The 226,102-nt window shown below is 32.8% G+C and overlaps 12 protein-coding genes across 17 annotated transcripts; 6 read left to right on the top strand and 6 right to left on the bottom strand.

Annotated features, from left to right (window-relative positions):
• Nucleotides 1-3,677: 3,677 nt before the first annotated feature.
• On the top strand, nucleotides 3,678-13,576 carry LOC129951315 (chaoptin). Its single transcript, XM_056063410.1, has 15 exons — nucleotides 3,678-3,862; nucleotides 4,209-4,336; nucleotides 4,389-4,549; nucleotides 6,994-7,163; nucleotides 7,276-7,428; nucleotides 7,492-7,694; nucleotides 7,752-7,853; nucleotides 8,093-8,237; nucleotides 8,478-8,732; nucleotides 8,792-9,403; nucleotides 9,476-9,570; nucleotides 9,635-9,824; nucleotides 9,894-10,089; nucleotides 12,491-12,992; nucleotides 13,057-13,576. The coding sequence occupies exons 2-15, from the start codon at nucleotides 4,212-4,214 to the stop codon at nucleotides 13,436-13,438; spliced, it is 3,291 nt and encodes a 1,096-aa protein (XP_055919385.1). The 5' UTR covers nucleotides 3,678-3,862; nucleotides 4,209-4,211; the 3' UTR covers nucleotides 13,439-13,576.
• A 9,079-nt stretch (nucleotides 13,577-22,655) lies between these two features.
• LOC129949105 (GATA zinc finger domain-containing protein 14) lies at nucleotides 22,656-33,463 on the top strand. Of its 2 annotated transcripts, XM_056060352.1 has the most exons (8): nucleotides 22,656-22,808; nucleotides 24,048-24,126; nucleotides 24,202-24,364; nucleotides 31,086-31,119; nucleotides 31,183-31,343; nucleotides 31,411-32,333; nucleotides 32,577-32,765; nucleotides 32,825-33,463. In XM_056060352.1, the coding sequence occupies exons 2-8, from the start codon at nucleotides 24,055-24,057 to the stop codon at nucleotides 32,957-32,959; spliced, it is 1,677 nt and encodes a 558-aa protein (XP_055916327.1). In that variant the 5' UTR covers nucleotides 22,656-22,808; nucleotides 24,048-24,054; the 3' UTR covers nucleotides 32,960-33,463. The 2 variants fall into 2 exon arrangements, with proteins under 2 accessions (XP_055916327.1, XP_055916328.1); XM_056060353.1 differs by lacking the exon at nucleotides 22,656-22,808 and having other exon boundaries at nucleotides 24,029-24,126.
• An 89-nt stretch (nucleotides 33,464-33,552) lies between these two features.
• LOC129949106 (beta-1,4-N-acetylgalactosaminyltransferase bre-4) lies at nucleotides 33,553-49,879 on the bottom strand. The gene is made up of 6 exons (XM_056060354.1): nucleotides 49,607-49,879; nucleotides 49,285-49,535; nucleotides 47,886-48,309; nucleotides 47,701-47,823; nucleotides 38,558-38,653; nucleotides 33,553-33,814 (listed from the first exon to the last, which is right to left on the bottom strand). Exons 1-6 carry the CDS (start codon nucleotides 49,741-49,743, stop codon nucleotides 33,676-33,678), a joined length of 1,170 nt encoding a protein of 389 aa, XP_055916329.1. The 5' UTR covers nucleotides 49,744-49,879; the 3' UTR covers nucleotides 33,553-33,675.
• A 4,808-nt stretch (nucleotides 49,880-54,687) lies between these two features.
• LOC129951779 (dnaJ homolog subfamily C member 11) lies at nucleotides 54,688-63,058 on the bottom strand. The gene is made up of 7 exons (XM_056064095.1): nucleotides 62,830-63,058; nucleotides 62,399-62,763; nucleotides 62,125-62,336; nucleotides 61,769-62,066; nucleotides 55,606-55,722; nucleotides 55,126-55,537; nucleotides 54,688-55,064 (listed from the first exon to the last, which is right to left on the bottom strand). The coding sequence occupies exons 1-7, from the start codon at nucleotides 62,899-62,901 to the stop codon at nucleotides 54,930-54,932; spliced, it is 1,611 nt and encodes a 536-aa protein (XP_055920070.1). The 5' UTR covers nucleotides 62,902-63,058; the 3' UTR covers nucleotides 54,688-54,929.
• Nucleotides 63,059-70,704: 7,646 nt separating this feature from the next.
• LOC129949509 (heat shock 70 kDa protein cognate 5) lies at nucleotides 70,705-81,017 on the top strand. Its single transcript, XM_056061017.1, has 6 exons — nucleotides 70,705-70,956; nucleotides 71,069-71,115; nucleotides 78,420-78,998; nucleotides 79,061-80,165; nucleotides 80,225-80,365; nucleotides 80,432-81,017. Exons 1-6 carry the CDS (start codon nucleotides 70,858-70,860, stop codon nucleotides 80,528-80,530), a joined length of 2,070 nt encoding a protein of 689 aa, XP_055916992.1. The 5' UTR covers nucleotides 70,705-70,857; the 3' UTR covers nucleotides 80,531-81,017.
• Nucleotides 81,018-85,188: 4,171 nt separating this feature from the next.
• On the bottom strand, nucleotides 85,189-101,363 carry LOC129952429 (ATP-dependent translocase ABCB1). The gene is made up of 19 exons (XM_056064998.1): nucleotides 101,185-101,363; nucleotides 93,222-93,321; nucleotides 93,029-93,142; nucleotides 92,734-92,910; nucleotides 92,548-92,648; nucleotides 92,301-92,472; nucleotides 88,984-89,304; nucleotides 88,701-88,925; nucleotides 88,306-88,635; nucleotides 87,886-88,237; nucleotides 87,701-87,786; nucleotides 87,360-87,623; nucleotides 87,127-87,288; nucleotides 86,865-87,068; nucleotides 86,693-86,794; nucleotides 86,491-86,630; nucleotides 85,865-86,426; nucleotides 85,660-85,806; nucleotides 85,189-85,598 (listed from the first exon to the last, which is right to left on the bottom strand). The coding sequence occupies exons 1-19, from the start codon at nucleotides 101,292-101,294 to the stop codon at nucleotides 85,398-85,400; spliced, it is 3,870 nt and encodes a 1,289-aa protein (XP_055920973.1). The 5' UTR covers nucleotides 101,295-101,363; the 3' UTR covers nucleotides 85,189-85,397.
• A 6,897-nt stretch (nucleotides 101,364-108,260) lies between these two features.
• On the bottom strand, nucleotides 108,261-114,813 carry LOC129952568 (SET domain-containing protein SmydA-8). Its single transcript, XM_056065203.1, has 6 exons — nucleotides 114,285-114,813; nucleotides 113,327-113,590; nucleotides 109,882-110,072; nucleotides 109,230-109,658; nucleotides 108,880-109,172; nucleotides 108,261-108,574 (listed from the first exon to the last, which is right to left on the bottom strand). Exons 1-6 carry the CDS (start codon nucleotides 114,429-114,431, stop codon nucleotides 108,336-108,338), a joined length of 1,563 nt encoding a protein of 520 aa, XP_055921178.1. The 5' UTR covers nucleotides 114,432-114,813; the 3' UTR covers nucleotides 108,261-108,335.
• A 2,769-nt stretch (nucleotides 114,814-117,582) lies between these two features.
• Nucleotides 117,583-131,112, top strand: LOC129948996 (dynamin-like 120 kDa protein, mitochondrial). Of its 4 annotated transcripts, none has more exons than XM_056060175.1 (16): nucleotides 117,583-117,741; nucleotides 117,863-118,124; nucleotides 118,196-118,331; nucleotides 124,810-124,929; nucleotides 125,121-125,195; nucleotides 125,253-125,842; nucleotides 126,023-126,250; nucleotides 126,304-126,449; nucleotides 126,507-126,671; nucleotides 126,724-126,902; nucleotides 127,133-127,210; nucleotides 127,970-128,364; nucleotides 128,452-128,570; nucleotides 128,638-128,722; nucleotides 130,619-130,823; nucleotides 130,893-131,112. In XM_056060175.1, the coding sequence occupies exons 1-16, from the start codon at nucleotides 117,710-117,712 to the stop codon at nucleotides 130,955-130,957; spliced, it is 2,880 nt and encodes a 959-aa protein (XP_055916150.1). In that variant the 5' UTR covers nucleotides 117,583-117,709; the 3' UTR covers nucleotides 130,958-131,112. The 4 variants fall into 4 exon arrangements, with proteins under 4 accessions (XP_055916150.1, XP_055916149.1, XP_055916152.1 ...); XM_056060174.1 differs by having other exon boundaries at nucleotides 126,724-126,911; XM_056060177.1 differs by lacking the exon at nucleotides 124,810-124,929.
• A 672-nt stretch (nucleotides 131,113-131,784) lies between these two features.
• Nucleotides 131,785-168,564, bottom strand: LOC129948997 (uncharacterized). Its single transcript, XM_056060178.1, has 3 exons — nucleotides 167,908-168,564; nucleotides 133,794-135,643; nucleotides 131,785-132,059 (listed from the first exon to the last, which is right to left on the bottom strand). Exons 2-3 carry the CDS (start codon nucleotides 135,640-135,642, stop codon nucleotides 131,905-131,907), a joined length of 2,004 nt encoding a protein of 667 aa, XP_055916153.1. The 5' UTR covers nucleotide 135,643; nucleotides 167,908-168,564; the 3' UTR covers nucleotides 131,785-131,904.
• Nucleotides 168,565-191,262: 22,698 nt separating this feature from the next.
• On the bottom strand, nucleotides 191,263-205,688 carry LOC129950115 (SNF-related serine/threonine-protein kinase). Of its 2 annotated transcripts, XM_056061940.1 has the most exons (9): nucleotides 205,443-205,688; nucleotides 205,212-205,386; nucleotides 204,822-205,046; nucleotides 204,472-204,690; nucleotides 204,216-204,391; nucleotides 193,168-193,525; nucleotides 192,958-193,089; nucleotides 192,700-192,826; nucleotides 191,263-192,634 (listed from the first exon to the last, which is right to left on the bottom strand). In XM_056061940.1, the coding sequence occupies exons 2-9, from the start codon at nucleotides 205,214-205,216 to the stop codon at nucleotides 191,414-191,416; spliced, it is 2,463 nt and encodes an 820-aa protein (XP_055917915.1). In that variant the 5' UTR covers nucleotides 205,217-205,386; nucleotides 205,443-205,688; the 3' UTR covers nucleotides 191,263-191,413. The 2 variants fall into 2 exon arrangements, with proteins under 2 accessions (XP_055917915.1, XP_055917914.1); XM_056061939.1 differs by having other exon boundaries at nucleotides 205,212-205,688.
• A 4,414-nt stretch (nucleotides 205,689-210,102) lies between these two features.
• Nucleotides 210,103-220,439, top strand: LOC129950672 (ubiquitin carboxyl-terminal hydrolase 20). Its single transcript, XM_056062597.1, has 7 exons — nucleotides 210,103-210,423; nucleotides 210,482-210,601; nucleotides 210,696-211,113; nucleotides 217,634-218,414; nucleotides 218,476-219,487; nucleotides 219,551-219,878; nucleotides 219,945-220,439. The coding sequence occupies exons 1-7, from the start codon at nucleotides 210,355-210,357 to the stop codon at nucleotides 220,307-220,309; spliced, it is 3,093 nt and encodes a 1,030-aa protein (XP_055918572.1). The 5' UTR covers nucleotides 210,103-210,354; the 3' UTR covers nucleotides 220,310-220,439.
• Nucleotides 220,440-224,232: 3,793 nt separating this feature from the next.
• Nucleotides 224,233-225,674, top strand: LOC129949787 (40S ribosomal protein S23). Its single transcript, XM_056061436.1, has 4 exons — nucleotides 224,233-224,349; nucleotides 224,801-224,960; nucleotides 225,262-225,460; nucleotides 225,533-225,674. The coding sequence occupies exons 1-4, from the start codon at nucleotides 224,346-224,348 to the stop codon at nucleotides 225,599-225,601; spliced, it is 432 nt and encodes a 143-aa protein (XP_055917411.1). The 5' UTR covers nucleotides 224,233-224,345; the 3' UTR covers nucleotides 225,602-225,674.
• The last annotated feature ends 428 nt before the right edge of the window (nucleotides 225,675-226,102 follow it).

The following is a 226,102-nucleotide window of genomic DNA, read 5'->3' as shown; positions in this document are numbered from 1 at the left end:
TAGTTTATAGATGGTATTTTTAAAAATTTTGGTTGAACACTGTCAAAAAATACCACTCAAAACACTTGTTTTGAGTAATATTTTTTGAAAGGTAAGTCAAGAAAAATCTAACTAACTTTAAATCAAATCCACTTATGTCAAAATGACAGCTAATTATAGTTTTTCATTCAACTAAAAGCTGAACTTCATTACTCTGTGATTTATTTATTTTCTTCACAATTCTATTTGATGTTTTATATTTATTTAAATTACAAAATACAAGTTGGATGGATTAGAAGCTTGCCTAAAAAGTTTTTTATATAGACAATTATGATTCTAGTAGTTTTTATACGATCAACTAAAAGTAGAGGTTGATAAAGTGAAGTTCAGAATTTAAAGTTTATGAAACTTTACCAACTACTTTAACTAATTGTATTGTTCAAATGTACGTTCGAGAAAAGCAGTTGACTGCAAATGAAGTCAATTATTTTGTCCAAACCTACATATTTTTCGTAGTCCATATCTCAAGAATCAGTTTAGATATCGGTGTTAAATGAATTTTGTCTTACAGATAATAACATCAAAAGGTGAAAAAAGGTTTGTCAAAAATAATTAAGGGTTTCGTTCTTTTTTTACTGTAGCAACATTTTGGTTGGCCCTGAATATCTATCGATAACGCTAGTCACGTCAATTTAATTTTGTATTAATATTGATTGTGAAGTGGATCAGTTTTATTTTGAAAAAAAAGAAAAACAATTTTATAAGTAAAAAAAAATAAAAAATAGTGTCCACCTTGAATATTTTACTATTACCTTCAGAATTGAATACAAACAAAATATCATTTTTTACATCAAGGAAAATTTTGAAAAAAATCGAAGTAGCAGTTTTTTTTTTAAATCGATCAAAAATCTTTTCAAAAAATTAAGATATTGGGGCATATTCAAAGACATATTTTAAACCCGGTTAGTTTGAAATTTAATACCTTAGTTTAGTTAGAAATTTTGAAAAAAAAGAAAAACAATTTTATAAGTAAAAAAAAATAAAAAATAGTGTCCACCTTGAATATTTTACTATTACCTTCAGAATTGAATACAAACAAAATATCATTTTTTACATCAAGGAAAATTTTGAAAAAAATCGAAGTAGCAGTTTTTTTTTTAAATCGATCAAAAATCTTTTCAAAAAATTAAGATATTGGGGCATATTCAAAGACATATTTTAAACCCGGTTAGTTTGAAATTTAATACCTTAGTTTAGTTAGAAATAGGTTTAAGGTTTATTCTTCTTCAATTCTAGTACAATTTCACTGAAACCTATAAGTAACCGCTTTGTAGAGTGAAAATGAAATAAAAATGACGGAGAGCCCAAGTCTTTAAATTCCTTCAAATTATTGTGCTTGCTGTTAGTTGAGAAATTTGAACCAATTCAAAAATGACCTGGAGCTATTTACACTTAAAACACACAGATATTAGCAAAACTTTCAATGAATTTTGATCTTCAATATTCAGGTTAATCATAAATTAGTCAGTTTTTACATTTCATATAAATTGTCATCATCTGTTTCAAAAGGGTCAAGTTTTTATTTTCTGTAGGTTGGTAGCATTCCAACCGCCGCCAGAAATATTTATTTTGACACTTAATAATTCTTTTAGAAAAATCCAACTGTCAGTTTTTTTTATAAAAAAAAACTATAATCTACAAAAATACTAAGAAAAGAACTCATGTTCGTTTCAAATATTTCAAGAATAGAATTAGAAGGTGAAAATAGCTTTATCTAAACTGAAGTCAAACAAAGCGCAAACTACAGAGGCATCAGTCTCCTTAACATTGCATACAAGATCCTCTCTGCCGTATTATGTAATCGTCTGAAGCCGTTCGTCAACAACCTGATATGCCTTATCAGTGTGGCTTCAGACCAGGAAAGTAAACTATCGACCAAATATTCACACTACGGCAGATTTTGGAAAAAACCCACGAGCTTCAAATCGATACCCACCATCTCTTTATTAATTTTAAAGCCGCGTATGACAGCATCCATAGGGAAAAACCCTACAGAGCAATGTCTAGTTTTGGCATCCCTGTCAAAACTATCCGTTTGTGCGAAGACGATGGGTTTAGTGGTCAATGAGGGCAAGACCAAGTATATGCTGTCATCAAAAAAGGACATTGAACAACGACGTATTAGACAAACCGTCACCATGGACAGCTATAATTTTGAGGTAGTTATGGACTTTGTCTACCCAGGCACCGCTATTAACACAGACAACGACACCAGCGCTGAAATCAAAGAAGAATAATTCTTGCAAATCTCTGCTTCTTTGGACTTTCTCGAGCATCTAAAACCACCATCTATATAAGAAACTCATCATCCCGATTCTCATTTATGGCGCTTAAGCCTGGACCCTGTCAAAGAAAAATGAGAGCGTCTTAGGATGCTTCGAGAGAAAAATTCTTCGGGTGATTTTTGGCCCCGTATGCATAGATGGAGAATGGAGGAGAAGATATAACGACAAACTTTACGGGCTGTACAGCGATACTGACATAGTTAGCAGAATTAAAGTCCCGCGGCTTAGATGGCTGGGTCATGTAGAGCGAATGGTTATCAACGCTACAGCCCGGAAGGTCTTCGAATCCTATCCTGAGGGACGTTGCAGTAGAGGAAGACCGTGACTCAGGTGGCGCACGCAGGTGGTTGAAGACCTGAACCTACTTGGCGTGCGAAACCGGAGACAGCTAGCTAGGGACCGAACTGGCTGGAGACGCATATCGGTTGAGGCTCAGGTCCGCCCTGAAGTGTAGCGCCACCTTAAGTAAGTAAGTAAGAATTAGAAGGTATTGACTTCTAAAAAATGTCATTCTATGCAAAATTTTGTTAACGAAAGACTGTGTTCAAAAAAACATCCAATCGATTTTTTTTATATAAATAGAATAGAAATAGAAGCTTTTTAAAAATGCTGCTAAAATTGATAAAAATTGTTTTTTTTTACTTACAAAATTGTTTTTTTTTTTTTACTTAAAACTTCGAGCACAAAAACAGACATGAAAATAAAACTTATTTCATAATATAGAAAAAATATTGTTGCTTAATTAAAAAAAAATCAACTAACAACAGTTCTTACAAAACACTACAAATTACAAAAGCAACGCAAAACTGATAAGAAATGGTGGTCGACTCAAGTGTCTTGGGAACAAAGGCTTTAATTTTTTGAATCTCACACGAAATATTGTTATTAATATTTTGTTATAGTTTTAGTATTTATTTAGATACCATTCAATGATTAAAAATTCCACGCCTATAGTTTACACATATTTCAGTTTTTAGTTAAAAAACAAATAAGTAAGATACATACATACATACATATCTAATTCATTACACAAAGCTACAAATAAAATTAGTTGCTTTATACGAGCACTAAAAAACCAGCCGATTGTCATTTTTATGTAAGTTATAATTTCAAGTAAGGATTGCACAACCTGCAGTGCCATGTGGTATTGACCACGATACAAAAATTGATAACACATGATTATAAATGCGACTGTGGATTTATGTAATATAATCATTCCTCAGCACATTGTATACAAATGTAGTGAAAGTGTAGGATTTCTTATTTAATACGTTACCACTTCGGCAACACTCATTTTGGTGAGTATTGCTATGTCTACTTATCACTTCTTGCAGATGGAATGTATCTCTTCACCTTTAGTTGGCAAAACAATCTCATTCAACGAAGTGAACCAAAATAATTATAAAACAAAAATTGATCTATAAAAGTCTCGTAGAATTAATAAATGTGAACAAGTGCATTAACTGTGTTTCAATATTTATAAATAAAAAGACAAATGCAAAAGCATTTTCTTAACCATTTCTTTTCTTCGTGTCCACGTATGTATTTTGAATATCTTTTTTTTAATTTAAACAACAATACAGGATGAAAGATGTTCAATTTTTAATACATTTTTTTTAAAATTATATCAATGAGTATTAAAATTAATTAATAATTAAATAATAAAGCTATAAAAAGTATCTTTAAAAAGAAATGAGAACCGCTAAACATGCACTAATCGAAAAAAATTATAAAATAAAAGAGTTGAGCAGCGAACCCCCGTATGTGAAAGTGAATACAAGTTGACTTGTCATTTTGCCTTGAACCATAACTTGTTTTATTTATTTTGTTTTGGTGTCTGACTGCGAATCAGTACGTATTTAATTGTTTTTCTTTTTCTTTTAGAACATGAATTGGACGTATTCCATTTTTAGTTACCATTGTGCGCTGTTTGCAACTTTTCTAGTTTATTTACAAATTCAACGTTGCACTTCCGTTTACCATGAAGAACCGAAATATAAATGCCCCGAGAGGTTTGATAGAATATTTATGAGTGGAATATATTTTAATGATTTAAAATTTTAGGGCTCAACTTATTTATCCATGTTATTGTGAGAAAGGTTCCGATGACGGAATATCTGTAAGATGCGAGAATGTTAATCTCGCAACATTATCTGTTGCTCTTCAAAATCTTGGAGCACTTAGTCCGTTAATATTTGAGCTTACAATTTACAAAGGAAAAATAGGTAAGAAGTTAATAATGAAAGAAAAAAGATTTTAATTTTGAAATTTCGAAAACAATTAAGACAAGTGAGTGTTGTCATTTGCTTTAAATGAACAGGTTACTAAACATTAAATTAAATGCGCAACTTGCTACCATAATTCAAAGCTATAAATTGGTCATAAATGATAACGGTTAAATCAAGTAATTATATTGTAAACCCGTAATCTTATCTAGAAACAAAATTGAAACATAGAATTAAAAAATTTAATTTATATATAGTATATTTAATAAAAAGGGTTGGTAGATCTGATTAAATTATCGAATTCAATTGTTCAATATTGTCGAACATTCAAAAATGTTATCTTATTGGTTTCATCATATTTTTTAAGGATAATGTACAGTCTGATAAGGCTTTAGTTTATAAAGTGTCTTAAGTGATTATTTGATCGCACGCACATCTTTCATTTGAATTAATGCTGTTTTAATCCAATTATATTTTTGTTTAACGTCTCATTAACCAGCTTAAGTAACATTTAAACTTATTTAGTTTACAAATCCCTTGTTAGTGCCGGAGGTCCAGCTTCAGCTCAATAAAAAAATAAAAAGTCAGCAGGTGTCGATGGGATATTGAAAATATACAATGGCAATTGCGTAGCCGACGATCTAATTGCGTACAGAACTGCCGGAAGGTTAAGGTTATTAATTCTTTTGCAGAGTGATTTCGACACGATTCAGCAATATTGCGACGACTGGAAACTGAAAATAAATGTCGGAGACAATTTTGTTCCGGACTCCGTCGATTAGGGCCACGAGGGATACGTGCAAGAATTGGCGCAAGATGGTCATCTTTGATCTTCAGGGGCAGAAATTAGCGTGCAAAAGTGCAGTATCTCGGTATCTGGTTAGATCAGTATTTATATTTCGAAAGAAATATACATAAATGCTGCTCTGACCAGAGCCAGAGGAGCCTTCGCTCTGGCGAAACGCCTGTTTTAAAGCAATCGGCTTGATCCCAGAGTGAAGGTAATTTGCTACATGGCCCTCATACGGCCGACGATCGTTTATGGTTATCCTTATCCAACTTAATTAATTACAAAACTTTAATAGAGTTTAAACTTTGTCAATCAAGCAGACAGCAAAACCATGCTTTAAGATTGTTAATGAATGAAATTGTACAAATAATTGCTAGTAAAAAAATCTATCTAATCTAAAATCTAATCTAAATTCGTTATCCTCTGTGGTTCAACGTTGCCCCTTCCCAGATGGAGAAGTTTCGGGTGTTCGAGCGGCAGAGTTTACGACGTTCTACCGGCTTATATCGAACAGCCGAATCTTCTTTCGTGCACTACTAGTCCAACTAGATCCTATACAACGGGGCTCGAACCAACAGAATTGACAATTTCGTTATAAAACTCGTTCGAGGTCACATTGCAAGAGCTATGTCTTCGACCAACAATTTAATTTTCGGGGCGTTCTATCCGAACGACGAGTATTTAGAAAGTGCAAGTGCACGATTGAGCGGATTCATTCCACCAGAGGCATGGCTCTTTTTAGATAGATGCGATAGATAAAAAAAACATGGAATAAGAAAAAACGGGACAACAAAATATGAAAAACAAAAGATGTTAGATAGTTAGATTTGCTGCTGTAGTTGTTCTAGTTTTAGGTAGTTTGTAGGTAGCATAAGTAGTTTAAGTTAGTTTTAAGTTTTATATAAGGACCTAATTTTAAGTATTAATTTATTTATTGAAACTAGTTCTTTTAAATTTTCTAATAAACAAAAATAAATAAAATTAATTACAGTAAAATAGATCTTAGAGCCGAAAGGCATTAGTATTAAGTGATATATTTTAACTTAGAGTGTCCGTATGAGACCAGTAAGTTCGTTGTAAGTTATGGTTAAAAAGGCTAATCTTATGGATTTTTGTCTAGCTTTAAGATAGTTTTAAGAACAGTTCTTGGGTTTAATCCCTACCTGTGCCACTTAAAGTTTTTGTTCACGGTTCCTGCCTCTTGCGACAAATCCTCTAAGAGTACTTCTTGTCATAAAAAGTGTTTTCTCAAATTAACAGTTCGGATTATGTTTAGCGTTCTAAGTCACCGGCGACTAGTTCTCAACTGACCGTTACGACAACTAATTTATTTATTTAGTTTGTTTCTAACAGCAAACAAATTTCAATAGTTATCTTCCTTGTTTGTTCCTTTCAAAATAAACTACATTTTTTTTTAAGTTATAATTCTTGCCCTTAAATTTTTCGAGTAGTACTTTGTCAAGTGAAATTAATTTTACATTAAGAAACTATATCTTTTTTAAAAAGCAAGTGAAAGATGTACTTTTTTCAATAAACATTTATATTTTATATTAACTTTTTTTTGTATTAATTTTTCCACATTTGCAATATATAGTTCTTAACGCGTTTTAATAACTAAGTGCAGATTTGTCCTTAACTAACTCACCTTTTTTAGCTCGCTTGTATGGACCACTCTTCGCCAAAATAAATGCTCGAAAATTGATTTTCAATGAAGTGGCACTTGAATCGATTGAAGAACACACTTTCCATGGATTAAATAAAACCCTTGAAGAATTGCATATTATAAACAGTAAAATTGAAAGATTCCCTGCAGAAGCCGTTGGGGTAATGAATTCAAATAATTTATATTTATTTTATATATTTGTTTCATATTATTTATTTATGCATATTTCTAAATTTTTTAATTTCAATGGACATTTGTGTATCTTATTCTTAGATCCTTAGTAAACTAACAGTCCTAAATATTCATGGACACAACATTGAAACATTGAACAAAGATATTTTCGTAGGAAGAGAAATTGCAAATCGTCTTGAAACCCTTCGATTAACTAACGGTACTTTGAAAGATCTTCCAGTTGAATCATTTCAGGTGAATTAATGCTTATAATTGCATTTTAAAAACTAATACTTCTTTTTGATACACCAACTATAGCTGCTACGAAAACTTAAAACGCTGGACTTACATGGCAATCGGTTGACAGTACTGAAAAGAAACCAATTCAAGAATTTAAGAGATGTTGAGAATCTTGATATCAGTTTTAATAATATCACTAAATTGGAAGCGATTAATATAGCTGATTTAACCAAGCTAGGATGGTGCAATGTTTCAAACAATGCAATTGCGGATCTGCCACGGTCAGTTGTTTACATTGAGTTCAACAAATATTTAATTTTCTTATATTTTTGTTTTAGTGGTACCTTTGCCCGAAACTCAGTTCTTAAAGTCTTAAATCTTTCATTTAACATGATACAGCGATTGGATGCAAATAGCTTCAGAGGAATGCGATTTTTAAGGTTAAATATTGTATAGCAAGAATTTACACAAGGTTTGAATTATCCACTACCTACTCAGTTATACAACCGACAGTTAAGAGTTAAGACAATCGAGTATTACCCGAAAAATCACAAATCTAAAAAACCTACCCTCTACTACAAATTTTGTTTGTTGCTAAAGTGGTGGCAAATTCAAATCTTGCAGTAACACTAATTTTTTTCAAATTATAAATTATAACTTTACTTTATTTTATATAAAGACGCTTATACTTGAATGATAACCAATTGTCGGACATTGGAAGAGGAACTTTCGGATCAATTACTCGAATAGGTACAATTGACATTGCCAGAAACTTAATGAAGAAAATCGAATTCCAAATGTTCTCCCAATTGAATTATGTTGAGGTATGTTTTTCGTTTTTGATTTACACATACTATTTTAACGGTCAATTTTTTCACAAAGTTCTATTTTTCTTATAATCGTTTTACCTTAAAATTGAGTTCTAACTTATTTCTACATCAAGTTCTACAGTATTAGAAGTCTAATTTAGATCTCAGTTTGAGTAAGAACTTCGATTTATAAGACCCTAAAATTGGATGGTGTTAGGATATTATATCACTTCAATTGAAACAATTTGTTTTCAGATATTAGATATGGCAGAAAACAACATAACGGTTATTGAAAAACATTCATTTAAGGACATCTATCAATGTAAAATCAACATATCACATAATGCTATTGAAAAAATAGAGCCTTTAGCTTTTGAAAACTGTATCAATATAACCGTATTGGATTTATCACATAACAAATTGACTGAGTTTGTTAAAGGTTCTTTTGATGAAACAACTTTTCCCACTGAATTTCAAATTTCCCATAACTTCTTCACGGATCTGTCTCAGGCAATTTGAATATTATTTATTATCCATAGTTTTGTTATAACTTGTTTCACTTATTACAGATTCCCTTGCAAAATATGTCAGGACTAAAAATATTAAATGCCTCATTCAACAGCATAGAGACAATTCCAAAAAATACTTTCCCAAAACTTTACGAATTGCATACAATTGACGTTTCACACAACAATATTTCTACCATTGCAAATGGAGTCTTTCAAATGTTATTCTCACTCAGAAATTTAAATATTAGTCATAATAGCTTGGAAGAAATTAAAACCTCTATGTTTGGAACTATGCCGACAGTGCTTGAATTAGATCTGAGTTATAATAAACTAACTTCGATTGTGAGAGGGGCTTTAGCCAAACTAACCAGTCTAAGGCAGCTTTATCTGCAGAACAATTTATTAGAGAAGCTCTTTCAAATTCCGATATCCCTTAATGAACTTTACATGGCTAATAATAAGTTACAATCAATACCACCTGGAACATGGCCAGTTATGAACTCTCTGCTGTATCTGGATCTGGCTGGAAATAATCTAAGTGACTCTCTGGAGGGAGACAATTTCAAAGGGTTATTGGTCCTACAAACACTAGTTTTGAATAAGAACAACATCAGTTATCCACCAAAACAAAGTTTAACTGATATGTCAACATTACAATATTTGCATTTGGAGGTAAAAATGTTTTTTTTTTTTTTAAATAAAGTCATGTTCTTCATTATTAAATAGAAATATAATTAATTTTAGGAAAACAATATAACGAAATTGGAAAAAAGTGCCTTTGGAAAGCTACCAGTTTTATTCCACCTGAACTTGTACAACAACAGTATTACTGAAGTGAGGTAAATTTGTAAACTATAGTCTTTAAATATTACTTTTTTTTTCAACTATAGGATTGTTTTTCAGCAAACGTTCTTTTGATGGTCTTCTTCAGCTTTTATTATTGAATCTCTCCTCAAATGCCTTGGATACTATTCCAACTGAAACATTTTTAGGACTTCCTTCGTTACGAACTCTTGATTTATCAAATAATAATTTAAAAAAACTGGACAATAAAACCAACGGTGTCCTAGACGATTTGATAAGTTTGGAAAAGGTTTGTTTTTCGATATTAATATTATTTAGATTTAGTAGAAATTTGTAATTAATATATTTTTTCTTTCAGCTTAATCTTAGTCATAACAAAATAAGTTTTGTAACAAAGAAATCATTCCCTTCCAATAAGTATATTCCGTATAATTTGAGAGAATTGGATTTAAGTTATAATTCTATGCCAGTTCTGACGTATGACATAACATTTGGTACTAAAAAATTATACAAACTTGATCTTTCACATAACCACATCAATGAGATAAGAAAAGGTAAATTATTCTATTGAAATATTAAAAGTTAACAAACACAAATCTTTAGTACTATAAAATTAAATCTTTTTATTTTGAGTCAACAGTAATCAAACAAATTTTTATATTGAATATGATTGCTTAATTAAAAGAAGTTAATTCGTAGTTACTTAACTAGTCAGCATACTTACCAAACAATATTTTCCTAAAGGGTTCAGCTGTTCAAAATTCCACTTTTTTTATTAAAAATGTTAACAATAACAAAAAACGGTTTTAACGAGGCTTGATACAAATTTAAGTACCTCACGAAGTTACCAGATATTATAGAATCTTCCACAGTTTTGGTACCGAGAAGTGTAGGACTCTTACCACACTAAAACCACTGGTTAATCAAGACCAATCTATGAAAGATCGACAAACGAATTATCATTTTTAATTTTTAATTTCCTTCCTTAGATTTTAGACTATCAGCTTATGGAGTTTGGTTGTTCTAAATTTTTAAAGAGGTGCTGTTCTGCGCTAGCAAATCCACTGCGTAAGCTTTTCCATTTATCCTATTCTTCTGGGCTCGTTCCGAGTAGTTGAAAAACTGGATTTGCCCAGCCAACCCCAAAAAAAAAAGGCGAATCTTCTTCTCCCACGAACTACCGACCGATAGCACTAACGTCCCTTCTTTTCAAGGTCATGGAAACGCTGATTAACTATCAGCTCAAGAAATATCTCGAAGAACGGAAGCTTCTTAATGACCGGCATTATAGCTTTCGTAGCAATAGGCCCAATGATGATCTCATGGTTTATCTCACCGAACAGTGGAACAAATTTTTACATCGTTTTGAAGAAAGAAAGATTATTGCACTTGATATTTCAAAAGCATTTGATAAAGTCTGGTATCTTGCTCTTTTATCGAAAATGTGTGCTATCGGTATCGACTAATCTCTTCTTCGTTCGATTAGAAATATCCTTTCGAACCGTTCAATACAAGTTTTTTGGACGGATTCAAGTCTGAAACTCATAAAATAAACGATGGTGTGCCCCAGGGCTCCGTTTTGTCTCCGACCCCCTTCCTAATTTTTATAAATGATCTCCTTTCTGCTACTTCTAATCCAATACATTGTTTCGCTGACGATAGCACTCTTAGCTTTTCATATTCGTTTCCAGACTCACAACCCTCCTCTTCGAATGTGAAACTGCAACGGCAAAATATGATTAGCTCATTAAATTCCGACCTACACAGCATTGTACAATGGGGAATACAAAATCGTGTGGAATTTAATGCTTCGAAAGCGCAATGCTGTCTTCCATCGATAAAGCCAGATAAATCCTCTTTGCCACTATCTATGAGTGGCACGAAACGGAAAATCTCGGCATCCTCGGAATGTGCATCAGCAACGACCTTTTGTGTAGCGATCACATACGGGATGTTGCCAAAAATTCCGCAAGATGTCTAGGTTTTTTTTGAGACGTTGCAAAAAATGTTTCTCTCCGTCTGATCTGGCTACAATCTACAAAACCTATATACGTCCGAAACTTGAATATAACTGCCATCTCTGGGCTGGTGCTCCAGTAACTTATTTAAGCCTCTTGGACGGTATTTAAAGAAGAGCTTTTAAAATGATTGATGACATTAACATCATCAAATTGTTTATGTCACTCGAACATACACGCAAGGTTTCTTGCCTTACCCTTTTTTAACGGTATTTTAACGGACTATGCTCTAGTGAAATAGCCAGTTGCATTCCTCTCCTTAAACAATTTAACCGTAATACCTGCGCTTCTACGAATGCCCATCAATTTACCCTTGAGCCCAACTTCGGCCGTACTATGAACTACAGAAATTCTTTTTTTAGCCGTACTACGCAAATGTGGAACGCCTTGCCACGCTCTATCTTTCAATGTCATTGCAATGTTTTTAGTACTGTTTGTAATCAAGTTCCTTGGCAAAGATTTGACCAACATCTAAGAATATAGCCGAGAGTACTTGTGTTTCTTTAAATGCCTTTTCCACCGAATTCGTTGTTCGACGTACTTGGTCTATCTAAATCTTAATTGATGGTTTAAAATTAGTTTTTTTCTTCTATTATTTAAACTTTTGCCATGACCGGTATGAGCGGTTTGATTGATGTAACTACTGTTATTTCCTTACCTTGTTTCTGTATAACAAGGACTTCTAATGATGTGGAAAATAAAACACCACAAAACATTGAACAACCCATTTCAAATCGCAACAAAATAGTGACCAACTAACTGCAAATTATAATATCATAAGACATTCAAAAATGAGAAATTTTACCGATTTTTTGTTGGAGATTCAATTTTATACAAATCATAGCCCTTTTCGTACCAAGTTTTTCTAAATAGTTTTTGATTATTTTGTTTTTTATTTTATTTTTTTGATTTAATTTGTATATTTATTTTTAAACAGGTGTTCTTGGAAATATGACAAATTTAAGAACACTAGATTTGTCATACAACAGCTTAAGGGATTTGGTATCAGGTGAAATTTTCATAAATCTTCCAGACAATCTAACCACAATCAATGTTCGCAACAATGAAATATATAAAATGCCATTTGATAAAATGTTGGCACAACTAAAACTTACAAACCTCGATTTGCGTGAAAATCAATTGGAAAAAATTCCTGTTAGTCTTCTAATGGCAATAAAAAATGGAACAGAAGTCCTTTTCAATGGAAATCCCTTGTATTGTAATTGTGCTGTTCGACCCTTTAAGCATTATCTACTCTCGCAAACCAATGTTTCGGAAGAATATGCCAATATTATGTGTTCAATGCCAGCCCATTTATCTAATCAACCTTTGATTTCAATCGCTGATGAGAATTTACAGTGCAGTTCGGAAGATAATAAAATCTACCAAGAACAAATATTCGATATTTTGCCAGATGTGCGTTTCCGAGAAGTGAACGTGTAAGTATATTTTGTTGATATTTTTACTTTGTAAATATTTTAATTTAATAAAATTTAATTGTAGAAAAGACGACCAGGTCATTGTAAAATGGTATGTGACTTCAACTAGAGATATTGCTGAATTTTCTGTCTACATTCGAAACAAGAAAAATGAAATATTTTATCAAAAGGAATTTGATTACGAGCAGAGATCAGCTAGAATTGCAGTAGAAAATATAGAGAAAGCAACCAAAAATGGAAACACTGCCGAAATATGTGTTATATCGAAAGAAAGCAGTGGCACAATAGGCCGGTGGTTTGAATCGCAATGCGTAAAAACGCCGGATATTTCGAAGAAATCTTTTCGTGGAAGTTTATGGGCTCGCAGCAGTTCATCAAGCAACAGAAGTTTGGGTTTATTATTCAACATAGCGCTTTTGGTGATAATTAATTATTCTACCTATTAGCTTTGAGGTCCTTTTAATATTGTTATATCGTTTTAAATATAAACATGCTGTTATTTGTATAGATTTACCTTATACAAAAAAAAATTGTTAACAAAGCTAACTTATTAAAAAATATAAACAAGGATATTAAATTTAGTATTTATTTGTGCCTCAATTTGTGGCTTCAGATTTGCTTTGATACGTTTTTGACTTTTGGAATATCATTTTTTGGCTTTTGTTCATGTGAAATATTTGATCAGATTCAAAATATCTGATAATTCGAACAAGATTGCTGCAAAATGTAACCCAAGTTGAACAAAATATGTAATAACTTTTCAATTAAAAACGTGATTTTATACATTTTTGAACACGCTTTTGTGACAATTTCAATGATACAAATGCAACGGATTGTTATTTATGGTAGAACTAAAATGTTTGCAGTAATGTCCGAAAGGAATAAAATAAACAATGGGAAACTAATAAATGTTGACAGATAGTAAATGCATGATGTTTTCTAATTCCTGGTAAAACTTAAACTGATCCAATTGTTTAGCAAAAGAAAAAACATTAAAAGGAAAATGGTAAAAAAAAAGTAAAAAACAAAAAATTATAGTTTGCAGATACTCGTAAGGTACAAAAATATTGGTCCAACATTAAATAGCTTATAATTATCTATGTACGTATTAATTCCAATTAAATACAAGAACTTGTAATTAAAGGGGCAGAAAATTAAAAATTGTACTTTCAATTGATCAGAATAAGAAAAATAGAATAAAATTAAAAAAGACGCTGTTGAATTATTCTTAAAAAATATATTTGAATCTAAATTCAATTTTTACCAACTTTAAGTAATGTTTTACAAAAAAAACTGTCAATTCTATTTTTCTCATTTTTTTTTTGATTTATAAAAAAAAAACCCTGAATTGGATTTTTTCAAAAATGTACTTGTTTGGTATCACATTACAATGTATTATATAAAGTTTAATTCAAGTCTCTAGCGTTTTTTGTTCGTAAGATTGTTAGGGTTAACCAACATTTTCTTTTTTTTAAACTGCTATGGTAAAAAGCCACCCACCAAACGTTGCGAACGTACGGACGCACAGACATCTTTCTAAAATCTTTTATTTCGACTCTAGGGACCTTGAAACGTCGACAAATGTCAAAATATTCAATTCGACAAATCGGACCCATTACAATAACTTCCTATGGGAAGTTAATGAAAATAATCAAACTAAACCAATTATTCCCATGTGTTGGGTTTCATCGTAGTTAAACAGAATCAGATGAAAATGATGAGCAAAACAAGTAACTAACAATAAATTCGGAAATATTGTTCTTTTGTAACATAGTTTTGTTTATTCAAATAAAATCTGAAACAAAAAATTAAATTATAACTGATGGAATTAAACACTTTAAGAAAATGGGTAAAAACTTCCAAAATTTATATTTCAAATAACTATTTCGTACTGGAAATTGTATCCTCATTTCTTATCAGCACAGATAAGTTACAAATGCTTTCCTTTTATTTGTAATCTTCCTATTTCATACGTGCTTTTCTTAATATAAGTCCCACAAGGATGATTTCTTAAAACTCTTTAAATTAAAAGATCAACAGAAACCCAAGAAAAATCGAAGGAGCAAGTTAACAGAAACCTGCGGAAAAAGAAAGTAGCAAGTTATCACGTAACCTAGATAACTTGCTTCCTGAGCATTGTTTGGATAAAGTTTGTTACGATATGGTTAAGTTTAAATTATGCTATTTCTCGATTAAAGCAGATCTAAGGCCGCTGAGTGATTTGGTTACACAATCGATGAATTATGGTCTAGTACCTAAATCAGAAAAAATCCTCGATACACTGTGCAAATAAAGCTTCTAGAATATTTGTGTGGTAAAACCTAGAGTTCATCTATTCATCTAAATTGTATAACTTTAATTTGTCCGCTCATACCCTCGCACATCATGATGACCTGATAATCTAAGTCTATCTGATTAATATATACAAAACCTGGACTTATCAGACAAATTTAAAAGTAGGTATGACTGCCGCACTTTTTTTGTTACTTGGTGTTTATTAAATGTTACTTGGTGTTTATTATATGTCTAAAAACAGGCTATTTTAAAACTATTTTGAGTCGCAAGCTGTTGAGCGAATAAGTAAAATAAATTTAATTTTTTATTAAGAAACATTCTGCAAGTGATACACATACAGTAATATGGTTTTATTTGAAAAACAGTGTAACATCAGCTCTTATTTTTAAAACAAAAATATATTATTTAAAACGAATTTCATTATGGAAACAGAATTTCAAGTATTTAAAAATATTCTATATTCTTGCTATCTGCATTTTTTGGCTTTTGTTCATGTGAAATATTTGATCAGATTCAAAATATCTGATAATTCGAACAAGATTGCTGCAAAATGTAACCCAAGTTGAACAAAATATGTAATAACTTTTCAATTAAAAACGTGATTTTATACATTTTTGAACACGCTTTTGTGACAATTTCAATGATACAAATGCAACGGATTGTTATTTATGGTAGAACTAAAATGTTTGCAGTAATGTCCGAAAGGAATAAAATAAACAATGGGAAACTAATAAATGTTGACAGATAGTAAATGCATGATGTTTTCTAATTCCTGGTAAAACTTAAACTGATCCAATTGTTTAGCAAAAGAAAAAACATTAAAAGGAAAATGGTAAAAAAAAGTAAAAAACAAAAAATTATAGTTTGCAGATACTCGTAAGGTACAAAAATATTGGTCCAACATTAAATAGCTTATAATTATCTATGTACGTATTAATTCCAATTAAATACAAGAACTTGTAATTAAAGGGGCAGAAAATTAAAAATTGTACTTTCAATTGATCAGAATAAGAAAAATAGAATAAAATTAAAAAAGACGCTGTTGAATTATTCTTAAAAAATATATTTGAATCTAAATTCAATTTTTACCAACTTTAAGTAATGTTTTACAAAAAAAACTGTCAATTCTATTTTTCTCATTTTTTTTTTGATTTATAAAAAAAAAACCCTGAATTGGATTTTTTCAAAAATGTACTTGTTTGGTATCACATTACAATGTATTATATAAAGTTTAATTCAAGTCTCTAGCGTTTTTTGTTCGTAAGATTGTTAGGGTTAACCAACATTTTCTTTTTTTTAAACTGCTATGGTAAAAAACCACCCACCAAACGTTGCGAACGTACGGACGCACAGACATCTTTCTAAAATCTTTTATTTCGACTCTAGGGACCTTGAAACGTCGACAAATGTCAAAATATTCAATTCGACAAATCGGACCCATTACAATAACTTCCTATGGGAAGTTAATGAAAATAATCAAACTAAACCAATTATTCCCATGTGTTGGGTTTCATCGTAGTTAAACAGAATCAGATGAAAATGATGAGCAAAACAAGTAACTAACAATAAATTCGGAAATATTGTTCTTTTGTAACATAGTTTTGTTTATTCAAATAAAATCTGAAACAAAAAATTAAATTATAACTGATGGAATTAAACACTTTAAGAAAATGGGTAAAAACTTCCAAAATTTATATTTCAAATAACTATTTCGTACTGGAAATTGTATCCTCATTTCTTATCAGCACAGATAAGTTACAAATGCTTTCCTTTTATTTGTAATCTTCCTATTTCATACGTGCTTTTCTTAATATAAGTCCCACAAGGATGATTTCTTAAAACTCTTTAAATTAAAAGATCAACAGAAACCCAAGAAAAATCGAAGGAGCAAGTTAACAGAAACCTGCGGAAAAAGAAAGTAGCAAGTTATCACGTAACCTAGATAACTTGCTTCCTGAGCATTGTTTGGATAAAGTTTGTTACGATATGGTTAAGTTTAAATTATGCTATTTCTCGATTAAAGCAGATCTAAGGCCGCTGAGTGATTTGGTTACACAATCGATGAATTATGGTCTAGTACCTAAATCAGAAAAAATCCTCGATACACTGTGCAAATAAAGCTTCTAGAATATTTGTGTGGTAAAACCTAGAGTTCATCTATTCATCTAAATTGTATAACTTTAATTTGTCCGCTCATACCCTCGCACATCATGATGACCTGATAATCTAAGTCTATCTGATTAATATATACAAAACCTGGACTTATCAGACAAATTTAAAAGTAGGTATGACTGCCGCACTTTTTTTGTTACTTGGTGTTTATTAAATGTTACTTGGTGTTTATTATATGTCTAAAAACAGGCTATTTTAAAACTATTTTGAGTCGCAAGCTGTTGAGCGAATAAGTAAAATAAATTTAATTTTTTATTAAGAAACATTCTGCAAGTGATACACATACAGTAATATGGTTTTATTTGAAAAACAGTGTAACATCAGCTCTTATTTTTAAAACAAAAATATATTATTTAAAACGAATTTCATTATGGAAACAGAATTTCAAGTATTTAAAAATATTCTATATTCTTGCTATCTGCTCTTTAACCACTGTTAAAAATACAAAAGAAATATTTCAACGCAACCTAACCACACACTACATTCAGAAGATAGCGAAGAAATCGCAATTGAAACCCTGAATAGGAGATAACAAACATTTAGTAATCATTGATGTTGCTTTTTAGACGAAATAAAAATCAAATAATCTACAAATGATTAGCTTTTGTTAAACTTCCGAATTGCTTATTAGAACTTATTAAACTCATTAAAGATCTTAAAGACAGTTTTTTTTAATTTAAGTTCATTAAAAGCTAATAGCTTTATAACAGGCCCCAGCGGATAAGTTGGAACTACAGATGATATCAAAAAAAAAAGAATCACATCCTAACAAAAATGTTTGTCATTATACTTTTAGAGCTCGTGAATATTGGTATAACTAGTCTTTTTGTTGAACGAATCGTCTCTGACAGGACAATTGATGGGACTGGGTATTTTTCTTGTGATGAATATTTTAAGTTTATGCCGGAATTTGTCTTCTCATTTTATACAAATCACTTCATAGGACGGTCTTAAATATTGATACGTCATCGTCAGTTCAAAATAGCATGAGTAACAATCGGAAATAGCGATAACTTGACATTGTAATCAAGGCTTAAATGACGACATATGTATTCAGATTACTGCACACATCCGTTGAAATTTTAATGAATACTCCTCACTTGTGTGGTTAGTGTTTTTCTTTTTATTTTCATCACTCATCCAGACTAGAATGTAAGTTTTGTTTTATTTCAAGAGCACACTTGACTGTATATTATAATAATAACTCATGATTTATCGTTTTCACCTACATACAAAATAAGCTTTCCAAATTTGTGGTTTTTTATAAATACAACTCAATGACATTGTTTATTATTTATTATAATTAACTTAAATGGATTTAAACATATAAATGTATATTCGTTCTTTTTTAATAAAAATTCATGTTAATTAAAATTAAAATTACTGACACATAATATATTTAAATCATAATCCAAATATTTATTTTCAATAAAACCAAATTTATTCAACTAAACGTAAATAAAACACCTACAAAATATTTCTTTTCATTAATTCAATTTCATGTTGAAATTAAAAGTGAAACACTACATTATTTAATTGACTACCATGCGAATTTTTGCAATCATCGATTCATTTGAGGTTATTGTAAGTGCTCAAGAGTTAAAGGTGTATCTGCATAGATACAGTCTTTTGCGTAGCCTCACAATAAAAAAGTCGAGCAGTGTCAAATCGCATAATCTTAGTGGCCAGTTGATATCGCCACGACCGACAAGAAATTACGTGGCAAGGAAATGTCTCTTGCAAAAAAGCCATATTCACTCAAGTTGTGTGGCATGAGACACTGTCTTTTTAAAAAGTCGGGTATCATATGACCATAACGCTCCGAATTGACTGTGACAGTCGTTCCATTGTCGTTTTCAAAGAAGTAACGTCCAATTGCACCTCCGGACCAAAGATCACACCAAACAATGACTTTTTGTGGATTAAATGGCCTCCCTTCAATTACTTGAGGATAATCAGAACCCCAAATAGGGCAATTTCGCTTATAAACACACCCACAGAGTGAGGAATATGCTTCGTCGCTGAAGAAAATTTCGTTCGAAAAATCGCTGTCCATCGCCTGTTGTTCAAGCACCCACGAATCTACGACGACGATGTGAATGGTCAGCTATCTTCCGTTATTGTGTGAGCTTACTTTATATGGACGAAGGTGTAGATCCTTATGCAAAATGCGCCATAATGTGCCGTATGAAAGTTCTAAGGCTCGTTTCACACTACACGGTTTGGACCGTACTGTAAAAAACCGGACGGCGACATTTTGTTAGAGGCGCGAAGGAAAAAATATACGCTTTCATATTATACGGCCACGGCAAAATGTGGCAGAGTTCGATCAGCCACTTCAAGACGGGATTACTTGTGATTAACTATTTACTTAATTTCTTGTGATTCAACTTATAATATATTGTCTAAATAATGGAGGAATTAGATGTGGAATTTTTAATTACTCTCGTGCAAGAGAGACCATGTAAGAATTATACAAAGATAGGAATGCTACAAAAAATGCCTGGCGAGAAGTTTTAATAGAAATTAACCCGGAATTCGATGCTCTTGATGACAAGGAAAAGATTTTGTAATATTCATATTCACTGGCATTTCAAGTTTATATTTTCGACATTTGGCATGGTAAACTTCCGACGGCAAAAACAAAATATTTACACAATGTATTTCTTATATTATTTGGCGTAAGGCCTCCTCTCACGTTACTTTCATCAGATATATCTGACAAACCTGTGATTGACATTGTACCCAAAAAGTTTTAATCAATCCCTTTTAAGTACAAAATTATGTAAAACAATGCAAGCATTTACTATTTTGACAGCTAATTTTGGTTGTACATTAATTGGTCGATAAAATACCCGCCACTTATTTGTGAGGATCCTAAACGAGCATTCAACAAATCTTCTTGCTCTAGGTAGTCGATAGTTAAAAATTCTTTTATCGACTGTCAGATGTGTTCCACCAAAACGTCTCAGTAAATATCTATGTAAACCCTTCATATATCGTATCTTACCGTACGGTTAAAACCGTATAATGTTTACCATTGATCCGGTTTATGCCGTCGGGTTTTTTGGCGTACGGCCAAAACCGTATAGTGTGAAATGAGCCTAATTCCTTAGAACGACGAGCAATCGACACATTCGGGTCTTCGGCAAAACTTTCTCTTAAGTAATGATATTTTTAGTGGTACAAGCGAAACGATGAAGAACAGGCCTGAAATCAATCTTTATTCAATCCAGTCTCTTCAAATTTCTTTACAATTTTGTCAATTGCTTGCGTAGTGGGACGGTTATGAAAACCATAACTCCTCTCAAAGCACGATATGTGGTTGTTGCAGAATCACCATTTTTGTGGTACCTTTTGACAATTTGTATGCGTTGTGCGATAGTTAAGCGATCCATTTTCGTATAGGTCGAACTTTCAACTGACAAAAAAAATGGTTTAACAACTTAGTTTGACAGATGTCGAATTCTAGCCCTTTTTTAAAACCGCAAAATGGATAACCAGTTTATTTATGTTTATTCACCATTTAAAAGGGGAAATTGTTTATTAAGTGTATGAATTTTAATGAGTTTACATTTTGTAAGGGCAAATTTAAATTTATTCATTCACGAAATTTGTACCGAACATAGTTAGCAAACGGGTCGTACAGGATGTGCAATTTCACAAGGCGCTTAAACCTAGGACGCACTAACAGAAGAAAGTTAATATAGTATCTATCTCTAACACAACTGGTCGAAATTATTTCTTACACACTCATTAATATCGCTTCCTTTTTTGTCTGCATTTCCAATTTTACGCTTTTTATAACACTTACAAAAATCGGGGGGCAAAAGCGTCGAAATAATAAACGCTGATAACTTCCAATTCGTGTCCGTCTGCAGATTGAAGTCAATATCTTTTTCTTTTCTTATAATACTTGAGTCAAAAAACATTTCTTATCGGTTATGTGTTGTTTTTTTTTTGTAGGGTTTTCTGTTTTGTAAAAAAAGTTATAAATGCAATTTTTTCTCAATTAAAATTAAACAAGAATATTTTTATCTGTCTAAAATCAGTTCAATTAATCAGATTTTTAGTCGAAACCCAATTTTTACAAATTTTAGTAGCGTTTTTTGAAAGTTTTTATTTCTTATATAAAAAATTAAGATTGGATTTATTTATGAGCCAGTATCATTCTTTGTTCGTAAAATATTCGAGGTGACAAAATTTTGTTTTTTTTTAATTAAAAAACGTTTTCATTTATTAAAACACTTTAATCAATTTTGTTTCCAAATTAATAAAAGCTATACTAAAAAAACACCCTTTTCCCCAAATCCAGAAATTTCCTCTTGGAATTAAAAATTACTTAATATTATACAAAACATTACAAAAAAAGAATGGCAAGACTTACAACAAATAACTGTTTTGTAAGCCATCTGTTCTTTAATCATTAATTGAAATCAAATTATTGTTATCAAAACGTCTTGAAAAGGATGTCAACTTTACTTCACAACTTAAAAAACAAAATTTCTGAAAGAAAACGGGGAAAATACATACATATATGCCCTGCTTCTGGGGAAAAAATGTGTTAAGCTAATGTTCTACAGGCTCTGAAATGTATATCTATTGTTTGGAAACAATATCTGTATCGTATGTGTAAATAACTTCTGTTTTCCTTTCAACTGAACCCAAAAACTTGTAATTGAAGAGGGCAGCAAAAATTTGTTTTTCAAAAATGTATGGCGTATGAGTGTTTTTTTTTTAGCATAGCTAAAAAGCTTATTTTGAGTAATAATTTGAAGAGTAGACAGGGTTACAATACAAATTGGTTTGTTAAAATAAAGCATTAAAATTAAAGTGATCAGAATAAGAAAAAAAATATCAAATAAAAATAAAAATAAACAAATTAAACCAATTATTCCCGTGTGTCGGGTTTCGTCGTCTTCGAACACAAACAGATGAAAATGATGTCACACAGTAAAACAAGTAACCTGCAATTTAAAGACAACAAATCCATTATCACTCTTCTCATAAAACAAACATCAATGAAGTATTTAAAAAGCTTTTCATCTCAAATTTTAGGCCCAGCTCTTAGCAGTGGAGAAAGAACGACAAACTGCTTTAATTCAAAGTATCTATCTATACTGAAATAACTTTAATTCAAAAGCTCTCTCTCTTTAACATTTATAGTCATGTCATACATGTTGCATTGCGTTGTGTTGTGATGATCGGTGAGATTTATTTTTGGAATTACGGCGCATAGGCTATTCAATTAAAATCTATTCAGTATAGCACCGATCGCCGCGACACATCCACGTTCGACTTAGTACTTGAGTAGAATAAATCTCTGTAGATTTCATCTTAAATCTCCAAGTATGTATAGATACACTTCGGCCTTGGGTGACAAGACAACGCCAAATTGTTCACGAGTCACGAAATGAAATGATTGTATCGTACCGAAGAAAGTTTTACGCAATTTCTATATGCAAAATTTGCATGAAACACACAACGAGTTATTTTGACTTTTGAAAACTCTCAAATCAAATCGACTTCGGGACTTTTAAGCGGTTCAATTTGCATTAGCTGTGTTTATTAAAATTAAATATGTACATAAATATAGAAGTGTGTCTGTATACTGAAATAATAATAATTAAACAACAAAGCCTTGACAGTGAACTAATTATAGATATTTTTTGAGTTATGAAACCTACCAATAGACTTTTTTCTCCGTTTTCAATGAAGATACTTTTGTTTTCTTTCAACTACCACCTACATGTTTTCTTGATCTCAATATTTTATTGGCATAATGTGTGCTTTTAAGAAAAACATGTTTTCTACCTATACTCGGTCGGACTGGGATAATTTTCATTTTTTCGTTTTTTCGTATTTCGTAGTATGTAGTACCTACATTTTAACTCCATGAGATCATTTTTACATTTATGTACGTTTTTTGGTCGGATTTCCATTCGATTCACTTGTGCTTGTTTGCCCCCGCATACAAATTTCTTGTGCATAATTTGGGTGGGTTTAATAAAATAAACTCAATCACATCATCTTTCTAACCATACGCTAGATATGTACCTATAGCGTATACCTAATGTGTTATTTCTTTACCCTGCTCTGTGCTGTTTAACAGCAGAATTAGATGGCTGAAACTTTGCTCATATGAGATCATTGGTGTAGAATGTAGATGCACAATAAAGTTTTTTTTTATTTTCAAAACTTGGCCATATGCTCGGCTATTTTCTGTTTTATTCCTTTTCGCAAAAACTGTTTGTGTAGTATACAAGTATACAAATACGCACTTCTATTGAAAAATTGTTGTTCAAATGATATTTGTACTTTAAATCGATGTACGTATGATTTGAATACTTAACAATTTGTAGTTAATATCATATAAGCACAGCTTTTACAGCTTTGTTAGACTAGACACCTATGTACGTACCTATTTCGCTTGCGTTAAGAGTTCCAATTTTTGCGTGTCTCCAGCAACTATACAAATTTGCGTTTGTTTCCATAGTAAAAATGACACATTTTATACCTTCACTGTCTGCCTGATTTGTTAGCTACTTATAATAACTAATTAATCAGTTATTTGCTATTTTGTTTTAGAACTGAAATGGATATACAACACGTATCTTCCGGAAGCATGATGGCACCCACTCTAGACACCCCATCAAAATATGGACGCGTGAGTTATAGTTTATAATGTATACAGTGAAAAATTAGAATTTCTAATGAGCAATTTGTATACAATTGTTTTTAGGATCAAAAATATGTATACAAAAAATCATCGTATCAATCATCATATTCGAATACTGATGGAAATATCGGAAATAGTTTTAGTTCTAATACTGAACAAAACGTCAATCAATTGGATGCTTTATTAGAAGACTTAAAAAATGAACGTGAGCAAACCAGAGAAAAGGGTAAGTTGTGTTGAGTTATTTTATTTATTCTATGTTTTTTATACTTAAAGTATTCAAGTTATTCAAAATCTTTAATTGAAACTGCATATGTGTTTTGAAAGTTTTTAAATTTCTTCTAATTAATAATTGATAACTTCCCATTTGTATCCGTCTGTCGATCTTTCTTAAAGTTCTACAAAATTCTTCTACACATGTAAGTTTAAGAGTTTGAAAGTAAATATCATCTCAAAATACTTTAGTTCAAAACCATCTTTTATCAATTCTTAATAAGTTTTGTAGGTTTTTATTTAAAAATTAGTTTGAAGGCAATATCCTTAACTGTTAAAAGATATTCGAGTAAATAATAATAATAAATAAGAAATAATTCTGATCTAATTTTAGTAGTTTTATGATGGTTTTTATTTTTTGTAAAAAAAATATTTCTTCTAGTTTTCTAAAAAGTAACTTACCGAAAAACAAACCTTATTCTTTAATTTTTGAAATAAGTTTGAATGTAATATCATTCAGTGTTTTCAAAATTTTCGAGGTCACGAACATTTTTTTAGTTTCTTTTTTTTTTTAATTGATACAGATAATCAATTGGCTTTCCAACTACGAATAATTTTAGAGGGGATAATTCTGCTGACATTAATAAAACTCTTGATCTTTTTGCTCAATTTTTTGAATCAGTTTACTCAACTTCACAAGGAAACTAGGATTTTCTTTCAGATATTTTTTATTTATTTATTAATATCATATTCTCCTAACAATTTTTAGATATCTTATTTCTAATTTAATAATATACATACATATGTACTCGTATTTTGTACAATTAATTAGAAGGAATAGGTTGTAGCATTTGAATTTTAAGTTAAAATTGAATTAATGCCACTTTTACAAATTAACCATTTTTAACGTGGAGAATGAACAATATTTTTTTAACCGATAAAGAAAGAAAATATTGCTCAGACCATTTTAAATGTTGATCAATTTTGACACCTAAATACTTAAAATCTTTCACTATTTCTATATTGAAGCATGTACTGCAGCAGTTTACTTCAGAATTGAAGGTATTTATTAAATGAGATACTAAACATTTGCTATTGAAGAGTTTAAAACAAGAACAAGGCGGAGCATGGAACAATAATTTTATGTCATTTAGTCCATTGTTGAACATCATAAATTTGGATTTGTTACTGACTAAAAGTTTATTTTCCGCAAACCATAGCCTTAATAAATGTACATCAAGGTTTATATCCGAAACCAAATTTAATGGACGAAGTGAATTGTATCCAATTGCTATATCATCAGCAAATGTGTTAACTTTCCCTAAAAAAGGCAGATTGAAGATGGAATTTATATAAACCAAGAAAAGAATGGGCCCAAGAACTGACCCTTGTAGGACACCCAAGTTAATATTCATGGAATAACTTAGAACACTTACTTACTTTGATTATCTGAGACCTTTTACACAGGTAGTATTTAAACCAATTGTAGATAAATCCTCGGAAACCAACATCATGCAATTTTTTCAAAAGGATAGAGTGACTGACCATATCAAAGGCTTTTGTAATGTCAACAAAAAGCGCAGCACGTTTAATTTTGCTGTCCACTCCTTGTTGTATTGAACAGCAGAAATTTAAGAAAGCATATTCTGTTCACATTCCCGATCTAAATCCAAACTGTGAGGGGCTAAAGTAATTCTTGCTTGTGAGATATCGTATTACCCCAAACTAGATATTGGCTCAATACACTTAGAATTATCTGAAGTATCAAATGGTCTTCAGAATCTTAAGCCCAATCACATTCCTGGTGTCGATGGCATTCCTGCTCTCATCTTAAAAAAATGTTCTAGTTCTGTATGCTTTCCATTGCAAATTATATTCAACTTATCTTTATCGTCCGGAATATTTTTGGACGAATGGAAATCTTCTTTTCTGATCCCAATTTATAAGTCTGGTTCGAAAAATAATGTTGAAAATTACAGAGTCATTTGTAAGCTTTCCACAATTCCTGAATTGCTCGAAAGTTTAGTAAAGGCCAAACTAGACTTTTTTGTAAAAGAACATGTATGTAAGTGATGCCCAGCACGTGTTTATATCGGCTGGATCAACTGTCACTAATCTCGCATGTTTTTCCTCTTTTGTTATTAATTGTATAGAAAGTCAAAGTCAAGTAGACGCTATCTACACAGATTTTAGTAAGGCATTTGATTCTGTATGCCACAACATACTGCTACGTAAGGTTCATAACTTTGGTATTCACTCTAATCTCCTTCAGTGGATTTCATCTTTTTTAACTGAAAGGGTACTAAAATTAAAACTTGACAACCAAACCTCGAGATCTATTAAATGTACGTCAGGAGTTCCCCAGAGCAGTCATCTTGGCCCACGTTTATTTATAATCTTTATCGATGATATTTTCAAAAACATACAATTCAGCCCATGTCTCATTTAGCTGATGATCTTAAATTATTTTTAAAAGTGAATTCCATTTATGATTGCTATAATTTCCAAAACTCGATCATTTATCAAACTAGTGTTTGGTTAACTGTCTTAAACTTAATGTCAAAAAATGCTTCTCTATCTCTATCTCTAGGAAACTTTCAACTTATGAGGTTGCGTATTCTCTTGATCGTATCCCTCTTCAGAGATCTGCTACAATAAGGGATTTGGGTGTCTCCTTTGATTCCAAGTTTACATTTGTTCCGCACATGAATGCTATTGTCGCTAAAGCCAACTCTATGATTGGTTTCATTAAAAGAAACTCAACTGACTTTTATGATCCCTATACGCTTACATCTCTATATAACTCATTAGTTAGATCATTACTTGAGTATGGTGATGTCATATCGAATCCTTTCCAACAAACATTTTAGGATAGAATTAAAGTTCAGAATCGTTTCACAAAATATGTGTTTTGTAAGATGCGCTGGAATGTTTGTCCAGATTCTCAAGCTCGACATATTCTTCTGGGTCTGAAATCACTCAAATCTCAAAGAAGAAATATTCATGACATAATGTTTGTGCGAGATGTTTTATGTTGCCATATAAAGTGTCCTAACCTTCTATCGTTAATTTGTATTTATGCCCCGATTATACCATTGAGATAAAGATACCCTCTTTTTCAACCGAAGCATAGGACAAATTTTGGAATGAATGAACCAGTTTCAAGGTCCATTAGGGAGTTTAATGAAGTAATTAGTCATATTGACATAGCATGGCCCAGAAACGAATTCAAAATTGATTTAAATTTTCTATTTTTAAGAAATTAGACATGAATTGTAAATTATTTATTTTTTGTATATGTGTTGTATGTATTTATTCTTTTTTGGATCTGTTGAGCCTAGAGCTCGTAGATTAAACAAATAAATAAAAACGGAAAAATGTGCAACTTAAAATTTGAATTTGTGGTAAATTGCTAAGTATCATTTCTGTATCATTTGATGTTATTATTTTTAACACAACGTTTATTTTAAGTCAATATATCCGCCGGTTCTGAAAGTATGGCCGACAAAAAAAGGTTCCCGATACTGACGGACGTAAGAACGGACAATCGTATACGCACACACAAACATCTTTTTAAAAACGTCGAGAAACATTTTTATTTCGACAAATCAGACTGATTACAATAACTTCCTATCGGAAGTTAATAAACCCCTGCTCAACTTTGGATGGTAAATAATGTTTAAAAGTATACCTCGAAATTAAATGCTGTCGAGCGAGAATAAAATGTTGGTTATCATTTGTTTGCATTTGAGGGAAGTTTGTTTCGAGAATATTCACGGACAGAGGATAAATCAATCCCCCAGCAATTCCTTATAGGACCCTTTGTTATTTTGTTAACATGTTTCACTTCCACATTATAGTAAAGTCACTAATCACTATCCTTCGGATTTTGTAATATTCACCCCTATGGTGATCGTGGTAACCGGCCGGAAAAGTTTCCGATCGGGAAATAGTTTGATATTTTCAACTACATCAAAATAATGTTAATGTTTCTAAGATGCCTCCAATTTCTGTTTCCGAAAGGTTACGATAATACAAAATTCGTACATTTTGGACAAATTGGAGAAAATTCCTCTTTAATCGGTTACCACAATAGGTGTGATTATGTTATTAACACTTAAATATTCTTCTTAAATTATACTCGTAAGTGTCATAAAGTACTTAAGTAGATTTGTACTGCAGTGCTTTTTAAGTAAGCCTCTAGGGCGATATTTACATTACGCCTGCTAAAAAATCTTTTTCTAGAAGCTTGCCTCTATTTGCTCTGATACAATATTTACAAGGATTTTTTCTTGCTTAGTGGTTTACAATGACAAAAACAATTACTTTGTTATTCGCATAAGTAATCATTTAAAAAAAATTTAAAAGCTTTATAATATACATAATATAAAAATCAGAAAATATTTCTTAACTTTTTTAAACCTTCTATGAAAATTATTAATAGTTCCTTAAGAGTTTTATAATTCTTTTCTTTATTTTGAAAAAGCGGGTAAAAAAATATGGACAGAGTTTTTTTAAATAGAATGTAAAACTGATGGAAAATAAAATTGAGCAAGCGAGTCCGAGAACGACAAGTGTCAATCATAATATTTTTAAAATAAAAAGAATTTTAATTTTTCACAATACAGATTTAAAAACGTCAAATAAAATGTGAACAAGTTGAAAAATGTATTTTTTGATATGTTAACACCCTCTTTTTCAAAAATTTTATTTAAAAATTAGGTTACCATAATATAATGTTATTCCTGAAACTGAAAATATAAAAATGAGAACAAATAGCCCGCCTTTTTAAACAGACCTACAGGTTTTCTTTTCATTTAAGATCAATAAATCTTTTTACTTTTAATACAAATATTAAATGTCACAACTTGAATTTAAAATGTTCATCTTTGTAGAAATGAAAATACAATACAAAAATAAATCAATATTTAAAATATTTACATACCTATGTTATTAAGAATTATAATTTTGTAGTGTGTTGTCACTATTTTAATTGGCTTTTGAAACGTGTATCGTTAACTTTTTATTGAGAACGTAGTTTTCATTTGTCAAATTTAAAAAAATGGCAGTTGGACAAATAGCGGACTATTTAAAATGGGCAGGTTCAGCGAACATTAGGGGCATCATTTGCAGTCAACATCATTCATTGAACGTACATTTTGACCCAAGCAACTAGTTAGTTTTTCAAATTCAGAACTTTACTTCACAAACCTCTACTTAAAGTTCATAGTACAAAAAGTACCAAATAAATTATTGTCTACAAAACACTCCTCAGGCAAGCTACAAGTCCATCACAATTTGTATTTTGTATTGAAAATAAATATTAGTTATTTCTTTTCCAAAATGACAAGGGACCCTTTTACAGAAAACATTAAATGAAGTTGTACGGACAATAAATAAATCATAGAGTAATAAAGTTCAGCTTTCACTTGAATGAAGAAACATCATGAGCTGTCATTTTGACATTAGTAGATTTGCCTTGATAGTTAGGGAGATTTTTCGTGACTAACTTTCCAGTAAACTTTCCATTAAAGTTGCCTTAATGGGAAGGTAATTTTTTTGCAGCTGTCCAATCAGATACAAGAAACTTGCCTAACTTTCAAGTGCCTTATGTCGTCTGAACCTGCCCAAAGCAACCTCTTTTTGGGCAAATAACATTAGTCCCACAAAAAAATACAATTTAAATTCTTTTAGTATCTTACTTAGTTTTTGGAAATTCTTATTAGTTACAAATCTTTACTTCACTTTATATACTTTACTTGTTTTGAAAAATACGTTTTGGTGCTGATTTCGAATCAAAACTTTAATTTTAATTATTTGCTTAAGTTATAAAAGCACCCGTTTTCAACATTATGTTTGTATATTTTATTATATTTCAAAAACTTGATATACTATACGAATTTTGTAGGCAACAGATTCGTTACAAGAAAAAAACTTCTTTCATAAATAAAAGTGTTGCCTTTTTCTGTTGAAAACCGTTTTAGCATAAATGGTTAGCGTTTCTTTCAGAGCTTTACAAGACAGGTAAAATCTAACAACTTATAACATTAAGAATTTTATGAAATAATATTAATATTTCAACTGAATATTGAAGAAAGGGATACATGTATGTATATGTATTTGGAAAACCATCACTAGTTTTATTGAAAAAATTAAAACAAAAAATTAAGATAGCCTCAAAAAAGTCTTGTAAATGTATTTTTCGAATTAAAAAAAAAAGTAAAATCTCAAAAAACTGAAGTGATACATTAATTTGGAAGTCAAATGAAATTATGACCTTAAAAAACCCAATGAAAAAGTCCAATTTTATTGCCAGGAAAATAACCTTGTCGACAAGTGTGATTTAAAAGACAATTTTTTCAGAGCTGACAAAAATAATGACTCTTTAAAAATATTAAGTCCAATCCCCGTTACTTTCCTTTGCGGCCCCCTGATTTCAATATGATAATAAAAGTTTTTTTATTTATTTCTGTCGTTTTTAATTTTATTACTATTCCGCTTCATAATTTGGCATCTACTCATCCAACGATTTTTATTGCAAGACTTACAACAAATCGTTGATTTGCCTACGTACAAATTTGTTTAAGAGCCAACTATAAATTTATTTATGTCCCTATAAACAAACGTGTATATTTAAAAATAATAGTACTATTAATGTGCTAGTTGTATATAGATTATAATTAATAATTATAAGAACTTGGAGAATAAAAGTTTTTTTTTTATGATTTTTACAGATATTCACACTTCAAGCACCACCTATAAAACAATGTAAGTTAAAATCAAACAACATTTAATGAATATACGATATAAACTATAAATTTCAAATTCTAGAGAACCAACAGGAACAGTTACAAAAACAACACGCATAGTAAAATCTCATCAATTGCCAATCGAAGTGGAAAACGTAACGGCATACAGTTCTTATAGCTCATCTGATGATCCTAATTCAACAATGAAGGACATAATGCGAAACGATATTTCTTATAAATCAAGTATAGTGTTTTTTTAAACTTTTATTTGTGTTCTCTTTATTTATAACGTTTTATTCTGTACTTATAGATAAATCTCTTTCTAAAAATGTCAACACATCAACTGTTTTTGATACCACTAGTTCATCTCATTCTGAAAACAATGTACTTGTACCAATGTTATTGGAAAATGATTCGAAAAGTCTACATCTTTCCGATGATATCTTGCCTATACCTGGAACAAAGGTGACTACAACAGTTCGTACCTACACCTACGAAATTCCAGCTGATAATAATACAATAAATAACAGAACTGTATTGTATAAAAATAACGTTCACAATTCTTCAAGAAATGAATTCATATCTGAACCAAATTTGCCACAAACAGTGGTTTATAGTTCGGAAAGTTACAATAATTCATCAAATGGTCCTAACAATCCAAATATAGACCGCCAGGTAGGAGTTAACTCCACCAATCGTATTTATGAGATTAATGAATCCCAAGACTATCGTACACAAAGAAATGAACACCTTGTTTCGCAGCCAATTCAACCGACATCAAAAACTATTGTTTACAATATAAACAAAACCGAACATAATACTAGCACTATTCAAGGACCTCCTTTCTCTCCAAATAACGTTCCTTCTCATACGCTTTTACCACAACGACCACAACAATCACCGCATTATCCGAATGGCTCGACAAACAACTATTACTACCGAGAATCAACTAACACCGTAAATACAATTAACGGCTCGCCTGGGGATAATTTGCATCCAAACGTCACCATTGAGTACCCCAGAGACAACTATGGTCCAAAAGACAATTATGTTCCACAAAATACTTCTGTTACCTATGATTATTCATCGTCTACTATAAATTCTCGCCGCGGCCCTAACTATGATTCTCCAACATCACAACCGCCTCCCTTTCCTGTGGATGGTGTTGTATATCCTGATACGACTGGACGTCCTCCAGCACAACTTAACGAACTCTTGGATTCATTTGGCGAGGTAAAAAAAATTAATTAAAGTTCTTCTAATGCTTTTAATGCCTTTAAAATTGCTAAAGTGCACTTTTGTTCGCTGTTCTTAGGTCAAGGCATGTGAATAAGTCACTTTTCGTCTCAATTATTGAAAAACAAACATTAAAGATCAAACTTTTTTGCGAAAATTATGCTTCTAACTGTTTTAACAAAAGCAACAGTTGAGAAAGTTTATTTTAACTTCATTTAACGTCTTTTTCTATTGATCTAGGATAACGTTGATAGCAAACTCGTGGATACCAGTCATCGTCCAAAAAGAGAAATTGAAACAGCTCTAGCCACAACAAACCAGCAAACTATACCGAGCGTGAACAAAGCAGGACCAGCCGTATATTATCCACCAGGACATGACATGCTAACTAAAAAAGAAGAGAGTATGTCTGGTGGTTATGCTGCTTCCGTAAGTTTCTTAACACTACCATTTAACTTATATTAATTACTTTTAATAAATCAATACAGGGAAAATATGCAAAAGCATCAGGAATGTACGAATACGAATCTGGATATAAATCGAAGAGCTCAAGTAAATCAGGTGCAGCTGTTGTCCCAGTGTGTTTGCCTCTTTGCTGTGCAATGCCTTGCAGCATTATGTGATTTGGTTCTTCTTATTTACACAATACATAAGATTGATATTTTTATTATTTTTATATTTGTATGATTTTATAAAGTATCTACATTTTATATGCTCTTAATCTGCTTATTTTTTGTTGCGAACTGATTAATAAAGGGAAATTTAAGATTTTGTTTTGATGCCATGTGTCGTAGCTCATTACGACTTCATAGATTTTAAATTTTTGTTATAACTATTTTAAATTTCATGGCTGCTAATTAATTAACAACTATATTAAATTATATACAAGAATGTGTGCATCTTTTGCGAACTTCAATTTACAATTTATATTAATGTCGTTATTATTATTTTTGAATTTAATGTTTATTTTTCAAGCGCTATAATTGTAAAATAAAAAAAAAACACATAAATTAAAATAAAAAGTAAAACTAGACTGCTAACTTAGTTTAAGAATGAATTTCTTATTAAAATGTATGTATCAACTTCAATTTTGATTCAATAAACAAACCTACCTTCAAAGTCCAGTTCTTCTATTTTCCATTTCTATTTGTATTTCCAATTCTTCTGTTTGCTCGTTATGTTTTTAAAATAATTGATAATTAAGAATAAAAGTTAATTTAACTGAATGAAATAACGATTTATTTTATATTAAAACAACAAATGATTTCATATTTACAACTTGGTACTTTAGCTATAATTTAAAAAGGAATGTTTTGTATTTAAGCGCTTATTTACTGCATCATCTTTGATCCGACATCTTGAGTTCTGATAAATACCAAGTAAAAAGCGGATACTCTTTAAAACTATAAATATCATATTTGATGGAATTAAGACCGTCCATATCGAACTTATTCACTCCATTTACGAGATTCTCATATCTGAAAAAAAAATGCAATTGTTTAGAAAAAGAATAAAAAAGAAAAGCGATAAGAATTATTTTTTTTAATAGAATATTGATATCATGAGTCGCAAACTTCTTACTCCCGTTATTGGAGGCCAAAGGAACATTTTTCAAAGATCGAATTCGAATTTTTTGAATTTCAGAGTAAGATATCTCGAATACATATTCAATTAATGTCGTCTGACTTCTCATTCGAGGACAAAATATTAAAATTTCTCGGATGAACTTGAAAACAATTGAAATTAAATTTGTTTGTTTCCTTAACAATTTCACCATTTAACGTTATAAAGGTTTATTGCCTTCTAGAATTTGCTACCCAGAATAAAAGTAGTAATTTGGAAAGACAAAAATCTGGAAAAAATGTTTTTATGATCTAGAATTCAAAAATTCTATAACGCACAAAAATCTCGAATGAAAACAAATCTAGAGGTCGCGATTTGATTTTGACCTTTTTGAGTTGTAAACTCAAGGTAAATACAGCAATATATTTATGTAGTGAAACAATGTACATATACAGTGATGGAAATAATAATAGAAACAAGCTTCGAGATCATTATTTTTAACACATAAAAAGGTATTTGTAAAGAGTACGAAAATAAAAACTATACAGATAGCTTTTTAACAACTTATTGCTTAATTGCAACAATTTTTTAAAATATAATATTAAGAAACAATGATAAATAAAATGCACGACTGAAACGCACGAACTTGCTCCTGTATGCACAAAATCTGTTTAAAAAAGTACCTATAAAAGATTTAAAAATACACCTGTAAATTAAGTTTGTCTTCAAAGATATAAATCCCAATTGATTTGTCAAATAAACCGCGCGATTCATCTAAAGACACAACTCATCCTAGGACTACTCTACCACTTAACGAAAACAATTGTTTGTGTATTCAATTAGTTCGTTCAAAGTTTAGATAGCTATATTTTAATTTCATATTGGAAGAACCAGGATGGAAAGTAAATTATCTGAAGATAAGAAAGAGGAGGAGCATGTATGTTTAAATTGTAAAGCGATTGCCTTTTGGTTGTGTAGTGAGGCAGGTGTCTAAAACCAATAAAGAATAGTTCATTGGCGTGCTCAGCCATGTTTAAGATGATCCAATCACATTCCATGTTTCCTACAAGTTTTCAGCGAAAACATGGAGTTATTACGTTCAGTTTATTTTTTTGTTTACAGTCAGGCTCTTGTGCGTTTTGGATTTTAGTTATGAAGTGACACGTAAGCAGTAGTTGTAGAGGTTGTTCGTAATACAATATATAGGTGTACGTTGAAAAAGTGATTCTAATAGAAAATACATATACTCTTTCTGGCCCGTTTCTTTAACTTGTACTAATTATTTATTCTTTTATTTAAGTGAAGGCAAGTAAAAAAAATAATATTTTAAAATCATATATACAAAGGTATATTACTTCTTGATTGACACTTTAAAATAGATTGTTGTTTTAATATTTTATATTAGTTAATCGGATGCAGTGGTGCACACGACCATCGTTGGTATTTACAATAGTTATCGTTATAAAAATACATAAATATGTCATTAATTTCGATAAAAGATAGGAATGTTATTAAAATTTTGTCAAAATAATGCACTGAGCGAGAAAAGAACTTAACGGTAAAAAAAATTAAATTAAATTGGGTGGCGCAACAGTCCGTTTGAGAACTAGGGCCTAGTGACTGACAACTCTCAACCATTCCTGTGTGCGATTACTGTTTTCAGGGATGGAAGGGACCTACAGTTTCTGTAGGTCCCTTGGAGAATTTGTCAATTCCTCGGAAGAGGCAGTACCCGTGAAAAAAAACTTTAGGTGGCATAGGCAGGGATCGAACCCAAGACTTTTCGCATGACGCACTAACCATCATGCCACAGGTACTACTTAACGGTAAAAGTTTACTTAAAGGTAAAAGTATATCAAATTCTTTGAGTATTTTGTAGTGGCACTTTTATTATTAATAACTGACTCCACTATTCGCCTGGAATATCATTCCCTTTGAATTTTCAACCACAACTCACAACACATGAATGACAACGATCATATGGCTGATTTTGATAATGCTATCATACTGGACAAGGAGAACCGCACTACCACCCGCTACGCTCTAGAAAGCTTGAGAATACAGCAAAAAATGAATATGACGATGAACCATAAAAAAGACATCGACAACATAAGCTCGCTGTATACTGTTGCCATAAGAAGTGATAAATTGTGATATTAGTTTTAACTTTGTTGTGTTTTTGTTCCATTATTTAAAATTGTTCGTTTATTTATCTTTTTATTTGTGCTATTTATTTATTTATTCAACTGTTCATAACAACAAAAAAAAAAGTAATAGTACAGTTAACTCAAAAGTAAGAAAATAACAATAGAAATAGTTCCACACATTGTAACGTATATTTTAAATCTTCAGCTAATAAATTTGATGGCCATTCCATAACAATATAACATTGTTTTTGTTTTTTGTAAGTATTTTTTAGCTTATTTTGAAGGGTGCTTCAGATCATTATCCTGCATAAACTCTTATTGGATTGGCAAATCCATTTCAGTCAGCATAACTGAATTTAATATGTGGACATAATCCACATCGCACATCTTATGCTGAAAAGTACCCTCAAATCATTATATTCCCACCACCGCACCGTGCTTCAAAGTATTTCTTTGTGTATTTTGAGTTAAACTTTTCGTCTTTTGGCCTTCTCACATACATTTTTCAATCGGAAGTAAACAAATTGATCTTCGTTTCATTCGACCACACAACGTTATTCCAATAAGAACGCTGTAAGTGTTTGTTTGCTTTTTTTTCCTCATGTTTCTTCTTTAAGTGTGAATGTAAAGTTTCAAATACTTTTTTCTTTGAAATATTTAAAGTTTTTGCAATTTCATCCACCAATGAGTACAATGTAATTTACGACCCATACTTATTAAAATTAATAGTTAATATCGAAAATAAAATACCCTATTTGCATAAATTAAAAACTGAAGTCAAAATAACAGTTAAAATTTCCATTATTTTTTCCAGGCCTCAAACTTTTTACCATTAAGTGAAAACAAAAAGTTGTTTCCACAAAACAGTTTTGCCATTTGAGAGCATTATAAGGTACGATTAAAATATAGAAAGACTAACGACAAAAGACAAAAGACTTAATTAGACTAACAAAAATATTGTGTATGGAATATGATGAAGACACATGTTTCTATTATTTTTTGATTTTTTGGTGAGTCGTCATGATGTTGACCCGAATTTCAGTTCATGTTTTCGACCTCCCCACCTAACGCAACGACAATCCTTCCTTTTTTATTTAGTAACTTTTCCTGAATGACAGAAGTTCAATTAATTTATAGAGGCCAATATGTGACCTTTCTGGTAAAACGTCAAGCCTTCTGTGACATGATTAAACTTTGTTTTGTGTTTTAGGTTACTTTTGATTTTTTAATCGGTTGGGAGCTGATTGATACATAATAAAACATTATTTTGACACACAAAACAACTCAAAAGGGACTATTTAATGCTTTAGTTTCAACTGTTAAATAAAAGTCGTTTATTTTCTAGCTTCTACAAAACTTTTTTTGTTACAACAATTAAACCAGAATTTAATTTTATAAATCAAAACATTTTGAATAGACAAAAAATTTGTTATGCTACTCAAATCGAAAAGTCTGAAGTTTGTGATGGGTAAGTGATTGAAAATTTGCGAATTAATTCATCTAATTTGTTCTACAGGGTTATTTGTTTGCTATTATCTTTTGGTTTAAAAAGCTGTCGCACGTTTAGTGTTTTGTTTCACTGTCAAACTACATCAGTTTGGTGTATAATTTAACCATGTATCCTCTTACAAACGAACAACGCTTGGAAATGATTGAATCTTACTATCAACATGCGTGCTCTTTTAAAAAAGTTCATCGCGCGCTTCTTCCATTTTATTGGTTCAGCGACGAAGCTTATTTTTGAATCAATTAGTACGCAAATAAGCAGAAATGTCGATTTTGAAGAGAATATCAGCCAAAAGCATTAGAAGGGCTAGCAATGCGTCCAGAAAAAGTCACAGTTTGGTGCGGTTTATGGGCTTGTGGCATCATTGGATCGTACTTCTTCAAAGATGATGTGAATCCTAACGTAACAGTGAATGGTGAGCGCTACCGTGAGATGATATTCAACTTGCAAGAGCTTAACTTGCATGATATCTGGTTTCAACAAGACGGTGCCACATGCCACACAGCACGCGCAACAATGGACTTATTAAGAGGCGAGTTCGGTGTACATTTTATTTCACGTTCGGTCAATTGGCTGCCTGGATCGTGCGATTTAACGCCTAAAGATTTTTTTGTGTGGGCCTATGTTAAAGCTCATATCTATACAGATAAGCCTGCTTCAATTGACGCATTGGAAGACAACATTGAAGCATTTATTCGTGAGATACCGGCCGAAATATTGGAAGGAAAAATTGGACTAAGCTGATGGACAGTTTGAGGCGCAGTCAAGGTCAACATTTGCATGAAATAATCTTCAAACAATAAATTATATGGACCGTACTATCGATTCAAATAAAAATTTAATGCGTTTTTCTAAATTGTTAGCTTTTAGCTTTTAAAAAATCACCCTCTCTTACCCTTTTTTACTTCTTTTAGGAATTTCTTAGGATATATAAATAATGTAACAATAGTTTTTATTTTGTGTTTTTTAGAAATAAATGATACCCTTTTGTATTAAATATTTACCTTTTTGGGTTGGCCCTCTCTTTTTGGTGGGTCAACATCATATATCGAGCAATATTTACCGGGTAGCGGGATATGAACAAGTTGGCATGCTTTAACCTGAAAATAAAAAATTATTAAGAGTAGTAACACAAAGTCCCAGACTTTTCAACAATAATTAAAAATCGACTATCAAGCATTTGGGTAAATTATAAATATGATTTAAAATATAACCAGCATAAGTGTTCATAATGCGTTTCGCCCCGGTATAAAATTGTTCCTTTGATCTTATACAATGTTTACTTCCGTATTTGCGAATAAATTATGAAAAAGAACAATATAAAATATTTCCACTGAATCCAAATAAAGGCGAAATTGAAATTCAGACAACCATGATTTACAAAATAACATACATGATCATCATTTCTCTGTCAGCACCAAGAAATGATGTTGTTGCGAAAATGAATTCCAACATATTGGATGAAGTAGCAGACAAATATGAGTGAGTATTTGTCAATAGACACAGTCATGGACTCAGAACAGAATACTTAATACCCAGTAGAGTTTATGAACTCACATGAGCTGCCCGGTGTTCCCTAATAAACTGTAATTTTAATAACGCGCTAGTAACAATTTTAGGGCTAGCTAATATCTTAAACGGTGTTGGCAAGGACTAAAATGTAATTATTAATCGAATCAAATTACATTTTCCAGATTTGCCATTCCAAATCAGGCTTCAATTCCTTTTTAAAGTTACTTCCGTTATGACCATTAATAAGTCGCATGGCAAACAATAAAAGTAGCGGGGATGAACCTAGAAAAGCCACGTTACATCACTTTAACAAATGATAGCGTTACTTTTAGTTCTTCTTTGTTTCTTTTGATTATGGAAATTTGATAAAGTATGTAGCATTGACATTGACGTTTTTTTTAAGCATCCTACCACCTGTTCAAGCCATTATGCAGTCTTAATAATATTTGATTATCAAAAATGTCATTGTTTTTATTTTCAATTTAAAAAAAAAATCCCTTTTATTGAAATTCGATATCTTGAAAATGTGTCAGCATTTTTTACGAAATTGAAATGTAAAACTTATATTAATGAGCTCTTAATAAATGCATAGCAAAAATATTTAAAAAATTGTAAAATGTTATTTATACACAGTTAATTTAAAAAAAAAAAACGCGCAACCATTTCCAATTTTTTAATTTAGGAAATACTTTAAATTTGGAGTTTTGGATATATCGTGCGATCTATTTGTTCATTTTATTTTGCCTACCTAGTTGTAAGTATATAGGTATTGTTTTACAAACAATTATATTCATTTGATTTTTCTGAAAATTTAAAAGCAACGTTTTAAAATTTAAGTATTGATAGGATAATTTTTACAATTAAAAAAAAATATTTAACGCGTGATAAAAGGGGCGATAAAAAAGGCTTTTTATATATCGACTAAGTTCAAACAGCTACAATGCCTTTTTATTGGAATTGTCTGACTTAAAATAACTATAATGTACACTGCAAAGCACAAATGTATGTCTTATCTGTAGGATAGCCCTGATATAACTGCAAACAATAATGACTGCAAATTTACAGTTGATTAAATTATGCTTATAACGGAGGGTAGGTCTGTTGTGTTTCTGTTTTCCTGTTTTTTCGTCAAAAATTTGTAGCGTGTAACTTTTGACTAGTATACGCTACAAAAATGTTTTTAGCTAGACTTTGCGGATCATGAAGTATACTACAAAATAACTCAAGTAACTTTTTTTCTAATAAAGTGCAAGTGAGATAGTTTGATTCGTGTTAAACAATGAAGAACTAAATAAAAACATCTGGCTACTATGCCGATGCGTTTTCTTGGGAATTTTCTACTATACTATTTATAGAATTCTACTATACTATTTTTATTGGAATTCTATAAATAGTATAGTAGAAAATTCCCAAGAAAACGCATCGGCAGTAGCCAGATGTTCTTATTTAGTTCTTCATTGTTTAACACGAATCAAACTATCTCACTTGCACTTTATTAGGAACAAAGAAACACCATTTGCATTTTAGAAAGTGCTGTCAAACTAAATCATTTTTAAATCTTCTTGTGCGGTGGAAACATATAAGAGATTTATTTAATTTAAACTGATACAAACCTATGGTGGAAACATAGCAAAACTTAATTATAATTTTCTATTGTTTTCTTTTGCAAAATTTGCCTAGTTAGTCCACTTTTATTAACAAAACTAAATAATATCAACAGTAACAGATTAATTTTTTTCCCCAATGGAAAACACATATACAATTCCAAATACAAAACTACTCAACGAACACTGCCATCGAGATACAAATGTATATCAATCGTACCCACATATGAAAACGAAATCACATATAAGCTCCATTCACGACTCGTGTAAATGTCAAAAACCTATCCGTAGTAGGATTCTACTTTAACTTTTATCGGTAGCATCCATACTGCGAATATTTTTTTTGTTATTCGTGTAAAATCCTACTATACTATTGATAGATTTTCCAACAAAACACGGGTATCGTTTTAAAAAATGTAAAATATAGAAACTGTACTGTAGAAACTTCATGTTAACGCGAATACCATTAGTGTTTCTTATGTTCCATTTTAATTGTTTGCATATATTTTTTAAAATGATTTTGGATGTTTGTCACAACTGACATTCTAATATTAACTTTAAAAAATAAGTTTTCTAATAATAATTCATTTATAATAGTAAAAATAAAATATAAAAGGTGAAATTGTAATTTTTACATTATTCGTTTAACTTTTCGTGTATTTCAGTATTTTGTTTAAAATATTGATTTACACGGGAATTTTAATGTTTACAAGAACTTAAACACTTTAATAAAATTAAAATGTAATTTTATTGCTTGCTTGGCCTTTTGAAATGGTACTGTAGTTTCTTGAGTGAAATTTAATATTTAAATGTTCACGTGAACTAAAATGAAAAAAAAATAGGTTTTTGATAATAATTAAATTAAATTGGACAATCATTTACCACTTTATCATGTGAATTCAAGCAGAATTTAAATTTTCACAAGAACTTAAATCTAAATCAAGTTGGGTTCCAGTTTCCAGTTTCGTTTACATTATTTTAAATTTGACCAACAATTTAAGAGATTAAGAAATAGAAAATTTCTTTACAACTATAACATAAATAACAAGATTTTATAAAAAGAAAAAATAATAAATAAATTAGTTTAAGCGTAAACACTACAAGAAAAAAAAACATCATATTAAAAACTAGTATTGCATATAAACCCTAAATATTAGGAAAAGACTTTTTATTGTAAGTTTTGAATGAGATCAGTATCTGAAGAAGAACATCACTCGAAAAAGTAGTCTTGTAATTTGTAAAGAGTGGATTTAATAAGGTTGACTTTACTCTTTTGTAGAGGATTATAGTAGAACAGCAAAGCAACAAAGCAAATTAAGTATTAGTTTAAGAACTTTATTTTAACATATCTGTAATTTTTTAATGTAAGCCCCAGTAATTTTTTAATGTAAGTGAGGATTGGCTGAAATATACTTTTATAAATTAATATTTTATTATGTAAGATTAGACGAGAGTTCGTTTCGTTTTATGGATTGAGTTTGATATGTGACCTTGAAAAGTGAGTTTTTTATTAAGTATAATGTCAAGATATTTAAAATTTTCGGACCATACGATATTGGTTGTATTAATATTGAGTGTGGTTTGTGGGAGAAAACATTGTTTTCTGCGTCGTCGTGTGACCAAATGGCCTGGCATTTTTCAGCATTAACTTTAATTTTCCACTTATTTAAGTAAATAGGACTTTAATCAAGGGAACACTGTAAGTAGTTAAGTTGGTCTTGAGCAAAAACACTTGATGCAAAAAGGGCAGTGTCATCCGCGAATATGGTAATTTCAGTATTTTCAAGCCTAGGAAGATCGGATAAGAAAATGTTAAAGAGAATGGGATCCAAAACAGATCTTTGAGGAAGCCCAAATGAAATATTAAATAAAGAAGATTTCGCAAGTTCAGTATTTCAAAAAATTCCTAATAATTTGGATAAAATATCGTGGAAAATTCAACAAGATAAGGTCCACCGTGTCAAACAGTGTCAAAGGCTTTTTCTATGTCTAACAAAACTAGACCCGTCGAACTTTTTAAAACAAGATTGTTTTTGACATATTTTTTAATTCTAAGGATTTTGTGGGAGGTGGAGTGACCTGCTGCTTTCATCAATTTGTTGCAGGAGTCGGTCCTTTAACACCTTTTCAAAAAGTGTACTAATATTGCTTAGAAGACTTATATGCCCATAACTCAATGGGCTATCTTTAGGTTTTACAGCCTTGGCAATAGGTACAACCTTTGCTACTTTCCAATGTTCAGGAAAACAACTGCGTTTGATACAAACATTGAAGATAAAAGTTAAAAAAGTTAAACCTTTTTTAGGCAGTGCTTTTAATAAATTGATTGCTAATTCCATCATCTCCAGAAGATTTCTTTATTTTCAGGTCTTTAAGCAAGCCTTTTACTAAACTGTTGTTAGGAATAAGTGTAATGGGATGAAATTTTACAGAATCTTCGAGTTTTTCGCGAAAAACGTTTTCGGTTACGTTATCACTAAAATGAGGAGACACTGAATGATTGCGGTTGAAAGTTTGAGCGAAGATATTTGCGTTTTCTTCCTGCGTAATATTGGTTGGGTAATTATTAATATGGTCATAACACCAAACTTAAATAAGTTCTGAGAAGCAATAAAAATGTGCAATAAAATATGTATTATGTTTAGATAGAATTTCCTAAAAATATCTAAAACTGTCCAACACTATAAAAGTTCTTTATCTATATTTACTCCTACAATACATTTTTCTCCCTTAAAGCTTTTTTTTTTATTTTCTAAATTCAATTCAAAGCAAAAAAGACACATTCAGATAAGTTCCCAAAATCTAGTGAAATGAAATTCAAAACCGAGTGAAATCGATCGAATGATAGAATATTGTCATTCGATCGATTTCATAACTTCGAATACTTTTAGAAATTACTTCAAGTAAAAATAATGCAGCTGACAAATATCACATCAGTCAATAAACAATTTCGGTTATTTTCAAAATGTTGAATGTTTATAATATTAATTAAATAATAATATTTTCGGTTCTTTGTGATAAGCAGTTTCCAGATATGAGATTGCAAAAGACGCGGTATTGATGTATAGTTTCTAAATGTGTCTTGAACATTTTTGAAACAAAGTTGTTGTGTGTGTTGAAAAATAGTTTTAAATGCTTTGATGATTGATACAGCTTCTACTTAGTATTTGAGGGAAGACTGTATGAATTGCATTTTATAGACAAAGTTTAGATTTATTCAGTTAGAAAAAAATGGGAGAGCGGAAAAAAATCTGTTTGTTCTGAACGGTTCAACGAATTTAAATGAAATTTTGCATTATGTTTAGATTAGTCTTATACAAATTTGGTCAACATTTGGTTATACAAAAAAATAATTATCAACAAAGTTATTGACATTTTTCTAAAATTTGATGTTTGCATGGAAGAGCGGAAAAAAGTCTGTTAAATCTGAACTATTAAACTAATCTTAAGATTAATATAAAAACATGCTTGGATAAAAATAATTAAAAACAAAGTTATTGACTTTTTTTTTTATTTGAGGGTTTTGATGTTATATTTAAATAAAAGTTTTTTTAAGTAAAATCTTAACTTTGGATTTTGATTTTTTTTTTAATCTTATTTTTCATTCAACGTTATTACTTCAAGGCTAATAGCAAACCGCCGAAGTAGGGATTCACATCCAGTGATTTCTGAACTCATTATTGGATTTGCAAAAAATCTTGTGGAGGTGTTGCCGTCATTACTTGTCCCTGTACCTTGTTTTACAAGATCGACAATGACAATGACACATAAATGCTTAATAACTCAATACTAACTTTTTTGTCATTTATCTTTTCTATGTGTTCATAATATATAGATTTAGGTAAGAGATTTTATTCTAATAAGCCAGGTAATACAAAATTACGCAATACACAACAAAAACAAAGCAATAAAACTTTAAAAATAACATCAACTTTTAGAGAAAAATTTAAAAAAAATTACTATTCCTAATCTGTTTCTTTATTTTGTATTAAGCTCTGTCATATCATTCAAAATATCATAAAACTATATCATTTTTCGTGTGTTGTTTTCAAGAAAATTGAGTTCAAAGTTCAACAATTTTCCAGGAAGAAATAAATGGTTTCGCAAAAATCGAAATTCTCAGACCTGGTCCAATGTATTAATTTTGTTTTATTTTTAAAATAAAGTTTGACATTTTTTCTTATAATAATGGGCTTAACTAGTTCATTCTGACAATTCATACCGAAGAAATCAAACTTTTTGTTAAACACCACCGTCAAGACGGAGTTTTTTAACATAACTTCCACACCTCCACGAATCTGCAGATGATTTTTTCTGTGCTATAACATGAATGTACTGAGCATATGCTGGCAAATCTATTTTCTTGGTATCTTTTGGCGCTTTTTTTAAATCAAAATGTTAAAAAAAAACATTTTTTCTTAAGCTTGTAAATCAGAACATACAGTATACAGGGTGTCCCATAAGTAATGCTCCAAACTGTATATGATGAATGGTCAGATCATGACCTAACAAAATTTGGTAACTTGTCTATACCGCATCTCAACGGTTTTCGAGTAACGGTTGTTTTAATGAAATTTTCAAAAACACCTACTTTTAATCGGTTTTTCAATCACCCTGTCCACAAATGATTTTTGTTTTTACTATATTATGTTAATATTTTACAATTTTGAATAAACATTCAATATTGTTGCTTTAAAAAAAATTAAATTTTCGGCCCTATTTTACAAAATATTAGTAATTTAAATCATATTCTTATCAAACTTAATTTTTTCCATCGAACTTTAAAATAGTTTTATTAAAAAAATAATATTACACAATACTGGTTATTGTTTTTAAAAACTTGCTTGATTTTTTAACTTTTCAAAAAGGTATAAAACATATTACAAAGCTAGGTTTGGTTCAAAAGTTATAAACATTTTAATTTAATAAGTCACCATTTAAAAAACAAATATAAAAAGAAAAAATGTGTTTCTGTTGAAATTTTGTATTACATCACTAAAGACATCTTGTTTACAATTCATTGAATTAGTCTTATCATGTGAGTACCCCCAAGCTAATTTTTGTTTAGTTTAGTACAAGCAGCAATGGCGATCTTTTTCCTTATCAAGCAGCGCTTCTTAACGACTACTACTACGTCTAATACTTGTACTAACACTTTTATTATTTTAACCGGAAATAATATGGCTGTTTGTATTATCGCCATTTTTAAACCAATCAAGTTGTTAAGCTATAAAAGTGCGTTACCTTATTTATTTCACAAAAAATGAAATAATTTAAGAAAATAAAAACTAAAAATGTTTTACATGTCAAGTGAATATGCTATAATGCATTTTATTTATGGCGAATGTGGCGGAAATGCAAGAGCAGCAGCAAGGAAGTATGCAGAAAGATATCCAAATGCTTAAGTCCTGACCATCGGGTATTTATAAGACCTCATAATTCTTATATGGAAGGTATAATACCTGGCAGTGGAAGGATTGGAAGGCCGCAACACCAAATCAGTGACGAAGTTGTGTTGAGGGAAATTGAAAATTATCCAAGTACTTCTACTAAAGCCATTGAAAGAACAACTGGGATACCCAAATCTACTGTTCACAGGATTCTAAGACAGAACAACCTGCACCCTTTTCACCTGCAGCGTGTCCAGGCCTTATTACAGAGGGATTACCATAAAAGAGTTGAGTTCTGCCAAATTATGATCGATAAAAGCCGAGAAGATCCTGATTTTGTTGACAAAATTGTATGGAGTGATGAATCATCCTTTAAACGAGATGGATATGTGAATATGCACAATATTCACTATTGGCAGGAAGAAAATCCACATTTAATACGAGAAGGAAGATCTCAATACTAATTCAAAATTAATTTGTGGTGTGGAATTTTAAATGGGCAAATCATAGTGATAATTATTTAGAATTTTTGGAAAACAGAATCTGTTTATTATTGGATGATATTCCTCTCGCCATGCTCCAGACCATGTGGTTTCAGCAAGATGGATTTCCAGCCCATTATGGAAGAAATGTCAGAAGTTTTTTGGACAGAACTTTCTCCAAGCGATGGATCGGTCGTGGTGGAACAATAATATGGCCCCCTAGGTCACCGCACTTGAATCCACCAGATTTTTATGTTGGGGTTGCCTAAAGGAGCCAATACGCAGTGTTACTGAACTTAGGAAGAAAATTGAAACTGCGGCTGAGGAAATAAGAAGCTCAGGACATGCCAGACATTTGAAATGACAGTTTTTAAAACGTTGTCGAGCATGTTTAAATGCAGGAGGAGGACATTTCGAACAATTGCTCTAAAAAAATATGCGTAGAGATATACCTTTTTTAACTTCCGAACAAAATTAAACACCTTCCTACCTTTTACGATCATGCTATTCCAAAATTCGAGCATTTTACAAAATTCAAATCAAAATGAAACAAATACTTTCATAAATTGCATTCAACCATTTCTGTGTGCGAGTAATGGTGTCAGGGATGAAGGCAACCTATAGTTTTAAGCCGAATTCGAACAGCTAGTTTGAAAAGGCACTTTTTTCCGCTCTCGCACCACTGTGCGTCATGCTATTCGTTCCTCTTCATGATAGTACTATTCCAATGTATAGTACAACAAATGTAGTTAATTTGATTAGTAAACAAAAATCAAAAATGTAATGTTTTTCAACTATAAAATAAATAAATAAATTAGGTGGCGCAACAGTCCGTTGAGAACTAGGGCCTAGTGACTTACAACTCCCAACCATTCCTGTGCGGGTACTGTTTTAAGCCGAATCCGAACGGCAAATTTTCGAAAGCACTTTTCATGACAAGAATTATACTTGGAGAATTTGTCAATTCCTCGGAAGAGGCAGTACTCGTGAAAGAAACTTAAGATAGATAGGCAGGGATCGAACACAAGACCTTTGCCATGACAGACCAACGCACTAACCATCATGCTACGGGTACTACACGTTTTTCAACTATTTGTCAATAAAATGTAAGCACTTATTATTAGAAAATAAATATATTGTTTTTTATAAAAATACTTACCGATTTGACATGTCGTCATCTTCACCACCCCATCCCCAAAACGAATTTGAAAATCCGTTTACTTTCGAGAAATGTTCACGTGTCATTCCTGAAACACCTCCAAAAATTGAACTATATGGTAATCTAAGGAAAAAATGTTTATATTAATATTTTAAAATATATTTTTAATATCTTTTAAAACTTACTTATAACCGAATACATCAATTGCTACTGACATATGTCGCGGTTGATTTGGACAATTGTACAAGTTTCTTTCATCTAATGGAAGTAAATCAACATCGTGAAATATGAAACAATCCCAAGGTAATAATTTTAATGCCTCTAAATAGCCAATGTTCATCAATGCAGCTCTATTAAATAGCTTTCCATTTGTTTGTTCTATCACGAATATTCGGTATTCAATATTTTGCTTCATCAAAAAAGGATGAAGATTTTTTAGAAATATAGATAAGTGTGCATAACGATCCCTAAAGGGTACAATAATTGCAACGCGAAATTTAGCTATACAATTTGTTGGACGATACCAACCGCCCATCATCACAGTTGAAGACAGTCTTTGCTGTACAAAATCCAGCGATTCCAATGTTGTATTTGGTTTTATTGGACCACCTATAATAAGAAAAGTATATTTATTTTTATTAGTTATTGAAAGTCTTTTAAGAATAGTTCCAAAAAATATTTAGCATTTGTAATCTAAAATAACGATAAGATACGTACATAAGCCCGGGCGGAATCGGCTAAGGGGAATATAAATTTGTTTATTGTCGTCTTGATTATTGTTTTCACTATAAATGTGATAGAAAGCGATATCACCAAAAGGCTATCAATTTGACGATTGATGGTTTTGTTTTAAGCGGACATCAGTTACATCATATTCTTAAAATATTTTAAATCTTAGCTTACGTTTCGTAAAGAAATTATAGTGGTTAGCAGAATGCACCTGAAATTGCCCATGCGATTAGAATATAGTTCGCAACCTATGTAGCTGCTCTTTGTTTGAATAGAAATATCGATAAATAGTAAATATCGAACCTCTAGTTTTTAACGGCAAGGAAACTGAACCCATATAAATTCTGATATCAATAAAATGTTATGCCCCTTTAGATGGCTTTACATTTTTGTTTAGATTAAAGCCTAATCCACAAACTAACTAAGATCAAGGAATCTTTGATAGAAACACATTTGTTTGGGCAAGATGACATAGCACTAGGTGTTTAAAGATTTGCTTGAAGCTTACACAAACCTATATAATTATAATTTCGCCATACACAATACGCATAGAAGCTGAACTAAATTTAAACCAATTCAGTTCACTCCTTAAGGCTCATGCCCCACTTACAGTCGACACGGTGGCATAATTAAGATTCAGTGTTAGGTATCATGTTTCTTAAAAAAACAACAGAGAAAGTTTTTATTTGATTAAATTTGTGGATTAATTCTTATTAGAAAACCGGTTAGATACAATTTAGAGACGACGTAGATAGTTTAACATTAGTATCTATGCACAAAATACCATTCAAGGTCTTCTTTGATTAATATACCCATATACCTGTACGTAGACATTTATGTTTAAGGTGAACTTACCAGCATTTGGCTTAGGATCCTTGCAAATTGGAAGTGTAGTGTTGGAATTATTGGTTTTATTTTCCACCGATATTTTGGCCCATGTTTTCGAATTTAGTATCACTCGGGGAGCCGGAGTATCATTGGAATCAGAGATATTGAATTCCGATTCCGGCGGGTTTGTTTTTTGTCCAGAGCCATTGATGTTGTGAACTAGCGACTCCCCTGATCCATTGTATAAGTGACTACTAGAAATTGTTACTCTTTTAACGCTGTAGAAGAATTATAAAACATATAAATTAAATAATTGTTGACATTGGGGACTTTATTTAAATGTTTGAACCTTAATTTGGAAAAAGAAAACGTATCATCAGCATCACTACTGAAATAATTAAATAACACATTCAATAGCACAAATAAAATAACACCAAAAGTAACTGCTTTGAATCCATTTGTTTTGGTGCAGACTCCCATCCCCATTAAGAGAAGTCGGAAAAAACATTAATTAACTTTCAATTCAAAATTCGCCTATCAAGTTATCAAATCAACAAATAAATTTAGTTTTGGAAGCAGACAAGAAATAATTTAGCCAGTTCATGTTTATGCGAATCCAACTCCGAAATTTAGAACCAAAAAGGTTCGTTCGCTTTTGCATTCGTTTTTATGAATCGGAATATTCCGAATTCTAAGGTCGTTGGTACATAAACAACTTAGGTAACAACTTGAACACAATGGACGCGCGGTCAGGCGCGCTACCATTCGGTTTGATAATTGAATTTTGAGATTGAAAAATTATTTTTAAAAAATTATGCAAAAGCTGTTAGCAAAGCAGCAATAATCAGTGTTTAATGATTTAAATACATTGGTACTAAAACAATGGCTGCCGTTGTTGCTGATGCTGTTTCAACTTGTTTCTCGAATCATAAAATTTCTAAACTTAAAAAATTTTGTTTTACCTTCAATCATTAGATTTGATTTATTTATTATTATATTCCAATTCACAGTAAGAAATAAATTAAAAATATTTAAATTACAAAGCTTTACAATATAACAAAAAATAATTAAAAGATAACAAAATAATAAAAAAATAAAAATAAATAAAACATAAAACAAATTAATCATAGTAACATTACGTTATTCCAAGTATAAAAAAGTTAAAGTTGAAGTTGCTTGATAAGGGTAAATGGGAGCGGGTTTGGGGGTGAAAGTTAGCTAGTTGCTTTGGTTAATAAAATACAGTCTTAACTCGTCAACAAATTGTTGCTTGTCACTTAGTTCTCTCAAGTTACGCGGAATTGTATTCCAAAGGCGTATAGCTGAGATAAAGAATTGTTTCTCGGATGTAAGGCAGGTGAAATGTGGTAAAATCAAACAAGCAGATCTTTTGGATGTAGAAATCTGGATTTTATCAAAAAGATGTGACGGCTGCATATAGTTTTAAGAATTGAAAATAACAAACACATGGTACGAAACTTCATATAATTAAAAAATGACATGCCTTATACATTTTCTTCCAAATGTGAAATATGGTCGAATCTCCTCAGATTGTAAATAAAGCGCAGAGCACTGTTGAATGCTACTTGAAGTTTTCTCTTGCTTTCAGTATCACAGTTATAAAATATTTCACAACCATACACGAGAACTGATATAACCAAAGTCTTAACGAGAACTAATATTATCTTTGGTGGTGTACACTTTTGAGCTGTCCATAAAGTTCGAAGAACCCCATATGTTTTAACCACAACTTCATTAATATAGTCATTCCATGTCAAAGTTCGGTTGAATACCAACCCTAAGTTCTTTGACTTATCCACGAATTCAATTTTGAAGAACCAAGCATTATTGAGTTAAAATAAGACAGATCTAGTTTCTTCTTCGAGATAACAAGGCATTTACATTTCTTCGGATTGAGCGAGAGACCATTGTTTACCAACCACCTCATAATTCTTTGGAGATCATCGTTCAGATCATTGGCGGCTTTTATAGACTTGAATATCATCAGCATACAAATGCTTCGATGAATTCAAGATTGTATGTTGTATGTCATTTATGTATATAAAAAACAACAAAGGGCCGATCCTTGGGGAACGCCTCGTAGCACAGGAAAAAAATTTGATAAGGCAGTCTCTAAGAAGACAGCCTGTTTTCTATTACTAAGATACGATGAAAACAATTTTACACCAGAAAAAGACATATTGAAACGGTAGCTCATCTTATCAATAAGAATAGAGTGGTCAACCATATCAAATGGCTTGTAGAAGTCCAGTAAGACAAGAAAAGTAACCTGGTCTTCATCTAGTTGCGCTCTTATGTCTTCAACTACTTTCAAAATTGATGTGGTACAGCTATGTTTGGCACGAAAACCAGACTGAACTGAGACGAAAAGATCATTACGTACGAGATAATCATTAACTTGCTTATGCATAATTCGTTCGCAGATTTTGGACAAATAGGGAAGAATTGAAATCGGCCTAAATTCCTCACCCGATGAATTTTTAGGTATTGGAATAATTTTTGCATTTTTCCACTGACAAGGAAAATCACAGCTCAAAAAGATTGTATTGATAAGGTGAGTTATATACGTAAGCAAAAACGGTAGTATAGCTTTTATGAAAACCGTGTGTATTCCATCTATACCAACTGCATTAGAGCTAATGGATAGAAAGCTTTCCACGACTTCGTGCTTTATATTCTTTCAAAGAAAAACGGTGTTTCAGTGGTGTCTACAGTGCTATTAAACGGGACTCTATTACCATAGGTGATATTAGTATCTGGAATCGATAAGAAATTTAAGTTTAGTTCATTTACATCAATATCACTTTTTCACTTCAATTTCTGCTTGCCTACTCCTAATTCCCGAAGATTATTCCACATCTTTCGCCCATATACATTAGTTTTAAGCTTATTAGAATAACACTTTGTTTTAGCTATTTTTATCTCACGAACAAATTCTTTTCGTTTATTTTTGTAAGCTTGAAGGTAAGCTTGGACGTACACAGCCATAGTACGCCCAATCTTAACATATGGTTCGATTGTGTGGTGGCCTGCTCTTAGCAAAGCCTATAATATTAATAAGCTAAAGAAGGTTCAGAGCACAGCTTGCGTGGGCACCACAGGGGCCATGTGTACTTGCCCAACGGACGCCTTAAACGTTATTTTGGATCTTCTACCAATGATGACATCGTGTCGATAGCTTTCGACACAACCATCTTTACTGACGGCACAAAGATGGAGTGTGGAGTTGGTTCTGGGATCTTTTCTGAGTCCCTAAATCTAGCTAAATCCTTTAGCCTTCATGACTTTGCTAGCGTTTTTCAGGCTGAACTGCTGGCAATAAGTGAGGCATGTAAGATACTTTAACAAAGCCCAAACCACAACCGAAATTCGGCTATCTTCATAGGCAGTCAGGCAGCTGTCAAAGCCATTAACTCGGCCACATCCTCATCTAAATTGGTCCAGCAATATCACGATGATCTTGCGAGCCTGAATATTAACCTCGGTGTCACCCTGATCTTGGTTCCGGGCCATAGTGGTATCTTGGGAAATGAACGGGCTGACGACAATGTATGGCCAGTGCTTTGTATAGTGTGGCATTAGTTGTTAAATACGGTGATAGTAGTGTTGTCCATAGTTAAATTTTTCGTACTTTTTGTGCAATTTTTAATCATGTTTTTTTTTTTTTAATATAAAATACTAAACAAAATCCCCTGAAGAAGTTGGAAAACAACTGGCGAAACATAGGGTAAAACCAAGATGGATTAGTTTTATTTTATTATTAATCGCATTTAACTGATTGATCATCAAAGCCCAAGAAACAAAAAATAAATCTCACAAATTAAACATAATATGATCAAGTTCCCATTAAACAAGTTTATGTTCAAGAAAATTTAAATTTTTTTATTAATTTCATCGTAAAAAAACCCACCACCAAATTATATTATATGGAAAGTCTTTTGTACACATCTCGATGTTTTGTCTGCCAAACGAAATTATAAGAAGTCGATACCTCTGCTGGTTCTTGAGATATGGCCGATAAAAATAAGTCCCGGACTTACGGATATGTCTTTAGAAATTGTCCTCTTCTTGCCTTATTAACGTTATTTGTTTTAGTTATCACAAAATAATCATTCAAAAGTAACGATTACTTCAGAAAAAGTAACGACTACCTAGAAGTAACTAAAAAAATATCCTGTTACTTCTTTTGTTCCAACTAACTTTCCAGTCAACTCTTCAATACAGTTGCCTTAATCGAAAGCCAATTCTTTGACAGCTGGCCAATCAGATACTAGATACTTGCCTTACTTTCAAGTTCCTTTTGTAGTCTGATCCCACACATTTTTAGTAATAACTTAGTTATTAGTTGTCAAATGTCAAAAAAATGACAGCTTCATAAGTGAGCACTATTCAAAATTGAATATTTTATTGGAAAACCTTATCATTTTTATAGTTGCACCTTGTTTGAAGCTCGGTTATTAACCTACATATAGTAAGTAATCGGTATCGTACGCGTTGATATAAAAATATAAATTACTGAGCCAAAAATCAAATATTGAACTATGATGACTCATTATTGGATTGATTAAAATATATTTGAATTTAAAGTTAATTAATAAATTGATCCAAAAACATATTATAAGAAACATAAATTTTTAATGTTTGGTATCAAAATCAAAATAAGGAATTAAGAAATTTTCTTACTTACAAACAAACCCAGACACTAACTAAGTCCAATTTACTTTGTTCTTCGAAAGAAAGCACTTTAGGTTAAAGTTTACGATTGAAAGTAAAACTGACCGGTGTACATACATATTATAAAGAAAATGAAAAGCCTTCAGTGGAACAGTTTGGTCTGAACTATAAAATCAAAAGTCAGCTTTCCAGTTAAATAGATTTCATCATTAAGACCATTACTAAGACTTAAAGTAGGAGTGCAGTAGTCAGTGCCTACCGAGATTATATCTGAGGGAATCAATTTCGTTGTGTTGCTGTGACCATAAAGTTTTGACTACCAGCTGTTTGATTCCTTCAGCCTAATAGCGCTGCAGGAAACTATGTATTTAATAAAAAGGTCGATTGGTAGAACATCCAAAATAACGTTTAATGCGTCCGTGGGCCACGCAAGCTGTTCTCTGAACCTTCTTTAGCTTATCAATATTATAGGCTTTGCTTAGAGTTAGAGTTAATAATTTTTATCTGAGTGTCTTCTTTTATTTTTTGTAATAAACAAAACAAGTATTTGTTCTCGAACAGATTTTATTTCATCTCCAAAAACAGTATCCCGCTCTAAATGAAACAAAACATGTGCTCTTATCAATAAATAATGTTAACAAAAACAATAATTGAAATTTAAATGATTTAAGTGAACTTTAAAATAAACAGGTTCGCTCTTCGCAGCTCCTTTTAAGACCTTAATACATCATCAGATTCATTGCGCAAAGTACCAAACCAATGGAACGATGCATTTTTTATTTTCAAGTGTTTTATAATATAGCTAACTCAGCTGTATTCACGAAAAGTGAATGCGGGCGTTAGAATTTAGAACTCCTTCAGGTAATACAAATTTAGGCTAAAAAATTACTATTTATAGATAGCTAATTAATAACACTTATAGGCGAAAGCTTTTATCTCCGGTCAGATTAATATCGTCAATTTGATTTCTAGGACAATTATTCTAATAAGGGTAGTCGAACAACTTCGGTGTCTTTGACGAGTATTGTACGTGGCTGATTCTTGTAAGAATACTCAATATGCAGTGATTTTTCTTCGCCAATACAAGGATCATAAAAACCAGGAAGTTCACTCTATGGAATAAAGAATTTATTTAATTTTAATTGCTACATGAATCCACATCTCAGAAATTACCTTTGTTGAATTGTACAAAAGCAATGTACTGGTATTTACTAAACATTGCACTGGTATCGTTACATCAATTCTCGACTCATCTTCCTCCTTGTCAAATGCACCATAAACAGCTTTAAGAATGATAAGGCCTTGTCTTTCGTTTTCTTCCAAAACAATTCGTTCATACGTGTGTGTCATTAGTTCGACAGCCGCTCGAGCTTCTTCTTTCTTTAGTGCAAGCCTATGTTCATTGTTTTTTTTAGATTTTTGAATTTCTATACTCTTCCGCTCTTGATTCATTGGATCTATAATTGTTTTTTTGACTAATAACCACGTAATAACAGGTGCAATAGTAGCATAGAAAATAGCAGCGGGAACGATTTCATCGCTTAAATGAATTGGAAAAACGTAAGTTTGATTTGAGCGAATGAGCCTGTAGGTTAAAAATTCGAATAGTTTTAAATTTTTATTTTCTAATTAAACTATTTAATAATACGTTACTTTAGCCTCAAAAAAACTCCAGTCGGCCTACCCACTGAGACTGTGGCAACAACTGAACTGTACTTTGAAACTTTCTTTTCTGCGCCACACTCTGTTAGGAAGCCAAATGTACCAGCCCTGTTGTTAAAGAAAAACATGGTTCCGATATTATAATTTTGCAATATTATTGTTTAAATTTTATTGGAAAAATAAATTTTTACAAGAGAATATAAGATGCAACATAGTTTTAGCCTATTAAGAAAAAGTCCATCGCTCCTATCAACAACTAACTTTGGAGAAATGCACAGTTATCGCTATAGTTAAAAGGCTATTGATTTTTTTACGATTATAAGTTAGGTTTTCCTTTTTTTTATATTTTCAAATAACTTTTACTTTATAGACACAATACGAACCAGTAAACACTTTCATTGTTTCAAAATTTAATATTTTTCAGATTTTAAGTGCAGATTTTTTAACATACATTTTTGTACTTACATATAACTTAAAAGTTATTTGTTACTTTATCATTTATAGCACCCGAGTTCAGACATTATTTTTTTGTTCAATTTTATATTTCCTTAAAACAATTGGTTGCTTAAGGTGTTTTTGTAGACCATAAAGTTTAAATTTTAATATATGTATGTACATACAGTTGCTCCCAAAATTGAGTATACACTCAATTAGGAGTTAGTTATTTGTTACTTTTCATTTTAAGATGGAATGTTTTTGGAAAATTCTTTTTAATTTCTGTTTTTTATTATTTTTTTTTCTTACGAATACATAAAAAAACATTACTTAAACAATAAACAAAAGGTAATATTTATCAATTATCTCAACATTGCACAAAATGTTCGTAGACTTTGTATTTATGGCTTCTAAAATCAAGTTTTCAAAAAATGTACCGTTATATTTTAAAGGTCGCAGAAATAATTTTCGCTTCAATATTCACTTCCTCATTATTTATGGAAATGGCAGAGAAAAGAAAAGAAACCGACATTGCTACAAGACAATTCATTTTAAAACTACATTCAAACAATAAATCTTTACGTGAAATTGGCCAAATCGTCGGTCGAACACATTCAAAGGTCCAAAAAATACTTAATAAATATCAATATGAAGGTACGATCCTAAACAAACCTGAAAGAGGACAAACAAAAATCTTTTCTCAGCAAGATAAACGAGTAATTTCAAGGAAATTTAAAGTAAACCATAAAAAAAACGAGTATACATGGTGGCAATTATTGAAAGACCAGTTTCAACCGAAACTATTAGTCGCGTTCTTCTAAAGAATGATTTTTAACGAGAGTTGCTCGGAAAAAACTTCTTATTTCCAAAATTAATAAGCGAAGACGTCTTGAGTTCGCTAAAAAGCACCTCAACAAACCCCAAAGTTTCTGAAATGATATTTTGTTCTCGGACGAGACCAAAATTAACTTATTTGAGTCTGACGGAAAGCAAATTGTTTCGAGAAAGCCTATGACTCAATTCAAGGCAGAGAATTTGCTTGCCACTGTTAAGCATGTGGGAGGAAATGTTATGTTATGGGGGTCAATGGTGGCAAATGGGACTGGGAATTTTGAATTTATTGACACAATCATGGACAAGTGGGAATTTGAAATATTTGACAGTCTGCAAAATAACTGAATTTATCAGCTATCAACTATTTAAAACACACATCATTTGTTGTGAAGGAATGGTTGCTGTATAATGCCAGAAACCAGCTCAAGACTCCACCTCAGTCACCGAACCTCAATCCCATCGAGAATTTGTGGGAACAAATAAAGCGAAGGTTGCAGTATTGCAACCCAACCAACAAAAGTCAATTCAAAGCGAAGATGACGGAATTTTGGGAAAATATACCCCCGTCTTTTATTACACAATCGTTTAATCAATACTGCCGCGACTATTAGGTGTGATTATGGCTAAAGTTGGCCCTACAAAATATTAAAATTTTAATTTGACCACTAATTAACATTTGTGTATGCTTCGAATTTCAAGTGTACGCTTAATTTTGTACCATGCCTTTGATGATTATTTTAGTTTTTTAATTTAAATTATTTATGTTAATTGTTTTTGTTGTTTTTCCTCTTGTGCATTTAACTTAAAATATTTAATAAAAGAAAATTGAAAACAAAATTCCAAAAATGTAGCATTTTAATAATTTAATACAGCAATTTTGGAAGTAACTGTATATACATGCATACAGTGCTCAAAGTAAAACTGGTATAACACCCCTAACTTTTGTTTTTCACCAATTACTTATTTTGGGTGTTATCAAGTCTATTACAACCGTTTTTATTTTTTAACACGTTACTTAAAATATTTAAATTAAGACGAAAGTACCACAACGCAAAGTAGTTTAAAGTTAACTTTTATTAAAAACAAATTATAATTCACATCAAAGCTAAACTCGCACAACATACATTTTCTATAAAAAAAAGAACAAAAGAGGCTGGGATGCGACCCACACTAATAACTTCCTATCCCGTCTGTCGATTTGTCTCGCTTAAAAGTTTCTAGGTTTTCGTGTTGGGTTAAAAAATTTGTCAGTTGAATTATTCTTCAAAAATTTAAAATAACCAACAATATTTACGTATAAAGATTTTTAGTCGAAATATGAAGATATCAAGAACCAAACCACAATTTTTACCAAATGTGCGTAATATTTTTTTATGAAAAAAACAGACTGTTTGATTTTTTATAAAAAAACTACTGAACATCGAAAACAATATTTTCTGTAAAATTTAAAAAGTTTGAAGACAATATTTTTTAATTTTTGAAAAGCTATTTGAGTCGAAAGTAAATTTTGTTTAGGTTTTTATATTTTTTTTAAAACTGTCAATTAAATTTTCTCAAAATTTTTCTAATATTCCTTATATGGAAGGTTACTTGGAAGCCATAAAATAATCTCAAATTTTTAAAAAGATATTTGAATTAAAAATCAATTTTTACGAACTTTTGTTAATTTTTTGTAAAAATCTTTCAATTCGATTTTTCTCAAAATTTTTCCAAATGTTGACAACAATATTTTTTAAAAGATAAAAGTAGTTCAAAGCCAATATCTCAAATTTTTAAAAAGATATTTAAGTCGATTTTTCTCAAAATTTTACCGAATGTTGAAAAAAAATATTTCTTACAAGATAAAATAATTTTGAAGCCATAATCTCAAGTTTTTGAAAAGATATTTGAGTCGATTTTTACAAACTTTGAGTAATGTTTTTTATAGGTTTTCATTTTTTATAAAAAAAACTGTCAAAATTTTACCAGATGTTTAAAACCTTATTTTTCATTGCAAAAATTGTTTTGGGGATGAAATCATTTTTTATTCGTAAAATTTTCAAGGTGACAAATTTTTTTTCTCAGTTTTTTTTTTTGATTTATAAAAAACTGTTAATTGGATTTCTTTCCAAAAAAATTTATTCAAGTCTCTAGCGTCATTGGTTCGTGAGATATTTAGGGTTTACCAAAATGTTCACCTTTTTTTAAACTGCTATGGTAACAAAAACCACTCGTGCAATTTTCTTGAGAGCCCTTTTTGCATCTTTCTGCATTATTATGTGTATAACAAAATTTATTTGAAGTCGATATCTCTTCTGGTTCTTGAGCTATGGACGACGAAAAAACGTCGCGAACGTACGGACGCATGAACGTACGTACAAACGCACGCACAGACATCTTTCTAAAAATCATTTATTTTGACTCTAGGGACCTTGAACCGTAGAGAAATGTCAACATTTCACAAATCGGACCCATTACAATGGGCAGCCTACATAAGGGACTGGAAAGCTAGGCAAGTTTCTATTATCTGATTGGCCATCTGCAAAAAATTACCTTCCAATTAACGCAACTTTAATGGAAAGTTTACTAGAAAGTTAGTCACGAAAAATTTCCTAACTATTAAGTCAAGACTACTTCTATCAAAATGACAGTTGATTATGTTTTTTGTTTCAACTTAACGCTGAACTTTATTACTCTACGATTTATTTTTCTTCTGCACAACTTCATTTAAAAAAAAAGCCTTGCCCTCAACCCTTTAAAACCCCAGACGATAACTTTTACTAAAAAACGAATCGTTAGTGTAATTGATTACTGTATATCACAGCAAAAACTCCGTCGCGTCTCCACATTTTAAGATTTAGGTGTTCATTCCTGTTCCAACCTAGAGTTTACACATCACATTAATTTTATTGTTAATAAGACAAGTTCTATGCTTGGTTTTATAAAACGCTGGGCAAAGGAGTTCAATGATCCCCATGATACTTTTTCTTTGATTAGTTGCCATGTTAGTCCTCATCTTGAATATGCTTCGCAGGTATGGACTCCCTATTACGAAATTCATAGGAAACGTATTGAATCAATTTAACATAATTTCATTCTCTTTGCCCCAGAGGGTTTTCCTTGGGATGATCCTTATAATCTGCCTCCCTATGAACATCGTATTCTACTTCTCCAAATGCAATCTCTCCATCATAAAGGCGTGTTAATAATGACTTAGTATTCTTTGGTGAAATTGATGCACCTTATTTGCTATCTTGTGTACATTTGAACTACCGAGGCGGAACTCATCACCAGCGTACATTTAAATTTATACATATTGACTTCCATAGAACTAACTATGGGAAAAATGAAGCTTTTAGCCGAATGACCATTTTATAAAACTTAAACTGTTCATCGATAGATTTAAATTTAAATAACGTGGGATTAAAATAATTGTTTAGAACCAGTGCTCCACTATCGTATACGTCTTTATTTTATTTAGTGTTGTTCTGTGTTAATTCATGTTAAATGTTAATTATGTTTTGTATTTTGTGTGTGTGTTAGGCTTTAATTGTATTTTTATCTTACTAACAACTAACACATGGACTTATGATGAGCCTCTGATCGCGGTTGGAAGCTTGCTATAAGCTTACTACTTTCTGAAATTCTGAAGTGTAAAAAAAAACGTTTTCTGTAAAAGAGTTAATTGTCAATTTGGAAAAGAAATAACTAATATTTCTTTACAACACAAAATACAAATCGTGATGGACGTGAAGCTTGCCTGAGGAGTGTTTTGTAGACAATATTTTGTTGGTACTTTTTGTACTATGAACTTAAAGTAGAGGTTTGTGAAGTAAATTTCTGAATGTGAAATTCTTGATACTTGAAAAACTAACTAGTTGTCTTGGTCAAAATGTACGTTCAAAGAATGAAGTTGACTGCAAATGAAGTCCCTTATGTAGCCTGAACCTGTCCAATAACTTCCTATGGGAAGTAAATAAAATGAACCAAAACAATTATTTAATACTAAGTGTGAAGTCCCTTACTGTCTTCGACGACCTTTAACATATTTTGAAAAGACCTTTTAAGTTGTTCGAGCTAAGAGGGATGTGTTTTTTCCACTCTTTCAGCAGCACTATTTTAAGAACATTTTTATTGTAAACATGAGATAATCTTAGCTGGTCTTCCAAATAACTCCATACAAGTTTTAAGGTATGTGTTGGCCCTTCAATCAAATTTAAATTCCATACTTCTGAAGCTGCCACAACCCCATACTATGACCGATCTTAAATTTTTTTCTTTGAGCTCTTCATTCGGCTTACGACAAAAATTAACTTTGGCATTTAAGCCAAGAAGGTCTTATTGATGGTCGCATGGTATTTCCATGCTTAAAATGCATTATTACTAAATTTTGTCTACCCAAATATTTTATGTTTGACAACAAAAAAAACTCAGGGTAGTGACGGCTTAAATAACAAAACTTAATTTGACTTATATTGATATTAAATTAAAAAAAGAGTTGTACGAGTTTAACTTTGTGTTTTTTGACTATTGTGAATACAAATTGGATGTGATAAAAATAATAAAAACAACATTCCCAACTTTTAACTTTCTTAAAGTTTGGAGAAATCGGTAAATAAAAAGAGTAGCAAATGGATCTACATTGCCTTACGCTTGTAAGACAAATCTCTGCATTAGTTGGCATAACCAATCGAGCTAGAGCTTAAGTGTAGATTGATTTGCTCACGAACTTGGAATCTCTGACAAATATTTTCTACATATACAAAAATTATGCACCTTGCTGCATGTTCTAAACATAATTGTAAGAAAGCAGCTCATTGTGAAGAATTCATACTAGAATCACTTAAATTAATTTAGTAAAGTGTAAATTTAAATTTGTGAAAAAATAAACTTATACTGTACTTACTTTACAGCCACTTTTAATTTAAGCTCATACTGAACCAATTTCCTGGTATACGATGCCGATAAGTAGCAATGTGGAACACCAATCGTCACAGACGTATTCCATGCATGCTTCTCATTCTGACTTTCAATCGAGGTTGACATCGATGACTGGGTACTTGCATTATATGTTAAGTAACCGATAGTGTGTTTGTCTAGTTGAACTGCCAAAGTGCTAACAAACGTAGGAATAGCACCACTCTCTTGAAAATTCAACGATAAACCTCCATTGCAGAATATTTTTTGACTTAAATTCCTTGATCCTGATTTTAAGAAGGAAAAGCATTAAAACTTTCTTCCATTTGCAATCATATATTTTACCTTTGAATCCAACCATCGGCCCGTTTCCAGCGCCCAGGTCAAGTTCTAGCCAACCTTTATTGATTAGTCTGCGTCCGGATATGAGAAAATTTCCACTTCCGATGCCGTTTGATGAGTGTAAGTTTCCAGACATTGTAACAGTATCCTTCAAGGTGATAGGCGCTTCAATTGATTGGGAAATGCTCATGGACGAAACTTCAATCTTTGGAATCCTTTAAAAAGAGGACTAATTTAAGGACAATTGTTGTTGAGTGTTTTGTTACTAGTTTCATACTCATCATCGTCATAAGGCGCAAACAGTTCTGTTGCATTCACATTGATAGTAATGTTACCCCTAGGATTTGTGCGCTGCAACAATTTTCGTTCTTCTTGGGCCCTAGCTAGACTCTCGTATTCTTCCCTGATTTCGGCTGGAGTTTTTGTTCGATGAACAATTTCCCAACCATCAGTCTTTAGACCCTTTTCCCCAACGCAGTCATATATTGCACGTTTATGCGGGTCAGAGAGGACTTCGTAGGCCCGTTTTGTGCGGTTGAACAACGTTTCAGCTTTGTGTTTACTATTGGGGTCCACATGCTTGTCCGGATGATAGATTCGACTAAGTTTTCTGTAAGCAACATTAATTTGCTCACTTGTGGCCTAGATGCAAAACAAATAAAGTTAAATTATTATTGCAATAAGCCGACTACTACTATTAGGAGTTACATTTTTTGGAAGATTCAAAAAGGCATAATAGTTCTCCTCCGCTTCCTGGGTGGCTTCATCATCATCGCTCATTGTGTTCGGATTAATTAAAGCTAATTGATTTTTGGTTGGTTAGTTTCAAAATTTACAATTTTTTTAACTCATTCGAATGGAAGTGGAATTTTGTAAGTTTATAACCTTAATAATAGTGCTCTACTTCGTAACAAGACAAGATTATTGCTCAGACTTCAAATTTTTATTTTTAGTACATGAACGGATGACAGATGACATTCTTTTTTTTGTATTTTTATTTTCTGAACTGGCTGTCAGTGTCAGGAACTTTTGTTTAATCCTGTGTTCACATGATCTATTTTTTCAGTTCAACATCCAAAATGAAATTTTCCAAAAATTTTATAAAATTACGAAACTGATATGCAGAAAAAGAAGGAAGAAAATGGTAACCCCGTATAATAAAAGTTGACAATGACAATGAATTTGTTTCTTTGAATTTTGTATGAAATAGTTACATAGTTGTTAGAAGTGGTGGGATATGATTGTGTAAACTTGGTTCGTTGGGTCGGACTTGTTGATTTTTAACTTGATGAAATTCCAAATGAATTAACAAAGCCAATTTCAGTGTCCCAAAAAACGGTCGATTTTTGTACGGCTTTGGTCAATTTGGCTCTTTAGCTCTGTCGTATGTGGCTAGCTTAGTATTCATTATTTAAAAAAAATCAGTAAAAACTTTGAAACATCGTCTGGACCAGCCGATTTTTTGGAGTTCAAGTTTTTAATAATTAAAGCAACCTCGTCAACAGATGATTGAGAGCAGAATTATTTGGATCGAACACAAATATTTTGTCTGGCAAGGCATTTTTAGCATCTTTTATTTTATTTTGAACTGTTTTAATGAGTTCCTCGAGCCTTTTCTTTAATTGATCATTAATCCAATTGGCCACTTTTTCCTTAATAATTTGTCTAAGAAGTGAGATTTTGTTTGACAATTTTCTCTGTATTCGTCATTGGTTCTATTGTAATTGTTATGGTAAATTTTGTTTAACTTTTTTTGCCATTTGTGTTTATGTGAAAAGAGAATTTTAATGTTTTCAGGTAATGCAGCATACTTTTTGAAATATGGTGTTACTTTGTTTGAATTCTACCGCCGACAGAAGAGAAAGGTTGAAGTACCTAATGTAGGTAGGTAGAAATGGTGATCTCAAGGCAACCTAGCCTGAGATCCAATTATCGCTGTAGTGCGCCGTTTTTATGCCAAAAACTCGTTTGACCTTTGATTGAAAGGGATAGATTGATAGAGAAGCTTCATAGCGATTATATTAGAGCCATTTTGTCGCATTGAAAAAAGATTAGGTCTCTAATCTTTGTCTCAGATAGCTCATCAAGTTCTTGAAAGAATGCTTTTCCAAAGCATTTCATTCTGGTGTTTGCCAAAGCAGGACATTTGCAGAGGAAATGGATTATGGTTTCACTTTCTCTTTGGTCACTACAGCTGCGGGAAAAGGTGTTGTAAGAGATACCCAACTTCTCTGCATGAACTCCTATAGGCCAATGTCCGGTATAAACCGCAACAATCCTGGCTATGTCTTGCCTTGGCCTGCATAGAAGATCGTTCGTACGGGTTTTGTTATAGGTGGGCCATATCTTCCTAGATATAATGCAGTTGGGTAAATTGCTCCACCTTCGGTTTGATTCAGTTTGGTAGATAAAAAAGATTTTACCCTTCATAGCACCAAGAGCAATGTTAACCATTTCCGCAAGTGAGCTATGAACGGCCGATCCTTGCCTGGCTAGATCGTCAGCCCGTTTATTTCCCACGATACCATTATGGCCCGGAACCCAGATCAGGGGGACACCGAGGTTAATATTCAGGTTCGCAAGCTCATCGCGACATTGCTGGACCAATTTAGATGAGGATATGGCCGAGTTAATGGCTTTGACAGCTGCCTGACTGTCTGTAAGGATAGCCACATTTCGGTTTTGGTTTGGGTTTTGTTTAAGTATCTTACATGCCTCCCTTATTGCCAGCAGTTCAGCTTGAAAAACGCTAGCAAAGTCAGGAAGCCTAAAGGATTTGGCTACATTTAGGGACTCAGAAAAGATCCTAGAACCAACTCCGCACTCCATCTTTGAGCCGTCAGTAAAGATGGTTGTGTCGAAACCTATCGACACGATGTCAACCTCTCAATCTTCTCTCGATGGGAAAATAACCTTAAAACCCTTACTAAGGTTCAAAGTAGGATTGCAGTAGTCAGTGTCTACCGAGATAATATCTGAGGGAATCAATTTCGTAATGTTGTTGTGACCATAAGGTTTTGACAACCAGCTATTTTGATTCCTTCAGCCTAATAGCGCTGCAGGAAACTATGTATTTAATAAAAAAGTCGATTGGTAGAAGATCCAAAATAACGTTTAAGGCGTCCGTTGCGCAAGTACGCATGGCCCCTGTGGTGCCCACGCAAGCTGTTCTCTGAACCTTCTTTAGCTTATTAATATTATAGGCTTTGCTAAGAGCAGGCCACCACACAATCGAACCATATGTTAAGATTGTGCGTACTACGGCGGTGTACGTCCATAAAATCATCTTCGACTGAAGTCCTCACTTTTTGCCGAAGTAGCGTGAAGGGCGGTACTTTAGTTTTGGTGGTAAAGAGCAACAGTTCAGTTTTACTTTGGTTAACTCCTAGTCCACAACTCGTGGCCCAGTTGCTAACTTTCTTCAAAGCTGACTCCGTGATTTCACTAATCACAGAGGTGTACTTTCCTGACACCAATAGCACCAAATCATCCGCGTAGACTACCACCTTCACTCCACATCTCTCTAATTTAACGAGAATTGTATCCATGACCAGAAGCAATAGAAGAGGCGAAAGGACACCACCCTGGGGTGTTCCCCTACTCACGTGTTTTGTTTTGATTGTATTGCCTAGAGAGGCTCGAATCTTCCTACCACTGAGCATGGAAATAATCCTTTTCGAATGAAGTCTTCTACACCGAACTTAACGAGCGATTCTTCTATGGATTCTGTAAGGACGTTGTTAAAAGCACCTTCTATGTCTAGGAAGGTTGCAAGAGTAAATTCTTTATAATGGATTGTTTGTTCTACAGTACGCACTACCTCATGGAGGGCAGTCTCCGTAGATTTGGCCTTAAGATAAGCATGCTGATAGCTTGTGAGAGGTCGTCCAACTAGGATTTCTCTAATAAGTACCTAATACTTGTTCGATTTCCAAATTTGACATGTTGACTGTGTGCGTTATTTGAATCCTATTCAATTCCTTGTCTAGTGAGTTCCTAAATGTATTCCAGTCCGTTTTAATAAAAGATCTGGTTAAGGGAGGTTGACTTAATGGAATTTCCGCCTCAGCTAGTTTGATGTTGAACAGTAAAGGTAAGTGGTCAGAAAACGAAGGTAAAGCTTTGATGCTACAATTAGGGTTTATCTTATCAATTAGGCTGTTTGTAATTAAAAACTGTTTCCAGATATGAAGATGTTCTTGGGTAGGTGGGACAGGTAGATGTCACATTTACAAGACTGCAACCAGGAGCAGTAAGCCATTTTTCTAAACCAATACCATTTACGTTGGTGACACTATCTCTCCATAGAGGATTTCTTCCATTAAGGTCCCCTCCCAAAACGCAGCCGTCATAAGCTTTAGGTAAATGATTTATTTTATTCAGTTCATATGTCAAAAACGAAGATGACATACCAGAAGGAATATAAACCGAACCCAATAAAATGCTCTTTCGTGTACCGTTGCATTTGTATTCCATCGATATCAGTTGACATAGAATATTTATGTTTTTGTTTTCTACTTTTTTACAAGGGATATTGTTTACTCCTTGTTTATTGTCATTTCTAATCAAAATATAAGAGTTAAGGTGGAGTTTATGTCTATTATTTAGATGGGTTTCCTGTAAGAAAGCTACTGCTACATTTTTATTTAAAAGAATTGAAAGACACTCAATTCTTCTACTGTCTTAAATTAAGGACCCAACGTTATGAATCAGAATTTGCATGGTCATTATTTCGCACTTGAGATTAGACCTTCATTTAGAAGTCCTAGGTAGGCTAATCTTTTTTCTTCGATTTATTCACCTTTTTTTATATTTTCCATAAAGTTTTTAATTTTCATTATAAGAACTGAAACATTTGTTCCAAATAACTCTTTTTAGAGTTCAAAAAGCTCATTGATTACATTTTGACCACCCACGATTGGATTGGACGATTTGACGTTTCGGAATGAGCGACCGGGGGGTTGGATTTAAAAAGGTCTGCGAATGAAGTTGTTGAGTCAACAAGGTTGTCTGGTAAACAAAGTTCCTATTTTCTTCTTTTTTTTCAATCCCATTCTTCACCATTGGTGGTGATACCAGTGGCAAGATGGTTAGTGCGTTGGACTGTCATGCTAGAGGTCTTGGGTTCGATCCCTGCCTATGCCATCTAAAGTCATTTCATGGGTACTGCCTCTTGCGAAAAATTGACAAATTCTCCAAGAGTAACTATTGTCATGAAAAAGTGCTTTCTCAAAATTAGCCGTTCGGAGTCGGCATATAAACTGTAGGTCCCCTCCATTCCTGACAACATTACTCGCACACAGGAATGGTTGAGAGTTGTAAGTCACTAGGCCTTGGTTCTCAACGGACTGTCGCGCCACCCAATTTATTTATTCTTCACCATTGCTCTCCGTTTACTCATATATCCTTCGTAATAGGGACAACCCCTGCAATTAGCAGGATGGTCAAACTTTTTACAGTTCACGCAATAAGGAACTGAATCCTCAGTTGTTTCCAATTTACATTCACCTGGCTTATGATCACGCTCACATTTGACGCAGTTGTAATTGCGCGAACAATTTTTTGCAATATGACCATATGCCTGGCACCTCCTACACTGCATCACCCCACGATTTCCTCTAGGTCTTTCCAAAGTGACTTTGGAATAACAAATATACTTTATACCCATTACTTCATTAGCAAGTTTATTCGGCAGAAGTTTGACTAAAAACAAATTGTAATCAATTTGTTTTTCTTTGGAACGTAAAGTTTCAAATTTCACAACACTTTCCACTATGTTTGGAACCTGGCTTTCAATTTAAAATTTTATTTCATCTAAATTGTATTGGAAATTTAACCCCCTTAGAATCAGATTAACTCTTTTAAGTTCTTTAGGAGTAAATGAGTGGTCTTCAACCTCTTTCGAATCTCTTAGAATGTCCATTAGTTTGGAGTGCGCTCCAACATCACTCACAAAAAGTTTGATCTTAGAACGATTAATATTAACCACCAGTGGCGAGGCGTGACTTATTTATAGAGTTAAGTCGGAGAAAAATGAGGGACTAGAAAAAATATCAGAAACGTACTTGCTGAAAAAGATCTCCCAACTGAAGTAACACTATTCGGAAGTTTTAAAAACAATCTACTCAAATTAAGAATTTGAGGAAATGTGTCGCGTAACATGTCTAATATGGGTGCTTAGTCTTCAAGGTGACGAATTGATGGAGTTGTATGCAAAAACTTTAAGTTCATTTTTTAAAGCCTTAAAATGGAATATTCCATGAAAAATATTTGTTATAGAAGATATTTTTTTATACGGCATTGTTGCTACAAAAGAATCCTATTTTGATTTATTAAGTTAATTTATTAAGTTAATCTAAATTAAATAAAAGTTTTCAAATCCGTTTCAAGCAATATCCTTTTCAATGGCGGTTCTCCGCAACCGTTAGCGTTTAGACTTTCGAAATTTGATTCAAATTTCTCTATGAAATCGGAGCCAAGCCAAGCCAAGCCATGACTCAAAACATTCTATTTCTCTCTTTGCGATTTCAACATCCGTTTGTTTATTTGGAATCAAATTGAAAAGAACACCCGAAATATTTGCTTTCTAATTTAATGGATAAGCTCAAAGGAGGGGTAGAGTGTCCTATTTCTACCACTTTTTTTTTTCTTTTAGAAATTAAGTTTCTCAAAGTCATTATTTTCATCTAAAAAAAAATCTCTCAAACAACAATCTATTCCTATAAGAGCCGTTGTGACTTTTAAGTTACTAAAATTTAAACAAAATGCAACCACATTTCACAAATCACTTCCAATCCAAATTTTGTTCACACTTTTATTTATACACCTTGCATTGCAATCTGCTTGTAAACTGTATTTTAGAAGAAAATCTCATTTGCCTTATTAATTGGCTACTTGCGCCACTTAATTAAAATTACAGTAACTTTCTCCCAAAAATAATTCCACTACGCAATTTTGCTTAAGTGGCAACCCCTACTTCTTAAACTTCATCCGCCGAGAATGAAGGAAAATATCGAATAAGTCCATAGAAGACGGGTTACGTTTGGCTTTTTTTCTATACAGAATGGGTGAATTTTTGTTTGCTCTATGAATAACAAGTGTAGTGCGTCAACGTACTGCTTTGCTTAGGCTCAACCTGACATGCGCAATGCGTATTTCTCCATTTCCAACAATCTTGTTTGTTTTTGCACAAGCAAGTGAATTTTCAGATACATAGAAGTTCATCGAAAGAAAGGCGGTGAACATCGGGTTATTTCTATGCTTAAGAAAGCATTGGTTGAATAAAGAAGCACGCGCCTAGCGAGAAGTAAAAGAGGAAACGGGAGAGAAAACAAATTTTGCTCTATTCGGCGATAAATTAATAACCCGGCATACCCTTAAAGAAGAAAATACATGTTGATTAAATTATTGTGAGGAAATGTCAATGCCACAAGGGTTGCTGTTGTATGATTTGTTTATATACATGTTGCATGAAGTTTTTCTTGTTGATATTGAGATTTACAAAAGGTAAGTCGATAGGAATCGACTTATATGGTGCCTTCGCCACTGTTAACCACTTTTATTTGAAGGTCAGGTAAAGATGCTTTTAGGTCACCAACTAACGTTTTAATATTTGCTTTATACAAAATTATAGGAGGGCAAAATTTATTTGTGTTCTTAGAAACATCGACTGATTTTACACTGTTTTCATTTCCATTTGTTGTTTTTAAAATTTGACTACTATTTGACTTACTAACATTATTTAAAATAATTAACTTAACAAGAATTTCAAATCTGTTCTCACCGTACGTCTGGTTTGAAGAGCTCTCAAGTAACACATATTTTTTACTATTTCCGTGGAACGTCGTTCGGCGCAGTAAAAAAAGAGTTCTCAACAGCCAGAGGATCCTTTCTTGGTTCCGATTTTGGGGAATCCGAAAACCAGGCCGAGTGGATTCCAGGAAGGGTGGATAAAGGCCAGGCCGTGACGTCATCAGTGGCCACCGAGAAAAGTGAACGAAGTGGTGGTAGCGCACAATTAATTCTAAAATATCCGGCATGATTTTTGTAAAGAGGTGAGTTCCGACATCCGACGAGCTCAGCTGTGCACCGCAAGCATGCCGCAGCTACCGTAACGGACATTCCTTTCTCCACCCAATCCCTATCCTAGTTCCCATCCCAGAGTTACATTCTTCGACCCTACTTCTATACCAATGGCTCCCGATACCCTTCCTCTTTCTTTCTCCCACCTTAAAACATAAATGGTATGCACCTTTAAAAAGTTACTGCCCAAATCCTTATACAGCGAATTACTATTCACCCGTAAGATGAATTCCATAGTGTAAGGCTGCCAAACTTTTACGAAATTGTATGCATACCATTATTTAAGTTCTGTGGCTATACAACTTCCCTTGTGAACGGCAAATCTAATTCAAAATTATGTTGTAGTAAAATTGAACCAGGTTTCAAGCTCACTTCAACACCTTATAAACAAAATTAGAACAATTGAAATTGCAGAAACGAAACACAACAGAAAAGAAACAAATCTCCAATTAACAACTCTCCACTCTCCCATGAAGTTTCTCGATCTTCAATTTTGACAGTCGCATTCTCGTATTTAAATTTCTTTCGTGACGAGTTCTCTTCAAGTACTAAAGGATTTTTCGAGTGTTACGTGCCGAATTACTTCGGAATTATAACTTGATTAAAGTTTTGAGTTTATATCGATAAAAAGAAAAAACAATCGAATAATTAAATATGCTTAAAGCACCGAAATTCATAGCGCAATGCGTTGCTCAACGCCAATTGGCATTTGCTGCCGGAAACAAATCCCAGCTTTCTAGTATTTTCCAAAATGTATGTATGAAAAATATGCACCATTGAATTTCACAATGAAATTTCATTCTTAAATTTATTTACTTAAATCATTGATTTCTAAAATGAAAAATCATTTTTTGTCTTTAATTAGCGACTAACTGGTTGGAACAATGGACTTTCCTCACAGATCCGGCACAAGTAAGTTTATTCAAAGTTTAAATTTATTAAGGACGAATGTCCTCAATCAAAACCAAAAGTTTTCATTTCCATATTGAGTATCATTTGTATTTTCATTGATTCTATTGCTTCCACAAATTCCATTTTCTTTTTTAAACACGGCAATGCTTCGCCATGTGAGGGATTATGTAACCTCAATATATTACCTACACCCATAAAGCTGATAATGAAAATGTTACAGGGATATGCCTACAAATTGTTTATTGTGTTTTGTGATTTCGGCTTGAAATTGAAGCTTGTTTTTTAATTCTGAACCAAGCTTTAAGTTTGAATTGAATGTGAAAATTGTTTAAATAAGTTTAATGAGTTATTTGTCAGGGTTTACTTTCAAATTTTATAAAATTGCTTGGCATATTGATAGGAAGTAAACGGGAACAATTAACAATATGAAGTGGTTGTAAATATAACATTAATTAAATAATATAGCTTTTTGAACATCATTAGGCCTATTCCTATCTTAAATTTAAAAACAATTTCCGAATTTGGAAGTTTTATTTGGAAAAAAAACTGGAGTACGAATTATTCCGGTGGCTTATCTAATTGCATCATCCCAAGAAGATGTTTGTGAATGTTTTTTTTTTAAGTGCTTTATCAATAACATGAAATTAAATTAGTAGTCGATCAGGGTTCTATTTTTAAATGAAAAACAAAATGTGCAGTGTATTTTTTTTTTAATTTGAAAAACTAAATTGTTATTTTACCTACTACCTACCTACATTATAAATTTTTTGATTGATATGAATGTCTTTTCTAATTTGTACTTACTTTTTACAAATTTATTTTTGGTCTTTTGAAAACAGTTAATCACACGAAATTCGCCTTAGCTACAAGTTAGCTCGAATTGAATTTTAAATAATAAAATTTAAATCAAAAACACAGCGAGAAAAAAATTATTGTTAGCAAAATACAATCGAATAATAGCATCAGCTAATTTCGATAGTTTCTACCAATCTGCACTTTGCTATATTTTTTTTGAACGATTGTTAACTAGTTGTTATAAAGTCAAAAAAAAAATTTTGAACATTGTTAGAATTTTGTATAATCATGTTTAGAATGACAGTTTTTAGAAATAGTTTATCTGTCAATATTATCAACATCCAAATTGTGAAATCGCGAAAATGTAACGGAAGAAAAACTGAATCTGGGGCCCTACTATGTAACTCAATTCTATAATGAAATTGCTCGAATTCGAAAAATTGGTACTATGTTTCTATTTGCTTACTTTCGAACCAACGAGAATCGAATAGTTCTAGCAGTCCCAACTATATTTCATGAACTTTCGAATAAACGAGGAACAACGTAACTACGTAAAGTAGTATTAAAAACAAGGCAAATTCGAAAATAATCACTGCATCAAAAGTGTTTGCGAGCGAAGTTTTTTTTGTCAAACTGTAAGAGATGTTCACTCATAACCGGGCGAATCAGTTGAATATGAGTTCCATCTACCACCCCAATTACACCGGGAATTCGTGATTTTGGCCTAAAATAGCGTTTGGACTTTCGTTTCTCTTCCTCATTCATTTCAAAATTCATCATCATCGGGCACATGACTCTTTCGATTGAAGTCAAAACTTCGGCAAATACTTTTGACATGGTTTGCTATGCAAGTTCATCGTTCTTGTCACCACCGATTTGGTTTTGGTAACCTCCTGTTACCAAACAATTCAATGCTGCTGATAACTTTTTGATAATCGGAACAGCATTTTGTCTTCTGCGAGTGGACATGTCGGATGATATGGTGTTAAGTAAAAACATAAATTCGTCTTTAGAAAGACGATAGTTCCTAACAAAACTAAAACGTACATATATTTTTCATTAAGAATTCTTCAAATATTCTACGGTATACAGTCGTGGTCATACAATTAAGCCATCATTTTATAGCCAAAGATTTCGTTAAAAATGAAAAAACTTAAAAAAATGATAAATTAATTTATTTATGCAAAATATAAATTTGGTAACTAGAAGTTCAGATGATATTTTATATTTAAAATATATCTTTGAAAAACTTATTGCAGTAATGATAGGGTGTTTTAATCGATTTTGGAAGTGGACGTGTAATTAGCCATCTGCAATAAAGTACGTTTGTAAATAACTTACCCTATGAGGGCAACTTTTTTACCTTCTGTGCGGCTAGTATTTAGTTGAATATCCTTTCTGCTTAATTACTTCTGCGCATTTTTTGCATTGTACCTACAAGCAATGAACACTGGCCAGGAGTTATTTTTGACCACTCTTCTTTAACAATGCTCCAAAGAGAAGCCTTATTCGTAGATTTTCTAGCCGTAACTGCTTTTTTATGATACCCCATAGATTTTCTATGGGGTTCAGATCCGGGCTCTGAGCAGGCCACTCTAGGACATAGATTTAATTTGATTCAAACGAGGATTTAACGACCCGAGAGCAATGCTTCGGCTCGTTAAAAATAAATTGGGTGCGCAACAGTCTGTTGCGAACCAGGGCCTAATGACTTACAACTTTCAACCATTCCTGTGTGCGAGTACTGTTGTCAGGAATGAAAGAGAGCTACAATTTTAGGCCGAATCCGAACGGCTAATTTGAGAAAGCACTTTTTCATGACAAGAATCACTCTTAAAGGATTTGTCAATTCCTCGCAAGAGGCAGTACCCGCGAAAATTATTTTTTTTTTTAAATAAAGATGCCACAGGCAGGGATTGAACCCAAGACCTCTTGCATGACAGTCCAACGCACTAACCATCATGTCACGGGTACTTCGTCTCATTGTCCTGTTGAAATATTAAGGCTAACGGTAAATTGTCAGCATAATCCCTATATAAATGACTGTCCAATACGTCCTTGTACATTTCTCCTGTCATATTTCCATGAATTTGCACCAATGGGCCAACTCCTAATGATGTAAAACATCCCCAAACCATCACGGAAAACCCTCCATGTTTTATAGTTTTTTTTTGTGTATTTAGGGTTAAATTCTTTCAATGAAGGACGCCTCACATACTGTCTTCCGTCACTGCCAAAAAACGTTGAACTTGGATTCTTCGCTCCACAGAAGAAAATTCCAAAAAATTTGGCTTTTATAAAGGTGTTCTTTAGCAAACCTCATTCTTCGAGCAATAGTTTTTTTGACAGGTTAGGCTTTGGTCTAGCGATTCGTCCATTTAATTTTTTTTCTTAACGTTGTTTTCGTATGGTTCTTGCTTAAAATTGTACATCATAGTTCTCCTCCATTTGGGCTCTTAATTGAACATGGATCCATTTTAGAAAGCCTAACTAATGTTCTATTCTCAGCCGGAGTCGTTTTTCGTGGCTTTTTGTGAGGTAGGTTCTCAAAGGTTTGGGTTTTTTTTTTTTAATATTGAACTGCGTTCAAAACTTACCTCTACCAAAGCCTAGTAATTTGCTTACTTTCATAACATTTTTGTACTTTTTGAAGCATTTGACAATAATTTTTCTTTCACATGGAGTAGAGGTTTTATTTTCCCCCATAACTATTATCAATTAAATATTTTTTAATAATACAGTTTCTTAATAATAAAACAGTTTTAATAAATCGTGATAAAATATCTACCTGTTTCAAATGAAATGGCTAAATTACATATGTGACAACCTGCACTGCGAATTAACAACAAATAAAGCGCTTTGTTTAAAAGCAAAACATCTTTCAACCTTAGGTGACATACGGTTTTCATACTGAGATAATGTTAGTTGTTAAGCGTTAAAAAAAAGACACACAAAGTGATACATTAAAACTTTATTGAAGAGAATAGGGTACATTCGTTTTGTGGCTTAATTGTATGACCACGACTGTAGATATGTACAAACCTTTTCTCACTCAGCTGCATTATCTTGGAGTTATCTCTTATTCTTCTACGTTCAATTTGCTCGTACCATTCTTTACTTCCTTAAAAATTAAACCATATTCCAACGGTGTCCTTTTTTTATTACTATTCTTGTCTAAAAATTGTATGTTTTTTTTTTTAACTGTCATACAAATCGATACTCGTTCAAAAGTGCACAATTGTTTGAAAACAAGTTTGTATAACCGGCAACCGATTCTACTTTCATACGTAGTACGATTTGAAAGTAGAATCGTAAATAAGTTCCGAATAGAATCAAGAGTAGAATCGAGCAACATAGTAGGGCCCCTGCTCTTCACTTGGTTAGGTTAGGTTAGGTTATAGTGGCTGTCCAAGATGGAAACGGACACACTTAGGCCAGTTTAATGCCCCATTGAGAGGCTGAATATACCGATATGATTTAGGTCGTAAAAGAAGAATTCTCCTAGGTAATTCTTGCGTTTTCGAGCTAGAGCAGGGCATGTGCAGTCCATACAGCTTCTGCAAAAGTCATTTGAGAATACGCCTAGTCTCGTGGCGTGCTTTCCTATTAGACAGTGGCCGGTTATGACACCTATTATCGAGCTTATATGCGATCTGCTTAGAGAGAGTAAGTACCTTGAACATTTTAAATCCAGTGTTGGCCAGATGTTTTTTGTGGCTTGACACGTGTTGATGTTGTTCCACCTGGTGCCTGGCCTCCTCGCAGCGTCTTGCATTACCAACAGTTTACAAGTAGCGATTGGTATGCCAGTACTTGCCAAACGTGGTAGGATGGGCTGTACTGTACCGCTCCTGGCGAGTTCATCTGCCTTACAGTTACGTGGAATGTCTCTATGGCCCGGCACCCAGCAAAGGTGAATATTTAACTGTTGCGCCATCTCCATTAGAGATGATCGACAGTAATGGACGGTTAAAGAGTTTGTAGAGACAGAGTCCAGAGATTTTATAGCGGCCTGGCTATAGTTCTTAAGTTTGGTAAAAAGTAATTCGTTGCAAATTTTAACAACTACCCATAGACAAAACCCAAGTTTAATAACATTTTCAAGTTATCGAACAAGCGTTATCTTTCGTTGAGTTAATTTTGAAATTTCAGTTATCTTATACTACGATAGTGGCAAAATTATTGACGATATCGTTAATGGTCGCATTCACAAAGCTAGTGGCTACGTAGTCAAAGGATTCTGATTGGCTAAATCTAACTACAAAAATAGTTGAGATTTCCGCTTCGACGTAGTGTAAAAATTTCGTCAATCAGCTGCTCGGTAAGGACACAAGAATTCAAAATAAAACGAATCTTTCGGTATTTAAATACAAATATACAAAAAGAAAAAAGACTATTGAACTACGTACTACCCATTTATGTGTTTTGTTTCACTATAAAGACGTTCAAATTAAGAAATTTGAATTTATGCATCATCTGAGGTTTTATCTCTTTATCAAATGCAGTTATCACATCATTATCATTGTTTTTTTTTCGAATAAATTCGATTTCAGCATTGCCATCCCATAACTCCGATTCCTCAGAATTAGTAAAAATCAAAATTGTTTCATCTGAAGGAAGTCCATGATAGCATCATTTGTATCCATTAATACGGCTTTCGTAGCAATAGGTCCACTGGTGATCTCATGGTTCATCTCACCGAATAGTGGAGCAAATCTTTACATCGTTTTGGAGAAAGTAAGATTATTGCACTTAATATTTCAAAAGCATTTGATAGGGTTTGGCATCAGGCTCTCTTATCGAAAATGCGTGCTTTCGGTTTTTATGAATCCTTGCTTCATTGGATTAGTAATTACCTTTTGGATCGTTCAATACAAGTAGTATTGGATGTATTCAAGTCTGAAAACCATAAAATAAATGCTGGTGTGCCCCAGGGCTCTGTTTTATCTACAACACTTTCTCATTTTTATTAATGATCTCCTGTCTGCAACTTCTAATCCAATACATTGTTTCGCTGATGATAGTACTCTTAGTTTTTCAGATTCACATCCTTCTTCTTCGGATGTGGAACTGCAACGACAAAATATGATAAGCTTATTAAATTCCGACCTAAACAGCATTGTTCAATGGGGATTAAAAACCGCGTGGAATATAATGCTTCGAATACCCAATGCTGTCTTATATCGTTAAAGCGAGATATACCCCATTTGCCAACATCCATAGATGGCACTTGCATCAATGAGACTGAACACCTCGATATTCTCGGTATATGTGGAATGATGTCGCCAAAAATGCCGCAAGGTGTTTGGGTTTCCTTAGGCGATGCAAGAAATATTTCAAACCTTCTGATCTGGCTGTTATCTGCAAGACTTACATACGTCAAAGCTTGAGTATAACTCCCATCTCTGGGCTGGTGCTCCTGCAACTTACTTAAGCCACTTAGATATTATTGAACGTAGAGCATTTGAATTGATAGATGATAATACTCGTATCATCATAAGTTCATTTACTTCGCTTGAACATCGTCGTAAGGTCTGTTGTCTGACCCTTTTTTACCGTTATTTTAACGGCTTATGTCTAGTGAAATAGCCAGTTGCATTCCTCCCCTTAAACAGTTCAACCGTTATACTCGCGCTTCTAGGAATGCTCATCAGTATACCCTCGAGCCCATCTTCGGCAATACTGTCAAATACAGAGATTCGTTCTTTAGCCGACTACGCGAATGTGGAATGCCTTACCACACTCTGTCTTTCCTAGTCATTGCAATATTCAGGAATTCAAAACCAATGTGCAACGACATCTCCTTTTAAACCCTCTCTCCTCTTCCTAGTGCTCACACTAGGCCTCTGCATAATAAGGGTAGTAATATTCCCTTGAGTGTGTGTTTATTATACAACATAATCGTCACCACTCGGTAAAACTCTAAAGTTGCTATTAGTCTCTGTTATTGATTATCTTATCCCTTGGAACTGGGTCTTCATTGGACTAACTATCAAAAGTAAGAAACCCACGTTTTTTTAAAAACAATTCACAATTTCAAATTTGAAAATTGACATTACGTTATCTTTGCTTGCGGTGGAACAAAATAAAAAGTTAAGGGAAGGCTTAAATTGCTATTTGTCTATTCATATATGACTATTATCGAGAATATCATGTTTTAAAAAATGTTTTGAAATCTTATAACTCGCAATAGAAACAAGTTTAGGAAGTTTATTGATAGCTGACTTTTAAAAGTTTAACATGGCGACCTTATTGCTATATGGTCATTAAAAGTTAGAAGAATCATTCGTGATAAATCCTTAAGAGTTGCTGACTTTCTTTTAACCTTTCAAAATTATTCTTATTACTTATTTTACTAAGCAATAATAAATAGCCCTAAATTTTGTTTAAACTTATTAAAAGTTGGTCTTTAAACTTGATAACACGGTTTTATTTATGTTTTTATCTCGATTTTTTCCAAAAACGTCAAAAAGAAACTAACATGAATCTTTGATTTGCTTTAATTTTAGGTCTGGTGAAGTCAAAGGGGCAGTTATTGGTATTGATTTGGGAACAACAAACTCCTGTGTGGCCGTCATGGAAGGAAAGCAAGCCAAAGTTATCGAGAACTTGGAAGGTGCAAGAACCACACCCTCTCACGTTGCTTTCACAAAAGACGGAGAACGTTTGGTAGGCATGCCAGCTAAACGTCAAGCCGTAACAAATTCTGCAAACACATTCTATGCTACAAAACGTTTGATTGGCAGGCGTTTCGATGATCCCGAAATCAAGAAAGATTTAAAGAACTTGTCATACAAGGTCGTAAAAGCCTCAAATGGTGATGCTTGGGTGCAGAGTTCTGATGGCAAAGTGTATTCACCTTCGCAAATCGGAGCTTTTGTTCTTGTGAAAATGAAGGAAACAGCTGAAGCATACTTAAACACAACTGTGAAAAACGCAGTTGTTACAGTGCCAGCTTATTTCAACGATTCCCAACGTCAAGCCACTAAAGATGCTGGACAAATTTCAGGTTTGAATGTTCTGCGAGTAATTAACGAACCAACTGCTGCGGCATTAGCCTACGGCATGGACAAAACTGAAGACAAAATGTAAGTAAAAGAGAGTACGAATGATAGACGAGATAGTTACTAGTTTTTTTCTTTAATAATAGCATCGCTGTATACGATTTGGGTGGTGGAACTTTTGATATTTCCATTTTGGAGATTCAAAAAGGGGTTTTCGAAGTTAAGTCAACCAATGGTGACACCCTCCTTGGTGGTGAAGATTTCGATAATATCATCGTCAACTTTTTGGTAGATGAATTTAAAAAAGACACCGGCATTGATATTACTAAGGACTCTATTGCAATGCAACGTCTTAAAGAAGCTGCTGAAAAGGCTAAGATCGAACTGTCATCATCCCAACAAACAGATATCAATTTGCCATACCTTACAATGGACAAGGCCGGACCTCAGCACATGAATTTGAAAATGAGTCGTTCAAAGTTGGAATCGCTTGTTGGAGATCTCATTAAGAGGACCATCCAGCCATGTCAGAAGGCTTTATCCGACGCTGAAGTATCTAAATCGGAAATTGGCGAAGTTTTGCTTGTAGGTGGTATGACAAGAATGCCAAAAGTACAAGCAACAGTTCAAGATATATTTGGACGTCTGCCATCACGTGCTGTTAACCCCGATGAAGCTGTTGCAGTTGGTGCCGCAGTTCAAGGTGGTGTTTTAGCGGGAGATGTCACAGATGTACTTTTATTGGATGTTACTCCCCTGTCTCTTGGTATTGAGACATTAGGTGGCGTCTTCACTAGATTGATTACAAGGAACACAACAATCCCAACCAAAAAATCACAAGTCTTCTCAACTGCTGCCGATGGACAAACCCAAGTCGAAATCAAAGTCCATCAGGGAGAACGTGAATTGGCATCAGACAACAAACTCTTGGGAGCCTTTACTTTAGTTGGTATTCCTCCAGCCCCACGTGGAGTTCCTCAGATCGAAGTGGTGTTTGACATTGATGCGAACGGTATTGTTCATGTGTCTGCCAGAGACAAGGGAACAGGAAAGGAGCAACAAATTGTAATTCAATCAAGCGGTGGTCTCAGTAAGGACGAAATCGAAAATATGATCAAGAAGGCGGAAGAGTATTCAGCTGCAGACAAACAGAAGAGGGAAATGATTGAACTAGTGAATCAAGGTGAAAGTATTGTTCACGACACCGAAACAAAGATGGAAGAGTTCAAGAGTCAATTACCTGCCGAAGAGGTATAAATTAACAACAATGTTGGTTCTAAAACATATATTAAAATAAAATTGTATTTTAGTGTGAGAAACTGAAAAAGGAAATTGCTGATCTGAGAACGCTGTTGGCCAACAAAGATTCAGCGGTTCCAGAAGAAGTTAGAAAAGCCACAAGTCAACTACAGCAATCATCTTTGAAACTCTTCGAAATGGCATACAAAAAGGTAAGTCCGGTTATAACATAATTTTTGGATGTGAATTTGATAAAAATAATTTCATTCAATATTTAGATGGCCGCTGAACGAGAAGCCAGCTCAGGAAGCAGCAGCAGCAGCAGCAGTGGAGAGGAGAAGCCATCCGAAGAACAAAAGAAGGAAGAAAAGAACTAATTGTTATTTCTGTAGAATGAGGGGCTAGTTTCCATTATGTTTGCCCTACAATTAGTCCTTACAGTTTTGATTAATCCACAGTTCAATTGATGAAATATACTCCGTGTCTCCCATATGTAAATTATTAAGTTTTCAGGTCGCATAAATTTATTGTTGTAAAGGTTCAATCGAAGGCCGCGTTTGTTGTATCTGATTCGAACGTCTGGAAATGCACATTTTCTATTGTATGTGCTAAGGCCTTCAGTTGAGCTTCTTTCATTGAATTAAAATTTGTGAGCTTATTACGGTTGTATTTCTCAAGACTGTGGCTTCATCATACACCTTTCGACTTTGTTTTTTTTTACAAAGAAAACATAGAATAGTATATTTAGTTTAACTAAATAATTTTAATTTTTATTTTTTAAGAGTGATTATTCGTTACACAAAATATGAGTTGGTATGCTAATGCAGTTGAATAATTAAAAACTGTGTTAAAATAAGTTGAAAATGGTTTTGTTTTATTTGAGAGGTTATGAATTAGGAATTTGGAGTATGCCTGTAGTTGTCGCTTTGCCCGTTTTCCTGAAATGCCAACCTGTTAATTTATATGAATTTGAGCAGAATATTTTTTTCATTTTTGGTAAAAACTCATTTTTGAGTATTGAAACGATTGAAGTTTTTTATACGTGAAAACCAAGCATTTAAAGTTTTTTATATTTTTAAAATGTATCAATGGATCGTAAGGAATTGCTTTAATATGATTCTAGATTTAATGGGACACACCGTTGAAGAAAAATGATAGAGTGTATTTATACAATAAATTTAAGAATGCTATACATTTTGTAATCTCTGCCAAGTAGTGAGTACCTACATACATAAGTACTTGTGACGACTCTTTTAAAAATTAATATCTACATTTATTGATACAAATATCAAACGCATTCATGTAACTATTATTTGGGACATGTTAAAACTGTTAGATAGGTTCTCTTCGTTTAATCTCAAAAATTGTTTAAGCTAGAATCTATTTCTTTTTTTGTTCATCAGCTAAGTTCGAAATCTCACTCGGATCTCTGTGAATCCATACAGAAGAAGGAATGGTAAAGGTATCGGAAGGTTGACAAGAATTAAGAGTAAGGGTGCCTTTCTGAACCATGCATTTTGGGAAAATTGTGAAATTTCCTTGTATAGGTCGTCAAAAAAGTATTTTCCTTATATTGTCATTCTTATTTTTGGCTAGGCGTGGGGCCTGATTATGAGGTTTGCGGCAAATCGTTTTGCTAGCGAGTTTGCCATTTTTCAATTATTGCTTTCGCTTTCGCCTTCTTCGTTTTGAATTCGACCAATTAACGAATTCGAAGGCGAGTTTGAAATGTCATAATGTTTGATGGCGAGTTGAATCCGATAGCTTTTTTTTGGCGGGTTCACAGGCGAAAGAGTGTTTATTATTATTCAGTGTTCGATTTCGTGGATTATTTTTTAATTTTAATTTAAAAATGTGAGTTAGCTTTATTTTAAATTTCTTATAATTTATCCACAATAAAATATAAAATTTTAAAATTCATTCAAGGAACGATAAAAACAAGCAAACAAATCGACATCAATTTTTTGCTCTCGTCGAGTTTATGAAAAAAAAATATGGGCATTGCAACGGAAGCACTCGTCGGTCCTGAATATCGGGCTAAAACAAATGAAGACAAAACGTTTGAGACTGTTGGTTGTGCCATTCCAAGTAGTACGTCTTGTCCAACTCCTTTTTGGTACGATCCCTCAGCAAGAAATCTCATAGTAGCGGCAAGCTTTAAAATTGAAGGAATGCCGTTGCTGTTTTGATCCTTGAATTCCTCGCTGATCTCTTGCAAAATGAAGACAAAAGCTTCTTTCGAAAGTCGAAATAGTTTGATAAATCTATTAAGACAACGTGTGTAAATTAATTGATTAATTTGATTTCAACTAAAAGGAAACAATACTAAGGGAGATCCAGAGGAGAAGATTTGCTCCTTACGGGTGTCCGTAATCTTGAGGATTCCTGGGATTCCTCACTTTCAGAATAAATATACACCATAATTGATTCCATTTTTTAATTTTAATATTGTTTATTAAATAAATCACCGCACATTTCACAAATTCAATCAAAACAAAACAAAATTTGTGGAAAGCTGTCAAACCAAAAGTGTCAAATCATTGGAATATAGAGAGAAAAAGTCAAACCAAAGTGTCAAATCACTGGAATATAGGAAGAACTACTTTCGCTTCGCCGCGAGTTCGTTAATAAGGAAATACGAAGCGAGTCGAATTTGAAAGGTCGAATTGAAAACGATACGCCGCGAACCTCATAATCAGGGCCCTGGGCATTCGCATTCCGTCTCCTCGCCCTCACATCTTCATAAATCGGATAAGTCGACACCCATTCTATTCACGTGAAAAGCCAATGAGTTGTTACCCGTTAGGATACCTACCATTAAGGACCATTAAGGCCTGCTTGAGGGTAAAAGGTATTTTAATTTTCCCTTTACAAATATTCGGTCATTGATTCCCCGAAGGCGTGTAAGTTTTAAGAGTCGACCACCTGTTCTTCACAATTACAATTCAAATTTGGTGGATAAGCTTATTTACTTGCTCTACTGCTCTAGTGACTTGTAAATCATTGATACAATATAGCTTAGGTGAAGCATTGATCCGTTTTTGTCCAATTTGTCTGTTTTTTTATTTCCGTCAATGTCACAATGCATATATAAAAATATACCAATCCCTACCCCCTACCAGTCTTACCTTCTTCCCTGTTTTTGGCTTTTGACCGCAAATTCATTTACGAATATATCAAGAGGGAGGAGTGTTGCTAGCACTGGAACATTCATTATGGCACTTGTAGTACCCTTACATGCGGCTTTCTGAATTTTTATCACGTTTTAAGATTGGTAATCCTTTCAAGGCCTGGACTTACAATGTGTACATCCACAGAATCCGGGGACGAAAACGAGAAACGAGTAAAAATGACGATCGTCATTGGTCATTGTTCGCTACAGAGGAAAGGATCCTTTTGCGTCCTCTAAGATGATCCAACAAGATCTACGACTGGCAGTAAGTAGCGTAACAACAAGAAGGCGATTGTTGGAATACAATCTTTCCGCTCACAGTTAATGGAACTAGCTGTAGGCAATACGTCCGACGTCCAGAAAATTTCTAGTTTAAGCCTCAGTGCACTATTAAAACGGTAAAGCATAGAGGTGCTAAAGTGATGGCATGAGGTAGTTTCTCATATGCTGTTGTTGGCCCCATACATCAAATCATTGGCGCGATGGACCAGCGCGTTTATGTAGATATAATGACCAGTATGATGCTGCCTTATGCGAGTTTTAATATACCGGTTAAATGGGTATTTCAACAAGACAACGACCCGAAACACACCAGTACGTCTGCCAAGGAACGATTTCGAGTCAATGGGGTTGAGGTCATGGACAGGCCAGCTCAGTCGCCTAATCTCAATCACATAGAAAATGTATGGGCAGATGTGAAAAATGGTGTTTCTCGGCGAAGACCCTTGAATTCGAGGCAGTTGTGGGACGCAGTCGAGAAAACATGGAACCGAAATTTAGTTGAGAGTAGTCAGGCCCTTGTGAACTCTATGCCAAGCAGATGTGCAGCGATTATAAAATGCAAAGGGTTTTCCACAAAATACTGAGAAAAAGTCATAATTTTGAATATTATCTATAGATTTTTAAACCTTATTTTGTGTATCTCCACTTATTCCAGATAACCGTCGGAGCGGAACATTCTCCGCAATGCATCCTTTTTTGGAGATTGAATTCCGGTTTGAGGTAGTTTTCATCGGAAGAAATTTTACAGACATGAGACGACGCAATGCGATGGATATACATACATTTCAGACACCAACATCCCTTTGCCTTGGTCCAAATGAATTTAGCTGATTGGCTAGATCTTCTCAAAACACAGCCACAATTTCTGGTGACCTTTTTGCATAATTTTGAGCTATGTCTGCTGGATATTCGCTCAGCAGATTTATCATTCCCTCAGCGCTTGTTTTTTTCATTTTGCCTGAAAACGAACAGTCCATTATTAATAACACAAGATAACTAAAATAAAGTACTTGTCGGAGGACTTCGGAAAATTGTGTTTGAATCTGTCAAGAATAAAAAAGACAAGTACTTCATCGCAAAGCATCGCATGCAAATTGCATGCATTGAATATTGTCGGAGAGAATGTCCGACCAGCTGATCGGACAACTTCCTTGAAGCAAAATGTCCTCGATTCGGAGGAAATCGGAAAGAATTCCGCTCCGACGGTTACCTCGATAGCGACGATATTTTTAACACTTCGTTTTTATGTATTTTGATAAAATTCATGTTTTTACTACCTTATTCGTTTTAAAGTAAAAGTAATCTTTAAACATAATTAAAAAAAGGCTGGATTTCCCATTTTTTACAAAAGAAAAAATTACAAAACATTTGAGTCACGATTTAATCTAAAATGAACACAACTATACACATTAAAGTACAAGTTAAAATATTAATTACGTAACCGTAAGAGCGTAATTTCGTAATCATACCCATATGAATACATCAAGTTTTATATTTGAAAAAAAACATGTGTACACATCCACCTACATAGTTAGAGTTATAAATAAAATTAAATTCGATAGAATCAAATAAAACTAATATTTCCTGTACAAATATTTTTATTCAACGTTTTTTTCGATATGATGTACAATTTATTTATGTGCACATAAAAAATCTCCTTAAAAATTGTATATCTTAATTTTAAATTCAAATACAGAAAGATTATAAAACTTTATTTTATAAATATAATGAAAAAAAAAAACAGAGCCTCGTTATAGTTAGTCGAATACTACTAACAACATTACTCAGAATCATGTTGCACCAGATTGTAGTTTGTATAGATTGAAATAGATTCCCCGCATTTTAATCAGTTCTCGATGTGTACCCATTTCACTAACTTTTCCTGCGTCTATCACAAAAATCATATCACTGTCAACTATGGTCGACAGTCTATGAGCAATACTTATGCTCGTTCGACCTTCACTCGCAATTTCTAATGCATCTTGAACAACCTATAAAACAACATGGTTAGGTTTAAAAAACTGTTGAAACCATTTTTGAGTGTATTCAAACCTTTTCACTTTCTGCATCTAAAGCTGAAGTTGCTTCGTCGAGTAAAAGAATCCTAGGATTTCGGATAAGTGCTCGAGCTATAGCCACTCGCTGCTTTTGTCCACCAGATAGTTGAGTTCCCTTCTCTCCCAAACGTGTTTCGTATCCCTAGATAAACGATTCATAAAGTTTAGGCTTCAAAATATTATTCAATTTTGTAGTTTACCAATGGCAGAGTGGAAATGAAGTTGTGAATATTTGCTTTGCGGGCTGCCGAAATAACTTCCGCCTCTGACACAGTTCTTGAGTTATCTCCATAAGCAATATTTTCTGCAATAGACCTGTCGAAGAGGACTGGTTCTTGTGAAACAATCCCAAGTTGTCGACGTAAATTGCTTGTGGTCAAAGAGCGGATATTTTCTTTGTCGATAGACACTGAACCATCAGACACATCATAAAAGCGTTGTAAAAGCTGAATGCAAGTAGACTTGCCACAGCCTGATGGTCCAACCAATGCAATTTTTTGACCTCTAAATACTTCCAAATTCAATCCATTTAACACAGTAATATCCTTCCTGCTGGGGTAGCTAAACTTAACCTTATTAAAGTTGACATTGCCTTCTGATTCCCAAGGACGTTTGCTTGCATTCGGTGAATCTACTATTGCCGGTTTCCTGTTCAGCAATTTGAAGATATTCTCAGCAGCAGTAACACCTTTTTGGAAATTCGGTGCAAATGCTAAGGCGTTAGCTATAGACATTGTTCCCATTATCAACGCTTGTGAAACTCTGCATGTGAATAAATTATCATCATCTCAACGTCTTCAAGTCATTTTTTTACCCTGAAACTTACTTGAATACATTTCCATATGGCATTCCATTGTTGACAATGCAATATCCACCATAATACATGGTAGCAGCATATGCGAAGAACATAATTGATCTTGCCAATCCATAAACAAGGCCACGGTAATGTGTGTTCCGTTTCGATTTCTGCAAATTTAACAAAAACAATCTTTTATCAAAGGTAGACGGATGGTTATGAGGACACTAACATTGCACGATGGAAGGAGAATATCCATATATTGAACGTGGAACATATCTTCTCGGCCCAAAGAAACAACGGTTCGTACATTTGAAACTACCTCAACTGCGAGCTATTTTGCAAAGGAATAGAATAACCTGAGTTAATAAAAGGAGAAAAAGCTTAAATTGTTTTTAATTGACCTTTGTACATGTTTCCATTGTCTTGGTAGTTCCCATATTCTCATCAGCCATAACTTTTCTCTGGAAGTATGTGGCAACCAAAATGAAAGGAGTGAATGCTAAACCTATCAGACCTAAACTCCATTCGTAGTACATGGCAAGGCCAACACCCAGCACAAGAGTAGCAATTGATTGTAGAATAGTTCCAATTCTCTGTCCAGTGGCCTTTAAGTGAGATAAGTAAATAAGGTAATGAATTTTTCAAAACTTTTCTAAAACTCACTCCTTGTACTGCTGATGCATCGCCAGATAATCGAGCACAAAGACTTCCGGTTCCGTTTGTTCTGTCATCAAACCAACCAATTTCCTGTTTAAGCATTGCCTCAAAAACCATGCCACGAAGTCTTTCCGTCAATAGTTCTCCAGCTATTCCGAATGTGAAGATCTAAAAATGAATGTGCATAAGTTTCAGATAAATATTGAACAATAAGTTTTGATGCATTTAATTTTGCTTACCTGTAAAAATGTTGCAATTCCAATAACAACGCCACAAAGAACGAAGTATAAACTGTATATGTTTGTGTTTGTCCTAATATATGTTGAATCATCTGAAGCAAGGATTTGTAGAATTCCACCAAATAATAAAGCAAAAGCAGGCATAGCACATCCCATGATTATAGACGAAATAGAGCCAGCTAAGATTTGTGGCCATTCTGTTTTATTAAGTTTCATAACAGCCACTAGAGAATATGAACTTTCTTCTTCTGACGTTTGAAGTGGCTGTTTATTAAATTAAAAGGTAGAATCATAATTTTTATATTACGTTTACTCGTAACATGTTTTTTACAAACATTTACCTCATCTTCCTTAACAATTGCAATTTCGGTTTCGTCTTCATCCTCCGCAAACAAATCGGTTTTACCTTCAATTTCAGGGCTCAGGGCTAAAAAATATTTAAAAAAAATTAAAATATTTTTGTTCGGTATATTTTATTCAAATCATTTATTTCAGAATCTAAACATTTTTAGAACTTGTAACTTACCATCACTTACATCTCCCAGTTGAGTGGTCACCAGATTGAAATATTGTCCCTTAAGTTCCATTAATTGCAAATGTGTTCCACTTTCCACTACTTGACCTTTATCTATAACTATGATTTTATCTGCTCTGCGGATTGTCGAAAGTCGATGTGCAACTATAACTGTTGTTCTTCCTTCGCTGGCCTTTTCAAGAGCAGCTTGAACTTTGGCTTCACTCGCAGTATCTAAAGCAGAAGTTGCCTCATCTAAAAGTAAAATTTCCGGGTTACGCACAAGTGCCCTGGCTATTGCAATTCGTTGTTTCTGGCCTCCAGAAAGTTGAGCTCCTCGTTCACCAACCAGAGTTTCATATCCCTGTTAGGTAAAAAACAAATTGCCCCCATAAGATACACAATTTCAAAAAATAAATCCCATTCTTTTACCTGGGGAAGTTTTTTGATAAAAATATGCGCATTGGAAGCCTTTGCTGCTTCGATAATTTCAGCTCTTGTTGCATCTTCTTTTCCATATCGAATATTCTCGTAAATAGTTGTACCGAAAAGTACTGGTTCTTGGCCTACAACTCCAATTCTCTCACGCAAACTTTGCACATCGTATTCTTTGATATTTACATTATTAATAAAGATATTTCCACCATTTGGGTCGTAGAATCGTTGCAAAAGTTGAATACAAGTCGACTTTCCGCATCCAGACGATCCAACCAATGCAACAGTTTCACCTTTTTTAATTTTAAGATTGAGTTTTTGCAAAATCTGCAAAACAATTTATATGTGTAAATCAAAGCGGAGTTTTCAACATTCAAAAAGTTTTAACTCACCTTAATATCTGTCCGAGTAGGGTATTGAAATTCGACATCTTTAAACTCTATCTCTTCGAGATTACCCCGAGGTTTGACGCCTCTTCGTAAAATGGGGTTGATCTTAGGTTCCTTCTCAATAAGATGATACACTTTTGCACAAGCACCTTTTGCAATTCCAAATGCTTCAATATAAGGAGCCGCCATACCAATATTCATGGACCCCATCATAATCGAAAAAAAGACCTAAAAACATTGATGATTTTCATCTTCTATGATTCGATGATTATGATGATTGTCTTACAGTAATCATTGTTCCTGGAGTGTAATTTTCAAAACCTTCAATATGGTCATTAGCTTTTATGACCAATCCAACACCGTACCAAAAGGCCAAAGCATAAGATGCATAGATAAAAAACCATAACAATCCAAATCCAAGTCCAGAGAAAAATCCACGCTTAACATTGATTTTACGAGCATCTATTATATTTGATCGATATGCTGCTGCTTCTTTTGCTTCGCCTTCAAATGCCTTTACAGTTCGAATTCCACTCAAAGCTTCTTCGGCAATGTTACCACCCTTGGCATAGACATTCAATTCTTTCTTTGATAGCTTACCAGTAATCTATAATGATTAATAAATACAATACAAAATTATTTAAGTAAAGTTTGATTTGTTGAAATTGAAAGGAAGAGAACGATAAGTTTGAAGAAAAATCATTCCCTTCTTCAAAAAGCCGTTTTAGGCTGTTTGAAGAAGGGAATGATACAAACATTTCAAACATGATGGTAAGTGCTTTGGACTATCATGCGAGAGGTCTTGGGTTCGATCCCTGCTTGTGCCACCTAAAATTTTATTCACGGGTTCTGTCTCTTGCGAGGAATTGAAAAATTCTCCAAGAGTAATTTCTTGTCAAGAAAAAGTGCTCTCTCAAATTAGCCGTTCGGATTCGGCATATAAAATGTAGGTCCCCTAAATTTGTGACAACATTACTCGCACAAAGGAATGTTTGAGAGTTGTAAGTCACTAGGCCCTGGTTCTACATGGACTGTTGCGCCACCTAATTTATTTATAAGTAAGATACTAAAGTGATTAAAACTAGAAGAGAAAGATTTGTTTTTGCAAAATCATAATATCATAATACAATTTAATTTTAAGGGATATGTTCAGTTAAAACTTATCCTTAAAAAACTGGCAAGATTCAAATTTAGTTCAACTTAATCATTTAAAACAGTATTGTTTTGTTTGAGTGTGAAAAGCGTAACTTTGTCGACGAGTGTAATAAAAAGTTCAAATGTCCAAATTCTGAATGAATTCTAAATTTAAAGACGCACTATACTATTTTGATTAAGCTCTTATCTCCAAATTTCAGCTTAAAATCGTGGATGCATGTTTTTTTTGTACTAAAAGAAATTTTCTTTAAATAACTTAAAATAATTTTATTTTGACGATTTCTTTTAAATTTGAGAAATATTATTTATGCATATAAATATATTAGAGAAGTATTCATAATTTTTGTTTTCACGAAAATAAGTAAAAAGCAGAATTTATATTAAACTTTGCTCGAGAATGATGTGCTAACCATCTATTTCCTCTGCTTAAATTTGACAGGCAGTAACAAACCGAAACTTTAATTTTTAGCTGAAGCTGCATAATTTGTTTTATTTCTGGCTATTAACCTACGTAACAATACAAGTATTTCACTGAAACACCTTAAATTTTGGTCCTTAGACGAATTTTTGTACAGGGACAGTCAAAATTTACATTTCAATACTTCAAAATATCGCCGTAGTCTGCAGTAATATTTCTTATCAGTTGACTATCACATCCTAAACTATATTATGTGAATCACTTTTGATTATTAGCATTTCATTTAAAACTCCGAATTCAAATGTTTAACTCATTAAATTTTTATTTTAAGCACAAATGATTTGATTAATTTGCATCGATGTTTCCAATAGAAGTAGACAATCAAAAATAGATAACCTATCGAAAATGTATGCTGACAATTTCTAAGTCACTATTCCTATTTATATGAATAAAATATGTATACAACTTCAAAGTTAGTAACAAATCATACAAATAACCAAACAATATAGGTATAGCTTCTTACAGGGCGGAATTTAGAGGTCCAGAGGCCTCGGGGCAATAAAGGCCCCCTCACCACAAATTATTTTCAAAATAACATAAATAAGGAAAAAAGAATTATCTGATATTAAATTTTAGGGTTAACGAGCTTTTTTCGCCGAAAAATCTTTGATGATTTCGTTTAAATCCAGTTCTCGAAGTAAATCGCTTTCAATGTATATTTTTTATAATTTTCATTTTTGAAAATGAGCGGTCTCCAGTGCAATTTGTTACCATCAAAACCAAATACATTCTCAATGCAATTTCGAGGTTTGAGAATGTAGCTCTGAAATTTTAGTTTTCGATAATTTGGTAGTAAAATAGTTCCGGCGATTGATCTATTCCATAGTCCGTTTCCTTTTTGTATGAGTCAATCAAAGACACAAATTGAACCAACTTATTACCAAGACTAGGCTATAAATCTTCCGGATACACTTTCACCAATGTCTCTGCTGCAGCGTTCAAATTTTCAGCATCCATCTTCTTGATGTGATTCAGGAATCCAAATTTCAAACGTACAGCTTCATAGGCATGCAATCTTTCAGTAAGAGAAACGAATAGCTGGTCGTGGTCAATCACTGGGATGAAGGCGGACACGTTGTATTTTTCCTTGGGTGACAGATTTGCTTCTTGTGCTTTTTCCGTAATCGAGCAGATTCAACCTGACATATTCATCAGTATGGGATATTTTTTTGGCTGCTTCCTCGTATTTATCAAAATCATTTCGTTTGGATTCCACGAATGATTACAATGATTATAGTGAACGCATTGCCGATTGAAGAATCATTTTCGGGTCTTGCAACATACATATCGTTCCAAAATGTTGCAAAGAAAGCGGTTTCGAGACCACTCATCTTCTGTATAGAAGGTCTGTTGCTTTATTCCTCACGATGTCTTTTTGCTCCTTATTGGAAGATATGCTGGTTAGAGCTTCTTCGATTTCCGAATAGCCGTTGAATTCGATGCCGGTCTGTACTGGCTGTGAGAAAAGTGTACAAATTCTGCACGAAATCAAGGAATTGAACAGTCGATGGACAAGAGTTTGTGGAGGCCCCGGAGCTTCCACCCGGTTGCCCTTCCCTCAATCCGGCCCTGGCTTCTTAAATTATTTTAGAACTCCTAAAATTTTAAGCATATATTTAAAATGAACGCCCTTATATAATATTATTGAGATTTCGCAAAGCTGATAATCCAATAGGATTTCTGATACATACAATCTAAATACAATTTTTAAAATCTATCCTTCAACATTCAACAAATAATTGAAGGATCAGATAAAATTCATTTCAGCTCTGAAACCCGTCCACTCGGCGGACTCTTTGTTTCCATATTTTGAGCATAGTTTCAAAAGCATTTGATTTTTTTCTTTACTTTTGACCCTCGTTTTTGAAAAATTTCAACTAAAACTCACGCAGTCTTTGAGGCAATAGTTGACACTGATGCCAAGAAATAAATTACATTTCACTTAATTTAATTAACTACTTTGTACTTACTACTCCAACCACCGATAAAGATATAAGAGTGACGGGCAGACTTGTCAGGCATACCAAGGCCAATTGCCAGCCTTTAACGAATGCTAGTACCAAAGACGATATGAATGCTACGATAAAATTAGTGAATATCACAACTTTTTCTCCCAATCCATCCTCCATCTTTGTTAAATCTCTGTAATAAAATAAATTATTATTATTATTATTAAAATTTCATCAAATAGAGTTTATTTTTTTTTTGAGAACATACTCATTCATTCGGCTAGCTACTTCTCCGCTCTGATGAAAGTCATACCATGACATGTCTTGGTGTAAAATGGCTTTGAAAAATTTTCCTCGAATTGTGTAGATCTAAAAATGATTTTCGTTTTTTGAAGACAACATACACATTTAGTAGTTTAGTAAAATATAAAATAAAGAGGGTTATCAGACTAACCTGCGATTGAGCTGCATAATTGAACAGAGTAATGGAAAGATAACTGCATATCAACATAACAGCTCCGATATAAGCATTTTGCAGAGCAAAAGTTTTCACAGCTTCCAGTAATTCATCAGATTCAACACTTCTTGCATTTTCCTGTCCAACCAAATACAACCCGTATTTAACCATGGCCTGTAGATTGTAAGACATGAGTTCAAGTTTATTAATCAAGTTTCTATTTTATAGAAAACTGTTTCCATTAAAACAGTATAATGATAGATAACATGAATCGAAAAAAAGTCCTACTTACATCGGTCAAGTTTCCAAAAATTAAACTGTTGAGGGGAGTGGTTATTCCAGTTGCTATAGCACATAAGAAACCAACGAAGTACATTGTTTTATCCGTCCAACTGGAGTACTTGTACTAAAGAGTTTTTTTTTGAAAACAAAAAATAATATAACTTTTAAAAACCAGTTTTGAAAGTGTTTTAAGGGTTACTAACAATGCTTAAAAATGACACTTCAGGTGCCTCATCTTCTTTTCGGGCTTGAGATTCTTCCCGAGTCTCTTTGTGTTCCTTCTTTTGTTTATCATCGGATGAGCTGAAAGAAATAATTTATTTATTTAATTAATTAAAAAAAAGTATTTAACATATTATGATCTTTACTAAACTTAAATTTTGTTGGTCCAAATAAATGTGTATGTTACAAGAGGAGAAAGTGTTTGAAAGAATTTGAGTTTTATTACTTATTAATGGTCATAGTGGGATGTCTGTCCCAAATGGAACACAAGATGAGTGTAGGGTTAATAAAATAAGGTTCAGTATTATTTTCTCTGTATATTGTTGTATTTGAATACCATTTTTTATTTGGATTTCTGTATTTTCCGCAACAGAATCGAAGCAGTTTTCGCTCGAAGTTTTCCAACTCATTTGCAGCTGTTGGCGAAATTCTAAACCCACATCCAAATCCATATGTTAAAATAGGTCTTATAAGCGTTTTATAAATAAGCCATTTGGTTTGCTTTGAAGTGGAATTTGATGATAAAAGTTGTTTGAGCATACCGGAAACCATTTTGGCTTTATTCAACACTTCCCTAGCATGTTTATTAAAATTAAATTTATTTTAGTAGCGTCGTATACCAAGATATTTTGGTTCCGTTATTAGTGGGATCACAAAATTGTCAATTAAAAGTTATAAAGTTTTACTCTCTTTAACTGCCTTACGATGTTCTTTGCCATAAGTTTCTAAAACAGGTTATGCTGCTACTTTTCCCTGCGTTAATTACTAATCCCCAATAGTAGAGGTACGAGGTTAAAGTGGGCACGGAATCCTTGAATTTATCTAGTGCATTGGGTGCCTTACTGCACTTGACAATATCTTAGCGTCATCTGCATATAAAAAGGCTTTCATTGCTATCCTAGAACTCAGAAAACTGACTATCATTCGTATAAAGGCTTCTGAAAATTCCAGTGCTATCAATTTAAAAATTAGTCCGTGCGCGATGTAGAAACAAAGGCAGCCTGCATATCTAGGTCAAGAACAACGGAACACTTTTTATTCCTGAGGTTTTGAACAATTCTATCATTCAGAATCAGTAATGAGTGTTCAGTGGAATGATTTTTTCTGAATCCGAATTGGTTATTAATAATAATATTTCTTTCATCGCAAAAACTGTCTAGGTAATCAGCTAAAACTCTTTCGAAATGTTTTCCACCATTTGACAATAAAGATATAGGACGAAAGTCTTTAATTTCATTCCCAGTTTTTTTCTTTGCTATAGGAATAAGCTTTGATTTTTTCCATAAAATGGGAAAGTATTCATTTTTTATGCATTGATTGAAAATACAAAAGAGTGTTATATCAAATGTATGAGAGCATTTTCGGAAAATATAATTAGACATTTTATCTATACCATAATAGTTGTTGTTGTTTTATTTCATTCTATAAGCATTAATTTTGTCTGGAGACGTAAAAGGTAGAGCTAAGTTATCAGAGGTAGTGTTGCTTGATAAGAAAGTCGTCAAACATATATTAGCATATCTATTTTTAAACTCGTTGACTGTTAGATTAACATGATTTGCTAAGTTTCTGTCAAACACGGGTATTTTTTCAGAGTATAAATCGGAATACGATGCCTTAAACGCAATGAGCTTATCTGCACTATCTGAAAGTTCTTCTCCATTAAAATTGATAGTATATTTGGCAATATTCGTTCCAAAATATTTTCGCCAGTTATCCTGTCAATTTCTTTAAAAGCTGGTGTAGAAGGCTTTATTTTTCTTAAACGTGATCTAAAGTCATTATCAAGATCTATTTTAACTCTTTCAGCTATTATTTTATTTAGACATTGTAATCTAGATGACAACTCCTTTTCTTTTAAGTTTTCTTTGCCAAATGCTTTGAATATTCAAAAGATTTTTAGTTAAAAGTAAAATCTTTTTGTACTTCATGTTCATGATTTTCTACACTTGTATTTATTTTATTACTCACATCTTGTATTATATCGTCAATTTCAGCATTAGAAATATTGGAAGATTCATTCTAGAAAGACTATTGTGTAGTTGTATTCTAAAATTATCCCAGTTTGTATTTTTGAAACAAGTGTAGGTAGCAGGAGGTACTAGTACAGGGTAAACGTTGAATATTTGTATATTAGTTTCTATACCAAAATGGTCAGAAAGAAAAGAAAATGTTTTGCAAACAGTATTATTACCTGTGTGTAATGAACTCGAGAACATGAAAAAGTCTAGTATGGACGATGATCTTGGAAATGTCGCCTCCTAATATAACCGTGTCATAAGAACTTGCGATGCTAAGCAGCCTATCTAACTCGCTGAAAAGTGACTGACCTGCTGCTGATGGAATGCAAATACTTCCAAGATGTATTCGTTTCGTAGCCCGATTATTGTTCTGGCAAATTAAGAAGGTATCACTGTAAAAGGATACTTTATTAAGTTTAAACTTTTCTTCAATAACGATGGCTGTTCCCCTAAAATCGTCATTTCTTAGTAGGTTGTAACCTTCAAATGAAGAGTTATGTCTCTTGTGTCCTTTCTTAAAGAAAATGTGATATCAACTGTAATAACATTATCTAGTGTCAAGTCACTAAAAACATCTGGCACATCGCATATAAGCTCGATAATCGGTGTCACAACCGGCAACAGTCTAATAGGAAAGCACGCCACACGGCTAGGTGTATTTTCAAATGACTTTTGCAGAAGCTGATGCTCCAGTAGTGGATATAATATTGACTACAAGAAAAATAATTTTTCTATTTTGCCAGTTTGATGCATTTAGTATTTAGCATGTAATACAAAAACCATGGTCAGATTCTTAAGAATGATCACTCTATATCACTGACAAAGATCGGATGTAATGACAAAATACATTACAGTTTAGGCTGGTGCTAATAAATTGGCAAAGGGGGCTTCATTTGCAGTCAACTGCATTCCTTGAACGTACATTTGACCAATTCAACTGGTTAGTTTTTGAGTGTCATAAACTTCAAACGCAGAAGTTTACTTCCCTAACTTCTATCTTCAGTATATCGTACACAAACTACCAAAAACCTTACTGTCTACGAATCACTCCTCAGGCAAACTACAAGTCCATCCAAATTTGCATGTCGTATTGTAAAGAAATATTACCCTTTTACATAAAATATTAAAAGAAATGGTGCTACAAAATAAATAAATCCTAGAGGAATAAAGTTAAACTTTCAGTTAATTAAAAAACATGATCGATTGTCATTCTGACATAAGTTGATTTGACTTGATAGTTAGGGAGATTTTACTTGACTAACTTTCCATACAAAGATCTGCTGCGTTAGTATTTAATTAATATAAAAAAGGAAGGTCGTCAAGAAAGGGCCTACAACACCAACGCACGTCTTGGTTAAAACGTCACCATGGACAGACGTAACTTTGAGGTAGTCAAGGATTTCGTCTACCTAGGCTGTAAATGCAGAAAACAACACCAGCTCTGAGATCAAACGAAGAATAACTCTTGCTAAGCGCTGTTTCTTCGGGTCAAGAAAACAATTGAGTAGCAAAGCCCTTTATCGAGAGACCAAAGTGTCGCTTTTATATAGGACTCTCATCATCCCCGTCCTGCTATACGATGCAGAAACATGAACTATGACAAAAGCGGATAAAAGCACCTTGGTCGTGTGATCTACGGTCCCGTAGGCATAGCAGGGGAGTGAAGGAGAAGATGGAACGACAAGCTATACGGCTGTACAGCGACGAAGACTTAGCCAGACGATTAAAAGTCCAACGACTAAGGTTCACGTAGAGCGCATGGAAACCAACTCTCCGGCCCGGAAAATATTCGAATCCACACCCACAGGACAGCGCAGTAGAGGAAGACCGCAGATCAGTGGAAATTGACCTCACCCAACATGGAGCACGAAACTGGAGACATCTAACTAGGGACTAAGCTAGATGGAGAAGTTTGTTGTTTGTAAATAAGTAAGTAAAAGAGGATCATCACATCATATTAAGTTCACTATTTTATGACATGCTTTTAAGATAAGTAGGATCTTCGTATATAGTCTAAGATTTTCCCCAACAATAGTAAGGGACCTAAAGATTAAATAATTGAAAAATAATAAGAAGTGAAACAATCGGAAATTGTTTTTTTTTTTTTGTTTAATTTATCGTTAAACCTCAATTAACTAATATATAGAAGTATACAAGAAACACTTAAACTTTCATATCAAAGTTTTTTCAGCGATAGTTTTTATTTGTTATCCATAAGATCTGCAGCAAGTATTTAATCTTGATAGTAAACAAGCTCTTTATGATAAACCTCTGCAACACAAAACCAGAGACCAAAATATAATCTTAATTTTTGCCAGTGGGCAAAATCTAATCTTAATTTTGGATCATTAAAATCGATCCAGTTAAATGGAACAACTTCGTCTTGTTTTGGTATTTATGAGTTAAAAAAATGCCTGAATCAAATTATGTGTTAATAAGAAATAGTTATCAATTTTTTAATCTGACTGTCGAATGAACTTATGAATCATGAGGTAAAAGACCTTTATATCATTTTTTGGAACAGCATAGCTTATAATATGGCGCATGAAATCATTTCGGCTTTGGGTACCGAAAAACAACTTGAAATACTCTTTTTTAAGTTTATTGAAAATGTCATCTATAAGTATGTTTTCCTTTAGTTTTTGGCAACGAAACCCAAAAGGAGAATGAGGAAAACCCGTGCCCTTGGAGTGATAGTGCATAGAACTACGATAATAGAGGTATAGGGTTCAATCGCTACCGGTACGACCAACTGTTTTTTTTTTCAAGGGTACTGTTTTGCACCTAATTTATTTATTTATTGCCCACAATTGCAATATACATATATTGTTAAAAAGCCTAGCTTTAGGACATTATTATTTTAGATAGACACAGATCTGCAAACCATGGGATGTAGGCAGTATATGTCAACAAACAGTGCAATTAGAGCAAAAATCAATTGTAATATGGTGACATTAAAATGACAGTATTAGTAACTTAGACTGAATAGATCACAGAAAAAATTAACTTTTTTACCAATGATAACTAATAGTAAAAAAACATTATGGTTATAGAATAGTTCGCTTTCAATGTTCTATTAAATTCAACATTTTTCAATCTGATTTATTGAATTTAATGAATGAATATGAAAATAAAGATATACCGTTGAAAAGCTCATTTCAAGAGCATTGTTTTGATCATGATCACCGAATTTATATCATTGGTACAAGAAAGTATTATGACAAAAACGATTTTTCTTTTAACTTCTACTTCGTTTATTTAACTTAGTAAAATGTTTTTTTTTTGATTGGTAGTTTAGTTTAATCATCTCAAAGTGTATAAAACAAAACAAATTGTCCATCGATTTCAACTTTTAAAAAGTGATTTTCGTGCTAAGCTTAAACAGGATGTCGTGGTATTAGATACGAAAGAACTTCTTTAACAATAAGCTTAATAAAATCCATTTAGTAGAAATGTTTTTGTCATTTTGATGAATAATATTTTTTAGAATTTTATAAGTAATAAATAATACCTAACTTTTACATATAACAGTAATTTCATCAAATGCAATCAGTGTATCAGCGTAGATGGTGGTTACCACTGCGAGAAGAACAATTGGTCAATCAATCAAATGTCTTGGGTTTTTAGTAGCGGCCGACATGACCGGATTTAGAGGTCCAGAGGTCTCGGGGCAGTATAGAAGCGGAGCCCCCTCGCCCCAAATTATTTTCAAAATAAAGCAAACTATTTTTTGTCCCTCGAGTTTTTCAATAAATAATTTATTGTGAAACCAAGTAGATTCCATTAGTATTGAACAAACACATATAAATATAAAAGGAAAAAAGAATTATCTAAAATTTAATTTTAGGGTTAACGAACGGAACATTTCGAGCTTTTTTCTCAAACGTACAGTTTCATAGGCATGCAATCTTTCAGTAAGAGAAACGAATAGCTGGTCGTGGTCAATCACTGATGGGATGAAAGCGGACACGTTGTATTTTTCCTTGGGTGACAGATTTGCGTCTTGTGCTTTCCCGTGATTGAGCGGATTCAACCTGACATTTCTCGTTCTGGTGCGGGTGCTTGATTGTACATATTCATCAGTATGGGATATTTATTTGGCTGCTTCCTCTTATTTTTCAAAATCATTTCGTTTTGATTCCACGAATGATTACAATGATTCTAGTGCAAGGATTCAAGAATCATTTCCGGGTCTTGCAACATATTGTTTTGAGTGAGGAATGACGATTGAAACGTGACAAAAATTTAGCACGTCAGAGTCCGGTTGGCTGCACACTTCGCTCATATGAGTGAAGAGAAACCAGTTTGGAAAATCCTTTGTACTACATTTTAAAGTCAGCGTTGCAAACTAAGCTTATTTTGAAGTAATGGCGTAGACCAGGACGCCCGAAGCATTGGAGAGATTGTTGAATGAGGCCAAAACCGGACCGATCAGAAGATGAATATAATTTAATGTAGTAATTGAACTTTCGACCAAATAAGTTCCTGATCAACTATAAAAACTTACAGAAGACAATATAAAAATATGAAAATAAACAAATCGAAAAAATAACACCAAAAAGCATCAGAAAGTTCTTAATAAAAGTTCAGTTTTTATAGAATAAATTACAAACAAAAATTACTTCGCATTATTTTTTTTTTAATTTAAGAGTCCTTCGCATTTTAATATTGCTGTTTCGATTGACACATAATTTCAATGAACCTAGTCAAAATCATAATGATAAATGATAGTTAATGCAAAAGCCTTAAAGATAAGTCCCTGATAGCGTAAGGTATTTACTTTACTACGAATATGCAAGTCAGAGCTTTATACCCTCAGCTGATAAGGCCGCAATAAATCAATCATATATTTTTAATTATTACTTTGCGGCCAATAGACTGTTTTTTTCGAAAATGGGTAACGAAAATTATCTTATATCCATTGTATAATATATTCTAAAATGAGTTTCAATTTTATAATTATTACATATTATTAAAAAAAATAATAATAAGATTATAATCGTATGTACGTAGTACGTGATAATCGATTAAAGAATTCATTAACAACTTTATTCTTCTAATCATATTAATGCTTTTACCCCCTTTTTGAGGTTTATTACATTGTACCACAGTGGAAAACCCAATGGAATGTATACAGCGTACATAATTCAAGAATAACAAACAGTTTTTTGATTATTTGGGGGTTATGATCTTGAAGACGTCCTTTTTTTTAGCACATTGTGTGTTCTTTCATGGTTTCAACATTGTATTAGCTCTCAATTTCAAGATCTTAAAACAATTAATTTTTCAAACATAAATATTTTCAACGCAGATTTATACAAAAACTCAAATTTCCTTGCAGAGGAAATGATTTAGGAGTAAGTTTTGTAAATATTTATTACAGGAAAACCTTGTATTTCCTAACGGCGAATTAAATTCTTTGATTTTTTTCTAAAGAAGTTAACCTGGTTAATTGACTGAGTTTACCCAATAAATTTCATTTAACATTTTCGAAATGTGAAAAATGATTATGTTAAGTATGTTATTTAATTTCTATGAATAATGCTCTAGCTTTTTCTTTCCATTTTCTGAAATTATCATTCAACTACTTTCAACATATTTCATGAGACACTTCACTTATGCACTGTGGACCATAATATCTTTTTTTCACGCTTATCACTGTATATTTACAAAATATAAAACCTCAAACCGAAAAGGTTTAATACTTTCAAACAAATGGTTTAGCGAAATACAAATACTGTTTAAAACACTCTTGAGTGGTTGGTGTTAGTTTTGGATGGTAGATTTTCTGCCTTATATAACAAATTCTTATAATTCCACTTATTTAAAATACACAATTTTAAATTTCCGAATTCAAGCCACTACTTAAGGCTTCTTGAGGCAAGTAAATGTTTATGTTGATTGATATTATTCAAAAACTTACAAGAAGGATTTATTTTTCTCTTTAGAAGTTCCATTTTGAATAGAATCTTCTAGGATGATATTCGTATTATAAAAGGACAAATCGTCCTTTTTATTGTCAGTTGCACCCATTCGTTTAAATAAATGTTAATTTATTTTTCCGATGTTAACGCGAACCAGGAAGAAATCAAACTGAATGTATTGGCAAAGGCATCGAACTATTTTGTAAATAAATATGGTTTATCAATAACTCGTATCTTAAGATTGATTTTGTTATCTATATTAATACCATTCTGAATAATATATCTTTGCATGTGCCAAAACCTTTCATTAGACATAAAAGGTCTCAAGAGCTACAAGTCTACATTTTGACACATGTACATTATAGTAAAACAGTAGTATATTAGTATTAAATTTGTATAGTCAGTATAAACAATTTGGTATTTGAATGGTCTTATTAATGAGTGTATTAAGTTGTGAAATAATATAGAGCTTTTGCTTTCTCTTTTTTTGTTTGGATAAATTAGTTCAGACAACCTTTTTTTCAAAAAAAAGAAAACAATTGTCATTGAGTTTTAAGCCTTCTTTAGTCATACAAGTACATAAACCTATTACATTGCATTTTTAAAATGTGTCAGCTACATTTTATTCCATGGGACTTTGAGGATAAATTATATTAAAAAAAATTGTTTTTAAGTGTTCAATGATATGCCAAAGAAATATTTGAAATTTATATGATATTCAAATATCACACAGCTAATCTAAAAACAAAAATGTAATATAATTTTGTGTAGCTCGTATATAAAATTCTTCTGTCACAGTGTTAATTTCCATACTCTTCCGAAACGACTTAAACAAATTCAACGAAATTTTGCACACAAATTCATCAATTTTTTATATTCCTAAATGCTATAGTTTAATTGCATTAATAAAAAATTAATTAATAAGTCATGGCAAAAGGAAAATGGTGCTCAAAGGAAAAAAGAAGTCTGATCTTGAAAATGAAGTCAAAAGGGCGGACGTTAATAGACACTTTTAAGTTGTTAGAATGCTCCAGGAAGCTGGTTTATAATCCCCTTCCTCATTTCAAAAAGTTTGGAGTGATTGAAAACGTTAAACAAAACCCCCGGGCCAAAAGACAACTAAAAATGAAGATAGAATTATTTATTGGTTATCGACCAAGGATCACCTCCAGTGCCATTCGAAGCGAACTTTTAACGGACTATGGAGTAAATGTTCCCTAATGGACCATAAGACGCCAGTAAAATGAAAACAATCTACGTGGGTGCTTTGCCCAGAGAAAACCGCTTGTATAAAAAAAATCTGAAATTTAGGTTACAGTTTGTCAAAGCTCACCTAGGTAGGTAGGTAGAAACGCGATCTCAAGGCAACCTAGCCTGAGATCCAATTAGCGCTGTAGTGCGCCGTTTTGATACCAAAAACTCGTTTGACCTTTGATTGAAAGGGATAGATTGATAGAGAAGCTTCATAGCGATTATGTTAGAGCCATTTTGTCGCATTAAGAAAAAAGAATAGGTCTCTTATCTTTGTCTCAGATAGCTCATCAAGTTTGGTCACTACAACTACGGCAAAAGGTGTTGTGAAAGATACCCAACTTCTCTGCATGAACTCCTATAGGCCAATGTCCGGAACAAACCGCAACAATCCTGGCTATTTCTTGCCTTGGCCTGCATAGAAGATAGTTTGTACGGGTTTTGTTATAGGGGGGCCATATCTTCCTAGATATAATGCAGTTGGGTAAATTGCTCCACCTTCGGTTAGATTCAGTTTGGTAGATAGAAAAGATTTTACTCTTCATAGCACCAAGAGGAATGTTAATCATTTCCGCAAGTGAGCTATGAAGGGCCGATCCTTGTCAGGCTAGCTCGTCAGCCCGTTCATTTCCCACGATACCACTATGGCCCGGAACCAAGATCAGATTCGCAAGCTAATCGCGACATTGCTGGACCAATTTAGAAAAGGAAATGGCCGAGTTAATGGCTTTGACAGCTGCCTGACTGTCTGTAAAGATAGCCACATTTCGGTTTTGGTTTGGGTTTTGTTTAAATATCTTACATGCCTCCCTTATTGCCAGCAGTTCAGCCTAAAAAACGCTAGCAAAGTCAGGAAGCTTAAAGGATTTGGCTACATTTAGGGACTCAGAAAAGATCCCAGAACCAACTTCGCACTCCATCTTGAGCCGTCGGTAAAGATGGTTGTGTCGAAACCTATCGACACGATGTCATCCTCGCAATCTTCTCTCGATGGGAAAATAACCTTGAAACCCTTACTAACGTTCAAAGTAGGAGTGCAGTAGTCAGTGTCTACCGAGATAATATCTGAGGGAATTAATTTCGTAGTGTTGCTGTGAGCATAAGGTTTTGACAACCAGCTATTTGATTCCTTCAGCCTAATAGCGCTGCAGGAAACTATGTATTTAATAAAAAGGTCGATTGGTAGAAGATCCAAAATAACATTTAAGGGCCCGTTTAGCAAGTACGCATGGCCCCTGTGGTGCCCACGCAAGCTGTTCTCTGAACCTTCTTTAACTTATTAATGTTATAGGCTTTGCTAAGAGCAGGCCACCACACAATCGAACCATATGTTAAGATAGGGCGTAATACGGCTGTGTACGTCCATAAAATCATCTTCGACTGAACTCCTCACTTTTTGCCAAAAGTTTTGCTGCAGGACTAGAAGGCAACACAGGCCTTCTTAACCCGTACTTCAATATTTAGTTTCCAGTTTAGTTTAGGGTCGAGTATAACTCCCAAAAATTTTGCACTGGAAGACAATGATAGGATTTGACCATTGAGTCGAGGTAGCGTGAAGGGCGGTACTTTAGTTTTGGTGGTAAAGAGCAACAGTTCAGTTTTACTTTGGTTAACCCCTAGTCCACAACAAGTGGCCCAGTTGCTAACTTTTTTCAAAGCTGACTCCGTGATTTCACTAATCACAGAGGTGTACTTTCCTGACACCAATAGCACCAAATCATCCGCGTAGGCTACCGCCTTCACTCCATATCTCTCTAATTTAACGAGAATTGTATCCATGACCAGAAGCCATAGAAGAGGCGAAAGAACACCACCCTGGGGTGTTCCCCTACTCATATGTTTTGTTGCGATTGTATTGCCTAGAGAGGCTCGAATCTTCCTACCACTGAGCATGGAAATAATACATTCTCGAATGAAGTCTTCTACACCGAACTTAACGAGCACCTTCTATGTCAAGGAAGGTGGCAAGAGTAAATTCTTTATAATGGATTGTTTGTTCTACAGTACGCACTACCTCATGGAGGGCAGTCTCCGTAGATTTGCCCTTAAGATAAGCATGCTGAGAGCTTTCGTGAGGTTGTCCAACTAGGATTTCTCTAATTTGGTAATCAAGAATGCGCCATGGAGCTGCCACATCATGCAACTTTTGATTTTGAAGCATAACTGGCAGTATACCATCCATGCCTGGGGATTTTTATGGGGAAAAAGTATTGATGGCCCACAAAATATTTTCTCTGGTTATAACGGAATTCAATCGCTCTATATGAGCTACGTTTAGCTCTGTGGTTTCAAGCGATTGGGGGTTATCACTCTCGCAAAAAAAAAAAAGTGCGTCTTCATCAGTAGCTTAAGAGATTCGGCTGGAGAGGCTGTCCAAGTTCCATCAGGCTTTTTTAGAAACGAAGGATTACAGTGTTCCTTCGATAAAACTTTGCTGAGTCTTGTGGAGTCCTTTATGTCTTCGATTGATTGACAGTATTTTAAGAGAGTCTTTATACGGTTGGTAACTTATGCTTGTGGCAGATATTGAAAATTGTCCTCGTCATTTTCCTAAGACTGGACAGTTCTTCATTCCACCAAGAAGGAAGGGTTTTACGGCTATATTTAACTGGTCAAGAGATTCTAAAAGCTTTACTTATAGAAGTTCCAAAGGTTTTCACCTTTGATTCAAGGTCTCCTATCGATTCATTGAGATTCGGTAAGTCTATAGGAGTGCTATGAATAGCACTGCCTATACTTTCTGTGGTTTTGGGTTGCTCACAAGTGCTGGAACTACCAACGCTAAATGAGCTCCCCTTCAAGGTCTCCTGGCTGGAGGCCAAGAATTCATCCTCCAAGTCTGTGGAGGGTTCTACGTTCGTCTTGTCTATTTCGTCCATTATACCGGGGAAAGGTAGAAAATAAGGCGGACCCTGCCAAGGCATCCGAATGAGCTCGTTAGCGACTGGTTTGCCCCCAGCCTTTCATTCTTCGGCACGGATTATGTAACACGCTCACACCACCACTGAAATTAGGGACCCCGTATCTATGGTCAAATTGCATTGCTAAAGCTTGCTACTATTAAGGAGTAGGAAACTTCAGCAATTCAACCTGACCTGTGGTGATCATTACCGCCCGGCACCCACTGGGAGGGTTTGAAACGAGTATTTTTGCCAGGCAAAAAGCTCACCTAGGCAAACCGTGTTCTGGAGCTATGATTCCAAATTCTGCCGGTTCGGATCGGATGGGAAAAAGTATGTATGGCGTCTAAAAAAAACAGGGAATATGATCCAAGACACACCATTTAAACGGTGAAACACGGTGGAGGCAACGTTATGGTCTGGGCTGCTTTTTCGTCGCACGGCGGCGCGGCGCGCGTTGGCCCCATCGTAAAAATTGGCACTAAAATGGACCAGAACATGTACAGAGATACCCTGTTGGGTCATATGTGACCAATTTTAAGTTATTATGGCGCTTCATGCACGACAACGACCCTAAGCACACTTCAAAGTTAGTGAAGTGTGCCTTAGAGGTGAATAAAATCGACGTTTTAAGTTGCCAGCACAATCACCCGATCTTAACCCGATCGAGAATTTGTGGAATGATGTTGAACAGCACATCATATCACAATTGTGGCATGAGATTGAAAATGCTGGGTATGCAATTCTAAAGTCACGATGTAAGGCTTTGGTTGAAAGTTTCCCAAGAAGAATTGCTTCTGTACTGCAAAACAAAGGGTTCCCTACCAAATACTAAGAAAAACTTAGAATTGATAACGGTAAGTAAAATTTTACCAAGAAACTGTTGAATGTGCTAAATTCATGTACAGGCGCAAAATTGATGTTTCTACATTCCATACTGTTTTCTTCTTACAGATGTTAAATATATTTGATGAAGCACTATGATAACATAGTGCTATGTATATGTAATGTAATAAAATAAATAATAAGAAAACAAATTGAAAATTAAATGGTTTTTTTTTCTTTAACAAGTCTGCTAAATTCAACAACATTTGTTACCAGGAGACTTGGTGTCATACAAATCTATTGATACAGTTTGTGATGCTACCGAAACTAAGTTATCGAAGCCATTATTCTTAATGGCAAATTCCTAGTTGAAATTATATTATTACCGCAGATAATTATTATACCCACAGATGTGTAAATTCAATTCAAACGCCTTCCATTTCCAATTAGATTGACATTTGCAATGACTATCAATAAATCTCAATGCCAAACTATGTCCGTCTGCGACTTAGATTTGAGCACTTCATGTTTTTCACACGGACAATAATACGTGGCGTCCTGTCGAGTGGACAAACTATCCATTTTGTTAGTATTGAAATCACTAAAAATATTGAACACTCTGCTGCATTAAGGGATTGATATTGTTTTTGTAGTATGGTCATAATTGGTGGTAAATAATTTTAAAGAATTAATTTTCATAAATTAAAACAAATTGTTTGGTAATTTGTTATTTTAATATTTTGTCACCGTTTGCAGTGCTCTATTCCACTTATACACCCCATCCTTACACTCTTAAAATAAATTATTTATTTCTATCAACATATTCTCTAAAAATTATTTGTATGACAGAGCAAAGTTTGTCGGGTCAGCAACAAAAGCGGATCGAGACTTTTTATCAAATGTTCTTTAATGTTTTGTGAAGGAGGCTAACAAAATTGAAATAACGTAATGTGTAATGTAATGTGTAAATATAAGGTTAATAAGGCAACCTTATATTTACACATTTCAATTGCTAAACAACTTTAGTAATCAAATTATTTAAGAACACTGTTGTCCAGCAAGGTATAGTGTAACTATTTAATTTGGATGACTACCTACATATGAAAGCATTCGAAGATTCCAACAGTTTTCTAAATATGAAATTTTTAATGGAATGTAAGAATGTAAGAAATTGTTTTGAAAATGAAAATGAAATATACTTTTCTTGTTTCCATTTCTATTAATGCTAGAAGAATGCTAGAAAAATCCAGAAAATGAAAGAGGATCTGATATGTAGAAATTTCGTTTTTTTTTAAAGTAGTTTTTTCGAACTCAATTTTTGGGTGTCCCTTATTAATATCGTTATCAATCTGCTTATTCGCATTTAAAATCGTCAACAAAACAAAACAAATTAAGTTAGGTAAATAAATAAGTTGGGAAGAATCGTTTGTGTAGCACTCACATATTACGGAATCTCTTTTCACTTCAAATCTCAAGTCATTCAAAGCTTTTATATCAATAGATATGAAACGTTTATTTTTTTCACTTAGCCATTAATTTAACAAAAGTGTCACTTTTGCTTTTTTGGGAAATTTGTATTATTGAAATTCGTGTTTAAATCTATTTAATATTATGGTGAATGTCGTTAAATTACTAACAAATTTTTAGGTGAAATCTGTATTTATACAAATTAACTCTATAAGCTTTATGGTTCATATGGCCCCCATTATCGTCCATTGGTCAAAAGTTGATGAACTTGTGCTATGTTTTTGGAATAGGACTGAATATCCGATATATAATATAATGTTATTGGTTCTGTCTTCCCCTAAAAGTAGTAATTTTAGCAACAAAGTTTAAGAAAGTAAAATACAAATTTCGTTTTCATAAAAAAAAAATAATTCAAAACATAACGGGGGTCACATCCATTAACACAATACGATTAGTTTTGAATTGAACGGAATTCTTACGAAAGAACAAACAACTCATCTCCCGTGGGGTCATGACCCCTACGACCCCCCCTCTGGATCCACCATTGGTCAGCTATTATACATATAAAGATGTAAAGTATTTAAAGTGATACACAAAAATTTTAATAGATTGTTTTATTATTTAAGTCCTAAGAAATTGTTTAAATTTCACACTTTATTAAAGAAAACATAACTTTTATAATAATTACCAAAGTTTAATAAATTTATCTAAAATGACATAACCATTTTGAGTGCATCTCGATTAATTATAGCTTGTTTACAAACTAAACCTTCAGCAAACACATTTGATTCGTGTTTTAAATATTGGATTGATTTCTCGACAAATAAAAGTGATTCCTCCAACAATACAATACAGTTCATATTTGTTTCAAGAGAAATTCTTCGAGTTTTTTCTGCTATGGCTGAGTGTACTTCAAAGCATAGAATTCCCAATATCCTTGTTTCACCTGTGAATACAATAGTGTTTAAATAATTTCCAAAGAATTGTATTTAAAGGAAGACATTTTAAAAATTATTCATTTATTGTAAAACGTTAAAAAGGGTGTTAAGTCGTCCAGAATCGTAACACGTAGTGTTGTTATGGGTCTTAACTAAAACCGTTAAGTATAAGAAAAAAGAACTCGTCCCAGAAGTGAAACTGTTAATCAGTTTAAAAGATATTGACAATCGACACAAAAAAAAGATGTTTTGTTTTTCTCTCGGTATTTATAACCTATTTTTGTAAGCAAACAAAAATATCAAGATTACTTACATGGTGCCAATTGTTCATATAACTCAATCATCTCTTTTGCATATTCCAGTTTTATGTCAAGATCTTTCTCTGGCAATACCATTAAGTCTTTTGGATCGGCACCTAACTTCTGCACCAACTGAATCTTAACTTCACTAATATAATAGTGCTTCCGTGGTAGCCATTTCTGATAATGTTCAATGTATTTTTTGCAATTCGCAACAGTTTTTTCCATTGCAGCCAAATCTGCTCCTGCTTTCTCCAAAATATCTCTTACAAAAAACTTATCTACGTCACTTTGACAGGTGGTGCATCTTTAAAAAACAAGCTAGATTAAAAACAAGATTAGAAACAAAAATTATTATACTTACTTCCAATTCTCATCCCAGTTCTTTAAGTCGATTGGAAGAACGAAACCCGAACAATTTTTGTCCTTGCATTTCATTGCACTATAATATGTTTGGAATTCCGTAACGTCCTGGCATCGATTGCATTCACATTTGAATAATTTTGTGTGCATCAAGTGTTTCTGCCGATCAGCTGTTCCCCAGAGAGCATCTGAATAGCAAATGCTAAGATTTGCATTCTTTGGAATTTCACGTGGAGCCCACAGCATGACGTCTCCGTTCTTGGTGAAACTTTTTGCCAAATTAGGAGTACACGAATGCTCTAGCATAGATGCTACATCAAAAACCGCTACGTGAGGTGGATCAGAAGTTGGAACTTCATGACCATTTATTTGAAGGATTCCTGCTACTTTCATGATTTCATCTTCAGTATATTCTTGAGTTTGGAAAAATCTAAAAACAACAAATGTTTACATCAATTAGCATGTGTTAACATAGTAAATAATATTAAAAACATGAGCAAAATAAAAGCTTGATTTTGCTTTTTTGCAGCTCATCAGAAATATTGATTTTAAGATTCCCGTTTGAGTATAAGCGTAAGTATTGCCGAGTGTTGAAACATTTATTGTCTATATTTTTTTTAAATGTTTAGATTTAAAAAAATAATATAATTCACCTTGGAATAAATTTTCCTATACTCTCCAAATCACTTTTCCATTGAGGTGATCCTCTACGTATGTCATCGTGAGATTCAAGTTTGATGAGTTTTTCAAACTTTTCCTTATCACTTTTCTTAAGCAATAGTGCCCTAAGTGTTGCAATGCATTGGTACATTGGATGTGGCGTAGTAAACTCATGAATAACAGCCTTAAAGGAAAAAAATGAGAAAACAAATTTAAAATTATGCATAATTATCTCAGTAAGTTTTATTGAAACTCCCTAAGTCTATTTTACTGGGTTAAATATTATACCAATTTCGCTAATTCTAAGGAAACACATTTTAAGTACAAACATTTTGGTTTCAAAAACTGATCTTAATATAGATAAGATAAAGAAATGCTACAACTTATTCTTAAAAGAATTGATAAACAGGATTTGAATATCAAACAGCTAAGCGAAAAATTCGCTCTTAAAAAACATGATGGACAGAGCACTTAAAATCGCTACATGGAATGCAAACGGTCTTATACAACATTCATCCGAATTAAAAATCTTTTTGGATCCAGAACATATCGATATTTGCCTGGTGTCCGAAACTCATTTCTCCAATGGGCAAAGTCTAGATAATGTAATAGAAAACTGTTACCACGCTCCTCATCCAGCTGACAAAGCAAGAGGTGGATCGGCGATTCTTATAAAAGAAAGCTTAAAACATTTTAAAGTAACCAAGTTTACTAGTGAAAATATCCAAGTAACAACTATTAGTATTGGTATGAAAAAGAAAGAGTTTAAGATAGCAGCTATGTATGTACTGCCCACCAAGGCGCTCCCCGGCAGAAGATGACTATACAGATCTATTTAATCTTCTTGGGCATAACTTTCATGTTGGTGGAGACTTCAATGCGAAACACACCCATTGGGCTTCAAGACTTATATTAACAAAAGGCAAAAGACTTCTCGAAGCAGGCCGTAAATACAATTGCGAATTCTATTCCTCCAGGTCTCCAACTTACTAGCCTTCCGATACTAACAAAACACCAGACCTTATTGACTTTTTCGTAGCTGAAGGAATCAAACAAAATGACATTAGTGTCGAAGGTAGTTATGACCTGTCATCAGATCATACTCTATTTATTCTATCACTAAGTGAATCGGAAGTACTAGAAAAAAGTAATCCAAAGCTTGTAAATAAGAAAACAAACAGGAGTGATTTTAGAGAAAGGCTTTTATGTTTTATAAATTTAAGATCTCAAATGGATACAATAGAGTAAATTGACCATGAAGTGGAACAATTTATTGCTGATGTGCAACAGGCTGCTGAAAAAACTACTCCAACATTTTCTAATAGAAGACAAAATGAAATAAAATATCTTTTAGAGATAAGAGAGTTGATAATAGAGAAAAAAAGAGCTCGAAGAAAATGGCAAAATACTAGATTTCCAGATGATAAAACAACGTTTAACGTTTAACTGATTTATCGCTATGGAAAGCGATAAATTATAAGACTTAAAGAAATAAAAAGTATGTGTTAACATCAACTATCAAATAAAAAATCACCAGGTTACGATCTAATTACTGCTCCAGGTTATGAAAGAAATGCTATTGAAAGCCTTCATAAAACTCCAATATATAATAAATGCATTCCTTAAGCACCGGTAAGTCCCACACTATTGGAATATAACTGAAGTAATTGTCATACCAAAGCAAGGTACAGAAGTGACGGCTTACAGAACAAAATCGGTTATGCCAATTATGGCAAAAGTTTTTGAAAACTGCTTCCAAAGAGACTTAGCAAAATCATAGAAGAGAGAAGGTCAGTTTCGCTTTAGAAATAAACATTCCACGATAGACTAAGTTCATAGAAAATCGACTGTAATAGAAAAAGCATTAGAAGAAAAACAAGTATGTTCAGCTATTTTCTTAGATGCTGCTCAAGCTTTTGACAAGGTTTGGCATGAGGGAATTGAGTACAAACTGCAAAGGGATCTTCCCAGGCAGTACTTTGAAATATTAAAATCATACATCTCAGACCGATTGTTTAGAGTAAAGTACCATCAAGAATCATCGGAATTAAAGAAAATAGAAGCTGGTGTACCACAAGGGATATTGCAATTAGTAATCAGACCATAATGGCTTCTTTTGCAGATGATATCGCAATTTTGGTACCCGACAAATGTGTTTCTAAAGCAGCAGTAAAACTACAAAATGCCGTCGACACAGTGAGAACTTAAACGGAAAAATGGCGTATCAAACTCAATGAAACAAAATCTTCATATATAAACTTTACAAATAAAAAGATAAACAATATTCCAATATTCATTAATAATTAAGCTGTACCTTACGCCAATACGGCCAAATACCTTGGAATGACTTTGATGCAAAGTTAAAGTGGAAAGAGCACATCAAAAAGAAAAGAGAAGAACTGAACTTGAAATATATAAAAATTTATCAATCCAAAACAAAATAATGCTGTATAATCAAGTACTAAAGCCTGTTTGGACCTATGGAATCCAATTATGGGGCTGTAAAAGAAAACAAATACCAAAATCATTCAAAAATTACAAAACAAATTCCTTCGTGGAATAGTAAATGCACCTTGGTACATAAGAAATACCGATCTACATCGTGACTTACAAATAGAAATGGTTACAGAAGTTGTTCAAAAATACGCTGTATACCACAACCGGAGACTGCAAAGTCATACTAATTCTGAAGTGGAGTCCGTCTTCAATATAAGAAACCATGTTCGGAGACTAAGAAGAACCAAGCTTCATGAGTTATGGTCTAAAATAACATAGGAAAGTATTAAAAGTTTAAACTTCCCCAAAGTGATTGTACAAAGTTAATAAAGAAAAATCTGAAGCCGATCCTTCAAGATTGGTCCTGATAAAGAGGTGTTTTTAGTGATTAAGAGTCACACTACTTGGTGTCGAATACTGCCAAGTGTGATTTGAAAAATTCCTATTGTCAAAAAAAACTGATCTTAGATATCTGCTTTATAATTATTATTTCCAAGATTATATTGTAAAAATCTGTAGTATATCCAATGCCATCTATATTTCATTTATTATGAAACTAACTTGGATTTTTTCATCCGAGCAATAAGTAATATTATTGTTGACACTTATATTTGTAGTAAAACCTGGATAAGTGCCCTTTCTTGATTTAATTTTATTTGTACTCACTCATTAGTTTTACCTGAAAAAAAATCTTCTAAGAACACAATTAAAACGTTTCTTTTTCTTTTGCTCTTCCATGCCTTAGTAGTTATCTTAATTTACTACAATAATGGAGACTATTTTGTACAACAGTAAACCTACATTTGATTTTACTATCCTATTAAAACAGGACATTTAAGGTGAAGCACTTATCGGGGTTTTATTTTATCAAAATAGTGTACTAAAATAATGCATATTCTTGTTATTGGTTTACTCCAACATTTGTTTGTTTTTTAAAGTTACCTTTTTTTGTTGTCTATTTTGAGTAAGTTTACATTCTTCCCTATGCTCAAGGCTTGATTCACATTCCTTTGAACAAAGTGGCCATCCACATTGTTGACAGGTGACATAATCCTGCTCATCAATACCATCCAGGCAGCCTAGACAAACGGGCCCGGTAACTTGCGAAGGACCCCTAGTTATGGGAGACTCTTTTAGAATTATTTCAGATGGTTTGATTTTTCTTGTTGTCACAAGATGTCGTCCCAATTTTTCACTTTGTTCAATCTGAAAAAAAACACATTGGTATATTAACATCAAATCACTTGTTCACTTAAATACATACAAAGGCACTTTATTACGATTTGAGGGTTTTATAAAATTACAAATTTATCATTGTTTCCACTAACGTGTCCCGGACAACAATTACACCATAGGAGATTTATCGAATCACTTTTTTTTAAGCAAACTAGACTCACTTATTGTTCAATCAAAATATGTACTACATAGCTAAAAATGCTTATTATATTTTGTAGGATATAATAATTTGTATAGGTCTAGAGCCCCAAAAGCAGTTAACCTATTCGCTTCTCAAATCAGTGTACGTTTGGCATTCTACACACATTGAAAAAAAAAACACGGTGCATAAATATTCCGGTAGTGAGAATTTTCATAACCTCGATGAAATGAAAACTTTTTTTTTTTAAAAAAAAAGGTTCTTACTTAACAGCGTGGTTTTTGAAGTTGGTCTAAGATCTTTCAAAATCTGTTTAGTGATTTCTAATTTGCTCAGATAAGCCAATAGAAATTATCAAATCCAACATGTGAGCTCTGTTTCAATAGTGTGAACATAATACTGTAGCATAATAATAAATGCTACAGATTCACTTTTTTAAACAATTAATAAAATCTAAAACAAGTATGATCAATTTTACAAGTCTCGAGTTTTTGAATTAAAAAAAAATAGAACGCAAAAACCTACCTTAAATGGATAACACATTCGTTTGTGCACTTTCCAATCACTTTTCTGATGTTCCCCTGAACAATAAAACACTTGGTTACAGTTCGAACATTTTGATTTGGTTTCCTTAGAACAAATTTTACACAATCCGTTTTTTAAATCGCTCATTTTTGATTATTTTATTTTATTATTTTTCTATATTCAAGATTTTCAAAATCAATTGTAATCAAAAGTAAAAATCTATTTATATCTAAAACACCGCTGAAAAATATGTTCCTATTCACTGAAGTTTCTAAAATACTCTATTTTAAATGAACTCTACAAAACCTGAAGATTGTGATGTGCTCATACCTATATGTATGTATCGTATATTCGTTTTAATTTTTTCCAAAACTATTTTAAGACCATGAGAGCCTTTGTGTTTAGAATTGTTTCAGGTTTTTAAAAAAAAGTTTGTATTTATGGACAGTGCTAAATGCAGGTTGTACTGCACTATAATAAAAAAGCGAATTAAAAACATCTATTAAACTTCGAATAGTTTGATGATTTTTTAAATATTCAACTACATAATAACATTAAAAACGAAGATAAAAAGCATAAGCAACTAAATTTATTCTGCTTTTTGTTTTGTAGAACGTTATCCAATCAGTGAAATTTGTAATTGTACTAGATTAAGATTAATTGTATTTTAAAAAATCTACACTTTTGTTCACAGAAAATATTTAACCCAGATCAGTGCCGAAAAATTAATTTTGAATTAAGCTCAAGTTCTCTATTCTCAAGTTTATGACAAGATGGAATATCCGGTGTTTTTAAATTTATTTGACGTTTAACGAACCAAAAAAAATTATAAAAGGTTTATCCATGAAACAACAAATGTAAAAGATTTGTTGGTATGCTCGTATTCTTTAATAAATTCTATATCAGATTTTATAACTAAATTTCCATGCTAAGTAGAAAAATTATAATTCATAAAAGAATTAATGACAGCTCAAATTTTCGTATGGGATTTCATAACAAAATAAAAGATCTCGCCGCACACTAGACTATATGGAAAAGTCTCCAATCCTTTTTAAGGAGATTTAAAAGAAGTTAAATAATGAACGAAGGTGGCGCTATAGTCCTGTGTGAACTAGGGCCTCACCCAACAAACTTCGCAATATAGCTCGGTCTTTTGCTAGATGTCTCCAATTTCGCGCTCCATGTTGGGTGAGGTCACTTTCTACTTGTGCGCGCCACATGATTCGCGGTCTTCCTCTACTGCGCTGTCCTGTGGGTGTGGATTCGAAGACTTTCGGGGCTGGAGAATTGGTTTCGGGACAGTAGATCACACAAAGAACTTTTCTCTGCGTTTACAGCTGAGCCTAGGTAGAAGAAGTCCTTGACTACCTCAAAGTTAATTCTGTCGATGGTGACGTTTTGACCAAGACGTCGGTTGTATGTCCTTTCTTGACGACAGCATGTACTTTGTTTTGCCCTCATTAACCGTTAAAGCCATTTTTGCCACCTCTGCCATACTTACAAAAGCCCCATTGACATCACGCTGAGTTCTTCCGATTATGTCAATTTTTTTAAATCGAAAGGTTTTCTTTTCAAGCAGCAGTTATAAATTTGTATTTGGTTTGTTTTTATTTTTTACAGAAATATATATAGTAGTATTTTGTTGTTGTTCTGGAGACCGTAATTAAAATTCTTTTCGGTTCGAATGCGTACTTGGTATATTAACAAAATACAAATGAAGACTTTTTCAAACAATATGCTATTGTCTAGTTGGCTCATTAACAAATCTATTCATGGCTACACAATTTTTAGATTTTAAAGACCCCAGAAATGATCACACCTTAAGATAAAACAGCTAGTTTCTTAAAATTTTACAAAATGTTTCCAACTGCTTATCTTTTTTTAAAATTTCAAAACAAATGTCAAATAATTCCTTTCACAATTCAATTAAGTCAATTTTTTGGGATATTACTAATATAAAATCTTCGGGTTAGATTTTAACAGCAATTAAATTTGCGTATATATTAATAACCAGAATAAACACGTTTTAACAATGTAGCATTCTATTACATTATCTGTTAATAAGACATTTCTAAGAATTAAAAGCAAAATATTAAAAGAAATATTTGCCTACTTAATTTTTTTATAAAATATCGCCACCAATCACAATAAATCTTAACTCTTTTGACAGATTAATATGTTTTTTTGTGTGTACTGTCAAAATGACAGTACAAACCGTGGAGTTATATACCATGTGTTCATATGTAGTTGAATTGTCCAACGATAAAATTTAAACGGGAGTTAGCCCTTTACCTGATTATTAAAATGGTTATTGGGGTTAAAGCCGTTTTCAGCAATTTACTAAGCTTAAAAGATTTAAACGATTTTTACATCTCACTATCTCTAAAAAAATTTTCAAAGTTAAAATCTCAGAACTACTAATTTAACTTTAGAAATTTGCTAAATTTATATGGAATCTATAGAATTATTCTTTTAAGAACAGTGTATGGAATGGGCCAGTCAACAGTTTGGAATTCCAATTAATAGGTCCTTTTAAGCGTATTTGCCTTGTTTATTTTTACGAACTGTCATTTTTTAGACATGTTTGGATACTCGTTTTTCAATAAAAGGCAATTAGCAATTTATTAGTTAAGAAAGGTTTAAAATGTTGGACTCTATTAGAAAATTGCTAAATATTTAGCAAATTGCTACCTAGTTAAACTCTTAACAATAGGCTCTTTAAAATTTTGCGCCAATATGTATGATGTAGAATATATAACAAACAAAAAAACAAACATTTTGTAGATAAATATATAACGTCTTATTTCAAATTTTGCAATCTTATGTTAAGGTTCAAGAACATTTCAAAAAGTTTTGCAAAAATTATAAAGGTGAGGGATAAAAACAGTCAAAAGATAAATGCTTGTTTAAAACTCTTAAAACTTAGCAAATCGCTTCGATTTATCTGAGACCGTAAGGCCCACAAAATGTTTGTTACATTTATCTAAAAGCTAGCACCTTTTTCGTTTTCGAATGTATCACTTTTTAAAATAGAAGTGTCTTATTTAATTGAGCCTTTATTCACAAAAGTAACGTTTGTTAATTTTAATCTTGTCAACCATATGCGAGTTTCAACTATACTTTAACTCAGCTTTCGACTCTGGTTTCTCGAAATAACTTGTTGAGTTGAACTAAGCTCCAGTCAACTACTCATCACCTAGTTGGTTCACTTTTCTAGAGTCTTCAAATGTCACATTCACATTGCCTCATTGAACAACACTAAACTGTCATTTAAACTGTCAAACAAACGAAAACTGAAATGCAAAAATCTACTTTTTTCTGTGTTGCATGATGTCAGTCCGATTTGCTTCCAAAATTTTTGCAAAAATTTACTATTGTTAATAAGAAAGTAATTCTAATATAAAAGAAACCCATAAATATTAAAAATGTTACGTTTAACTTATGGAAATGCAAATAGGTAAATAAAGTCTTGTTATCAACCAAACACTTTACCGGTGCAATTAATTTCAAATTTCACTTTTATTTCTTCATCGATATACACAATTTTCTCATTTTTAATTTAAAAAAAAATTCTTTAGGGAAACTAGAAAACGTGTTGTGGCTATGTCCGCTAAAGTTATTTCCCTAAACTATTCAACTATCGGGAACACTCATGGAGGACAAAAGAGGAGGCCATTACTCAATGTTTATGGCCACCGTTTCGGGCCGACACATTCGCCACCCCGGCTGACAAATTCCAGAGGATACGGAATGTTGGTCGTGAGAATCCTACGAGGTGCATTAAAACTCCGCTACATCGTTCTGGGTGGTGCCATCAGTGGAGGAGTCACACTTAGTAAGGTATGTTAAAAACTTTAAATTTCTTATATAACTCATCCACTGAGAACAAAACATAATCGATTTATCTTCAGAAATACGATGAGTGGAAGGATGGTTTGCCTGATTTTAAGTGGCTACAAGATGCCTTGCCACAGGGAGAAAAATGGAATGGTTTCAATAGAAAACTTATTGAAATGGGAGAACTGATGAAAAACACAATAGAAATAGGTGAATAGATTTATTTCCACAGTTGTATTACAATTAAGTTTTTAAAATTTTAGTGTATTTATTTTGCGTGAATTCAATTATATTTTATTCTCAGAGTTTAGATCATAGATATTTTAGCTATATAAATCAAATACAGATGGTGGCGATGCCTTGAAAAAAGGTGTGTCACTCATATTCAACATCTGATCTGATAGTCGAGGGGCGCAAACTGTAATACTTTAACCATATTGCTTCTAAAAATGAACAATGGTCACTGCCTGAAATTTATACGAAATGAAAATCTGATCTGTTTAAATACCAAACAGAACATACATTATATTTTGCAACAAATATTTTTGTAAACCAAGAAGTAAGATTTCAATACTCCAGATGAATTGTGATCATTTTCTTAATTGAATAGTTTCACAAAAGTATGTACTTGTATGAAAATCCTTTTTCTAGAAAATTTTAAGAGGTTGTAAATATCCTAAACCCAACTTTAGAAAATAGTAAGATACAATTACACAACTATAGAAGAAGTAATCTCTGATTGGTTCTGAGAAATGTTTGCACTCTTTAAAACAATTTTTTTTTTAATTTAATCGAGTTTTTTGAATGATAATACTTTTATTGCACAGACAATTACTTTAAAATATATTACTTCGTTTTCTGACTGACGATATAAGATCCATATAAAAGTATGGTCTTACTGATTGGTATAGATAAGAATAGGCGGAGATAGACAGAGAGTGTGAACGAATAACTCCCTCGCGAAGTTGTATGATTGGAATCGACAGATTGTTTAACCCACAATAACGTGTATATATAAATGCCAGAGGTCTTTTAACCAATCTAAAGTTTTATGAAGAGTACTGTTTCTTGCGAGGAAATGCTTTCTCAAACTAACTAGTCAGATTCTGCATAAAAATTGTAGGCCCCAGCAGAGCCTCAAATTACTCGCACACAGGAATGGTTCAAAGTTGAAAGTCACTATGCTTTAGTTCGTTTAGCTTATGTACCACCTAATTTATTTATATTCAACGTTTCCAAAGTAAATCAGAATCACCTATTTGCCCAAGGCGCATTTGAGCTTTTAGAAAACCTGTAAAACTTCTACCACAAACCAGTTTTTTTTTTTTAAAAAATCCTCACAGATATCGACGTGTGTTTGTTTTAAAAAGACGTTAAATGTGTTTATTTGTAAGCTTTTTGTTATTTTTTAGCTATAATGATTGCATAAATATAAACAGAAGTGGCTCCGAGTTCGCATGGCTCCATTACGGTCAATAGAAAAACTACAAATAAAATAAACATAAATAAATCCTACATGGATTTAAAGTGAAGTTCCCACGAAACTCTTATAATAATACAAATAATTTTTGTTTTCTATTGCCCAATAAAGAAACAAATAAATTCATTCCATTCATATATAGTGTTTGACAGAGAATAAAACTGTGCATTAACTCAATATAAAAGATCGTTATTCTAAGGATGGGTAAAGGGTAATCTGCAAACTTGACAAGTACACATGTGCGAGATTTACTTTACAAGTCTACAGGTTACATGAAAACATGAAAATCATGTCATTAAAAATGTAATTCATCTTGTGATGGTATAGTGATACGTAAATAGACAAGACTCTTAATTTTTGTTTAACTATACATACCTACTTTGTTGGGAATCCATTTAGTCAAAATATTCCATTCAGTTCTTTGTCTCTGATGTGTTTATTTTTAAATCCTATAATTTGCTTCCACTTCATTGCCCTGGAAAAATGTCTGCTGTCAACTCTGATTTTAATATAAACCACGATCTTTAAATCGTGTGTTCTTAGCTTTAGACCAAAGAAAACCAGATACGCAGTCATGTAAGCTCTAGACCTCTTCACTTACAAATATAGAATATTTTTATGAGTACTATTTTAGAGTTGAACGTTGTCTCTTCGAAGAAAAGTTTTAAATTAATTTGTAACCATCAAAAATGTTTATCAATGCAATCGGTATAAAGTTTAAATATTACTTTTATTACTTCTGTTCATAATTGTGCAGGCAAATTTGATTTATGAATATTATCAACAAAGAAATCAAAAAATCAAATGGGGTGGCGCAACAGTCCGTTGTGAACCAGGGCCTAGTGACTTACACTCTCAACCATTCCTGTGTGCGAGTACTGTTGTCAGGAATGGAGGGGACCTACAATTTTAGGCCGAATCCGAACGGCTAGTTTGAGAAAGCACTTTTTCATGACAAGAATTACTCTTGAAGGATTTGTCAATTCCTCGCAAGAGGTAGTACCCACGAAAATTATTTTTTTTTAAAAATTAAGATGGCACAGGCAGGGATTGAACCCAAGACCCCTTGCATGACAGTCCAACGCACTAACCATCATGCCACGGGTACTACTTATGAATATTATACCATTTATATTATTATTATTCTTTTTATTCGGAGATGATGTTATGCAGGCTATATCTTTCGATTGTGGCACCAAAAATGTCTTTTCTTCCTAGCTTAGCGTTAAAATCTCCTCAGAAAATTTCAATGTCATAGCCAGGGCACTGATCATATGTCTTGTTCAAGAGCTCGAAGAATATGTGTTTGGTGTGTTCATATTTCTTTTGGGCAAAAGCATATGATGCCTATATGGACAATTTAGCTTTAATGCGTATTTTCGTTATGAGCTCGCTCACACTGATGAAACTCAAGAATTTTTGTCTGTGCTACTTCCAATAACAAAACCACACCCAAATAGTCGATACATTTGTTCTCGGTAGCATTCGCCGTAATATACATGTCAGTCTTTTAATTTGCGTCTTGGATGGCGGTAATATCTGCCTTGCCATTCCACGTACAGATCCAAATTCATTTTCCTTACTTCGTTTGCTTGGTTCGTCCTCAGCAAAAGACCTGGGCTTCGAATATGTCGTAGAAGCCATGTTTTATTTTATATTATATTATTATTATTATCGAGTTTATAAATTTCTCAACCTCTATGAGGTTGGAAAATACCTATCCCGGGATATGCCAAGGGATTAGGCTCTAATGATTTTTTCGTTTTATTGCAGTTTTTGTTCGGTAATTATGTTATTGTAAAAATCTTCTTACTTATTACATGTTGCAGGTAAAACAGCCTTTTGCATTGGTTCCAAGTTGTGCTCCATATTCATTTTAGTGTTTGCGTGAGAGTTTTTGGAACCAATCCTGTGGCAGAGATGACGATTGGATTTATTTGTACACTTTTGGCTGTATATGGTTTTTGATGCTAACTCCGTGTACTTGTTTATTTTTTGACTGATAGTTGTTTGGATGTTATATTTCAATGGGATGGCGACGTCATATATTTCGATGGATTTTTTAATTTTGTCAAATAAGACTATATCAGGCCTATTTGCTAGAATAGTCCTATCTGCTATGATAGTTTGATCCCAGTACAGCACAGAAGTTGAGTTTTCCAAAACGTGTGATGATTTATATTTGTATACATAGATATTAATTTAATTTAATTTTTCTGTTGGTATTGTCATGGCTAGAAAGGGTGGTACAGCCAGCTATGACGTGGTCAATAGTTTCGGTCACCAAGCCGCATTTCCTACAACTATCGCTAGACATTTATCTCCTATAATAAATTTCCTGTAGTTTCGTGTTGGTATAACTTTATCCTGGATTGCAATAACAAATCCCTCCGTTTCTGCATAAAGCGTACCTGTTTTAAGCCACCTCTTTGAGCTTACGGCATCGATATGGTTATCAGCTAAGTCTTTCGGGTGGATCCCATGTAAGGTTTTTGATTTCCACTCTTCGATTAGTTCCGTAGTTGTTTTTACATTATCTGGCGTTGGAAGGTTGTTTGCGCTTAGGTTCAGCGGGGTAAAGCTATTGTCTACTTCGATGACTACTTTTGTTAGCTCCTCTGGAGACATTGGCAAAAAATAATTCCTTAAGTTTGTCTTTTGCTGGTGATGTAGTGCAATAATATCAACTATACCTCTACTTCCTTGGGTTCAAGTCATTCGTTCTATAGCACTTTTTGGGTGGTGTGACTGCTGTGTTCTGACCAACATGGAAATCTGATTGAGATCAGAATCAGACCATTTAAGCCCTGCAAAAGAGTACGTTAGAACAGGTACCACAAACATGTTTATCGCTGTAATTTTGTTCCCAGCATTCAGATCCGTCCTCAAAACTAATCTTAGTCTGTTGCTGAACTTGTGTTTGCGGTGTTCTTTTATTTTTGTTAAGCACAACCCTTTCAGCTGTAGCATGCCTAGTTTTCTCCATCAGCCAGTTCACTAATAATTTCATTTTCTTTTAATGGGTAACCATCCGCTGTGGCCTGGACTTTTCCTCGATAAAGGTTTACAATTTTGTATTTTTCTAAACCAAACTCCGTACTGATGTCATCGCTGAATGCTTTCACTATGTCGATTAATCGATGCATTTTTTTCTTTGTTTGACTCGTAGAGTTTAAGATCATCAATAAAAAAAAGATGGTTAACACTTGAGTTTTGGCTAGTTCCTATTAGTTCATATCCGATTTTAGATCTTTTTATTAGTTTGCTTGTAGTTTAACATTCCAAAACAACATAAGATGTTTAAAGTTGTAAAATTTTTAACAGGTACGAATGGGGCAATCAAATACTTTTTTGTAGTCTATAAAACACATGCTCAAGTTTTTCTTCTTTTTAACAGCTTCTTGTACTATGGTCTATGACCGAGTCAATTATTAGCTGTTCCTTGCATCCCTTTGAATTAAGTCTGCAGCCCTTCTGGTCTTTAGTAATAATGTTGTTGTTGTCGCAGTGGTTATACACCCTATTTGCGATAACTTTTATTAACAGCTTGTATATTGTATTCAAGCAAGTTATTGGGCGATACTGGGCAGGGTCACTTCCATCTCCATCTTTAGACAGAAGATATGTATTACCTGACCAATAAGTTGAAGCCAATTCAATTGGTATGGTTTTAGTTTGTTGTATCGGGCTCTTTTTTAATTTTCTATAGAACTTTCTTTGGTCGGTTGAGGATGAGCAATTGTGTTGTTTCCTAGTTCGGCTTTTCTTGTACCTGGCCAATCTCTTACTAAACGCTGCCAGTTGTTGTCTTTTCTTATTCCTTATATCGGTTAACTGACTTCCAGTAAGTTCCCTATGTGAGAGGGGCTTTATAATATTGTTGACAATGTATTTAACCCTATTTGAAGGTGCTCATTTGACGTACTCTGTGAGCTGGTAGAGTCTGCGGGTTGGTTGCTGCTCTTCTTAGGTTTACTTGACGCGCTGATGTTTTAAACCCAAGAGTCCTTACTATCGCAATAGCGGATACATAGATAAGATTGTTGATTTGGTTTAAATCTGTAATTATTATTATTATTATTATTATTATTATTATTATTATTATTATTATTATTATTATTATTATTAATTATTTATTATACTTTATTAAACAATAATATAATTACAAAATTCAATAAATATTTATGAGAGCACTTAAGTAAAATATGTATATAAAGTCTTCTAATAATTTTGCTCACAAATTTTATGTTACTTGGTAATATTTCGGTTAAGAGTTCTTTGAGAGGTTCTTTTGCTTTGGATAAGGATGTTGAGTTGATATGCGGACATTGGAGGGTATGGGAAATGTTCTAAGTTGGGCACTGGTCCCAGAAGTTACAAAGGTGTGCTGGTTCTTTAGTGATCAGGCGTTTGTGCGTGCCATTTGTATGACCCATTCGAAATCGTATGTATTTTATTACCATACTTTTGGGAAGTTCGACAGGGAAAGTCGCCCTCGCAGCATCGGCATTCATTGTTGAATAGTGGTGAGAGTATTCCAGCCAGTTATTCCGATTGTTTTTGTTTGTTTTTTTTTTATGTTTTTCACTGTCCTTTACTGATGACACAGCCGTCTCACGTTACTACAGCATATGAGGTATCGTCAATTGATTTTGAAGCATCTATAAACAAAGAATTCCATCCGAGTCTCTTATAATTGTCCTCGATTTCATTAAACAACGTTTTGTATATATTATTGTTTGTGCTTGATTTATTATAATTCGACAGATTTGCCAAAACAGTTTGTCTTGGGAGATACCACGAAGGAAAGTCAAAGTTGTTTTTGTTCTTTACTTCAATTGGAATTTTCAGCTCTTTCGCCGATTCCAAAGTATTTCGGTTTTTTCTTTCTCCTCAATAGCTTTTTTATATCCTCATCTATGGGTGAGTGTTATTTCACAAGTTTGGAAATCAATTTGGTCATTTAGGTTAGGGAGTCCTGATTCAGTAAGATATATTATATTATATTATATTTTATGATATTATTATTTATATTGTATTAAATTATGTAGTATTTTATTAAAATATATTATAACAAAATTATATAAACTTTTGAATTACTAGCTCTGGTTGTATTCAGACAATTATATTTGTGTTAAAATAACATTTTTTTAAATAGTAGTCATATACTAAACAAAATCCCTGTCGTTGTCTGTTTTGCATATCTAGATCCAAAACTTAAACAACTCGGGGAAGAAAAATTAGCGGAGTGGAGAATGTGGTTCGATAACCGCTTAGAAGACGCTATTGAAGCAGCCGATTTGCAAGGAACCAATATCATTGAAGAATGTATGTTGTAAAACTATCTAAATTCATTCCTATGTACACACAAAAAATTAGCCTTTTTGAATGGCAAATATAATTTTCTGAATACATTCATAGCTTTTCGAAATTTGTTAATTCTATCTGTACATAAATTCTCATAATTTTTTTCTTACATTTCATATCATTTTTAACTAAGATTTTCTTAATTCTTGTAGCATCGGACGAATTAAAAGCAAAAACCACCGTTAATGCAATAAGCTTATCGAAAGATGACAGTCGTAAAAAGTATGGTATGTATTTTTGCTCGACATTGTTGAAAGTTTATATTAATTAATGATTAAAAATAGAAACTCTTCAAACACAAGTGGAATCATTACAAACTGAAATAATGAATGTTCAGATTAAATACCAAAAGGAATTAGAAAAGATGGAGAAAGAAAACCGAGAGTTACGTCAGCAGTATTTGATATTGAAGACTAACAGAAAAACGTCGATTAAAAAGATCAAGAAGTCTCTAATAGACATGTATTCGGAAGTGCTTGATGAGCTTTCAGGTTACGATACTAGTTATTCAACGGCGGATCACTTACCGCGAGTGGTTGTGGTTGGAGATCAAAGCAGCGGGAAAACATCCGTTCTTGAGTCAATTGCCAAAGCAAGAATTTTCCCTCGTGGCAGTGGTGAAATGATGACTCGCGCTCCAGTGAAAGTAACGCTTTCAGAAGGACCCTACCATATAGCACAATTTCGTGACTCCGATAGAGAATACGATTTAACTAAGGAATCTGATCTGTCTGAACTTCGCAGAGAAATAGAGCTCCGAATGCGCGCCTCAGTACGTGGAGGCAAGACTGTAAGCAACGAGGTGATTTCGATGACAGTAAAAGGCCCTGGCCTGCAAAGGATGGTTCTGGTAGATTTACCCGGTATAATTGCAGTAAGTGTTAGAAAAAAACCTTATTTAAAACCCAATGTTGATACTTTTTGTATTTACAATTGACAAATTAATTAAAAGAAGTCCTTTTATACATCTACAAGCATGTCATATCGACGCCTTAGTTTTATATTTATATTAATTTATGTCTAGTTTTTATTTATGTAAATATTTGCATTTTAGACGATGACAGTTGACATGGCTATTGATACAAAAGATTCTATCCAACATATGACAAGGCATTATATGAGCAACCCGAATGCTATTATTTTGTGCATCCAAGATGGTTCTGTTGATGCTGAGCGAAGCAATGTGACTGAAATGGTTACACAGTGTGATCCGTTGGGAAAACGAACTATATTTGTACTCACCAAAGTAGATTTAGCTGAAGAACTAGCTGATCCCGATAGGGTAATAAATTTAATACTAGGGTTTACAATTTTTTCATACTAAACTCCCGACAGATCAGGAAAATTCTGTCAGGAAAACTGTTTCCCATGAAAGCTTTGGGTTATTATGCAGTTGTTACAGGTAGAGGGAGAAAAGATGACAGTATTGAAGCAATTCGTCAGTACGAAGAAGACTTCTTTAAAAACTCCAAGCTTTTCCAGTAATTAAATAAACAATACAAAATAAATACAATTTGTAAACTAAATTAAATTTGCAGTCGCAGAGGAGTTATAATGCCGCATCAAGTAACGAGCCGAAACTTGAGTTTAGCTATATCAGATCGCTTTTGGAAAATGGTTCGTGAAACTATTGAACAGCAGGCTGATGCGTTTAAAGCAACAAGATTTAATCTTGAAACCGAATGGAAAAACAATTTTCCAAGGTTAAAAAATAAATACAAAGTTAACATGCATTTAAATAATATTTTTTTTCAGACTAAGAGAATCAGGAAGGGATGAATTATTTGACAAAGCCAAAGGAGAAATTCTCGATGAAGTTATAAGCCTTTCACAAGTATCTGCCAAGAAATGGGAGGAGGCACTTACAAACAAATTGTGGGATAAACTATCAAATTATGTATTTGAAAACATATATCTTCCGGCGGCTCAGTCAGGTTCTCAAAGTAATATTTAGTATAAGAAAGTTTCATTTATGTAGTCCTCGTGGATCATCAGCCACTTTCACTTAATTGTTGTTAAATCAATTAATTTATGTTAATTAAATTCATAAAGTAATACCTGACACTTTATCATAATAATCACGTGAAATTTTCTTAAAAATTCATTATAAAAAGGGTTTTAACAATTTGTTTTCATTAACTTTCATTTTATATTTAATCTGTAGATTCTTTTAATACAATGGTGGATATCAAATTGCGACAGTGGGCGGAACAAGCACTCCCTGCTAAATCAGTAGAAGCAGGTATGTGTATAATAATTAATATTTTTGGATACTCGCATTTCCTTTCAAATTACATAAATTAAGACAGAAGCATTTTCAGTTAAGAATTTTCTTCATATTCTTACTTCAGATTATTATAACTTGAATATGCAAAGCATGACTACGCCTGAGTTTACTGAAAAAACCTTAATTATTTTAACGAAGTTACTTTTTAATGAAACTAAACGAATGCTTTACCTAATAATCAACTTCTTAAACCAAGAAAACAGCTTTTGGTATGAGTTCTTCATTTGAACTCAATTTCTTTAAAAGTACAATTTGATTCGCTCAAATTTCATACATTACGAATATTTGTTATTCCAGAGCGCTCTTAATATAGCAGAGCCTTGAATCACCCAAAAATGTTTTTAAGCGTATACTTGTTTCACTGGAAATTTGCATATTTTAATCAATTTGTGATTTTATATGTAGAAGTTAAATAAGGCCAAATAAAACCTGAAAACTTCTTGTTTCCTGATTTAGATATCAACAATGCTGAACCTGTTTTTTGCGAATCTTAAACTTAATTTTTAGACATTTCTAACAGTTATCACAATAATCAGGGTAAATGTAAGAAAACGACGTCTCTATTATTCAGTGTCTCTTTCAGATTTACTTTTTTTTGACTGAAAAGTACAATTTACGTATTTGGAAACTCATTTTCTTTTTCTTAGATATTATAATATTTAATTCAGTACTTTTTGTTTTGTTTTTTTTTTTTTTTATTTTGTATTGTAATAGGTTGGGAAACTCTTCAAAAAGAATTCACAGATCTCATTGAAAAGGCTAAGAAATCACCAGATCACGATGACATATTTGACAATCTTAAAACAGCAGTTGTAGATGAATCAATTCGACGTCATTCATGGGAAGACAAAGCAATAGATATGCTCCGTGTAATACAACTCAATACACTCGAAGATCGTTTCGTACATGATAAAAGCGAATGGGATCAAGCAGTGAAGTTTCTCGAAAATTCCGTTAAAAATAAATTGCAATACACAGAGGAGACTCTAAATGAAATGCTTGGCCCTTCTCAATTTACTCGTATAACTCGGTGGAAATATCTAACAGAAGATCAAAGTCGTAGACGTAATGTTAAGAGCGAATTGGACAAAATATTGCACAGCGATGAGGTTTATTTTATTTTTTAAATTTATTTATCTTTTTTTTTAACAGTTTTATTTTTTTCTAAATCTAACGAAAAATATGTTTTGTTTTAGAAACATCTTCCAACACTATCTTATGACGAACTAACAACTATTCGTAAGAACCTCCAAAGATCTGGCGTAGAAGTCGATACTGATTATATAAGACAAACTTGGTTCCCAGTTTATAGAAAGTAAGTTTGAAAATTTAAATACAATCATGAGGTTGTACTTATTAAAGTTTATTTTTTTACAATGCAGACATTTCTTAAAACAGGCCTTACATAGGGCAAGTGACTGCCGGAAAGCGTTTTACTTGTATAGTCAACAAGGAACTGATTGCGAGGTATTTATTACACATATTTTTTAAGATGATTCGACTGTGCTTTAGTATGATATCAGTAAAACATAGTTGACTAACTGTTTTTATCCCACTAGTTAGTTAAGTATTAAATTAAAATTAACATAGTAATCATTGAAAAAATAAGCTTTAACTAAAGACCTAGAGCCAGCATCAAATTTTGGGAGTGAAGTGATAACCAAAATTTCTTTATTTGAATGTGTAAATATACGCACTATCGCCCACTCGAATATCGGAGCAGAAAACACTCTTGACTTGTTTCTTAATTCTGACCCTGGTAAGTACACTATTAGTGTTCTATTTCCTCAAGCACATCTGACCATTGTATCATATCAGCAAATTTCTCGTGTAAAATCTCTCCAGTTAAAGAAAGAGCTCCTACGCAAACCGTTTGGCAATACGCATGGTGCGAGCTGTAAAGAAGGGTCAAGAAGGTAAGCTTCCGTTGTTTTAAAGCCAATCCAACGCTGATTAATTATCAGCTCAAGAAATATCTCGAAGAACGAAATCTTCTTAATGACCTAAAATACGGCTTTCGTTGCAGTAGGTCCACTGGTGATCTCATGGTTCATCTCACCGAACAGTGGAACAAATCTTTTTATCGTTTTGGAGAAAGTAAGATTATTGCGCTGGATATTTCAAAGGTTAGGTTATGTAATAGGGTTTTACATCAGGCTCTCTTATCGAAAATGCGTGCTTTCAATTTTCATGAATCCCTCCTTCTTTGGATTAGTAATTACCTTTCGAATTGTTCAATACAAGTTTTATTGGATGGATTCAAGTCTGAAAACCACAAAATAAATGCTGGTGTGCCCCAGGGCTCTGTTCTATCTCCAGCACTTTTTCTCATTTTTATTAACGATCTTCTGTCTAAAACTTCTAATCCAATACATTGTTTCGCTCACGATAGCACTCTTAGCTTTTCATATTCGTTTTCAGATTCACATCCCTCTTCTTCGGATGTGGAACTGCAACGACAAAATATGATAAGCTCATTTAATTCCGACCTAAACAGCACTGTACAATGGAGAACAAGAAAACGCGTGGAATTTAATGCTTCGAGAACCCAATGCTGTTTTGTATCGTTAAAGCGAGATATACCCCCCTTGCCATAAGCCATAAATGGCACTTGCATCGAGGAGACTGAACATCTCGATATTCTCGGTATGTGTATCACCAACCACCTTTTGTGGAAAGTGGAACAAACGCGATGTCGCCAAAAATGCCGCAAGATGTTTGGGTTTTCTAAGGCGATGCAAGGAGTTTTTCTCGTTTGCACCAAAACTTATTCCACTCCAAAAATTTGCTGCCGGCTCTTAGACTACTAATTTAGCTTTAGCTTCATACCTCAAAGAACTTATTTTTTCAATAGATTACTGTAAGCAGTAGGTTATACAATTTTAAAATCTTTTCTTATTCAATATATAGTTTAGAGTGATTAGTGGAAATATATGTGCGATACAAATTGAATGCAAAACTTGTTGCTTGTCAAACTATTTATAGCAAAAAGGTAATGGTAATTTTAATAACGATCGAAAAGGTTGTTTAAACATATTATTTTTCTTCAACTTAATATTTTGGTTTAATTATAAGTTTGAAATATTATACATGTTTTAAATACCATGGATCCGGGCCAAGCTTAATTTCTTAATTTCTTTGATTCAATTAACAACCAAAAACAACAAGTAAATTATTGAAGTACGTCCAAAAAATGTCTTTTTTTAGTAGGTATCTTAAAATTGTTTTAATAAAAATAAAATTGATTTAACTGCCCCAAACAGCAACAATCAACAACATTGTAATTTTGTTTCGCACAACAATTCTATAGATTTCCAAAAAAGATCAAAACAAAATAAAATGGTATTTTTTTTAATCATGTAGATAAGCTGTAATGATGTTGTTCTATTTTGGCGAATACAACAAGTGATCAAAGTTACTGCCAATGCATTGAGACAACAAGTGATTAACAGAGAAGCGCGGCGTTTAGACAAAGAAATCAAAGAAGTTCTAGACGAATTTAGCGAAGACAATGAAAAGAAATCACAACTGTTAACAGGAAAAAGAGTAACCTTAGCAGAAGAACTGAGTATGTATTTATTTCATATGCCACATACTAAAAAATACTAAAAAAACACTTTTGTTTATTTACTTTCAGTTAAAGTGCGTCACATTCAAGAGAAATTAGAAGAATTCATAAATTCATTAAATCAAGAAAAGTAATTTATTTTTTAACTAAAGTTCTCAATTCTTCTAGTCGTAGTTTTTTCAGTTCGCTTTAAAAATTGTTATTTTTTTAATTGGATTATAAAAAAGAATAAGTTGTATTTATTTCCGTCAAATTTTGAAAATAATAAAGAAAAAATGTTTTCAAATAATTGTTTCGTTTTTACTTTCCATGTTTTTTTTAACTTTTTTAATTTATTTTATTAGTCACTTCTCAGTTGTTATAAGATATCAATACATTAATACAAATAATTAATGTTTAAAAATCAATACATGTCTACAATAATTCATGATTTTATAATAATAGAAATCTAATTAGCATATTTCGTCCTTACTCCCTGAGTACATTTTTAATTCTTGAGATATTTGGCTTTGAAGCCGAAATAAACTTAATGAATCTGTGTTTTTCTTTGTATATTTTGTGCTAATGTCTTTGTCTCTTCAAGACCCATTATTAAACGTTAAACAAGTCACTTTCTTACGTCTGAAGTATGAATGTAAAGATTGTACAAAATCCATAAACCACGTTAGAGATAAAAGAATAACAATGTATAGAAAATTCATACCCTTTTAAATGTGTGGTTATATTTTCATTCATTAATTTAAAAGCAGTTCATTAAAACATATGCACACAGTTTCATCTGTACGCACGTTTTAATATCGATTTATATTGCACCCTTAAAGCATTAGTCAGAAACGAATTTATTTATTAACAAATATATTTTTATCTTTCAATTCAATAAAAAAAATGTTAATAGCATAGAAATACATACAATTTATCCTATATTCTTCTTCATTGGCAGTCATTTAAAATAAAATAAAAATTAAATTAGCAGGTAACTTTATTATGTTCTTAAAGAAATTAAATTGGCCAATTTAAAATTGTCTTAAAGTCACTTAATTAGGCACACCATATCATATTATATTGGTTGCTTAGTCTTTGTTTAGGCTTGCGGAACTGGTACTCGTTTTAGATCTCTCTCCTTTTCCCATTTGCTCACGTAGTTTAGTGGGTAGCAAAGGAATGCCGAAAGGGTTATTAAACCTCCAGCAAAATAAAACGAAATATCATAACCACCGGTCAAATCGACAAGAAGACCTGGAAAAAAAAGTAAATACATTTAAATAAATAATAAAATTTTTAGGAAATAATGAAAAATGGTACTTTTAGATGTGTTTGGATTTTTATTATTGTTCTTAAATGTTATACATTAAATTATTTACTGGTAGTCTTAATGCAAAATTAAATAGAATTTATTTAACTTATAGTTATTCCTCCATTGCGTTTTTGCTAGTTATTAACTACGGACAATTCATGTAAATAATAATAAAAATAATTGTTTCTTTAGACGGGTGAAGCAAATATTTACCTCAAAGTATAAGAAGATTATTTTCTTTTATCTTATTTGTCTTTATTAAAAAAGGTTATTTAAAACAATTGCTTTACAAAATTTTGGTTAATGGAAGTTCCGTCTTCTGGGAAGAATAAAACTGAACTTCTCCAAATAATCTGCCTAATCATGACAAACTTCGGTCCAAAGAAACTTAGAACGAAATGTTTCATCTAGTTTCAATTGCATTGAAAATGTAACGGGTGTTTTTGTTGGAGGCAAACAACTTTTAACTTGAAATACTACACTGAAAAATTGTATATAAAATCTATGAACGGCGTTCTTAGAGCCAAAATGGCTTATTTTTCCAGAAAATGTATGAAAAAGCGATCATAAATTTCATGTATGGGTGTTGTTTTTATATATCTTAATTCCTAAAAAAATTGTATGGAAGATTGATCATAGATTTCATGTATTTATAGATACGAGCATAAACGGTTCCTGCTTTAACAATTGCACTTTCTTATGAATAATAAATATTTTTCATGAAAGAAGCACATAGTTTTAAGGAATGCAGTCATAAAATCTAGGAATATAAGTTTGGGTTTTATGTAAGGGTTTTACAAATTGTGTGAAAAATTCTTGCGTTTTATGAAAATTAAAGACTGATTCATATTTTTCATAAATGTTATGTTAGGAATGTATTCATACAATTTATGGAGAGAATGTTGGGTTTTATGCATAGATTCATAATTTTCATGAATGCTATACATAGTTCTTAGGAATGCATTCATAAAATCTAGGGACAGAATTTACGGTTTTATGTATAGATTCCCATTTTTCATGTATGCTGTACATAGATTTTAGGAATGCATTTATAAAATCTAGGGACACAATTTTGGGTTTATGTATAGATTCATATTTTTCATGTATGCTGTACATAGATTATAGGAATGCATTCATAAATCTAGGGTGAGAATTTTTGGTTTTATGTATAGATCCATGTGTGCTGTACATAGTTCTTAGGAATGCATTCACAAAATCTAGGGACATATTCATAAGTTCTATGTATAGCAATTTCATAAAAATCACATTACATGAACTTAATTCATTTAACTTAAGTATACAAACATTGGATTTACTAATATCAAATACCTGCATTTTATGAATGAATCATAAATCACAAGAACCGTTCATACTCGTATGAATGAATTCATACAATTATGACAAAGAAAACTCCCGTATTTGGAGTGGTGTGTACAAGTATTCAACATACACCGCGATATTGCCGATAAACGGTCTCAAGCCTTACAAAAATTTATCGAAAATTGGACCTCAAGATTAGACAATGTCTGAGCCAGTCTTGGAACTCATATGCCAGAAATCATAATGTTCTGTTTCTAAAAAAGACACCCTTTGCATTGTACATTTAGGTTTTTTTTCATTTCAGCTAATTAAATGAAATTTTACTTATGTTATGTGTATATATGTATGTATCTTACCTGCGATTGGAGCACCCATGGCTGCAGCAAGACCTTGAAACAGCATTAAAAATCCAAAAGCGTTAGTTAGTTTTTCCAGGCCCATAAGCTCCACAGCAATCAACGAGCGCAACGCCGAAAAGCACGCAACACAAATACCAAACAATGCTGCAAATATGAACTGAGTCGTATCGTTAATTAAATGTCCGCTGAATATGGTTGCTAAGCCTCCCGCAGTAATGGCGATGTTATTCAAATACAATGGCGAAATTCCATCAAACGAACTCAGCAGTCCACAGCCAATTCTTGCAAAAGTATTTGATATTCCAATGGCAGAAACAATGAACAAAGCCGTTTTATTATCCATTCCAGCCACTTTAGCACGGCGGGCGACAAAAATAAATGGCACAAAGAAGCCCATCATCGTTAGAAACCCACTTATGGCTAGCAGCATAAAGGACGGTGATTTAAGTAAGCTAGTGTCAAGCATAGTGGACAGGGTCCTTCGCACAGCTTCCGGACATAATTGACAGCCTTTTTGTCTTTCTTCTAGTATATCCTTTTTGGTTGGCAACCTGGTTACGGACATATGGTAGCCTAAGGATGATTGTGATGTGTATTGAGGAATTCGTACGAGTGATCCTGAAAAGAAAATATCATCTCGGTACATTGGACGAGTATTGTGATGTGTTTCTTGGTTTGGAGTATTTGCTTTTTTCTGCATGTCTATTGGTCTGCGACCAGAAACAGTATGGCGTCTGGCCTGCATCGATACAGGCTTAATTTCGGCCTCTAATAGATTTTGACCTTCAGTTTCTTCTTCGTTCTCTCCGACCGTTGTTAGTTCTTTATTAAGGTTGTATATTGGGTGCGATTCCCCATTAGGGGTGGTTGGCTGTGACTTCCGAAGATTCTTAAGTTCAGTTCCCTTGCTTGCAGTGCCCGATAAACGACGTTCAAAATTCGCACCTCGGAATATTTCCGAAGCTGTGGGATAGTGATGTTTAGGCGTGGCTCCCATGTAAGTATTGTGTGCACTGTTCGGTACTGAGTATGCTAAACGGCCTTCTGGCAGTGGTTTTTGTGTTATAGTTAAGAGTCTAGGTTTCTCTGAAAAGCTCCCATTTTCATGATTTTTGTCCTCATTTTCTTCGGATATTGCGAGTTGTATAGGTTGAATTGGTCTGAAAGCCGCACCATATAAAGCACACGAGAGAACGATAAGAGCTTGAATAGCCATTGTATTTCGCCAATTGTACTCCTTCACAAGATAATCCGTGAGTGGGTTAAAAATAAATGTTCCCACCCCCGAACCACACATTGCAATACCAGTCGCCAAAGCTCGCCATTTTTCGAAATAATATCCAATTGTTATCACTGAAGGTATATAAACCATGCAAAATCCGAGTCCTCCAAGAAAACCATACGATATGAACAAGAACTCGACACTTGTAGCATAGTACGACAATCCAAATGATAATGCTGCAAAAACAGCTCCCACCATGGTCACAGGTCGGAATCCATATCGGTTTGCTAAGGCACTTACAAATGGTCCTGCCATCAAATAGAAACCGCTTAACAATGAGCTTACAAGTTGTACATATCCTTCGGATACTTTGAATTCATTCATCAGTGACACTTGAATCATGCCAGAACTCAATACAATCCCATCCACAACAGTATTGCAGAGGAATGATGCTACCATCACTACCCAAGCCCATCCTCCATCAGGTGGCACAATAACTTCAGCTGATGAGTCCTCAATTTCTTCCTCTTCCAAAATTTCTTCCTTCGGTGTACGATCCAGTGCTGATTTTCCATTATTTCTAGATTTGTCCAAACACTCTATACTATTACGTTGGGAGGGCATTCTGCAAGTTAAAAAAAAAAACAAAAATAATAATAAATAAAAAGTATTACAAGTCTTTTTTAGAAGAAGACTTTCTTGAAAGAAGAATAATAACTAGACTAACAATAAGATGATAGTATTTAAATGTAGGTATTATATGATTTTCTAAACAAATCATGTTAAGATTGGGATTAATACTTTGAATTTTGAGATAAGCCGTCTTATTATCGCTTAAGCTAAAAAATAAGTGACGTGTCCTTATCAGTAGTTTTGTACTTTCTGATTTATTGATAAGTAACAAACATATTTAAATGCTATTTATTAGGTAATAAAGTGTTAGCAGCTACCGAATCTTAATTTATTATGACTTATCATTTAAAAGTCACACTTCATATTTTAACTACCGATATAGCTGTCGAAAAGTTTTAATCTTCGATTGTGTATAAATTTATCCAACTTATAATGCAAGTGTACATTTTTGGTAAGCAACAAGATTGGAAATCTTAATCATACGTAATAGAAAAGCACGTTATTTGTGTATGCCTATACAAAATTGTAATTCCAACATTTTGGAATTGAATAAATATCTGTTTGGCCTCGATCTTGAAAAAAGTTACACTTATTATCTCAATTTCAATTGATCTCACAATAAAATAGAAATTGTAAACACCGTCACCGTTTGATAGGAAATTTTGTTTTCGAACGTTTGAAAAGATGTTATGAGCAATGAACCTAATGGAAATTGTTTACTTAAATTAATTTGCATTTAATTTAAAACTGCGTGAAAAAATCATTTTAATTTTGTTTGCATTTCATCGGGCAACAAAATTGATTTGTTTTTCATTTGAATCAGATTTAGAATTCTTACTTCTAGTGCAGATTTTAATTAAATCATTTCAGATCAGTACAGGTAGGTAGAACATTTATGCATTCTAACGTCCCAACTACATAAGGCTACATGTTTATAGATTTTTTTAAAATTTAGAATAAGATTTTATTTGATACAATAATTTATAAGAATTTACATAAGGTTTACATGATTGATAATATAATTGCAATTTAACAAAATAGTTACTCAAGTTACCTATAATTATTATAATTAAAATGCTTCTCTTAAAATTTGGTTTCGATATCTTAATGCGGGTTTTACAAATTTGAAAAGAGCCGACCAATCATTTCCATTCAAAAGATAAATAACTTCTTCCGTTGTGAGAATAGCTTTTCCTAGGTATAGTTTTCGTATTTCTTTAAGTACTGGACATATTCCCACACAATGCATTATATCTTCACGAGTATTCAGATTACACATACTTCATTGGATTGGGAGATTTGGGCGGTTAAAAAAAATGGTAGATATTCTACTAACACTCTCGGTATTTCCGAAATAACTTATCTTGCTGAGATCGTGCTCGATCTTGGGATAATATACTCTGTATATTGAATATACTCTGTATATTGAAGATTGTGCTTCTTCGATAAATGATTTGTGCATACTTTCATCCAGAACCCGAAGAATATTGTATTACTCTGATTACATTTGATGAAAGTTAAACGCTTCTAGATTGAGCGGACATCCGGTCTTCTCAGCCAATTCCTTCCACTTTTCAAAACATGACGATTTTTTTTCCAAGGCACAGGTTTTAGGAAGACGAGATACATTGATGTTAAGCACTTTAAGGATGTAGTCGAAATGTAGTTTCAGTGTTGTGATGTATATTGATGGAAGTCCAGTTTCAATATGCAACATATAAGTGGGCGTTGACATGGGCAGGTGTAGTACTCCTTTGAGAAAAATCTAAGCAGTTGTTCGACAGTCTCATATTGAAGGTATCCCCAAACCTGGGCTGCATACAACATAATTGATCAAGCAGTAGTCTCAAATATCTGGTATTTTGCACGTAGACCAATATTTTTATCTTTCATGCAGCTGAACCAAGAGTTGATACTTTGATAGCATTTTTTGATTTTTTTAGTTTTTCTCCTAAATGAAACTTCATACTATTTTGTGGCGTCATTATTAAGCCAGGGTATTTGTAGTTGTCTACTATTTGTTACAGAAACCCCATCAAGTTTCCAATTAAAATTACCACTCCGAAATCCCTTACTACTACCAAACACCATTATCTGAGATTTTGCACGATTTACGGTTAGGTTCCATCTTTTGCAGTACTCTTCCAATTTGGTAATCATCATCTGAAGTTTTATGGGAGCATACATAAAGACTTTGATTAGGCTGCCACGTATATCAATCCCTCCGTTTAAATAACAAACTTATCATCAAGGAAGAGGAAGAACAGTAGTGTGCTCAAGATACATCCTTGTCTCAATCCTATAGAAGTCAAAAAACTTTCCGACATCGAGGTCCCGTCTCAAACTTTTGCTGAGCAATTTGTATACATTTTTTAAGTGTTTTCCACATTTTAAATGGTAGACCCAATACCGATAGTTTATAAAACTTTAAATCTCTATCAACACTGTCAAACGCGGATTTTAAGATTCTGGCTGAGCTCCTTCGCCTGGTTTAATGGATTCACATTAACCTTACGAGTTGGTGCACAATGATGTTTTTTTCAGTGAATTTCTGCATAAGGTGTTCAATTTGCGACTCAAGCTTTTCACAACGCTCTTCTGCAAAAGCAACTTTCTTTTCAAGTGCCACTTGTTTTTTATTTGATACCGCCATTTTGCGAGAAAGTTCGTCCAAGTCTGTCTTTGTTGCCAAATGCAGCAGGTGTTTTCCTAGCTTTTCATCAAGAAGTCGACCAAGATCGATAATGGACATATTGGTTACGGACATTTCAGTGCTTTGAATTGTCTTTGTTTCTGGAGATGCTTCTGGAGATATTTCACCAATAGAGCGTTTGTTCATGAATCTAACTAGTTCTGGTTGAAATGTCTTTTGACTTAAATTCTAGAGACTTACTTCAAAAATAGTGTCTTAAGAGAGGAATACTACTTGTTTTATGCCAAAATTTAGAGAATTGTTACACTGGTTTTGATTAAATTTGATAAAAATACAGGAGCTAACTTTTAATATGTCTTAATCATGTTTATATAAACGAGAAATAAATGGATGTTTATTTTACTATAAAAATGAAAATATGCCATGACCATTTAATATCAACCAAATGGAAAGCTACGTTAGTAGCACCATATCCTTTTTATGAAATTTTCCATGACCATCGATTACCTTACGAATTTTAACTTGAAGATCGTGAAGCATTGACATCGTGTCCAAAAAGAAAAGAGTATGAAAATACTCACAATCTGTATTCATAAACCATTATGCATGCAACTTGTTAAGTTTCGTTTCAAATTTTCTAGTCGCACGACGCGTTATTGAGTTTGACAGCTCAAAGAAGAAAGTTTAAAAAATTTAAATGGAAAACTCAAAGAGTGGAACTTGATTGTGTAATTCAATCAAAATCTCCGAATTTTTGTTTATATTTCAAGCCCGACTCATTTCATTCATGTGGATTTTCATGGGTAAATTCAGATTTCTGTCAAAAATTGATTTTTTTCTTAACGCATGGAACACGATTGGAATTGTTTTTTTGTTTATCATTGTATTAGTGTTACTTCGGTAGCTAAACATATTTTTATAATTGTATTAGGATGAGTGCAAAAATGAAAATCTGCTGAAAAATTCTGGTATGCAGATTTGATCTTAAATCAAAAAAAAAGGGTGGGATGCGACCCACACTGATTATTAATCGGGTCTGTCGATTTGTCTTGGTGCTTTCTCAAATTTGTCGTTCGGATTCGGCTTAAATGAATGAAATTTATTTTAAGTCAATATCTTTTATTGTTCACGAGATATCAAGAACCGAACATCAATTTGTACCAATTTTATGTACTATTTTTTGTAGATTTTAATTTTTTATGAAAAAAAATGAGTTTTGGATTTTTATAAAAGATTGGAAAAAATTAGTTTGAAGTCACTATTTTTAATTTTTGGAAAGATATTTGAGTCGAAAATCTATTTTTAGCAACTTTTATTAATTTTGTTTAGGTTTTTTTTATTTGTAAAAAACCGTCAATTCGATTTTTCTCAAAATTTCACTGAATATTGAAAAAAATATTTCTCATACGATAAAATTAGTTTAAAGCCAATACCTCAAAGTTTTGAAAATAGATTTAAGTTGAAAATCAATTTTTACCTGTTTGTTTGTTAATTTTAGGTTTTTAATTTTTGGCAAAAAAATTGTCAATTCGATTTTTCTCAAAATGTTACTTAATGTTGATAACAATATTTAAAAAAGATGAAATTAGTTTAAAGCCAATGTCTCAAAGTATTAAAAAATGATTTGAGTCGAAAATCAATTTTTCTTCACTTTTATTACATTTTTGAGTCGAAAATCAATTTTTACAAACTTTGAGGAATGTTTTTTTAGGTTTTTATATTTTATAAGAAAAAAACTGTCAATTCGATTTTACTCAAAATTTTACCAGATGGTAAAAACGTTATTTTTCGTTGCACAAAATTGTTTTAGAGATAAAATTATTTTTATTTGTAAAATTTTCGAGGTGACCAAATTTTGTTCAGTTTTTTTTATTTATAATAAAACTGTTTGTTGGATTTCTGCTCAAAAATATATTTGTTTGGTATGACGATATATAATACAAAATTTAATTTAAGTCTTAAAAACAAAAACATATATTTTTTTGAAATAAAAATAGTAAAGATTTTCTAAAAGCCAGGAATCAAATTTATGTGTTCTGATATGAATGTTTAGGCGCCAGTTATAGCTATCATTAAAATCGATCCTGAAAAATGTTTGAATCGATACTTGACGGTGTTTCACTTTGATTAGAAATAAAAATTATATACTGATCGATCGAAAATCATACAAAGTATTTTTTTGAGAAAAAAAGTGTAATTATGCATTTATTTTTCTCGAAAACAGCTGATACTTTTATGTTCAAAAGTGAATTGTGATTTGTGTTCTACTTTCACACAATTCCAAAGACAAACAGTCAGTTAACATTTTGCGGTGGTTTTCAATCAGGAAATTATTTTCAATGACAGACATTTTCAATGATAGCTATGAACGACCTACTAAAAAATTGCAATGTTTTTTTTCAACGATGAAAATCAATGGTAGCTATAACTGGCGCCTTGAAACAAAAATTTTCACAAGAAAAATAATATTTTTAACTAAAACTCAATTAGCTTATCAATTGCTTTTTAAAAACTAGAAACAAATTAATAAAATGTGTTCTACATTGTTTTTTTTTTTTTGAGAAAATAACAAAAACATGTTTTTCTCTAATTTGACTTAATTGTGTTGTTTACGTAAGTCCTCTAACACTTTTTCTGCTTCTTAAATAATATGATAAGAATATTTACTATTCGTATTTTTGTATATTTAAATTGAAAGTAGTACATTCATTTATTGTTTTAGAACTGAACACAATACTTCTTAGGCTTGTTGTATATTCTATTTAAGTTCATGTAGAACTTGATGAAGCAAACGTTGCATAGTATTTAAATGCATTAAAACAATAACTCTTAAGGCCCAACTATAATAGGCATAAGCAAACATAAGCTTATGTCAAAAACCCAACGAAAATTCACTATAGTTTGTGAAATTAATGCGGATAGCCATAATGCAATTTTGCTCACGTGTCTACATGTCAGATTTTGCTTACATATGCGGCGAGCGACTGGGATCGCTCTTGCTTAAGTTAACGAAACTGAGAAAAGTTGAACGAAACGGAGCTAGACTCCATTATGCTCACTCGTATTGAGATTCTTTGTATTCGCACGTTTACTTATGCGCTCATATGCTAGCTTATGCTTATTATAATTAGGCCTTTAGCCTTTTAGTTCACAAATATCTACTAGATTTTTATTTAAAATTAACGATATCGTATATTTATCAATTAAAGACATAGATTTTTGAACTCACTTATCACACACTAAAGGAGTAAACTCTTATTGAAATTTGTCTCAGGATAACCTTTTTTTAAATACTCTAATTTTTTCCATAAAACTCTGCATTTTGAAATACATTCATTTCATTCAGTTCATTTAAAGCTTTTTCCTGTGGATAGCTTTATTTTAGTTTAATATTAGAAGAACCAGGATGGACAGTAAATTATCTGAAGATAAGAAAGAGGCAGAACATGAATGTTCAAATTGTAAAGCGATCGCCAATTGGTTGTGTAGTATTGACGTGATAAGCTTTGTGCAGCTAGATAGATAAGGACATGTTTATGATGAAGAAATGTTATTGGTAGGTAGAAGGTACTTACTACAATCCAATCGCATTCCTTCGTTCCTACAAGTTTTCAGCGAAAACATGGAGTTAGTACGTTCAGTATATTTTTTTACGTTAAAGTTAGAAAAAATAAAAAGCATACTAACAGATACAAGAAATTGCTATTCATGTGTTGTTAACAGTCAGACTCTTGTGCGTTTTGGATTTTAGTTATGAAGAGACACGTAAGCAATAGTTGTAGAGGTTGTACGTAACGCCTAATAGAAAATACATATACTCTTTCTGGCCCGTTTCTTAAACTTGTACTAACCATTTATTCTTTTATTTAGATGAAGGTAAGTAAAATATGTGTGAAATAACCTTATTCGTAAAGAATAATATTTTAAAATCATATATGCAAGGATACCAAGGCCACTACCCGGTGGTGCTACACAGCCATTGTTGGTATTTACAATATAATAAGTTATAAAAAACATAAATATGTACTAAATGCATTAATTTGGATAAAAGATAGGAACATAATTAAAATGTTGTCAAAATAATTTACATTTAATACAATTAAAAAATTAAAAAAAATATTTTAAGATTCAAAATTTTACCTGAAAATAAAATCTTTTTTCAAAAATTTAAATGCCATTTTATAAATAAAAAACCCAGGATTTTTAATTATTATTTTTTGAAAATCGTCAAAGTCGTTTTTTTAAATTAATTTTGTATATATAAAATTTTTCAATTTGGTTCTAAAAATATTTTTGGTATGCAGTTGTTTAGTGATTGTAAATATACGCTTTACATTTGAATTTCGTAAAAAAATGTTGACCCATTTTTGAGATATAGAATTTTGAAAAAATGCAATATTTTTTTAAACATCCAAACAATAAAATTTGACTTTTGATAATTAAATATTGTTAAGGCAATATAAGAGCTTATTCAAAAAAATTATTGAAATCAGTTCATAAGTTGCTGAGAAAATTAAAAAAAAAAAAACAAAATAACGGTTCTATGAGCGGTACCTTTCCTGAGCAATATAAAAATATGATTTTCTTATTAAAATTTAAAAAAAATAAAATTTTAGAGAAAATTAAAAAAAAATCTATTTGTTTGTTTTTTGACCAAAAAAATTGTATGGAAATGAGAAAAATAAATAATAAATAAATAAAAAAAAAACAATTTCTCAAACTTTGTGCTTCAGCACTTTGTATTCCTCTTGTTTGTATTTTTAATAAGTCCCTATCCGAAGGAATCTTTCTCAATACATGGAAAACTTCATATCTAGTTCCAATTCATAAACCTGGATCTAAGAATATGATAGAAAATTATAGAGGTATCTCTAAGCTCTACGCAATACCTAAATTGTTTGAAAGTATTGTAAAAAACAAAATTGAATTCTTAACCAAGGAATCTATATCTGAATTCCAACACGGTTTTATATCTGGGCGATCCACTACAACCAATATGGTGCTATTTTCAAGATATATTATAAATTCCATAGAAGATAAGTATCAGGTAGATGTGATTTATACAGATTTTAGCAAAGCTTTTGATTCTGTAAATCATAACATTCTGGTGCAAAACTGGAAATCTTTGGTTTCCATTCTAAGGTTTTAAGTTGAATTTCATCTTATCTAACGGGCAGGTCGCAAAAAGTTATCATTGATAGCTCTCTTTCAAAATCTATTTCATGCACTTCTGGCGTCCCTCAGGGTAGTCACTTGGGTCCTCTGCTCTTTAATATATTTATTAATGACATTGCGTCAACTGTAAAATTCTCTAAGTGTCTTTTATATGCTGACGACTTGAAATTATTTTTGAAGATCAAATGTGCCACCTCTTACAATCTGATATTAACCTTATTGCGAACTGGTGTACTGCTAACAGTTAGGTTAGGTTAGGTTAGGTTAGCGTGGCTGCGGATTTAGAATCCACACACTTAGGCCAAGGGAAAGGCCCATTGTGATACCACATGAATCTAGAGAATTACTTCTAACTAGTAGAACCATTTTGAGGTTTTTATAAAGCGAAGAAGATATTTAATATCCTTTTAAGCTAGTTCGCTGGGATTATCAAAAGAGTAGTCCCCCAGATGAAGTTTGCGTTTGATTGAAAGAGCAGGGCAGGTGCATAAGAGATGAGACAGAAGTCATTTGAGGCTACGCCAAGTCGTATTGCGTGTCTGCCTATAAGACAGTGTCCTGTAAGGACACCTATTAGGGAGCTAATATGAAGTCTGCTTTAGTTTAAATCTAAACATAAAAAAATGTAATGTGATCACATTCTTCAAATCTAAAACATTTATTCATTTTAATTATTTAATAGAGGCTAATACACTTTATCGAGTGGTTAAAATCAAAGACCTTGGCATAATTCTAAGTTCAAATTTTTCGTTTAAAAATCATATTGACTATATTGTCAGCAGAGCTAATTCACTTGTTGGCTTTATTAAGCGAAATTGCGTTGATTTTAGTGACCCTTTTGCTTTATTGTCGCTTTATACATCTCTTGTTAGGTCTGTATTAGAATTATGCAGATGTTATATGGAACCCAACTTTTAGCACTTATTCTGATCGAATTGAAAAACTCCAAAGGCGTTTTACAAAATTTATATTTTATAAAATGAATTGGAATTTTTCACCAGATTACAGAGCAAGATGTATTTTGTTGGGTATTAAGTCTCTTGAATCAAGACAAAAAATTCATGATGCAATGCTTGTGAGGGACGAGTTATGCTACCATGTAAGATGCCTCACCTTCAGAACAGTTTCACAGAACAAACTATGGTTTTAATGAGCCGGTCTCTAGAGCTATCATTAATTTTAATAAAGTTGCCATTATGTTGACTTAAGTAGTTCGAGAGATTGTTTTAAGGAAAGTGTTTTGCTTTTATTTATTTTTTAATACTGTATATAGATATCGTTAAAAAAACATCAATTATTGTCATTATTGTAAGAATTCTTTAGTCGTAATCTGTTAGCTGTAAATTGCTTGTAGATGTAAATAAATAAATAAATAAATAAAACAGCTAACGCGAATCTGCTCAAAACCTTAACTTCTGAGTTTGAACTCAATTGAGGCAATGGTTTAGGCTGTAGGAGCGTGGGCAGACAGACAAAACAGACTGGACGGAATCGCGGGATCCACTTTTTTCGACTTCTCTACCATCGTAATATCATATTTGATTAAAATCTCGAGTTCGACATTTTTTACGAATGCAAAACTTGCCATATAGTTTCTATATGTCGCAAGTAGAAAAGTGAACATTTTGGTTTACCCTAAATATCTCAAAAACCAATGACGCTATAGACTTGATTTAAATTTTATATTGTATTATATTGTGAACAAACCAGTATATTTTTGGAAAAAAATCCAATTAAGGATTTTGTCATAAATCAAAAAAACTGAAAAGAAATGTGTCACCTCGAAAATTTTGCGAATAAAAAATGTTTTCATCTCCAAAACAACTTTTTTCAACAAAAAATAACGTTTCTAACATCCGGTAAAATTTCGAGAAAAATAAATAAAAACCTAAAAAAAAAATTACTCAAAGTTGGTAAATATTAAATTTCGTCTCAAGTATCTTTCCAAAATTTGAGATTATGGCTTCCAACTTATTTTATCTTATAAGAAATATTGTTTTAACATTTCGAATCGAGTTTTTTTACAAAAAAATAAAAACCCTAAAAAAAAAACAATACTAAAACTTAGTAAACATTTATTTTCAACTCAAATAGCTTTTCAAAAATTAAAAATAACTTTTTTTATTTCATAGAAAATATTGTTTTCGATATTCAGTAGTTATTTGTTATAAAAATCCAACAGTCCGTTTTTTTCATAAAAAAATAAAAGCTACAAAAAATAGTACGCAAATTTGTTAAAAATTGATGTTCGTTTCTTGATATCTCTCAAATTAATTTCGTTCATCCAATTTGTAAAAATTTGAGAAATTCTACTAAAATTGGTAAAAATTTGTTTTCGACTAAAAATCTATTTAACAAAACTAGATTTTCAAACTTAACTATTTCCTTATATGAAAAATATTGTTGGTAATTTTAAAATTTGTAAGAATAATTAAACAGTCAACTTTTTAACCCAACACAAAAAACTTATAAACTTTTAAGCAAGACAAATAGACAGACGGTATGTGAAGTTGTCAGTGGTGGTCGCATTCGAGCCTCTTTTTTAATTTAATTAAGTTTGATTTAATTTAATTTAAACATTTTAAATAGATAAGGCCTAATTTTTCCAAAAAATGTGTTAGCATTCAAATCACTATAACTTCATTTTAGGCGGTATATTTTGCTATATTCTACCTGCTCTCGCCTTTTCAAATCGATGTTATCTATGGGGACTTTTAAGATTATAAGCTTCTATTTTCAAATACCGAGTGCCATCAATTTTTCTTTCCTATCAATTTTTCTATAATTGGCGTCGTGTTAGTCAGAGTGGTACGTATGGTAGTTTAATTACTTTATGATCATTTGAAGACAAATAGTAACGATAACTTTTTCTTCAATGGAATCGCGACTTAAAAAGCTACAACTCAGACAGATTTTGACATTTACAGATTTTTTTATTTAGTCACTTAATTGACCAAGAATAAATACTTTTTGTTTTTGTTGTTATCCAAATTTTTGGGGGAATTTTGGAAGTTTAACTGTAATTATGAATCAGAGGTTTGTCTCAAAGTTAAAATTTTTCCATTTCAAACTGAAATAATTTATTAATCTTAACACTGTTAACCCAGAAAACAAAATGTGCATCATCAGGTATTTATGGATTTAAATGAGAATACAAATATTATGAATGCTACTATAAATATGAAGGCACTGTGTAAATATTGATCAAAATCATGAGAGTTAATCTTGTGCTTATTTTTATCAAGTACAATAAATAATTGTCATTCAAGTTTCTTTTTTTTTACTAAAGCACGAGAAGTAATCAAATCATATTCGTAGGTACTAAGCTAAGATATATTTTAATTTTAACTCCAAATGTGTTAAAGTACATTTGTACATCGTGATATCAATTTTTTAAGTCTGCTGTTTTATTTTCCATTTCTGTGTGATACACGGGCTTTATATGAGACATGGCTTTTTTTCAATGAAATATTATGTTCAAAAATAAGATTAAAACTGATACTTCTCATATTTTAAAATTTTTGGATTATTATTTTAAGTTTTTGTCCAAAAGAAAGGCAGTTGAGAGCGTTCGTTGAGAACAGATTTAATAACTTTGATGTTTATGTTTTGAGTACAAATTTCAATGGTAGCTATACTTGCACCCTGAGACTACCCATTCTTTGAGGATTGAGGGTACATAACGTGCTCATGGGCAAAATGTGGCTATGATTATGTTATTTTGCTTTTGATGAAATGTATCTTTTAAAAACTGCATCTTTATTCACATTACGTTGGTAAGGGAACAAGGGGCCATATGCATTAACGACAGTAAATGCTTTTACTGGTAAATTTTCATAGTAAATACAAGAATACTAGCACTTACTATAAGAAACAGTATTTACTAGGTTGTTCGGATGAATTTTTCCAGTAAATACTTAAAATATTATCCATACAAGTTTCTTTCTTCTTTTAAGTAAATAAGAAACAACTTTGCTATTTCATAGTAAGCTAGCTAAATTCCCGGCTTCCCCGGGAGGTATTCAACTATTTTATATACAAGAAATGAGGATGAAAAAACTACAATTTTCTTATATTGCACTTTTTTTAATTATTAATTTATATATTATTTCTGTACACATTTCTATTACGGTTATAATACTTCTTTGTAAACTATATTTTTTTGTTCTTTGGTGAGGCGCATACACATATAGAGTTTTTGCAGATCTGACTCGGGAGCAAGCAACATAAAATTGTCCGTGGGTAAAACAGATATTTGTGATGTCAAGGCCTGAAACCTTCGATCCCTGTCCCTGTGTCTTATTGATAGACATAGCAAAACAAAGCTTTATAGAAAATTGCTTTCGTTAAAATTCGAACAGGTATTCGTTAGTAATCGTCGGTATCCTGGGAATGAAAACGACTTGATATTGGGCTGAGCCGGAAAGAATTTTAGCTTCAATCACGTTCCTCTGCATAGTTACTTTCCGTACTCTAGTACCATTGCATAATCTCGGTGCATTTAAACTCCTCATAAGTATTATTTGAGCCCCAATTTTCAAGTCCAGCTGAAAAGTTTGACAGAAGCCCACAGAAACGACGTTTTAAGGCATTAAGCATATATTTCATCACTTTTTGTACCTCTTGGCACAACTGGCAATGTTTGCCGAAAATCACCAGCGAATAATATCACAACACCTCCCATCGGACGTTCATCAGCTCTAAAATATCTAAGTGTACGATCCATTGCTTCAGGCCCACCTTTATTTATCATAGTCGATTCGTCCCACACAATAAACGTCGTTTCTTTAAACACGTTAGCTAGTGAGCTTTCTTTCGAGATACTACAAAATGGACGCTCTTAACTTTGCAAATCTAAAAGCAATTTGAAAGTTTCGTGAGCGGTTTTTCAATTCTATATATAATAATTCTCTGTAAGTATTTGGGGCTATCGACATTCGCCGTTGTACTTCGCTTACCGAATCACCCATGAAATATATTTGCAAAAATGTCGGTTCGTTAGGGTTATTTGGTAAAGAGATCCAGCTTAATGATAGACTTGATCCTGAACTTTAAATGTAGGCATAAAATCTCCATGTCTGATTTCATTGGCACCGAATGACGTCATTTTGAAAGCAGAATTGTAAACACGAACCATATTAAGAAGATGTTTAGAATATCGATGAGAAAGATTCAAAAGACTTTTTAATGGTTCCGGTGGATCAGTAATTTCTGCCAATAACACGTTTCGTCCTGAACAGCAGAGACCTGGTGGTTCTTTAGGATATTTGAATGCACTACAGAATTTGCAGTTGGTATTCATATTCATTTATATTTCCTATCGAAACGTGAGATCAGTGAACAAATTATTGACTAACATTATCGGACTTTATTTATGCCTTAAACCTTCCCTGTGATATCATCTTTCATTTAAAAAAAACTGCATGACAATTGGATAAGAAATTTCGAAGCCAAACCGTTACAAAGATATTCTCTTTGGCTTGATTTCAGTTTTATATATATAGTATATAGATACTTTTGTGTGCAATCGGTCCATTTTATTTATTTTTAATGGCAGCATTTTAACCTATTAGCTCAGAAAAAGTTTACAAAGAGCGAAGACTGGTCGCAATTAAATATTAAAAAATGCTTTATCGTTTTGAAAAAGAAAACGTTAAGTGAGTATCTTATCGGTAAGATATTTATTAAATTACTAACTGCCCGTCCCGGCTTCGCACGGGTAGACATAAATAGGTACAGATATTAAGGTTATAAGCATGGTAATTAAAACTATCATGAAACACTAAATTAGAAAAAAGTGCATGGTTATCTTAAAGCCTCCCTGTACACTAAGTTGGCTGTGGTATTTGTGAGTGGCCACAAAACGTATTCATTTTCAGGAGATCCTACTCGAGAAAGTGCCACATACAATTGCTAGTGGGAAAAGCACTTTTTGATTGAGTCGAAACCAACTATGGAAAAAGTGACAAACAATATTTGAACAGCTGGTACATAAGTACTCGTACATCTGAAACAGTGTGGAGAATATAAGAGTTTCACCTTTTCATGTCTACCGTGCGAAGCCGATACGGGCCTCTATTTCTATTGCGTTAATGAAACTGTAATTTAGTTGTTGAAAAGAAATATTCAAAATTATATAGAGCACAAGAAATTAAATGAGAAATAATCCAGAAAAAGCTATGTTAAGTTATAGATCGATCAAAATATCACATTGAACCACGTGTTATTGAAAAAGAAATTTCGAATTCCAACGTGGCGCCATCTGTTCGAGACTTATGAAACTTACGATTACTAACAAACATCAACATTGACAATCAGTTTATTGTTAATTATAAATTATTAAGACCATTAATCGAAATATTAACTATCCTATATCTCAAGTTAGACCAACTTATACATAATATGCCAACTTTCATCGAAATCGGTTGACTTGGTGAAGACTTCACTGGGAACATACATATGACACTGGATTTTTATATATTAAGATTTAGTAAATTATGACAAACAATATATCTCAGTCAATTAAAATGTAAAAATAAATAAATTAGGTGGTGCAACAATCCAATGAGAACTAGGTCATTGTAGCATACAACTCTCAACTATTCCTGTGTGTGAGTAATGTTGTCAGAAATGGAGGGGACCTACAGTTTTAAACAGAATTTCAACGGCTAGTTTAAGAAAGCACTTTTCATGACAAGAATTACTCTTGGAGGATTTGTCAATTTCTCTTAAGAGCCAGTCTCCGTAAAAAAAACTTTAGTTGGCACAGGGAGAGATCCAACCCAAGACTTTTGGAATGCCAGTCCAACGCACGGGTACTACCATTAAAAAGGGTAGGTACTCGAACCTGAAAACAATTTAAGACACAACTCCCCCTGAAGTAAAGATGCAAATATTTTTGAGATATGTTGGAGATTAGGACTTCAAGATGTGGAAGGCAAAGGATTTCATCATAGTACTGTTTGTAGAACTGTCTATACTATAATGTAGCAATACTCATAATTCAAAAAACTTCGAAATATGAAGAACTTTTAGTAGCTAAAAAGATTGTCTATTGAAATACAGTTTTTACGATGCATAAGAGTCTTGGAATGCAGCCAGGTAGAAGGAAAGAAACTTCATTTTCATTCTTAGTAATATATCAATCGCACATTCTTGATGCGCGACTTAAAAGAGAATATCTATACTTGACAGTATATGTACGAAATTAATAATGTTGTTTACAAGATATTTAAAATATAATTTTTCTTGTTGGCCTTTAAACATAATTTTGATGGCTAAACAACATTGAATATTATTATTTTATAAATTCAATATAATTATTAAATCTATATGAATGAAATATTTCGCTTATCTGATCTTGAACATTATTACCTTAAATGCAATAAAACACAAAACATAAAGTTACCTCATTCACGTGACATATTTGAAATATTCTAAATACTTTACAAATTAATACAATGGAGTCCTCAATTAGCAAACAAAATAGACAACCTGCTCTGAGGATTTTGAGCAGGAGCTCCACTTTACTAATATCTATTGGTTGTGTTCGATCTTAGACAGATAGGGTATCCGGATATCTTTTTGTTAGTATTTTACATGCAAAAGAATATCTGATCCAAAACAGGTAGATTGTCAAAAAATGAATCCAAATTTATGCAAGAATATCTGACAGTATAGCTGATTAAACAAAATGGCTGCGTTCAATCTCGTGTTGGATAGGGTATCTTGGATAGGTGGATTTTTTTAAAACCTTTTTGAACGAGTTGGACAGCTGTTCACAAAAAGCAGAGAAACATTTAAGCTTTGAAGTCAAAATTGTTGTAAGATAAAACATTTAAGGGTTATTCAACTGATTCGTGGGACGATGATGAATCGATAGGTGCGTTTCAATTTAATAAATAAGAGATAACCTTGAAGTTTAAACAAATAGATCATAATTACCTTCTAAAATTCGGAGGCAAATGCTTCTTCATCGTCTATTAGGTACAGAACATCCTCAAATACAACTTCAACTAACATTTTGTATCTTTTTGTTTACCAACAATAATACAAAAAGCTGAAATCAATCTTGAAATCTTGAAATTCAACCACGTGTTGAATCAGCTGGTTTGTCAGATACCTACATACCCCAGAAATTCTTGGGTACCTTTGGATTTTGACACCTCAGCTGTTTTTGACCAGCTGTTATTTTACACGTAAAACTCTAACAAAAAGGTATCCAGATACCCTATTTGTCTGAGATTGAACGCAGCAAATGTTTGAATTTGATGGAAACCAAAAATAAATTTAAAATTTCTGTGTTTTTATTTTTTTATATATGGTCCATTAAAAATTTTGTTTTACAATAATCTTTGATTTCGAAATCTGAATAATATTTGTCCGCCATTTCTAAAGGTATCTTAAAATCCACATATTCAGTATAACCTTCTAACTCGAGATTGAACACAGACATTTTCAGATGAAAAAGCTGTGTCACCATGTGTTAGACTTTTCTTTTATATACTCACTGTTTTTTATTAAGAATTTATACCAACGTATATACAAATTTTATTCAAAAATAATTATATAGCTATATGATCATTTACATCCTAATAATTTTGTTGTTTAGAGATACAGTGAAGGAAAAAATAATAGAACCAAGCTTCGTGTTCATTCTTTTTAACACATAAAAAGGTATTTTTGAAGAGTAGGAAAAAAAACTACACAGATAGATTTTTAATGATATCTTGCTTGAATGAAACATTTTTTTTTTAAATATAATAATTGGAAAAAATGATAAAAAGTAGATTTGCGATTATTATGTTGTTTCATCCTGGAAGAAATAATAGAATCAAAATAAGAATGGTACTCTTTTTGTAGCGAGAAAATAACTTAACGGCAAAAGTATTTTAAATTCTTTGAGTATTTTGTAGTGGCACTCTTATTTTTAATAATTTCCTCCACTGTTCGCCCCATCGAATTCACTAATTCGGTTCATGTCTCTAAAGGGTTGGAGTATACCTACCATTCCCTTTGAATTTTCGACCATAACTCGTATTTCTTTTTGGTTTTAAAATCTCCTATCCTTCGCCCTATAAGTGTTCAATTTGGTTTAGATCGGGGGATTGTGATGGTCATTCCATAACATTGTTTTTGTTTTGTTGTAAGTACTGTTTAGCCAATTTTGATGGGTGCTTATCCTGCATAAACTCTCATTTGATTGGCACCTCCTCTTCAGTTAATGTTATCATAACTGAATTTAAGATGTGGACATAACCCACATAGCACATCTTATTCTTGATTCAAAGTATTGGAACTACACCAGATACTGAAAAGTACCTACCCTCAAATCATTATATTTCCACCACCGTTCTTCACGTTCTATCTTTGTGTATTTTGAGTTAAACTTCTTGTCTTTTGGCCTTCTTACATACATACATTTTTCCATTGGAAGTAAATAAATTGATCTTCGTTTCATCCGACCATACAACGTTATTCCAATAAGAACGGTGTAAGTGTTTGTTTGCAAAGGGAAGTCTTTGTATAATGGTTTTCTTAGTTAAAAAATGGCACTTTCCGAGGACTTCTACTAGGAAGACTTGCGTCTATAAGTTAAAGAAAGGAATGGTTTCTTCTTACATATTCTTACCAATAATGTATCAAAAGACGAAGAAGTTTATCCTTTTTTTGCCCTCTTTTTTCTTCTTAAGGTGTGAATGTAACGTTTCAAATACTTTTTTCTTCGAACAGTTTAAGGTTTTTGCAATTTCAACCATCACTTTTCCAGCTTGTCCTAGTTTTTTCATTCTTCTCGTATCGAAAATAAAATATCTGACAAACTAATAAATACATTGAAAAACCCTATTTGCATAGATTAAAAACTGACACTTAAGTTAGAATAACAGTTTAAATATCTTGTTTCTATTATTTTTTTCAGGCGAAATCATCATTGGCCTCAAACTTTTTACAATTAAGTGAAAACAAAAAGTTGTTTCCACAAAACAATTTATTTTGCAATTTGAGATAATTATCAGGTACGATTAAAATAGAAAAAGACTAACGACAAAAGACTTAATTGCTAAAAACAAATATTGTGTATCACAAATGATGAAGATACATGTTTCTATTATTTGTTTCCATCACTGTATTTAGAATAACGTACACATTTGCCCTTTCCCGATTAACAAGGCTCTACGCTAAGTTTAATTGACAATAAAAGATAACCCAAATATAAAATTCACTAAATGCCTAGATAAGACATTCTACCAAATTAGATTCAAATCCCTACATATCTACATATCTTACCAACATAATATTTGTATACCTCATAAATCAAAAAAAAATGTTTGCTAGATACATACAGTTGTGGAAAAAAATTTAGCACACTTGAAGAAGATAAGAAATATCGTTATTTTACTTGTATAAGTTTTGTTCTAAGCAACTTTTTTTTTTTCATTGTCATACTCTTAATAAATAAATTTGCTTTCGTTTCGAGAAAACTGCATAAGTTTGTAATTCAAACTATTTTTAGCTGGTCATAAATTTAGCACATTCTAATTCCTAATACATGTTTTAATCCGTTTAGTTAAACAAAAGTGCACTTTACAAGGTAATCCGGTATTTGCTAATATCAACTTATTAAAAAAATCAAATCTACTTAAATTGTCATGGCTAAAGGACAATGGTGCTCAGAAGATAAGCGAAAAATAATTTTGCAGATGAAGACAAGGGAAGGACAGTTTCTGGCATATCCGCAAGCTGTTGGAGTGCTCTAGAAAATTGGTTTACAACGCGCTTCGGCATTTTGAAGAATTTGGAACCGTTCAAAACATGGAGCAATGTCCTCGTAAAAGGAAGACCACAAAAAAGAAGACAAAGTAATTTATCGTTTGTAAGCCAAGGATCCGTTTCAGTGCTCCAGTGCCATCCGCAACGAACTGAAAGAAAATTATGATGTAAAAATATCATCAAGGACGGTAAGAAGCCCCGATTAAATAAATAAAAACAAATTTACGTGGTTGCGTTGCCCAGCGAACGTGATTCGAAGCGACGAACCCAAATTCTATCGGTTCGGTTCAGATGGCAAAAAGTATGTATGGCGTCCACAGAATATGCAACCCCATCCTCTATATACTGTTAAAACAGTCAAACATGGTAGTGAGAATGCTATGGTCTGCATTTCCTGGCACGGCGCGCGTTGGTCCTTTAGTAAAAATTGACACAAAAATTTGACCAACATGTGTATTAAAGTACACTGGTACACCATTCCATTTTCAGAAGCAAATTTAGCACTTCTATGGAAATGTATGCATGATAATGACCCTAAGCACACATCACAACTTGTGAAGAATTGCTTAGAGGTCAATAAAATTAGTGTTCTAAAGCGGCCAGCGCAATCACCCGATCTTAACCCGATCGAAAATTTGTGGAATAATGGGGAAAGCCGAAAAATTTGAAAGAATAATGGTAGTTCATTCAAGATGCATGGTATAGCATTCCAAGACAACGATGTGTGGCATAGACACACCATAAATATATATATATGGTGTGGCTTTGATTGAAAGTTTGCCTGGAAGAGTCAGTGCAGTCATAAAAGACAAAGGATTCCAATGGCGGATCCAAAGGGGGGGGGGGGGTCGTAGGGGTGATAATTTGTTTGCTTTTTCGTAGGAATTCGTTAATGGATATGACCCCCATTATATTTTGAGTTGTTTATTTTTTGTATATGAAAACTACATTTGTATTTTACTTCCTTAAACTTTTGTTACTAAAGGTACTACTTTTAACTGAGGACTGGACCAAGACCATAATATGAATCGGAAATGCAGCCGTTTCCAAAAACGCAGTACAAATTTATCAACTTTTGACCAACTGACGATTCAGGGGGGGGTTCTTATGAGCCATAAATCTTATACAGTTAAGTTGTATAAGTAAAGATTTCATATATATATTTATTAGTAATTTAACAATATCACCAAAAAGTGGTTTGCTGTCAAAAACATTTTTTTTTCACTCAATTTAGAATTTGAAAAAAACTTTAGTAATGCTTAAAATTATTTTCATGAAATTTTTTTCTAAAAAAAAGAGCAAATATGCAGGTTCTTAAGAAGAAACCTTGAAGAAGAGGTCCTCAATTTAATGTTAAGTTGCCTTTAAATTAAACAAACTAGCCTTCAATTTTATTATTAATTTTTTTTTCACACACTTATAGGAACTATATGGTAAGTTTTGCATTAGTAAACAATTTCGAACTAAAGCTTTTAATCAAATATGACAAAGTGGGTTCCTTGATTCCGTCCGTCTGTCTGTTTTTCCTGGCTCCAACAGTCGAAACAGTTGTGTTTATTGAAATTAAGGTTTTCAGCCGATTAGCGTAAGGCATTTTTTTTTTCATTTTATTAATACGAAAAATAACAGCAGTCCCTATACAAATTTTTTAATTAAAACATGTGATTTTTCTAAAACTTTCTCTAAATTTGTTTTTTTTTTTAATTTGAATTCTTTCTACAAGAAAAACATATTTTGGTATTGCTCCTCAAAAACCTTTATTTTGTTTTTAAGTATCTCAAGAACTAATCGACCGATTTCAATAATCATCTCTTTATGTGTAAGCTTTTTTGATGATCAAATTGATGATGATTTTTTATGATAAAAAATGTATTTGTTTAAAAAAATATTAATTTGTTTACAAAACTCTATAAGTTAGTAACATTTTTTTACGAAATTTAAATGTAAAATGAACATATATTTATAAGCTCTTTATTTAGTGCTTACCAACAATATTTTTAAGACAAAATTTAAAATTTAAAATGATTTTCGAAAAGAATAAATTAATCTAGATTTTTTGAAAAATAAATGGTATTTAAATTTTTGAGAAAAACTTATTTTGCAGGTACATTTTTAAATCTTTAAATGTAGGAAATATTATTAAACAGACTTTTTGGAAAAAATTGCAAGTCCTAGCGACCCAGTCGTGCATTTTATTTATTTCAAAATTGGTTTTCTGTTGAATACAAAACATCTTAAAAGATCTTAAAAAATTGAATAAATATACTTTTGAAGTGAATTTGCTTTGGATGCTCTAGAACTAATATTTAAACACGAATTTCAATAATATAAATGTCCAAAACAGCAAAAGTGACACTTTTGTTAAACTAATGGCTAATTGAAAAATATAATAAACGGGTCATATTTATTGATATACAAGCTTTGAATCTCTTGAGATTTGAAGTTAAAAGAGATTCTGAAACGTGTAATTTGTGAGTGCCACACAATCGTTTTTTCCCAACATATTTGTTTATACCCTAATTTGTTTTAATTTAATTTGTTAGAGAAATGATGTACTTAAAAGCACTTATTTCCTTAAACTCAAGAACCAAATATTTTTCTTTCTAAAAAGTTTTGTTGACTCCTTTAAGATGAAATTACGAGTACGCAGACTGATAGCGATAGTAATAATAGACTCCCGAAAATTGAGGTCGAAAAAACTTCGTCAAAAAAGGCCGACATTTCTTCATATCAGATCCTCTCTCATTTTCAGGATTTTTAATTTTTAGCGTTCTTAGCATAAATAGAAATGGATACAATAAAATTATATTTTAGTTTTGGGAAAAAAAAGCTACGATTCAAAACAATTGCTTACATTTCTGCGTGAAATTCAGCGAAAACTCTCTAAACTATTGTGTTTTAGCTCTTTAATAGGGCATATTTAGAAAACTTTTGTTAATATACTCGTACACATTATGTTATTTAAATTTTGTTAGCCTCCTTTACAAAACACTAAAGAACATTTTTAAGCAGTGAGTAAAATTTCATCTAAGTGTGAGAAGTCTGGATCGGCCCTTGGGATTCCCTACCAAATACTGAATCCTCCATAATGGTAAGTTGCATACATTAAAAGTAATCCATTTAAAACTTAAAGTGTGCTAAACAAATGTCCAGATAAAAGAAGTTGTTTTTAAAAAAATTTCAATATCTTTTTTACAGGTATAACTTGTACAATGTTCTTTTCGGTAAAAACATATATCCCACCATATTGCTTACAAATAAAATAAACGTGCAACAAAAACTTTTAAATACTAGATTTTTCATTTCATCAAATAAGTGTGCTAAGTTCTTGTCTACCACTGTAAGTATTTAGATTTATGCAAATACCAAAGTAAATTATATGCTCACAAATTATTTTCCAACCTCATTAACACGAAACTTTTAAGAATTAAAATGTTTGTTTTAATCAGATTTTCTTAAAAAAATATACCCACTCTGTATTACATTAAAACCATAAAATTGACCTTATTGAAAATGGTACACTTTTGTAATCACTGTTATTCGAATGAAACATCAACAATTTTATACTAGATATGTATAATAAAAGTGTTCTATATTTCTTATCAGAGAAAGGTTAACGACATTTTTCAGTCGTGATCTTTTTTGTTAGCTTTGCGTCTTTGTTTTGCTCTCAAGTCCCAACATTACAAAAATAAATAAATAAATAAACTGCTTGGATTCTCATGACAAGTCAAAACGTAAATAGAATTCAATTTGAAAATATCCTCGTCGCGTCGTGATTCCATCGTTGGTGCATTCTTTGATCAGCTTTTAAATAATTTTAAGAGGTTTCTGCAATGCACCGCGGTGCCGAGCGTGTCGCATCGGCCCGGCCCGGCCCGGCCCGCTCCGCTTTATGTGGAATTCTAGATGCATACAAAATATTTGTCATCTTTCTTTTAATCGATTTTCGTAGATATTGTAACAGTTTAAAGAACTATTATAAAAAGTTGATTTAATCGACCTAATCATTGATTGATTCAATTGAAAAACAAAATAGATCAACAGAGATCCCAAAAAAAATGTCAAACCTGCTGTAAACCGAAGTCGAAGAAATAAATGAATGAATGCAAGCTAATTAAAGGCCGATACACAGTCTGTATTAATTTTGTATTATAGTATGTGTTAAGTATGTTCTGTGTAGGATTTGAAATAAGTGATAATCGCTCTTCCAGCACAGGCTTGCCAGATTAAGTAACATATCGGAAATTCGAATAGCTTTTTGAAAAATTGCCGTAAAAAATGTATGGTATCGCATCTAAATATAATCTTTTGTGATATAAGTTACCCGAATTCCACAATTTTGTCTTAATAAAAATAAGTTCTAATTGAAGGGATGTCCATTGTTTCTATGTTTTCATTTTGATAATTGTTGTTTTGTCATAATAAGTGCGTTTTTTTGATATTCCATAAATAGTACAGTGAGAAATTGCCAAAAAACGAAGAAAGTTTTATGAAAATCAAATGTTGAAACTAATTTATAGCAAAAAAACTAACAATTTTCAATAAGAAATGGCCAGAAAACAACTAGAAATTGAGATTCTTTAAAAAAAAAGTTCATTTATCAATTGCTTCAAGGAGGGGGTTTGTTCGTAGACATTAATATGTGGTGTTGAAGCGAGCTTCAATTCTGTATGTACCTGAACCGAGTTGAAATGAGCTTGATTCGCCTCGAATCTGATCGGGGATCGGAGTCGAGTCAAAATTTGTGAAGAAAAACCTGTGTAGAGGAGTTGGTCTTACAAATAATGCGTTATGGTCTGTTTATTTGCATGTTTTTCATTGTTTAACACAATTCAAGCTATCTTACTTGCCCTTCATAAGAAACATCGAAACACCATTTGCATTTTAAAAAGTGCTGTCAAATATAATCATTCTTAAATCTACATGTGCGGTGGAAATGCCATGTGGATTTATTTAATCTAAACTGAGATAAACCTTTGGTGGAAACATAGCAAAACATACTTTTTTTAAAACATTTTCATAAGTTCTTTTGGTCAATTCGATTTAAATCATTTCTCCAATGTTTCCTAATATTTTGTTTTAATTTGTCCACGTGTAAATAGCCTAAGATATTTACATGTAAATATTCTAAGTGTAATAGCATACTCGCCTTAAGGTCCTTACGTTTATCTATTTTTGAAAACATTTTGATAAAATTTTGTTGGCTTCGCGCAAATTGCAGAAACAATAAAACTAAATACAAACAGACAGTGGCGACATGACCAACAACGGAAATAATCAAAACCGAAACAATCGAAGACGAAATGAAGATGGTGCTGGTTATAAATATCCATAAAATCCTTTATTAAAAATTGAAACTAATAATTTTTCACTAATAAGCATTTATAGTAATCAGAATGCACCAATGTATGTCATTAAATTGAGGTATTTTATTTAAAAAAGTAGCTTCGTATCTTCTTTTTGCTGTTGGTTAAATCAGTAATTTTTTTACTTGATTAAATTTAAAAATTTTAAATTTCTCTAAGATGTTAAAAACTGTAAACAACACAAAGTTTATGATGGATTCTATTAAAAAAAAGCAAAACTAGCCGCTAAGATAGAATCATTCAAAAAAGAAACATTATTAAATTAAATTAAATTATACCCTTTATTAAAGCTTCCACATTTTTATATATTGAAATATGGCTATTCTTTGGGCTACCTTTTTGGCTCCGATTTTGAACAGCAAATGTTTTTTAATTGGGCTATTGAGCTAGTTGGTCATGGCAACCCTATTCGAGATTGCTTTGCTACTCCATTCTAACAAACTGCTATTATAGTAACTTTATTTATATCACTTTTCAACGCTTATGTATTTGTATCCAACGCATGTCGGTATTTAAGCATAAGCCATCCAGTGCTGGATTTGCATGAGTATATACCGAAAATGTGTGTGCATTAAACTTTATATCTACAATATTACCAAGAATTAGTCAAGCGTTTAGTTGCAAAGCAATAGCCATAATATTTTTTTTTGTATTTAAGAAACGTCGGTCGATCAAAACCCAAACGTGGTTTTCTATTAAACTATTTCAAATTTGAAGGTCCGATTGCAGATGAGTCATAATTAATGACGAATACATTTTTTGGAAATGTTTCATTCAAAATTAGTCACAAGCTAAGAAGCTGTGAAATAACTTTCTGGTGGTCGACCATTATTTTTAATTCGGAGAATCGGTCTAAGATTTTTGGATAAACCATAGGTGTAGTAGTTTATGGGCGAAGTTAGGATAGCCTTGTCTTCATTGGTTGAACATATAAGATGTAATGTTCAAACACTAAAATCAATTTCTATAATATTTGTTAATTGTTATAAGTCGGCCTTCAAGGTTGATGCAACCAACATTTCACCCTAAATTTAAAATTTGAAATGCGAAAAACATTAAATAAACTGAAATTGTGTAATTTAAAATACACCTACAGTAATAATAAAATGATTTATTTACATATACATACATGTAAATTCGTAATCTTCATTAATTAATTCATTATTAATTAATTTAATTTATCTTGAAGAAAATACCACAACAAACACGACCAACTGTTCGTCTTGGTCGTACCTTCAAGCTTTAAGAAAAAGTCATATTTATGTATAGAGGTTAAAATGTTTTTTATTTGAGACTAGAGTTTTTTGTATGTGATCTGCATTCAGGCTTAAATAAATACATATACATATACAAATGACCAGTTACTTCTAGTATATTAAAGATCATTAAAACCATTTAATTATAATATTCCAATGAATGAATACAAAATCAATCATATGTCCAAGCCAATTGGTTTGATTAACGTGTCATAATTTCAAGCTTAGAACTTTCAAACTATTTTCAGTGTTTTCGAATAGTAATCGAAATCATCTCGGATACATGGCCTAAATTCATCAAGGTGCATAATTGGTTTTTCCAGCAATTTAATGTCTTAAATCTGGACTTATGAAATTAAGAAAAAAATTAATAAAATACTAAAACTAACCTGTTTTGTTTGTTTTTTTTCAAACAATATAATTTATTAATAAATTAAATTTTAATTGAAATCAATAGCATAGAAAATTAATTCGGGAACGTGTCCTAATTTGCCATCTTCAATAAGAAGTAAGGTATTTAACCCCGGTCATTACTTAATGTATTTTGTATACAAAATCATGTTTTAGAAAGGATACTAAAAGATTATTTATTTTTAACTATAAACATGCAAAAATAGTTTGTCCGTGATAGATTTAGTACCCAAAATAAAAGACGATAGACAATGGTTAAGCTTAAATTTATTTAAATATTTATATTTTAATTCGAGTTGGATGTGATCAACGCTGAAGGCGGAACTTGAAATCGATCACAAAAAGGCGGCGAAAAGGAATTATATTTATTTGACAGCTGACTGAAGTTGTCATCGTTTGAAAGCAGCAACAGATTTGCCAGAATATATCAGTCCGATACCGCGCAAGTAGCAGCCATTCGGTGTCAAACGTCAGTCAAGAATGACAATAATAACAAAACCGGCTGTCAAAGTATTTATCGTAAAATAAATTATATCTAAATGGTAAGTAACTCTCTTTTCATTATTCGGAGAACGTGCATCAGTAGTCCGCCATTCCATGAACGTATTTATTACATTAAATCATTGGTGAAATTCTTTCTCACGAAACGAAATAACAAAGTAACCTCAAATATTTTTCATTGACAAAGTCAGATCGCCTTATTTAAGATGACGCCATATAATCAAAGTACTCGCTTATTTGAAATCAATATTTCGTAAACGGTCATTTCAGGAACGTTCCCGGATATGATTTGACGTATTTTCCTTATATAAGATTTTGTATGTATTGTTTTCATTATTACTTATTTAATATAGATACATAATATACCCATGTTATTAAACAAAGCTTAAATTATGTGCTTTGTTTTGTTCTCGTTGATTTTATCAAACTTAAAAAAAACGTTCCCGAATTGAAAAGTATAGAATTCTGTGCACTGCCCTGTCAAAGTTTATGAATATACAAATTTTAAAACAGTATAAGCAAAAAGTCATCATTATAGCTTGCAATTTTTTTGTCATAAAACCAATTTTGAAATTTGCAACCTTGGTGATTTTGAGCCAAATATGTATGTAAATTGGAGACATTTCCGAATCTATTTTTCACGTAACTTTCTACTCTCGCGATGCATGCCGGCAAAATTCTTCAGGAAAAATAACGCATGCATTACAACGATTTTGTCCGGCAGCAAAACTCTGCAGAAATATTTATTCTCTGATTTCCGATCTGATACCTCGAAAAGGGTGTTTTTTTCAAGCGGAGTGTAACGGTAGGTGGTCACAATTTTGTTTAGGTAATAAGAACATATTATAACATCTTCGGATCGGAACAAACTTACGATTTTCACGATCAATTACCTCGATGAACATAAATTACATTTAATTAACTAAGACTTTGACACAAGTTTATTTGACTTGTAATATGAGAGGTTTTTTAACTGTTGACTGGAAACAATCCACTACGACGACTGAACGTCTCTACTGAACTTAAGAAGCCAAAATATGTCGTAAAACTTGCATGTACAACTTTAAATTAAACTTACACTTATGGTTCACATCTGCAACAGTGTTGAGCATTGAATTTGTACGCTTTGTGTAAAAGAGTGTTTCAATACAAATTTGGTATTGGGTCTTATCAAAAACACTCTATATAAAGATATAAATCCTCGGTAGACATCTTGGTTTGCCTACAAGTTAACCGGAAATCAGCCTCATAAACTTTTTTATTAAATTTCCCCAAAAAACTCAGTAAGTGTGTCTATGTATGCGTGAAAACATGTCAATATTTCTTGTTAAATTCTTCCACATTACAAATACAACAATGTAAACAAATGGGTTTTGGAGGGTGATACGTACGAAGGATTTATATCTTTATATAGAGTGTTTTTGGGTCTTATGCTAAATCTTCTTTCCAAGTCAAAAGACCATAGACACAGCCTCTTGTTGGATAAGGGGCCGGTTATAGCTATCAGTAAGATCCATCAGTAAAATTTGAAGCTGGAAGAAAGTTTTACTGATGAGTCTTTACCAGCAATCAGTAAATTTACGTCATTAAATTAAATGTCATTTTGAAGTTTCTATTTAAAGAGTTTGTTTTGACTGTTGTTTCATCAGTAAAGTTTTTAATGACGTGATGGGAACAGCACAAAATTGGAACACCAAAAGTAAAACGAAATGGAATTTTGTTTGACTTTTGACAGTCAACTGCTCAGTAAAATTCAATTCATCATTAAACAAATAAAAACGGATTTATAAATTAAATAAAACTTAAAATGCATTGTTTCCTTTTGAAAAAGTTCTTGAATATAGGATTCATCTTATTGCATCAATTTTTTTGCTAGAAATAAATCTGTTACATTTTCAAAAGCTGAAAGCAAAAGTTTTACTGATGGATTTTACTGATAGCTATAACCGGCCCCTCAATGGGTCTTTCTTTCGCGAGGTCCACAAGGCATCCACTGTTGTGTGAGGTTATGGACCCACCACGTGGCTGCGTTAGTCGGTTTATTTTGGAAAACTACGCTGTTGAGGTGATCATCGTCAACAATGAGTGCTACAGAACTATAATTACCAAAAAATGTTGGCCCAAATTAAACCATAAACACCTAGACGAAATAGCGGGCATTAAAATAAAATCACGCTACGTTCACCACAGTGGAAGCCACGATTGAAATTTTCCATGAGCGATTTTAAGGTAAGGTAGTACTTTCTTGCCACCAAGGTTTGCGAAACGATAGACGTTTTTTTGTGAAATTTTTTAAAATCGCAAATACAAATAATTTAAACGAACATAAAATAACACAGGCTATATCCCAAATTATTGAAAATTGGACCATTTGGATCCCTGAAACTGTAGGTTTATATATATGTTATATATATGTAAATACATATGTATATACTCGCTGTAGATCAAATGTTTAACTTTGAAACTAACTGTTTTTTATTAGATCCGAAAGGTTGAACTTTTCTAGGTCACGAGGCATGCGATATACAGCGACGATATGGTCCATTCGAATACAAAAAAAATATGTTACAACCACACAACTGGTTTAAAATCATTTTAACATCTACCCGCTCTTATTGAAAAACCTTTAAGGATAAAGATAAAAGATCACCCTTTTAATGTATACCTCCGAGCTTTAACTTATTCCTTGCGAAAGTTATTTGACCGAGGGTGCATAGCGTTTCATGATTTCAATAATGGTCACTCATTCTAAGTAATCATGAAACAAAAGTATCTTAAATGGGATTCATTTATTTGAAATTAGTAATAAAAATAATTTTTGAAATGAAGGTACACTCTTATTCTTTTTTCGAAAACATTTGTATATTCGTTGGTACGTTGTATCTCCCCTAATAATTCAATGTTCATTATAAAAGTATTTAATTTTTATTAAAATGAATAATTGCAGAATAATATAATAGTCCCGCTTAATGTAGAGTAAGAAGTTCGAAGAATACAACAATGCAGTTTATGCATTCGGTGTCAACAGTAAATACATCCAATCCGGAAATAGAATATCTCAAAAGAAGCCGTAGCGACCAGACATACAGCGTACATTTTCAAATGTTCAATGAAAAATTCTGTTAGGTATACACTTCAAAAGTGTGTCAAATACTAAAATTGATCAAAAAAGGTCATTCTATCAATGTAGAGGAACAGAAATCGTTTGTTCACGGAGAATTTTGTAAACATCAATGGCCATAGATGTGTCGATTGTAGAATGCCTTACTTGAAAGACCTTATTGTCATTGTAAGTAATTTATTGGTCACTTTTTGAAGAAAAAAATCCTCTTTATCGGAGAATGCCGCAAAATTTTGCTTGGTTGGAATTCTTACTTTTGATTCTATTCTTAGAAAACTGGGTACAAGAAACTACATATCTACCTGCACTTAAAAAAAATTACAAAAATTTACAATTTTATCACACGACAAATCGAAAATATGAAATTTCGTACGTAATATGTGCGTGCAGTTGCAATACATAAGGTTCGGGGTTAATTCCTAGAAGATATAATCGTTTAGTTAATATATCAACATATTTTTTAAGAAATAAAACAAAACAAAAGAGATACAAAGCAGCAACCAAATCCGGATTCTAAACACACTTGTTGTCATTGGGAATAGGTCAAACACGAAGCACTTTCTTTTTTTAAAAAAATGTCCTCTACGTAAGACCAGGATATCCAAGTTCGTTGGAATTGAAAAGTACAAAAGACAAACCAGTTTCATTGAAATTATTTCATAATTATAAAGGAGTTTTTGGATTTAAATAATGCAAATAGATTTATGGCAGTTGCAGGTATGTATTTTGAATGGTTTGTCAATTTGTTTGCCTGTCCGAACAGGGTTAATTAACTCCAATTAGAATGATCTTCAAGTCTTCAGTCGGAAAAACGCGAACGATCCATTTGGTTCCGAGCCAATTTGAATGGGTGGATTTATTCCAGAAATTAAAAGAGTTTTATTGTCTTAAAAAATTTACCTATGTCAATGCCATTCCCTTAAAACCTGTATGGCTGAATCACAAACACGCCTCAGCTTCGGCTTCATTTGCGTTACTATGGGCCTGCTTCGAGATAGCTTTAAATGACATTTCTATTATTTCATCCCTCCAAAAAGCAAATATTTTGTTTGTTAACATTTGTTATCGACGTGTTGAGCTGTCAGACAAAGCAAATGTTCAGATAATTGAACCAGAGCTTCCGTTTGGAGGCACATTACGTTCTTTTCCTTACGATTGTCAAACGAAACGTGAGGTTGAACGTTGAAGCTGAATGGCTGAACTCGTAAACGTCAGGTGACGCTGTAGCTAAATCGTGTTTGTGATTCAGCCATTAATAATTTGGTTTGATGATTTGAAAGCCCATGGAGAACTTAAAATTGTAAGTATTCGTAATGGGGGGCTTAACAGAAAAACCAAAAGATTCAGATCGAAACGAGTTTTCAGAATTCGGATTGAATTTTTTGTCTCCGGATTAGATAAATTTACGTCATGAATTTGTTTTGGAAAGTCAAATGGTAAACTTAAAAAAGACAGAAAAGTCATTTCTGATTTTAGAGTGAAATTTTAAAAGAAGAGCAGACCCAATATAAAAATTAGTAGAACAGAACTATTCTTAAAACATGTGCTGCAGAACATAACACTTATGTTCTATTGAGTTTCAACTGCTATGAGAAACACTTTTTATTATTAAGAAAAGTTTTCCAGAAGCAGTATCTATTTGACTCAGGCCTTTGTCTAGGATTCGAAAATTTGATTTAAGCTCAATGATAGTCCCAAGCACTAACAAACAAATTTAAATTTTCTTTTAAAAAATGTATGAAATAAATATCACTTTAAGACGTAGAAATGAAATTATAAAGGCCGCCTTTCTAAGCGCCTAAATTTATATACGAAATATTAATTTATAAGTATGGCGCCAGTTCTGCCTCTGCGAAATTATAACATAAGTTAAGCTTGTTTTATCAGTAAATCCAGCACTGTCCTAAAGAGAGTATTAAGTACTTTTATACAAAAGTATGTAGATACGTATTCTTAATATTTATAGGTGCGTAGCATTAACCTTAAACAAGTATACAAACAAAAATAACAACACTCTGCTCACGTATGTGAAAGGCAAATAACCCTGGTAAACAATAGTAACTTCTGATTAAACCTCTCAATCTAGGTACCTTTAGCTGCTGCCCTAGCATGTGACAACTTAGCATTACCTTCACTTAAAATGTCATTTCGGGTGGGCATCTGTAACACAAATTAATCCCCCTTTAAACAAAATATTTTGTCCATCTTAAAAATAAAAAAAATAAACTTCTGCTGATGTAATCTAAATATTTCGATTATTTTTAATTCAAACAATTTGATGTTAGGAAAACCAAAAAAATGAGATCAAGTTTGAAATTATTGTGGATAGAAATTACACATAAGTTTTAAAAATGTGTCTTTTTCTCACCCAGACACTTTTATTAGCGATTTTTCGTGTTAATGATTTTTGTTTAAAAATTATAAAAACAGCGACCTAAACTAGACTTAATTATTAAAGTCGTATAATACAATATAAAACAAGTTGTCAGGTAGTGTAAGCTTAAGAAGCTATATAAAATAGGAGCAGCAATTAGCCAAAATCGTGAGACGAAATACCACGAAAACGAATCACCATTGATTTTGTTTTTGCCTAAAATTGTGGCTCGCAATGAAAAATTGAGTGCGTACTTTCAAGGCTAACCGAAGTTATTTCAAAAAATCGCGTTGAGTCAATTCATTATGTGCATGCTGTGACTCTGAAAACCCCAACCATCTACCTCCACTCCATGTTCCATAAGAATCTTAAGATGATGAAGAGGTTCCTGTAGGTACCTATAATATGTGGCATTATAGGTAGGTACTCAACTCATACTCAAAGGAAACACCTTTTTTGACTTTTATTTTGCAACAGGTATAAGTATAATTCGCGTTCACGTGTACAGATTTACTAAGCGCGCAATCGCGATCGATGGCGATGACGAGATCCGAATTCGAAGTGGTAAATGCTGGCTTTAGCTAGTGGCTAGCTTGTTGCGTTGATGGTATAGCGAAGCGACTTACCTGTTTACTGATGGTTGATGTTATGTGCTCAAGACGGTTCTCCCGATTAAGAACAATGAACATTCATATGCTGAGACTCAGGTAGGTATTATGATGTGATGCGAATGCGAGGCGCTAGACGTGGTGTTAAGTGGTGGCGCTGCGCTGCTGCTAAGAAATTAAATATTTAATCTTAACTGGATAGCTACTTTATCTTTTTTTGTATTTTATTTTTTTTCAACCAAACACATTTCAATCCCGAAGTTATCACTCGAATATTAATTCTAACTTTGTATTTGTGTACCACAATTTTTTACTTGTATGGGTGTTAGTCTTGTAGATAGATTTGTATATAGATACTTTTTAAATTAGTATATAGCTACATATAAAATGATCGGATCGGAAAAGGAAATTACTGAGCGCACATTTTAAAATTGTGTTATTTTTATTTGCGTTTCCTTCGTTTCTTCTTATTTTGATTTTTGGTATTTTTTTTTTGTATTCTTTTAATTCTTTGATTCCGAAAAGAGATATTTTAAAACAAATGTACAAATATTGACTATCTATTTAAAGAGTATCTTATAATCAAGGAAAAACAGGGCTTCTCTTTGCATAGCCAACCGAATCAAATGACAGCCTAAAGATAACTAACAAAAACGTATCGCTTCGAAAAGAAACTACCGAACCGAACGGAGGAGAATCAGAGTACTGAGACTGAGACCGAGCAGCTACAGCGACAGCGACCAGCAAGCACAGAGGAGCTAACTTCGACATCATCGTCTCGTCGTCGTCGTAGTTGTCAGCGTCAGCGTCAGGCATTGGGTGCACGTTTCACGTTATACCTAGTAGAAGTACCATGAAGAGTTTGATTTCCTTGGTTATCTCGAAAAGTTAATTCCAAAAATACCAAAACCAAAAATTTCCACATGGTTTCTCTTTCACATTTCTCATTTATTTCTTATTTACAATACAAATACACCAAGTCTTTCTTTCGTCTGATTCTCGATTTGTTATTTTTATTTCAGTGTTTTGCTCTTTTCTATCATTGAACGCTTAAAGTTTGATAATATAGATACTTAGTTCGCCTTTGGTAAACCAATTCATTAAAGAGAGTATTGTATGTATGGTGGCTTAGTACAAAGAACACACAATCTGCAAATATTAAAGTTAAGTAATTTTTTTTTCAACATCTGCGATTTGTTTAAACTTGACTTTATTATTATTGTTGACAATTTGTATGGAAATGATCCTGTTGGTGAAAATTCGAGTGCAAAAGTTACAATAATAAAATCAGTAAGCTCCATGGAACCTATATTTTATCTCAATTTAAGACTTAAGGTTCATATGGAACTTGTGTTTTTTTTCAACAAGAAGGTATTTATATTACTTTGTATGAAAGATCTAATAATAATATTAATTTATTACATATTGATACAAAAGTTACAAAAGTTACAAAGAGGTCATTTCAAAGATAGTTTTGAGTTAGGCTTCTAACCAAGACACTTTTATTACATTAAGTCCATTTTAAAGCTATTAAAAACATAATTTAATTGCTATTGATTACATAGTAACAATTAATACAAATTAAGATTAATTAGTAATGATCAGAAAATCAATTTGAACTACAAGTTGTAATTGAAATACAGAGACTGGAAGGAATTGACCGTTCTTCCCAATGCGATTGCTTAGGTTAAATTTCTAGTGCTTAGAATCATATGTTTCTATCATTAATACAATCTTTCCAAGAAAAAGAAACAACTCAATAACGGTAAGTATTCAATTTTGTATTTATTTCAGCACAGGAACAATAAGTTTTGAATCAGGTTGTGACAGTAATATAAAGGATTTGAATCAAATATATAAAATTCTCCTGTCACAGTGTTAGTTGCCATACTCCTCCGAAACGGCTTAACCAATTTCAATGAAATTTTGCATATACATTCGGTACGTCTGAAAATAGGTTTTTATCTATTTTTTTATTCCCAAGTGATATTTTTTAATTGCATCAACATCGTACACGATGCAACGATCTAACTATAGTACTATGTGACGCTATGTACAATAAAACATTGATTGCTATTGAGGATCTTTGCGTTATCATTGCCAACTTACCAGTCAGTCATTTTGGTATGCATTTACTGTATAGAAATGCATCTGATTCAATACACTGAATTGACTCGTGAATACAATAAAATGCTGTAGAAATGGCATCGTCACCCTCTGTTAGGAGATATTATATATTCGAATTTTAATGGATTCCAAGCCATAGTTTATGGAGCCCTCGTTAAGGGCTAGAGGAGCAGAGGATTCTTTAATGGCACTCCTATAAAGACCCTTCACTTCCTCTAGCTTGGCTATCTTCCAGTTATGCGTCGGAAGGGACGGGTTACAAACTCTGATCATCTCGAGAATGTCCTCGATACCAACAGGTTCGATTGGTATCCAAATGCGGGCTCTAGGTCTGCTATGAATGTCTTCCATAGCGACAACCTCGCTTATGGAAGGAAGTGGTCCTGAAAGCTCCCTCAAAATGCTCAAAAAGCCACCCGCGAGCTTAACTTTGACCAACTGCCAACGATCAGCCAATATTGTGCCATCATCATCGCTCCTGTCAATGAACGCAACCACAACTTTGCCCTAAAACTACATCACTAAAACTGGATTGTTTCTTCAAGGGATTGAGGGGAGTGCTGGTGTTGTGCACCCGAGGCCGTTTTGGTGTCGGTACGCCCCCCTTGAAGAGACCTTTCTCTTTTAGACGAAGAGTCCTTACTGGTCCTTGTGGTAGCAAGTATGCTTTCAGCACATTCGACGCTAGCGGTTTTCTGCGGTATCCTTTAAGGCTTGCCGCCTTTGTCTATAAATGCTTTTTGAGAGTTTTCCATTTCTGGATGTACTCTCATTAGTAGTGGTAGGACCATTTTTCACAACCCTGCCACTACTGAAATTAGGTATTGCTACCTTCATATTCTCGTTGCTACCAACAGCAGAAGAGGGTCCATAATTAGCTACTACTCCTTCTCTGTGTTGGCCACAGGAGATACGGCAGCAGGCTTTGACGCCAAACTGCCGCCCGGTCCTGAAGAGATACCGGTCTTATTGTTTTTTTTCATTTTTTGTTTTTAGATTTGTTTAGTCCCACGAGATGCGAAGAAAAGAGGTCCATCTGCACAGAGATTCGCATGTACAGATAAGGCTAGTTAATCCGGAGGTCACCAGGTATTCGGATACTCCGTTAGAGACTGGGCTATTTTTGAATTGGGCCCCCAGCCAGGCTTATCATCGGCACGGGTCGTTTAACACCTTAGATCCAGCCCAATAAAGATGAGAGGTGGTTGGGGAGGAAGAGAAAGGGTGAGAAGTCAGTTGATGTTAAATCATTATTCTGATATGTAAGGAAAAGATTGGGATTCGGTAACAGTAATTCAGCTACGTTACCTAGAGTGAGAAGGAGCATCGGAGAGAGGAGCGTTGTCTAGTATTTACGCCATTACAACGTGGGAGGTGGGATGGGAGTTGGTGACATAAACGTAGGCTGGTATGCCTTGTTTGTGTGGGAATGGATGATGATTCTGGGAAGGTAGAGGAATAAGAACGTTATTTAGTTTCAGGACTCATCTGGAGAAAATTCTCGAGAATCATTGACCTTACTCAGCTTTCACAACTCGACAAGTTCGACGCTCAGAGTAGAAACCTATGACACACACAAATTCGCTGGAAGCGTTGAAAAGGACATTGAAAGATATAAAAAAGAAAAGAAGACTATTTGGCGGCACTATGTTACTCCTTTCAGCTGATTTCAGTCAAACACTTCCCGGTATTCCGCGTTCAACGTACGCTGATGAGATCAATGCTTGCTTACGCCACTGTGGAGTAATGTTGAAAAAGTATAACTGGAATTAAAAATGCGTGTTAAAGTGCTTCAAGATCCGCCCGCTGAAACATTCTCAAAACAATTGTGACATATAGGAGAAATTACCAGTCGATTGCTGCAAGATTATTGATTCAAAAGATGCTCTTATTGGCCAGATAATTCCCGCCGTACACAGACAATATACAAATCATGAACGGCCGACAGAAAGAGCAATTTCAGCAGTAAAATGTGGATGTCAATGAATTATATCTCAAGATACAATAGTTGGTACGAGGAGACTTGGTATCATACAAATCTATTGATACAGTTTGTGCTACCAAAGCTGTAAATTATCCAACTTATTTTTTGAATTCATTGGTTTTACCAGGGATACCAGCGCATAATTTACAACTGAAGGTTGGATCTCAGGTAATTTTGGTTCGTAATTTGAACCCACCACGGTTGTGCAACGGCACGCGATTAGTAATTAAAAAAAATAGTGAAAAATGTTATCGAAGCCATAATTTAAAAAAAAATTTCTCCGTGAATCCCTATTATACCCATAAATGTACCAATTTAATTCAAACGCCTTCAATTGTCAATTAAATTGGAAATTTTTTCACACGGACAATTATACGTGGCGTAAATCTGAGTGGGCAAAGCATCCAGTTTGTTTGTATTGATGAAAGACGGGATCACAACAAATATTGTACACTCTGTTGTTGCATTAAGAGATTAATATTGTTTTTATTGTACTATAGTCATAATTAACGATATGTGTATAATTTTAAGCAATTAATTTTAATAAAAAAAATGTTTGCTGATTAATTATTTTAATATTTTGTCACGTTAAACACTTACAAACTTACTATAAGTTATTTATTTCTATCAAAATATTATCCAGAAATTTTATATATGATAAAACAACGTTTGTCGGGTCAGCTAGTATCTATATTGTATATAAAACTAAAACAAGCAAAAGAGTAAATCTTTGTTACGGTTTGGCTTCGAAACTTCGTATCCAATTGTCACGCAGTTTTTTTTTAAATGAAAGAGGATATCACGGAACAGGTTTTAGGAATAAATAAAGTCCGATAATGTTAGTCAATAATTAGTAATCTATACATGGAAGAGCTTAAGTGCTTAAAGAAACGACGTTTATTGTGTGGGTTGAATCGACTATGGTAAATAAAGGTTCACTGGTGATTTTCGGCAAATATTTCCAGTTGTGTCAAGAGGTACAAAAAGTGATGAAATAAATGCTTGCCTAAAATCGTTGTTTCGGTGGGCTTCTGTCAAACTTTAAAGATTGACCACAAGGACTTGGGGCTCAACCTACATGCGTCTCCAGTCAGCTCGGTCACTAGCTAGTTGTCTCCAGTTTCACACTCCAAGTTCTTTGAGGTCTTAATCCACCAGCGTGCGCCACCTGAGTCGCGGTCTTCCCCTCCTGCACTGTCCCTTAGGATTGGATTCGAAAACCTTCCGGGCTGGAGCGTTGATGTCAATTCGCTCTAAATGACTTAGCCATCTAAGCCGTTGGACTTTAATTCTGCTAACTAGGTCAGTGTCACTGTACAGCCCGTACAGTTCGTCGTTATATATTCTCCTCCATTCTCCATTTAGGCGTACGTGATCAAAAATCACCCAAAGCATCCTAAGACGTTCTCATCTTTCTTTGACAGGGTTCAGGCCTCAGCGCCATAAATGAGAACTGGGATGATGAGTGTCTTATAGATGGTGATTTTAGATGCTCGAGAGAGGACTTTACTTCTCAATTGCCTTCTAAGTCCAAAGAAGCAGCGATTTGCAAGAGTTATTCTGCGTTTGATTTCAGCGCTGGTGTCGTTGTCTGTGTTTATAGCGGTGCCTAGGTATACAAAAGTCCTTAACTACCTCAAAGTTAAAGCTGTCCATGGTGACGTTTTGTCCAAGACATCGTTGTTCTATGTCTATTGAGTTTGCACCTTAAGGCAAAATACAATCCTTTAGTATTCAACTTTATAACTTTATTTGTCATCACTTGTAAGTATTTAAATAAAAGCAACCTATGAGTTTTTTATATTATAAGGGGAATTCCCTAATATCTATGATTTGTATGCTTTAATACAATTGTTCTTTTTCCTTCTTTTTTCATTCTTTGTAAGATAGCCTTAGTGTATGCATTAAAAGTTTTTTTTAAATACAAAAGCGTTTATTATTATTTCAACTGAAAATACCAATAGGTTATGGGTCCAGTCATTGCTTTCTGTGTTTGTTTAATTAATTAATTATTGTTGTGCTTTTATATAAAATTATATAATACAAAAAAGTACCAAGATGTCAAATTCCAAAAATAAGAGGAATATAACTCCTTTCAATGGAGAAAATTATAGTATATGGAAATTTCGATTGAAAGCATTACTTGCTGAAGAAAATTGTCTTCCAGCACTGGAAGAGAACTCTTCCGAAAATAAAAACTCAGGAGAATGGAGGAGAATGGAGCGAATTGCAAAAGGATGCATTATTGAGCATCTGAACGACACAATGATTGGCATGATAACTGAAGAAAAGACAGCATTGGACATAATTAAGAAGCTCGACGAAATTTATGAGCGTAAAAGTTTGGCCACCCAGTTATCGGTGCAGAAGAAGCTCTTAACATTTAAATTCAAAGGCGATATCTCTTTATTTGATCACTTCATAAAATTTGATGAGTTAATCACTGAGCTACAAGCAGCAGGAGCTCAGGTCGACGAGATGAATAAAGTGGCACAATTACTTTTATCGCTACCTTCATCTTATGATGGAATTGTGACGGCCATACAAACTTTAGCGGAAAAGGACTTGACACTGGCATTCGTAAAAACCAGGCTGCTTGATTACCAAATAAAACTTGATCAAACAGATACATCATCCAAAGTGCTTCAGATTGAATTGAATACACCAACAAACAATATGAGAAATGAACGTAAACATCACAATACTTTCAAAAAAAAAAAAAATTTAATGTAAAGTCAAATCGAACAAAATGTGATCATTGCGGACGCTCTAACCATATCAAAGCAAACTGTTTTTATTATAAGAAATTTATTTCGAACAATAAACATCGCAATTCAAACAAAAGGACTAAGGAATGGACCAGATCTGGAGCAGTTCAAACAATTATCCCAAGTGACAAAAAATTTGCTTTTATGATTGGCGAAACAAAATATATAAATAAATATACTGCGAATAATGAAATAAAATTTTTGCTGGATTCTGGAGCAACAGACCACTTTGCAAACAAGCGTGAATATTTTTCAACTTTGAATCAACTGGAACAACCCTTGGAAATTGGAGTAGCAAAGGAGAACACAACGCTGGACGTCAACGAAAAAGGAACCATCGACGTTATAACTAAGGATGGCATTAAAGGCGTACTACAAAACGTGTTTTACTCACCGGAGATTCCCTATAACATTTTGTCTGTTCGAAGGATTCAAGAAGCAGGGATGTCGGTACATTTTGAAAACAATGGTGAAGTTGTAATTAAAAAATGCAACAAAATATTGGTTAAGGGTGAGTTATGTAAAAATTTAATTATAATACAGTTTTATTATTTGAATCTGAAAACAAATTCAGAAATTAATACCTGTAAGCAAGATACCGAAAGTTATATGCTATGGCATAAAAGACTAGGTCATATAAGTAAAAACAAACTTATAGAAATGCGAAAAAGAAAAATGGCTGCAGATAGTGAAGTCATTAAAAATCTCGTTCCTACTAATTTGATATGCGAAGCATGTATTTATGGAAAACAATCACGTTTACCATTTTCAAAACAAAAAGACAAATCTTATGTTAATCGTCCATTATTAATAATTCATTCGGATATATGTGGGCCAATTACCCCTGTAACAATCGATAACAAAAATTATTTTGTGACTTTTATCGATGAATTCACCCATTACACTGTGGTTTATCTATTGACTCATAAGTCAGAACTTTTTGAAGTTTTTAAAGACTACGTAACTAAAAGTAAAGTGCTTTTTAGTCTAAAAGTAGAACAAGTTTACTGTGATAATGGACGTGAATATATTTCAAATGATATGAAATCATTTTTCAAGGAAAAGGGTATAACATATCATTTAACGGTCCCATATACTCCTCAGCAGAACTCGGTTGCTGAAAGAATGAATCGGACACTCACAGAAAAAGCTCGTGCTATATTAAATAATGCGAATTTACAAAAATATTTTTGGGGAGAAGCAATTTTAACTGCTACGTATTTATTAAATATTTCCCCAACAAAAGCATTATGCCCAAACAAAACCCCTTTTGAAATGTGGCATAACAGAAAACCAAATATAGGTAACTTAAAAATTTTTGGCTCTACTGTTTTTGTCCACGATAAAAATAGGAAAAGTAAATTTGTGGGCTATGAGCCAAATGGATATAAAATTTTGGATCCTAGAACACAAAAATTTATAAAAGCCCGTGATGTCATTTTTGACGAACTAAATTTTAAAATATCAAGGCCAGTTTTAGATTTTGATACAGTGGAATCAAAAGGCTCCACGGAATTATTTAAAATGCCTAAATTTACTAACACTGAAAAAAGTGAACCTGTTGATATACAAAAAGCAGGTAAATCCGATGAAACGGATAAATCCGGTGTTATAGAAACGGATAAATCCGTCATTATAGAAACGGATGATGAACATGAAAATGTTCAAACGAAACACTTTAAAACTGCGGACGGGAACTGTAGAAAAAGTGAAAGAATCAACAATCTGCCAAAAGTCTCTTACCAAGGAGATAATGACAACTTTTTATTATATGCCGAATCTATAATTAATAAGATTCCAAAAGACTTCCAAGAAATTAATGAAATGGAAGATAAAGATAAATGGTTAGAAGCCATAAAAGAGGAACTTAATTTACTGGAAGTGAATAATACTTGGTCGATTGTACAAAGACCAATTAACAAAAATATTGTAAAATGTAAATGGGTTTTTACTATTAAAAATGATTTAAGCGGAAACCCATCTAGGTATAAAGCTCGACTTGTCGCTAAGGGTTTTAGCCAAAAATACTTAGAGGATTATAGCGAAACATTCGCCCCAGTTGTTCGAATTACCACTTTTCGAATTATTCTAGCATTCGCTTGCCAATTCAATTTACTTATCCATCAAATGGATGTAAAGTCAGCTTTTTTAAATGGATTCCTAAAGGAAGATATTTATATGACTATACCAGAAGGTATTACCAAAAAGAGTGATAATTTGGTATGTAAATTGAATAAAGCGATATATGGGCTGAAACAATCAGCTAGGTGCTGGTTTCAACGTTTCGATGAAATTTTAAAAAATTGTCATTTCAAAAACTCACCTAACGATCATTGTCTATATTTTCTAGATAGAGGACATCCAAATCAAAATATTTACCTCATTCTTTATGTTGATGATCTTTTGATCGTAACAGGAGATTTAGAAACTATGAAAAACTTCAAAATCTATTTAAAACAACAATTCGAAATGGTTGATATGAATGAAATAAAGTTGTTTTTAGGGATAAGAGTTTTAAGAAAAGAAAATGAAATTGCTATGGATCAAAGTATTTATTTAAACAATGTTTTAAAAAGATTTAATATGGAAAATTGTAAGCCCATAGGTACTCCTCTAGCAGTCAAATTAGACAAAAAAGCGTTGATGTCTGATGAAGAGTTTAACGCTCCTTGTCGAAACCTTATTGGTTGTTTGATGTACGCAATGTTGTGTACTCGTCCCGATCTTTGCACATCAATTAATTTCCTTAGTAGATTCCAAAACAAAAACAACAAAGAACTTTGACAAAATATAAAAAGAGTTTTAAGATATATAAAGGGTACGATCAATTTTAAATTGAGGTATACAAAAGTACCATATAAAGATTTGTTAGTCGGATTTGTTTTTAATTTAATTTGCTGGAATACAAAACGGCAGAATTCAGTTGCAGCTTCATCTACTGAAGCTGAATATATGGCACTCTTTGAGGCTGTCCGAGAGGCTTTATGGTTAAAGTCATTGTTAAAAAGCATTGATATTATAATCAATGAATCGATCGCAATCTTTGAAGATAACCAGAGTTGTATCTCCTTAGCAAACAACCCAATATCTCACAAACGATCTAAACATGTCGATATCAAATATCATTTTAGTAGAGAACAGGTAGAAAATAAAACAATTATTCTTAAATATATTCCTACAGAAAACCAACTCGCCGACGCCTTCACCAAGCAACTACCATCACCAAAGTTTGCCGAAATCATCTTTAACATCGGTCTAAGAGAATAAATTTTGTTTTAAGTATGTTATTTACGTTTTCATATAATATAATATGTATAAATTAAACTACATATATAATATATAATACATTTTTTGTTTATCCAAATATCTAATTTTTTTATTATTTGTATCAATTGTTTTAAACTTTTAAAATTATTTGTATTTTGAGGGCGGCTATTGAGTTTGCACCTTAAGGCAAAATACAATCCTTTAGTATTCAACTTTATAACTTTATTTGTCATCACTTGTAAGTATTTAAATAAAAGCAACCTATGAGTTTTTTATATTATAAGGGGAATTCCCTAATATCTATGATTTGTATGCTTTAATACAATTGTTCTTTTTCCTTCTTTTTTCATTCTTTGTAAGATAGCCTTAGTGTATGCATTAAAAGTTTTTTTAAATACAAAAGCGTTTATTATTATTTCAACTGAAAATACCAATAATGTCCTTTTTTGAAGACAGCATTCAATGATATAATGTGCTTGCCCGCATCTTTTTCGCTTCCGTCGCTATGCTCAAAAACGCTCCACTGACATCACGTTTTGGCCTTCCAATTATGTCAATATCATCTGCGTATTCGAGTAATGGGATGACACTTTGGAAGATTGTGCGTGTTGATGGTTGAGTTTTGCACAATTCTTTCCAGAACGATGTTGAAGAAGTCGCATGACAGTGCATCGCCTTGTCTAAAACCTTTTTTGACATCAAATGCATCGGTGAGATCTTTTCCGACCTTGACAAAGCAGCGTGCATTCTTCATCGTTATTCTGCACAAACGGATAACTTTGACAGGGATGCCAAAACTAGACATTGCTCTGTAGAGCTCTTCCCTATGGATGCTGTCATACGCGGCCTTAAAATCGATCTCAGAAACCAATAGAATAAATTATACAAACGAAATATTTCGGCGAAATTTTGGTATTCTGAAAAATAAAACAGATCATCAACGACTAAAATCTTTTATGATTAGAGATATGATCGATCGGAAAAGTTTGGTTGTTTTTGAATAATTCTTAGCAATTCGATATTTGTCTATGCCCATCCTCGGTTTCAGCTTTTGTTTATTCATTTCTTCAACATTATTGTACGAAGTTTTAAACAAATAAAATCGAATTTAGTTTTTTTTTTGTTAACACAGCTGATTTGAAGGATAAGTTGGGTTATCCAAACACTGATCAATATTATTCTTTTTATAATTATAAAATATTCATAAAATGACAAATAAAAGGCTTCCATCAAAATGTTTAATTTTTTATCAGCAAATTTACGAAAAATGTAAACATAATTGTTATAAAAAGCCGTAACTATACATTAACATATCAAACCTAATAGGTACACGTTTTCCATGTGACTCAAACTTATTTGGAAGAAATGTAAATACATATGCTCAAGTTCATACATATTTTGTACATTACATAAAAAGCTCTTTGCAATATAGACCTACTTGCGTTTAGCAGTCGGATTTGATAGACCCTTTTTATTATGTATTTATAGGGTTTTCTAAAAAGAGGATTTATTTTGATATTCATGCATACCATTTACAATGGTCGCTCACAAAGCTAGTGGCTACGAAGTCAAGGGATTCTGATTGGCTAAATCTAACTACAAAAGTTGTTGAAATTTACCCTCCGACGTAGTGTACAAATTTCGGCTACAAGGTTAGTGGTTTTGACGTTTCACAATCAGCTGTTAGAAAAATGTACAATAGATTCAAACATTCAAAATGAAACTTATAGTTCAATACTTAGATATAAACTACGAAATAGAAGCAGCTGGAGATATTAAATTTGCAATCAAATCTTAACAGGTTATGTTTTTTAAGTGCAATAAACAAAACAAATATTTACGATTTTGCGTTTGTTTGCTTTTGGATCTGTCATTAATATGACAGTTAAGGATTGACTAGTTCTGTATTTTGCATTCACAAAGCCAGTTTAATTTTGACTACAACGTAATCAGCCAAATGGCCTTCAAGGCGAAATGGCAGGTGTAGCACCATATTGCGCAGTTTCCGACAACACACATAATAATAATTATATATAATAATTCTATGAAAGTACATTTTTAAACTGTTTTTCAAGTGTCATAAACTTTAAACTTCTAGTTCGTCATGTAAAAACTTCCATAAACATAATTGTCTCCAATACTTCGCAGGCAAGCCACGACTTATATTTTGTTTTTTAAAGAGTTACTTTATATCGCTCTTTAAATGTGACAAGGAACCCTTCCACATAAAACATTAAATTGAATTGTGCAGACAAAAAAAATCACATAGTAATAAAGTTTAGCTTTTGGTTGAATGAAACATTATAATTAGGTGTAAAACTAGGTAAAAATGGTCTTCAACAGGGAGCGGTGAATTCGCCGATTCTCTTCAGCATTTACACTAGCGATCTGATAGGTAGTTTTACAAAGGCAATTGCGTACGCCAACGATCTAATAGCGTACGCAGAACGGCCAGAAAGGTTGAGGTTATTAGAATTATCTTGGAGCGTGATTTCGACAAGATTCAGCGATATTGCGACGAATGGAAACTGAAAATAAATGTACAGAAGTCGGAGACAATTCTGTTCAGGACTCCGTTGGCTAGGGCCACGAGCGATAAGTGCAAGAATTGGCTCAAGATGGTCATCGTTGATCTTCACGGGCATCCATTAGCGAACAAAAGTGTAGTGAAGTACCTCGGTATCTGGTTAGATCAGTATTTGTATTTCGACAGACATATAAATGCTGTTCTGACCAGGGCCAGAGGAGCCTTTGATCTGACGAAACGGCTGTTTTTTAGCTTGACCCCAGAGTGAAGGTAATTTGCTACATGGCCCTCATACGGCCAATGATATAGTTTATAGCTGTCCTGCGTGGTTTAACGTTGCTCCTTCCCAGATGGAGAAGTTTCGGGTGTTCGAACAGCAGTGTTTACGACGCTGTACCGGATTATATCGAACAGCCGAATCTTCTGCATTACAATTCCATTGAGATCCTATACAACGATGCTCGAAACAACAGAATTGACAATTTCGTGATAAAACTCTTTCGAAGTCACATTGCAAGAGCTATGTCTTCGACCAACAATTTAATTTTCGGGGCGTTCTATCCGAACGACGCGTATTTTGAGGTCTGATACAGGATAGATTGGGAGTTCCGCTAATCTACAACGTCAGACGACGGACCGTGGATAGGCGACTCCTGTACAATCGGGACGTAATGGCACAAGGCGGAACAGAGCTCCTTCGGTTCAGTAGGGCTGTGTCAGAACGGGACCGAACTGATAGGTTGAAGCAGGAGAAACAGTTTTGGTGGCTCCAATTGGCACTTGATAGTGGCTGGTCTGGATGGAATTTTTAAGGATTGGCCGGCTTACATACTTGTTTTTTAGTTTTAGGGTTTGGTTTTAAGTAGAATAGGCATGGTGGCATAAAAAAAATAATAATACAAAAAATACAAAAAAAACATGGAATAAGGAAAACCAAAAAACAAAAAAAAATGTTTGATAGTTAGATTTGCTGCTGTGGTTGTTCTAGTTTTAAGTAGATTATAAGTAGAATAGGTAGTTTAAGTTTTATTTTAAACACCTTATTTTAAGTAGTTCTTCAGCAAAAATGAAAAAAGATATTAAAATTATGTTTTTTTATTTTCTAATAAATAAAAAAAAAAAAATAAAATGGAATTGAAGTTAAATAGATCTTAGGGCCAAAAGGCATTACCATTAAGTATTATTGTTTAACTTAGAGTGTCCGTATGGGACTAGTAAGTTAGTTGTAAGTTATGGATGATTAGGTTTGTTTTATGAATTTCTGTCTAGCTTTAAGATAGTTTTAATAAATAATGAATAGAAATTAATTAAAAGAAAAAAAGGGCGTTGGACTGCCAGGCCAGAGGTTTGGGTTCAATCCCTGCCTGTGCCATCTAAAGTTTGTTTCAAGGGTATTGCCTCTTGCAAGGAATTGACAATTCCTCCAACAATAATTCTTGTCATGAAAAGTGCCTTCTCAAATAAGCCATTCAGATTCAGCTTAAAATAGAGGTCCCCTTCATCCAGTTGTAAGTCACTGGCCCTAGTTCTGAAGGGACTATTGCGCCATCTAATTTATTTATTTTTAATGTTTAAACTAAAACTGAAGCATGTTTTTCATCTTTAAGTTATATTGTTATGAAAAGTCTAGGAGCCTTTTTAAAAAACTTAAATGTATATATGAAATTAAAAAAAAAAGAGGAGAGGGATGCGACCCACACTGATAACTTCCCATCCCGTCTGTCGATTTGTCTTGCTTAAAAGTTTGCCTACATATACTCGTAGATTTGTAGATTTTATTTTTTATAAAAAAAAACGGACTGTTGGATTTTTATATAAAAATTACTGAATATCGAAAACAATACTTTCTGTGAAATAAAATAAGTTTGAAGCCAATATTTTTAATTTTTGAAAAGCTACTTGAGTCGGAAGTAAATTTTTACCAAGTTTTAGTATTGTTTTTTTAGAGTTTTATTTTTTGTAAAAAAAACTGTCAATTCGATTTTTTTCAAAATTGTATCGAATGTTGAAAACAATATTTCTTATAAGATAAAATTAGTTTTAAGAAAATATTTCAAATTTTTGAATAGATATTCGAGTCGAAAATCAATTTTTACCAACTTCAGTTAAATATTTTTTAGGTTTTTAATTTTCTGTACAAAAACTATCAATTCGGTTTTTTTAAATTTTACTGAATGTTAACTACAATATTTTTTGAGAGGCATCAATGAACATAAACAAAACAAGTGGTTGCATAAAAAACTCACATTAAACATAATTTATTTTACGGTTGAGTAGATTAGATATGTATGTACATTTTGTATATATTCTTTAAATATGTAAGTATGTTGGTTTTTTATAATAAAGTTGTAAGTAATCCTTGAAAGCAAAAATACTTAACTTATAAAGATTGAAAATTATGATGGTTCATGAGAAACTTAGTGAAAAAGATGGCACAAAGATAATTTTACATAACTAAAAAAACGTGGCTATAACTTCTTAAATAAATTGTCTAAAATTTGTTTCAACATGTTTCAAATACTTTAACTATTGTCCTCTTCCTTAGTAATAGAATAATCCTAAATGCATGACGAATCACCACTGAGCATTTTATAACAGCAAGACCAATAATTGCTTTATGAAGAAAGTATTAGAAAATAAAATGCACGACTAGGTCGCACTAACTTGCTCCTGTATCCAAAGAGTCTATTGACAAAAAATGCCCATAATTTAAATTAAATAAACTGAGAGCAGTTTTTTAAATTCATGTAATATTTGAATTTTTGTTAAAAAATATTTTTGGTGTGCAGCTATTTAGAACATGTTAATACATATTTTTGATTTTCGTAATATGGTAACCCATATTTGAGATATCAATTTTTCAAGAAAAAAAATCTTCTTTTTGTTTATTCCAAAACAAAAATGTTAACATTTTAGATCATCAAATATATTTCTACACAGTCAAAGCTTGTGTAGACAAAATTTAAAAATCGGTTTATATGTCCTTGAGAAAAAAATTAAAAACAAAATAACGGTTTTATGGGGTATCACGAGAACATTTTATACAAATCTTTCGGATAGTTTTTGAGTGAATCCGAAATTTCAGTTTTTAGTATATGAGGATTAATCTGTTATTTCGTCAACACGCATCCTCTTAAAACCTTAACTTCTTAGTTTTCAAACAGTCGATTTAGAATGTAAGGGCAAGTCCGAAATTTTTAAGAATGCAAAACTTGCCACATATGTATGTACATACATGCATACATAGTTCCTATATGTCGCAATTACAATTCTAAAAAGGGGACAGGGAAGCCATATACATTCATTGTATTCACAATATTAGATTCAAACGAAATTACCCTAAATTATTTGATGGAACAACGATTAAAATTAGGTTTGCAAACATGGCAACTTCCATTTACAAATATTTTTGTCAACTCGCATATAAAAATGTTTCTTTTGTAATTAGTGTAAACATTTGGCTTTCAGGGTTAACTGATTAAACTGTGCTTGAAAGTTCAATTTGTTTTCCGACAGATTGAGAATATGAATATATGTATGTATGTATGTATATACGTACATATAATAAAAATAGTTTGAGGGTGCTGATCACGTTTGTTATCATTGAGTTTTTTAAGTAAACTCAGGCTGTTTTAAAACAATAGAAAAACAGAATGCCAAATTTGTATTTCTTATCCAATAATGGTCATATACATGTGTAGATACATAGATACATATATAGATAGTTTCTTTATTTTGGTTGAGGTTTCACACATTATATTCACATTTCATTTTAAGTCCAAGTTTATTTGCACTTAAATCGACAATATCACCGAATGTTTGCCGGGAGGAGTAGAATATGCTGGGACTCTCATCAAGACTCTCCTTTTCGCAGATGATTTAGTGTTGTTTGCTAATACACCAGAGTCACTACAGCTTATGATAAATAAGCTTGGTATGTATTGCACAACTTGGAGACTAGTTGTTAATCTAGAGAAGTCGAAGGTGATGGTTTTTCGCAAAGGTGGAGGTAGAGCAAGCGGACAAGAACAGTGGTCATTCAACAATGAAAGAATAGAAGTAGTCAAGGAATCACTATGACCTATGAACAGTATGGAAAAACATCTAACCGAGAAACTACAAAAAGCCAAAACTACAATAAATATTGCATGGAAAAATGTTTTTAGTAATAAAAATGTAGCTCATAGCAGTAAATATAAAGTATTTGAAGCAGTAGCGGAATCAACTTTAATGTATGCAGCCCAGGTTTGGGGTAGTAAGAAGTATGAATCTGTTGAAAAACTGCTTCGTTTTTATATCAAAAGGATATTTCGACTACCACCAAACTCTCCAAACTACATGCTCATGCTGGAAACGGGTATCTCTCCTCTATTTATTAAATCTCTGAAATTGAATATTGACTATATATGTAATGTCCTTGAGATGTCAGAGATTGGTTGGAGCTATCAGAAGAAGCAAATATTCGCAAGGGGCAGTACCCGTACTTTAGGTGGCATAAGCAGAGATCGAACCCAAGACCTCTCGCATGACAGTCCATCGCACTAACCATCATGCCACGGGTACTAGCCTCCTTTACAAAACATTAAAAAACATTTTTAAGCGGTGAGTAAAAACTCATATAAGTGTGTGAACCCCCCCCCCCCCCCCTCTGATGAAAAGTCTGGATCCGCCCTTGATTATAAGACAGCAAAACTCCAAGATATTTGAAATAATGAACGAGACCAGTTTTCTTCTGCGAGTCTTCTTCTCTGGCGCGGTTCAAATATCTTCGTAGCTTCGTAGTAAACATTCAACTAGCTTTGTGAATGCAAAACTACACTACAAAGCAAGTCAATCAGTGAAAAATGCAAATATGGAAATAAAATGAGAAACATTTTTAATTTGACAACTTTAACTTATCTTTCATGTTTTTAAATTCAATAAAATTAAATTTAAGACAAAATTTTAATGATTTATATAAGCATTTAAATACTGAACGATTTATTTCATTTTGAATTCGTGTTGTTTACCGAACATCTGATTGTGAAACGTCAAAATCATTCTCAACTAACTTTATAGCCGAATTTTTTAACCTACGCCGCGGTCGGAGGGTAAATTTCAACTTCTTTTTTAGATAGATTTAGCCAATCAGAATCCTTTGACTACGTAGCCACTAGCTTTGTGAATTGACGCAGAGACTCCAGGATTCACAAAATATATAAAGTTTTTTCGATTTGCAGCTGAAGGGTAGATGGATTGTCAGCCATTAAAACTGGCGCTGTTTTGATTTGTAAACCGGAAAAGAAGTACACAAGGCGAATAATATCGGGCCTAATATACACCTTTGGGGGACACCTGATGTTATTTCAAAATATTCAGAAAATTTAGTTCCGTCCCACAATGATGCAGTAGATGAGACAAGAAAGTTGAAATAAATCATTAAAAATGTACGTAAAATTCCTAAGGATGACAATTTGTACATCAAGGCATTTCTATTTACCTTGTCAAGGCTGCTTTAGAATCCACAAAACAGGCATATAATTTCTTTTACTGCTCAATCGATCTCCTGGCAATGGGCAGGTTCAGACAACATAAGGGACTTCATTTGCAGTCAACTTCATTCTATGAACGTGAATTTTGACCAGCAACTAGTTAGTTTTTAAAATGTCGTGGGTTTTAAATTCAGAACTTTACTTCACAAACCTCTACTTTATAAGTTCATAGCACAAAAACTAGAAAAAGCATTATTGTCTGAAAAAAACATTCATGAGGCAAGCTGCATGTCCATCACGATTAATATTTTGTATTGAAAATAAATAAATCATTGCGTAATAAAGTTCAGCTTTTATTTGAATGAAAAAACATTAACAACTATTATTGTGACAGAAGTAGACTTGGCTTGATAGTTAGGGAGATTTTTCTTGGCTAACTTTCCTGTCAACTTTCTAATAAAGTTGTCTTAATTGGAATGCAAATTTTTGGCAACTGGCCAATCAGATACTAGAAACTTGCTTTACTTTCAAGTCCGAATATATGGTCTCGCGAAACCCGATGGAAATCCTGCCTGGAACATGATGGTGAGCCGGTTGTTGTTCCCAATGCTAAATGCATTAAACCTTTCATAAAGAATTAAAGTAAGAATCTTTCTAGCGAGTTAAGAATCGAGATTCCTCTATAGTTCTCTGGCTGATTAATATATTCTTTTCTTAAGATTGCAAATATAACCGTTTTTTTTAAATTGTTTGGAACAAAAGAATTTTCATAACGTTTGTTGAAATAAGCCAGAAGATGATTTTTCATTTTACTCAGAGTAGTTTAAAGCTCAAGTCAAGCAATAGGTTTATCCAGTTCGCAGATAGTGAAATTTGGTTGTGCATAATAAAAAGCATGGTGATTCTCATAAGCCGAAAAAAAGTTTTAAAATGAGCTGCTAATGTCTCAACTTCGAGCGTAGTCACCATATGCTTCTATCACGATCACCCAGCTCACGAACTCTGTTCCAGAAAGCCTTCGAGTTCTAACAATTTGCCAGTTCTTTTGAACAAAGTCTTTTGAAATCCTTGTTAATATGAAGACAAATGTTTTTAAAAATTAGGGCATTTGTAGATCTGAACAACAAGATAAACAAATGAAAGTTTCACACAATCATTATCAAAGATGATTTCGGCTGTTGTTACAGTGAGCAAATGGTGCTGAGGCCTTGATAACTCTTTTAATATGTGCATCATAACTTTCTAGACTGTTATATTGATACGAGGGAATCGAACTGATTTAACGGCTTAGTAATGATTTGTATATAGATCGACACAATTCTCTTTCGATCTCAATTTTAAAAGGATAGTTGTAGTACAATTTCATCAGCAACCTGAAGATATGTATGTATATACATGGTTATATATGTATGTACATACCTACAGCACAGGGCAAGAACTACAAATATTTTGTACTTATTGTTGTTTCATTTGTTTGTTTAAAAAAAAGTTTCACTCAAAATGACCGACCTCAACTTTTAAGCCAGCTCTTAAACGATGGGGTCATCGATTTCCGTTAATTCTTTATTATAGAAAACAATCTTGAGGACTAAAAAATGGACTTCCTCAGAACCAATCTTAAGCTTTTCTAAAGCCTGCGATATTGATCGCAAGGCACTTTTATGTTGTCTTGGCTTTGTTTGTCTCACCAGAATCCTGTAAAAGAATCTGTTTATCTTTATTAAACAAAACAAACACAATAGATGTAGTTACTTATGTACGTTAATTTGTTTGGGATCGTAATTAAATCAATCGTTCATACAGAGTTTTATTGATTCGTAATAATATAAAAAAAAACACAAGGATTGAAATATGTTTATTTATAAAATGTGGTTTTCTACGTAAGCAAGTATTGACCTATTAACGAAAGAAACGGTCGTTTGAGTTTTTTTTTCAATGAATTTTACCAAACAAAGCCTTTGAAAAATCAAACACTGTTGATACTTTCTTCTATAATAAGCACACACTCAAGGGGATATTACCACGCTTATCATGCAGAGGCACAGAGTGAGCACTAGGAAGGAGAGAATGTTTAAAAGGAGATGTCGGTGCACATTAGTTTTGAATTCCTGAATATTGCAATGACTAGAAAAGATAGGGCGTGGTAAGGCATTCCACATTCACGTAGTACGGCTAAAGAACGAATCTCTGTATTTGACTGTACGGCCGAAGTAGGGCTCGAGGGTATACTATATGAAGAGCATTCCTAGAAGCGCGAGTATTACGGTTGAACTGTTTAAGGGGAGGAATGCACCTAGCTATTTCACTAGAGCATAAGCCGTTCAAAAAACGGTAAAAAAGTATCAAACAAGAGACCTTACGATGATGTTCAAGCGAAGTAAATGAACTTATGATGATATTATCATTTATCAATTTAAATGCTTTGGACGTATATAGGTTTGTAGATAACAGCCAGATCAGAAGGGGTGGAATATTTCTTGCTTCACCTAAGGAAACCCTAACACCTTGCGGGATTTTGGCGACATCGCGTATGTGATCGTTCCACAAGAGGTGGTTGGTGACACACATACCGAGAATATCGAGGTGTTCAGTCTCATTGATGCAAGTGCCATCCATGGATAATGGAGGTGGTAATGTACTCGTTTGTTCTTGTATCTGAGAAGCGGAGGTTAACAGCCTTATCTTTACTGACTCAATGATGGACCGTTCTCCAAAATTGGATATTCTAAAAAATAACCTGACGCAGAGTGCCCAGACATCGCGTCTGGTGGAGAAATGACTTGTATACCACACAAACCCCTCTGAAATAATCCCCATAGACCACCTAGGCCAACCATCCCCTCCCCTGGAATTTAAAAGTCGACTGAAGAAAATACATCACTAAAAAGATGCAGGAACATTCCATCAAGAATGGGCTCTAATTGGAACTTCCGTAACAAAAAAAAACTTTTTGAATCCATGTCACAAGAATGAAAGCAGTTCCGTTCACAAATGGCAAATCTTCTTTTTATTAAAAAACTATTTTTTTTTATTCTAGTATCATCTTCGTTTTTACGAATTGTAAAAAATTAAATTTGTATTTTAAATAATTATTATGAAATAAATGAAAATTGTGTAAGTTACTCACAACAGAAATTGGTAAACCTATTGCTAAAAGCACTTTTACCTCCGTGTCGTATTTAGATCGCAGTCCTTGCATTCCCTGGAATCTGTCGTACAAATATACCTTTATAATTTTAATCGGTACATTTTCTAATTGGATTAAAAACCACTAATTTAACATGCATTGCTAAATTTATTTCCCTGTACAACTGGACAAAGCCTAGAAAATAGAAACTATTTCGCGCGTACACCTTGCATGTTGTTAATTTTTACTTGATTTCAATTCTCACGTAAAAACGTCCGTTCTTTTTCTTTTATGTGTGGATTTTCCAAAGGGTTAGTTAAGCTGCTGCTTAATTTTCTTTTAATAAAAATAAATACAAAACCCTGTCTTTTAATACGTAATCGGAGCTAGATTCAAACATTTATATAAATATGTACAATTAAGATATAATATGTATGTTTGTATGTACATAATTCAAAATAACTCTTAGGAAAATAAACATGATGATAAACCTTCTATAAGTGGATCGGTTTACTTAAAATGGAACCTGCTAATCAGACCACTTTTATTCGGTTCCAGGGGTAGTCTTGTTAGTCTGATTTTACTAAAATCCGAATATCAATATGTATCAATTGATTTGTTAACCTACAATCCTAGTTAGAATTTCAGTTAGCATAAGATTGAATTATGAATTCAAACAGATATTCTGCCATATCCTAAAACCCTCATTATCGGAATTCCCAACATAACTATCACACATTAATATTTATGTATAAACTTAAATAACTGTTTTGCTTTAATTCATGTGGAAGCAATCGTTGTAATGTATTTAATTAAAAAAATTAACGATGACGGTTTCCATAAGCTTGTAAAAGAATAATTTAATGGTTTTGTTCCATCTAATATCGAATCACACTTTGGGCTATTGTTTATTATGTATTGTTAAATACATAAATATATATATGTACATAGATACATATTATGTTGTATGTACGAGGGGCGTTCAATATATTCTCGGTATCGATATAAAGGAAAATGCGAATTCAATTTAAATTGTTTTTATTTTCCAATATAATCTCCCTTAAAACCAATGTATTTATTGTTGCATTTTGAGATAAGCTTTTTTAAACCCTCCAAAAAAAAAAATGTCCTCTTTCCCTGCAAAATACCCATTTATTGCTGACTTGAGTTCTTCATCATCCGAAAATCTTTTTCCACATTTGTATAGGGTGGAAGTTGGATTTCTTAACCACAATCTCGCGCAGCAGCCTTGGAAATTCGCGCCGTGTGAAGAGGAGCGTAGTCATGAAGAAACACACCCGCTGCGAGTTTACCCCGTCTTTTCTTTTTAATTTCCTCCCGCAAAGTATGCAAAGTGGAAGAGAAGGATGTGGCGTTGATGGTTTCACCTTTTTTTTTGGATTCAATAAGCAAGATTCCCTTTGAGTCCCGAAAAACTGTGGCCATGAGCTTTCCGGCAGACGGAGTGACTTTGAACTTCTTCGGGGGGTCTGTTCCTTTTGTATGCAACTGCATGGGTCATAGTGGTGAGCCCATGTTTCGTCCCCAGTAACAATTCGAGCCATAACTCCGTCCGCGTTCTCACTACACATCTCCAAAAGCTCTCTACAGCATGCGATTCTCACTTTTTTCTGAGGCGCTGTGAGCATTTGGGCATCTTCAAGAACAAGTTTTTCGACTTCTTTGATGCTTTCTCCCGTACAAGCAGTAGCCGGGGCGCCGGAGCGGGGGTCGTTTTCAATGCTCTCTTTACCTGTCTTGAACTTGACCACTTTTGCACAGTTGATAATGAAGGTGCGGAACGATGGTAAATAGCCACCATCTCTTCATGAATAGTTTTTGGCTTTTAGTAAGAAATTTAATTGCAGTGCGATGCTCAATTTTCACCATCATCGTTTCAGTTGCCATCATTATTCTGTTTAACTAAATACGAAACGCGAAATAATAATCACATTTATATGAAATTTTACATGAATGCACTAAAATAATAGTATTACTTGATAAATAAGTCAATTTATATATATAACCACAGCTTCACCCCAATACCGAGAATATATTGTTCGCCTCCGTATGAGTGTATGTAGGTGAAATGAAACTAAATCTTGAATTGAAATAAATTCTTATTATTACTAAAATAAGCCTTTGGCAAATTAATTACACTACAAATGAGAATAAATGTCATATATGAGAACATGATTCAACTACACAAACAATTACAAAATTAGTTAACTTAACATTAAAGTTGATTAATAATTATGATAAATTAATAACTGGAAAATACTTTCCAAGCCTCCTTATTTTTTTCATAGTAACAGAGTACTTTGAGCCTGTGGTTTGAATTGCTTTAGTCACATTCATTCCGATATATAAGTCTATTTCTTCAATGGAATTCATATCACACGTGTTCTTAAGGGCGCCAGATTTTGGTTCTTGGCTAATCTTATCTTCACTAGAGCGAATCATTTTATCAATTGTCCAAGCTTGTTCTGGGACCGAATTTGAATTTAATGACATGTTCTGAAATTGTGTGACTACGGATTCATTATAGTTGTTGCAAGTGAGATTGTTGTAACGTTGGCGCTGTTCATATTCTTGAGATTCTGTTATTCTATCAAGTGACTGACTTTCACGGAGTCTTCTCCTTCCGCCTACTTTTGGCAAGCAATTTTCCATTAAAGAACATCCCTTCTTTTGTTTGGAGTGAGAATTTTGAGGCTCCCCAGCCTTTGATTGTTCTTCTTTCTTACCAGAACCAGATTTTTCATCTTTGGAATTACTTAACACAATATTTGTGTTGCTCTGACCCGATCCTAAGTTAGCTTGATCCTGTGAGTCACTTGAGTCGTCATAAGAGTCACGTCGGTTAACTCTGAAGCGATTGGGCGTATCGCCGCCAATTTTGTGAATTTTCTTTTTCTTCGATTTCGCCTCGTCGTCGGATGCCTCTGAACTACTGCATGAAGGAGTTCGCATTTTATTTAATTTTGTTCGCCTGTGCATAAGTACTGGATTTTTATTTCTCATTTTACTAATTTCTAAATCTTTAATACCAGAAAGGTCATGCTGCAGCTCAGTAAAATCATCTTGTTCAACGATTCCTCCAGCCTCTTGAAGCTCGTTTAAAGGGGGATTTGGTTGATGGACTTTCGGCTGCTTCAAAATATCACTTTTTCCGGGAGATTTCTTTGGCATGCTGGAATTTTGTGACTTTTTGTTAGAATCTAAACGTAAGCTATCCCACTTTTCTACTGTGAAAGCATTGTTTGAACTTTCATTTGGAGCTATTGGTTTTATAACTAATTTGGACATATATTGCGACTCTACGCTGCGTTCCTGCACAGCTCGGTTTATTCTTGCGTCAGCAATCGAAGCACGACGGTTAGTAGAAACCTTTGATTCACTTTTGTCTGGACATTCAAAGGCTTCTTCTTCATCTTCTTCCTTAACAATGCTACATTTTCTGTTCCTTTTTTCCTGAAATAGAAAACAAGTTATTCAACAGTTTTTTTTTGTCAAATTCAAAATAAAAATATTATTACCGTAACTGCCTCTGAAGTAAACTCAATTGAATTGCATACTTCAATGTTTACAGGGACCAATAATTTGTTGCCTTGGTCACTTTTTAATTTATTATCTTCGGGTACACTGCGATTTGCTGATGAAAGTCTGCAATATTATAATTTGTTTTGTGTTAATAATTTATTCATATCAGAGAAGTTTTTAGATCCCAAATAATAGAGATTGAAAAATACACTTTTTTGAATTTTCAAAACACTTTTTATTTGGAAATAACTTACCTTCCAGGGCTTGCAGGAAGAAAGAGAGGGCGGTGTTTCTGAACTTGTTCTTGTCGCTTTTGCCTCAGTCGCCTTTCAGCAAGTAAATAATACGTTGCAGTTATATGATTATATTTATTTCTATCAAGAGATCTGCAACAAAACAAATTAGAAACATTTTTTTAGAACTTTAATAACAAAAAAAATATAAAATTAAAATTGTATATTCACTGCATTATGTCTTCTTTTGTTGCTATGTTTCCATTTATCATCTTTTGAATAATAAAAGCATGATCATCTTCACTGACTTGTTCATGGCTAACTAATGGCAAATGATCCAGTAATGGTTCTGCTCCTGATGAATTTTGTTTCAACCAAACATCTTGTGAGATTTGTTCTAACGTTGCTCGCTTTTCTGGATCTCGAACTAACATCGATGCTATTAGTCGACGGCATGTAACTGTTACATGGCTGGGCATGGAATACTTGCAATCCATGATCATTGTCAATGTTTCAGAGTCGTTTGCTTTTTCAAACGGCGGTTGTCCACAAACCAACATGTATAAAATTACACCCAATGACCAGATATCTGTTGAAAAAGACATTTTATTAAATTACGTTATTTTTTTAAGAATTGGTACACACAAATTTTTTTAGATGGAATCGCATAGATTATAATATTTTCTGTATCTAATTTTCTAAAATTTCTGAAGTTGAAAACCCAAATCTCTATATAAAGCTTTTTTAATTACTCAATAGTCTAAGGACAAGTTCTAAATTTACAATCCATATACTGAACTGTTATTTAAGATACATTCAGAAAACATTGTAATAACTTTATGAGTTCTTAAAAATTCATAAATTCATTATTTTTTCATTTTGAAGAATATATTTTAGTCAAAATAATCAATAATAATAAGGACAGATAACATCGAAAACTTTTCTTGTTAGAGTAAATTTAATGTTTTATCCAATTAAGTAATTTGTATTGTGGAAAAGTAAAATGCATGAACATAAAAATACAGTATTGTGCAAAACCTAAGCAACCATTTTGTTATTACATTATAAAATTGGTCTTTCGATTCTTTCGATATTAAATGACAATTTATGTGATATTATAGGTTTATATTCGTATATTGTATTTTTATCTTTTTTATAAAAATATACATTCTCAAATTATGGATACCAGCAACTAGGACGTCCGCACAAGGAAGAGCTAGCGGAGGAAGTCTTTTTGGAATAAAAAAGGATATAGGCATTGATTGTAGTTATGTCCAAATACTTCAAAGAGATTTGATAGAAATAACTGTCGAACAGACGAAAATATATATAATACCAGTCTATATAAAATGCAACAAATAGGCGCAAGACTTTAGCAGCTTATACAATTTTCTCTTAGAATTCGAAAAAGAAGACCTAATGATCATTGGCGATTTTAACGGGAGAGTTGGTAATTCACAAATACTGAATGAAGAGCCGGAATTTTTGCCTGATTCAATAAAAATGTAAGAAGTGCAACAGATGAAGTTTTGGATGGCAATGGAAAGAAACTAGTTGAAATGTGTGAATCCATCGGCTTAACCTTACTAAATAGACGAACAAACGGCGATACAAATGGTAATTTCACATTTATCAGGGGTACTGCTTGCTCAACGATAGATTATTGTCTTGCAAAGGGAATATGGCTAAAATATATTGCTGACTTCATAGTGAATGAGCTTACCTACTCAGACCATTTACCCATATCTGTTCAAGTTGATATTAAGCTTCAGCAGGATTCTCAGCCTAAACAGCAGTATTTATTACCTAAACTACGGTAGTATGAAAGAGATTTAGAGAAGTATACAGCGAATGTAAACCTCAATGTTAGCCTTATAAACGAAACTGACCTTCAGTCTATATGGGGCTCAGATATTCTTACTTCATGTATTATGGAATCAGCGAAGCCTTTGCAGAAAAAAATAGTTAAAATAGACAAGCAACCATGGTATGATTGGGAATGCGAATCTGCAAGGAAAAAATCTTTTGCCTTTCTCCTCCTGTTAAGAAGATGCAATTCCAATTACGCTAAAATCATGTATCGCGAGGCTAACAAAAACTACAAAATTTTATGCGCTCAAAAACAAAAGCGTTATTCACAAAATTTATCTTCAGCCCTGGTTAACATCAAAGACAGTCGTTCCTTCTGGAAAACTGCCAAAGTGCTAAATGGAGCCCTGTTCTCGCAAAATATCAAAGTGGAAGCTGGAGAGTTAGCTACACATTTCAAAAAACTCCTAAATCCGCCACCAAATCCAAACCCCATGGAATATGCACTCCCATATCAACAGGACATTTTCTTAGACCGATCTATACTGCTCGAAGAGGTTACAAGTGTCATACACCGATGTGGATTGAACAAAGCCCCTGGTGAAGATCGCATATCGTATGAGTTCTTCAAGAACGCTTCAACAGATTTTTTAGTAAAACTAACATCGACATTCAATTTTATTTGGTCCACGGGAGAAGTTCCTGACAGTTTTAAGAAAAGTGTAATACTACCGATTTTAAAAAAAGGATATCCAAGAAATCCCAGTAACTACAGAGGTATATCGTTTTTAAACACTGTCATGAAAATCTTCACAGGCATCTTACTTCAACGTTTAACAGACTGGATAAACGAAAATGACCGGTTAAGCGAATTTCAAGCCGGCTTTGCAAGGGGTACTCAACAGTAGATAATATCTTCTCTCTAACAAGTATTGCTCGTATGTATGTGGAAAAAGGAAAAAAAATGTATGCGTTCTTCGTAGACTTCAAGGCAGCTTTCGATTGCATAGACAGAAGATCTCTATTTCTCAAACTAAGCAACCTTGGAGTTTCAACAAAAATGTTAAGAATCTTTCAAAAGCTCAACGAAGAAAATAAGTCGGCTGTTTGGGATGGAAATAGTCTTTCAAATTGGTTCGAACCAACAACTGGTGTAAAGCAGGGATGTCTCTTGAGTCCACTCCTCTTCTCAATTTATTTAGACGATCTAGTTACGGTTCTTCCGGGTGGAGTTCTTTTTGATGGAATGTCCTTAAAAATATTGCTCTACGCTGATGACATTGTAGTTCTCTCCGAATCTCCCAACATGCTCCAGATCATGATAAATAAACTGTATTGTTACTGCAAACTGTGGAACCTAAAAATAAATACAGCTAAATCAAAAGTAATGGTGTTTCGAAACGGGGCGGGTCGTCTTGCAAGGAATGAAAGTTGGACTTGGGGAAATGAAAAACTGGAAACTGTTAAGGAATATAAATACCTCGGTGTTTGGATTACTCAAACGCTATCATTCAAAAAGCATTTACAAGAAAAACTTAAAGAATCCAAACGCGCGATAAACTGTAATTGGAAAACAGTATTCTGCAATCGAAATATAGCTTCAAGTGCAAAATACAGAATTTTTGAAGCAGTAGTCAGATCAATTATGTGTTATGCGGCACAAATTTGGGGTATTCTCGAGTTTGAAGAAGTAGAAAAACTCTTACGTTTTTTCTTAAAAAGAATATTCAGACTTTCAGAAAATTCACCAACGTACATGTTGCACCTCGAAACTGGTCTACCTCCACTGTATTTGTACACTCTTGATTTGATATATAATAAAGACCTTGAAACACCCTAACCATCGCCTCACAAATAAAATCGCTTTGCATCTCAAAAACAGAAATGAACAATTTTTTCGGAATGGAGAAGACTGAGCCTAGAGCATGATGTTCCACTCCAACTAGAAAATGAAGATTATTTAAGAATAAACCTGCAAACCCTTTTAAGTAAAATTGAAGACTCAGCTAGAAATGCTTTCATCGAACATTGCCATCAAAGTCAAACAAGAAGCTCGTATAAGCTTTTAAACCACTTCCTGGGAGAAAATAATTACTTTAATGACCAGAATAGTCTAGATGTTATAAGTACTATCTTTAAAGCGAGAGGCGAACTCCTTAGACTAAATTACGTACCCTATATAAGCGAGCAAAATCCGGAATGCACCTTGTGCAATATGAGAACTAGAGAAGACATATGTCATTTCATTGGCATATGTCCTATTTTAAACTCAATCAGAAGATCAATCTGGAGAAAAAATACTCTTAATGAAGATGAAATTCAGGGTATTCTTAATGGCGAAAATTGGACACTTCTTTACTGCTACATAAAAACTGCCTATAAATATCGAAATCAAATCATAAACGAATCTTTTTGATTCTGCTTTTAATTTTATAATCAAAAAATTAATTTTTATATTTATTGTATTAGTTTATCTATTTGTTATTAATGTAAACTTTGCGTTAAATTAACTCTTACTTTGTATTAAGAAATATTATTGCTCTCTTTTCGGCTGACGGCACATGCCAATGCTCTTTTGTGATAACTACCAAACTATGTAATTACTTCTTATAAATGTAAATAAAAATCACACTTACTACTACTACTACTACTACATTCTCAAATTAAAAAAAATTAAAATTTTAAAAAATTGTTAAATTTAAATTAAGGCACAGCTTCGGTTTGTTTTTCGATATGTCAATGTTAAATAATTAATGAGTATAATCGTGGGGCATCACAAATTTCAAGAAGAACCGATAGACAAATTTGTAACATAATAAAAAAAAAAGTTCATCAGCTCAAAGAAAGTAGTACACTCATTACATCTTAATATTGATGCAAGCACTGTGCGAAGACGTGCCCTAGAAAATGACCTTCGAAGTTACAGGCCATGCAAAAAACCGTTGCTTACAAAAAAATATTTGAAAAAAGGTTGTGTTTCAGTCTTATGATATTAACAACACGACAACGACCCGAAACACACGTCGAAGCTGGTTAAAAAGTGGATTCAAGACAATGGGATTCAAGTTCTTGATTGGCCGGCACAATCACTAGACTTGAATCCCATTAAAAATCTTTTTGGGATTCTCAAAAATCGAGTCGCTGGGCAACGCTTCCAATCCAAGGCGGTGCTCTTTAAATCTTTACAAGAACAATGGAAAAACATACCACGAGATGTCATCTCTAATTTAATATCTTCCATGCCGAGAAGATGTGCTGAAGTCCTAAGAAATAAGGGAAACTATACAAAGTATTGAAAAGTTGCTTATGTTTTGCACATACGAAATCGTTGAATTTTTTGTTATTTTATTTTTAGAAAATGTTTATAGTGTTATTATTTTTATATAAAACTATAATTCGACATAAATTGCGTTATTCTTTTATTATCCAAAGCATGGGAAAAACAATATTGAAATGTAAAGTCGAAATGGCTGCTTAGGTTTTGCACAATTCTGTACATTTAAAAACATTATCTTTTTTTGAAGATATTTTTGAAATGAATCAGGACAGCTCGTGACTGCTTGGTCGGCAGAACAAACGAAAAATAAAAGTAAATGTATTTTTTGAAGCTTGATTTTTTCAACTTATTATACATATTTTGAACATTTGCTCATAAGAATTGTGTTATGAAAAAATCAATATTCTTGCAAATGTTGGGGACCTTCATTAAGCTATTGACTACGTAGTCAGGTCATTCTGGTTGGCCAAGGTAAGGTTAGGTTAAAGTGGCTGTCCATGATGGAAACGGACACACTTAGGCCACTATAATGGCCCATTGTGATACCACATGAATCTTGAGGCTTCCTCCTTAGCTCAATGGAACTATTTTGAGTCCCTTACGAAACGTGAGAGGATGATTATGCTGATATAATTAAGATCGTTTAGATCGTTAAAGAAAAATTCTCCTAGGTAATTCTCGCGTTTCTGAGCCAGAGCAGGGCACGTACAGAGAAGATGAAGAATTGTGTCTCCTCTTCTTCGTCCATACAGCTTCTGCAAAAGTCATTTGAAAGTCGCGTGGCATGCTTTCCTATTAGACAGTGTCCGGTTATGACACCTATTATCGAGCTTATATGCGATCTGCTTAGAGATAGCACCTTGAAGGCTTTAAATCTAGTGTTGGCCAGAAGTTTTTTGTGACGTAACTATCTGAGAAAATACGGATATCAGATGGTGATATCACGTTTTCTTTTAGCCAGGACAAGACTTCTTTTATCGCAAAAAGTTCCGCCTGGAACATGCTATTGCAGTTGGGAGATAGTGTAGTCTGTGTTGTTTGGAATTGATTCTAAATGTTGTTAGTCCCCAGCAACGAAGCTTTGAGGCGAATAGCAGAGCTTGCAGCTATTTCTTTGCTAAATATGTCAAGAGCAGTTAGGTAGAGTTAGGTGTCCAGTGCCGCAGATGGGATCGTGCGAAGCAACCGCTTATACACAGGCAAGCTGACTTTATTTAATTTGTCGCAGTTTATAGCTTTCTCTAAAGCAGTCCACCATACTGCCACACCGTACATTAAAATCGGTCTGATTACCGATGTGTATAGCGTGATTCTGGGTTGTAAGTCCCATTTATTACCAATAACTATTTTGCAAGTAAAAGAGAGCTTCAGTAATTTTTTTGACTGTCTCCGGTACAAGACCCAGGTATTAAGCCTCTTCTGAAAATTTCAATTAGATTCCTTTAATATAGGGAGGGTTGACAAATGGAATTTTGTATCTTCTCGAAAATAAGACTAAATTGGTTTTGTGTAGGTTAACACTTAGTCCACACTGATCAGCCCAAAGTATTAGTCTGTCTAAGGCATTTTGTAAAAGTTCTTTTAAGGTGTTAAGATGCTTTCCTGAAACTGCTATAGGAACGTCGTCCGTATATAGAACACCACCTTGCGGTGTCCCTCTACTAACGAATCATCTGCCAGAAGAGTTGCCCAGGTTTGAGTTAATTATTCTGCTAGTCAGCATTAAATTAATTAACTCCAAAAGCGAACTCTCACTTTCGATGTCAAGGAAAACAACCATAGTGAACTCTTTATGATGGAGGGAATATTCGACGGTACGTAATAAGGTGTGTAACGCTGTTTCCACCGATTTACCTTTACAGTAGGCATGTTGAGACGAAGACAGAAGTCTTGTATCGGTACTTGCCATTAAATGGATATCAATCAATCTTTCCAAGGTCTTAAGAAGGAATGATGGTAGACTTATAAGTCGTAGATCTTTAGAATTGACTTGCGAGCATTTACCTGCATTGGGTATAAAAACAACTTTAACTTCTCTCCATGCCGAGGGAACATGGACCAGGTAAAGACAGCTGGTAAAAATTGCCTCAAGGATTGATACAATAATGTCAGAAGTTCCTGGTTGGCTAAAGGCAACTGCAAACACTCTTCGTAGTGTAAAATTTCGGCTACAACGGTAGTAAAAACTGTTTTTGACATTTCACAATCAGCTGCTCGGTAAAGTTTAAAGTTTATTTTTCGGGTACTTCCACTTGAGAGGTATTGACAAAACCTCCAAGATTTATTCTTGTCATGAAGTGCTTTCTCAATTTTTTTCTTCGGATTCGGCTTAAGAAATGAAGGCCCCCTTCATCCCTGAAATGACTCGCACACAGGAATGGTTTACAGTTGTAAGTCACTGGGCCCTTTTCTGTGAACTGTTGCTCCTAACCTTGGTTATTTAATTGTTATATTTTGTTAAGCTCGTATTTCCCTATTGCCTTGATTGCCGAAAACACTTTGAATACTGTCACACAGATTATGCTGATAAATATTTGTATTCCTACATATATTAATATGGCAAACATAAATTGAAGTCTCGAATTCTTTTCTCAAGTGGCCCAGAGTCCACGAAAGGTGCCTTAACAACAAAACAAACATGTTGGCAAAGGATTGAAATTTGCAAAAGGGCACCAATTACCGATTATAATCCACGTTTCACCGCAAAAAACATTAAACATACAAAATCTATGGTGTTGGTCTAATATATCGAATTGAAAGCATTATAGTTCAGCAGCTGTATGTGCAAATCTTGCAAGAAACTATTTGTCCGTATGCTTAAGATGAAATGTCGTTGGATTGGATTTTTCAGCAAAACAACGACCAAAAGTACACAAGTAAAGTTGCGTAGCTGTGGTTTCAGGCAAACAAGATTTATATAATGGAATGGTCTGTATAGTCTCCATACCTCAACCCGATTAAGAACCTTCGGTGTGATGTCAAAATATATGTTTCCAGTATAAGACCAACTAACAACAAAGCACTTTATCAAGCTATACAGAATCCATGGCTGTCGATACCTGTAGGGAGGCGAAAATTTGATTAACTCAATGCAACGTCGTCGTTGTGTCTAGGTACACGCTCGCAATTACGAGTACTTATTATGTAAAAAAAAAATGTCATTAATCTTGCTTCTTTGTAATACTATTAGCTTTGTTTGATGAACAAAATAATAGCAAATGGAAACATAAACTAATTAAAAACAATTTAAGCCATCTTGACTTTGTTTTTAACATAATTAACAAAACTGTTGACAGTTTATTTTTTTGAAAACCGAAAAACTAAAATTTTAATGTTGCTACCTCACTATTTATCAGCGATTTATTTAAAATGTGTTTGCAGAAGTTTTTTTTTTAAATTGGAACAATTATTCATATTTTAAAATAAATATTTCTTTTGAATATTATTCATACATTCTTTTTCATATTTATGAATTGATGATGATGTTATGTAGAAGGAATAAACATAATGTAACCGTAAAAGTAAGTAAAACTTAAGAATGGAGAACGATAAAAAATATATTGGGCCTGGGGTGGAATCGGCTAAAGTGATAATTACAGTCTGTCAAGTAAGAGCGTGGTCGAATTTACCGACAGTTAATGAAAGATTTCGCTCTTATTTCTTCGCGAGCCAATAGAGGGAAGCTTTGTCCCTGATGCATTGTCACCAAAGGATCAGTTGTCGTTGATCTGAAATGGCGCAACACAATGAAGAAGCCTCTGTTGACTGAAAACCACGTGACAAAGTGACTCGCTGGGACGCATTAGAATATAGATAGATTTTGAAAATGTCATTTTTACTGATGAATGTTCTAATGGGCATATCTTTGGGGTTGCTTCATAAAGCAGGGATTCGGCACTTTGTACCCCTTTACTGACAAACAAAATGCCGAGAAAATGATAAAAATCTACAAAAAGGCTTTACTGCCATCTGCCAAACGATGGTTCGTCACAAAAAATGAAGATTGGGTTCTGAAGGAGGACAACGATCCTAAACACCACCAGCAAGTTCTGTACTCAGTGGAAGACTCAATCTGGCATCGTTACATTGAATTGGTGGAAGACGCTCATACACTTTGAAACAGTTGTGTTACAAAAATTCGTCGGATCTGGAGATCCTTGCCACTAGAATACGCCGTCAAATTAGTAGAAAGCATGCCTCGGAGATGCCAGGCAAATTTCGACGACGGTGGTGACTGGACACGTTATTGACAAAATTGCATCATTGTTTGTAATGTAACAATGGATATATAAATATGAATATTTTATAAATTAACACGGCCACGCTCTTACCATCATATTTTGTATAGTCAAATTGACTATCACCGACTTTTCCGTCTGTGTAAGATGATTTAACTCAATTTAATTTGATTTGAATCTGAATTTCAGATATGGCAGTTTTTTATTGAAAAAAAAAATCAAAATGTTTCATTTAAATTTCGAAACAAAAATATACATCAACGAGAATCACTGATGAAGTGGGACAAGAGTTTTGCAAAAAATTCATTGGATGATGACAAAAATATTGCAAGTTGAAAATCTTTGATTTTCACTCAAAAAAGCATTTGGGAAACATTTGATTTTTTCTATCTGTTGGCCGTGTAGCCTCGTGGAAAAATTATACGGCTTAACCAATTTTCAGACGTCTGAGCCCCGAAAATGTCGTAATCTTTCAAAATTCAATTACTCGCATATGCTGGTGATATTATCATAATCGAAAGAACTCAGCGTGATGTCAATGAGGATTTTTTGAGTACGGAGACAGACTTTAAAAATGGATTTAAAATTTAATGAGGCAAAACAAAGTATATGGTGTCATCTAGAAAGGACCTACCGTCATCATCGACAGACGTAACTTTGAGAGAGTTAAGGACTTTGTCTAATAAGGCTCCGCTATCATTTCAGAAAACAACACCAGCGCTAAGATCAAACGAAGAATTACTCCTGCTAAATGCTGTTCAGTTGGACTAAGAAAGCAATTAAAGTGTGTTTTTATAAGACCCTTATCATCCGTGTCCTGCTATAAGGGGCGGAAGACTATGACAAAAGCGTATAAAAGCATCTTGGGTCGTTTCGAGAGAAAAGTTCTTCGTTTGATCTATGGTCCTTTATGCATAGAAGGTGGGTTTAGAAGAATATAGGATGTTCAGTGGCGTAGACTTACCCAAAAGGATAAAAGTCTAACGACTGAAATGGTTGAGTCCCGTTGAGCGATTGGAAACCAATGCTCCAGATCAAAAAGTCTTTGAATCAGGTGGCGCACAAGTGGAAAGTGACCTCGACCAACTTGGAGTGCGCAATTGAAGACATCAAGCTAGGAATCGAACTAGATGGAGAAGTTTTCTGGGCGATGGCCTTGTTCACACAGGACTGTAGCGCCATCATAAGAAGAAGCAACCAATAGATTTGTACATTCTATACCTAATAGATAAATTGCCCTTATTAAACGGAAGGGTTTGCCGTCTAAATATTAAGCATATAAAATGTCCATGGATCGTTTTCAACTTTAAGACAAATGTGCCACTAATTTCGTGCGAAAAAATAGGAATTTTTGGTTAATTATTTTTTAAGATTTAATTTAAAGATTTTTGTTCATGAAATTAATTATGTTAGTTTTCAAAAAGATGCAACCATCATTGAAACATATTTTTGAAAAGGCCAACAAAAAAAAAGGGTTAAGAAATCGTTGTGTCCCAATAGTTAAGTGCAACACTGTACAAACATAATTTTTAGTAAATATGATTTAAAATATAACCAGAATAAGTGTTCATATATGCGTTTCGCCCCGGTGTAATGGTTGGGCTCATCAGAAGATGACCAATACACCTTGTCTTGATGCATATTGATGCAGCTACATAGAATAATTTTTAGGCACTAATGGACAATTAGTTCCATTCAATTAAAATTCAAATGTTATTCGCTATTATTTAAATTAAATAATAACTTTTTCATTTGATTCAAAAGACGCACTAGATGTTATATTAGCAATTAGAGTGATATTTAAAATTTTTTGTAGTTATCACTCAGTTTGGAAAAAATCTACATTGAAAATATAACAATGAGTGTCATGACTTTTTCTTTTTTTTCAATAAAATGTAAATCTTGATACCAATTTGATTGAAACACACGAACGCATTAAACAAAGTATACCTTACCAACGGCTTGGGCATCATAAGAATCCCCTAAGAGGATTTCTGGAGCAGAATAGGCCAAACTTCCACAAGACGTTTCCAGCTTCTGTCCTGGCAAAAACTTATTACTAAATCCGAAATCAGTAAGTTTTACGACGCCAGCCTTTTCAAAAAACACCACATTAGCTGGTTTTAAATCCCTACAAAAAAAAACATTAGTATTTAGTATTCTCAAAAAAAAAAATAAAAACAGAAAAATACTAAAACAAAAAAAACAAACCTGTGCACCACATGTAATTGATGACAATAGGAAATAGCTCTGACAATCTGACGGAAATACTTTCTAGCCAAATCCTCAGACAAACCTCCCTCGTGTTTCATTATGTAATCGTAAAGATCGCCACCATCTCCCAATTCCAAAATTAAATAGAGCTTTGTTTGCGTGTCAATTACCTCATATAGTCTCACGACGTTCGGGTGTTGTACAAGTTTCATGCAGCTTAACACGCCAACATAAAATGTATGTATTAAAAATAAAATTATGAATGAACGTTCATATGTACATAGATACAAATGTTTTTCTATTAATAAGGAATGGCAATTTATTTGGAGCTATTCTATCCTGCTTACCGAACTTCTTGAAACAGGTGCGCCTTGGAGACTTCATCCAATTTTGTTTTGTCAACCACTTTGACGGCGACCTTCTCTCCCGTGAATACATGCCGAGCGAGTTTGACCACTGCAAAGTGCCCAGATCCCAGTGTTCTCTCCAAATCATAAAGGCCAGCTATTTTACCATCGTAGGACACAGAATGATGCTGTGCCTGTCCCCCTTCGGGCGTATGCATTTTTAAACTAACAAATTATATTACAATTAATAGTATTTCTTATAAATATTATTCTTGAGAAGATTTTGAGTGCATTTGTTATTAAATAAAAAGCTAAATACTTTAGAAAGACTTGATTGATCCTTAAAAGTAAAAAAAGATATAGAAAATTAAACAAGAAAATGGGACCAACCTCATTAGGAATAATGATAGAATGCATTAATTATGTTCGGCTCTGTACATACGAAAAACTGAATTGAAAATAATTTTCACGCTCATACATATATCACTAGAAGTTCTTTTTTCTTTTTCTTAGGAATTAACAGGAAACAGGACGCACAATTTTATTTATTTATAAAAGTAGGTACCTACAAATTGAAGTAAAAACTATGTATATCTTTTGCAATCTATAAATGTTCACTACGGATTGGATTTGTGCGAAAGCGAATAGCTTCAAATTCACTATCCTAGATTTCTAAACTGGGCTATGGGATGTAACTAGGACAAGACAGCACCAACAGAAAAGACACTCAATCATAAACTATGCAAGTAAAATAACCAAAGGAAATTTATTATTGATTTGATTGATTAAAAATAAAAAATACTTTTAACAAAGTTATATCGAAAAGTTGACCGACTTGAAAACGTACTAGCCTGCCTACCAGCCTAGCCAAGCCAGTGATGCCACACTGAACTTTTTATTTGAACCAGGTAAAACAAAACTAGCGATGGGTTACAAACGAATCGTTGTTTTGAAATACGGAGGAAAGAAAAGGGTTGTTCACATTCCTGGCTATGTTTGACAAGAATGTATTTGCTTTTGGGAAGTGCACCATCGTTGTACATTTGAGCTTGGTAATCATGGTTTAATATCTTGTTGTTTTTGTTTATTTTAGCATTTCCGTTTGATGTGGCTGAAAATGATATATGATATGATGGTGGCGGAAATTTAGATACAAATCCAGCTACTTTAAATTGCTTAATGGCATCATGCCTTACTATAATGTTTGTATATATAAACTAAAGTACTCTTATGGAACATGAATTTTTAGTTCATTGATGGTTGACAGGCTGCGCTAGGGGTACTGAAAATTGTTGTGGAGATTACAGAAGTTAATGCGAGTTGAGCAAAAGAGTTGGTTGTATTATTTTCACTCTCGAAATCAAGGGAGTAAGGGAAACAAAAAAATAATATATTTGTTACGTTTTTTTTGTGCGTTGTCATGGAGATATTCATATGTATTGAACTATGTAGGTTTTGTTTTTGTTGGATTTGATTCCAAATTTTTAAATTTATGAAATCTAAAATAATTGAAATTTATTTTCTCATATATACAATGATTCAAATTTTGAATATTCTACATATGTAGTTGTATATTTAAATATAGGCAATAGATTTTTTTATTTTTTGGAAAGAAACTATACGTTAGGTTCAATTGTGAGTTAGTTATGCATGTAGGGAGGTAGGTAAAGTTTGTTGTTAATCGTAAGTTGGATATGTATGTAGGTACAAATTTGAAAACATTAATTAGATAGTGTTCACAAAATTTGTACCTATGCACATTGTACCTATGCACATGTATAGGCATAGCTACATTTTTATCATGGGTTATTCGTATTTGGTATATTCTTGTAAGCATAATTACAAGATATTATTGGTACATAGATAGCTATATATAAAAAATCGTAGGTTAAATAGTTCCAAAAATTTTAGAAATGTTATCAGCAGTTTTTTAAGTTTAATTTGAAGTCAATAGTCGAGATATTCAAGTAAAAAATCATCACTTACCAAATTGTTAGTTGTTATTTTTTAGTTTTGTTAAAAAGGGTCAATTGGATTTTTTTTAAATTTTATCTGATATTAGAAACAATTAGTTTTATTTTTGAAAATCAATCAATTTGTACCAATTTTCGTCAATTTTTTTTTTTCAAAAATTGAACCAAATGTTGAGGAAAACGTTTAGCATTAAGAGATTCTGGAGGTAATATATCGATAATAATAATAATAAAGGCTGGAATGCGTCCCACACTGATAATTTTCCAAGCGAACACTGGCGTATATGGAATTTGTATGTGTACCTAAATTAAAGAAGACCCAAAGACATCTCATCATGTATTTAATTTGCACAAATAATCCAAGGTTACTTACTTTGTTTCTTATATGCATATGTATGTGGCTTCGTTTTGGTACTTATTAATTGAATTTTTCTAATAATCTATGTTGACAAACATATTTCCTATAGAAATAAATAAAACAGCGTTTGGTAAGATAGTTTTTTTTGTTAAGTTGTTGCTCTGTATTCCTTTCCACATCACCTGTTTTTTTTCGAGGTATCCCCATTAGGCCTAGTCCTCGTTCTATTACTTATCCAAGCTACTTAATGTATTGGCCATGCATTTTTCTCTTGAGGTATCTCCAAATGGCCTAGTCCTCGTATTGCACACGCATTAATAAATAAAAAGCAGCACAGCTTCATTGCTCGCGTGAAGTAAATTTTCATTTTATCGTGAATTAGAACAAAATCATAAAATAGGTAATATGTTAATGTTACATCACCGATAAAGCTTTCATGGTTATTTGAAATGCAGTTTCATGTGAATCCATTTAATTTATTTAATATTAAATCATTACTCTTAAATTAAAATTCACAGGAAATTCAACTTTACATAATTTCCTTAAAATTCTTATTTATAAATATACTTATTCCAGACATTTTAAGGGAGTGCTTACTTTACCGACGGACAAAAGCCATATTGTTATTTGTCTTCTTTTTAAATATACCTAACAACATATATTGATAGCGTATTTTTGTCTTTTTATTAATAATACTTACTTTCATTTTATCAAATACAGGAAATTACCTATGAAAAACAAAAAAGAACATTGCAGCTACTACCTTTTTGTTTTAAAAATATCTTAACGTATTTTTTTAGTTAATTGATGTTTGCCCAGTTGTCGCTCCGTTAGTTCCTCTCCATGATGGTATTATTCCATTTCATATACAAAGGTATAATGTCTAATATGTGTTGTGTAAATGCCTACTTAGGCTAGGCACGCACATGCTACTTTTGCGAAACCAAATAGTTCGGTGGTTAGTTGCCTAAACATCGCGCACATAAGCAACTCCGAAAGTAATCAACGAAATAAACCAATGCACAGGAAACATTTATTCACTTTTTCTATCTCATATACCCGAAACAAAATAGTTTCAAATGTGTCCTATCTTTTTGCTTATGAAAGAAAAGAGTTATAAACTGTTCAAAACAAACTTATGAACCAAACAGTTTCGAAACTAAAAGTTGCATGTGTGCCCCTAGCACACACAGATCCACAGTTTGATTCTAAGCCAAACTGATTCAGTATTTCTTTTTTGGGCTCACCTAGGAATGCGACAAATATTTCTCACAAGAATCCTTTTTTCTTTATTTGAAACAAAAATTGCTTTGATTGCTGTCATCGTATATGAGCAAGCCAGCTGGTACTATTTATGTTCAAGTAGATTTTTATTTAAAGCAAGTGTTACCAATACAGTTACTAAAATAAACATAGATGGAATAATAATACCCTTGTTTTAGATTAGAAAAGATGTGAAAATAATAAAATAAGCAAACATTTGTTAAAATAAATTGAAAATAAATATTTTTCGAAATATCAGAGTTCATCTTGAAAGACGTCATAGTGCTTTGTATGTTAGACAGTACAATCCCAGCAAACTAACGTTTAAGAACAAGTTCTCTAAAATTAACTTTGATACTCAAGTAGAAGTAAAATCTCTATTTACTTAAGGATTTATTTGACCTTTTTTTGGCAGGCATTTTAACAATGGATGTTATAAACGTTATTCATATAAACTTCTATAAAAGTAAGCATGACTTTTCCCAAAAAAAAGCACGGGTAAAGTATTTTCGATATTTTCTTCTTCGATTCCACCCTTGTACATACAATCTACAGTACTAAATAGTAGCCTTAAGGTGGCGTTGAAAGTTCAATATAGAAAGTAAAGTAAAATAAAAACATTCGATTGCTGATGTCACCGTAGCCACAAAATGCCGCCCTGTTAAAGCCTACGATCAAAGTACTATAAGTTTTATACACAAAATTCGTATTTCCTTCTATGCTTGCCCTCTTGTAGTTTTGGTGGACAAAATTATAGTTAATTTTCAAACGCCATCTGATTTTGTTACTTTCCTTCAAAAAGTTTCTTTTTTTAAGAAAGAAACTAAGGACACATATCATTATAAGGTTTTTCAAAATAACTAAAATGTAAAGATCAAGTTCAAAAGTTTCTCCGCATTTCCGCTGAACCTACAGAAGTGCTAGTATCGTTAAGGAATAGATGACATCAAAGTGAAGTTGGCTGCTAGCAGTCCATATTTAGTAGGCCAATGGATTCAGCGGTGATATGTAGAAAGTTTTGAACTTGATTTTTATTTGTTTATTTTGAAAAACTTTGTAATAATGTATTCTTAGGTTATTTGAAAGAGATAGATTGTTGGGGCAAAGAATTAAGAAATAAATTCAAAAATTAACTATATTTTCTTAAGCTATATAGGAAAGCTGATTTTTGTATGAGATTGAGAATCAAATAGTCGGGAAATGATAAATAGTATTATTTATAGTCTGTTCTGCACCATTTTATTTTACATAATCTACGAATGAATCTGTTTCCTTTATTTCTTATTTCATTTGAATTCAGGTGTGAAGAAAAAATTCAAAATAAATTATTTGTCTTATTTTCTTACCGCATCTTCTTGAAAATAGTATTTTTTATTAAGTTAAAATTAGTTTTAGTCTGAATTTTCAATTCAAAGTTTGCCTCATTTTTACCTTTTACTCAAAAAAGAAACCATAAATTATGCAATCCTGCAAGAATAAAGTGCACATTTTTAGATATAAAAGAAAAACATAAATAAGAAAATGTATTCACTAAAAAAGCTAACAAATCTAATTTTCCATACCCAATTATATTTCACAACAAAATGTGTTTAATTTCAACCTTCTGAACTGTTCTCTTGTTCCGATCCTAAAAACTTCCGCAATATAAACTCACCTAAATAAATCGGCCAGTCCAATGAGTCCAACACCAACATTGAACACCGTCTTGCCTGAATGAAGAGTATTTACTTTTTTGTCAAAAATTTCCTTTCATCGATTCGAAATTTTCATTATGAATTTTGTATTATAATTATTTGAAAACACATGTGTTTAAATAGAGTTTTATATGCTCATCATTGTTTTGGAAACAATATAACCAACATTTATTGGCTGAATGGTGACAAACATCCTCTACTAACCCATCAATTTAATTTATTTTTCTTTAAACCGAGATCAAAAGATGAATAACAAATGTCAGCATATTAAAAAGTTCAACACCTCAACACATGAGATACAAAAACTTGAAAAAGTAAGTTCTTGCATTAATTTTAATATTGTATTACAATTATTCTAATGATACGTTTCAGGTAGCTTCGTGTGCAGTCTGTAAACATACAGGTCCTAACCTTTGGATATGTCTTCAGAGGAACTGTTTACAGGCGGGATGTTCGGAGCAGATCAAAGATCATAGCACTGCTCACTTTAAAGTATGTCAAATCATAAAACTTGATGACACCAACAAAAAAGAAAAAAAAAACAAGAGCAATTTGTGTATTTATGCTTGATTTTCTCTTCTAACAGGAGAACAGCTCGCACTGTGTGCATATGAATTTGTCTTCTCAGCGCATCTGGTGTTATTTGTGCGAAAAAGAAGTATTTTTTAGCAATGAAAAGGCGCCACTCCTCAATAGTCCACTGAATTTTGGCGATTATGATGTGGACGATGGCAATGGTGCATTGGGTTTGAATGACAACGAGGAGTACGAGAATGAAAAAGTGCGAGGCCTTGTTGGCCTGCAAAATATTGCGAATACGTGCTACATGAATTCAGCATTGCAGGCCTTGAGCAACATTCAACCACTAACTTACTATTTTTTGGATTGCGGTGATATAATCGAGCACTACGTAGAAACTGCTGCCAATAAGAGTAAAGCAGGGCTAGCTAAGAGCTATTACAGATTGATTAAGGATATTTGGTGCAATGAAAATGATAGTAAAGGTAATATTTACACATTTATGATTTTTAAATTATATTTTTGTGTCATGTTCAGCTAAAAAGTTGATCTCACAGTTTAAAAACGAACATTAGAATGACTAAAACAAATCGTAATAGTTCTTATCAGGTGCGAGGCTTTTTTCTAAGTTAAAATTACCTTGAAATATAAACAAACCACCTTAACTAAATACAAAAAAAACTTTGGAAAGTTGGGTTATTACTAAGCTTTAGTTATAAGCCTCATAAAGGTGGTATATATGAGTGTTCATAAACTTGTGAGGAGTAAAGACTGAATTTACGATTAAGATAAAAAGGCAGTTGAAATTTTATTAGGGAAATTAATAAATACATCGTAAAGCATGTCATTTTTCAGTGATTGTTTATTTTTTACCACAAACAATTTTGTAGACTTGCAACGTCATTGATTAGGGTTGCATTTTTATCTAAATCAAAAATGAACTTTGTAAAAGATTTATTGAAAACTCATTTTTATGAATGACTCTTATCAATAATTTGGGGCGTAATAAAAAGAACATATTTATAGAGTTTTTTTAGATTATTGTACAATTAACCTTACTCAAGGCATTGTAGAGTAAAAAAATATCAAATAAACTATCGTAATAAGAATCTAAACCTTTAGATTAGTATGTTTTGCAAATAGAATGGGATTTCTAAAATGGAAACATAAATCTGAGTTTCTTTTTCTTTGAGTTTATGACAAGCGTTAATATAATAATTTTCAGCAAACTTCTTTTGAATGATTTAAATCGGATATAAGTTACTAAATATTATTTAATGAACAAAATCTACAGTATAACTCACACAAAACAGATTACTCTGGTTGACAAAATTATGTTTTTTTCTGCTGCACATACTAAACAAATTAAAAGATTAAGTTGTCTTGAATTCAAATCTTACCTTTTCATTTTTCTATAACATCATAAAGATAATAAAGACAACCAAAAACAATAAACTGTATGATGGTTTTGCAAAGCCCAAATCTTTACCTTCTAGAAAAAGTTTGATATCTCACTTAGTTTTCGTAAATTTGTCATTGGTTATGAGATGACTTGTGGGTCTACATTTGACTCTATCTGGAGTTTTGAAAAACCATGAAAAAAATTAATTTATATTTTTGAATAATTCCTTTTAGAGTTAATTTTTAGTGCTGATTCCAAATTCAAACACCGGATTAAGCTTTTTGTGCTCAAATTTAAAAATACCCCATTTTCAGCAATTTTTAAATTTCCATAGAAGTTATTGTAATGGATCCGATTTGTCAAGTTGAAAATTTTGACATTTCTCGACGTTTCAAGGTCCCTAGAGTCGAAATAAAAGATTTTTAGAAATATGTCTGTGCATGCGTGTGAACGTACTTTCGTACGTCCCTACGTTTGCGACGTTTTTTTTCGTCGTCCATAGCTCAAGAACCAGAAGAGATATCGACTTCAAATAAATTTTGTTATACAGATAATAAGGCAGGAAGGGCTCTTAAGAAAATTGCGTGGGTGGTTTTTTTCCATAGCAGTTTAAAAAAAAAGGTGAACATTTTGGTAAACCCTAAATATCTCATGAACCAATGACGCAAGAGACATAAATTAAATTTTATATTATGCATTGTAACGTGATACCAAGCAAATGTATTTTTTGAAAAAAAAAATCCAATTAACCGTTTATTTTTCTAAATCAAAAAAAAACTGAGAAAAGAAATTTGGCACCTCGAAAATTTTACGAATACAAAATAATTTTATCTCCAAAACAATTTTGTGCCACCAAAAATCAAGTTTTTAACATCTGGTAAAATTTTGAGAAAAATCGAATTGACAGTTTTTTTACAAAAACTAGAAAATTTAACAAAAGTTGGTAAAAATTGATTTTCGACTCAAATATATTTTCAACAATTTGAGATTATAGCTTTTAACTAATTTTAACTTATAAGAAATATTGTTTTTAACATTCAGTAAAATTTAAAAAAAATTTCTAATAGACAATTTTCTTATAAAAAATAAAAACCTAAATCAAAACCAATACTAAAACTTGGTAAAATTTACTTTCGACGCAAATAGCTTTTCCAAACTTAAAAATATGATATTCAAACTATTTTTATTTCACAGGAAACATTGTTTTCGATATTCAGTAGTTTTTGTTTTTAAATCCAACAATCCGTTTTTTCATAAAAAAAATAAAATCTACAAAAAATAGTACGCAAATTTGGCAAAAACTGATGCTCGGTTCTTGATATCTCTCAAGTTAATTTCATTCATCCAATTTGTAAAAATTTAAGAAATTCTACTAAATTTGGTAAACATTTATTTTCGACTAAAAATCTATTTAACATTTCTATTTCTTTATATGAATAATATTGTTGGTAATTTAAAAATTTTAAAGAATAATTCAACTAACAACTTTTTTAACCCAACACGAAAACCTACAACATTTTAAGCAAGACAAATAGATAGACGGGATGGGAAGTTATCAGTGTGGGTCGCACCCCAGTCTCTTTTTTTAAAATATATTCCGAAAATTTGTTGTTATAACCTTAACATTATAAGCCCGTTTTTGTTCCTAAACTATCTTTTAACGTTCTTGTTTGGTCCTGTTGTGAATGGACTTAAAAAAGGCTTTTGAAAAAGTAACTTATTTTGAAGTAATATAACAACTCCACGACTGGGGAATCTATTCAAAATTAATAAAGGTGATCTATTCCTTCATGTCTAACAAAAGAATAAAGGTACGTGTCAATGGCTACTATTCATTAGAAAACACAATCGAAAACAGTGTGCCACAAGGATCTCCAATTTCAACAATGTTGTACAATACCTACGTAAATTCGTTTTTAAATTAATTGAACACTGTTGATCCACAAATCAAATCAAGTTTAACATTCGCCGATAACATTTTCGTTTTAAGTTCTGGTAGCCCATGCGCTCAATCAAATCAAACAGAAAGCACAAACTTGGTGCACAAATACTGGAGCTAAACTACCTGTTGAAAAAATGGAAGTTCTGCATATATGCAGAAAAAGATCTTGTCCGAACACAACTATCAATCTTAACAACTCTGCTTTTCACCTTAAAGAAAAAATTAAGAATTCTTAGTCTGATTTGCTCGAAAACTTGGAAATGGCATGCATACGCGAAGTTTGTAGCTGACAAGCGCAACAAATCCTTGAATCTATTCAAAATTATCTGACAAAAACACAAAGGACAGTACCAGAACACATCTATAAATATAGCACAAGCCCTCATACGGGGTGCCACACAACATAGCCTTTCAATCTATTCACACTGGACAAAGGGGAACGATCAGATGATCCAAATCAAAATGAATTCACTAATACGAAAGTCTATTGGAGCTCTACCATCATATACAAAGCCTCATAGACTGCAAACATCCGCTACACAAAATATGCAAATCTGGTTGCACAGTTTCCAAAAAAACGAAAATAAAAAGTGCACTCTATAATTCTATCCGATACCTTACATTTACTAATATCACCGAAACAGTTAATTACGACATCGATTCAACACCTTGGCTTTTCCCAAAAAGCACCATTGACATATCTCTAGCCAAAACGCTGAATTAACGAACACCGCCCTACATCTACAGAAAAAAATTTGCTGAAAAAATAACTACAGGACAATTTAATTGCATACTATACACAGACGCCTCGACAGCAGAAGAAACAACAAGTTATTGTGTATATAAATACGACAAGAAATGTGACAAGATCCTCTCACAAAAACTTACAACCCCAAACCAAAGTCCTTTTGTCGGAGAGGTAATGGCATTGGTTTAAACATCCCAATTTGCCAATGAAAGAGATGATACAACGGCTATTTGCAGTGACTCTTTGAGTGCAATACGCAAGATACTTCTACGTTCAATTATCCGCTCCAACTTCCCTAGAATTAATTTAATATGGTCCCAGGACACACAGGAATTCCAGGAAACGAAGAGGCAGACTCTGCGGCTCGTGAAACCATCAAAATGCCTCTGGAATTTATAATACCCCCGTTTGCATCTCCAATGTTCAAAATTGTCTCTGACAATATACAACGAGAAGCAGAAATACGTTGGAATAACTCCAATTACTTTTAAAGACAACATAAGACAACCTTAAGACAAGTAAATTACAAAAAAGTTTTTTTTTTTTTAAATAGATAAGATAATACAAATTTTTAAACGGAATATCAAAGTAAAGGATTTTAGGTTTCACAAAATTTCATTGAAGTAAAAAAACTACTTCATAAATTTACATAGCCTGAAAAAGCTTAAGATAGGGTTTTTCGAATTATAAAATTTGTATTTCAAAAACCTGACGTGACAGATTGATTTTGAAGATCGAAGTTCAATTCGATCGCCACCAACATTACATAGTACATGAGTTACAAATTGTTTGTATTTTGAGAAATTGAATTGTTGAGTTTTTGAAAATGTTTATTATGGGCCTCGAAAACGAATAATTTTTCAAAATATTTTTTACGATCAAGTAGTTGTGGGATCTTTATTGTCGAGGATGTGTTCATAGAATGCACTGGTTTATCCAAGTCGAAGTATATATATTTAGTAATTTGTTGTTGTTATTTTAGGGTACATCGGAGTAGATTTAAAGGGGATAAAATGATTTTAATGATGTCGGTATAGGCTTCAGTTGTGACCTTAGAAAATAATATCTTTCTTGTATGCTTGGTGAAGATATTGGTTTTGTGTAAAGAAGTTGAAAGCGAATACAAAGGTGGAATCGGCTAAGGTGATTGTTGATAAAATACAATCAAAATAATCGAATCTGATCTATGTAAGGTGATAATGAAATTCATAGGTAAAAAGCTGTCACAACAAAAGTGTGATGGTCAATTTCCAACAAATATGTCGTTCATTACTTTTAAGTTAGCTTTTTATTTTTTATTTTATAGGAATCATTTTAAAATTTTACCAAAGCAACAATGAATTGTGACAATTCTAATCTTAAATTGTTTAATCGAATTGAATTGCGTTTAATCATTTTACACATACTAAAAAAATCGGGATAGTCAACGTTACTATCAAAAATATGATAATCAATTATCACTTAAGTCGACTCCAGCCCAGGTTCATTTTTGGCTAAGTTCGCTTTCCTATGGGCATATTCACTTCAGTAAAGCCAAGAGTCCATATTTTTCAATTTTATAAGTTGATATTTTATAACTGATATGATTTCGGTGTTGTTATTGATGACTGAGATTTAGCCAGAACGTGTGATGCTCAAAATATTAGAAACATTATTTTCAATCTAAGAGGTTGACATCAATTTTTTTTAAATGGCTTTTAAAAAGTAGACGCACATTTTTATACATAAATAATAATACAAAATGTGGTTCAAATCATAAAACTATGAAGGCCGTTTTATAAAGGCAATATTTCGCACTTACAGGTTTATTTTGAGAAAGAATGTATTATGCTCAATATTGTCAATCTAACTATTTAACTTGCTTATTAATTAAATATTAACTTATGTTTAGCAACAGAAATAAAGTTATATTATTCCTGGTAAATTTCGTATTCTTTTCATTTTGCACTTTCAATTTAGATTTATTTGAATATGCTTCGTTCAATCTCTAAAAAGCTAAATTCAATTTAAATTAATTGTATGTATTTATAATACAGGCAATATAATAATGTATAACAGAAGTTTAAATTTAAATCGGTTTAACACCGCTCACCTTTCTTCAGATCACAACTCAAACTTCATATGTAGGAAACTCTGATTTAAGGGGGTCATCCCATGTGACGCCCTGTATTTTAAGGAATTTTTACGATTTTTTTTTACAACCAGTAAATAGATACAACTTTATTAAGTTTATTACCATTTATTAACAAAATTCGACAGTATAAATATAAAATTTGAATTAAAAATATTGTTAAGAATACGAGTTACACCGGTGTGAACAACTCCACCTCAAAAAAATGTGCCCCACGATTCCAGCTGATTGGCTTACCTAAAACAAAAAAAATAATAGGCGTTTTAGTCTGTGATCATACATGCATAGAAAAAACACAGTTTAGTTTAATGAGTCACTTACGCGCCGCTCAGAACGTGAGATTCGGTTGATCATAAGTATGGGCTTCGCGGCCTGACATTACTTTCGAATTACCTTCTTAAAAACGACTTAGAATTTTGAAAAATACATTTACTACCGTATTCTAGACATATTAAACTAGCATTTATAAAAAAAAAAATCGATTTTTTGAACCCATCACATGGGATAACCCACTAGCTCAAATGTGAAAATTTAACCCTCTCATCTTGAGCTTGTTTGCACGCCCCAACAAAACATAATTCCAAAACTTTTAAAGCTTTCAACCAAACAGAAAAGTGCAGTTAGTGAAAAGTCATATCTATAATTTGAAAATCAGTTAGTATTTGCGTCGTTTGTACGAATGTTTTCCTACGGTGTTGATTATAATATGTCTGTCATTATTTATTTAGAGAAACTGGTTCTAGTATTGTTTGTATTAAATTATTTATATTATTTAATTATAGATTTTATAGCTCCCCGTGGGATTCTTTATGGAATTCGGAGTGTTCATTCAATGTTTCGTGGGTATCAACAACACGATACACAAGAATTCTTGAGATGTTTTATGGACCAACTGCATGAAGAACTCAAGGAAACTGATCCAATTCCAATGAAAACTAATGTAAAAAATCAAGAACTTTACCACAAAGACGAAGAAATGTCCAATTACTCCTCAAGTTCGGCCTCCCAATCAGAAGGAGAATATGAGACATGCGACAGTGGAGTCTCGGAACAATCTAGTCTCTTTGAAGATTCATTTGCCCAAAACAAGCACTATCCAAGTTTGTCATTTATTTACAATTCTCCTTTAAGTTTACGCATTTCTGCTCCATTTGGATATCGCCAAAATATAAGTTCAAACAATCACAACACTAACAATGATATTGTTGTTTCTGTTGCCCAAAGGTCGATTATAAGTGATGTATTTGACGGAAAGCTATTATCCTCAGTACAGTGTTTAACCTGCGAAAGAATATCTACAAGAGAAGAAACATTTCAAGATCTTTCTCTTCCGATTCCTCATAGAGACTATGTTAATGTTTTACACCACGCACAAAACATCAACAACAACGTCATACGTTCACATTCGGGTGCGATGTGCAATGAACAGCTTAAATCAGATAGTTGGATTCGCTGGGCTTGGAATGTTGTCAGGGGTTGGCTTTGGGGGCCTTCGGTTACACTCCACGATTGTATGGCATCCTTCTTTAGTGCCGATGAACTTAAAGGGGACAATATGTACAGGTACTATATTATTTTCTTTTGAAATAAACCTTTCAATTAATATTTGCATTCATATCCATAGCTGTTCAAAGTGCAACAAATTAAGGACTGGTGTAAAATACTCTCGTGTTCTCGATCTACCTGAAGCGCTGTGTGTGCATTTAAAAAGATTTCGACATGATTTGTCGTACAGTTCGAAAATTTCGTCTTACATACACTTCCCACTAGTTGGATTCGACATGCGGCCATTTTTACACAAGGATTGCAATTCAAATATATCGGTCTACAACTTAGTATCGGTAATTTGCCATCATGGCACCGTTGGCGGTGGACATTACACGTGTTTTGCCAAAAACGATTTGACAGGCAATTGGTATGAATTCGACGATCAACACGTAACGGAGGTGTCTGCCGATGTCGTTCAAAATTGCCAAGCCTATGTACTTTTTTACCAAAAACACAATCCACGTATGGACGAAATAAGAACTCAAGCAAGAGAGTTTTCTAAACTTAATCCGCAGTTTTCGGACATACGATTTTTTGTTTCTCGAGAATGGATAAATCGTTTTAATACCTTCGCCGAGCCAGGCCCTATTAATAATTGGGCCATTCTTTGTCCTCACGGGGGTGTTCCACCTCACAAAGCCAATCTTATTAATAAAATTGCAGTCCCTTTGTCTCAACCGCTTTGGGATTTCCTTTATAAGAAATTTGGAGGTGGACCTGTTGTTAATCGCCTTTTTGAATGTGATGTCTGTAAGAGAACAGCAGAAAATCTTCAACGCCGACAGAAACAAGAACATGCTACATTTACCAAATTCCAGGATGACTTCCAGAACGAAGATGATTCTACTACAATATACGCAATATCAATGGCTTGGTTCAGAAAATGGCAACTTTTCGCCAGAGGAATAACAAGCAAAGACCCTGGTCCCATTAATAATTCGACGATATTGTCGAAAACAGAAGTAACTGCAAATAATCTTTTACCGGGATCAGACTATGCTCAACTTAATACCCATCTTTGGAAATTTTTTTATAATATTTATGGTGGTGGACCGGAAATAGTTTTACGTGGATCACTTAAAGAGGAGGTTAATTTTTGTTGTTTCTTAAAATTTAAAGCTTTTTTTAATTTAAATTTGTCCCCAATACAGACTTCAGATGATGAAAACATAAACATTGCGGAGAATGATGTGATTAGATTAAGTCCAGTGGAAGATAATTTGCCGGAAAATTCAGATGCTAAAGATAACTATTTGGGAAAGCCGAAAAATGTTACCTTTCAACCAGATAACACGATTTATGAAAACGAGAAAGCTAACTTATATTCCCGTGCAATAAGTGCCGATATTTCGGAAAAACATTTAAAGCAATCTTTGATAAAGAAGAAGCCCAAGGTGATATCTGTTAACCATAGTCTCAAGCGAAAATCGAAAAGAAGTCGCAATGATTTAAAGTCTGCAGGTCTCTTTGGCTTAAAAGGTAACGTTTTTTTTTCAATGTTTTTCAAACTTTGTCGTGTATTGAGTTTAAATTTCGTTTTTAAAGGCACTTACAACATTAGTGGAGGAAGTGAACATATGAGGGAATATAACGATGATTCCGGTATAAATCAACATTCCAATGAACCAGATTTTATGAACACATTTCAAAGTATACCACCATTCCATTATGTTTTGCCATGCAATGAAGGCCAACCTATGCAACAAGCGGCGGAAGTTTTATTTAACAATGATAGTTTGGGACGGAATAGCGGAAGTAAAACTAGTGCTGATAGTAATTCAACCTTTAAGAGTTATGAATCAAAAATTCCAAAGAAGCTACATAAGAAACAAAAACGTTTGAAGGGAAAGTCCAATCCAATTCATAATCACTCTAAAGAAGAAAGTGGAACTAGCGAAAATGAAACTTGAAAAACACTCACTATTGTTAATATATGTAATAATGTAAAAAAAATATGTTATTAAACTTAATATTATTTTATTGATTTTAAAACAGGTTTTAAAGTGTGCATGAGGGAAATAAAAGAATAATGCATTTTGAGTTTGTATTTAATTTTGCCTTTGAACAGTAATTCGTAACTTTTTTTTCGAGCTTAACAATAATTTCCCCTTTATACTCTTGAAGAAGCGTTCAGAGTCCTATGCTAACTCTTTAAGTGGTTGCAATAATTTTGTCCATGACATGGTGATGCTGTAGCAATTCTGCGAGAATGCCGCCAAGCCCTAAAGATTTTCACTGCTTTGATCTCGATACAGGGCCTGATTATGGGATTCGCGAAGAATCGTTTTGCTAGCGAGTTTTCCATTTTTCAATTATTGCTTTCGCTTTCTTCGTTTTGAATTCGACCAATTAAAGGATTCGAACGCGAATTTGAAATGTCATAATATTTCTTGCAATGATGATGTTTTTTGTTTTAATGTTTTTGTAATATTTAAATCAATGTAAGTCATACTTGAACGCTTTACATAATATTCGTATGTATTAAATAAACACTCTTATCATTTATGTGAATAAAGACATCCCCTGAAGAAGACGGCAATCACCGTCGAAACGTTGGGAAAAATCAGATGAAAATTGTTTTCATTTAATCATCAAAAAGATCAACAAAGCCGATGAGAATCACCACTTAATTGTTCGCAAATCAAACATAACATTTCTTGGCGAGTTGAAATCCGTCATCTTTTTTTTGGCGGATTCACATGATTCCTCAAATTCCTCCCTTACCCCATAATTGATTCCATTGTTTAAATTTAATATTGTTTATTGAATTAATCACCCCTAATTTCACGAATTCAATGAAAACAATGCCAAATTTGTGTAAAGCCGTCAAACCAAAAGTGTCAAATCAAATCACTGGAATATAGGAAGAAAAAGTCACACCAAAAGTGTCAAATCACAGGAATACAGGAAGAACTATTTTCGCTTCACGGCGAATTCGTTAATGAGGAAACACGGCGCGAGTCGAATTTGAAAGGTCGAGTTGAAAAGATAGGATGAAATCAGGCCCCAGATACCATCCTATCTTTGGATGAGAAGTAAACGGAAATTTGTTGCATCAGGCAACTTAAAAGATGTCAATGGCCAGTTCTTTTCTAAAAATGGTCTACAACTTAATCAAAATGGTCCTTCGTCCTGAGCTGATCCTCACACAAATCAAAAGGACACCAACTATAACTTTCACTGGGTGTGGTTTGGAGCTGTGAACCACAGTGAACTATTTGGTTATCCTGTCAATTGCTTTGATGTCGCACCTGTTAGCCAAAACTTTTGTGTAATTGCCTTTATCACATCTTACTCGCCCTTTTCTACCTACTTCCAAACTTTATTTCCTTTCTTTGATCTCTGCTCAGGTTTCTTCTAAAAGAAAGGTGTTGTTTTTTCTTTGCACACGACCTACAATTCCGGACATCCCGAAGACTGTTTTCTGAAGGCTTTAGTAATCGTGAAGTAATTAATTTAGTTTTAAGAAGCTTGGTGTCTTGGGTTCAAACTTGGTGACAGCAATCAACAAAATGGTTATCGTTGCTGAAATCGCTCTGACATGTCTTGGTCCTTTGTTACTATTGCCAACCTTAGCATTGAAGTCTATCATTACGTCTTTATCATTGTAAAATCTCCGCAAAGTGTGTTGTTGTTGACAGGTCAACTCCACTTTCTCAAGGGCCCCAAATGTATTTTGGGAGCAGTATTATAAGTTGGAGACTTCAACCATAATAGGTAATATATAAGCCTTAGCGTGATCATTCCTTAAAAGAAGTGATTCGTTCCATTTACGAAGGATGTCAACATAACCTGTTCTAGAGAAGGCTAAGAGCACTATACTTACAATTTTAGCTTATTTTTCAGTATGTCTTATCTTATCAAAAAGTTACTTACTTTCTTAAGGTAACCTAGGCCTTAACCCACATGCTACATCGGTCCCTAGCTAGTTGTCCCCAGTTTCACACGCCAAGTTGGTTAAGATCCTTTTTTACCTGCGTGCCCCATATAAGCCGCGGTCTTCCTCTTCTGCGCCGTTCCTAGGAATTGGATTTAAAGACTTAAGGAGCTGGAGTGTTGATGGACATTCAAACTACTTGAACCAGCAATCTAAGTATTTGAACTTTTATTCTTTTGACCAGATCAGGGTATAGACCTTATAGTTGGTCCACTCCTCCATAACGCTTTAAAAATTTGTTTATGCAATGTAAGATCGCACTATAGAGTTCGAGCTGCAGAGCAACTAGCCGATACCCTATCAAAAGTAAAATTCTGACATAACAGCTTTACAAGAAATAATATGAACTTGAAAAAACAGGAATCCAATGGACTTTATTTGCAGTCAACTGCTTCCTTTGAACCTACATTTTGACCAAGGCAACTAGTTAGCTGGTAAAGTGTCATAACTTCAAATTCGGAACTTTGCTTCACCAACCTCTTCTTTCAGTTGATCGTGCAAACACTATCAAAATCGTTATTCATTATAAAACACTCTGAAGGTCCATCACGATTTGTATTTTGTATTGCAAATAAATATTAATTATTTCAAATTTACAAGGAATCCTTTTACAGAAAGCATTAAATGAAGTTGTGCAGAAAAAAAAAATAATCATGGAGTAATAAAGTTCAGATTTCAATTGAATGAACAAACATGATCAACTGTCATTTTGATGAAAGTAGACTTGACTTAATAGTTAGGGAGATTTTTCTTGACTTACTTTCCAGTCAACTTTCCATTAAAGTTGACTTAATTGGAAGGTTATCTTTTGGCACCTTGCCAATCAGATAGTAGCAACTAACTTGCTAACTTTCAAGTCCCTTATCTCGTCTGAACCTGCCTGTTGACTTTAATCGAAAGGTTATACATACACTCATCACGTGTGAGGGAAATTTCAAAACACCAGCCATAAAAAAGTTCACGGAAGTCCTACGGAAGAGTCTCCTGATGAAGTGGGGGTGACTTACCACAAATAAGTCGACAAAGGCCTTCCTGAGGTATTACGTTGTCGAGTGCCGCCTTCTGTCACCTAATAAGTTACTTTGCAAATCACCTGGAAGTCGGCATATATACTGACAAGTGGAGATAGTTTTATTTTTATTTGTCTTTTAATGCAAAAAAAAAGTGAAAAGCGGCTGTGAAAACATACGAAAATAAAACGATTTAGATTCAAGACAACGTTCATACATCTTCCTTTTCTTATGTTTGTTTACTTTTTACAAATATTCTGCATCTTTTCATCAATTCAATTCAAATGACATATTTCTGTTAATAAACATTTTTCATTTTTAATGATAGCTATAAACGACCTGCTAAAAAATTCCAATGATTGGTTTCAATGATGAGAATTAAAGAAGTACATAGTTATGACCATAAAACACGCTTTTTGTCTGTTTGTATCAAAGCAATTTTGGTAAAAGTGCTCTATGTAATTAAGCATAAAACATTAACTTATATTTTACCCAATTCAATGCGAGAAGGGGAAAGATCAAGGTTTTGACAGATTAAAATGAATTACAAATCTATATTACCAATGGAAAACCTCAATAGTGTCACACCCTACTAAAAGTTGAAGTTTTTACTGATTTATATAATCAATCAATGAACGTAGTCAAGACTTTTATTAATTTTTCTACGATTTGTACAACAATTCATATTTTTATGTTGTAATTAAATTGATGCAATATAATCTTACATTATTAACACCGATATAACTCAACTCCAATTCAAATAACAAAAAACCTGCGCCGAATGTTTCGACCCGGTTTCAACTTCATCTCTCGATTCTGTTTGTAAACGTAGTAATGAACGGTAGATCATTTTTTCGTTAAACACGCCAAATTAAATGAATATGGACTGCCCTTAACTTAACGAAACATTTGACTTAACTAAAAAAATGGATGAACGTCGTGTTTTTGGCAGCGCATCGTTCTTTTATTTCCGCCATTGCCTGAAACAGTTTGCGAAATATGGGTAAGTTGAAATTAAAAGTTAATTTTTCGGTTTTTAATTCTATTTAAAAATTTTTTAAAATAATTTGAACAGTTAATAAAGTGTAAAGTTGCTGAAAATTTTCAATTCATGACAATTAAGTGCGGTTTTAAGTAATAAAATGCCTAAGTCGGTGGTCTTAAGAATTTTTTTTCTTCAATCCGATTGACTTAATCGTGAAAAATCTACTCGATCAATTAATAATTTGTGTAAATTATGCATTGAAACGAAGCATAGCTTATTCTAAATGTCGGTCATTGTTAATTTCTATTTGTCCTTTTTATATAAACGAGTACCTCATTGGGTTTCTTTGATATACCTAATGGACCCGGTGAAAATGGCGACTTGTAGTGTAGATACATAACTATGTAGTACATACTTTTTGTGATGTGAAATGAAACGAAGTGAAGTAAAATAAAATTGTCCATTGCAGGTAAACCACGAGGTCTAAGAACCGCCAGGAAGCACGTTAACCACCGTCGGGACCAACGATGGGCCGATAAGGACTACAAGAAAGCCCATCTTGGAACAAGATGGAAGGCCAATCCTTTCGGAGGCGCTTCTCACGCCAAAGGCATTGTGCTTGAAAAGGTGTAAGTATCTACCGCTTTAAAAAAATTCATATTTCCTTGATTTTAATTTGTATTAAAAGAATTATAGAGAATATATAACTAACTGTGACTTAAAAATGGATTCTACGACTCGCAGTATATTTTTGTGTTTTTGTTGTGTCCAATGTCAAATCACAGGAGTATACTGTGAGCTGTTAAATTTGTTTACATCATTGGCTTGACGGTGAATAATAAATAAACCATTATTATTTTTTAATGCTACAATTGTTATAGAAATTGTTTTCTAATTGCATTTTTTTGTCTTATAATTTTTATAATCTAGAGGAGTTGAAGCTAAGCAGCCTAACTCTGCCATTAGAAAGTGCGTCAGGGTGCAATTGATCAAGAACGGAAAGAAGATCACCGCATTCGTACCTCGTGATGGTAGTTTGAACTACATTGAAGAGAACGATGAAGTCTTGGTTGCAGGATTCGGTCGTAAAGGTCACGCTGTCGGTGATATTCCCGGAGTCAGGTTTAAGGTAAGCATGCTTGAATTTTTCTTTTGTTTGATTTTGCAATACCATTTACCTCTTGTTTCTTTTTGATTGAAGGTTGTAAAGGTTGCAAACGTTTCCCTGCTGGCCCTGTACAAAGAGAAGAAGGAAAGACCACGATCTTAATTTAATTATCAAGTGTTAGTTTACTTTTTTACAAAAAACAACATGATAACAATAAATTGATGTTATTAAAAGATCACGTGTGTTCTAATAAATTATTTGCTAGTTGAAAAGTGGCTAACCCGCCCTCGTTAAAAAAATAAAACAAGCTTTCTAATTTAAAATAACGTTACATTTATTACATTAGATGTTAATTTTCCATTTGCTTGATAATGTGGAATCAGGTCACCAATTTTATTGCAGCCGGCACAAACTTGGATATATTTCAAAAGAAATCAATTTTTAACAATTGATATGAATTCAAAAATCATTACAACCAATTTACGCTCCGGTGTAAACGGGTCAAAATGAAATATGGCTGCTCAAGTAAAAATAAGTCAATTATATTGCCATGTGTTATATACAAATGATTCGCACGTAAGATGTAAAGGAATGGAAGAGATAGATAAATTCTGAAGAAATGTTTTTGGCCACCATTTTTTTAATTAAGCTACTTGCTAAGCC

This window comes from Eupeodes corollae, chromosome 3 (assembly GCF_945859685.1).
Source record: "Eupeodes corollae chromosome 3, idEupCoro1.1, whole genome shotgun sequence".
In the NCBI taxonomy this organism is placed as follows: domain Eukaryota; kingdom Metazoa; phylum Arthropoda; class Insecta; order Diptera; family Syrphidae; genus Eupeodes; species Eupeodes corollae.
The sequence above is the reverse complement of the archived record's forward strand: the minus strand, read 5'-3'. Positions and strand labels throughout refer to the sequence as shown.

What these genes read in the sequence shown, in the direction of transcription:
- LOC129952429 (XM_056064998.1), bottom strand. Translation starts at nt 101,294, where the DNA reads ATGGGTGCAACTGACAATAAAAAGGACGATTTGTCCTTTTATAATACG. An exon ending in GAATTGCAACATTTTTACAG is followed by an intron (nt 87,289 to 87,359) that starts GTAAGCAAAATT and finishes ATTCATTTTTAG; the next exon opens with ATCTTCACATTCGGAATAGC. An exon ending in TTCTCCTTCCATCGTGCAAT is followed by an intron (nt 86,631 to 86,692) that starts GTTAGTGTCCTC and finishes TTAAATTTGCAG; the next exon opens with AAATCGAAACGGAACACACA.
- LOC129949787 (XM_056061436.1), top strand. An exon ending in GGCATTGTGCTTGAAAAGGT is followed by an intron (nt 224,961 to 225,261) that starts GTAAGTATCTAC and finishes TTTATAATCTAG; the next exon opens with AGGAGTTGAAGCTAAGCAGC. An exon ending in TTCCCGGAGTCAGGTTTAAG is followed by an intron (nt 225,461 to 225,532) that starts GTAAGCATGCTT and finishes TTTTGATTGAAG; the next exon opens with GTTGTAAAGGTTGCAAACGT.
- LOC129950115 (XM_056061939.1), bottom strand. An exon ending in CAATTACATGTGGTGCACAG is followed by an intron (nt 204,392 to 204,471) that starts GTTTGTTTTTTT and finishes TTTTTTTTGTAG; the next exon opens with GGATTTAAAACCAGCTAATG. An exon ending in TTACTTCAGAGGCAGTTACG is followed by an intron (nt 192,635 to 192,699) that starts GTAATAATATTT and finishes TTTCTATTTCAG; the next exon opens with GAAAAAAGGAACAGAAAATG.
- LOC129951315 (XM_056063410.1), top strand. Translation starts at nt 4,212, where the DNA reads ATGAATTGGACGTATTCCATTTTTAGTTACCATTGTGCGCTGTTTGCA. An exon ending in GCAATTGCGGATCTGCCACG is followed by an intron (nt 7,695 to 7,751) that starts GTCAGTTGTTTA and finishes TTTTTGTTTTAG; the next exon opens with TGGTACCTTTGCCCGAAACT. An exon ending in TCTTCACGGATCTGTCTCAG is followed by an intron (nt 8,733 to 8,791) that starts GCAATTTGAATA and finishes CACTTATTACAG; the next exon opens with ATTCCCTTGCAAAATATGTC.
- LOC129949106 (XM_056060354.1), bottom strand. Translation starts at nt 49,743, where the DNA reads ATGGGGATGGGAGTCTGCACCAAAACAAATGGATTCAAAGCAGTTACT. An exon ending in TTTTCTTTTTCCAAATTAAG is followed by an intron (nt 49,536 to 49,606) that starts GTTCAAACATTT and finishes ATTCTTCTACAG; the next exon opens with CGTTAAAAGAGTAACAATTT. An exon ending in GAGAGGGCCAACCCAAAAAG is followed by an intron (nt 33,815 to 38,557) that starts GTAAATATTTAA and finishes TTTTTTTTTCAG; the next exon opens with ATATGAGAATCTCGTAAATG.
- LOC129949509 (XM_056061017.1), top strand. Translation starts at nt 70,858, where the DNA reads ATGCTTAAAGCACCGAAATTCATAGCGCAATGCGTTGCTCAACGCCAA. An exon ending in TTTCTAGTATTTTCCAAAAT is followed by an intron (nt 70,957 to 71,068) that starts GTATGTATGAAA and finishes GTCTTTAATTAG; the next exon opens with CGACTAACTGGTTGGAACAA. An exon ending in TCCTCACAGATCCGGCACAA is followed by an intron (nt 71,116 to 78,419) that starts GTAAGTTTATTC and finishes CTTTAATTTTAG; the next exon opens with GTCTGGTGAAGTCAAAGGGG.
- LOC129948997 (XM_056060178.1), bottom strand. Translation starts at nt 135,642, where the DNA reads ATGCCCTCCCAACGTAATAGTATAGAGTGTTTGGACAAATCTAGAAAT. An exon ending in CATGGGTGCTCCAATCGCAG is followed by an intron (nt 132,060 to 133,793) that starts GTAAGATACATA and finishes TTTTTTTTCCAG; the next exon opens with GTCTTCTTGTCGATTTGACC.
- LOC129952568 (XM_056065203.1), bottom strand. Translation starts at nt 114,431, where the DNA reads ATGAGCGATTTAAAAAACGGATTGTGTAAAATTTGTTCTAAGGAAACC. An exon ending in ATAGGAAAATTTATTCCAAG is followed by an intron (nt 109,659 to 109,881) that starts GTGAATTATATT and finishes TGTTGTTTTTAG; the next exon opens with ATTTTTCCAAACTCAAGAAT. An exon ending in AACTGGGATGAGAATTGGAA is followed by an intron (nt 109,173 to 109,229) that starts GTAAGTATAATA and finishes TGTTTTTTAAAG; the next exon opens with ATGCACCACCTGTCAAAGTG.
- LOC129948996 (XM_056060174.1), top strand. Translation starts at nt 117,710, where the DNA reads ATGTTACGTTTAACTTATGGAAATGCAAATAG. An exon ending in ACTTATGGAAATGCAAATAG is followed by an intron (nt 117,742 to 117,862) that starts GTAAATAAAGTC and finishes AAAATTCTTTAG; the next exon opens with GGAAACTAGAAAACGTGTTG. An exon ending in AAAAACTCCAAGCTTTTCCA is followed by an intron (nt 126,450 to 126,506) that starts GTAATTAAATAA and finishes TTAAATTTGCAG; the next exon opens with TCGCAGAGGAGTTATAATGC.
- LOC129949105 (XM_056060352.1), top strand. Translation starts at nt 24,055, where the DNA reads ATGGATATACAACACGTATCTTCCGGAAGCATGATGGCACCCACTCTA. An exon ending in AGCACCACCTATAAAACAAT is followed by an intron (nt 31,120 to 31,182) that starts GTAAGTTAAAAT and finishes TTCAAATTCTAG; the next exon opens with AGAACCAACAGGAACAGTTA. An exon ending in CTGGTGGTTATGCTGCTTCC is followed by an intron (nt 32,766 to 32,824) that starts GTAAGTTTCTTA and finishes AAATCAATACAG; the next exon opens with GGAAAATATGCAAAAGCATC.
- LOC129950672 (XM_056062597.1), top strand. Translation starts at nt 210,355, where the DNA reads ATGAATAACAAATGTCAGCATATTAAAAAGTTCAACACCTCAACACAT. An exon ending in AAAGGGGACAATATGTACAG is followed by an intron (nt 218,415 to 218,475) that starts GTACTATATTAT and finishes TCATATCCATAG; the next exon opens with CTGTTCAAAGTGCAACAAAT. An exon ending in GTGGATCACTTAAAGAGGAG is followed by an intron (nt 219,488 to 219,550) that starts GTTAATTTTTGT and finishes TCCCCAATACAG; the next exon opens with ACTTCAGATGATGAAAACAT.
- LOC129951779 (XM_056064095.1), bottom strand. Translation starts at nt 62,901, where the DNA reads ATGAGCGATGATGATGAAGCCACCCAGGAAGCGGAGGAGAACTATTAT. An exon ending in GCGCCTTATGACGATGATGA is followed by an intron (nt 62,337 to 62,398) that starts GTATGAAACTAG and finishes CTCTTTTTAAAG; the next exon opens with GATTCCAAAGATTGAAGTTT. An exon ending in TTTTGTACAATTCAACAAAG is followed by an intron (nt 55,065 to 55,125) that starts GTAATTTCTGAG and finishes TTTATTCCATAG; the next exon opens with AGTGAACTTCCTGGTTTTTA.